General features: G+C 42.1%; 3 protein-coding genes across 8 annotated transcripts; all 3 read right to left on the reverse strand.

Moving 5' to 3' along the window:
• Positions 1 to 23,154: 23,154 nt before the first annotated feature.
• On the reverse strand, positions 23,155 to 135,717 carry MTCL1 (microtubule crosslinking factor 1). Of its 6 annotated transcripts, none has more exons than XM_082478961.1 (16): positions 135,554 to 135,717; positions 122,677 to 122,901; positions 121,001 to 121,159; positions 75,796 to 75,855; positions 73,629 to 73,703; positions 68,514 to 69,839; positions 67,402 to 67,557; positions 59,355 to 59,477; positions 56,286 to 56,516; positions 54,455 to 54,643; positions 46,942 to 47,109; positions 40,868 to 41,122; positions 36,447 to 36,752; positions 34,037 to 34,068; positions 31,058 to 32,618; positions 23,155 to 24,385 (listed from the first exon to the last, which is right to left on the reverse strand). In XM_082478961.1, exons 2-16 carry the CDS (start codon positions 122,872 to 122,874, stop codon positions 24,176 to 24,178), a joined length of 5,049 nt encoding a protein of 1,682 aa, XP_082335087.1. In that variant the 5' UTR covers positions 122,875 to 122,901; positions 135,554 to 135,717; the 3' UTR covers positions 23,155 to 24,175. The 6 variants fall into 6 exon arrangements, with proteins under 6 accessions (XP_082335087.1, XP_082335086.1, XP_082335089.1 ...); XM_082478960.1 differs by having other exon boundaries at positions 59,355 to 59,447; positions 135,554 to 135,716; XM_082478963.1 differs by lacking the exon at positions 73,629 to 73,703 and having other exon boundaries at positions 59,355 to 59,447; positions 135,554 to 135,716.
• Positions 135,718 to 166,955: 31,238 nt separating this feature from the next.
• On the reverse strand, positions 166,956 to 192,763 carry RAB12 (RAB12, member RAS oncogene family; the record flags this gene model as incomplete). The annotated part of the gene is made up of 6 exons (XM_082499433.1): positions 166,956 to 169,079; positions 169,597 to 169,701; positions 170,662 to 170,751; positions 171,284 to 171,422; positions 179,260 to 179,320; positions 192,520 to 192,763. 6 exons carry the CDS (start codon positions 192,761 to 192,763, stop codon positions 168,966 to 168,968), a joined length of 753 nt encoding a protein of 250 aa, XP_082355559.1. The 3' UTR covers positions 166,956 to 168,965.
• A 42,572-nt stretch (positions 192,764 to 235,335) lies between these two features.
• On the reverse strand, positions 235,336 to 270,029 carry LOC309686748 (receptor-type tyrosine-protein phosphatase mu). Its single transcript, XM_082499495.1, has 11 exons — positions 269,984 to 270,029; positions 257,876 to 257,992; positions 253,011 to 253,165; positions 252,617 to 252,752; positions 251,880 to 252,029; positions 251,234 to 251,407; positions 248,790 to 248,921; positions 245,510 to 245,635; positions 243,540 to 243,703; positions 241,314 to 241,449; positions 235,336 to 236,113 (listed from the first exon to the last, which is right to left on the reverse strand). Exons 1-11 carry the CDS (start codon positions 270,011 to 270,013, stop codon positions 236,060 to 236,062), a joined length of 1,374 nt encoding a protein of 457 aa, XP_082355621.1. The 5' UTR covers positions 270,014 to 270,029; the 3' UTR covers positions 235,336 to 236,059.
• Positions 270,030 to 288,358: the final 18,329 nt, after the last annotated feature.

Below are 288,358 nucleotides of genomic sequence, written 5' to 3' on the forward strand. Positions count from 1 at the left end.
TGTTTTCCATACATAACATACACTGATTTCCTTTGTAAAACAGAATAAAAAAGTTTAAAAAAAAAGAATGCTGTATACTAAAGGGATTTGCATATATCATATCTGCCTAAGTGGGTTTACTGGCTTACAAATAGAAAATAAGATCACCTAGCACTCAGGCAATGAGAAGCACTGGACAGTGGAACCGCAGTAGTATCATTATGTTGATGTATTTCATTTCAGAAATGAAATGATGGGCGCTTAGTTTTAGGGTCATTTTTTTCTAAGGAATTACAAGGACAGATTAAATGGGATGGAAAGGAGCAGGGAAATGTTCAGGAAGAACACTCCTTTGATCACAGTTTGCTGCAGGGTTTGAAATGACATCCAGGATTTCCAATATTCTGGCAGACCTTGCAGGAGAAATAGATTTAATTTTTTAGAATGAATTTCTATATTTATATAGAAATACATATTTCATACAAACACCCTTGGCTATGGCCAATATGTAAAGTGCACAAAAGGGATTTCAGTATGAATTTAGAATCTTAATCTCCAATAAACCAACAATTATTATTTCTGGAATTATAGGGATATTAACTTATGTTAGTAGTACATGCTAAACTTTTAGGTAGGGCACATGAGAGGTGTTAATTACTTCACAAAAACAGGTAAAGCTTAGTCAGGGGAAGGCAGATGAGGTGCTTCCCCTTACCCTGCTGAGAATCCTCAAGGGCAGTGTAGGGTCCGTACCATGGTCTGATGGCCCCACCTCTTTATGCCAAACAGAACAAGAAGCACTTTCAGTGAAATTCAGATGAATCTTATTTAATATATTTTACCCTAGGTATTACAAAGTAGAGGACCAACATAGTTGTAAGAATGAGAAATGAGGCTATTCTTTGGCCATCACATTTTAGGAGGAGAGAGACCCTTGTATATTCCAACTGTCTATCTTGAGGAGAATCAGCATTCAAATAGCTTAGATTCATAACCTTAATGTTTCAACTTTCAAATCAACAACTGTCTGTGCAACAGGAAGAACTCCAGGAAACTCATGGCTTGTTTTTCTGCTGCTGTATATCGTGCTTGATCTCATATATGGACATCAAATAAATGTAGAGGGTTGGTTGTACACGTGCAAATAGTGTAAGTGCAGAGAAAAGTCTTTCAGTCAAGACTTAATCCCAGTTTTTGTGTATTCACTCTCTCCTATAAGGGGAATGATTTATTTCTATGCTTTTACCTGGCTGAGCATATGATGAAACCTATGATGGGAGGCTACGTCCTGCTAGTATTTTGCTACCATTGATGTTCAACTGATTGGTCCATACTCCTGACTGCTCCAAAACTCATTGGCATGTAGAAAAAAAATGATTTGGTTTAAAATCCTGATGCTTTTAAGGTACCGGCACATTTTTGTATGAGTATGTTACTTCTCTGTAAATTGCATGTCAAGTTGAATTTGCTGTGTGAGTGTGAAAACTTAGAGGATGTGTCATTAGGCCCTGTGGAGAACTATGTACTGGGGATAGCAGTGGCACAAGAACAGCCTAATATCAACTGTCAGCCCCGAGGGTCATAGTCGCATCCTTTTACCGTCTACAATTTGCATGTCTTCCTAGCCTTTTCATCTTCTGAAGAGAGAACTGACAACATCTGGCAATTGCTGAAGAGTGCTTGGGAACACAGATTTTGTCACATCGGATAAGATGGTTTATCTGTTCGTGACCAGCCATTCTCTCTGCAGCACATACATCAGCTCTCTAACAGCATCCCAGACCTCATGCGCCAGGGGATGGAAGTCTTCTATAAGGCAGTGGTCTCCATGGGATTTGATGAAACTGTGAGGTCTTTACTGGCATTGCTGAGTGGTGACTGACTCTCATGAATCATCCCAGTGCTGTTGAAAAGCTGCTCACCATTGTGAGAAAAGGCTTCCCAGTTTCCCATTTTTTGCTCGTTGCTGCTTGTTTATCGTGCAGTATGTTAGATCTTCCAGGTGAGTTTGGTATAGCGGTGGTGTTATGACAGCTCTCCATGGAACAAACCAGGAAGGACAAAATGAACAATACTGAGGCATACGAGTATTTTCAGATTGTTTGATCAAGGGCTTACAGCAGCAGCTCCTTATAGCACTTCCAAGTCACTCAAGAGATGGGAATGCTAAACTAAATGAGAGGTTGTTTAGTCAGTCTTCACCATCTGCAGAAGATGATTTTAAGATGACTGCTCTTTTTAATGAGTAGGTATGATGCTAGAGCTTGAAGGTACAGCAAGAATTTGAAACCGCAACAATGAGTCCAAGGGGAGAAAGAAAAAAAAAAAATTGGGAGAATGAGGTAGTAGGTTTCATTTCTGCCATGCCAACGGCTTTCTTCTACGCAGAGAGTGGGAAGCTTTAACGAGGCCAAGGTCTGTCTGTTCTTAATATCTGTGTGTGGAATGTCCTCACCTTTAGCCTTTCCACTATTTCTGTTCAGGGAACCAACAGTTTGATGAGCTACTGAGGCAGCATTTACCTTTTGGTCTTCTTTTCATTCTGTCAGGAGAGTAGGAATGAACTTGGGCCCAACTGAGACAACAGCTAACATGAAGTGAGTAGGATGCAGGGAAGTAAGGAAATTTTCTCATCTCCTTTCACTAAATAAACTTTCTCACTGTCTTTTGCAGTTTAGAAGTTCTGCTGGAATGTCTGTCCTTGGTGAATGCTTAGACATAAGGTGGAAATGAAATTGTTCTTGGTGATATCTATGCTTGACCAAATTGGATCCTTACCATAATTCTTGCTTTGGCCATCTTTGGAGTAGATTGCTGTAATGCAGTCTTAGATGGAGCTATCTCTGAAGACTGTGAATGTAGTTTTGCCACCTGCTAACCTACCAGAAAGAACTAACAAGGGAGGAGATATATACTTTTATATGGATTTGGAGAGGAGTAGATCTTCATAAGCAAAGAGAAGCATGGCATAACATATCTTTAGTGGTCACCATCTGATTTCCAGTTGATATTTTATACTTATCTATTCTTTTTTTTCCTTCTAGCTGTCCCAGAGATCATTCTTTCGTAGCATAGTTCCACCAAAGTACTTGAAGTACTTCATCGTTCCAGTGCAAGGAGCACCTTTCTTTTACACGTTTCCTGTGCTCTTATCTTCAACTAAATTGGGTACTTGCCAGTCATGCCAATTACTTCCATCCTTTCCTCAGGAATGGGTTTGAAAAATAAAGTAGGTCAATTTGAGAGTAGTTAGGAAAACAGAGTTTGTAACGATAGCATGAGAATATGATAGGCTCATTAATAGCATGTTTGCCCTTCAGCAAGAGACGAGCCTTTAAAGCACTCGAAATAAGACAAATCTGAAGACTTGAAAACACCCCAGATGTGTACAGCTGCAATCTGGTGACTCAATGTTAGCAAATAATTCATGATTTAATCAAATCAAGTCACTTTGTCTTTTTGCTAAAGAAATTTTCCTTTTCAGTGCATTTACATCGAAGATTTATTGGATTATCTGTAAATTCTACCTACCTAATACTTAAATGGAATCATTCAAATGATTAACTCTCAGACTGAAAGTGCATACTGTGTTTGTTCAGTTCTACTGCTCATATATTATTGCAGCTTCGTCTTCACTAGGTGAATCACATTTATGAATTTTGGATTAAGCATAGTTTACAATTCATAATTATGAATCCACTCCGTTAATGGTTACCATTTTAATTCCAGAGAGTAGACAGACACTGTTCAAGTATTTGTGCCAAGACTTACAAGATATCAAGATTCTTGTACAAGAGAAGACACTCAAAAATTTAAGTAAAAAACAAAAAAGTATAAGTTTTCCCCTCCCACTTCTTTACACAGATGCACTAAATAAAAAGAAAAGGAAAATAAACCCAGAGTTTGAAAAGGATGTATTTCAGAAGAGCCTAAAAGAAATGGGAAATTGGACTGGAACTACCCCAGAGACTTTCTCCTGGAAATAAATCTTTACAGGAGAGTTACTTCAAAGTAAGTTTGCTTGTCCCTCTGAAAGAGCATACGTTACCGCATTTCCCAACTGCTTTTGCCCAAGAGATCATAAGAGTGAAATAGCTCTTGGGAATCTTAGGCAAAAGTACCCATTAGTTTAGTCTAGCTTGTTTCTAAATAGTTAATGGGGAAGGCTAGGCTGTTCTGCAGACCAGTCCAGAGTGTGGTAAACACATCACCTGAAATGAAAGGAGGAGAAATAGCATAGCTTACCCTGAGTCATCCAGGCTGCAAACCACATAGTAAAAGGGAAAGAGAAAGATCCTCCCCTGTTTCTCACAAGGGAGAAGTACACTGAGAAATCAGTGATGATTAACTAACATTATTCAGACATGAGGTAGGAAGACAAGCAGCTTTCCAAGTAACTCCCTTTACTACAGTAGCCAAGTGGAAAGCAAGCCAACTCCTTTAATTAGGACATGATATCTTGCTCGCTTGTTACCTCATCAGCCAGCTGCAACTTATCATAACCTAGTTTATGAGCTCCCAAGGACAGAGAGCATATTTTAGAGGAGGCTTATGCAGTACTTACTGCTACAGAACCTGCTCTATAACTGACATTGTAAACACTATTACTGCCACGAAACCCAACAGAATAATGTGATTCGGAGATGATATTACCCCAGGAAAACGTATGTAGATAGAGAGCTAGCAACTTAGCCTGGTTATATATGAACTTAATAATAAATCCTAATAAAAACACGATCAAGACGAAAATTTATTTCCTTTTGGTTCGTGTATTAGATGGGAGAATGGTCACATGATGTGTGAAAAATAACCCAGGCTTATGCAAGGTCACGCTTGCCCACAGAGCTAACGTTGAGAAAAAACTAACCCAAACAAAAATAAAAATGCCTTCTGGAATAGAAATGTTGTGTGCATTGCAGAGAGGTGCACTTCCCTAGCCTTGGAGACACATTATACATTATTTATTGTCCATGAATAATTTGCTAGAGCAGTCCCTGTGTTACATAGGCAGCACTGTTGCCGAGAACATTTCACCCAAAATGTTCACCTTTTGGGATATTTCCAAAAACGAGCGGGTCCCCGGTCTGTTATAGAGCTGGGGATTTTTTTCTTCCTCTTTCAACAAAGTAAAATGGAGTGAACCCCCAAAAAGGTTCAATCGAAAATAAATATAGTTGCGCACAAATTTGCTAGTCTTTTGAGGTGATCTCTTTGCTCTGTGTGCCAGTCTACATGTCTTGCCTCTTTCCTTCTCCCTTTTCCAGAAAATTACGCTTTCAGTCTTGCATGAGAGAAATTTGGCACATCATAAAGACTACCTGTCCTCATTCTGCAGGAAATAAGAAGATCAAGCAAACATTTTTTTCAGCTCTTTACAACTCATCGAGGTACCTCTTCATGGTGGATTCATCCTTCCTCCATTTCTTTCCTTCAGTTTCCCAAGTCAGGGACTTGAAATTCTCAGGACTTCTGCATCATCCAGTTTCCAACATTTTCCTCGGGAGATGAGCTCTATCTGATGTGGTCACTATAAACTCTTCTACCCCCATTTTGAACAACGAATAATATCTTATTCCCCTTGCAGCTCCAGAAGATCCTAACTTCCTAACCTGTATCCAAAATAGAAACAGCTTCACAGCAGCTTCGGAGGCCAGAAAATGAATGGCTTTACCCACCCGGGGATGGATTTTATCGTTGCAACTATTTTAGAGCTATTTTTATCACAGTCTCTGAGGCAACTTACAGGATCCATTTGTTTTTCAGTAATGTTGGATATTCGCTCAGTTGTGAGAAGCAGCAAGTGATGGAGGTGGTAAGCTGAGATGATTTCCAGAAGCCCAGTTTATCCTTTCTGTCTGTCACCAGGTCTCAACATCTCTGCAAATAACACTTAATCTGACCGACTTAACAATATTTTGGGTCTTGACAGTGATGACTAACTTGGGAAAACAAGTGAGCCTACATAGCACCTTTTGGAGGCAAACTTCTGCTTAACACACAAGCTAAGGCTTGAAAAAAGCATGCCTTGTAGTCCATGCAGCAGCTTAAAAAATTTACTTGCCTGCTGCTTCTTGGCTTTCTGCCCAAGATTTTGATTTTTCTTTTTGCTAAATGAGCCTTCAGTCTGGAGAATTTGTTTTCTCAGGGTACTTTGATATCCATGCGACTCTTGTATTTTTATTGTTTTCTCCACTCATTCTTACAGCCATACAATAAAAAAAAAGGATCTCAGATGATCAGTAAGTACTTACTATATCAGAGTCTTTGATAATTGCACTGTAGGGAATGCTGGATCTTACTCTTTGTGACGAATCTTGAGAAGAGAATCAGAAGAGAGGGACTTGAAGTGAAAAATCAGCCAGTAGCAGGTTTCCTCATGCAGATTCCTGGGCCTGGAGAGAGCATGGCAGAGGGAACATGATAGACTTCTTTAGAAGTAGGACTCACAAATATGTTATATATCTATCTTCTAGATATATACCCCATGCTCATCTCTTCTGGAAGTATAGCATAATTTTCTTTGATTCTAGCTGTCTGTCTGTTGAAAAAGGGACATTAGGAAGGTCCTACTAAACTCCATAAAAAACACTAGCTTCTTCTGTTCTAGCTGCAAGGAGGAAGCCATTAAAAAGACATTCTGGGAAAGAATTTGCAGGAATATCTCAGTGGACAGTGCAGGTGTAATCCAGTAATAAAAACAAAAATGCTCCTAATCAACTCTAAAATCCTGAACTGCAAGGCAAGGGTCCAGACATGGTTAATTAACAGCTGCACAGAGTTGCTGTCTGCCTGCTGAGCTGGGACCTCTTTTTCTCTTCTACTTAAAAAGCCTGAATTATGTAATTTGAAATGGATATAGGTCATTTTAATACAGTTATTTTAATTTCAGGTCTTTGCTTTTACATCTTTCGTAAGTTATGAATTCCTTATATGATGTGGACACCAATGAAGAGTGGATGTCTGCACTATTAAGAGAGGTTTTCCCTAGAAAATAGTAGAAATAAGTTGTCCCAAAGTAAATCATCTCATCTCTACTGAAAATATTACCCTGCAATCAAAGTTGCTTTAGGTTTGGGGTTTTTTTAAGCTATTATAAAGATGTAAGTTCTCAGGGGCTAGTTTCTCAGGAGATTACTGACTCAGACGTATTCAAGCAACAATATGCCAAAACCTAATATGTGGTTCCTATCCATATAAAGTGAGATCAACAATATCTTTTATGTCAGAGAAAGAACAAATCTATATTTGAGGTGGGTAGTATAACAACATTTATTCTTCAATCAAACACCAAAAAAGGTCATGATTCTTTTTGAGAGTTGGAAGAAGGAACTTCACCTTCATTGCTTGCAAGCTACGTGGCCTCAGGCCACTTGGAGTTCATATGACAAACACATTATGGGAAGGAGGAAGAGTGTGAGTCCTGGTGGAGTTGTATGCATTCATCATGGAAATCTAAAAATACTGTACAGGAAAGAAAAAATAAGAATTTGTGATGCCCTGAAACTCTTGAGCTCTGCTAAAGAAAGTAGCAGAAATGTAGGCAAAAATTTGCTTCTTGAGATAATGTTCCCAACAAGCCATCATTTTTAGTGAGCCTCATGTTGTTTTCTCTAGGAAGTTTCTCAGTGATGTTGTGAATGAGAGAAGAAAAATATCAACAAACAGGTTGCAGAGTGAATGTCCATGCAAGAAGGCAAAATGTCCCTCTAAGGGGTAAAAAAACTTCTTTATCTAAAAATACCTTTCTTCCGCTTATGAACTCATATTTGGTCTTGGAGGAGAAGCGCATCACAAGAACAGACCCTGAAGTCGTGCCATACCAGAAGTCCAGCATCACAACAGCAAAAATTGCCAACCTCAAGGTACAACATATTACTATCAGGCGTTTGGCCTGAGAGGTAAATTTGGCTGAGAGATTGGCTACCAGTCCTCACAAATTATGGAAGCATCCCTACACTGAGCTTCTGCAGAGGGACTTGTGAGGTCTTAGTCTCTGTTGCTTATACTTAAGGCAGAAGGTGGTAGGGAAGGATCAGTGTTTCTTTTCCACAGCCATGGCTCTTGCCCATGCTTTACCTCAGGCAACCTGCAAGAAGCCATCCTCAGGGTCCAGTGAGGGCTATCTTCAGAGGGTGCCAACCCCCTTTACATTAAGACAGCTCAGAGATCGCAGAGGTCACACAGAGTGGTTTGGCATCTAATGGACAAATTTGCCTTTTGTTTTCACCGGAGCCAATATTTTGAATTCAGTGTCTCACCAGTCTTCATACATGATGTCTTTTAGCAGTGCTTCAGAAGGGAAAGCTTTGGCATTCTTGGATTCTGCACAGAGCTGTAAAGTATCTCTACCAGTTGTTACGTGCAAGGATGGCTGTGGTACCTGTTTGTTCACACGAATACCTCTTACCTGGCATCACAAGCTCCCCCCCCCCTTTTATGTGCAGCCTCTATCATCCTTGTGCATGTCCTGGGATGCCAATTCCTTCCTGCTGCCTGGACAACCTGCAGCACTCTGGCTGGCTCCTTCGGGAAGGCACTGAACTGTACGTCCACTGAGTTTCCTTCTCATTCACCTCTTCCCTCACACCAGACTTCCTGTGCAAACAAAGCAAAACTTCATTTAACGAGACCTGGAGACCAGGTTACAAGTTAAATCGGTGTTAGACATAATCCAAGCCAATTCACAATAGAAATCCTTCCTACCTGCTTTGATCTCTCTCGCCCAGAAGCCCTATGGCATCTTTTAGCTTTGTACAGCCAAGGTGCCACCGTCTTTACAGTTGTGTGCTTGTATTGCTACTCAGTCCAGCTGGAGCTACTAAAACATTCCTATTATTTTACTAGATAACAGTTGTACGTGTATTCTGTACAGCTCTAATTCTCAGCTGTTTTTTTCCAGCTTTCTATAGACCACACAAGATGTTATCAACTACAGAATGGGTTGTGTTACTTTTCTGTCTTACAAGATTATTAGTGATGACTGAGATGAGGTCCCTTCTGGGATGGTACCTACCTTTTCTACAATAGTTGAGACAGTACAAATTGTTTTAGGATAGAAAGAAATAAACTGAAACTGCTGAGGGACTGGAGCATGACTGTAATTACATAAAGCAGAGCAATCGACGTGTAAACAAACATTCAGGCTGTCAAGGCTTCCTTTCTAAAAATTTGGAATAAACTCATTTAACATGTTGTATATGACTCAAATATTTACAGATCTCATGTTGTGTACTAAGGATTTGAAGCAAAGCCTAAAGAAAACAGCTACGCAATAAACAATTCGTTTTATAGATGGGGCTGGCACTTACTTTTATGAGAGCATATGGTGAATATTTAGAAGACAAATCTATGCAATTCAATTTCACCTCCAATATGCATATTTTCCAGTGAGTGGCTTAAGGCCAAACAGGATAATATCCCTTGTGGAATCCCCCACACCACTCTCAATTGATTCAAGACAACAAATTTAATGTGGGCTGCCAGTCATTTGTGGATTCTCGAGTTGAATGTTTTCCCAGATGTTAACCTGCATGGGATGAAGCACTCTCCTCTCTCTGGTTCACAGGGGAAAGCTCCTTTGATAGCTAAATGTATTATTTTTGATATGATGCTAATTTATGGGTTTGATATTCTCAGCGCATGGAGCCTCTATGACATCTTAATATGTAAGAAATCCCTTCTGTTTGCAGCAGGAAACTGATAGTGTATTGACTCTTAGCAAGCATTAACAAAAATCAAAGCATTTTTGTTTTTAACGATATTTCTCCCTGTAATTCTGCCCCATTTCTCCTCCTTTGAAACCACAGTGCCGTAACAGGATCAGTATGAGTGGGTGCCCATGAAAGCCCTCACTTGGAAAAGCTGATTGCAAAACCAGGATTGCTCTTTACCGCTGTTTTAAGAGGTTTAGATCCTATATCACTCTTCAAAGCATTTTCTGGACTTTCCTTGACAGCAAGGAACAGTTTGAACCACTTTTTTTTTTTTTGGGGGGGGGGGGGGGGGGAGTTAAAATTCATCACCCTTTTTACTATAAAAAAGGAAAATTGTATCCATGACAGATGACCTTCCATCCCCACGGCACCAAATATTTATTGGGTTATTGGCCCTACCATAGCAAAACAGTATTTGTCGTGCTGTATTATCATATATCTTTATCATTATCTTTATTTTTATCATTCTCGTTAGGATAACATGGCTGAAGTAGTGCAAGGCTGCTAGACAGTGAACAGCCTAGGAGACAGTTCCTGGAACAAAAAGCCGTAAGTCAGATAAAGTTTGTCTGTAACTCTAAAACACCTCTCACCAAAATCTAGCATTTTAAGTATGATGAAAATAAGGGCAAGAATTGTACCTCTGGGTATGTTTTGAAATGGAATGGAAGGGAAGAGACCCTTGAACAACTCCTGCTCTCTGTCTGTAAGGGGGTTCCTGCAGACGTGTCTAGCAGCGCCCCGGTCTCTGCGCCTTCGTTTCCCCCGTGCGCAGGGAGCACAGCAGTGGTACCCAGTTGGAGTATCTGGGCTGGACTGTCTGCCTGAGTGACTTCAGTGATTCTCAGTGGAACCAGCAGAGTAATTTCTGTAAATAATTTCTCCCACAGGCTTTTTACATAGATGTAAATGGCTTCAGAAGTTGCCAGGAGGATCAAGCCTTGCAATATATTTGTTTGCCAAAGTTTTAAAATCAATAAAATTGTCTGGCATGAGCCAGTGTCTTGGTCTAGATCCGAAACATTTGTGTTCTGGTAAAAAATGGGGTGTGGACGAGCATTTGACTTCGACTGTGTGTAAACCTGAGTTTCTGGCCTGGGCTTACAACAGAATTAAGGCTAAATTTAAACATAGTCCTAATGCTAAGTGTGGACTCTGAAAAATGACAGTGCTGGCCCTCAGGCTGGGGCTTTGTGTTACTGATTTACAGGTATGATGGCAGTTAATAGTGGGTACCTCCTTGCCCTGGGTTAGCACAAAGGGTAGGACCCAGGATTTCGAGTGCTGATGCAGGTTCTCCTAGAACTAGAGCAACAGCTGAAACTTTGGCTGGAAATAAGAAACTGCTTAGGATGAAAGTAATGGATCTTTTGCTAGTGTGTAAGAGATGAATGTGCCCACGGATGGACAGAGGATGACATCTGCGGGAAAGAACGGGCACAGATAAAGGTATCTGCTAGGCTCTTGGCTTCAACAGCTGTCTGCGCAGCCTCCGAAGGCAAAGTTAATCCTCCAGCACTGTGTTCCCTATGCTGCTCATCCTTACCACGTAATGCCAGTTAAGCTACAGGCTTCACAGCTTACCTGCTGTAGGTGACCCTGCTGTGGCAGGGGGGTTGGACTAAATGATCTCCAGAGGTCCCTTCCAACCCTGACCATTCTGTGAGTCTGTGATTCAGATGCACCCACGCGTAGGACCGTTAAGTTTCTTTTTTATCTGAACACTTAGCACAGTTTATTTAGTCTTTCTTCTTTTCAAATGTAATTTAAAATGGAGTATGACACCTTTGATGAGTAGTCTGGATGCAAATCTCAAAGGCACCCTGAAGTGCCATCCTTCACGCTCGAGCAGCTTTCTGTTCTGCCCTTGCACTGCTGCTCGTCGGAGCGGTGAGTAGGTTCTGTTTCTGGACTCTGGTACAGCCATCCATGTGCTGCGAGTGCCGGAGAGCTGCCGTAAATGCTGCCAGCTGGGGACCCGGCAGGAGTGGATTTCTTTATCCCCTGAAAACCACCAGGGCCTGGTCCTGTATTCTCTTCCTTGCTAAATCCCTCAGGTGCTCTAGGTGCACGTGGGATGGAGAATCAGGGCTCAAGACCAGGTAAGAAAGGGAAACCTGGTTCTGTAAAGGAATTACAGAATTACCGGTACTTCTAGAGCCCAATCAGTGTAATTGGCCAAAGTTACTGAATCATGCGAGGAGAGGAAGAGGCAGTCTGTGACACTCCGTGTCTGCCTTTGTTTCTATCTATAACTTGAATGTTTAAATGTCAATGGAGAATTATAAAGAAACATGAGGGTGACATTTGAGAGGACTGGGGAAAAATCAATTATTAATAAACTGAGCAAAACTAGATATAATAATGAACACTGCTCTAAAACCGTGACCTTTCTGCCCTCCTCATTCTTCAAGGCAGAATGCAGCCTCCTGTTGTTGATGCTAAAGGAGAATATGGTTGCAATGGCATAGCTGCTCGGTCATGAACATATCAGGATAATTTAGAAAGCTTTGTCTTTTAAAATTAAAGTTATGCCCCGACTTTGAAACCTGACCTTATTGAGAATGTGTGAAGAAATCATTTGATGCTTTGATATTGCTACAGCAAACTTTCCTCATCTCCTGGAACAGCACTAGATTTCCAAGAACGATTTTTCCACCATTTCCCTCTAGAGGAATCCAGTGTCCAGACAGTAGGCGCTGGAGTGGTTTCACAGTGTTCAGCAGATGACAGGCGCTAGATGAATCCTCCTTTTCCGTGCCAGGCCCCAGTGAGCTGAGTAAGGATGGGATTGAGAAGAAAGAGATCTCTGCAGGTGCTGGGGTCTCCTTCTGCACCACAATAAAAGCCTGTCCCCGCTGCTTTGCTATACTGGTTTCCGTCACAAAAGAATACATGCACAGGTTCTGGACAGAGACAAGCAGGCACAGAACAAAACGTGGTGCCATCCACAGAGACGAATGTGACATTAAACACAACTGACCTTTTCCTTTTCTTCCTCCCTTCTATTTTAAACCCAGGCTTAGTCCCACCCTCGGTGCAGGAAGCATAAGGAAATGGATCGAGGTGGTATGAGATTTCATTTTCCCAATCTGTAGCACCAGACTTGCTGTACAAACAGCTCCACACAATGTCCCTGTGGCTTGCCAGGCTGGCCTTTAATTGTGCTGGGCAATGGCAGGAGGCCAGCACCACCTTTGAGACGGATGTCACCCCCAGTCCGTGACATGCCCACAGGCAATGTGTTTTCATAAGGATCCATGCTCCTCATTCACTACTGAGACCAGGTTTTATTTACGTTAAAATCCCTACATATGGCAGCGTGCCACCTGCAACTCCCAGGAAATCCTCAAAGATACTGGCTTGAACTGAAAGATGTTTTCCATGGCAGCAGTTAAGGCACATGCACATTTCACACTCCCAGGCTGGAAATCGGCTTAAATGCAGCATTTATGATGCTGTTGTTGGATGCTGACATTCTTGGAAAAAGCAGGAGACATAAATGCAGGCAGATCCGTGAACATTCCCACTCCAGCTGCCCTGCTCATCTTGCTCCACTCTCCCTTGTGTGCTGACCACGCAGCGCAGCAGCCTGGTGGGAAGCAGGTCCTCCTCTGGGCTCTGGGGAGCTACGAGTGAGGCAACAGCAGAAAACCCATGGCCAGGACCCTTGCAGCCAGAGCTGCTCTCTTCATGGAGGGTTCCCAACAGCACCCAGAGCTGGTCTCTGTTTGGGCAGTTTCTCCTTGACCAGGATGGTGCAGCCCAGAGGCATTCAGTCCAGGGCTACAGTCCCCATACAGTGGCTGGAGATCATGCTTGTGGCCGTAATGCCTTGTCCGCTCTCACTGGTGAAGCTTTAGGCAGTATAAGACGTGGCTCAGTAAATTTCTTAAGGCACATGTCAACTAAAATGCTTGGCAATACTAAGAGACCTGCTCTTCAACACCAGAGGGATGCGATCCTCCGGAAGGCTCGCCTTATCTGGCTTTATGGCCCCTTCTTGTTTTGTGGAAAAATGTGTAGGATCTGGAAGCTTTTATTAAACCTTGCTATTGATCCGCTCTAAATGCAAAGGCAGCCTACTGAACTCAACACAGCCTAGGAAGGAGCAGGAATGGTTTTTTTTCCAAGCCCTGCTGCACCTCATTAAATAAATCATTTAACTTCTAAACGCCTTAGTTTCCCAGCTGGCAAAACAGCAACCATCACAGGAGAGAAAGCAAACTGCCATATGTGCCCAAGAAGCAAATGGCTGCATAAGCATTGTCTGGACTCATATAGGATCTCGAACAGGGAAAACAGTATCAAAATTCAGACAGGTACTTAGAAAAGAGGCTGAAAGTCAGACATAGTCCTGCCGGGTGCCGGCGGCTTGCATCCTTCATCTTGGCTCCTGGAAATGGGATGGGTAGTTGTAGTTTCTTATGTTATCGGTCACTTATTCTTGCTGTGATGCTGCCTGGACCCCTCCTGATCAAACCTGCCAAACCGTCTGGATTAGTAACTTTTCCACAGTTGGATTTTCCATCCAAGTTAAAAAAAATACACATACATCTTCACAGAGAGCACGCACCTCTAGAAAACTGGGCAAGAGCACTGCTGTCCTCAGTCACAGGACACAGCCAACTAAAGGGCATCCAGCCTGCATTATGAAAATAACTAGAAGTGGATCTTTTCTTGCATAGCACCGCTACCGCGTTAATGTATTTCCTGAATAGCTATGGATTTTCCCTATTCAAAGAGGCCAAGTTCCAAAAAACTCCTTGTAAATCTGTTCCTCTCACTGCCAGAAACAGAGAGACAAAGAAATTCCTTTCTCCTGTCTCTACTTGCTCAAATTTAATTAGTACCACAATTTCTTCCTGTGCTAAGGAAATGGCTTCTGCTTCTGCAGGTCACGCCAGCACAACAGTATTGCACAGACATTCTGTCACTAACACAAAAAACAAGTTCCTGGTAAAATACAGTGCTGTAACATAGAGAAAACTTTTTAAAACTGCGTGAAGAAGTCCTGGTATATCATTACTGGTTCAAGCTCTTTGGCTCTATGGTACCAGGCACTGCACGTAGCAGCTACAGCTAAACTCATGTGAGAGACTCCAACATTTCCATAACCACTTGGTCACATCGGTCACCAGGAGCGTCTGGTCATTTATGCTGCTAAAGACGACATGCTGCAGCAGTGCTATGGTGAGAGCAAACACCTTCCCAGCAGAACAGTGCTCCATCCAGGAGAAGGGTGAGGTGTGTCTGGGCAGCACCTTCTGGGGGCCCTTCTAGCCCCGACACCCCCGTTCCCACAGCGCAAACCTCAGCACTCCCTGCCCTAGGTACGAGGCACCTTTGCTTTCATCTTGTCCTCTCTGACAAACTTATATGGACGTGTGTGTGCTTGTGTAATTAGGCTGGGTTGGGTTTTTTTTTTTTTTTTGCGTGTATACATAATAAAAACAGTCTCCACTGCACATGGGTCTTTCCCGAGGGAGAGGATGAGCAAATAAATGATGGGACAGATGTTAGTCATGCTGCTTATTAAACCGTGGGATGGTAGTGTTCAAATACTGAAGTGGTAAATGTGGCAGGACTAAATAGGAGAGAGAAAATTATTTTTAGGTGACTTTTTCTTAGAACCACATTTTCAGAGAGGGTGAGCACACAAAGCCTCTTTGATTTCGTTTGGGATGTAAGATTTCATTTCCCTTCCTCATTTGGAAAATACTGGGTTAACTGAGGGCAGCCCTACCCAAAGTGCCACCTACCTGTGCAATGCAGTTGTTTTAATCAGGTTGCCCTTGGGCTTTCCAAAATCTCCCAGTGAACATCAGTGCCTTTTTAATATTATTTTTATCTTGCTGCTAAAACCAATTGCCAGCAAATCCAGGCAATAAACTATACTCTGGTTAACTTGGTTTAAACTGAGATCCGTGCCTGTTTCCTCTGCTTTCTAATTCAGTCTAAAGCATCAGGAGGACTAATTGCTGTTTCTTATGGCTTTGCAATATACTGCTGAGGGTATAGGTGTCTCAGAGAAGGTTTTGCAAAACATATGCTCTGTTAATGCGAGGCATGGCTGTTTGTAGCAGCCATCATGCCATAGCTCTACAGTATTTGACAGATGTTTTACATTTTTACAATCCGGTGGCACACTATAAACCACGTCTTCGGTGGGGAAGGATTTGCATGCTCTTTGATGTATGTGCCAGCCCGTGGCCTGCTGCTCCCTAAAGCGAAGGTTTATTTGCATAAAACATGCATCAAAAGGAGGTTTTACGTACGTGGTAGCGCACTCAGATGCCTGCTGGAAAAAGGAAGCTCACTGTGATGGAGGTTGAAAGCCAATGTACACATCTTTTGATAGTGTCTGTATGCTTCATCTGATCACACTGATACGGAAAAGAAATAATTTATCTGTGTAAATGATTTAGAAAGAAAAACGACGACAACAACAAAACCAGCCACAGCTTATGCGCTATTCCCCAGAGTTCTTCAGTCACCATCTTGCCTAGTCCTTCATTAGCACAGAAAAAAAATGCTAGACTTTAATCACAAAGACTTCCGAAGTAGATTAAAGGCCAATTTTCACTGTCCATTTCACTTATCTTTAAAGCTCTGTATTGTATTTATCTTCGTAATCTGAGCTGAGCTTTTATACACAAATACGGTTTAAAACCAGCAGAGCAAATACTATGTGGTGACTCAGCTCTTTTATTTCCAAGGACCAGCTTTGCAGCGGGCTGTGGTTAAAAGTTGAGTGATGCTGATACGGGATAGAGAACGATGCTAAGAGGTGTAGAAAAGTCCAGCTGGTCGGCTTCAGTGCTGGTCTGAAGGACCTCTCCTCCACCCTGTTTTGGAAAAGGCCATTTTATAGACCTTGCAAGGTATCTGTTATTAGGGGGCTGGTTTTACCCCTGTGTATATACATATACATATACATATACATATACATATACATATACATATACATATACATATACATATACATATACATATACATATACATATACATATACATATACATACACATACACACATACATATACATATACATATACATATATGCATATACATATCCGGATATGTATATGCATATGTATTTGTATATGTATATGCATATACATAACTAGATGTAAAAAGATAAAATAGACTATCTGTTTTAAAGCTAGATAGATAGACAGACAGACAGACAGATGCATCTTTATCTGTCTTTCTTTAGGAGACTGTTTTCAATACATTTAATCGTGTTGACTTCCGTGACTATATCAGCTGTTTATAAGTGGTTGCTCATTAGCTGATGTACTTGTAGAAAGATTTAATGCCCAATGAGTTGCCTGATGTGTTTTATTTCTGAGTAGCAGCCACGGAGGTGCTGCCTCTAGGCAGCTGGCAATGAACTTTCTGCATGTAATGCATTATTTTCTGTTTAAATGATTGTTTCTAGGCTGTAATTACTGTGTCTGCACTGCAATATGCACCAAGCCTAATCAGTTCATCTGTCAGCATTGTCTGCTACCCTGACAAGAGGCTAAAATCATTGCAGGCCTGACCTAATAGATGTCAAGGTTAAAAATGTTTCACTGCTGCTTCCAATTGGCCGTTCTCTGCCGTAAGACCTATGGAGGCTTCAGAAAATTGTGCGTGTGAATTTTTAAACTAGATTTTACTGAGTGACCTGACTCCCACAGAAAGAATTATTTCCACATATCCAACGCTTTCTGGTATGTAGGTCACGGTAAATTTAGTTAACTTGCTAAGTAGCTCAAATGATAATTTAATTTTGATGTGGGGTGGTTGGGGGTTTTTTGTTGGTGGGTTTTTTTTTTTTTTTCCATTCAGGTCAGGAGTGACTTCAGGTAACAGTGAGATAGTTCCTTACTCTGTTCCCCATCCTGGCTCCATTTGGGTTTTGGAGTTACCTCTGCCTAACCTGAAGAACCGGCACCGGAGAGATTTTCTGCACTGGCACTGGAGTGATTTCAGGGTAACTCACTCCAGTGGGAGGAACCAGAAACCCTGGTAGTGGGACTGGCTGAATAAACCAGTTCTGGATCTGGGAGCCAGTGGTGGCTGAGCAGTGCTTGTGGGATGGGGTCTGCAGCGAATGGAGGTCCTCCTGGTTCTTTGGGAAGTATTGATGTGAACGAGGAGGGCTGTTGGTCACCTAACCCAGATGTGCCAACCAAGAGCTCAGGCAGATTCTTCTAAGCAGGGAAATGTTTCTACGAAATTGTTTAGCTCTGTGCTAGGAAGATGCACTAATTATTTGCTGAGTAAAAGTATCCCACGGACATGAGGAGGTGTTATACCATAGTGCTGTGGTTTCTGAATAAATCATTTTACTTCTGTTCTTGATGTGAAAAGAGTTGTATAATTCGGGGAATAGCGTCCCACTATTTCTCCTTCATTGGGTGTCACTGCGTTCTTCAGGCCATCACCTCTTGGCAGGTCGGTCTGTCCTGCTGAAATCTCAAGGGCTTGTCGGATGAATGCTGCACAGAACAGCTCCATCAGCTCCGGGTTTCCCTGTCAGTCAAATGCAGACTGATGTTGACAGGCACTGTCAGTGTTATAGACAGGCAAGGTCTGTAACCTTAGGTGGCCTCCCATGCAGTAGCACAACTCAAGGTCTGCTACAGCCAAGCCACAGGTCCAGGGCTGCTCTCAGGGAAATCAGAATCAGGCCCGTTATTTACCAAACAGTTGAGGGTGTTGGTTTCCAGGGGCTAATTCTGTATTTCCTTACTTCTTATTGCTGTTTTCCTCCCAACTGTTTCATGGTCCTACTACTTTATAAAAAAATACATTTAATATGCTTTTTTTTTTAACACGACTACACATCAATTCCTACTTGTAAAACATTTAAGATGCCTGTACAATATATTTAACTTGCATTTTATGTGCACGTAGTGAAGATGTGGTGTTGTCAGAGGCATCACAGACTGAGGGGAACACAGATAATTTGTGAAGCCAGGGCTTTGATTTGTGTCTAAGACGTGGTTTCCATGACAAACCACAGTGACATTGTACTAAGAAAATACCCTCTCAAAAGTCTTCGGTTTTGTCATGGAAATAGCTGTGACAAAATCATGGCCTTTATTGTTCTTCCTCTCAGTCATATATGCAAAGTGGATTTTTTTTTCTGTCCTGCCAATGCACCGTGCAGAAAATCAAGCGAGGAACAACACAAGAACGTGTCTTCTCTCAGACAACATCAGGAATCAAGGCCATATTTTAAAGACAAACATGCTGAAGCTGTAGTCAGAGACTTGTGATAAAAGTTCTCAAAGTGTCTAAGTTACTTAAGTCTCTTCCCTGGGCAGAAAATCAATGGGATTTATGTTCTTAATTGCCTAAGCACTTAACATTGCAATTCTTAGCAGCTAAAATATATGGACCACTCCTATGTAAAGTGGCAACTTTTTCAACACCCCAAAGTTGTGCCCCATTGCTTGTTACTGCAGGGCTTAGTATTTTGGAGCCAATTTGCTTCCATCCAACTCAATGAGAAAGAGGTGGCTGCTGAGCGCTGCCTTTGGGATGCGCCGGTCCACTTGCACTCAGATCTGTCTTCTGCAGCCTCATCCAGAGGCACCACAGCAGGGGAGAGCAGCAGGAGGAGGATGAGGAGAGCACCTGGGTCCATGACGTTTTTTTGTGTAACCTAGTCTAAAGTCTTACTGTCGGGATTAAAGAAACCAATTAAGGTATTAAAAAAAAAATATCTAGGGATTTAACAGGACAAAACAAAATTTGCTATTATTGGCCTTTAATAGGATTCACATAGAGTAGCCTAGCAGCACTCTTCCCTTTTAGTGCAGTATCCGCTTACATTGCTCAGCCAGGCTTGTTGCCATCAAGAGACATGCAAAACTCAATATCCAAACTATCTTCTTTCTTCTTCTCGTTCAGCTATCCGTCTGTGTGCAACTGCCATATATACTGTTTTCCAATTTTTTTTCTGTGACCTTGTGTCCTCAGATCTCAGCCCATCACCCTGGGCAAGTCTAAGCCAGGCACGTGAGTGCCCTGTCCCGGGCAGAGGAGAGTTTCTGCCACCCACGTGTTGACCTTCTGTAGCTCTAACCTGTAACTGATGGCTGCCCAACCAGGGACTTCTGAGGATCTGTGTTGGGTCTGTGAAGCCCCAGCCCCACCTTTGCCTCCAAAGAGTTACTCTGTGGGGAGCACTGCCTTTCTTCAGGCCAGCTCCAGGATGAGAGGCTGCATCAGCTTTGCTCAGCAGCCCGTTGAGCTCAGCTGCAAAATCCTGCCCGGAACCCCCCAAGTGCTCTCAGGGTTTCTCACATTTTTTCCAGAGGATGCAGAGATTGACCTCCATAAGGTGTTTGTACACTAAAAAAAAATGAATAATGAGAGGAGAAGACCCAAATCTGCTCTGCTCGAAAAAAAAAAAAAAGGCATTTTTTAGCAATAGATGCTAGTTTTTTATTCTAGAGACATCTATAGCAGGGCAGTAATCTCTCTTACCCAAACCTGAAGACAGAATGTCTCATACTCCCGCAAGATGGATAAGAAGATAATAAACAGGGAAGGGAAGTAGACTTTGCTTAAAGCCATTAAGCCTCTCCAGAAAGCTGGCTGGGCTATGTGGAGACTGAAGACATTAGCTGTCATTTCATATGAAAATTATATGCACTCAGCAGCTTAATAATACTCTAGCAGGTTGCAGTGATTTAAATAAAAGGAAGCCAAAACAGGGGAACGGGGAGCAAGCAAGAGATGTGGTACCTCCAAAGAGAGGATGGGGGAGCCTGAGGGCTCCAGGTACTCAGGGAAGGAAGTGGAGGGGGGAAGATGCATGCCTTGGGGTACTCTATATGCACGGAGACTTCCTCTGTGCAGAGGGGGATGTAAGGGGAAGGGGGTGGTGGGGAAGGATGGTCCAAGCCCGGTCCTTCTCCAGGCACTGAGGCACGACACAGGTGTGGTGTTGCCATGTTGTCCTATTTTGGGTCTTTCATAGGAGGCTTGGGTAGGTGAGTTAAGAGGCTGTACACCATTACCAGTGGTATGTTTCCATGTGTGTAAAGGGGAGGGCAGTGTGTGTGGGGGGGTGGCTGACTGTGGAGAGGCATGAAGGGAAGTGGGAGAAGGGTAAATTTTCCCCCTCATGGTGCCCACATGGACACTGCAGTGTTGTGGCAGGAAGGACACCCCAATACCTGGGGTGCTGCAAACCACCCCCAAAAGCTGGCTGGACTCAGAGGGATGCCACAGATCGCAGTCCTGATCCTGATCCCTACTGTGTTGCAGGACCAGGCGATGTCCCAAGGCCATCATCTCAGGCACCACAAACCCCTGGGTGAAATCCAGCTATCTATTTCAGCCTCATCAGGCAAAGCTGTGACAGATGTATTCACATCCCTTTACACTAATTTGTGTGGCAAACTGTAACGCTTCTCCTGCCCTGATTATCCGTGAGGCAATAATTCAGATACCCCACAGATGTCAAGTGAGCTTCAGACCTTCTAAAGAGGCTTTTCATTTTATCTTAGAAAATTTTAAAATAACCTTAGATGGACTACAGATCCATCATTTATTTTTTGATTTATTTAAGTAATTATGGAACATGCTGGAATAATGGTGTGGGGGGGAAATCCCCCAGCTCCACCAGCAGGAACGTTGGAAGATAAAAGCTCTGGTGTTTCCAAAGAGCCAGTAGAAACATGGTATTTCTCAATGTTGCTGTATTTGATAATTAGACTAGAAAGGAGCTTATGTTTAATTAACGTGATTATTTTTTAAGATCGTCCACAGAATTTCTATTGTGCTTAACCTTCTCCTTGCTATTGCTTGCTAACTCGCTTTTGTTTCAGAGATTCCTGGTGTTTCATAAGCACTTCACTTGTCAAGCCACAGGCAGCTGCTTATCCTCACAGACCTTCCTATTTCAGGATGGCCAGCAGCTAATTCTGCAGGCAGGTGTATTCTTGATTTGAAAGGCAAATATGATTTCCTGGTATCAAAGCCACAAATCAGTCACTTGAATTTTCTTCTGCATCATTAAAAAGATTACAGCTGTCACAAGAAACAGAACAGCATTTTACTTGCTGATACTCAACATTGCTCATTCATTTGCAACTTTAACTTCATCTAGGAGAAAGAGCTTTTAAGAAGCAGCAAACCCTCCCTCTCTCACTGCAAAGCTGCTCCTGGAAATTAATTTGAAAACAAACAAGGATCTTTCAGTTATGGCTTAAGTCATCTTCAATAACAATTGTGACTCTTTTTTGACCCTCTAAACACTCCTTGCACGCTCTCCCCTTCCACTCCCAAACTGAAATCATTGCTACAATTCAGCGAAGTGTCGCAGCAAGAAGATTTTCAAGCAAGTAGGGTGGCCATCATGGACGATTTTAAGCATTCAGACTTGGGGGGGGTCAACTTAGTGCTCACAAAAAATGTTAGCAGCGAGGCTTTGAGACAACTGCGACGGCAATTAGCACCTAATACGATTAGGAGGAGCGGCATTGGATACCAGTTGCTTTGGCTGGTGCAATAGTACTTTTCAGTCACTGCCTATCTTGGTAAGTGGCAATTTTCATGATGATGACCCACAGGTGGGCATTCTGACGCTGGATTAATTGCCACAGTCTTAACAGATGTGGGAGAAATCAAGCCTCAACCGGCTGGTATTTGGGAGCTGACCCAACAGCTAGTTTGTTATCATCCAGCAGCTGAATTAAACTTCCTAGAAAGCTGGCTATGACACAGCAGGATGGGATGTGAGGGGCTTATCGCTCGGCAGAGCTAACCAGGAAGGCTTTTAGGGATCCCAGATGGTGCTCTTCAACAAACGAGCCTCAGAAATCCTCAGCAAAGGAAATCGAACAGGAATGAGCCAGTTCAGCGATGGGATAACTAGTCAGAGCAGTTCTGGGGCTCCCAGAGAAAGCATGTGGCCAAACAGATGGTCCCAGGCAAAGTAGCTCGAGAGGCTTCCACCTCTTGGAAGCACGCAAATTCTTGGCTGCATTTACTTCTCATTATTAGCCACCAGTTTTACAAAAGCCCTGGTTTCATAGGTCTCTGTGTGTAATGCAGATGAGACGTAAGCTTGGATTAACACAGGACATGTCATATTTTTGGTATTATGTTTAGCTGGCTGGTTTTCACTCCCATGAACGACCGAAAGCAGCAAGACATACAGCCTCAGAGGAACTGAGAACATGGGTCCCAGTATCTGTGTGAACAGCTGTTTCACAGAGTTAAGTGAGGGAGTTTAGAAACCTTCCCATGGCCTGATCCAGTGCTCACAGGAGTCTGTGGTGCACGGCATGTTTGGCTTTGCCGTGATTTATTTCATATAAAGAAGCATTCTTCTTCCCTTATGAATAAAGGAGGAGTTCAGGGGCTTTTTCCTGCCACCCAGTTAAATGAACCTGGGAAGTACCATCAGGAAAAAAAAATAATCACGAAGCACTCGAGCAGCTTGTAAATACTGAGGGTTTTATTTCCACTTCACGTGGTCTCCAACAGGCTCTTAAACAAGACCAGTTACAATTTAGTATGCCCAGAGATCTCCATGGTTTTCCCCAAACGAAGGAAGTTCTCGGTAAACACTGTACGTAGCCAGTTGAACTGCTAACAATAATTTAAAAACTCTTTTTGTATAGTCAATGCAAGAATACCAACAATAAAAGTACAGTACAGGTAAATTCACAACAATGTTACAGTGAAACAGATTGACTCACATTTATGTGATGGTAGAAGTACAGTAGCAGTATGTACATGCACTAAAGTGCGAGGACCCAGAGGCATGCAAGTCAAGTATTGTAGGTGTATTTTACAGCTAACTCCATAAGACTTTCTGAGGCATTCTTTTTTTTTACACTTTTTCTTGTGTTTACCTGTATTCCCCTCCATCTCAATTAATACAAGTCTAGTGAACTAGCTTAATGGCTTTCCTTACTACTTAAAAGGTATCGCTTCAGACAGTTGAAGCATCTTTAAGAACCTTACTTTTAAAAACCAATAACACTGACATTAAAATAGCATAAAATTAACTTAAGACCCTAGTTTTACATGAAATAAAAAAACCCAACAACCCAAAAAACCCAAAACCAAAATCAAAAACATAACAGTGCAAATATAACGAAAAGGCAGTCTGTATTTGGAGAGAGCGCGAGCACGTATTCAAATTCCCTTAAAACTTAATTTACATTTTATTTTAAATCTTACTTTATATCATTTTTACCCTTTTTTTTTTTTGTTAATATACTGTATGTAGAAAAGATGGAGACAAAAATAGTTTTCTCAGCTATGAAAAAAATTAAGTTATTACAGGCACATTAACTGTTTCATTCTAGAAACACCTCAGTTTCCCAGGTCGGACATTCAGCAGCTGCGTCTGAGAACATTCTTTGACCTCTCCAAGCGGACCTCTCTCCGTCACGGCAGAGACGGCTGGCGGGCGACCTGGCAGAGGCGAGTCGCAGCCTCCCTGTTCCCCTGCAGAGTCAGGCCGGCTCGCCTCCCTGGCTGGGGGTCTCTGCCGGCGGCTCCTTGCTTCCGCTCTCCTCTGAGGAAGTCAGGTCTCCGGTGGACTGCGACTGTGAGGCAGTAGGGGAATGTGAAGCCCATCGTGACGGTGGGCGCCGGTTCGCTGGTCTCTCTGGCCGGGAGAAGCAGGGTTGGAGGGATGGGGCTAGTGCAGAACAAGGTAGTTCCTTGGCAGCCAAGAGAGCAAAACAGCGGTTAGTGACTTGCATTAGAAGCCTTCTAGATGCGCAAAGAATTAAGAAACAAAAAATTCAAACTAAAGCTAAGCATCTGTCATGTTGCGGGACAAAAGCAAGCAGCGAACATCTGGCCGTGTGTGGGCTCCAGGTATCTGCATGTGTGCCCGTGATTTATGGAGCAGGTAAGGAGAGAATGAAAGAAAGAGGTCTGGGATGAGCTGGAGTAGCTGACAAACTTCCATTTGCTGATTCTCCTTGTGCTAGAAAGAGAAGAGCTGGAAAGTACATTTGCATGGTGATTCAGGAAAATCCCCTATTCATCATGTTGCTCTAAGTGCTGACCTGGCATAAAAGGGCCAGGTTTGGCATTTGCAAGTGGGGTGAAAATCAACCACTGACTCCTTTTGTCTGCTTCAGAGTTCAGACTGACACGGAGGAAAGACTTCTTAGCTGCAGAATAATGACTACAGGACTAGTTATGATCTCCAGCTGGATTAAAGATGAGGCTTACCTACAGATTTCATCCTCTGGAATGTCACTCCTTACTGCCAGCTGCTGAAGCCTGAATGACAGGACTCAGTGGTACTGTACGTTAAAGTCGACATTCACAGAAATGAAAAAAAAAAAGAAATTTTATTTCTCTACCAGCTTTCCACTGTTCAGGCTTGGTAGCCTGCCTTTGCAATTAGAAACAATGTGCAGCTGTGATTTTTTTACCCTGGCACTAAGTTGATAATTGCTTCTGATATTTATGGGCTTTGCTGATAGCACAGCAAGGCTTCCTGCCTCACTCTGAACGCTCCTTACATCAAGATGAGTGATTGTAGGAGCAAGTCTTGTATGCCAAAGCCAAACTTCTGAATTTCATTGCATACTTTGTAATTTGTAAAAGCAAATCAGAAGAGTTTGTCAACCTATAGAAATGTATACACTGAGGAGCAGTCACTGGAGAGGACAGGAGAGTTCAATAAAAATCGGTCTCAAAATGAGAATGCAAACTGGTGATAAATGAAGAGAGAGACCAGAAATGATACAGCGCAAAGGAAAAGCTTTGGCACAGCAAGGCACAGGGAAACCAAGGCAGTAGTAGAACGATGCAGTAGGAAGCAAAGGAGAAAGCAGAAACGTGACTAGGGATGGAAAACACCGGAGTAGGTAACATGAAGTGATTGGCAGTGAACAAACAAGGTGATATGCCATTGAACCTCTCCGTTGCAGTGGGAGGACCAAAGATGAATGTTACATGACAGAAAGATCTATTTTGAAGACACAGAGCTGAGGTATGGGAAACAGAGCTTGTGCAGGCACGTGTTTTGGAGTGAGTGCGTCGTCAGACTTGGGGAAGCCTTTGCAAGGGGTGAACCTCAGTGCCTTTGGGCAACACACAGACAACAGGGTGATCTACAGTCGCACGTCACCGCTCGAGGCAGAGCTGTACTCATCTGCCCTTGGCAGTCGTGGAGAGCGAGGCCTGCGAGCCATGGCAGAAGCTGGTCAGGGGGCTGCAGAGCCCAGGCCTGCACCCCTGCCTCTCTGCATCCTCACCCCCCACCCCACATCTCTGCACCCTAAACTTCACACCCACCCTTGCTAAAACAACAGTAAAGGCTGAAATATAAATGGGTGCTAACCAGAAGATTGGCTCTGTGTCCTTACTTCACCTTGTCCCATTGCGCCTGGGGCAACATATGGTCTGTGAAAGCTGCCACTAGATTCAGATTTGTTAAGAGAAATCCATATGCACAGCAACACTCACAGGCGGCGCAACACGGTGAATTGAGGCTATGAGATTTGCGGGTTTTGTCTCGGCCTCTTTCTAAACAGCGGCTTAAGACGGTATCTCTATAGCACTGCTTACTTCTGGCTGCTTTATCCTAGTTTTATTTCAAATGAGAGTCAGCACGGCGATAACAAAATTTATTTCCACTGCTGCCTCCCAGTTCAAAAGCCTCTCTCCAGCACGCCCGCAGATGGTGGTCAGCTTTTACTGAACAGCGGGGTTAAGCTCGTCTTATCTGTGATGTACACATGCCCAGCACAAGGCAGGGCTGCGCTGGCGATGGATGTTGCTCCAGGGCCAACAAGTGACTGGCAGCGTAAACTCAATCAGTGGTGGCTGCTGAGTCAGTCACACCCCGACCCCGCAGCGTGGCTTCCTTGGCGTGTTCTAAGGAAATCCAGCCACAACAAGAAAACTGTCCGGAATGGTTTGCAAAATCCCCTCCTCATTTACCACAGGTAGTCGTCATAGCTGGAAATGTCTAAAAAAAAAATAATATTCATATCCTGTGGGTAGTTTAGTTTGGTGGTTGCTTGGGGGTGGGGGTGGAGGGGCAGCACTTCTTCGCCCAGACATTGAAAATGGGAAAGACGATTTCAGCTTTAGTTTCTAGCTATTTCCTAAGCCGGGCTCTCAGCCACCCTGGTTATGCCTATATTACTAAATAAATAAAACAGTTTTCTGGCTCTGAGGTGGAGTGGGTGGTCACAGCTCATGTCTGCACAGCTTCTTCCCTCCCTCCCTCCGCTGTGGCAACCCCAACCACTGGCCAAAACTGGGCTGGGAACAGCTTAATGAGCAAAGGTGACCGTCAGCCACGGGCTGGTGCTGGAGCCCCTTCCTCAGCGTTCTCCTCCCGCTGCCATGGCTGGAGGGAATGCACCCCAGGGCAGCCAGAAGCCCTGCACAGGGCTGTGTGTTTATAAAAAAAAAAAGTAATAATGTTTGTTATAAATCTGAATCCCTCCCCAACATTTTTGCATACCTTGATGCCAATTTTTTTTAAAGTTTAACAAAAGACCTCAACAGCATAAATTTTGACTTAAGTGTGACCTCCTCATAACCCATGGTGCCGCAGGAGACGGCAGATGGGCTCCTATCCTGAGCGCTTCCTGACAGTTGCATATGAAGGACCCCACAGGGATGTCGGATGCGTGCCGATACCTCTGGAGCTGTGGTCATTTATTTTCCTTTGTTAACCCACATGTTCAAAAATGACTGCTTTCGGAAAGCTCTGGAAACAAGGTAGAAAGGACTTACAGCAGTGAGGCAGGCAGGGTTAGAGTCCCCAGGGGGCAGTTAATAAGACAGTTTGGTTCTGGACAGAACAGACAGAAAAGAAAAAGAAAGCAAGTAGGTTGGAAAGAACTGTTTTAATCCATTATTTGTTTTAAAGTGAAGATTTCATGTCAGCAAGGCAGAAGTCTCCAGATGTTACTACCCATTCAGATCATGTTACCGCTCTTATCACAGGGAAACTAATAATCAAAAATAAAAGATAAGCCACTAGCAGAAAAAGATTTAGAAAGGAAGAAAGCAAATAAACCAACCTTTTACAATCCTAGCACAGTCTCAGAAGTGAACATAGCATTAAACAAACCAACCATTTCTACTCATCAGAGAAAGACATCTGTTATCCTTTGCCAACCTTGATTAGGGCTAAGGAAAAACCACATTACTATGAAAGAGGAATAAAGTTGTATTCTTTTTCCTTTGTTTGATTTCAAGAGAGAATTTCCACTTAGGAAATCTTTGACAAGCGAAAAAGAGACTGATATTTTGTGTTGCTCATGTTGCTCATGCTTGTGGTGCTCAGGTTTCCTGAAAGCCCTTTGCCTCACCCTTCTCCCTTGCTCCTATTTAACAGCGATGCTGGATGGGAGACTCAAACTAAAGCAAAATCCCTTTAATTCTGACACCACCTTCCCTTCTTTTTAACAATCTGCCTCCCATGTTGAACGGTTCAACGGCAATTGTGCAGCAATTGCTCTGCCCTGGCAAGCAGAGGACACAACAGCTCCTCCATGGGCCCATGTGAACAGTCCTTTCACACTCCTGTCTCCAGAAATGGGTCTGAACCCCAGTCCAGGACTGTTGTGTAACCTCTGTGATTTACACCCTTGCTAGTTATAGAAAAAAAATGTTCATACAGCTCTGACGTTAGTTAGGTAATGCTAATCTGCATTTTTAATAGTAATATTTATAAATCCCATGATATGCCAGTAATATAGTGGTTTACTGAATTAGCAGGATAAGACACTAGTAGGCTGCACTGGGTGGATATGAATTTGCTTGCAAGCAGCTCTGGGCAAGTCAGAAAACACAAAGTTATTACTATTCTGTATGTATATACACTCACATGCACATATACATATGTACGTAAATATATAAATATATATATGAACTAGATTTCATATTTGCAGCAAGAATATAAAGGAAATTATGTAACTAAACCACTCAGAAGCTCAATTAAAGAAAAGCACCAAAGGGTGCTCCATGCAAGTCTAAAAGTCATTAATATACCATGCCATGACTGCAGAAACAAGAAGGCGTTCGGTGGTAAGAAGGTCACTTGTCTTGGCCAGAAACCAGCAGGTGAGGGGGAAGCAGAGCAGGGACCTGCAGGAGGGTGGCAGGGGCAGCGCTGACATGGTGCTGCCCCAAGCACAGCCTGCTTCCTCCAGGATCGTCATTTGCTGAACTGCTGCATCTGGCTTTGTACAAAATATGCCAAGTGGAATACGTGCAAAGTGTAATTTGTGTGGTCAGTGTAATCCATAAATAACCCAAGGCATCTGCAGAGTCTAAACTTATTTTGTGGTTTTGTTTTCAGCAGCGAACCCATGCTCCATTAAGTACATCTTGTAGAGCATCATTTCACCTAGGAAAAGCTAAGATTGTTGTGTGAACGCCCACCACCTCCCTTTTCAATGCACATTCCTGAGAAATGACAGGATCACTCGAAGATCATAACCTGTGCATCTAGACAACAGTCATAACAACGGAGTAAGAGTTGCAAGGAAAAACAAGTCTTAGCTCTGAGGCTTGGAACTCAAAACATTAGGCAAAAGATACTGAGAATTCACAAAGAGGAGCAATTTTCTGCCAGGCTGATGGTCAATGAGTTTTTGCTAAACAGCACTGACCCAAATCTCTCCATGCATCAAACTCAGGTACTGACGCTAGTTGTATTTTGCCAACAGCAGTTTGTGATGATGTGGGATGACATCCATTTACTTATACTTGAAGTCTGCTGAGACATTTAAAAGATGCAGGAGAAAATCAAGAGTTTCCAGGGATGCCTTGAAGGCAAAGCTGAGTTGAACCTGTAAGAGTGCAACACACTTTCTAGTAAGGACCGGTAGTGCATTCCCAGTATTTCAAACTAAGGACAAAATATAGAGATACCTAGAAATAGTCCAATAAGTGAGGCTGCTTTCCACTTTTATTCACTATGAGGTTTGTGCACAAAGCCCTTTCATTCACTGTTACTTATAATGTGCATGTGGTTTCTTTTTTATATGTACAAACTTCCCTATTTATATCTCTTTAAACTGCATGCAGGGAATATATCCTCAGCTTTGGATCCTCTGTTAGGCAAAAGAGATCATGTCCTCTGAGCAATACCTACAAAAGAGGAACCGGTTTTCCATTGAGAACCACCCATTGGTGCAAGGCAAACTGCAGACCAAAAGTCTCAGCTCTCAGGTTACCATAAATCCTTCAAGCCAAATGTTGACTTGGAAAGTGGGGTTTCAACCTTCCCTTGAGGCTATCTGAGGCAGGAGTGGTAGGAGTCAGCCCAGCGAGGCCAAGGTGGGATGTCTGGGGTGTATAGGGGTCAAGGAGGAGCAGCTGCCCTGTGGCTGGGGCCCACCAAAACATCAGGATGCTAAAGGAGCAGAGAGGATGAGGGGCTCCTGCCCTGGGGAGTATCCGCAACCAGCAGGGCACATGCCATTTCAGTGCTGTACCAGAAAGATGACGTGTGCTGGGCATAATTTAGCTTCTCCAGGCCTCCTCAGGGCAACACTCTCATGTGCACAAAAGTTCACCCGAAACAGAAGGCTCAGACACTGATAACTGAAAGCTTTTGTCCATCATTACACCCTCTTTTTTGTTGATTGCTGTAGCACATTACTGTACCTGAGAATCTGACCGCCAATGCTTGGGCATACCTGCTGAGACAGATGATGACTTACACTGTTGACAGCAAAATATCAATAAAGAGTTCTTAAAGACTAAGAATGTATGTGCTTAGACTAATTGATTGTTTGTTTTTTCTTTTTCTTTCTCTTTTTTTTTGTGAGGCCACAACAGTCAGTACCAAATATCACGCCATTTAATCGCATTAACAGACCCAAGCCAAACTTAATCAGATACATCCAGAAAAGTTATTCTGAAGGCCCTGAAGTTCTGGTTCAGGGTATTGTAAAGACTATTTTTCACACAAACTTGTTAACACCCATTCTTGTGTAGGAGAAAGAGTCTACCTTTCCACCCAGCCTAAAAGAGAACTCAGACAGTCCTACAGTCCCTAGAGCATCTGTAAGGTGTTGTGTGTTTTGTGACAGAAAACCCTTATCCCAGTCTTTCAGGGGAGAACCATTTTTATCCTGTAAAGGCATCTTTATCCTGTAAAGGATAAAGCTCTTCTGATACTTTCAAGCCCGATAAGCTGTCAGGATAGAAACTCAACTCTTTACCAAGTTCTTCAGTGACTAAGCCACTAGTTTCATGAGCGGGACTCGCTGGTGGTACCACGACAGGACTAGGATATTCATTGTAAATACTCACTAGGACTGCAAGAGATCTCATAACTCATTTGTTCAAAGAAGAGTGCATTTAGCTATAGGAGGAAAAACAAACAAACTCATTACCTCTATGGACCCTGGATCTACTTTGACAATTTCTCCTGTGCTGTTGTCATTGCTAAGATTTGGTGGGCTGTGTGAAGGTAGCCTTCTCTCTTCCTTTAAGGCATGCTCCAAAAGTTTCTTATTCAAGATCCTGGCAGCATTTTCTGTGAGTGTATACCCTGGAGGAGCAGATAAGTCCTGCCTGATACTTGTCACCTCAGTCCCTTCTTCCTTTTGCGACTCTGTCCCCAACCGGAGAGGACTGGGTGATCTGCCACGGGCATTTGTACATGGCTCCTGCACTGGACCCAGTTCTGCTCTGGGTTCTGCTGACCTGGACCGGCTGCTAGACCTGGGGCATTTTTGGAAGGTCTCATGAAAGATGGGGCTATGGTCAATAATGTTGAACAAACTGGAGAGGCCATCGTTGATGGTGGTGTGGACAGGACTCTCCCTTGTAGTAGTTGATCTAGCCCAAGCGGACTCACTGAATCCTTTCTGAGGTGTGCCAGGCAAAGTCCGGTTATTTGGCTGGTCTGATTTGGGAAGGATTTTTCTTTGCAACTTTGGAGAGCCATATTTGGGGGAGCAGCATGTGCGTTCAAACTTAGCCTGGACCTTTTCAATGACGGGGGTCACTTGCCTGCTTCTTAGGCTTCTGGATGGTGAAGAGACAGGCGTGGACCCCCCCTTTGGTGTCAGACACTTGTGTGGACTGCTGGTGATATTGCGCAGGGTTTCCGTCTGCAAGCCAACACTGATCGTCTGGGTGGTCTGCGTCCCCGTCGTTCTCATACCATTGGTTTGACATGCGGTGTCCTTAAACTGAGGCTCTGTTGAATTAGGGTTAGAGCGTATTGCGTTTCGGACAGAGAAAGCAACCTCCTTCATATCATCACTCATGTTTTTGGACATCTCCAAGCTGTGCAAGGGTGAGGCAAAGCCCACAGTAGTGCAAATAGGACGCTCAATGGGATGAAGACCACTGTCCAGAAAATCCTTATGATGTTTGGCCAGGTCACAAGACCATCTTCCAAACATATCCGAGGAAGCACCTTTTGTCTCAGTGACATTCCCCATAGCTTTGGTCACAGAAAACAGGAAGTCTGGCTCAACCTGGTTTTTCCCTTCGCTGCCAGCTATCACTGAGTTATCAAACCTACGGACAACCGGTGGGCTGTGAAAGACCCGAACTCCCATTTTTTCAGTTACACCGTGACTCCTTGTTGGCTGCTTCTGGCAGTGCTCTGGGCTGGTCATGGTGTTAGTTGTCATAGTGACACTGGTGGTGAGGTACCATGATGATGCCTGGAAGGGATCTGAACCAGGATCATTCCCAGCTTTCCCAATTTCTGTCCTTTCTGCCCAGCCTTCTGCAGGCTTCTCGGTGGCCCCACCATGGTTCCTACTAGTACTGTAATCCCAATTTTTGTTGAACTCCTCAATGTATTTCAGATCATCAGGAGACAGGGGAGGGGTTATGTCGTCTTTGCTGCTGGATAAAGGCAAGTTTTTTTCTGGTAGAAATGGAGAAATATCCATCAGGCGCTGGAATTCTGACATGGAAGAAACAGACATTGCCCTGGAGAGGGGAACATGAGAGAGTCACTCATAGGCTTGGAAACTCCTACAAAGCTCCTTATTTTCAGCAGCAAACTAACTCAGGAAACCCGACTTTCACTACCTGCTTATATATAAAACCACGTTAGCCCTCTCTTTCATTAAAGTTCCCTTTTATTATCTTTAAAATACCTGTGAAACACAAGCATTCCTGATGCGTCATTAAAAGTACCAAGAGGTTTATCAACGGCTCTTAATTTACTTCTTTCTCACGGATTACTGTGTGGCAAATGTCCGAAATACGGGGCAGTAGGATGCCTTTCAGAAATATACCATTCACAGAAAATAAGTGTTTGCGACAATACGAGGCGCACTTTTCAAAGCAAGTGTGGACTATTTCTGACTTGCCGGGAAATCAGCGAGTCCACCCCCACTCCTGAGCTTGCCCAGGCTGCACAGCAATGGCGTGTAATGATGTGGGACATCCAGCCTAGATGCTGTTACATTGAACTGGCTTGGTGAGTTGAGCTCATGCTAAAATTCAACCAAAGGGAATCGCTATGTGATAAGGTTGGATTCTTGGCTTTCCCACATTTCGCTAGTTTGTACAAATCACAAGCGTTCAGCTGAGTTGTCCTGCTGCTTCATTTTAAGAAAAAAATCAAACAAAAAAAGAAGCTTTCTGAATGGCACTACTTAAAAATGCAAATGGGCGTAGTTATCAGAGTTGGCTTAATGAGGTAACTCAGGCTGGGTGAGGACTCAGCAAGCAGCGTGTTTTATAGATCAGCGATCTGGAGCATATAGTAAAATCACACTGTGAGTTTTCAATCAAGAGCACCAGCTGCAGTTGGGGTGCCTCTATGTTAGGGAGTTAGGTGGGATCAGGAATGTGGTTTTGAAGTGGATCGCCTATTCAGATGCTCTGGTTTGCGTCAGGGGGCAACCCCAGAGAGCATGGGCTGGGTTCCTTTGGGGTGAAAGTGAGCTGGAAGGTGCTCTCCAGAAGCACAACGAATTCACTCTAGGGTTAGGTGGGTATTCAACCCATAGCATCTGACCAGAACTAGTCCAAAGCAAAATATTCCTGACGTGCAGGGGCATGTCAGGTCCTCAGCACCAACTGTTTTCCTCTATATATCAATGTCTACAGGTCTGCAGTACTCGCTAGGGCAGTCGTAGCCTTCCGTGTAAGCTGCAGCTTCGTGCACTTTCATACAGTTTACTCTTCGTGCACCACAGCTGAATGTGGCCCGAGTTAATCAGAGTAGAACAGAAGCATATTGAGACAAATTAATCCCTGGGTAAATCCATTAATCTGACTCGCAGGCTGCTTAGGAGGTGGCATGGCCATGCCCCGGGCCTGTGGTTTGGGCGCCAGAGAGCTGTAGGCTCTGGCAGCCGAATATTTGCTGGGTTTTCCCTGTAAGTTTTACTCACCTTTGAAGATTTCCTTTGTGTGTTTCTTCCTCCTGAAGAAAAACAGAAACAAAAGAGGATAAGTTATTTCTGAACCTGTTGGTGGCATTAGCTTGTGAGTATTTTGCCATTCACTTCCCGTTAGTCGCACCAGGTATGTTTGTCTCTGAAAAGTGGCTGATTTTCCCTCTGATAAGGAATCTTAAACTGCCAGTGGGAATATCCTTTCCCTTGCTACACAGGCAGCAGAATGGGCAAGCCCCTCGGGACAGCAGACTGCGCAGGGAAGGCCCACACGCCAAATCTACAACAGCCTTGAATTTTTATAGTCCCGTGCAATCATAAATGGAAGTAAGCCGCAAATGGCTTTTTTCCACGTGTACACTATATTGGTTGGGACCATGTATTTGTGAGTGAATTTGTTCTGTGGAGGTAATCTGCTTGATGCCAGAGACCAAGGTGTGCTGAGATAAGAGATAAACCGGGGTCCTTTGACATAAGATTTCATTATATGTTCTCTAGGAACCAACAAATGGCACCAGTTGAAACTCATTAAGCTAGCTATATTAAATGTGTGGGAAGACTATTACGTGTTTCATAGGGGGAATACCTACAGCTTGTTAAGGGCATTAAGATGTTTTTATGGCGATTATTTCCCTGTGACAAGTCCCATAATGAGTTGTTTTTTTTAAATAGATACTTCTGAAGCAGTTGCTCTACAGTTATTATTTTAACTGTTCGCTTGTATTTCTAATAATCTATAGGGAATACCAAATAGGATAAGGAAAAAAAGAGCATTTGTACCTATTACTTTTATTCGACCTCATGAAATCAACATTACCAACACAGAAGTGTATTTCAAATTGTGACTATTCAAAAAGAGCACCGCTTAACTCATAACTCAGCAAATACCCTTCCGGTATTTAACCGGAGTCAGGGGAAAAAATAGCAGTAAACTGATCCTCCTCACATTCAGTCTGGTGTAAGTCTACAATAAAGTTGGTGGCTTCAGTGGAGTTACTGCAGAGTAAATCTGATCTACCCACACTGCCAGCTGTACGTTTATGGCACCAAGGGAGGAAAATCTAACTGGAACACACAGGTACCTACAGCTACTTAAAATGTAAGAAGGGTGGTCACATTTCTTGCCTCTCTTTATCTTTTTTTCTCTTCTTCCTCTCAAAGAACTTGATTTCCCAATTCCTTAGCTGAGTAACAATGTTATTCATCTCAAAGAAATGCTTGGGTGAAATTCTCACAGGCGCCCATGTTCAAATCAAGGCACATCAGTGAACCTGGTCCTGCAGGGAGCTTGAGATCTGACCAACTCTTTCCCAGAGTGGTCAAATTTTCAAGCCAGAGAATACACAGATACACTTTTGACTGGGAAGCTTCTGCTTCCCTATTTGCTATAATATGTGTACCCAACCGGTATATACGTGCTCAGAGCGCAAGCTGAATGTCTAACCCATGTGCACAAATCTGAATTTTCAAGCAAGAAGAAAGTATTCAAAACTTGCATCAAGCAACATGCTGCCTGCTCGATAATTTTAACTTCTGGCAGTCTCTGCACGCTTCTTGTTCTGTAACAGCCTCTAACATTCAAGGAACAATAGACAATAAAGGAGGTATTAGCATTTTGAAGTTGTAATGTGTTTCTAATTTCACAGGAACCATTAAAAACGTGTAGTTGTGGTTAGTGTGAACATTGTCAGTACCACTAATATTGCATGCCAGTTCACAGGCTACTTTGTACCAGCATATGAGGACGGGAACCTGGGGTTTCATTCAGCAACAATACAAACAAAACTGCGAAGACCTGGAATTGGTGAAAGTAAGCCGGCGGGTGGTGCAGGTTTTAGCAGGACACAGACTACATTCATTATGGCCCAATGCCATCTCTTAGCATGGTGTTTTACATCTTTATGGGGTGACCTCAGGGTAGGTACTTTGTTGATGAAGAATAACTTTATTTTTATAGCACCTCATCTCACTTACTTATGCTAATCTATTTAGAAGGCAACCAAAACAGAACAACCAGAAGTGCCTCTCTATAGCACTTACTGCATTACTAACAAAATATAGCCTATATTTCTCCATACATATATTTATATATCTACTTACAACTGGCAGAGACTTAAGACCTTCTAAACCTACACGTTGTGTCAGATATAGTTATCATACATAGTATGAATAGCCACACGGGGAAATAAGCTTCAGGCCTTTAGGCTGGCTCCCAGTTTCTCAGGTGATTGACACTGGTCTAATCAGCTTGTAACACAGAACAAAATCTTGTCTATACCAAATTCACTACTGGGTAACATAAGCAATGCCTGTGACACGATATCTCATTTCCCACAGCAGGGATGCAGTACCAATTCTGACATAAGAGACAACATGCCGGCTTGATGAAAGGTAGAAAAGTGCATACTTCTGTTAAGCCGGTCAAGAATTTCTCCCGCTCCATCTGCCGAGACCGGTGCTCATCAGACTCATCAGGGGAATCAAGAGACAGCGACTCCAGAAAGAGGTTTTCTGTGGCGCTGCACCGATCACTCTCTTTCAGCTTAGACAGTGACCGATCATCAAACTGAATGGCGTCTGAATCAGAGTAGGATCTTGACCCCATCGGACGAGGCACGTGAAGGTTCCCCTGGGTCGTAAATGGACGAAGGTTACTCTCCTTCTGGTCACACAGAAAACCACCTCCTCTTCGCGGGCTCACTTCCTTCTGAAGCTGGAGACAAGGCAAATGAAAAGGAACAGCAATTACTTATGTAGTGTATGGCATTGTGTAGAACTCATCCTTCCCCAGGAGCAAGGCACCCGTGCCCTGGGGAGGCACCACGAGATCACCGCCTGGCTCCAGGGACGCTGGCTTTGCTGCACTGGTCCTTCCGCAAAGGGAGATGTTGCTAGGACTTTGATGCTACTCATGGGACTTTGAGTGATGAAATGTGCATATGTATAGTTTTGCTTGTTTTCATATATATGTATACATATATACACAGTGTGTCTATATATACACAAAACAATGCAACTGTCTGTAATCTGATTTTTAAGGGAACAAACCAACACTGACAGTTATTTAAAAGCAATCTAGATATAAGTTCCTAAAGCAAAACAAGTAGAAGCTTAAGGAAGGGCGAATGACTTGGAGCCTTATCAAAACAAATACATTTTTCATCTAGTCAGCAATACAAAGGTCGCACTTTTACATACATTACTTGTTTCCAGAGGTGGAAAATTCCTCTTAACAAAAGACAAAAGCTTTGTTTTATAGATGGTCTAACCCTAATGCATGGATAGAAAGCAGACTATTTGTACAGAACAGCATTGTCAAAGGGATGAATTAGGCATGCAAAGCATGTTTGAAGAAAATGCATATTTATAGAAAGGCCATCAAAGCTCTACACTGTGCAAAAGCTGGGTGAACAGAGGGTGAACCACTTGTGAAATTGCCAATCTTAAAATTAGAGTATGTGATCAACTTCTCCTTTAATTGCAAATACACCAGGATAGATGAAGTAAGTGATATTTTCAAACATGATGAATGACAGCAGGAATCTGATAAGTAACTCTGAAGTTTTGCTCGAGCAGAGCGCTAAGATTAGTGACAATAACCTGCAAATACAAGTCATTCCCTAGGACCCTGGAGACTGAGGACCTACAAAACATATTATTTTAATCTTGTTGCGTATGTTTGGAAAAATAAACAGACATTGTATTGCCTAATGTAGATCAAAACATTTTAGGTCCCAGATGATTAAATTTGCACTTATGCTGAAATCATTGAGCTTTTTGCTTGATTCACGTCTACAAAAAAAGGGAATGCATCTTCAGTGTTTTGCTCATGAGACACAAAATCCGAAACAGTTTTATTAAAAGGAGCTAATTTAAGGTACCCTATAAAGGTAGGGGCTGGAAGGTACACATCAAGAGATCCTGGAGTCCGTTCCCCAGCATATCAGCAAGATCCAAAGCAAGGAGAAATGGAAATCACATGTTTTCTGTATACATAGTTCCAATTGCACACCCTTCCAGATTTTCAGAGATCATATAAGGATAATGATCTGGGAACCTTTATGAGAAAACAGTACAGATACTAGCTCACTCCCTGAATCTCAGACAGTCAACAGGAGAATTAAAGTGAGAAATACTGACCTAAATTTTCAAGAGCGACTAATGATTTTGAGTCCCCGTGTGTTTATACCTTTAAACACACAACTTTTCATAAGGTGATTTTGTGGGTTTAAATATTCGCCAGTGCACTGTGTGCACAATTAGCTTTAGGAGCACAGTGGAGGGAGATTCTCTAAGGGAAAACAAAGTGACAGTGTACTTAAATAGAAAAAAAACCCATGACTTTGAGCTCTGAAAAAAGTAGGTCATCATGTTTTTTATATGCGAGCAGTATTCCCATAACCATCCAGAGTAAAGTATTTTATATATTTTATGCATTGGTGTGAGCTTCCCCCTTATCATACATGTATTATTCAGGAGCTGTGTGAAAGCAGGCAGGCATAAAGCATTAGTATGAAATTTGGCACACACACTTCTGCTATCTCTTAGACTCTGTTTTTCAAACATACACACTACTGTAGTCTCCTCATCCTCTACGTATTGCCATACATGGAATACACACAGAAAAACCCCTGGGAGAAGGACTTCAGAGATATACTAATTGTTTCCATATAAAGCCGGGCATGACTGCAATCTGAGAGGATATTCAACTAAAAGCCTGCAAATATTTGGAAGCTTCCTGTCACATAGGGAAATGTTTGATTATAAGCAAAGGTGGAGTTATGAAGTTTTGCAGGCAGGTAGCCAAGATTTCACATCTTATTTCTGATCATCTGGTCCTCTGAAATTAACTTGGTATAATATTTTTTATTTCCCTAGCTATTGCTAATTTTTTGTACAACTCTACTGTGCAGTAAATATAGAGCTGAAGCTTAGAGGTTTTAGAATAGTAACAAAAGAAGTCAGCTCCAGGAGTGGTTAAGAGCTGTTCTGTAGGCTCTCCCAAGATGACACTCAGGGGTTATGTCAGGTTTAAAGAGAATTAAAGGGTAAGTAACATTAACAGGGATTTCTCTGTTGCTTCCTTGAATATGCCCCATTCCCAGGGAACAGAAAAAGCAGTCTTTAACCAGGTTAAGTCCCTCAAGCTATTGAGGATACACTGAAGAGATAATACGAAAAAATACAGTTCATAGGGACAGCAGCATAAACATCCAAAGAGGTACCAGTGACTTCCCAAAGAAAAGTGTGTGTCCACATCCTTAGTATATTGGGAAATTTTCTGAGGGTTATTTAATTCCCATTGCGCATGAAGAATCCACAGGAGGCAGTTTGGCCACTGAAACTCAACAGTTAGAAACTAGCCCAGTCAAGCCAAGGAGAACTTGGCACCTTCTGTCACTGAACCCTGGAAACCAGGTAATTTGGATGAACTCTGCTACAAGCCTTCCCACCTCATAGGTGTTGGGTGTTCTGTCTTAGGAGACATACTATTGGGCTGCATTGCAAGGGCTAGCTCAACAAGCTGCATGAAATATACGCAAAAACCCTCTGATAAATAGGAGATTAAAAAATTCAGATTATCATTTATTGATATTTTTAAATTTAGAAGCTCAAAAATCACCTTTCTTGGTCTATAAAACCTTCGTATTGGTCACCGCTCACTCAGTCCTACACTTATAGCGGTGATTTTAGAAATATCCGTAGAATACAGCATTTTCCTAAGTGCTTCTCTGTGGGTTTAAGAGCCATAGCTTAAGTCTTGTATTCATAATATTTACAACCTGGTGTCCTTTCTTTAGTTTCTTGCTGCAACTCGGATATGGGAACATAAGACACAGTGAACCCTTTTCAAAAACTGGTCATGAAGTTACACCGGGTTTTCATCAACTTAACCTGTGAAGCTACTTTGTGCTTCATTCAAGCGTAGTGCTCCCTAGAGAGCATGCACAAATCTGGTGCCGTTCCATTTCTGATGTCCTAAGAACAGAAAGTATTCAGTTAATTGAGGACCCACAATCTCAGTTGTTTTCTTACTTTTCCTGGAATGCATGACTCAGAGCTAAACAATGTTCAGTCAAAACGGTGTATTAACTCTCCCTCATTAAGCTTTTTATTTTTTGTGTGGCTTCCAGCCAGATAATAAATTCATTAGGTCTAATTTGTCTCTAATACTAAGCAGATGAAAGTACGGATAGGCATGAAAAACAAGGGGACAGGTATGCAGTTATCAGATTTGCATATGATAGCAGAGGTGGGCACAAAATTCATGTGACCAAGGTCAAAGTGTCTTCTGAATATTTAGTATTGATAGCTATTTATTTGTTATCAGTCAGGGCTCCTCATGTTAACTCCTGGGTTCCTTTGCTAGAGAAAAAAAAAATGAGATGAGACTGAATAGTCACAGCAGCTGCATCTTTGGTGGCTAATTCACAGATGAACAGACTTTTTTGGCAGGAAGCTGTATATCAAACCTTGAATAACCCTGTATGTGGGATGGGTTCTAGCACGAGGAAACGCACAAAAGCTTTCAAACAGAATGAATCGATGTGACCATGCTGTCCAGGGTAATTGAAATGAGGCAGGAAATGGCCTTTAACCTGGAGTTGATTTCTTGTAAGTGGTCTTTTATAGGGATTATGAGCATTTTCCTTTTACTCCCTTGTGTTTGTAAATTGTTTGGTAGCATGAGAAACACTGATGTAGCCAAGGAACCAAAATTGTTCCTGTGCTGCTTAATACAGTCTCTTGACCTTGGCCTGAGTGCAGTAACGGTGTGATGCCTCGTGCTTGCAGCCAGCCATTGCTCACCCCAAGATGACTCCTTACCTGCTCTATCCGCCTGAGCAGCTCCTTCTTTTGACGCTCCCATTCTCTCCGGTCTCTGTCAAGCCTGTCCAGGAGCTCCACCTTTTCCCGGTTCCAGTTCTTCTCACTGTGCTGGATTTGCCAGCGGAGGTCCATCACCACACCATGACTCTCAGCCAGAAGCTTCTTGTGCTCTTCTCTTTCCCTTTTGAAAGCTCCCTTTGCATCAGACGCGAGGCCTGGTTCTCCTGAGGTGTTCTCACTCTTCCCTTCCAGCTGGCATTAAAGTAAAACATTACTAGGACATTAAACTTGCTGTGGTAAAAGCCTGTGTCTGACAATGAATTTGAGTTAAAGACCTAACACCACAAAACTAATGGCAAAATTATAGCAATTCTTAGATCTTAGGATCTCAATAAATGATCAAATATGTTCAACTTGAAAAAAGTTTTAAAATCAAGACAGTGAAAACCATAGTGAATAATTTCTCAAGCTCTACCAGCTAATGCTATTAAGGCATTAGTTATGATCTTTCTGATGGGAGTGTGGGTACCAGCAATGAAGGGAACATGGAGATAAACTCCAACCGCATCAACACTTCTTGAGACAATCACCAGGACAATGTCCTCAGCCGCTGCTCTGCTTTTGTGCTCTCAGTGCACCCGAAACCTAAAGAGAATGCATTCGTCTTCTGAAGAGACTTCTCCCAGAGCATCCCTCAGCAATGGTCTTATTGTACAGCTCCTCTCACCTTCCAACAAAAGAGGGTGTTAGCAGCAGGAGATGTACCAAGATCATCCTCCCATCTCTGCAGGTTCTGGCATCTGAACTGATTTCTAGGGCAGTTAGCTGATGCTACCTTCCCTCCCTTCTCCTTCACTTCATGCTCAGGGCTCCGCTCGATCAGAGCAGAAGAGCAGGCCCAAGGTGAGAGATTCCTGTGCAGGCTTGATGGGGTGTCAGGAGGCCTCTTGTACAACCCTCTGCTCCCGGGAGGGTTGGCTCTGAGATCAGATCAAGTTGTGCAGGACTTTGTTCAGTTGGATCCCGACAAACCTCCAAGGGCAGGGATTAAACAACCTCCCTGGACAACCTGGGCCACTGCTGGACTCTTGTGAGAGTGAAAAAAGTGGTCAATGGCTTTTATTCACGTGAGTGAAGAATTTATCCCTCAAGCTTGACCTTTTGTTGACAACACAGTAGATGTGTGAGTGACTCAGAATGGGATATGTCTCTGTCCCCTGGCTCTGCAGGTGAACTGGAGCAAAAAGCAGCGAAAACTTATTTCTGCCTCTGAAGTGAAAGTTGTCCTCAAAAAGGAAAGGCAGCAGGTCTGCTAGGGAACACGCTCCTTTAGCAAGAGAGAAGGACAACACCTTCACCTTGCCCTATGTGGAAAATAAGCACAAACTTTCTGAGCAAAGGGAAGTTCAGATTGGATTCAGGAGTGAAACTTACTAGTCTCTGGAACAGCCTTCCCAAATAAATGGCCGAGAGGTCATTGCTTGAGTCACTTAAAATTGTACGGAGCTGAAGACAGCATCCTGTTACAGCCACTTGCATTGACAGGGAAATCGTAAAACACTTGTTTCATTTACCACTAATTTCCAAAGCCCAATTTTCAAATGACCAACCAACCAATCAACCAAAAAAATCAATTATAAAAAAGCAGCATCCTATTTTAACAAAGGTGACATGACACCGTCTTTCTCACACTTATCCAATTTGTGCAGTGGGACCTGCAGCAATGTGTGAGAGGCTGTCCTGCACACACTGTACGTCTTGGTGGTGGACAAGAGGTGCTGTGGGGCAGAAATGCAGAACATCCCAGGAGACACACCTCTGTGCTGTAGATCCACGATGGAAGACACCATCCTGGGCAGCGTGGCTCCTCAAGAAGCCAGATAGCTTTGCTGCCTTTCTACCCACTACCCCAGCATGTTGACTGCCCACATGTTAGTTCAGCAATATGTAAAAATGTCACAGCTAGTTTCCAAACTCACCGCTAACTTCAGGTAATGGCCTATTGCCCCTTGCTACAGCTTTCCTCTGTCCATCCACAAGTCCCCAGCTCCATTTCATGGTGCTGTGGGAGTCAAAGTTGGTGCTGCAGCCAGGGTCAGCAATTCTTTTAAGTTCATTTCCTTTAATTTTACTATCCTGTGCCCCTCACCCTGGGTCACCCTTGCAAGTTCCTGCTGGGTTTATGAAATAGCCGTGACACCAAATAATCATGAATTTCAGGAGCGTCATTGCAGAGCTCAGATCAGCCAAAATAATAAGGGACTAATGAAGTAAACTCTATAGTTTCCTTACACCTAAACCCGACAGAGGACTATTTAGGGCTTGTTCTTTGTGATATACGTAAGTCGTCTTTCAAGGACCTTTGATGCCCCCTCAGACTTCTCATCTTGCAATAGGAGCTCTTAGGGGAGGTTGCTGGAGTGTCTGGGGCAATTCCAATGAGGCTGGAGCGCAGACTCAACCTTACAACTCTGCTGCCTCCTGGGGAATAGTGCCTCATGGTAGCTATGGCTAGCATGTTAAGTTGTAAAACCACATCAATGCCTGCGATAAATTCTTTAGCTGCTATGAAACGTGAAAATGCTAAAAGCAACCTATAAAGCAAACAAATGCTTAGTTGCAATAAATAATAGTTTGTATGGTTATCCTATGAAGCCAATTCCTTCTTCTCAAAAAAATAGCAAAAAGTTGAACCTCAAGTCTCATTCTCTCTGTCCCCTTACACCACTGGGTTCTTCACCGCCACTGGGCAAATTCTCAGCCTTTCAGTTAGCAAACAAGACAGGCGGTCGTGCCTGCAAAGCGCAGGAAAGCTGAGAAAGGCAGTGGGGAGTAAGAACAGGATCCAGAAGAGCAATATCCCAAGAATGTATGGGTGCTGTTAGAGTGCCATGTCCAAGCTGCCAAAATAGAGTAAGTCATCCTGTTCCGGACCATGGGTTCACCCAGAGCAGAGCCCTGGCTCTCACCCGGTTTGGGAAGAATACAGGGAGTCTATAAATACAAAGATGAGATCAAAACCAAGGCAAGTATACAGTCATACACCTTCAGAATAATTTCCTGGTGTTCAGTGATTTTGGACCTAAAACCTACAGTCAGAGGTGGTGTCTTTAGACTCAGAAGACAGTTCTTGGTGCCTCAGATAAGTTGTGGATGCGCCATCCCTGGAACTGTTTAAGGCCAGGCTGGATGGGGCTTTAAGCAACCTGGTCTAGTGGAAGGTGTCCCTGTCCAGGGCAGGGGGGTTGGAACTAGATGATCTTTAAGGTACCTTCCAACCCAAACCATTCTATGATTCTATGGAAAGCAGAACAATGCTCTTGGCATGAAGGGAGTCCTTCTGCCTCTGTTTTGATGAAACAGCTCCAATCATGGAGGAAAAGCCCATTGGTGGCTCCTCAGTGTGAAAGTCTAGATGTGACTTTCCTAAACCTGCCAACTGCTAAGGGTGGCCAGATGCCTCTTCATGTGCACCACAGCTTACATTCCCCCCAGGCATCCTGAAGCTGGACCATTGGTCAGAATCCTAGTGAGGGTATGTGTCCTTACATGCAAGTTCTCAAAGCACATGCAGGGTTTGGCCCCTCACACTAACTCCCTCCTCCTTCCAAAGTTTTCTCAGTTCCTAGTTCCCAGAATACCAGGATTTTTCACTGGCCCATCTGGAGGCTGAGAATTACTAGGACTCCTTATTGACTCAGCATTATCACAATCCCATACTTTGGAGCAATCTCATTATTTCTTATCTTAAAAACAATGCCTAAGGATCCTTCTGCCAAATAAGATGTGCGTGCATTTCTGACAGCCAAGACTTTTATTTTTAATGATATATGCAGTGCTAAAGCTCCAAAGAAGCAGGCAACAGTACATTGTCACCTCTGATATGCGGTGCTTTCATATCAAAAGAGTTTTCTTTCCTTTTTTTTATTCTTTCCTATACAGACAGTTGAAGCATCAAAATGCAAAACCATTGCCAGTGACTATTAATTAGGAGTTGACTCTCTTGAGGAAAATGCTTGTGTTAATTGACCTGACGCTTCACAAAAAAAGTGGGAAACAGCAGCAGTGAAGACAACAGTGGAAACTAGAAAGACCTTGATTCCCTGTGAACTTGTCAGGGGGTTGGCAGCTGCATACAAAACCTACGGTGGGAGCACTGTACAGCCCACTGCTTCATCACTACCAATCAAAACAACATCATGAGATCATGAGAGGTCCTCCCACCCACACCAACCTGACAGACTTGGCTATTTAGTTAAAGTTGTTGTTATGCCACGTGTTGGGCATAGAATAGCAAAGGATGTTAACATGACTATATGTAATGCTGATATTTTACATGTCATTCACTAGCTTCTCCAATTTTGATCCTAAAATTGAACCTATAGTGAAAAGACGCCATATTTTGAATCTTTAACATTACTTTGAGTTAAATTTACATTGATATTATTTCAATTTCAGGCTTATTATAGTATTATTTTTATATTTCATTTTTTGATGCCCTCCTTGTAATTGTGAGCACATGCACCAGACCTCAGTGGGACACTTACATAGTTTGCCCTACCCTAATTGACATTCTAATGACTGATGTGCTACTTTTTTGCTACTGCATTAGGGACCTGTTTTTGCTGTGACATAGAAATGTTGTGTTTTATGTCTTAAGTATTGACCAGGTTCATTCTTTTCATTTGCTTGAAAAAACATAAAAAGTAACACCCATGGCTTAGGAATTACCATATGTTATGTATTATTACCAGCAGAGCAGAGGAGGTAGCAAAGAGCCTGGTAAGGCCCCCAGAAGGAAGGGTGCAATCTTTCTTCTTCCTGGGCAGGACTAGCAGCACTGTCCTGGTGCCAAACACCACCAGCCTGTGAGTTATTGCCTATGCAACGGCAAAGCAAGCAAGCTCTAAATTGGCAGTTCATTGTTAGACTAATTGTCTCTAAGTTTTGTTCTTTGTTGCCATCTCAAGTTTAAGGTAAATCTGACACCGAGGTTTTGTTTCGGGAAGAATGAAAATGGAAATTGATTTGGTTTCCTTTTTCAAGCGATCCATTGTCTAGAAATGTATTTGCACTAAGCAGCAGCTGAACTGAGAATCTGAACCCGTTGAGAGAAAACTCTGCTAAAGCAAAAGCTTCTTCCTTCATTCTGGGAAAGCAGCCTACAGTACCTGGGCAGGAAAAGCAGAGCTCACATCTCAGCTCTGTGCGTCAGAATGAGTCTCCAATGATCAGTAATTCCTCCTAAATGTACCACCCTCCTGGCAGTGAATATTTTTATTATATTTGTCTTCTGCAGAGAAGCTCTACAATTACGAATCTTTTTCTCAAGACCTGAACATTCTAATTCTCCCACACCTCCCCTCTTCAATGTAGAAAATTAGACCTTTTATGCCATCAGCTTTGGAAATGAATGCTTGTGGGTTTTTTGCTGATTTGTTTTCATGTTGCCTCAGAAACTGTACATCTTCTGTGAACAGCCGTACATGGCACTGAAGCACCTGGCACCAGGTTTTATATACATACTTCTAACGGTATCCTGGGGTGGGTAGCTAGAGCTCTCTCTTCAGTAGGGTACCATCCATCACTAACCACTAGCCGTATTAACATATGGATCTCTCTCTTCAGCATTACCAAATCACTCTTTTCTCTCCTATGCATTGAGTACCGCAGTTGTTATGTACCAAGGCACAGTGACGAGCTAATTGTGAGCATGCCAACATCAAGACATTTTTCTCTCCTACAAATGCCAATAACTACAGACACCCGCATGTCTCATTACTGCAGCTGATACATTACCAGCTAACTCTTCTGAGAAAATACAGCAAGAAGAGGTTCGGCTCCTTTGTCCTCACCTATGTTACACAGTACCTACTGTATGAGCACTCGTACTGGGACAACTGGAATCCAAGAGGCAACTCAAGAGACAAAGCTTTGCTCAGGCTTCAGGGGGACTTCCAGGCACCAGGGTAAAATGAATAAATATAGTCCCTTTCCTGGCTGTCATAGATTTCCCATTTCATTAAGCATCTCAGCCATACTTTACTGGTCCTGGACGTGGGGGAGGTTACCTGTTCGAGGTGACACTTCAGTTCAGTCATTTCCACCTCCCAGGCTGCCTTGTGCAGGGCGTACTGCTGCTGGAGCCCCTGGCGCTCACGCTCCTCATCCCGCAGCTCCGAGCGGAAGTCATCCAGCAAACCCTTCAGAGCGTTCAGGAGCTTCCGATTTTCACTTGCCTGGCATAACAAAGCAAACAAAATGTTGTCATTGGATGACTTTAGCCTCCAGTTTCATTTTTAGGAGGAAAAATGCCTGCATGTCCACTGCAAGGAAAGGAAAGTGCCTGAGGAAACTTTTGCATGTGAAAACTAAGAATAGCAATGCCTTCTCTGTCTACAGCCTGCCCAGGGGAGTGGTTGAATCACTATCCCTGAAAGTATTTAAAAGACGTAAAGATGTGGCACTTAGAAACACGGTTTAGTGGTGGAATTGGCAGTGTTAGGTTAATGGTTGCACTCGATGATCTTAAGGGTCTTTTCCAACCTAAATGATTCTATGATTCTGCGATTCTATGATTCTACTTCTAGTTAGCCCTAGTGCTGAAGCATCCATGAAAGCCAAAGATACTTAAGTCACCCTGAAAAAGGCACTAAGCATCTTTCTGGATTGAGGACATTGGTAATAACTTCTTTTTTAATACTGTAAACCACAGCTAGGGTATCATTCCTGAGGTTTGTTGGGTAGCTGGTTGTCTCATACGTACAGCCATTGCTCAGCATCAAACCTCAAATATTTGTAAACTACATATAAAGAAAAGGGATTAATTTTCAATGCTTTTGGATTATCAGATAAAATTACTTTGGAAAAACAAGGGAGATTTTGAGCTGAGTATCTCTGCTGAGGTGTTTCACTAGGCTGTACGTCACCTTTCTGCTCGGTCCCAGGCAGCTGCACACTGGTTAGCTTTGCAGCAGCACCCTGTTTAGTACCAAAGGCACGAATGCCAGGTAGGCCATCTTCCCTCTTGCAGATGGGATCAAAGAGCAAACCCCCATCCATGTCTTGTTGAGAATGTCACCATCATATTGAAAAAATGTTGTCTGTGCACTTGTGCTAGCCAGGAGCCAAGGATGGAGTTAAATTAAAAGTCTAGCCCAGTGCTGACATGTGATCTTGGCAAGTACTGAAAGACCGCATGTACACTTATTCGAATATCAATCATTTTTTCCTTAGTTTTGGCATTTACTTTCCACAAATTCTCCAGAGACTTGCAAAACCTGTCATTTTTGTGTTAAATATTGAAAAACATTTTTAAAGATTCACTCTGGATCGGTAAAACAAAAGGTATCCCATCATTTTTTGCAGTCATTGAATTAGAAAACAGGAATGTGTAACATGATTTATGTATCCAAAATTTAAATCAAATATTCCCAATGAGCCTCTCAAAGACCAGGGAGTAGCCAGAGTTGTATCTGACAAGTTGTTGTGAATAGAAAAGACTTTTAAGAAAATCATAGTTGATTAGCAGACACAGCATGAGCAGAAAAACGGGAAGGCTTACTCAAAAAATTCAACATTTAATCACCCGATTCTCATGAATGTGTTACCTTCCTTGGGAAGGACTAACTCAAATTAGGTGTCTCGATTCTTGCATGATAGTCTAATTGATTTTATTTTTTATTTATTTTCCCAAGTGAAGGCTTCCTGCAGTTCTTCTTATCTGGTGTTTCATGAAGTACCTACATGGGGACTTCTTTGTAGACAAGTCAAGTAAACAGATGTACACAAAAATCAAAATAGTTTTCATGTACTTTTTTCAATGACAATACATATAAAATGTTATGCAGACAACTAAGTGGATTTCATACGCTCATCAGATTTTTAGCATCACTGAACCCACCTTACCCACTTTTGTAATCACTAATCAGACATACCACGTTGCCTTTTTTCTTTAAAAAAACAAACAAATGTGGTCTACTTTTTCCAAGCCATTTGATTCATCAGCAAAAATATGCTAGATGCAGGGAAATGACTGCAGGTGCTCACTGACTGACCTATAATCTGTTTGGGCTAATGAAACGTGATGGTGTACAACATGGGGTTTTATAAGAAACGCACTCACAGAAGCAGAATTAATTCCATTAACATTTAATGCCAATTAGCAGTTTCCTACTATACAGCAGCAGTCTCCATCATGCATATAAGATCACCTACTTTTCAATATGTAATGAGAGTTTGTGTTTCCACCATTATTTTTTGTTCTGATACCCAATTAAGGCTAAATTCTCCAAACATCTCAAGCCCCTTGTGCAGTAATCAGAATAAGAGATCTTTTGAAGATTTGTCCTTGGTGTCACAACAGGAGCTGCTAGGTATTGAGCGCATCAAAATCTGGCCTCATCCTCTTTGAAAACCCTGACACCAAATGCCTATGAAGTGCTTTCGTTCAAGAGCCACGTTCTGTGTTTTCTGGTATGCTGCATAAACCTTTCTCTGGCAAAGAAGTCTAAAGGCTCCACGAGGGAAATGAGGCAGAAGAAAAACAAACCCAAATAACACTAAAGCAAGCTACATCCCTCAGTCCTGTGCATATATTTAGAGTCCTGTAAAAGCAGGCTTGCAAAGAAAGAAGTGATGGACTAGTACAGAGAGGAGCCAAAAGAGCCTCATTGCAGGTTTGTAGCCTACTGAGATGAGGGCATGTCTTATTTCTGGAGGCATTACATCAATGTCGCTGTTATGAGACAAGTACCCCAGGTGCCCCCTGGGCTTGCTGGGATTTTAATTAACTTGCCAATATAAATCCAATTTTGGTTACGTACTTTCAATTCCTACAGAGAAGTCTCTTTTGCATGACTTTGTATTTACAGTCTGAAGTTGGAGAGGTCTGTGAGATTATGTTTTCTGTTTTGCCAAACTGGAGTGTTTTTGAGAACAGACAAAGTACTTTTGAGACAATGTGCTCTGAAATACAACATTTACATCTAGACATGTGTTAGATTTCTGTTGGTAAAACTGTCAAACAGCTTCTGCATAAGAATAAGTCCCATAGATACATCAGGATTGTTATGGTCTTCCCCTTCTTCCCAGGGGTGTTGTACAGACAGAAGTAACGAGACATGGCTGTGATTCCCTGGACACCCTCCCATGCAACTAGATGGCTCCTTAGTGCCTTACTAGTTACCAAAATTTAGAGCATGAAGGAATCTGACTGATCCACAGCTGATCTAAGACAAGAGAATTACAAAAGCAGTTTAAAGTCTTGTTGTATCCACAGCTTAGGATTTATAGGTAAAGGAAACAACAGCTAACAATAAGTAAAATCTTAATGCAGTAAACCTCCATTAAATTCCAGGACTTTGGCGTCTTTACTAAGTTGAGTGAACCCCAGAGATGGGAGCCTCCAGCTCTAGAAAAGTTTGGGACCAGAGCAGTTGTTTGAAGTTTGATTCTGCTTTTAATCACGATTCTTTTTTTCTCTGAGAATTTCACTTAAGAATTCTGGCATTACAGGCAGCTTAGCAGAGCAGTCAATTAAAAACACAAGGTGAGGGGCCTAAACAGCGAACAAGAACTGTGCATTTCATCTGTCTCATCGCAGATCTCGGCAAAAGTGAAGCTGGATCTTGGCGCAAATCCTTTTAGTATAGTTAGGTCTTAATTACTATTCCTTTGGGCTTTTCTCTTAGCTAAGCTTTGAAAACCAATATTGTATGAGCAAATAAAGATCTAATTGGGGATTTTCTTGACACTACACCACCACCCCCCCCCACACACAAGCAACAACACAACTGTCTTGTTGTTTAATGTTTTTTCCATTGGACCACAGATGTGCAAACTCTTTTCTTCTTACTCCCCTGATCTTAACACCATCCAAAAGGCACGTCACCCTTTCTACTCAACTGAACCAAAGCGCCTCCGTTTTCTACAGGCTATTCTCCCTGATCTCTTATGACACACACAGAAACGCTGACTTAGAGCAAGCCCTCCTCTATTGTGCCACCAGCCCGACTTGCCTGCTTATCTCCTGCCCGTGACCAGACTTCCCGCTTGGCTCTTGAGCCTTGCCAGTTCCTTGCCTGACCCTTTCTGCAGTGTCCCCCAGCTTCCAGCCATGGGACAATGCCATGAAGAGAAAGAAAGTCCTTCTCAGAGTCGCCATCTACTCTGCCTCTCATTGACTAACTTTTTTTCTCCCCTTTCCCCTCAGCTATGCCTTCATCCCTTCACACACTGGCCACATAAAAATCCCAGACAAGTGAGACGTGTACTTTCCACCAAGTCAAATCATAATAATATAAAATTAAAGGCTGCTTGTTGAAATTAAGGCCTCAGGGTTTATCATTTTTCTCAAAACAATGCCACTTTCCAGGCAGGGTGAGAAAGTCAGCAGTGAGAGTGCAGGCTGAAAATACAAGCCATTAAATATTAACATTGAATGTTAAAAATAAATATGGGTTACTTCAGTTACCGTAAGCCCTTTCTTTTTTCTGACCTAGTTATCTCAGCCACTCCTAGGCTATCACAAAATTTTCTTCCTGGTGTGAAACAAGGGCTGCTGCATTTCATCTTGGAGCTCGCCAGGCAGAACCGGCTCTCCTAGGTGGGTGAGAACTTCGGAGACTTCCAGCTTCACTGCTCACCCCCAATTTCCCATGTAAATAGTGCTTTTTTCCATCTGCAGGCTGAAGGAACCTGCAGAAGACCCCCAAAACCCTGGGTGTTTCTCAGCGGAGCCTGACTAGTCAGTGGTATAAAGGGAGATAAGCACTACCGAGATCCACCCCTTTGGGAAGGATGTGCTCTGGGTCTGCTGATACTCTCAGAGCTTTTAAAACTGGGACAACACAGGCAAAGTGTTTTCTTGCTCTATTTTTGTTTAGTTAATGTGTTTTGGGATCATATATGAATTATGTAGAGCTCATGTTTATGGTTGAAAGTCTGTAATGTGTGCAAGGACCAGGGTCTGTGAGGTTGGTGAGCATAGCGAAGGTCCTGCATGCAGGAGGTTTGCAGGGCCAAGCCGTCCACCATAGTGAGACGGACAATTCAGGCCCAACTGATACTAAGGTGTGTGAGGGCAGAGCAAGGTTCTGGCAGAGCCTTTGAGGATGCAGGCAGCTACTCCTCCATCACGATCCTCCAGAAGACACTGATGCGCTGAATCTATGACAGCAACAGAATTAACCTACACTAGGGCTTCCTATTTCTGTGCCAGAGAATAATCATAATCCTTTCTTGCCATTGACATATACAAGCCCTGTAGCACTGAAAACCCTTTCTACATTCCTGTCAATAAACACAGTGCTTGTTATAAGATTCACTAGCGTGAGCGGGCAAGACGAGTAATAGTGCTTAAAATGAGAAATATTTAGCAAACTCACTCATTCTTGCAGTGCTGCAATAGCATTTTTTTTCCTGGTTGGAAGGCAAGAAACCTATTTTACCTTCATAAATCCATTTGGATATCATGCACTATTCACTATCAAGAGGAGTACTGACATGTGGTCTGTTCCTATGGATCATTTCTTTAAGCAAGATTAGCTGAACTGCTGCATTAGAACATCTTGCAATGTATATAAAAATGAATTATAAGCAATCCTGCTTCCCATTTCTACCACCTTAATTGAGATTAATGCCTAAGTAATCATTATTTTAAAGAGGACAATTTATTTGAATGTTCTTGATCATTCTAAGAGATCTATGTGGAAAGTTGGTACATGACAGAGTTTGTAATGAGATAGCATGTTGGTTTATATTTCTTTCACTTGTTCTAGATTAAATCAATCTACAGATGGAATGCAGTTAAATGATGTACTCAGGAGCATCTCTTCCATGGCCTTTTCCAGCCTCTACCAGAGAAGAGCTTGCTGAGAGGATGACAGTGATGGGTCTGGGTGACTAGCAAGGCAGAACCTTTCCAAATGCCAAACTGATCAAATGAATACTACCTTGGCAGGACACTTCACAGAAAATAATTGCTAGAGAACGGAGTTGTCAGCTGGCACTATGAAAATGGAGAGCAAAAGTGTCTATAAACTTAAAGCAGAATATGAAGTAGCATAAAGACCACAGATCTCTACTATTTTTATTCAAACAGAAATTCTAACTGAAGTTACACCTTGAACTAGAGAGGTAGGTTGCAAGATAGCCTGTGCATCTGCCAGCACCAGTTTAACCTTATTATAGGGTAGAGAGTTACTGTTGCCTGCTGCATATCTATTAGACCATATAGACAATAAGCAAACAAGTTGTACATAGTTGTGAGAGTCTGGGAATTCAAGGTGACTGTCCTGGTTCCGGCAAGGATGGGGTTAATTTCCCCAAGGAGCCGGCAGGGGAGGCAACTATTCCATCCCACGAGACCCATGCCCGGCTATAAGAGGCGCTAGCCGGGAAGAGGGAGGCAGTCGCCACTCGGGGGTGGGCTGCGGCGATGCGGGTCTGGTCGGTGCCTGGTCGGTGCGCTGCGCGGCGGTGCTGTAATCGCGTTCTTATATTCCTTTATCGGTGTTATTGTTTTTCTTTCTTCTTCCCTTTGTCTGTTCTGTTAAATTACACCATTTCAACCCACGAGTTTTGCCCTTTTCTGCCGATTTTTCCCATGGCTGTGGGAGTCGAGCGAGCGGCTGCGTGGTTCTTTGTTGCTGGCTGAGGCCAAACCACGACAGTGACGAACTGAAATGCAAAGACACACACAATCCCAAGAGCCTGCAGCGAGTCCAGTAGAGTAATGCGGTCACAGAGATTTGTCTGAGAGCTCTCGCTGTGGAGCGGGCTTCCAAGTCATGGGCTCGGATAGAAATGGGGCATGAGGCATAAGGCTTCAAGACCTTTTTCACTGAATATGTTTTACACAGAATTCTTGCTCTGTTCTACTTATGATTGCAAATAATTCTGTGTAACAGGATGCTCTCATCTGAACGTTTTCCGTTTTAAAAATATAAGAAGATGCTCCTGAATAACTGTTGGAAGCTTTAAGTCTGCTGCCTTTGAATGTTTGCTGTTATTATTGTTAGGACTGCTGGTATACTAAGTGCGCAAATGAAAAAGGTAGGATGTATGGCAGTGCTCTGACACACACACAGGCAGGGCACAGGAGATGTCAGGGAACAGTTGGCACGATTTAAAAACAAACCCAATGACAGGAAGGAACTTTTGCATTGTTTTCCCATCATCTCCAAGGGAAATATTAAATACATGTGCTAGTTTCTTACATTATTTAAAGGAAATAAAATCACCCCTTCTTGCTAAAAGCTTGAAAGTAGAATACAATAGATGTGCTCAGGCAAGAGGAGCATGTAAATTCTGTAAACCATCACATACTGATAGATGTTTCTGGGCAAACGGCCACAAGAGGAAATAGGATTTTTCACTGATAGCATCTGCCAACAGGAGAACAGTAATCACATGGCTCCTGATTAAATATAAATATAATGGGTGAAATCCACTGTAATTACTGTGTAGCAATTTTTACAAGTATCATTCTAGGTGATTTAACCCAGCAGCAGAAGAAAATGAACTCACTTGGAAAATCCACAGTTTCCATTCCCAGGGCAAAATACACAAATGGGATAGTACCTGCTTCTGCTGCTGCAGTAGTTCTGCAGTCTGCAGTTGTGGTCCATGATCAGTGCTCTCCGTGGTGGGATGCTGGGAAAAATCTGTCAGTGCAAACACAACATCCTCTTCCTCCTCCTCTCGTTCTGCATCATCCGCCTTCTGCTCAGACTGAATGCCAAAGTCTGGGAGGGCCTCAGGCTGCTCAACCTAAAATGCAAAAGATGGGACACATCAACACTCTTTTTCCATTTACCTCAGGGGACAGAAATCTGTCGAAGGGCTAAGGGAAGGGAGTATCTTCCCATGCATCTCTGTGGTGGGATATATTGACTTCTATTCTGTAGGCTCCGGGAAATGATCTTGGGGTGATATATGACGTCTTGCTTATAATAACACAATACGCTGCAAGCCTGCAAAACAGGAGATCTATGCAGCTGAGAAGATGGGTGTAATGTAGCATGATGGATATAATCCATCATGCATTAATGAAAAACTATACAAGACACTGGTGTATTGTCTGATGAAGATACATGATCAGGAAATATCCAAATCTAGCACTTCATTCTCTCTAACACGTTAGCAAAACACATGACTCCAATAATGACTGGAGGTGGATTGATTATAAATTAACCAGTCAAACAATCCAAACAGTGAAAAAATAAAAGCTATTTTGATATTAGAAGATGAGCTAGTTTACACAGAAGCAAATTAGTACTGCTGAAGTAAAGCAGAAGCAAATTATTTCTAAATAGCTACTCATCTCTTGTTTCTGACTCATATTACCACAGCAGATGAAGGTAAAGATGTTCATCCACCCTTTAGTTAAGAATACAAAACTTTGGAGTATTCAACTTAAGCATACTCCTACCAGACCTGAAAGGTTACTTGTACTGCCAAATGCAGCAAATGCTGAAAAACACTAGGCACGTAAGTACCAGAAATACCGAGAAAAATTACTTAGTTGCCTTAGCAAATGGTTTCAGAATTGCACGAACCTGCAAAAGAAATCCATTATTCTCAAGAATTTTGTATAAAATGTCAGAATGGGTAAACACTTTTTTTTAACTTATATTTTTCTTTAGGTAAGATTTCCAAAGCAAATGGTAACTCTGGATGTGCAACTCAACATAATTTAGCAGCACCCTTCTTCACAGTGCATGTTGACTGGCAATCACAACCCTGCTGAGATATGTCAGCTTGAGGATTCCAGGTTGTTATGTACTTCTGAAATTCCTGATCTTAATTTAGTCGCTACTTGGAAAATCACCACGATGACTACTGGCGTACTGCTGCTGACGGTGATAGACGTGTGTATGGAGAAAGAGGAACAAACAAGAATGATTCACTGTAAGTTCCCACAAGAAGCTGTATAATTCTCCTGCCAACATGAAAACAGTGCTTCCCTCCATCTGTATTGCTGAAGGCTTTGTAAGGAACACACTGTGCACACGATGAGAAAAACGACAGCACTCAACCCTTCTAAACAGATTTGACTCCATCAGCTCACTAACCTCTTTTTTCTTTCCAAAAATTATTCAGGAGTCATGTCTTTGAGAACTAATTAAATTTTCATTTACTATGAGAGTTTTGCAGGACCAGATGTTTGTACCAGTTAAGGGTATAGATTTAAAGATGAGTGATGTATAACATATCATGCAGAATATACTTTAGCACAAGCTAATTTAAGAAAAGGCTTCATGTTTAATATGAACCCCCCTTAAATCTATGTTGCATCAGCAACTATAAAGTTGCTGATGCTACATCATAGTTAAAGCCTACAATTAAAGAAGGGACATGCCAGTACCCTGCTGCTTGCAACTTTATTGAGTTAACAAGGTGGGACAACTACCTCTAACATGTCTTCCCCTTCCTCTTCCATTCGCTTGCCTTGCCGCCAATGTTTCAGCAGCCACTTCAATTTGACATACAGGAGAAAGGTGTCCTGCTTGAAATGCCTGAGTTCTTGCTGCAGCAGGCTCTTCTCCTGGCTCCAGGTCTTCTCTTCCAGTTTGTTCTGCAAAGTCAAGCTCTGCACTTCCAAGTCTTTCCGCCGCAGGGTCTGCATATGCTCCTCCTCCAGCTTTAATGGAACGACAGACACCATGTCAATGGGGTGCTGTCCTGGGGTGGTCTCCAGGACTTGTACTTTGTTGGGTGAGACAAATTGAAATCTCTAATTTTCATCAGTAGCGAGTAGCTACCGAGTTTGACTCAGTAAGTTCCTCAGCAGTTATGACTGTTGAGGAAATTAGAAGACAGCAGCTGATAAGCTTTGCTTAGATAACCATATCCAAGTAACCCGCTGTGGAAGTGGACATTTACTTTAAAGATCCACGAGACCTCTGCTGCTGCCTCCACTTTACGCCACTCATATTTTCCTCCCTCTCTTGATTGCATCCCTGCAGTATGTTCCCAGCACAGGCACCACCCCACACTGCTGCACATATCACACCTGCTAAATGCATTTGCAGCCATTCCTACAAGATGGGACCACAATTGCCCTTCAGAAAACCTGGAATATTATCCTTGCCTCTTCCCTCCCGAGCCACAGGCTCATCCGTTCCTCTGTGGCTACACCTCCCTCTGCTTCTGGAAGCACAAAGCTTCTGAAGGAACCACATCCAGTATCTCAGATACAACCACTGGTCCCTCACTTCTCACAGTTCGTACTTGAAAGCATCTGAACGACTCACAGTAAACAGTTTCTCATTCTGATATGACTAGATCAGGAACACACAGAGGAACTGAAAAGACAGGAATAGACTGCAACTCGGCATTCAACATGTCTCAATTTCAGTACTAGAAGCACCAAGAAAAGCTCATTCTTTGGAGCACACGTATAATTACACCTGTTTCAACACAAGGCCACCTGAAACATTATTCTTTAAACGTGACTTCTCCCTCAATATGTCAAAATCAAACCACGGCATGACCTGTGCCCAACAGCACTCGTACAAGTTGGTTGTACAACATCATATTCCGTATGGATGAGATAGTGTTTCCACTTCAACCAAGCTACGGTTCACATTGATCAAGAAAAGGCAGATGGAAAATGAGTACGGAGCCACTGCTTACAGATGCCAGTTTCTACCATTTTCCATTCTGCGGAACAACAGCATCTCCCTTTGCTGACCAGCTCCATAGATGAAATCTATGAAAGCCACAGTACACTAATGACCACAATGATTTAAAGCCTAAGAACAAACAACATTCACACAGCAATGAAGAGCACTTCAGAGATTCTTTGTCAGGAGAATAGACCCCCTAGCAATTAATACTGCTAAGAAATATATGCTTGATTTTCATGGCAACATTCAGATGCTTCTGACACAGGCTACTGGCCCACACTAGGTGGTTTACTAAGGACCTTCCTGCCCTTTAAATTATGTGCTCTGGCATAATGCAAATTTTCAGCATCTGTGCTACTATACCTTAAAAAGATACTGATTAAATTAAGATTATTTACAGTATTTGCTAGCTTAAATGGGTTTAAAATGCAGCTCAAAAGTAGTCTGGAACAAAATTAGCTATAACAGCCCAAGAAACGTACATACAACTCCGAGTAACACTCCTGGAGATTGTACGCTGCTGGCACACATCAATTTGATGTCATTAAACATTGCTAAAAATGAAATAGTAAAAAACGGACTTATTTTAAATTGAATTTTTACAGGAAGAAACAAATAGATTTTGTGTTGATGCAGGTTCTTCCACCAAATGAACTTATGGTTAAATACAGCAAACATCTGAGTCATTTCCACCAGAAATCCTGGAAGATGGTAAAAAAGGAACAATATCAACAGGATGGGCATAATCTGGAAAAAATGAAGAATCCAGAAGATGCTTTTATTCTTCTATTTCTACTGGCTGTCAACATGAATAGCTAGCTTTGATTTTGCCGCATTTTTCATTGTTTTTACAAGCTGTTACGATCTAAATCCCCATGGTCACAAATTCTTGCAGAAGACCCTGGTGGAGGTAGCTTCACAGAGTATTATCCTTTTTCCATGGATAGCTATTCCAAAATAAAAGAACTTTAAGAGGCAGGCATAGCTTCCAAAAGCTTTCATGGCCAAGGCAGCTAGGAAGGAAATCAATTTACCGGTGGCCTTCAAAAGCCTCCATAAGAAAGCTCCTATGGAGATCAACTAGAAATTAAAGGTACTTATGGAAAAACAGAGAGATACCACTTGGGCATAATGAGATTAGCTGGCACAAAGAAAAATGCTTTACGCCATGCAACAATTATGCTGAATTTAGTCTACGAAGTAAATTTAAAAAGAAAACTTCAGTTAAGAGCCAAACAGCCTGCAAAAATTAGCAACAGACTTTTTTCGCTCTAGGAGCTAGAGATCACAAAACGATTGACTAATCTGTTCCAGCCTTCAAAAGAGCAGGGGGAGCCCCTGTAACAAAATATGATTTATTCACCAGTTACGAATAAGAGGGTTGGAAGCATGGGGTACTGAGAAATACAAAAAGCCCTGATTTGTGTTTCAGTTATGAGAATGTAACAACTCCTCCGACTTCAGAGAAGTGCTGGATTTGCTTTGGGCTAGGAGAGGTCACAATAAGGCATAGAGCCAAACTGTGCTCCTGGAGATCAAACGCACCCTTCACCAGCTCACGGAGAGCTGAAGGGGGTGATATAATTCCCCATGCAGTATTTCATGTCTCTACCCTGACTTCCTCCGCACAGGGGAGGACAACACTTCTCTTCACCAAGCAGAGCAGCCAGATTCAAAGTGGCAAAACTGGCTTGAGTTTACATTCCCCCAACTTCCAGATTCTTCATTTACTCAGATGAGGTCAAACGGGCACAGCCATCAGGACATAAGTTCCCATGGTCCTGACAAACAAGGTCCATGCCACACGTGATGGTCATGCGCCTCTCCCAGCAGGCGGGTTTTGTATTTACCTGGATGATCCTTTCTGCAAACTTTTCTTGCTCCTCTCGGTGAAGTCTCGTCTCCTGCTCAAGCTGAGCCTGAAGCTCCTGTATCGATACATTCTGTACAGGTAAAACATGGGAATCCCTGAGCTGATCAGCAGGACAAAGGGATAGATTTAGCAGAAAATGTGTCTCCATGGTGTAAAAAAAGGAAAAAAAGAAAAGAACTGCAGGACAGACATCTGCACAACTCACGGTTATCAATAGTTAAAACCAAAGCACAGTGTGCAAATAAATAGCAATGCCCTAAATATGTGTGGGAATTTCCTGTGTGGCTTCTTCTGAAAACTAAAGCTGGGATGTTGATTTTACATGTTGGATATTCCCTTCAGGACTCTGCTTTGGGTTTGCACTTGAGTAGCTGAGGCAGTGCACCATCAATGACGTTTGCCAGATGAGCTCCTATTTACAGGATTACATATTTGGTGGCGTATTTCTTTATGATAATGAAAGCTATAAAATTTTAACATGTCTGCAGAAGATTCATCTAAAGCACGTATATTGAACGTAATTATTTATTCATTTGCAACACTTCTGATTAGGCAGTTAATGGGATAGCATTTATTAAACCAACTAAGCATGTAAGGTCCCTTTCTTCAGATACAGGACAGCTCTCTGCACAAGCTGGCTTCATTCTGTGATTTCTACTCAAAATAATTACTCCACAAACGCCACAGTGATAAGCTGTGTGAGCCTGACTTCTGACTAAAGTGCTTAAATATCTCCCCTTTCAGGTCCAACACTGTTTTAATCTCAATACTTTCAATTTTATGTTCTCATTAAGTTTGGCAACCCATCCACTTTACTTACGAAAGTTACTTAATTCAAAAATAAAGACCCAAGAAGGGAGAGTCAGACCTCATTATTTACACTATGTTAATTAATCTTGTGGCACTTATATTTCTGGTCAGAATTTTCTATGCCCTTCAATTTTGTGTCTCTCACACTGCAGCTAAAACTGATTTGTCTGTACGAAGGTGATGCTCGGCCAGATGCCGTTCTCTTCACATGTGTGACCACAGAAAACACTATGGCACCAAACTCCTCCTTCCCAGAGTAAAGATGCATTTAAAGAAGGGATTGTTTCAGAATGATTCAAAGTGTAATCCCAAATTCTCTGCTGGCTGACATCCAGGGTGCTCCAGCCTCAGCAGCTGCAAGGATGTAATGCAGGTCGTGGGACCGCTCTCGGGGGCTGCATTGCCATTTCCCATCCGGCATCAGCCCCAGCACCCATCTCCTCTCCCTGAACACTCCTCCTGCTTCCCGAGGGCAAAACCTGTTTGCTGCCACTGTTTGGGCCACAGCAACCCTTGCTGGGACACTTTGGGTTATTCAAAAAGTATTTGTCACTGGAACAGATGCTCCTCTCCTCCTCTATGGAAAAACAAGATAAGGCAGAGGGAAGTACCCCATAAACCACCCGCAGGACCATACTCTGCTGAAGAAATAAAAGTCACCCTACATATACTTTCTGGGGCCTCTCAGTTCCTTCTTTACTTGATTCACTTATTGACTTGTGCATGTCTGTTTTGTACCTGAGGAGAAGACACTTCCAGCCCTCTGAAAAGTACACATAAAGTGACCAAGAGAACATTATCTGCCTTATCGATTTCATCTTACACCTTAAGGTGTCTGCAGACGTTTGGTCTCACAAATAATTTGGAAAGAACAGCTTGCAATGGGATTTGCACAATCATTTGTAAATCATGGGTTTAATTTTCTTATCCAATAAAAGAAAAATTACTTTCATCAGAAATTCCTGCATTATTTTATTCTGATCAATCTTCTTTAGGAATATGGCAAATAAGAACCAATGTAACTAGTTAATTCAGATGTAATTAAAAAAATATATATGTTCCTTCTCTTTATGAATTCAAAATCAGCCAAAATCATGCAAAGTTGATTGGGTGAAAACAGATACAACATGGCAACGCTCTTCTGTTCGCCATAATCACTGATCTTAATATGCCTCTCCTTACAAACATACGATTACACATTTAGTTAGTTAGAAATATTGTCGGTCTTGGGATTCCTGAAACTGGAAGTCGAATAAGAGCAGCAAAAGTTACCAGGAAGGTCAGGTTTGAATTTTTCACTATTCACTTCACACTTGCGTTTTCCAATGAACAACGATTTGCTAAAGATAATTTGTTCTACTTCAGACGAGTATTAATTGGAATCACATAGTTATGTATATACTGACAACACCTTATGTCTGCAAAATTAGGGCAAGAAAATTCTTAACTCATGCAATTTTTTGATAAACATGTAGCCCATGCAAAGCCAAGTTTCAGGAAACTTGGGTGCTGGGATTATCTAATAACCATTGGAATTACTAACAGGAGATTAAGTACATCACAAAGGCAGATAGACTATTACATGCATACTAGACAGCGCAAACCTTTTTACAATTGCTTTGCCTCTTTAAGGATGATAGATTTTTATAAGCGGTAATGTAAACATGTTGCAAAGCAGTTAATGCATGAATGCAGAGCTGCACATCTTTTTCCTTCCAGTGCAACCTGAGGACTCTTCTTAGTCTATAATTTCATACAATGTCAGTTCTAACTGCTCAAATCAGGGGAGATAAGCTGCTTACGTGCCTAATAGATTGCTGCTAAACATCTGGATTGTGAATGAAGAATATGTAGAAATGTATCATGTGATATTTGCATATGCAGTTGAGGTACCTGATATTGCACTGATGGACGTCTATATGTTTATATGTGGAAATCAGGCCCCTAGCATATAACCGGCAGGGTGTGGTCTGTGGCACAACTGTGGTTTTGTTTTGTTTTGGCAAACAACACTGCTACAAAATGGACACAAAAGTTGATAACCTGTTAGCTTCCGTTCTTTGTTTCCTTTGTTCTCATTAACAAACACGCTACACGAGGAACAGAAAACACCCCGAGTGTGACGGCCACCACACAACGGACCGACACCACAGAAACAGACACAAACTCACTACAAGACATACAAACACACTATGACGGGAACTACGAGCTAGTGCTACTCCATCACACTACCACAGAAGCAGCTCCACTTCATCCGCAGCTCGACACTGACTGACAGTTTCCTACAAATCCCAATTATTGCATTTTCAGACCCACTTCCATCTATGTCTTCTTGGAGAGGCAGTGCCAAATCCTTCTGCTGAGTCCTTTTCTCTCACCTGTTATCACTCCAGAACAAGCTAATCCACGCCGATGTCTTTACCTCAAGAGGAGACGCAGAGAAAAGTCATCCACACTTTGGGGGCTTCACCACCGATCCCTCATTGCACTGACCTCTTTCTGCCCCTCTCGGCGTGTTGAAGGCTTACTTTGGAGGCTACTTTCCAGCTCACACAGTCCTGCATTTCTGCCGTGACTTGTTTTCACATGATTGCCGTGCACCATGGGGGTGCACGGTGCTGGGTTTTACTTGTCTGTTTTCTCAATTTTACCATAGCTAATTGCAACCTCAATTTGCCTGCAAACTTAATCGGTTTATATGCAACAACTGTGAACATCAAATTTCATGGAGTCTTTCTTTTTAGCCTTCTTTTCTTTCAGGAGGGATGGAATAAAATAAGGCCCAAGGAGACAGGGTAGAAGGATGCTCTTCAGAATTTGCGTGCAATACCAAGGAAGCCAAAAGATGAACATTTTACACTGCTCATCTAATGCTATGTTATAATGTTTTGACCTTTGGACCTTACATTTGACCACACAGTCTAATAACTGCTACTTTTTCACATGTGACGGCTGACCATTGCATGTATGCAATCAACCAGACTAGAGAGGAACCTCCAGTGCCTTTTGTATTACTTTTAACATGCAATACACATCTAACTGAATTCTCAGAGGCTGCTTCTGAAGATGTCCTCTTCTCTTCTCCCCCTTAAAAATAAATGATGTATATTCCATGTGCTAGGGTACAATAGGAAGTTGTGTGGTTATTAGTCTGCGCTTATACGGAGAGTCTGATTTTGGGAAAACACAGAAAACTGCTCCAAGCCTTTAAAAATCCATCTCATTGTATGGATAGTATACAAAGTCTCACCAAGTTCAGTTAGGACTGGGATATCCAGATTTACATCATAAAGGGTCTTTTAAGCCCTTATATTGCCAACCTGTATAGAATCTTGCATAGCAAGAAAGACTACAATTCATCAAAGTAAATTATTCTTGCTGCCCCTAATCTTGGTGGGAAGGAATACTGTCAGCAACAGTTTGTCTTTCTTCTTCCCTCAACTTTGCATTGGAGGAATAGTGAACATGAAGAGATATAACTTTCTATGCGGTCCTCAATTGTTGAGAGTTTTTTTCAGAAGAAAGAAGTCACAATGTATAAAACATTCACTGTTTCCTTTCTGGGAAAACAAAGTCTTAAATCAGGGCAAGAGAAAAAGATGTGCAAATTTTCAGCACATGGGTGGGAGCTGCTGGAAAAGCCATCCAGCTGGAAAGCTCTCACGTGGGATTATGAAAATTGCACAAAAGGAGCACAGACACACCAAAACCAGCTAAAAATAGAACATTCAAAATATAGACTGAAATTCTCCTCTTATGTCCAAAAGGGGATCCATACAGCAGATTTGATTCAAAGCAGGTGGTAAAGTGACTTACCTAACTTGCACATGTATCTGGTTGGTCCACACTTAACCCGGGCATTACTTTACAGTAATAGTGATGTTTTATATTTCTTACGGGCATCATAAGTAAGAAAAATGGTTAAACAGATTAAGAATGGCCTAGAAGAAATTATTCCTCACTGTGAGCTCTCCCTACTTATTACTAGACCTTTTGAAAACTTGGTTTTTAAGACATGCTCTCACCTTCTCTAGCCTATCATCTGCTTTTATTTTAATTCTCTGGTGACAACTTGTTCCTTTTAAGTTAGTTCTTCTCAGCAATTCTTTTTCCATAACCCACGAGTGTCATAGATTTTGTGGCATTTTTCTACACAGAAACAAATGTGTAAGTTTTTAAAAGCCATGTATGAAAATAAACACAGTAACCAAATCTGAAGTGCAAAGATAAGTGCTTTTGCCTTTGGTGATATATATTTCCTCAAGGGCGGAATTGATACCCTTTGAAGGAACAATCAGAGCTACAAGGTACAGCTCCATTTTAGAGCACCTGGTATCAAACACCGCAACAAACTATATTTGGTCATTTGAAAGAGTGAAGTTTTTCTTCTCTAGAATATCTTCTTGTTTCTGATTAAACAGAAGGAGACTGCTTAAGAAAGCTGCCTTTGGTTTATGGGTATTCCATTGGTAAAAAGGGTAAAATTCACCAGATGAAAAATTATTTACCATTTTTCCCACTGGTTTCCATTTGTTGCCATAGTAATCCTTTGATTTGTACCAGGCGTTTGCTCCATGAAGCATTATGTTACCTTTTTTAGTTCCTCCCTGTCTTTTACTCAGGGCAATTCTCACTTGTTCACTCGCTTTTTCTTTGGATGGTAAAGAATGATTTCCCCCTCCCACCATAACCCAGCTCTGCTAAAATCATGAATAATGGATCGAACATCCACTTCAATGGGCTCCAACCTCCTGCAACAGCAGCTGAATGGTTTGTTTCAGCAAGAAAACAAAGCCCTGCTCTTAAGGCAATTTCAAGATATAATTTCCCTTGGACTGTGACTCTAACCCACCTCTTTAACATGCAAATACATTCTAATAATACTGTTGCACTAACAACTGCAGTGCAAAGCCCAAACAAAGGCAGATGTTTACAGTTAGGCTACGGGGGTAGTTTCAAGCACAAGTCAGTCTGCATTTATTGTATTTAATCAAACAATTAGGCTCCCACGATGCTCATTTTTAAAGATAGGAGAAATGGCTACATGGAAGCTGCTCAGCATTGCTTGGGAAAAATTTTATTTCAAATTCAGCTTGGAAAAAATAAATTTAGAAAAGTGGGTTTTCTTGCTTGAAAAGAAAACATTTGCGTCCCTGAAATGCAATGTGTTCTTCTTATGCTGAAGTCCATACACAGTAGGAAGATCATCAGTCAATGTTATCCACTGGCCAGCGTGTATATTTTCACTTCATAAGTTAAAGCAGATAATGGCTTATATATAGCCATCTCTTCTTGTGGGCATTAAAAAATTTGAGTCTCCATGTGAAATTTCTGTGGTATTAAAAAACCTCTTTGATATCTGAATAATATTTTTTTTCTGTTATTCATCTGGCACACACACACACAAAGTTAGTTTTTGCTAGTGCAGTGTATGAAATTAAAAAAGACTAAAAATGATACCATACAAAATTATTTGGAGGAATCTTCTGCTTCACTTGAGTTTGACCATTACAAATTAAAAGTTTTCAGTTGGCTTGTCCACCCACTGAAAAATTTCAGTGTAAAGCAGTGTAATATTCTTTGTTGCTTCAGTAAACTTGACTGAAACAAACACCTTAGTCTTCAACATTTTCTCAGGTTGGGCCATTTGAGCCGCAGCCTCAGCTGGATATTCTCTACCTTTGATTATAATTACTGGCTTGTTCCTTGGCAAGTGTTGGTGTGAAAACTACCCATCCTCTGTTTAAACACAGTTTGCTGTACACAGTTTACACACTAACCTATCTTGGGAGAGTTAAAAAAGGCGTGCCAAAATTACCCAGATCCCTAATCTTTAGAGGGCTCACGTATCCAGGAGTCACTATAATACAGGTATTAATAAAGATCACAGAATTTAAACAGAAATATTGTAAACTTTTACTGCGGTCATTTTCTGACCTAATCTACCATAACTATTGACCAATGCAATTGCAAATTGCTCGGCGGCAAGGTTTCTCTACTTGATCGTCCGTTCACAGCTGAGGAGAAAGGCTTTACCTTTTTCAGTGGGACTTACGGTGTCCTGGGTTTACCAGATATCCTTCCTGATGTTTATTATCACTGCTACAAGTGAAAAGTTGGAAGAGAAGCTGCCAAACAAATTCATTATTCTAATACTACCAAAACTCTGCACTGTCAGAATAGTTTAAAACAGACAAAACAAAACTAGCAAAGAATTACCTGTGTTAAGATGAAGGGCCACTCTCCCTTTGATACTCAATACAGCATGGCTACCAGCCGCCCTGAAGCTTTCTCTTTCTGCCCCTGCTTTCTCGTGCTTGTTATTGCTTACTCACAAACCCACCTGTCCCAGACAGCATTCTCCACTTCCCAGACTCAGCTAGGGGTTTCAGATATAGTAAGGCTTATGCATGTGTCTTTAGAATTAAAAGCATGTCAAAACTCATCCCTTACTAGAAGCTACTCTAACCACCACAGTTTCAAGGTGGATTTGGCTTCCCAGTGGCCAGCAGAAAAGTTTTGCAGTGCTCCAAGCTTGCCTTTTTGGAGACAGATTAGAAATTGTCGTCTTCAGGATGAGTTGTAGTGTCTGGACAACCTGTGTTCATGTGAAAGCAGCTAAGGAGATGTTTATTGAGGCTGATATGGCCTCTGCATGGATGAAGATTTAAATAAAAACTGATCGATGTTTTTGACGAATGGAAAAGTACTCAACAACCCAAACAATGGAGAATTCTGCTCTAAATAAGTTTTTTTTTTTTGGAAGCTGCAGGGTGCTGTGTTCCCTGTTGAGAATCACCACGCACACCAGCATCAAACCCTCTCCTGTGCAGACTACTGCCAGGCAAAACGCAAAGCGGTTTCTATCTGTAGAATTTCCAGATTTAAAATATCCAACAAGGTGAACCTGGAAGCAGGATCTCACATCAGGGATTACAACCTCTTCCAGAGATCTTTCATTACTATACTCAATTGTAGTAGGTCCCTGAGCCATATTTTCCCACTTAGCAAAGCTACTGGGAGTAGGGCGATGAGTCCAAAGTCAAGACCAATTTGCTTCTCTGAAACTGCAAGGGGGAAAAGAGGTCAACCACAAATTTCACAACAGGGGTGCTGTGTTTGGTCCAATTTACTCCCCCAACCCCTGGCTTCTGTTACTCATCTCCTGGCTAAGGCTGCAGGAGGCAGTGAGTAAGACGGGCTGCTTTGCTGACCTCTAGACTGAAACAGCCCTTGTCTCCTGGCCTGTAGAGTTTAATGTCTCCATCAGCTCTGCGGTGTGGGTCGGTGGTGGCTCGCTGGTGGTGAATCTCTCGCTCCTCTCCACGATCTTGTTTGAGCTGCCACTCCATCTGATCCCTCAGTTTGGACTGTTAGGTGCATGGGCGGTTTATAACGAAAAAACAAAAGGACAGGAGGGAATAAAGAAAACAAAAATGGGTAAGGTAGACGACTGAAAAACTACAAGACAAAGAAAAGCGTGAACAGAAAAACCAACTTAAATACAGTGGCATAAGAAAGTGAAGAGAACAAAACCAAAATGAGGATGAGCAAAATGATGGGCTGAAACATCTGAAAAGCAAAAAAGAGAAAGAGAGGAAAAAAGAACGCAAACACTGGTTATGAGGCGCATGCAATGAGGATGCATGAGTCAAACCAACAGCAAGCATACAAGTCATGAAGGATACGGGACACAAGGCTCTTCCTTCCTTACTTGTGCTGTGCCGAAAAGCCATATCCAGTGTGGCAGTTGTGGCAGTTTAGACATGCGCCCATGGGCAACACTTTAGGCAAGGCAGTCCTTCGCTGGCTACAGAGCTTCTCACTCGCTGCTCGGTTAGGGGAGTGAGCTGTAAGCAGGCTTTTCAGAACACGTCACTTAGAAAACTGCGTTTGGTTGGGTTCTTTTGGCAAGGCTTTTGAGAACAGGCCTGACCCTTTTACGAGAGAGCATAATAAAGACTTCCTCACATTTCTTAGCAAGGCTGCTAATTTACATTCATCAGAATTTTATTATTTTTTTTTTAATTAATCTCCTCTTTCCTGGGAAACACTGCTGTTACAGACAAAAAGAAGACAGATCTCTATAGAACCAGTGGATTAGCCTTTTTGCCATGAGGAACCGCCTCTGAATCAAAGGAGTTGTGCAAACAAACAAAAGAAAAAAAACAACCTATAAAGTGTTTGTTTAACATTACACACTTTAATACATCGCAGGTCTGAAATCATAACAAAGCAGCTGTGAGGAAAATTAGCTCTAGGGTAGCGATGGCAGCACGAAAAAGAAACTATAAACAGAAAGAAGGCAAACAAGGGGCTGGCCTACCTGGAAGTCGGTGATTAACTCCTTCCCCAAGTTACCAATGGGAGAGTCTCGAGACATGGACGTCATTGTGGACAGAAAACTGGAAGACTCTGTGAGATGTGGAAGTGGGGAGAGGTCCTCCATCTGCTCTTTAAGGCCTTCCCCAATGTGATCAACCTTCTCTAGGAAGGTCTGCAGCTCCTTCCGGAAAGCTTTCATCCTGGAGTTGATGGTGTCCAGAAGCTCCGGTTGGTGCTTATCTTCTCCCCTTTCCTCACCACCTTTGAAATCCTGCTCATTGGATGGGCTGCTGGTTACGTGCACCTTCGCGTCATAAATCAAGCTGTCCGTATCAGTGATAAGACGGTCCACGGTCCTTTCGAGCCGCTCAGCCTCACGTTTGATGTTAATTAAAGACTCCGTGTCCTCTTTCACCCTCATGAGCTCAGTGGAGCACAGGTCACTGACTTCCGATGGCTTCCCGCTCCCAAAACCTGACGTCTTCTCATAAACTTCTTCAGAGTCACTCTCACCCCCGATGGGACCCTCTCTCTTTGGCTGGGGTGGGCGACCCTCTTCGCTGTCACTCTCCTTCTTCCCGGCATCGCTGTCAGCATCACTGTCCCTGGGGCTGGAAGTGCGCAAACCCAAGTGAGAGGCAAGGTCGTAACGCTGGACATTGGACATCAGGACCCTATTCTCATACTGGAGCTTCATCACTTTCCCGCTCAGCTCATTAATTTGACACCTGGCCGACTTCAGCTCCTCTTGCAAGGTGCCGCCACACTTGGATGCTGCGTCATCCAACCAGCTTGGCTCCTGGCCTGGCTCAAACTTGAATTTATTCAGCTCGTTTGTTAGCTGCTTGTTGTGATCCTCGATTTCAGAGATTGACCGCCTCAGCAGTTCTGCTTCCTCTTCCACGAACTGCAGGTGCCGGCGCAGCTCCGTGGCTGACTCCACGGAGTCGCCATAGGGCGAGGTAGGAATGCTTGAAATGTGGTCCCTGCTGAGACACTCTTTTTCATACTGGCACCTCATATCCTCCATCTCAGCTTTAATCCCCCTGTTTTCCACCTCCAGTTCCACTATTTTTCTGCCCAGTATGTTCGCTTCCTCCTCCACCAGCTTCAAACGAAGCTTCAGCTCAGCCTCCCTAGTGCTGGGTGGGCCCCCCGCCTCCCCTGTAGGAAGGGGACTGTCCACGTCTCCATAGATGGACTTATACTTCTGGAGCTCCTGCTCCAGTTCATCCTTCTCCCTCCCTAGTTTGGCCATCTTCTTACGCATCAGCGCTGCCTCCTCTTTGGCAAACTGGAGCTGGCACTTCAAATCAGCGCTGTCCTCCTGCCAAGAATAATCACACACCCCCCCAAGATTATATTAGAAGCACAATCAGTTGCTCACCTTCCAAAATCTCCACCTCCCCGCCATCTAAGCTGTATCTGTTAGGTATGCAAACAATACACAGCCAGAGCTGCGCAAACCACATGGTTGACGCATTTCACGGCTTTGTCCCGGTTAAATTGGCAAAGCAGCTTGACGAGAGTTAAAGACAGGGGAAAAAAAAAATCAGTGTGCCAGTGCAAGTGTTCAGTGATGCAAGAGTGCCAGCACAATGCTTAGTTTTTCTCAAATACTGAGCAAATTTTGTGGAAAATACGAATGACTCAAATGAAAAGGTGCCGTGATTTCTTGGCACCTTCTGTTCCACTTATGTTTAATGATACATTTGCTCCCTTCTAGCATCATGAAACAAAGACTACGCAGATGAATTTGCTCATTGTAATCCCAATTCTTCAGCTAGAAGGCACTAAGAAGTGTGCTAAAAGATGCATGGTTGCCCTACAAAGTGAAGATTTGAATTACTGGATCTCACAATACTGTGAACTAGCCCGAGTGCCTAACTCGCTTTCCAAATAGAAAGCACTACTGTTGTCTCTGCTGCTGTTATTATTAGGATGGACCAGACTGTGATCACTGTTTCTGGGATGGACAACGGTTCACAAGGGAGACTGGTAAAAACTTGTGAAAAAGGAAAGAAAAATTCATTAAACCGCAGTTACACCCAAATCCATCCCATGTGAAAACCTTCTTTTTTCAGGAAGCAGCAGGGTATTAAATGAGAGCTTGATTTTTGTGGTGTGTGTTGGGCATTTTAAAGCACCGCATTTCAACTCAAATGAAAACTCCAGTGTGTATTGTGCTGAAATAAGGGACAAGGTTAAGTAAATTCTAAGCCGATGAACAATTTCTTTGCATGAATCACTTTCAAGAATTGTCATGGAGATACAGGCACTTGGCCTCGAAAGAGACACATTTATCAGCATTAGCAGTATAATGGAAGGCAGGCTTTGAAAGATGATCTCTTGAGACAGCAGATTTCATCATTGTTGGTAGGCCATGTGGACATATGTGCAATTATCTATGGAAACTTCATTTCAGTCTCCGGAGCACTGTCTTTCACAAGCACCATTTTGTTATAATTCCTAACAAAGGCAACCAAATCCAGAAGAAAACATGACTGACTTTAATTGTTCACCCAGATTAGGTTATTAAAAAAAAAAATAAAAAGATTTACAAAACTAGTTATGGCTCAGCAATCTGAGGAAATGATTTAATTTCTAAAGCACACATCCTTGCACATTGGTAATGGTATCTTTTATGTTACCTAGATTAATTTTGCCCCATTCTATTTAGATATATACTAATTATGTCTTAATTTCAGCTATTAATACCTAAACAGCCACAAAAGTAATTGGTTGCATACTTCTGAACTCAGTCAGCTTTCTTACTGATTCTGCTTGGTGCAGGTTGGAACTTTAAAATACTAAATAGTAAAAAAGTTATCTTAAATGTTAACAACATGATATAGGTAAACAACAGCCAAAGTTTCTGTTAATATGTGGTTTTCAGTGACAACCAGGAGCCAAACACAACTGCAATCAGTTAATCAGTTGACTGACTAAAACTCTGGTCATTGAGTTTCTGGCACCAGAAACGAGTTCTCTATGAACACGACCAAGGTGCATATAATTGATTAGAAGCAGAGTCTCTAGAAGATCGGCTTGCTTTCCTCTCTATCGTCTCCCCACGTACACGCACCTCTTTTTCACACATGTATTTGCAAATTGCTTTTCTCTTTGTAACTCAAAACTGCAAATTAAGTATCAGATTTAAACCTGGCAAAACTCCATGCAGCCTCCACTGGAGTCACTCTGAATTTTGGTTGCTCTGGCTGGATACGGCTGTATGATTAAAGCATCATGTTTGGTCAGGACTGCACAATACATTACCTCTGTTTTTCCTCTCATCAAGAATCGGTTTATCCCTGCAGCTGTAGGCTTTGCTTTCAGGGAAAGACAAAGATCACAAGGACAGTTACATCCAGACCAGTGCTGCACATCTGAGCTCACAGGTGGGGTGATTACTCCCCTTTATTTATTTATCTGTTAATAGCTTGGAAATAATCACATCTGACATTTTCCTTAGTCTGTCTTTGCAATGCAGCATTCTTCCCCGTGCTTCTTGTCTGCCTTTGGCCGCAAGATCCCAGCCACCAGCGGCACTAGCTGGCACCTCGCACCTCCCTGGCCGATGGAGGTGGGGAAGCGCAGGGCTGCCCGCACCCCTCTGCCCCGGCCGGGAGCACCAGGGGCCAGCTCCTCCCCGGGGGTCAGAAGGGGCTCCAGCCTGACCCCCACTGCGTGCCAAGCAATACAAATAACAGTCACCGAGTCGCACTCGGAACAACGCGCTCAGCGTTTTGAAGAAGAGGGAAGGGCATCGATGGGTTGGGGGGTCAGGGCCCCAGTGGTTTTGCTCGGCGTCACTGCGCGACTCGATGCGCCTGCGGAGTTAGCGCATTAGTACAAACAGCGCGACAAACCCCCCGTTAACGTCTTACAATGGCATTACTTTATTGCTAGGTTTTTGTCTAGGAAAAAAAAGGATCACATTTGTAAGTTCTGTTTTTTGCAAGAGCTGAAACGAACAAGTTGTTTTTTTTTTTGTTAAACAAACACAAGCCTCATACAAAACAACAGAGCTGATGGATGTTAATCTCGCCTACTAAATATGGATCCCATCTGGAAAGGTGAGAAAGCTCTAGATGTTCCCTGCTTCTCTGCCAGGGAACATGACTACTGAAAATCCCGTTCCCTGGACAGCTTTTTTCCAAAGAAAAAGGATGGTCAGGAGAGATTTCTCAGCCAGATCTAAGCATGCCAGAAGGGTAGGACTCCAACCTTCATGCACCTGTCCCCCTGAAACTTTGTGTGCAGAAATATCAGTGATTTCTTGATCAGTTGAAATCAAGTAGAAACAGCAAGAGGGCGAGACACCCACACAGGCAAGTAGAGTTTTGACATACAAGGCAAACTAAGGAGAGGCCATAGCACTGAAATTAAGACTAGTTCAATATTAGTTAAATCGCAAATGAAAAGAAAAAGGGGCGGGGGGGAAGGACTATGCAGTCTTTCCACTGTTTTGGAGGAACAAGAGGCTCGAATCCCAAGGGGTGAATGCTGGGCTATGGCACAGCCTGGCTGTATTTCACATCCACTATTTGGAGGCTTTCCCAAAAGGTACGTAGGGCAGACTGTATAGAAAGAAAAGAAGGAATGACAATGCGAAAATGTTCTCAGTCTTGGTGCTAGTCACGGACTTTAAGAGATCATTAAGGATAAATGGGAATTAATGATTACTGATAGTGATTATTTGCATGCAATAGTATCACAACTCTGCATGGCACTTCAGAGGGATGTTAATGGAAAAAAAAAGCAGAAAGAAAAAAACCATATCCCTCCCTACAGAGTCTGCAGTCTAATTTAGACAAATGTAGAACATGGAGATAAAGAAATGACACTTAAAGGAAAGAAATGAACTTAAATTCATTATGCAATGTAGATGATGTGAGGAGAATGAAGAGCTGATCAAAAATTCCCAAATACGATATTTCTTTTCCAGCAAGAAGACACAAAGATAGATAGAAACCAACACCATCTCCTCTGCCACCACCACCGGCTCAGGGGAACGGCCAGGCAGAAGATGGGTAAGCGGTTTCGGGGTTGCAAGTCTGACGACAGGGCAGTACGACCAGCACCCAAGCATCTGGCTGAGTGCCAGCACTCCTACCTTGCGCTGGAGAACCACTTTTCTTTGTGTTTTGCCTGGTGCCTGGTATTTTCCAAGAAGCTCCGTTTTGCAATTCTGCTGAATAAAAACTTTTTTTCTTCAATACTGCTAGAGGTGGGTAAGCGTTCCTATGAATTCTGCTTTTACATGACTTCAAGACAATCAGTTTCACAGGTATTGTTTACTCTGTGTGCCCTGCGGTGGGTGCGAAGTTCCAGCTAATTTTCATGATGAGCTCCCAGTAAGTAAAAAAACACAGTCTTGCCATATGCTATACATATCTATAGGCATGCGGGTGCACAGAATCTAAGTTTGTGGTTGCTTTTCACAAAACGTGTAATGGTTCTTTGAACTTATGTTTGGTATTTAGGGCGGCTGTCCCTTAAGACCAGTGTTTTGAACCTCCCAGGCTGTGTCTGTACTAACCCCTTTGGGCCATGGCCCAGGACCCGGTGGCTGTTTGACCAGGTCGGGCACTTGCTGTGGTCCTCTCTGGTCTCAACCAGCACATACCTCTGAAGGGATACCCGGCTTTGGAGGCAGCTCTGGGTAAAGCCCTAGAGTTGGGAGATAGCTAGGACAGGCACCTATAGGCTGGGCCATGCCAATATATAAGGTTGTTTCTCAGTCTTTCCTGTCCTAAAGAATTTCTGAAGAAAACTGAACGGCCACCTTGCGCAGTGCTGCCACAATGGTTTTCATTTTCAAGCCCAAAGCCATTGCTTGCACGAGTTACAATGCGTGCGTACAGCATAAATGGGTTGTTTTCCCCCGTGTGGTTTCCAGGATCACATCCCCATGTTGTAAAGGGAGCAGAGCTGACCCGGGGTTACTCGGATAATTTTGTGATGTTCTTTTTAAGGCTTTCTAAGGCGTACTACAGCTGCTGTTAATGCCTGGCTTTGGGTGGAGAAACCAAGCACAAGGAATCCATTCCCTCTTCATCGCTCTGTATTTCCAGGAATGGGGAAAGGAAGGACAGTGCCGCCCACAAACCCCGGTGGACACAACCCTGCCTTCACATAGCTTCGTCTGTGATTTGCATGTGTGCGGGCATATATATTTCATCCATGTATGTTACAGACTTGCAGAAAAAGAAACTCTCTGACCCGACTGATGACTCAAATAATTCTCCGCAGCAGGCACTGCAGGCAGGAAGCCCAGTGCCCCAATTTAAGGTCTGATTAAGCCGTGCTTGTGCCAGCTCGGCGGGGATGATCCATTCGCTGTGTCTCGGGAAAGCGGGCTGCAGCCCCTGGCCACCACGAGCCCCCGGTCTGCCCACCCTACCCACTCAGCTGACGGCCCTACCCACTCAAGTGCAACATGTTGCAATGATTTATTATGGTTATTATTACAAAACAATGGATTTTAAGACTCCATCGACTCAGAGAAAACCCGTAGGGTCTCGGCTGCGTACACTGAGCCTGCCGAGAGGGAGGTGCAACCTTCCTCTAACGAAGGCACGATGTCGCTCTTGGCTCCTCTTCGCAGCGAGGTGAAACACTATCCCCATCTCGCTGGCTATAAACGGTAACCACACGGGTGCTGGGAAAAGCTTTAACTCCTACAGTCAGCACAAAAAGCAGAGGAAACCGGGCAGACCGCTTCCCCGAGAAGGATCAGCCTACAGGATTTCAATAAAACCGGCGTCCAAAGGGAGACTGAGTGGGCAGCTCAGGCTCTGCGCTGCATCTCAGCCCGGGGGAGCACAAGTTCACGTGCTGCACCCCCCCCTTAACACCAGAAAGCGCTCAAACCCGGGGCTGCGACACCAGAGCTCGCCGAGGTGTCGTTGCAGTGTGTCAACCGCTTTCCCTGCCAAGATGCTCATTAGCACAAAATCTTTGGCACCGCGTATAAATTTAGTTAGTCCCCAAGCTGCGATCCAATTACTTTGTGAGGCAAGGTGATTTTTCACTTCTTGTAAAAAAACCTGCAGCCTGAATCTACAGATACAAGCACGACGGGCCCAAAAAGCTGCATGGTGGAGTGATCACACTTGTGTCCTAAATTGCTTCTACATTATCTCTGGGAGGTCTCAGTAGATTAAGGCCTAATTGCACTCTAGTTAATGTGCCTGATGGCCCTGTCAACACCCATAAAAAGAAATCTGGAGTTTTATCGCGTGTTTTTGCTCAAAATTGCATGTTCTTGAAAACCATACCTGGGTAAATGCCTTTTTTTCTTTGTGCATTTCTCTGCTGCCTCTTCTCTTCAGGGAACTCTGCAATAGAAGAAACGTCGAGTTATTGATAAGCTAAACAGAAAGCCTGCAAGTTTGGCAGGGCTCACCACCATAATACTAATTGAGGAAAAAGCAAGACAATTCTCCTGAGCGGCTAGGGATTTAATTTTTTGTATTAATCACTAAAAAACCAAGACAACCAGGGCCTTGTCAGTGAATTTTTCAATGCACATAATTGTGTGTTAAAAAAAAAAAAAAGAAAGAAAATTAGTTAAAAGTTCACAGAGGAAAAAAATAAATCTCTTTTATTCTCCTCTGGACCACCGCAATTTTTGGCAAAACTTTATTTTTGCATGGGGCAATGATTTATGTTTGATTAATCCAGGGCAGAAGTCCAAGAGTGTTACTCACAGCGGATGTGAAACACATTGTGGAAACCTCAGAATAAAGCAACCCCAAAAAAAGGGAAGGACATGCATGTTTAAGCTATGTGGTGTAACATTATTGGTTAAGCCTTGCTGGAAAACGCACCGAGGAGCCCAGATAAAGACCAGGTAATTCCCCAGGTATTTCCGAATTTACTTTAAAAATTAGATTTGATTGGCTTTGCAATTCTTTATAAGCATTTTTTGTAGAGACACGGAAATGATGTCACCACCACTGCTTGGTGACACCAGCACCTAAATGGAAAAGCAGAGTTCTCCTGAGAAGCAGGAGATGGAGCACCGTCAGGATGTTACCTGTGCTTGCACTGACTTGCGTCGCAGGACCAAGTTCAAACCGGTGTGAGCTGGGTCTCTTTAGAAAAGGCATAAATTTGACTTTTGTAGGTTGAAGTATCAGAGGGGAATGGTAGATATCGGTGAAAAAAAGCTCAGAGTCATTTGAATTCAAAGCTGGTCATACTGTGTTGCCTGTGCCCAGAGCCGGAAGGCTGATACTCCCCAGCAACCACCCTGACATTGTGGCCTCTTTTATTTACTACTTCTGTTTATATTAGCTCTGCAGGGGACAATTTCCAGCTGAGGCGAAGCCCGGGCTGTCATGGGCTTGCCCACGGCGTGCCTCCCCTCTGGCCCCGTGCGATGGAGCGGCGTGCCTGGACCAGCCCTTGCTCCCACGTCTGATGGGTTAAACCCCGGTCTCTGTGTCCCGCACCAACCCAGCGCTGCAAACCGTGGGCCCAGCGAAGAGGAAGGGAAAGGAGGGAGAGGCATCCTGTTAATTAGTTAAGTCCAGTCTCCTGCCAGCCGTCAGCCGGCAGAAAATGCGACGTGAGCTTGGGGACAGGCGCACACACCCCACGTAAATCCTAACCGAAAGCTTTCCGTGGCTTTGTGGTTTCTGACTGTTAAGCTATGCAGCTACTGCAAATTATAATTATTGCTAAGACAAATCTCTCCTTCTGCTCTTTGTTATACGCAGTTAAGTAGTTAAAACCCATTCATACACGGCACCATATGCCCGGGACATACTACAGTTTATTTTCGTTAATCTGCTCTCTACTTTAATCCAGTGATTTCCTATAACTAATGAAGCTGAGTAAGAGAAATGTTTTTTTCTGGATACTGAAACAGTTTAATGAAAAAAACACTTTAAACACTAAAAACATCATATGAAAACCTGTTACACAAGCTTAGCCAGGATAAACAGTTACTGTTTTCCCTTTTTTTTTTTTTTTTTAAATGTGGTGTTATTCTGGAAACAGACATGTAACTGAAAGCAGTTGCCAGTCAGCAGCATCATGCCCCGGCGTGCAGGATGGGTCACTGTGGTTGAAGAGATATGGGGCAAAGCCCTGGTCCTCACACTCACTGTTTTTCTGTGTGACTTCAAGCAAGAGCAGTTTGAGCAAGAGGAGGTTGTCTGGTTACTGCATTTAATTTGTAAGCCCTTAGAGTCAGGGATGGGGCTACCAATTTCTGTAGAGGCCTCAGTGCACGATTGTAGCAAACAGCTACCGGTCATGCTGGAAATGCAAAACCTTGTGTCAAATCCTAAAACCCTCTTGCTCTTACCTATAGGCAAAAGGTTACACTTAGACACATCCGACTTGAGAAGCCCATGCAGACATGGGCTATGGTGTGCAGGAGAAAGTAATAAAGCCTTTGCTCTGTTGTACAGGATAATACTTGGAAAATAAGGGGAAGGAAAATAAAATTTAGGTAGGAGACATGGATCACAGGCTGAGAAACAGGCAGGTGGTGATCTGGCTTTGGAAGCTGTAAGCTCCACTCCTCACTGAAAAAATGGATTTCACAGATCCAGACTAACAAGTTTGTAACATACTGCCCTACATGGGGCCTCGCTTTGAGCATTTTCACACTGTCCTGTCCGGTTTGCGTAAGAACAACCTTCTGATCAGCGCTCGGCTGGGACATTGCTTTGTATTTCCATAACGCTGAGACTCAACCTTAGGCTGAGTCTGTCCTCGGTACAAGAAAAAGAATGGGATATTTACCACGAGGGGCTACCAGTGGGTTACAGGGAGAAGCCTCCCTCCCACGTGGCAGCGGAGGACTAGAAACACAGGCATGGCAACAAGGGACTGCCTGACCAAAACCCCTAAGCCCCATAGAAGAGCAAGGAAAGCTCTCCATTTCACCACTGTGGGACCAGGCTGCGTGTGTGTGTGAAACACCAGCCGATATAGCTGATATTTCAGTTGGACTAAGGGCAGAGGGTGCCGCTGCAAGAAGAAGTAGGTGGAACGCGCTACAAGCATAAATGATTTAACATGTAAAATGGTGCAATAAAGGAGCATTTCTCTTTGATGTACAGGAGATCAGCATCAGAAGCTGATACGAATTAATGCTGGAAGGAACATTTCTATACTACTTTTTATACTCAAGAGACCAGCCAGGGTTGGCTGTCTACCAAAAAGTCTTTCAGCGATGGTTAAACAAGATTTTATTAGTCCTTTGGTTAACTCAGTCTTTTCGGGAAGAGGTTACTCGCCGGACATTTTCTACCTTTACAGTTTCAGTGCAGTTTGATTGTCGCCACATCTCTCAGCTACCAAGGAGAGCTAATATACAGGGGTAATAAATTACCCAGCGTTTTAAAAGTTAAACTTCCCAAAAGATATTGGATGTAGCGACTACAGTATTAACAACAGGAAGAGACACAATTATTCTCACTTTCCCTAGGAGCCTAGCATGGACAGGAAGAGATAATTTGTGTCTCTTGGTGAATTTCATTTGTAACAGGTCTGAGAAGAGTCGTACAAACTGAGCAGTGCCAGCGAGACTACCCCTGCGGGGAACAGCAAACAGGAGTCAATGCACTGGAATTAGAGGTTGAGCAAGGCATGGAAATAAAGTCTGAGTTAAGAGCAAGCATCCATGTAAACACATGATATGCCCCAAGTTTTCATACTGAGGCAAGTGCTGAATAGGATGAGAATAGAGCCGCAAACAGGCAGCAGTAGAGAAGGACTTGGAAAATAAGAAGAGAGAACCACAAGTCCCTAAGAGCTGCCAGCCTGTCACTTTATTCACTGCTATTAAGAGGAGCAAGTCATTTTGGGTGCAGTCTGGCATCTGCAGGCAAGCGTGGGCTTGCTATCATATGCGCATCAAACCGAACCTGTGAAATCAAGTAGTCAGCCATTGAAGTGACAATGTCTGCAACTTAAAAAAAGAGAGGCTGGCTTGGAAAGTCCGGCCCTGAAGGCAATTTCTATCACTGTGTCCTGGTTGATGTGTGAGGAATTATGCACGAGCATCACTGGGGCTTATGAGCTGTATAAATAATGTTCTCTGCGCCACGATGCCTTGCTACTGATTGCTTTGAAATGGATAATCGCAATTTTCATTTGCATTCATTAGAAAATACTGCCTGACAGCACTTTAAAAAAAAAACAATATGCATGAGTGACCAAATCCACTTGCTTTAAATACAACGGTAGGTGAAGAGGACTGTTTTTAGATTATCGGTATCTGCAAGGTTAACAGCTTCAGAGTGGCCCATTGGCATTTCATAACAAGAGCTAACTTCTTGCTAGCTGTTGAGCCTCCTCTTGTTCAAGAATGAACAAAAAATTCAGAGAGACATAATCTCTGCCCCACGGTATGTGACTCACTGGGAGATCTTGCCAATGGACCAACTCTTTCATAGCGGTTACTCTCCAAGAAACACCAGTGATTTAAATGAAGGTAATTCTGCTTGGCACGAATGTGAATCAGAAGAAAACCAGATCCACTTGTAACAGATGGTCAGAAGGTGGATTTATCCCCAAGTGATGTAAACCAGCGTTCGTTAACTGTATCGCTACTCACTGCTCAGGAACGCCCCACTGCAGGCATTTTCCAGGCACCGTGCAGGACCGCACGGGAAGATTGTGGCAGAGGATGAAAAAAGCAGAGGATCTCTGTGCTCCTTCTCTGGCAAATCCCCTCCACACAAATCCAGCTCTGCTGGCCACTGCAGGCATTTTCCCCCTCAATTTTTTGCAGCTTTGGACTTGCCAGACCCTTACACTGAGGGGTGTAAGATTCCCCTTCGTCTCACTGCTTCAGAGCTAAGCCCACTTGCCCGGCTTGGTAGATAAAGACAAACCCTTTGCGCAGAGCTCTGTCACTCTCAAATCACTAATGAATAAATTCTTTTGACAAATGCACCACAGAGAGAATGTGACCCAGACCTATTTCTTTAGGATGGGAAAGGGATACGTACGCAGCTTCCGGCTATCACACTGCAGCTTTCTGAAATCTCCTCCCCTGTTCTGTTATCTGCCCATTTGGTGAAAAGGAAGCATTTCCTATTTCTGTAGCAACATCCCTTTTTTTTAACGGTAGGATAGGATGGCTTTCCATTCTTTCTATTCTATGATTCACTTTCTTAAGGCCTGAAGTGTCTCTAAATTCCAAGCATCCAACTGAAGTTTTTGCTTTGCTGCCATTCCATGCTTCGCATTACAACGGCTGCGCAGTGAAAGTACGGTGGTAGCTTTTTCCATGTGGACTCTCATACATATCTACGGGATGGTTAATGCAACTGGAAAATACAACGAAATTCTAATTGCTTTTCAATTGCTGTAGGCCCTTGAAAAAGATATCTCACCAAGCCCCGATAAAGCTGGGTTTGACGCAAGTGATCTATATCTGCATTCATTCCCATGTGTGTTTCATTTACTAGAAACCTCTAAATACCGCGATATCCATCATTCACATGACCCGGCAAAGCAAGCCATGTCTGAAATATCATAAGCATTATAGTTCAGGATAAAAGCCATCCCTTGAGTAAAAAAGCACCAAAGCACACTAGCTTTCAGCACCAGCTTAAATTTCCCTAACGCTGCATTACTCTATTGTGCTGAACTTATGAATAGGGGGCTTTGGAGGAGCCTCTTTCTTTTGCCTCTTACTACTAACACACGGCACCGGCTGTCTCCCACGGCTTCCCGGTTCCCTTTGCATGCGGACTGATACCGGCGTGATATTAGCTGGCTTGGTGTTTACAAATAATTTGGTGTGACAGGTCTGGGAGCGTGCTGGGAAGCGGCAGGGTTGCACCCGCTGTCTGAAGCCCTGGAAGGTGAGATGGCAGCTCTTGGGTGGATGGGAGATAGCTGGGCTGGCTCAGCATTCAGCTCACAACACACATTTCACTTAATACCTGGTCAGTTGAGGATGAGAAGGGGACCTGAAACCCGCACGATAATCCTTATTAACATGATAATGACTTAATAATTACAGTAATAAATGGTAAGAAATTATAGCCCAGAGACCTAATAATTGTTATTAATATCATAAATGAAATTCTGCAACAGACAGCTGAGATCCTAAACTCTAACAGGTGTATCACTGTCTTACGCAGTGCTTCTGCCCAAACACTTTTCTTAATAACTTCTTAAATGCATTAAAATGTATTTTAAAAGTCCTTGTCTGTCCCATTTTGTTATGACATAAAATATCCAGATTACATCATGTGTGTCAGAATATGTAAAGAAAATTGTAACACACTGAGACCAGACTTTCCTTTTTTGGGGGGGAGGTCCTATTCCAGGTGAAGAAAGCCAGAAAGAAGCCAGGTAGGTTGCTGCAGACAGCACTGGTTCTCCCCCTCCTGCTACACCAAGTGCTGTGATGCTGATGTGCTGGGACCAAACACGTCCCTCCAAGACTTGTCACCCCCCTGCTTGCACAGCTGTTAAATCTGGGTTCCCCACACTGCGCCCATCCCTTAATGCCCACATCTAACCCTCTGCCATGGTACCACAGCCGCACATCCCTGGCAATCCCACCAGGCAGGAGCAGCAACAGCACTGACCGGCAGCATCTACCAGGGGGTCGCTGCGAGCCCTCCACTTCTCCATCTCCCACCATATTACGCCCATAATGCCCACAGTAACGTGTGCTAGCTGGGACTGCCTGCCCACCCTTCCCTCCCTGCCAGCGCAGGAGGCAGGAGCAGCATCCCAAATTCCCCTACATCAGCTGTGCCACAGCCACTGAGCGCCAGCCCGCTCCTGGTCCCTGCAAACGGGCTGTGAGCCACGTCAGCTTGCACCCCTTTCGGAAAGAGTGTGTTCAAGAGCCGAGCCTAATCCGAGCGGTATGTGCTGCGCTGACACTGCCTGAGCCCTGTAATTACCTCGTTAGTGTTATATCGTAGCAGACAGCCCGTGAAAAATGTGCCAGGCACTGTGTACACACAGAAACAGACCTGTCCCGAAGCAGCTCGCCAATGGGAATAGTACTCATCCTCAGCCCCAAAACCCTACGTAATGATACACGCCTGGTGCCCGTAGCCCAGGACACGCTCCAGTGGGCCGAGAGAGAAATGGTGTCCATCCCAGCGGTACCAGCTCCGTTTCTCCGTCTCTCTGGACAAAACAGGGGTTGCAAAACTCCCAGAGAAGGTGAAACAACTTGTACGACTTGTTAAAGCCTTTTTTTTTTTTTTTCTCTCCTGATGACACTTACTGCAGCAGCCTGGGCAAACTAGACAACCACTAGAGAAAGCAAACCCTTGGAAGCAGTCCTCATCATACCTGCTCTGCCGTCCACCCGCCCCGTCGCACTGCTCGGCATCACCCAACCCTAAGCACACACTGCCCAAAACCAGAGGTGAACTGCCCTCTGCCTCCTCTTCTCCCTGAAAAAATGTTTTAAAACCCCAATGTTTTCTGAGGGCCTGCAGCATATGTCCTGCTGTCATGTCACCTTTGAGCGGGGAGCTGCTGGCCAGCAGCCGGCCGGGGTTGGCTTTACAAAACTGGACCGCAGGCCAGGTAGTGGTCAGAGAGGGGATGAGGAGTTTACATTCCCGAAGGAAGACAACATGAGAGCATTTACTGCTGATCAACGCACACCCATCCCGGCATTTCCCGTAGCACAGGCGATCTATTACAGGCATAAATGCTTTTGGTGTTTTTTGGTTTTTGTTTTTTTTTTTCAGAAGTCTAAGAAGGCAGTATATGCACAGTATATACCCGCTCTCCAACTGCAGACAGAGCCTGCTCATTCCCTGCCACCAAGCAGAGCTACGTAGTTGGTGGTCCCAGTATCAGGACAGCTTTCAGCACACTGGAGAAACAAACTGGAGAGTCTGACAGTGATGGGATGAAGCAGAGCCAGACGTGATTTGGACAGTGCTGGTAAAGGAGAGGAGGGGAGCTGAGCGAAGCCCCAAGCTCGATCAGGAGGTTACTGCAGCAGTTTATGGCAGTGGGAGAGGGAGAAAACACATGGCTCTGCAATCTCTGTAGTGTTTAAGGTACAGGTGTAAAGAGGAAAATCTCATAGAATCTAAAAAAAAAAATAAAATATTTTTGGAAGTCTTTTGGCAAAGAAAGATACGCAGAGCTGCGCAACATCTGTGCTTTCCACACTAATAGATCAACAGCCCCAGGATTGTTTTTTCGCATTGGGGATGGAAAGAAAAATTTTCCTTGAGGAAAGAACTGTAAGTACAAGCATATTCAATCTCCCCTGGATTAGAGCAACTTGCTCTTTCTATAAAGTATTAAATGAAATTCTGAAGAAGCAGCGAGATTAAAGGCCAACTGCAATGATCCCCAACGAACATGTCCCAGATAGTCTTTGTAATCCTCAGTTGCCCGTCTATTATTTCACAATTTTAAGACTGCACTCTGAAAAAGGGGTTTATAAAAATAAGGCAAAAAGACAGCAAATTCACATGTTGGTAGCTGGTGACATTTTTGAACCTCAGACTGTTGCTACCTGTGATACACTTTGCTATACATCATTCAACACACACAACCATTTACGATGGTTGATGGTCAGCCCAAAACATCCATATTCAGCAAGCCATAGGAGTCACAGTTGAAGCACAAATAAAGTTAGTTCTGCTACAACAAACATGCCCATCAATTGTAGGAACGAAATTCAAGCCAGAGTGTAGCGCTTGTAATTAAGAAATGGTGGCGCCCGCGACAGGGCAGGTGTAGGTGATGAGAAGGGGACGGAGCTCCTGCGGACTCACCAGCCCATTAGTGAGCTGTAGCACACGATGCTCTGGGAGCAGCAGCGTGACATCCACCTGCTCTCCCAACACATTCTGTGGGGTAAGAGTTACCCTCATGGGAGAAAAGTGCTAGGCTACCTACGAGCCCAATTGCAGCTGGAAATGGCCAGGAGGGAAAGAAAACGTTCGGAGAGAGTATAATCGCAAAAGCTGCATTTCCTTAGTAAAACCAGTCTATAAAGATGCGTCAGCAGCAACAGTGTAAATACCAAATGAAAAACTCTACATGATGGACATAGCCCCACAAAGACGTGCTTGGAAAGGACAAGTGGAAACACAGTGCTCTAAACACTAAAATTCAAAACGCACAGAAAAGTTATATAGGTGGCCATGAACACTAACAGCAAATTATTCTGGTGTGAGCATATTTCTGAGGATAACCTGATCTGGGCGGGCATTTGGGTTATCCTTAACCATTTTGTCTGTTCCCGGGGCCAGGCTGTGATTGCCTGGGAACCCGTTCCCGTTGCTTGCAGGGAGCTGGGGTGACTCTGTGGGTATGCAGGATCTGTGCTCTCCCGTGCTACCGCTGCTTTGAAGCCTCGACAAGCTGCCTCAGCTCCTTGCTGGGTTTCACGGTCCCTGCCTCTGGATACAGAGGGATACTCCCACCCTGAGGACCAAAGCACAAAATGAAAGGCACACTGTGTATTACTGGGTCTTACGTGAAGAAGGGAGTCCTGCGAGAGGGTCTTCATGCTCTTAGACCTCTGAGAGCAGCATGAGTGAAAGCATGGGGTGAGATAACACTTCTTGATCTGCTCTGTAGCTCCCAGGAAGGACAGATGGCTTTCCCGTCCCTTGGCACAGGAGCTGACTGCCCCGAGCTTCCCCGCTGCAGTGGCTCAGAGCTTTGGGGCGCTGATTTCTGGGGAGCCAATGGCTCTCAGCACCTGCCCGAAGGAGGAATTCACGGCTTCAACTTTGTTGGTATTCACCCCTCCCTACACACATCATACTTGGGGCCTAACCGCTGCTCTTTGCTAGGATACAGATTTGCTTATGAAGCACAATGTTTTTACCTGTTTTCCCCAAACAGAGGACAGAAACAGGATGACCGATTTATATTCCCTTAAAACAGCAAAAAGATGACTTTCACCAGTCCAGACCACTCCAATAGCAATAACCCAAGGCAAAAATCTGTATTCAAGCAATGTATTGATTTTAGGGTACAAGACTAAGGGACTTGGATCATCATCTCTTATGTTGTTGTATGAATTAAACATTACATCTTTGCTCAGATGCGTGCTTTTTTTTTTCTCACCGTATATTATTCCTGCATTTTTGTTTAGTCTAATTCATAACTTCCAACTTTCATCACTCCTCTTGACAATTTAGTCTATGCTTTAAGTATTCCTGACAGGGAGGAGCTCTCATCTCTGAGAATTTATCCCGCTGTCTTCCTCTCTGCTCCTCTTGCTAATATCTAACCAAGCACAAGAATCATAGAATCATTTAGGTTGGAAAAGACCCTGAAGATCATCGAGTCCAACCGTAAACTTAACACTGTCAAGTCCACCACTAAACCATGTCCCTAACGCCACATCTACAGGTCTTTTAAATACCTCCAGGGATGGTGATTCAACCACTTCCCTGGGCAGCCTGTTCCAATGTTTGACAACCCTTTCGGTGAAGAAATTTTTCCTAATACCCAATCTAAACCTCCCCGGCACAACTGGAGGCCATTTCCCCTTGTGCTGCTACTTGTTACTTGGGAGAAGAGACTGACCCCCACCTTGCTACAACTTCCTTTCAGGCAGTTGTAGGTAGTTGTAGAAGCCTAAAATGGCAACACAGATGCACTTTTTTTAAAAAAAATACAATCATTGTGCTCAATAACACCCCATGTTTCCATTGCCCTGTGTGGGATGGAGCTGCAGGCACACAGCTGGGGCTGGTTTGCAGGAGCTTCTTCTGCAGAAGGAACCTCGTACCCCCCAGTCACCACAGCTGTGACCAGCCCTGAGCCAAGGCAGCAAGCAGGAAGGGACCATGTCTGCACTGCACTGGGCTGCTTGGGAAACTTCTCTTCTACCATTTCCTAACCTTCCGAGTGACTGAATTTGTAATCCTAGTCACGTTGTACGCAGTATTTTTATTATGATAATTATTATGATAGCAAATGATGACTGACAGCACTTAGTTTTGATGGCTTTCTCTCAAAGGCTATAAAATTATGCCCTTTTCTCTGTAAAACGCTGCTGTGAAATGTATAATCTCAGCCTTTTGCTGAGAACATATACAGTTGATCAATGAAGTGGCAACATCCCACTCCAGCTATCTGGATTGCGTTGCTGCGCATCCAATCTCAAATATGGAATGAAATACAGAAAAGGTGAGCAGCACTGTTGACTTTACAAGTCCCTGAAAGCTGATGCCAGTCAGTGCATCCTTGGTTGTAGCCGTGAACCAAAACACATAAATTACAGGGAAGAGCTTACCGATCCCATTTGCACAGCTTGTTGATGCGGCTGCCTCGTAAAAGGGATGTCTAAAGATGATTTGAGAATCAGCTTCTGGGAAATCATTTTTAGACAGTAATCCCAAAGTCCTTCTAATCTCTGGGTACTTCTCATGCCAAAGCACCTCAGAGCAGGAACATCCTCGTGTGTTGTGTATTAGATTTGCCTGCTCCAAAGAACCTCTTCATATGTGGAACACTTTGCAAAGCACTCGGGAAGAGCAAAGCAGCAATGGCATGCTCCTGCTGGGCACTGCAGGCTGGGAAAATATTCTGGGGAAGTACCTTTTTAATATAGTTCTTGACCAAAAAGAAAAAGAGGCACTTTTTTTACTATAGATCAACATATGAAGTACAGGAATTTAACCACATACAAATGGCTAAATACCATATACTACTGTGGAATGTAATTCTGTGCCAAAATCACACCAATCTCCGCTTTTTAATGATTTTTTGAAAAAATCTCCTCTCATTTTTGTGAACTTCAGTGAGGCTTGGACTAGGGCCTCAGGCACTGTAAGGCTCTCATTGACTTCTCTGAAATGGAAGTTTTGAGGAGACTGGAGAGCATACAGAGGTTGCTGCAGAGAGGTAACTAATGGTCACTAATCCACGGCTACTGTTGTTCTGCTGTGATTAAAAGTGGTGCCTGATGAAAAAATGTGATCAGGTCACGTCCTGAAGCCGTACCGAGTCTCAGAGGCGCGAATACAAATCTAGGATTATTTTGGGAAGCCTGAAGAAACAGCAACTGCAGATTTGTCAGGGGACTTGATAAACCTTTGCTTTTTTTATCTGACTAGCAAAGCAAAACAAAAAGGGGAAAGAGAAATGAAAAACCTCAAACCATCTAGCGAAATATTCTTCCTCTATCACTGGTCAGGACCAGGGTTCCCAAAAGGCCGTTACTCTCCTGGCAATAACAACATGGAAATGCCTGTGCTACATCACTGGATGAGCTTTTGACCTGAAACATGGCAACTAACAGCAGAATAGGCTTTATCCCAGCCTGGGTGCAGAAGATTAATGACTATGAATAATACGTATGCATTGGAGTGAATAATGACAGCCCAGTGGAAGGACTGCCAGAGACCCGCAATTTTTTTTAGATCATTATTTCTTAGATGACAGAAACTATTACAACGAGGAAATTCATGCAGTTTTCATTTTTCTAATTAAAACACGAAAACTGTTTCTCTCTACCACTTAATTCATTGCTCACTCTTTCTGCATCCTCAACCAGCTGGAAAAAGCAGCTCCTCACAGGTAAACCGCTTCTTAGCTGAGGGCCCACCCTATCTCAAAGGGTGCTGTGGTGTCAGTGATTAAAGTAAGGGCATGAATAGCTGCTTTAAGGATTCCCACAGCAAAAAAAACCTCTGCATAATTTGAATTCCCAGTGGTCCTAAAGCAGGCATGCTGCGGTCACTACATGCACGCACGCTCTGCCCACTGACCAATGAAGAAGGGGAATCAAACTGCTTATGGGACTCATCTTCCAATGCAGCTGCTGATTAGCAATGAAAAATTCATGTGATCACAGTTTTTATGAAGTTTTGACAAAATATGCATCTCTACTCTGTTCTTAGAAATCTACGTGTGCTTTTTGGTTTGGTTTGTTTGATCAGCCTGAAGTCCCCAGCCCCTTTTGGCAGCTATTTTCTAAGATCCGGGCAGTTACGACATTGGGAGGTAGAGAGTGAATAAAACCACAGGCAATTAGCAGACAGTCTCAACAAAGACATCACTTCCAGCCCTTTCTTTGCATTTCCTTTCCTCACTGATCTACCTTGCCAGGCTCCCAGGAGCCCCGAAGGGAGCTCTGAGGCAGGCTCAGGATAAATAGAAATGGAGAAGCACCCACATTTTTTCCCAAGAAATCTCTAAAGTGTGGCAAAGCCCAGGTCTCCCTCTCCAGACACTGATTCTCCCCCACCTTTTCCAGTGTTTTGCTTCTAAATGCAAAGCAGGAGATGCAGCGCTCTTGTCCTTACAACCGAAAGACCTTCACATGTATATTGAGGCTTTTTTTTTAGAGACCCTTCTCTGGAGATTTTCAAGCCCCGCCTGGATGCAGTCCTGAGTAACGTGCTCTGGGCAATCCTGCTTTAGCAGGGGAGTTGGACTAGATGATCTCTAGAGGTCCCTTCCAACTCTGAAAATTCTGTGATTCTTTGATTCTGTGATATGTGCATTTGGCACAAGGTACTCCACACAGTGCATCACAGGGAGGCTGGACCTGACATGCAGGGATGGGCGAGCGAGGAGTGAAAGCCCTCAGAGATGCACAGCGTCTCTTTGAACACCACCCCCCCCAAAAAAAAAGAAAAATTAAAAAAAAGACAGGAAAGAAATGAGGCAAAAGTTTGCAGCATACACAAATAGCCTGAAACATATTGACTGCTCAACCCTTGCGTGTTTGCAAATTCGCTAAAGGGACATGAAGTTATAAAAACTCTAAAAAAATAAAGAGCTCGGTTAAACTTAGAAACCTTCACCCCACGTGCTCGTGTGCTCTGTCACACAGATGTGCGCATACACACGAGCACGCACCTTTCCATACTGTTTATGCATCAGCCAGCACCATCGCAGCCAGGCACGCAGCGCTACCCCTGTCCCATGCACGCACACGTCCCCGTGCTAACTGGGCTCACCAGTGTCAGTGCCAGAAAAGCTCTTCCTGACCACCCTGAATGCCCTGAACGACACCTAGTTTCCTAATCTGGCTCTGTTATTTTCTCTTTATTTTGCATGTAACTGAAGTATGAATTTCTAACGCGTTTTCATTTACATGGGAAAACTGGAGAAAGCTGTTTGCGCCCCAGAAGGAGACGAAGAATCTTGAAGCAAAAGCAGATCAGACTTAAGCAAAATAAAACTCTGAGATAATTATTTTTAATGACTTGGAAACGAAACTCATTTGGATGAATCCTCTTCAGACTTTGCCTATTCATTTCCCTAACTGTCAACATAAAAATGGCAGGGTTTAGCCAAATAGTTTACCTTTATAACAAAAACTAAAGTGAAAGTTTGTTGCAACCTTAAATTCTAAGCGGCATAAATTAGCCGTTTTATTAGAAGGCATATACTTACCTGAAATCTGCTTCCACTTTGCAGATAATAAAACTACCCACATTTTAGGAATAGCAAATGATTGATTCTGACTGGTGCTTAAAGAAGATCCTTTTTTTTTTTTAACCTCGCTTTCTGCCACTGGACTCCTGCGCAGCATTATGTACGCTCTGTATCACTTGTTGCTATGATTCCAGCAGTGACTTGCCTGTACTGCAGGATGAAATAAGTGGCTCTATGTTCCTTCCAAGTGATTCAGCAGGGATGCTCTTTAAAAATAAAATTTTTTGAACACCATTCAGCACTATTGAAGCATAAACTAAAAAATTCTCTACTCCCAAATAAGACAAAAATAATAATAAAAAAGTAAAAAAAACCAAACAACCCACAACCAAAATTCAAGAACTGTTTTTATTTCTACAGAGCGAAGTGACTCTATAGTATTCGCATCTATTTAGGCTCCAAAGTTGTGCTGCACGTACTGATGTGAGTGGTTCACTATTAGTCACGCAAGGCATCCCACTGACCTCACTTCAGTACGAACTGCAGAGTCACAGCCCTATTACGGGCAGGCCCAATATTTATGCACACTTGTCAGATTTCACACGCCTCCTCTGAATGACACGCTCTCCTCTGGCCCTGCTTTTCTTCTCTTCAGGCGCTTCTTTCTTTCCTCTGCCCTCTAACTTCTGTGTGGCTTTTCATAATAAGTGTGAATTTAACCAGCAAGCCTCCCTGCAAACTCACGTGTGGGATTCTACGGTTCTCACAAGGAGTGCTGGACATATTCATTAAGACCCCGGACTGAAACAGTCAGTCACAAAATAAACATGCAATGGAAGGATGCTCGCTGGCCAACGCTAAAGAGCTGAGCCCAGGGCAAGAGCTGAGGGAATGGAAGAGGCTTTTAAAACTTTGCAATTACTGTTCTGCAAATAACCTGCTGAAAATACTCCAGGGCAGCAGCTGATCGTACTTCTACGCGATGTTTTAAAAAGCAGCTTTGACAAGCTTTCCTCTGAACCAACTGCTCTTCCTCCCAAATTTGTCTGGAAATAGTATTCTCCGTAGAAGCTAGGGGACTCTGATTTTCCTAAGAATAATAATGCTTTAATATCGCAAGTGTCGGAGATTGGAGGCAATGCCAGGTGTCCCTGCGTGCTGCGTGGAGGGAGCGATGTCCCCACTGCTGCCGTTGCATTAACACATTCCCAGTGCGGAACAGCACTTCTGGATATATTTCACAGCAAGAAACTACGTGGGGTCTAATGCGGGAATAATCTGCAGAAGCAGTATTTTCCTTTCGGCTGGATTTTAACAATGAATGCAAATGCATATAGGCTTTCATAGTCTGAATGATTCTATTCAAATCTTTTTATTCAAAAGCCTTTTTTTCTCAACCACTGATCATGAAAACAGAACCTAAAAACCAACCAGTCCTTTTCTGAACCAATATTCTGGGTACAAAGGTGCAATGATGTCACCTAAGGGGTTGCAGTTTTTAACATCATCGCTAGTTCTTACATTTTTACTTGGCTATTTTGGTCTTTTCAAAATGAAAACACAATAACCTTCATGTAGAAAATCCTGCAGTTTTGAGATGTTTCTTAGGATACTAGCTTGGTAGTATACTGTTAGATGGCTGCTCCCAGATTAGAGACAGGCTAGTATTTTCAGCTTTTCTGGCAATTTTTAAAATTTTGCAGTGTTGTTTCCTTATGATCCTCCTGTTGCTCTCCTATCTGTCCGTGTGCCACCACAGACAGATTAGCTGAAATTTCAAACTCCATTGAAGTCTCTTTGTCCTCTCCCACATGGTGCATTAGCTGCACATTGCAGTACCCCAAACAAACAGGGATAACTGGCAACTGAGTGGCTCAGTGCCCCAACTGAGTGGCTCAGTGCCCACACTGCTGATGCAAATTTCTCCAAACCATGAATTTCAACCCTCATGACTCTTGGATGTTTCTGCATATGTGCCTGGATCTTTGTGCACAGTTGTAAAAAGCTGCTAAATGAAGAAAAGAGATATTGATTTCTCTCTTATTCTCTACAATTGGATATTTATGATGCAAACAACCCCTAAAATATGTAGGATTTCTTGCAGAGCCTTGAAGAGGCTGCACAGTCAGCAGAGTCCGAAAGTTCAGCTGCAAAGGTCAGGCAGACACATAGAAAAAGGAAGAAAAATGTCCTGAGACTACCCCCACTTTGGAGCAGAATAAGCAGATTATTCTGCAAGAGAGGTCATGATTTTCATTTCTCTACAGCTCTATTTCTACCCCACACAGACAGACAACCAAAGCAGCAGATGCAAGCGAGGATGTGGCAAAGAAGAATGCTGAGTTCTAGTTTAACACCCATTTTTGTATCACCTAATTTCTGGACTGCAGTTTGCTCACGTATGTACCTCACAGGATTGTTGCAAGGATTAAATCTTTGCAAGGGTTAATCTTTAAGTCTGGGTTTTGAAAAGATCTGCGTATTATACGTAGAATAACAGCTACAGTTAAGGTCACTTGATTACTCTCCAGGCAATAGAAATTAAAAAGATCAGCTGATAGCTATTGTGCAATTACCTTACATTGAATTTAGAAAAACTTCCTCTGTTGTCCTGGGATAAAATCTGTGCATAATTTGACATAATTTAAAAAGCAGAGAGGTATTGCAAATAAATATACCTCAGCTGATTTCGCAGTTACACAAATAGCTGTCATAATTTATTCTTCGATTCCCTTTGATGCTTCCCCACACTGAAAACACATACGTCATTTCACATTATGGCAGCTACCCTGGAAATGAGCCAAATTCAGCATCGGTGTGAATAGGTGCAACCTGGCATAAGCCAGCCATGGTACAGCTGCTGCCAACAGAGATGAAGTTGGTTCAAAGCTCTGTCAAACTGGGAATGTGCCAGTTTTACACCTTTACGGTCGGTGTGCGCAGTTCTGCTCCCCTATGTAATTCTATACTGCTGTCTTCTTTAATGTGAAGCATTAAATCAAAGAGAAGAGAAAAAGTAAAAAACGCAGCGTAGATAAGAAGTTCCCCACAAAACACAATGGTCAGGTTTATAGCTCTGAGGAGATAATTCTCAGCTGCAGTCCGGCAGTCAGAGCCATTCAGATCTCTCTGTTGTAAACTCTGAAGAAAGACAAGGATCTTCAAAAAGAGAAGTGTGTTCAGTTCAGTAGAAGAGGCTGCCACTGGTGTGAAGACTCATGCAGAGGAACAGGCATGCCATCTGGAGAGGACAGGAGCATGTTCCTCCTGGGAACCCTGTGCATCCCTGGTGACCTCCACTTCTGGACATGAGACCATAAAGGCTGCTTCGGCAGAGGAATTTTTTTTCATGTCACTTCTATTAGTTGCTACCAGTGGCTTCACAAGAGCTTATGAGGCCTGAATCCCAGTGGGACAGGCTACAAGGGTAACGACACCCCCCCAGAAAGGGTCCTTCTCTTCATCTGAAAATGGATACAAAAGGAAGGTCTAGCTCAGGAAAGAAAAAGTCTGTGGTCTGGAAACCTACGTTAGGGAAGACCCCAAGAAGAGATTAGTTGTAAGGTCAATGTAGTGACAAAACCAAGAGCAACCAGAGACTTGTGTAAGTGGCGAAAGCAGCATGACAGCAATGAGAGCTACCTGGCAGTAAGAGACAATAAACACTTAAATCAGATTTATACTTGGAAGTAACACTCTGACCAACAATTAATGAGGCTACTCTAAAGTCTGCCCCAGCTGCTGCTGGTCTAGTCCATAACTAAACTCGCTCTTCCATGCCTGACCAGTTCTTCCAAGCCACTTCTGGAAAAGCAAGAGAGCATGTTATTCAATCACATCATTTGGTAGGGAAATGCTCAGTCCCTGCTCTCTGCAAATGTCTGTAATCTCCACATCACAAGAATAGCAAAACACTCTTCCCTCTTATCTGCGGACCAAAGTCTGACATCAGTCCCACGCTGGCCTGGGCCCTCGAAGCTCTTGCTGGATTCCCAGGGGTTTTTCCACCCGAGAGATGATTGATTAATCCCCACCCATCTAACAGAAGGACTCCAGCGCACTCTGCTCCCCTGAATACTATACAATCACAGGATTCAATTTAAAGTTCCTGAAGACCAACAATCAGCTCCTCAGACACTGATCTACCAAACAGTAGGGCGCTCAGCTACAAGAATAAAGGAAAAGCAGGAGAGGGCATTTCAGGAGTCTATTGCTAATGAGCGAACCATCTGTCTGTCTTCTTTGTGAAAATTGGCTATTTATTCTGACATTTCCTTTTCCCCAAACAGTTTTTCTGCTGATGACCTTATTATTTTAAAGTAATGTAATCTAATTTTAATGCTAGTACTTGTCAGTTTTTTTTTTTAAAGAAATAAAGATAACTGTAGCTATTTTAGCAAATGGAAAAATAAAAATGTACCACGCCCATGAGAGAGAAAAGGTGCAATCTATCCAAGCTGTGAAGTCCCACCACAAACAAGCCTAGCTAGTGATAATTACACTCATTATTAAAAAAGAAAACCATGGTCACAGCTGTGAAATGAGTGACCGATACTGAATTCTTCATATGGGATCATTCTTCTATCGCAAATGAAAAAAGACACTGAATACAAATTAGAAAAAAACAAAGGAAAGTCTCACTGCCAGCAAAAGCTTATCATAAATACATAAACTGGGATGGACTCTCCATGGTCTGCCTTACCTAATTTATGTCTCTCACAGAAATGTGTCTTTTTCAAGACAGCAGACTGCCCTTGAATGCCTGTAAATGTGAACACCGTTTTAGCAGAAATGTAAGAAGAGGATAGAGAGACTAATCAAGTTGTCCATCCATCTTCCGGGATCACTTCTCTGCTGCAGACACCACCAGCTGCTTCAGAGAAATGGGTAAGAAGCCTGATGGTAAGATAATAGGGAGAATCTGCCCAGCCAGGAAGTCTCCGCCTTATTCTTACCAGCTATAGACTAGTTTCAGACCTCAAATATGAAGTTTTGTGGCCCTTTCAAGGACTTTCCTTCAGATTTTTATTTTTTTTTTGCCTGTTTTCAAGCAGTGCCATTACAATCCTAAATCTGAGCAGCTAGGCAATGCCTATGCACTTCTAGCAAACGAGACTATTCTAAAACATAAAAATCCAGAGCATACTGAATTGCAAAATGAGGTCTGAGTACACATGAGTGGTTATTTTGGGATCCACACTCCCATTGATCTGTTGTCTCAAATCAGCAAGCAAGGGCCAACTCAGACCTCAGAAGTGAAATCAGGGAAAGCTGTTTCTTTGGATGGGAAGATAGAACTTGATAGTATCTCTCCAACCACCTTCTGATATTCATTTTAATCCCTGCTGAGCCTGTATTTCTTTGTGAATGGTTTTATGCCAGGTAGTAAATGAAGAAGGCTGCCTTTGGACTCATATTTGGACTTTGGTGAGGCAAGCATTTACCCTAAAGGACCACTTTGCCAAGAAGCTTTGTCAGCAGCGGCGTTTTCTGATGCTTAAAGTGAAGTTCAGTTTGCCAAACTTATGGACTGGAAAGGGAGGTTTATGGAGAAAGGACTGATACATCCTTTCCCCTCATCTGGATGAGGGGAAAGTCGTGGATGTCATCTACCTTGACTTTAGCAAGGCTTTTGACACTGTCTCCCATGACATCCTCATTAGGAAGCTGAGGAAGTATGGGCTAGATGAGGTGACAGTGAGGTGGATTCAGAGTTGGCTGCGGGACAGGACTCAGAGGGTTGTGATCAGCGGCACAGAGTCTAGTTGGAGGCCTGTAACCAGTGGTGTCCCCCAGGGGTCAATACTTGGTCCTATTTTGTTTAATATATTCATTAATGACCTGGATGAGGGGACAGAGTGTATCCTCAGCAAGTTTGCTGATGATACCAAACTGGGTGGGGTGGCTGACACCCCAGAGGGCTGTGCTGCCATCCAGCGTGACCTGGACAGGCTGGAGAGCTGGGCAGAGAAGAACCTAATGAGGTTCAACAAAACCAAGTGCAAGGTCCTGCACCTGGGGAGGAAGAATGCTAGGCACCAGTACAGGTTAGGGGCTGACCTGCTGGGAGATAGCTTGGAGGAGAAGGATCTGGGGGTTGTGGTAGACAGTAAATTATCCATGGCCCAGCAATGTGCCCTTGTCGCCAAAAAGGCCAATGGAATCCTGGGCTGCATAGGGAAGAGTGTGGCCAGTAGGTCGAGGGAGGTCATTCTCCCCCTCTACTCGGCACTGGTGAGGCCACAACTGGAATACTGTGTCCAGTTTTGGGCTCCCCAGTTCAAGAGGGACAGGGAGCTGCTGGAGCGAGTCCAGCGAAGGGCAACAAAGATGATTAAGGGCTTGGAGCACCTCCCTTATGAGGAAAGGCTGAGAGAGCTGGGACTCTTTAGCCTGGAGAAGAGAAGGCTGAGGGGAGACCTTATTATGGCATACAAGTATCTAAAGGGTGGGTTGAAGGAGGATGGAGCCAGGCTCTTTTCATTGGTTCCAAGTGACAGGACGAGGGGCAATGGGCACAAGTTAGAACACAGGAAGTTCCGTTCAAATACACGGAAACAGTTCTTTACGGTGAGGGTGACAGAGCACTGGCACAGGCTGCCCAGGGAGGTTGTGGAGTCCCCTTCCCTGGAGATTTTCAAGACCCGCCTGGATGCAGTCCTGAGTAATGTGCTCTGGGCAATCCTGCTTTAGCAGGAGAGTTGGACTAGATGATCTCTAGAGGTCCCTTCCAACTCTGATAATTCTGTGATTCTGTGATTCTGTGATCCTGCTGCCATGAAGGTCTCAAAAGAATACACAGCTCATAACTATGCGTGGCCCCTCTTTCTTCAGCCTGGTGCTTTCCCCATCCAGGGGGTCACAGGTATCTGTGACGCCACAAAAAAAACATAACGAGCATTGAGCTAGTACTAACCTAACATCTTTGGGATGCAAACCAGCTATCAGGGATCAACAGCAGCACTAAATAACAACAAAATGTACAAATCAAAGTGGTACAAGAGCTACGTCTCTTTTAATAACCTATGTTTAATTAGTGCAGTCCCAGATACCAGGAAGCTGGATCAGACCCCTGTATCAAGAGGAAGAAGCTGGTCACCCCTGGTTTGTATAGTGTGCTACCCAGTATGCTAAACAGTGTGCTAAAGCACTGCATAAAGTCAACAGTAACCAAAATTTTAATTTGATCAAGCAACAGAAGACACCTAAACAGGAAGTTCGAAAAGCAACCAAACTGGCACAAATTTCCCTTCTGATGGTGAGCAAAGCTTAAGTGACCCCTGCTTATCTGGTGGTTTACCTAAAGCACTTTGAGTATGTCCACTTCTCTCTAAAGGCACTGTGGACAATGGCTCCAAGAAAAGCTGCTTCTCTAAAAAGTGGACTTCAAAAAACATGTTGTTAGCATTCATCTGTTCCTCATTACTCCAACTGAATACTATGTGTGAACAGATCTGGAAAAATGTACTTCCTACACAGACATTTTTTCCTCATTATTGTCTCTCTAAGTACTGAAAAGGCAGCTGAAGGCGTGACCAGCTGCAATACTGGAAGCTACAAATACGCTACTTATGCAGCAGCGACGCTGGAATAACCAGAGCACGGTGCTCCACTTTTCCCAAAAGGAGGAGTTTCAAGAGCGAACTGATAGAGCAGATTTTCCTGCTCCTCTAAGACAAGCAAGTACTCTGAGGGCATGTGTTCATCAAGTGACAGGACATATATTTCTGGTTTTACAATCTAGAAGAAGAGGGTAAAGGCCTAAAACCTCCACAATAAGCCAGAGTATGTCTCGGCAGCTCTATTCCAAGTTGTTCCTTCTGGAAACATTAAACAAGGTGACAATTTAATTTTTTTTTTTCATTAAATGCTGAGCCCAAGTGGTATTGATGGCAGTGTGACCTGGGAAGGATATAGACTCAAGACAGCCTAGTTACCCATTGGCATCCACCACCAGATTGCTAATTTTATTTGGTCTGAGAGTGACTGACCCGTGAATACCAAGACTATTGTTATAAAAAAGCTACACCTCAGAAAATGGAAAAAATTAAAGAACAAAAAATGAGGGTGTAAGGTTATCTGACTAAAGGCTTTATCACAATAAGCATAAATACCTGGAGAGGATCAGAGGGAGGATGATAGGTGGAGGAACCCAAGTAACCTAATCAGTAAAATCAGAGCACGATGAACGCTCCATCAAAGGAGAAGCTTAAGATTCTGTCCCTGGAATGAAACCCACGAAGAGCTGAGGGGAAGAAACTTTCTTCCTGGACTGCCATGCAAAATATGGTGGTTACTACCTAAAGGGGCATAGGGCTTATTACGGGATGCAGGGGGAAGCAAATTTGGAGATGGTGTAAAACCTATCCAGTAGGCAGTTTGTCACTTTAAGAAGATGAAATACCATATTTTGTGGATCCACCTGCTTAAATTGGGAAGAAAAATAAGTTTAGGGGGAGAGATGGTGCCACCAGACTACCCTTACATGTATTTTCTTTTTCTACTTGGCATTGCTTATATATCTCCACGGATGTGCCCACAAAGCCATAAAGTGCACTGTGGCTATATGTTGTACATGCCCTACGTCGGCATATTTTATTTATAGGGCTGAATAAGACAGTATAGGTACTTTTACTTCTCCATTACAGTCTTTACCAGCTGTGTTCAATTTCACTTAAGCACCCCATTTTGACATTAATGGGTAGTCAGGCTCACCTGTTCTGTGCTCACACTGAGCAAAAGACCTCATCATGTAAGTTTCCAGGAATAAAAATTCATTCAAAGAAAAAGGATTGCGGCCACTGTTGCATACGATGAATGGGAATCACATGCCTGTTTCCAAAACTGGAAAACCCATTCTGAAGTTTCTGATGTTTTGGACAGGAACCCAACACAATCTCTTAAGATTACCCCAAGTTATGAACTCCATCTTACAAAGGGACTATGAATCAAGAATTGTTCCAGTAGGTTAAGAAGATACGCAACTTCAAAGGACTAATTGAATCTCTCTTCACATAATTCATCAATATGGTCAGAACATGAGGAATCACAAGGACTTTACCCATTTTGGTTTGAATTTAAGCTTTCAATATAGAGCACCCAGTGTGAATGGAGACGTAATCTTTCTCTGCCTCTGTGTATACCGACTAAGTAACGGTGACTTACCCCTGATTGCTCCTCAGGGGCATCCCTGCTATCAAAAAGTGCCCTAAGACTGGCCATTAGCAGCACATACACCCCTCAGGAGTACACTTCACTGGACATACGTAGAACTACAGTTACAACTTCAGATCACCCTCAGTTACAACTTCAGAGCACCCTCATTTTTAAGCACTATATCCACATAAAAAATACAAACCATCAAGGATCAAGGATCAGACTTGAAATAACAGAGTTGATGAACAAAGATAGGATCACACCTTGGTAACCCTCTGTCTCAAGTAGCTGAGAAACTTCTGAAGGCAAGCGAGAGTCTGTGCCAGTCAGGAGCATAGAGTGGGTCTTTCCATCCGAGGGAGTGTGATGTCTTGTGGCACACAAGGAAGGGCGGCACTGTGACATTCCATGGTGTGTTACCCAGCCGGCCAAAGCAGAATGCACCTTCTGCTTTCACAAACCCTGTACATGCTTCTGGCTTGGATTTGTTTGTTTCTGCTCTTTTGGGACTCAAGGGCCTCCTTGAGACAGCCATGAATGTTGGAAACAGCACAACGTTATCTAAACCGCAGCTGCCGATCTTAACCTATTTGAAATATGCACAGCTTTCTGGAAAACAGCTGGAACAACCCCTACCAGAATGTAAAAAGCCCCTGATTCGAAGACAGAAACCAGGTTTTTTTTTTAGATGTCATTGCCACTACGCAGGAGGGCAGCATGAAACTTCTTGTTTTACAGAGGTACTTTATATCGCTAAATTAAGAAAGAGAGTCTGTTAGGGAAAACAATGCTGCAGCCACGTTACAGGAGAAGACTGGAAGACAGAGACTGCAAACATTGCTTGCCTTTTCACAGTTGGCAATATATTCCCCTGACTCACGCGTACGTAGGAGACCTGCCCACAGACTGAGTCTATGCAGGAGCTTTGAGTAAGACTTTATGACAATCTCTTTCAGTGCGTACCCATAAACAAGTTTGTCTCCTCGGCATAAATCTTCTTTTACGTTGTATTTATGCTCCACTGCATGTCTCAGGAAAACATTAGAGGGTTTATCATTGCTAAAATTTCAGCTATACTACGGCCAACAGTTTAGAAAATTATTTGTTAGCTGTTAAAGCAATTAATGTAAGCCTCGCTTTTAAACGGTAGAGCCTTTATGTCTTCTGCCTTTTTTGTGAAGAATTTGGGGTATTTGGGGGCCACATAAAATGATAATAATACCCTCGCAATCAAGATCGAAAAACCTAGCATTTAATAATGGTCTCTCTGATAGAAAAAGTGTTCCAGAAAACTTTGTGCATACCTATCTCCAACTGGAAGTTTTATTTATAATCAAAAAATATTTCTACCTTGCCAGATCTTGATTTCATCCCTTTCTACCTTTAAACAGGTTTTCACTTTAAATCATACTTTCACAGGAACAAATGGCTTCAAGTTGAAATCTCTTTATTCTTTGCTTTCACCCCTCCCTTATGAAAAAAATACCATGGAAATAATGCAAATATTGGCCTCCTTGGCATAGGTCAGCACCAGAAAAATCTGAAAGCCTTAACTTTTTATATAATACTCCTACTGTCTGCTACATACATTAACATTTACGATGGAAAATGCTGAAGACCTCCCACCTCCAGTTGTTCAAGAATATCTTGTTTAGCATCTACTGCATACTATAACAGATTTGCTGGAATACACGTCTGCACCCTCAGATGAATAGTCTGTGTGTTTGCAAAGGTCTAAGGGATGGGCATGCCAGAAAGAAAAGTTTGTTAATAGCTCCAGACAATTCTCACTGGAGTTTCTGTGTACTTCTAATACACATCTCAGTATTCACCTACAGGAGACCATGAACTTGTGCAGTAGGTCAAAAGAGCCTTGGGATTGATATTAGCAATTCCCGGCTACTCCATGTCCTTGAATATTGGGGCTCAAAGGAATAGCCTCCAAGGAAGTTCAAACCTTCGGTTTTCCTGCCTTTTTCAACTTTTTGGTAAAGACCTCCCCATATCACCTTTTCCATCTGTCACTTGAATTCCCACTGAACGCAAAGAACATGAGTCAGAAGTAGATACAGGAAGCATACCAAATTCCTGAAGAACAAAATTGCATCTTACCGCTAACCTGATGAATACGGCTCTTTGCAAGTCAGTGATTAATTCCCCTTTGTCTGATGTGATTCAAAGGGAGGGGTGTGATAGAAAGCACATACTTCCTTCCCAGGTAGCCTTCAACTCCCAAAACCTCCATGCCATTGCCTACTCTTTCACATGTGCAAGGACTTCTAAATCAATCCTACCCACAAAAAGGGCCATAAGACTCATTTCAAGACTGTCTTCATTTCCAAATTCCCAGCTAGCATGAAGAAAAGTGGTTCCTGCGTGGGCTTGGGGCCATTTTGGGTGCAAACAGCAATGCTGGTCCATTTTCCTGTGTGATAGATGTGGGGTGAGGGAAGAAGCTGCCGTTGGGCAGCCCTCTCCTAACTGTGCTACCCGTCAGGGAGGGCAGCATCAAGAGAAGGACACGTTGGATGCCACCTTTGCACGGACTGGCGCACGGCTGCTCCTCAAGGCTGCCGCACGGTTTGGGTTCAGCTCCAGGTGCAGGGGTGGCTTTGAGCCACAGAGTGACTCCCTGTTCCCAGGGATTTACCACACTGCGGCCCTGGCCCCGCCAGCACCAACCCACCAGGAGTGAGGTCTCATGCAGGCACCATCCCAGTGAGCCTGGGCAAGTGACTCCAGCGGCCAGCTGGAGCAGGAGCGCGTGTCCACACACTGACAGGTGGGCAAGTAGGTCACTCGCATCTCCTGACACGCTAGCAGGATGACAGAAGTGTACGTCTGCAAATGAAACAACCATAAAGGGAGCCCAGGTTTCAAAGGCACAGCTGCTTTTACAATGCAGCACTCTTTAAAATTGTAGTAAAATACACATGAGTATTTAGATTAACCACACATATTAAAGTGACAGGCGATCCAAGGGACCAACCGATGAAGTTACCCGTTTCTGGGGAGAGGAGAGGAATAAGTCAGGCGAGGTGAGTTTGCTGTGAACATCTGCTTGCAGGCCAGCAGTTTGTGGGAAGCAGTTAAGCCCTGCTTTATTTATTGAACTCATACAAAAATCTTTTAATCCTACCTGCCCATCAGTTCTAGCCTACAGAAGATATGGAAAACCACCACTGGTTCCTTCCCTAGGTGACTCAAAACACTATGAAATTCAGCATAATAATTAATAAAGATGTAATAAAATCCCAAAATCTTCTGGGTTGAATTTTCCAAGCAGTGCTGAGGTGGCATGGGATTAGTTCTTGTCCTCTTCTCACTTCCTCAGCAGTGCCACCAACCTGTACACCCAGCACTTGGTCTGTCTAATGCCTTCCTTCCACTTCCCACTTGTGTGAGAACAATTCCTATGCCTTGGTCATACATACTACTACTGTTTTTCCTACATTAGATCTCATAAATGTGAAGAAGGGACCAATAGATTTTACATAACGCCTCTACAAAGGTTTTAAAAACTCAGAGGACGCTTTTTAACAGTGTCAAGGAAACGGACTACACATATCTCTGCGTGGAGCTTGACCCCTTGCTAGATTCGGCTTCTCCAATCCCGGCACAAAAAGCAGTGCCCACCGGGCTGTGCTGAGCTCTGGCGCACCGTGTCCATCCCTTCATGTCCTGGAGGAGGAGGATGGCCTGACCCTGGCACTGAGCGGCAGCTCTTCCCCTGCACAAACCCAGAGCCCAAATCCCCCCGTGATGCTGCAGCCCACAAGCTCCACAAGTGACTGTAGATCTGTTATGCAGCTGTTCCTCTCAGATACCTACCCACACAAATCCTGTTTACTCCAACTCTTGCTGGGAAGGTACAGAGCAGCACTAAATCCTATTTTACTACAGTCAGGATTAAGCTTATACATCCCTGATGATAATCTAAAACTTGCTAAAAAGCCTTGTTAAAGCCACACACAAACTGGACTCTCAGGCTTCCTACAAATTCTGTAACATTTTTCATTGGGAAAAAATATTACAAATAAAGACCTTGGTTCAGTTGAATTACTGATTAGATGTTCATCTAGCAGTTTCCATTTTAAAAAAAAAAAATATCCATCAATAAGCAGCAAGATGATCCGGCCTACTTAAATTTAATTTATTTTGCCAGAGAAAATTTACACAAGCTACTGCATTATTAGGATGTACTATTTTTAATTAAAGTTCCTGAGGAGGAGATAAGCATCAACTAAGAAAATCCAGTCATGTCTGGAAGCTGCATTGAGAATAAAAAAAAATGAGATGCCAAAACACGTTACAGAAATGGACTTTTGACATTTGAATGAGGATTTCTTATAGCTCAGATGAAGGAAGAATATGAAACTGGAGTTTCAATCTGTGGCCGATTCAGATGTAATCCCTTCTGTTAGGGATTTGGGGCTGTGTGGCTTCTCAGCTTCAATAAGCATGCTTTTAGCAAGGTTATGCATATCAGACTGAGAGACATCTGCACGTTCCCTTTGGGAAGCAAGCTGGGGATGATCACCGACGGTCCCCAAAAGAAGCAGCTTCTGCAGGAAATCCCTTCAAGCTAATGAGACCCCAGGTAAATCTCCAAATGTGACGTGCACTTAAATCCTAAATCCAGCGTTGCCTTCATTGCTAAAACTTGTGGTAATATTTGCACTCGTATGACAGGTCTGGTTGCTCACTTCATACAGATGCAGGCCTCGTCTCCTTTGAGTCTCCCTAAATCCGTGCCCTTCAGTAATAATCATGTAGCAGTGAGTTTCACAGGCTGGTGACTTGTTTACGCTGTCTACCCGACAAGTAATAGCTTTCTACCCTTTCTGTAATGGCTTCTGCCTCCGGCAACCCTCTGTGCCAGTATAAAAATCACTTTGTCTTGGACTGGGGGAGCAAAGTAAGCAGCAGCAGAAACGCTTCTCCCGCAGTAAACACTGAGGAGAAATGATGGGGGTTTAAAGACTGCTGTTAAAGCTGTGCTTTGGAGTGCTGTCAACAAAAGGATACCCGGACTGGGCAGATACTCTTTAGCCACACACATTTATTACGATTCTAATCTGAAAACCAAAACAAAATATAAATGTGCTTTCAAACATATCCCTGGACAAACTACTGTAGTTGCACTTACAGGATAAGAATTCATTGCACAGTTGTTGGGCCTCAAAGCCCAACGGCTATCCCTACTCAAGAGATCAGGAACAACAACAACAAAAAGTAGTATAAGTTTTAAGTAAACCTGTGCCCTCTCTTTTTTCCCCATCAGTAAGCCTGGGGTAAATCACACAGAGAACTCCATGATGTAATTTATTAACTTTTGCGAATTACAGTGAGGGTCTCCGACTGAAAATGTTTTGATAGCCTCAAATACATTACTAAATGTCAGTAAACACTCTGAAACCCCTTCTTTTCATTTTTGTGAGTATGAAAGAGGTACTCATACTTGAAGTAGTTATATTGGCTAAAATATGTTTAAGATGATTACTTGAAATTCTTGCATACACAACAGCTCTGCACATTCCTGCTTTTTTTTCCCCAATGACTGTTTTCTTTGTAGTAGTACTGTACAGTAATAGTAATACTGATTACTGTAATAGTAATCAATAGTAGTTTAATTTTATTTTCATCATGCTCTTTCTTCTTTATCAATTTCTCTTTTCCCACTACTGTTTGAATCCCCCTGGGACTCAGTGGAGATAGCAAGCCCAGTGGAGACTCAAGCTTGATGGCGTTAGCAGAGGATCTACCTTGTGCCGGAAAGGAGTCTCAAGCTGACATTAGCCAGGGCTCCCTGGATGTGGCTGAGCAGCAGTTTGCATGTGGCTATTCCCTACCACACCCAAATATGAAAACAAGGCATCAATCTCTGTCCATGCCATTGCAAGGAATGCTGTAAACATCATGAGATCACCACAGGAAATTCACGTCGTAAAAAAGCAGGGAATGAATAATACAAGCAGACAAATGCTTCCAGGCAAATAAACTTCGTACCAAAAAAAAGGGGGAAGGTGTCTTCCAACCTCTACTGCACCGAAGAAGAAATACCAAATGCAAATTAAAACCAGAGTGCTTGTATTTAATTAAGGCTAGGAAGGAAATTCTGTCTGCCCTCTGATAGCTGTCTGTGCCAGCCGAAAGTGAATTTATGGCATAATTGAAATTACATTCCTTTTCTGCTACTCACTTGCTTCTGCTGAGCATCATTATGCTGACGCAATTTATCATGTTTTCTATCTGGAAGAGCTGTCCTGTTTCCATAATCCCACCCTTTGTACTCTCACTTTCTCAAAATCTGGGCATTATATATATAACCTTCTTCCCTCTCCTGGTTCCCTTTCATGAAAACTCTGCAGACAATTGTCAGACAAAATACAGAGGACGCGCACAATCCCAGAGAACCATTCAGTCTTCTGAGAATTTAGACATACTTTCACTGTCACAGGTGAATTTTCACTTTGAGATTTTGGCTCCAGTGTCCCTTACCTAGCAAATGCTCCAAACCCACCAAAGAGCAGAAGCAGGCAGTAGAAGAGAGGCAGCAACCGGCAGCTGATATATCTGTAAGCAGGTAAACACAATGCAACGGCCCCAGGCACTGGTCGCACAGCAGATCAGGCGACAGTTCTGTCAGAGAAGCATTTATACACGTAGTTCCCCCTGATGCTCCGCAAAGAAATGAAAGGAGACATATTCTCTTCCATTCCACCCGGCAGACAAATGAATTAGCATCCGCTACCGAAGGCAGAAGCTGGTGGGTTGTCCGGTGCCCTCAGATGTGTTATCGCAAGAGGCGGCTACCTCCGCTGATCAGAGCGGAGGACAGTTGATCTGTGCCACGGAATACAGCCTGTTCAGCAGAACGTCGTTTTACTGTTGTTTATGAACAAACCTCATCCCATGCTGAGATTTCGGGACTGGTAATCAAAAAGCACACTAAACAGACGTACTTTAAATGTCTGCTTGATCAAACTATGAGCCCCAGACACTGCTTTACATACCAGTTTCAAGAACACAAATACCTTTTTAAAGTAGCATACTCCACTTAATCCAGATTTTAGTTCATTACCTGTTGCTGCAGTGCTGAATTGACAGTCTGGATTTGGCAAAATAGTACCGCAGATGGGGAAAAGGGAGTGTGTGGTTGCTGGATCCTACGTAGTGTGGGTGGGAGTAGGCACTCCACCGGAAGACACTAATTAGGGGTTTTTAAAGCCAACTAATGAGTGTATCCACAATTGCAAAATACTGAACCCTTGATATTTTATTTGGCTGTAATCAAACTGCTTTATTAAACCTCACGCACTTGTTTGCTGTTGAACGTCAAAACAAAATAATGGGTGCTTTGATGCATTTGTATCAGTCTGAACAATTCATTAGGTCTATACGAATAATCAATGGTTTGAGACAGAAAAAAAATCTTTTCATTGGGCAGTCTGCCTCCAGAGATTGTCACTGTTACCTGGGATGGCTTGACTTGCCCTCGCTGCATAGCCAGCTTCTCTTAAAAAACTGCAGACAGACAGCGATCAGACCTTTGACACCTCCAGGGATCCAATTCCCCTATCTCCAGTCCCTTATAGATGTATAAGTACAGTCATCAGTTTCTCCCATATTCCAAAATTCCCATAAACTGAATTCTGAAGCCCTAAAAAGCTTAACACGGACTGATTTTTCCCTACTTGGGCAGTAATGTGATATTTCACTTTGCATTTCTTCATCACATCACTCCCCAAGGCTGCCTTTGTAACGCACACTCAGTCATGAAAAAAACCTAGGTCTGCAATTAGAGAAAGAAAAAAAATTAAAAAGCCAAGGATCTATTACACCATGAGCTTAAAAAAAAAACCCTGCAGGTAGCTATGATCATTCTGACATCTGCTCACTTCTGGTCAAATTCTTCATCTCCTATCAAAGAGGAAAAGGTAAGTTGTCATTGCTATGCATTCTACAGAGGCAGAGTCTGACTGCCTGGCTAGAATAGCTAGGAGTGCTGTCAAAAAAAAAAATACCCTAAATGCACAGTCACTAATGATTTCATTATGGTAAATCTGTCATTTGAAAATAATAGTCCGTACTTCAATGGAGAAAATAGAAACTCAATAAATCCTTAATGATGCCTAGTCTCTTTTATGCTAGCAGTTTTACATGGTAAAAACAATTCTTCTTGTGAATGTCAACCTGCCAATCTGGTTTAAGGTTTCAAACCTTTATGAAGAATTTCAGAGGAAGAGTAGAAATATTACTGTTAATGGCTTTGTTTGAAATGTCTTGATTATGGATAATCAGCTATGAACTGTTGCAACACAAGAAGCCCCTGGAAAGGATGTTAAAGCTAAATCAGAAGTATTCCAAGGCTTTCTATTCCTCATTCCCCATCACGAGTCTTCAAGCAGTTTCTGCCACGTCCTCATCGCCCAGCAGTTCCCACTTCTGAGACAGGAGTAAAATGAGCCTTTGGTGGTGGGTGATTTATCTGAACTATTTCCTCTCCTGATTGCCCAAGCGGAAATCTCATATTCTTCCCCTTCTCCTCTCTAAGCTGCCTAACAAAACTCAACTCCAGGACCTCAGAGCAAGAGCTAGTGACCAAGTGAGGAACAAAATCAGTTGCAGATCAGGAAAGGAACGAAAAGACGGCTTCAATTTTAAAGATCGGATTGTAATATGATAAGAATTACAACCTTTTGCATTCTAATTAGTGCTCCTGTCCCCTTCAATTATGTCGGCTGATGACCTGGAATAAAGGTGCCAGGATCCAATCAACACCCACATTTAAAACTAGTTAACAGACTGTCAGGTTCAGTTGTGAAGATGCCTTTATTAGTAACCAGTCTCAGTGAATCCTGGAAAGTGCTGTCAGTCTTTATATGCTGAGAATTACATGCTGGTTGGTTTAGGAAACTGAAGATGACATACAGAAAGGCCTTTTTCCCTCTTTCTATGTTTGTGTTCACTGTGAAAAATCACGTAGTAATGTTACAGAGATCTTTCTGTTAGTACCAGATTCTTTGAAGAAGTATTGTACTTCTTTCGGAGTATTACGTTTTGGATGCTTGTGGAGCATCATTTGTGGATACTTCTGGGGTATCACATCCACAGCCTTTCTATTGCTCTTGCTTCTAAAGAAAGCATCAGTGAAGACATGAAGCATGTGTGAAATGTCCACGCCAGCAACGCTTATCCCCACAAGGCTCCTCTTCTTTCCTTTTGACTAAGAAAATTACTGCCAAATTTACTCTTAATCATCTTGTAGCAAAGAAACAACAATGTTGCAGTTCTTCACAGTGCTTATTCATACCGACTTGGAAGGACAGCAGTTCATGCAATGTACCTGTTTCTTCCAACAACCCAATACCACAAAACCACGTTCAATGAAAGGCAGCTGCAGGAGTGCCGGTGCCTAATCTTCCTGTGCAAAACCACAGAAAGTCCGTCTATTTTCTACGTTTCCCCCCCCAAAGAATACACAAATTGTTACACATGGTTACTCTTACAACAATTGTGGCCAAGAGAAACAAGGGATATCTCTGAATTTGTGCTACCCGAATTACCATCTCCTCTATGGCTGTGTGAACTGATGGACTACCCACTCAAACAAAACTGAACAGATGCAAAACTTTACCCAAGAGTGAAATCAACACTGTAGGATCAAAGACACCATGACTTTAATGTTCACTGACATACTGTTTTTCATTTTGTTTGGTCTTTGCACTTATTACAGTCAGGACCAGAATGGAAGTGACAGATTATCCCAACAAGGGAACATTCTCACAGTATTTCCAGGGAAATTGAGAGCAGGTGGAACCAGAAATAGCACAGAAAAAACTTCCTGTTTAAAGATTTTTGTGCTTGCCTGAAGCCCTGACCCAGGGGAGCAAAAAATTCTGGCAGTAGCTGTAAAGTAACTTTTCAAGCAGCGTAGCTTGGTGCCCAGCACTAGAGACTGCTGTCCCAAGGTGTGCCTGAAGTCCTGCCCATCACAGTTGCCCCTAACCTGAAGGACTGGTTTGCATATACTGTACAATTGTGGGTTTGTCTTAGCATCCACATCTGCAATATGCAGAGGAAAAGTCTACGGTGAAGAAGAGAGGGAAGGAACAAAAGATGCAAGAATCCCATCAAGAAGGGGAGAGAGGCAAGCTGATACTTTTGGCTGTCTGAGGAGATGGAGGACACCAAAAGGGAGAACTGCTGTGCTGGGCATTTCAAAGATGCGTTCCAATTCTTTTTTTTTACTTTTTTTTTTTTTTTTTTTTTAGGTAACTAACCTTAATTTATTTTTCCTTTCCCTTGTGAATGTAATCCAGAATCTATAGTCACATACCCTGACAGCTGACCACAACAGTGGAGAACTTCAGAGCTATCCTTCTACAATTTTAATGCATAATGATCAAGGTACCACAGTAACCTCTTTCCCACAGGTGATTTCCACCATTTCACATCCTGATAAGTAATGTAGAATCTGCGTTTCAGACCCCCCCTGACTAATACGAGAACCTTCCCCTATAACTGCCCACAGTACTTAATATATCTGCTGGTCTGGGAATTATCAACAAATTAATAAATTCATCATAAAAGACAAGTGAGCATGGCAATGGAAAATCAGAAGGATTCCTTTAGAAAGGAGGACCCTGGGAATTACCGACCTGTCAGCCACACCTCTGTGCCTGGGAAGAACATGGAACAGATCCTCCTAGAAGCTATGCTAAGGCACATGGAGGACAGGGAGGTGATTCGAGACAGCCCGCATGGCTTCACCAAAGGCAAGTCCTGCCGGATCAACCTCATGGCCTTGTATGATGGAGTGACTGCATCAGTGGACAAGGGAAGAGCTACAGATGTCATCTATTTGGATTTCTGTAAGGCCTTTGACACAGTCCCCCATGACATCCTTTTCTCTAAATTGGAGAGATATGGATTTGATGGGTGGACTGTTTGGTGGATGAGGAATTGGTTGGGTGGTCACACCCAGATGGTAGTGGTCAATGGCTCAATGTCCAAATGGAGATCAGTGACAAGTGGTGTCCCTCAGGAACCAGTATTGGAACCAGTACTGTTTAATGTCTTCGTCAGTGACATAGACAGTGGGATTGAGTGCACCCTCATCAAGTTTGCAGATGTCACCAAGCTGAGTGGTGAGGTTGACACGCCTGAGGGCCAGGATGCCATCCAGAGGGACCTGGACAAGCTCGAGAAGTGGGCCCTTGTGAATATCATGAGGTTCAACAAAGCCAAGTGCAGGGTCCTGCATGTGGGTCGGAGCAACTGCTGGTATCAATATAGTCTGGGGAATGAAGGGATTGAGAGCAGCTCTCTGGAGAAGGACTTGGGGGTACTGGTGGATGAAAAGTTATACATGAGCCAGAAATGCATGCTCGCAGCCCAGAAAGTCAACCACATCCTGGGCTGCATCAAAAGAAGCGTGGCCAGCAGATTGAGGGAGGTGATTCTGCCCCTCTACTCCACTCTTGTGAGACCTCACTTGGAGAACAGTGTCTAGCTCTGGAGCCCTCAGCACAGGAAAGACATGGACCTGTTGGAGCAGGTCCAGAGGAGGGCCACAAAAAATGATCAGAAGGATGGAACACCTCTCCTATGAGGAAAGATTGAGACAGGTGGGGTTGTTCAGCCTGGAGAAGAGAAGGCTCTGGGGAGACCTTCTTGCAGCCTTTCAATACTTAAAGGGGGCTTATATGAAAGATGGGGACAGAGTTTTTAGTAGGGTCTGTTGTGATAGGACAAGGGGTAACGGTTTTAAACTAAAAAAGGGTAAATTTAGATTGGACATAAGGAAGAAATTTTTTATGATGAGGGAGGTGAAACACTGGAACAGGTTGCCTGGAGAGGTGGTAGATGCTGCATACCTGGAAACATTCAAGGTCAGGTTGGACAGGGCTCCGAGCAACCTGATCTAGTTGAAGATGTCCCTGCTTATTGCAAGGGGGCTGGACTAGATGGTCTTTAAAAGGTCCCTTCCAACCCAAACCATTCAATGATTCTATGAAGGACCAGACTCTCGAAAACTGACAGGGGAGATGAACAAACAACTCTCAATTATTTTTGATAAAAAATATATATTCTATATGATGAAAAACATTAAAGAGAAAAGCAACTTAAAGACTTTCAGATTTAAATCTGCCTTAGAACTGTTTGTCACATCATTTAATTACTTTATTCCCTCCTTCATCACTTCAAAAACTGCCACCACTGAACTCAGGAATGGGAATTTATCCTGAACTCTGCACACAGCGACGGTGAGGAGAGCTGCCTTCACCAATCTCTGCAGAAGACCCAGTTTCTCTCAGCACAGCTGACTGCAGCAAGAGCAAGCTGATGAGATTGGACTGTAACTATTTTGGAGTGATCCCTGAGAAACAGGCCTTAAATAGACCAATACGTATATCTGGCAATCTCAGATGGATCATTGTGCTCCTTCTGCCCACATAGCCATTATGCTGACGTCCCTAAATATCAACACAATTTACCTTCCCCAGCTCCAGCTACTATCATGGGAGCAAGACCTAAAATTTTCATATTCAGGTAAGAGTATCTTGCGACGCTTATATCCATTTGGGCTTGAGCTTTCATCTCGCAACAAAATATACAGTGAAAAGAAAAGGAAACAGAAATCAGAGGTAATGTACCCATTAAGGCCAGATAGCATCATTTTCCTAGATTGAACGAACCACCATTGCGGTTACTAAAAGAAACTTCAGGCTTTCTCACATCAAGGCACAAACCCAGATCAAGTGAAGGCTTCGCTGTGCCTCCTCCCACAGAACAGAAACTGTCTCCTTCCCGAGCATTTCTCAGCAGGCTGAGTGTAGGAACGGGGTGAAAAAACATGCCAGCCTTGCAGCGAGCTCCCTGGCGATATAACTGCTGGCAAAACCCATGGGGATGTGTGGGGCTCACTCCTAAGGGGATGAAAAGGGGGCTGAAGTACTGCACATGCCACCGCTTTGGCATAAACTAGGTTTGCAAAGAGAAAGAGATGGGTGTAAGTATCCTCATCTGTGGTGCAAAGGAAACAGGTTATTTACAGAAAGCAGCAAAATGTGCTGATTAGAGGTTGCTTGAAGACTCCCAACTGCTCAATTCTACCTCTTTGCCACTTAAACCCTTTTCCTGACCTACTTGCACCGACCGACTCCATTTTTCCATTCCAAGGGAACGGAGAACTTCTTGATGGATCCAGGCAATGTAGGATGTACCACCTACCAGCCAGCAAGGCTTTGGGCTGTGGAGCCAGGCTTACCAGCACAGCGCCAGGCAGAGGGAAGGGGGAAAGCCCAGTGCTGTAGCATGTGGCAATGCGAAACTTGCCAAGACAGTCAGATCTTTCCCCCTCATTCATCCTCTGACAGCTTGAGTAGTGCGACGTTAATAATTCAGAAGTTATCTGTGCAATAAGTTACATTCTCCTTTTAAAAACAGAGCTAGAGAAGCAAGTGTAAATAATTAATTTGAGAAGAGAAATAATCAATTCACCCTTTCAAAGAAGGACAAAAATCAATAGCCCTGACTTTTTTCACCTGCCTAAGCATTTCTGGACAGTGCCGATCCCGCGGCTGCCAATGCTCTGATGCAATATGTATTCCTACATGCAGCATCACAACAAAAACCACAAGGCACTCTGGGAAATTTGGTAAGAAACTACGCATCTCACAAAGCTCCTCTTCTCACCCTGACAGACTGTCTCTTCCTCTTTTCCATCCTGCTACCCAGAGCTCCAGACGCTGGGATGAAATTACTGGCGATGTGAGATGAAAACAGTTGGCGCCTGCTCGCCGTGAGCCAGCCAAAGCGCGGCAGGAAAGCTGCACCTCGCAGGAGCAGCGGCACCGAGTTCGCCAACGATGCCAGCGTGCACCGAGCACCAAACGAAGGGTGATTTTTTTTTGCAGGTTTATATACCCTTTTCCCTTCAGCTGGAGCTCCCTGATATGCTCAAGGCCAGATTCACTCAGGATCTGCGCTGGCTCCTCCGAACCCTTGGAGGAAAGCGGGAAGGACAGGGCATGAGACATCTCTGTAATCGCAATGCTCTGGGTACCCATCTCCACCCCAAACACTGTTTGACACTTGTCCCACGAACATTTGCCAGATGGTGGCTGGTCTGAATTTCACCAGAGTTTGGAAAGATGAGGGATATTCCTAATTAACTCCAGCGTACGCTCAGTTGTGGATATTCCAGCTTTGCATCCCAGCTTTTGCTCACAGAACAGCAGCATGGAGTGAAAACTTCCTTGCCCTGGGACAAAGGCTTGCCCACACCTTGGCAAGGAAAGCAGAGGGTGCCGTCTTCACTGCAGACTTATGAAACGTTATTTAGAAATTGGAAAGCATGCCCTAATTTTACCCCCCCAAGAACTGCACCTGAAGGATTTGCTACCAATTTTTTTACAAGGGCTCGCTGAAGAAAACCTTTAATTATGCTGTGGATAGATTAAGCGAAGGAATCAAAAATAAGCTCATTTTTTTCCCCATGAAAGTTCTATATAGATGTCACAGAGGCTACACAGTTTGTTTGCACTGTCACTGCTGAAGACCATGTGACAGACAGCAGGATTATTTTTGGTAACTGGGTGGAGGATGGGGAGACCGATACACAACTTGAGCTTCATGGAGGTTATCACTATGCCAGTTTCTGTTACTGAAAGAGGACCGGTCTCTTAGTTACTGAAAGACTTCTGCTATACAGCAGGAAAAATATGTAATGAATGGGGCATAGAAGAATTTCAGTTACTATAAGAAAGTTTCCTTATAACTAACCAGTACCTGCACAATCATGCAGCTACAGTAGATGATCGTTCCTGCTGTAAATGCCATCACTTAAATGTCATTTCTCCATGTGCAAAGGCCAACTGAAGTCCACCAAAGCATTTGGGAGTGATACCATGAAGAGGGTGAGTTAGAGGAAGCCCACGTCTGGGGGCAGAAGCTCTGCTCAGGCTGAGTACCAGGAAAGCAGGGGCTTTTGCATGATATAAAATTCTGGATCTGATCAGCAGAGTTACTACTACTTTCTCTCAAAAAACCCTCACTTCGAGCATTATAGTAGGATTTGGAAGCAGTGTCAGATGATTGCTGGCAAGTGTGGACAAATAACAAAAGCCTAGAAAATAAAGGCTAGCCAAAGCTTGGTGGCAATTTATTTCATAAATCATAAATTCAGATGCAGATACTGTTCGGGGCTGGGGGGAGGATATTTATAAGCATATGAGACTGACACAAAACATTAGAAAATCTTGGTTTCTTTTCTTGTTTAAATACATTTTTTTAATTTCTAAAAAGAAACATGGACAGTACATTGGAAGATATATAGTATAATTCCTTGGGGGAAAAAAAAAAAAAAAAGAAGTAATTCTGTTACTGACTTTGCTTCTTAACTGCTATACATTTTGAGTCAAGCCAGATCCATTCCCATGCCTTGCCTCCACCCTGTTTGTTGGTATCAACACTGAGCAGACTATTTCACTATCTGTACGGTTCCTGAAATGCCATAATGATTATAAGTCATTAACTGTGGTTTAGGTAGCAATGCATTATTTATCACAGTGAAAAAAAAAGATACTGGAGAAAAAATGGTGCCGCAGTAAAACTTTCATGCAGTTTACGGGTTTAGTTATTATTATTGCAGAAGACTTCATTACTTATAACTGTCACAAGCAGTAACTTCTAAGCAGGGTTACTACGTCAACATAGTGATCTTGCTCAGCCATTTTAATGTTATTTGAATCCACAGCTTACAAGTCTTCTCTTTGCCCTGTTCCTCAGCAGATTTCCATCGTTTAAACTCATTGTTAACTAAGAGAAGTCATACATTACTATAACCAAAGATTTTTCACAGTATAGCCCTACTTCACCCCAGTGAGTAAGTTTCATTTGAGAAATGACTGAAGAGCATTATGTGCTACCTTAATAAACATATATGAAGTCCTATCTAATGAAACACGGGCAAGATTTTCTACAAACAAGGATGTTTTCACCAAGAATAATTTCTTCACCATTTGTGTATTACTTCGCACCATATCTACGTATTTGTATCAGAGAGAAAAGAGGGAAAAGTGATTTGAGATTGGAATAATCGTGCTTTACACACATGCTGCATGTATTATGCCCTGCTTAAAGTTTCAAGGCAATGAAAATCAGACTGTCGTGCTCAGCTCTAAGAAGTAGCCTCCAGGCTTCATTTTGCTATATTATGTTTATAGACCTAAATTTTTCTATCAGCAAAATGCTCTCCACCTGTAGCGATGTTAAACAGAGTAGTACACATGCACTTTGGAGCAAAATTTGTCTCTAAATAACATGCCTGAAAGATATTCCATCTCATCTCGTATATTTCTATCATTTTTATAAGCATCTGAATGCAGCTTTTCACTCTGTTAAAAGGAACAGATATTTTAAGAGAAAAATTACTTTGACTGTTAAAAGCAGCAGCTCTTGAACTGTGCCTCAAACATCAGGTGCTGCAGGGGAGGAGGAGAGGGTAAGCTCAGGCATGGCAGCATCCCCATTAGCAAGTGAGCCTTGGATGAAAGAGCCTTGAGAGAAGCCACTGCCCTAAAAAGCCCACAAGTAACCTGGGAAATCCCATTTACAGTATGCACTGGTTTTCATCTCAGTCTGTGTCCTAGAGAGATGTGTTGGAGACATTATTAATGGCTAGCGGACTTGCACTTCTCTCCTCTCATGTGGAAATGAATGGAAACAGCATCTCTTGCCTTCTCATTTTGCCTCTCCCTTCTTTTGTAAAAACACCAGCAAACACAAGCTGTTGTCACGGTTCTCCAACAACTGGAAGTGATTTCCCGAGTGAACATGCCCGGAGAATGGCACTCGTGCCTGTAATGGTCCCAACATCCTGGAGGGCTCGAAGCACAAATGATTTCAACTAAAGTTAGGAGCTGGCGAAGAAAACCTCAGTATTGCAGAGGAGGTCGCCGCTATGCCAGAGGTCCTTGCGAGAGAGAAAGCAACACCTCCGGTTGCTCCCCCTCCAGTCCTTCTGCTTTCAGCAGCAATAAAGAGAGACTGTCACCTGCTCAGCACGGCCATCCCACAAGCAATAAATGCCCTTTTCTTCCCAGTTACACAATTGTCATTCATTTCTTGCTAAACCATTTCAAAGCACTCATGTCAAATCTTTCAGCAGCTGCTACCCCCGTCCTTAATCCTCCCCTCCCTTTGTCCGGTCCGGCAGGGCTACGCTTCCCCAGCAGCATCAGCGCTGCCACGGCTGTGACTCTTTCTCTTCCCTGGCTCACGACCCCAAACCCAGACAAAGAACACGCGAAAATACATGTTTAGCAGCTGCAACCAAGCAACCGACTCATTCTCTCCACAGGGAACAGGAGTGGGTCCTGTGCCACCTCAGTGCATTTCTACAATAAGTAGCAAAAATGCTTTCTTCTTCCCCAGGTACAGAGTTTTTAGAGAAGATTACTCTGAGGGGTATTACTTGCAGGGGAATTAAGGCACCCAACACTTGCCAAGCATGATTTCACACTCGTTTAAACTTACACTAAAGACAGATCATCTAGTTGTGAAATATCGTTGCTGAGAAAATATAAGGAAGACGTTTCCTAAAGATGCCCTGGTGGCTCCAAGGAAATGATGTTTGGGGTGGGTTAGATGTTGAATGGAAGTTGTTGAAAACTCAAAGAAAATCCACATGCTGTTGTCAAGCCTTCGAGAAAAGATCGGGTTTGTAGATGCTCAGGAGAGAATTGCTAAGGGCTTTGCATAGGTGCAAAGAAAGGAAACTTTGGAAAGAGCTTTCGGAGTGCTTGCTGATTGACAAAGTTAAATTCTCATCAGTGTTTCTCATGAGCTGAATTAGGATATTAGGAAGGGGAAAATGACAGTGGCAGGGGTAATCTGTTAGTGATGGAGTCATTTTTTTCTCTCCTGGCGGCCTATTGACTCAAATGGCAATGTTAATAACCTAGACAACAAGAGAAAAAAAGCAAGCAAGCCTTGGCAGTGATATGTGTACTTATCGAATCTGTGAGGGTACACTGCCTTTGCTTCCAAAGTTATAAGGAAGAAGCAGCTTTGGTAAGTCACAGAAAATCCTAGCAAATTCCTAGAAGGGACAGTTCTTAGAGACATCCCAGTTTTGCAAGGATATGCTACAAAGAAGCGTTCACAGCGGTAGGCAAACTCTGAAGCTCTGATGGAGAATGCCACAAAAAAGGCATCAGAGGGAGGCCCAAAGCCAGTTGAAAAGTTCACAGTAAAAAAAAAAAAAAAAAGAGAGAGAGAGAAGAGTTGAAAAAGGGAAACTGAAAAAGTAGGTGAATGTAATCGTGCAAAAAAAATTCAATGAACCACAGTGCTGCAGCAGTTAGAAAAGACTGAGGCAGAAAAACTTGGTGCAGTCAGTAAAGTTAAAAATATTCAGAGAGAAAACATTGTTACCCGGTAAAAGAAGTATCTTCAAAAGAATCAGTGGAAGTATTTCAGGCAAGAGTAGCAGAGTGATGAACTTACACAGTGATAAACAAACAAAATCTGAAAAAAAAAAAATAGGAAGCATTATGGGAAAGTAAAGCACCATATTATCTTTTGGCTAAGAGAACTGAAAGAAAAAAAAAAAAAGAAAGTAGAGTGGCATGATTAAGCAAAGTGAATGCCAGGGTGCTGATGAAGATATTCAGAGAAGAACGGTGTCTAACTGGAAGGCATCAGAAGTCGATTAAATCCACAAGCATTGGTTAAAAATCCTTACTGATCCATACCTTAGCTCAAAATACATCTATAGGAAATGCTGCAAAAGGCTGGAGGGATGGTCCATGCTTATGGAAAAAGAAAAAAAAGGGAAAGAGGTAGCATTATCCTAAAAACCTGTGACTCACTGATGACCTGAGAGCTCTTTATTGAAACAATCAGTGAAAACCAGAATATTTTGATGATGGGGAGTACCTGGCAGACACCAGAACAAAACAAGAGTCTAGGTGTGGTTCTGATAGATCATGCAAAAGCTTCTGAAAGCATGTCATGAAATGGGAATTCAGGAGCATCTGGGACTGGGGAGGGAAGTGCATTAGCTGCAACACAGCGGTAGGAGAGGAGATAAGAGCACTGTGAAGGACAGGGCAGGTGACTTCTTGTCACCCTTCCTCTTTCTTGTCATTTTGCTTCTATTATTTGCAAAGCTGAGACACACTGAGAGATGTTATTTAGTGACAAAAAAGGAAAGCCTATCTCATATCTACTTAATACAGCAACTTGAAATTACATGGTTAGGAGAAGGCAAAACTGCAAGACTTTTTTGAAGGAAATAGGAATTTTATTTAGACAGAGCAAGCCTGTATATATCACACCACAAAAATCCTGTTGAAAGTATCACAGGAGATTGAAACAGGTACTGGAGCGAAAGAATACGTAACACTAAACGTCGTAAATGTTATGAATTCTTCAAAAGATTATGATAAAAAATGAAGGTGGCTTTAAAGAAAGAGTGCTTGCAGAGGTGTGTACAATTCCTAAAGATATTTCAGTATGCAAAATACATTAACGGTAATCAACATACATGCCATCCACTGCAGTGAGAAACTGGACCCGAGGGAATTGTAGGGCAGGACAAAGGAGAAGTCAGCACTGAATTAAGCAATAAACATGAACGCGGATGTGAGAAAACCTTTTTGTTGATCAGAGGATGATAGAGGAAAAGGGCTGAGAATAGACAAGGATGTTACAGAAAATAAGCTTATGGCGACAGTGTGAGAGAGATACTGTCTAACTGGGTCTCAGGCAACGCTCCAGGAGCAGATAGCAAAGACACTCCTAAGTGTCAGCCTTTAGATAGACAAGATGCTTAGTCAGGGTGGATTGGGAAGAAACTGCATGGCCTTTGGGTCACTTTTCTCCTGATATATAAAGCACTAGTTTTCCCACTGGCATGTCTACAATACATTCCTTTAGAGCTTTGTACGCATTAAATGTTCCTTAAGAGGCATTGCTTCTGATAGTTATTTGAGCACATCTTGAGGCAAGAATATTTTTTTTTTATTTTATTTTTCAGCAATGTCAACAACATTGCAAACACTTACTTATCTGGCACACATATCACTGTGTTTCTCCAACTTTTGGTTCATCTGTCCTCGTGTGACCTGCCGAGGACCTAAACCTCTGCCTTCTCACCTACTGTGACCTTGTGAAATTCTGACTCCCAGAGAAACCACCACTCATGGTATGAAAAAACAGACTCTCTACTACTACTACTACTACATCTTACGCCCTGCTGTGCCTTCCAGATCAGCATGAATGCATCCCATCATTCTACCTGCCATCTCTTCCTTTCCCTAGCTCCCCTCCAGCCTTTTCCGCTTACAGGGCAAAGCCTGCTTCCAAATTAAGGGTGCATTCACTTCAACTTGCAGTGCAGCAGAGACAGCTGAGTTAGTTGGTCTCCCCTGCCCTGCTGGGCTGCAACAATCTAAGCAGCATAGTAAATTCAGCCTGGTTAGAGCAAGCTTGAGACTCCAGCACTGCTGGACCAGTTTGTTTCCCATTGCTCACCCACAATTTAGTTTCTCAAACTGCTTTAGTCCCAAAGACCATCAAGCAGTATCTGCGTTAATCAACAACAAGCAATACATTCGGTGCAACATTCAGAGAAGTTGTGGATGCCCCATCCCTGGAAGTGTTCAAGGCCAGGTTAGATAGGGCTCTCAGCATCCTGATCTAGTGGGAGGTGTCCCTGCCCAGGGCAGGGGGGTTGGGACTAGATGATCTTTAAGGTCCCTTCCAACCCAAACCATTCTGTGATTCTATGATTCTCCTGTGGCTAACATGGTATTTTTGTATGGAATATAGACTGCAGACCCTGTAACACGGTATCATGTCCATTAAGCACAGCATTCACCAATAACATTGAGAATGAAGAAGAATAGCTAAAACATCATGCAGACTTTATCTTTTGTGTCAGGCTCCTACGTAATCTAAGCAACTCTGATATTTACACTGGCTGATGATCTGTCCTGTTAGGTACAAAATGCTCCAAAACTCTTGCACTGGACTCCTCATAACCCAAACACACAGAGAAATTAAATACGGGTTGTCCTTATAAAACTGAGTCAGGCTTTGTGCCAGTTGACTCGCAAGCATTGTTTGAAAGATTAAAATCACACATAATTGCACCAGCTCTCTAAATCTGACCAGGGCTCAAAGGATAAATGCCTTACCTCATTATGTTTAAATGCTCTGTCTCAATCTGGTTTAAAACAGAGCAGAGGCTGTGAGCTGCCAATCTGCTGTACTGTTAAGAGAACAGAAATACCGCTAGAGACCGGGATGTGGGCTCCAGCAAAGAGCCACGCTTAGTATTTGGCTCTCCTTTGCTGTTCCCTGTTCCTCAGCTCACTTGCTTCCAAGGATTGTCACATCACCCAGTATGACTATGTGTCAGCTCCAATTGAAATGATCCCTTTTCTCAACAGGCAGCGTTTCTGCGCCTGAAGTGCAATGTTACTTATACATTACAGACCACATTCCTGCTGCCTAGCTCATGCTGGTGGCTCCCACTGTCACCACTGAAGAGCACCAGCCAAAGCGGCGGCTTGCTTATCTGAAGGATCCTCTCAGAGGCGAGTCACGCACCCCTCATTTGACTCTCAAATAGGCAGAAGTCCCAGTCTGTGTAAAGGAGAGTCAGAGCTAGCTGGAGTCAAATCAAAGACAGTTTTGCTTCAGTAGGAAGAGAGGCTTTGAGGAACCACTTTAAAATGGGACAGAAGCCCTGTGAGAAGCCCTGGACAAAAGCCCCAGCATTGCTCCTCTACCTCTCTATTTTTTCTAAATTACTAACACATTTGGGACATACAGCAAAGGCGAGGAGACCTTCTGGGCAATTGTACAAGCAGTAGCAGTAGGCATTTCATGTAAGAGTTAGTCTAAGATGCTTGCATGTCAAATTTCCCATCTGACCCAGCAACACTGCTCTGCATGGCTTTCCTGACTATTGCTTACCTCTTTGAACTTGTCCAGCTCATTTTGCAGTGTCTGCTTGGATACTTCCACCTCAATAATTTGCTGCCGAAGGATTTCATTTTCATCTTCTGCTTTAACGCGCTTCTCCTCCACGCTTTCCAGCTCGTGGTGCAGTCTGACAGAAACATCTTTGGCTACCTAGTCAGAAGAGCACAAACGCATGAAGAGGATCCATGAGGAGCAACAGCTACAGTGTGTCTCCTACAGTAGGAAGCATATTACCACCCTAGATAGCCAAGAAATTTTTAATTCAATTATGAGACTGACAGTGAAAGACTCCAAGCCTTCCAAGTACCAAACTGAACATTAATTTCTAATAAAGAAATCCAAGATGAAAATATATTTGATTACCCATCTCTTGCTCCCTCTCCACGTTATGCTAAGGCAGTGCCATGAACAGCAAGAGGAAATGAGCAGATACCAAACCTGCACATCAAAGTCCCAGTGTATCACGTCAATAAAACAAAAGATGGGGAATTGTGCTGTCAAGTTGACAGGTCATTGATCAAAGCCGCATCCATGCAGCAGTCTCATCCACCCAAATTTGCTGCTCTGGCAGCAATCACAACTAGGCAAGAGTGATATGAAAGCACAGAGATATATGCTAGCTTAGGTTTTTTGAGTCCAGTCTAACAAGAATAAATATTTACTCCAAAAGCATTGGGAAAAGTGATTCATCACCCAAAACAATGCATTACTGAATTACAACAAGTCAGCAAAACCAAAGCAAACAAAATAAAAAAACTCAATATCTCTTTCACTCAAATCTATGTACAAGATTCTTACTGAGCATCATTACTATTATGATAAGGTTATTGTTTGTTTTCTATCATAAAAGAGAAAATTAGGTCTGATATTTTGAAAAGTTTGATGGCTTGATACGTCCCTCTCATTTCCATTGCTGGGAACCAATCATTCCAGTTTCAGAAGTTGTTATGTTTTGTATTTTTAAGTAAAAAATGCATAACAATTCTAGTGGTAAGCAGTCCCTCTCTACAGAAGATATTTTCAAAACAGCTACAAGATAGCAATATTAAGAAAGACGAGTAAAGCTAGATAAGCATCACGCCTATACAAAGCTTAGCCTTGATGGAAAGATTTCTGAAAAATATAAAAACTCTTTCATTATGAACATAATTTTTACAGGAATTTGTGTTTTTATGGGAACAGCATTTTTATTCTCTATCTGCCATGCTAAAATATTATAACAGTCTGTTCCTGTTATGAGTAACTCATTAGGCACTAAGAAATGCAACTTTGACTAGTTTTTTTTTCAGTTATTTGGCATAAGCAAGAAGAGAAAAGGAAGGAAATGGCATGAATTGGGAAAAGCATATCAGGTTTTGTTTATACAGTTTTGCAAAGCTAAGGTTTTCAGTAAAACCGGCAAAACAAACCCCTTTAAATCTTTCGAATGCACAAATGTAACTTGACTGCATTTCTTTCATTTTGAATCTAAGCACATGTTTTTTTACTCACTAACACATCTTTTTATGATACGATAAGCTGCATATTCATTCTCCACTGCAGAAGAAGGAAATTGGTCCTGACGTTCGGAGAACTACTGCCTGTTTCATAAGTCACCCTCCCTTCCATTGCAGGGAGCCAAATCCCGGTCTGCTGTCTTTTATTGCGAATATGAATCTCTCACCCACCTTTAAATCTTGTTCCAGGCTCCTAATGAGCTCTCCGTCCACATGCCCTGTTTGTGCAACTTTCAAGCTTTTCTGTTCGGCTTTCCTGAGACGATATTGCAGAATGCGGCAATTCTTGTTTGCCCGGTCCAGCTCTCGCCGGAGCTCCTGCAGCTGGTAAACATCTTCCTCTAAATAGCTGTCACGCATTTCTTCCATTTCAGCCCGAAGTTCATCCAGCTCATCCTGTGGGAAGTCAAAACAGTGCTCCATCATACCTCTAAATCTCACCCATGGGAGCAAATAGGAAACATGCTCACTAGGATACCATATTAATGAAGTGATACAGATTGCAGCATGCAGCTCCAGAAGTCATAGGAACAGAAGTTGTATCCCAACATTGACTAATTACGCTGAACTAAATTAATGAATATTTGTTATATTTCTTACAGTTGCTTTAATAATTAAAAACAGACCAGATGCTTATCTGTCTCCTGAAACTGGTAACACCTTCATTTTACCACCCCTAATTAAAACCAAAACTGCATAATACTTTGCCACCATCTAAACCGATTCCTTGCTTTATTTAGACAGCAAACCTCCTTAGCCAAGAACCTCAACACCTCTGTGTGATGCGCCTTTTTCACAACCAGCACTTCCTAAAAATGAAATTGTCCCTTGAAAATGTTAATGAATCTTTACGCCAAATACCAAACCGCTCCATATGAAAATGGTGTCCCATGTGAGCCTAGCACTGTGCTCATGCATAATGACAGAGGGGTTGGGTGCAGAAGAAAGTGGGGTTTGGTTGTGTGCCCACACATTTCAATAACAGGACCACGGGGACAAAATAAAACCTGTGCCTGTGGGAATAACCTGGTCATTCTTTTCTGGGCATCATGAACTGTCCCAATTCCACATTATACCATGAGCACCACGTGCTCTCTAAAGTCAGATTTAAAGATTTACGGCTGAACAGGATAAGCTCTATCATTCCCATTTGTTTAATCTGTGCATGACTGAAGCTCCAGAGCTAAAACTCTTATAAAGGTCTTCCAAGCTCAGGAGTACAAGTGATTAAACTACTGTGTGAGAGGAAAACTATGACTCTACTAACTTTGAACAGAGTTGGAAAAAAAAGAATCAAGAAAAAGCGCCAGGAGGAGAATATTTAAAATGAACTATTAAATTTTTAATTGTTTTCTTTAAAATTGCATTTGATATTATAAAGACCAAATTTTCTGTAGAAAACATAACTCAAATAAGATTCAAGCAGAACTTGCACTGGGGCTAGCTGCACTGTCACCTCACTTGTCATTTGTAACTGACACTTGAAACACCAAGGATGGCTGGAGGGTATTTCACATTTGTATCGGGTAGAGAAGACACTACTATGGAGTCAGGTCCCCTGACAAAGACGGTCCTGGGCCGGACCATCTCTGTCCAGTCCCTCCATGAACATGTCCACCTACATCCCTCCTGGCAGTCCTCTCAAACATTCCCCCTTCCCATGGTCTAACTGGATGGACAGTCATCTTTCTCCCCATATTCATCTTGCTCCACTTGAGCTTTAGTCACAAATCATAGAATGGTTTAGGTTGGAAGGGACATCGAAGATCATCTGGTTCCAACCCTCCTGCCATAGGTAGGGACACCTCCCACTAGACCAGGTTGCTCCAAGCCCCATCCAGCCTGGCCTTGAACACCTCCAGGGATGGGGCATCCACAACTCTGGGCAACCTGTCTCAGTGCCTCACCACCCTCAAAGTGAAAAATTTCTTCCTAATATCTAATCTAAATCTACCCTCTTCCAGTTTGAAGCCATTCCACCTCATCCTATCACTACATGCCCTTGTAAAGAGTCCTTCCCCAGCTCTCCTGTAGGCCCTCTTTAGGTACTGGAAGGCTGCTATAAGGTCTCCCCAGAGCCTTCTCTTCTCCAGGCTGAGGAACAGATCTTGCCTCTGAACACAGTCCTGACCAAAGGAAGACGTGTCAAACTTCTTTAGCCTCGTTAGCATAGTTATGTTAGAATTGTAGTGTTACTCCCACCAAAATGATGGTGATACCAAACTGGGTATTGATACCAAACTGGGTGGGGTGGCTGACACCCCAGAGGGCTGTGCTGCCATCCAGCGTGACCTGGACAGGCTGGAGAGCTGGGCAGAGAAGAACCTAATGAGGTTCAACAAAACCAAGTGCAAGGTCCTGCACCTGGGGAGGAAGAATGCTAGGCACCAGTACAGGTTAGGGGCTGACCTGCTGGGAGATAGCTTGGAGGAGAAGGATCTGGGGGTTGTGGTAGACAGTAAATTATCCATGGCCCAGCAATGTGCCCTTGTCGCCAAAAAGGCCAATGGAATCCTGGGCTGCATAGGGAAGAGTGTGGCCAGTAGGTCGAGGGAGGTCATTCTCCCCCTCTACTCGGCACTGGTGAGGCCACAACTGGAATACTGTGTCCAGTTTTGGGCTCCCCAGTTCAAGAGGGACAGGGAACTGCTGGAGCGAGTCCAGCGAAGGGCAACTAAGATGATTAAGGGCTTGGAGCATCTCCCTTATGAGGAAAGGCTGAGAGAGCTGGGACTCTTTAGCCTGGAGAAGAGAAGGCTGAGGGGAGACCTTATTATGGCATACAAGTATCTAAAGGGTGGGTTGAAGGAGGATGGAGCCAGGCTCTTTTCATTGGTTCCAAGTGACAGGACGAGGGGCAATGGGCACAAGTTAGAACACAGGAAGTTCCGTTCAAATACACGGAAACAGTTCTTTACGGTGAGGGTGACAGAGCACTGGAACAGGCTGCCCAGGGAGGTTGTGGAGTCCCCTTCCCTGGAGATTTTCAAGACCCGCCTGGATGCAGTCCTGAGTAATGTGCTCTGGGCAATCCTGCTTTAGCAGGAGAGTTGGACTAGATGATCTCTAGAGGTCCCTTCCAACTCTGATAATTCTGTGATTCTGTGATTCTGTGAAAATCCCATCCACATATAAAAACTCCAGTATTTAGACAGTGATGTTTTAGCTTCCATTACCTGAACCAGCATAAGTCAAGTTTTAGGTAAGCGCAAGTCTTGTTATTTCTAAAACAACCACTCTGGGCTCAGCAGCGAGGCTTTGCTCCACCAGTACAGCCCTCCCAGGGCTCTACACAGCTCTCCCTAGATGCTAAGAAAGGGCAGACCAATTTTCGCACAATCCCACCATATCGCTATACATTCTCAATATATTCAGATTTCTGCTATAGGGTCATCCTGCCCCGCAGTCCCCCTGGGATAGCTGCAGGAGTAGGATATTTGTGTGGATGGAGAAGCTCAGGGGTTACTGCCCAGTGAGCTGGATCACACTTGACCTATACACTGTCTGAAAAGGAATAGAGTAAGCACAGTAACAGAAGTTACCCTTGCAGCAATGACGTCCTCAGAAGTTGCAAATACATTAACTAACCAAAACCAGCAGACTGCGAGGAAGCAAACAAGCTCTGCAGACCACACCCAGCACAATTCTTTCAAAATAATTTACAGTCCCGGCCCTATCTACCCCTCCTCAGGGTATGGCCAAGCATTCAGGCCAGTTTACAGCCAACACCCTGGTGAAATTTTGGTAAATGATCGATATTTTAAAAAAGGAAAACATAACAACATATGCTTGAGTGAACTGGGGAGGAGACCTGTTTTTCTTTATAATGTACACACTTTTTCACTATGCTTCACATTTATAAACGCTTTCAAGAGGTAAAGTAAAAGTTTACCCAGCAAAGATGGAGATGCAGAAGAAAACGTCAAGGTTTTAGAAACTGCTTAGAGAGTAGCAGTGGCTTATGAACCTAAGAAAAGAAGTATACTTTCGTGTCATCAGTATATTAACTAGGTATTTTGGCTAAGGTAATCATACCACAAGTACAGTCTTTACCTGTCAGAGTTAATACAGCCCTCTGGGACAAACAGGACCAGAGTAATTTCTTCGGGGTGTCTGCAGACTCGGGAGCTCAATCTACCTCAACTAGATCTAAGCTCTATTAACTTTTTAATATCATCTTCAGAATGCTAATGTTAGATTAGATTAATAATTTGGTTGCAAATTGAGAATTTTGAAACACAAATCCACAATAAAGGAAAACATCTGTCATCACCAAATTAATGGGATCTACTTTATAATCTGATGTTTATACTTCAAGAACTAAGCAATGGCTTTCGTGTACTAAGTGGCCTGCAAAGAGCAATTATAATATTATTGCTCATCTCAGACTTCCTTCTTATCTGTATCAGGTTTTGGAATTAGTAAATCTGGTCGGTTTCTAAAGACAAATAATCCACCGTATTTGACTTGAAAGTATCTATTACAACCAAATGTGGAAAGTGAAACTCGCATCATTTTGAACAACCCAATCCCTGAAACAATCATCCCATTGAAACTGAGTATTCCCAAATCCTCTCAGTGGACATGGGAGCTCTCCCGGCATCAAGAGTCACTCCGTCTTACTTGGAGACTCGAATCCAATGTCATTCCTCCCACCAAAGAAGTTGCCCAAAAAGCCGCAAGCGTTGGCATGAGCTATATATATATTTCAGTAGATAGACCTGTCTTTTACCTCGAGGAAAACTGAAGTTTTCTCCATCTCCCTTAACAGCACAACTCTGACCTTTTAAGCTGTGATTTTTTTTTTTTTCCTTATCCTTGCCTCTGATTTTGGTTATAAATACAGAGTTTGCTTTTCTCTAGTGTAATTTTGCAGATAAACTAATATATAGGATACTATCAAGAAAGCTGTACTTTAAAATGTGTCAGAGGTTGGGTTTTTTTATATTGAATTGGGCTCCTTTTCCACATTTAATTTTTTTTCTAGTCCCAAAACTTTTGTATAGAAATCAGACTGTACTTAGGAATACAGCATCCTTTGGATGAGCTTTAAAACATGGCAGTATACATGCAAACACAATGAGGGCACAAACAATTTTGACCGTATAAGGAGCAGAAACCTCACCGTCCGGGCTGCATGCAGCGCCAGCCCGCTTTCTGCTGCATTACTGCAGTGCCTGGGGCTGGGACTTATGTAGTCTTCCAGCCCAGGGAGGAAAAAAACCCAAATGGGACAGATCAAATCTTTTTGAGTAGCAAGATGAAGTCCTATTTTTATGTGTTAAAAATACATATACAGGAGCGTGTCACCTCTGAAATGTCAAAATGTAGGGAAACAATACGTCATTCAGATTTTTGTATGACAGTACACAACTATGGATGCTGGGATAATCTTTTACTAGTTACAGTAAAGACATAATCTTGCTCTCAATACAGGCCACAAAGCCAGTGGCAAAGCTGTAGATACTTCCAGTTCATGACAGCTTATTCTCCTCAGTAGGTACTTGTGATTCTGCCGTAGATGCTGAAACCTTGTGTTAGCATCTCCTAAATCAGAGCCGTTACAATTACACCTACAAAACCAGGACAGCTTAGACCCCTCTTCTAAAGCGATGCGTGCACACAAAACAGAGGAAGCTAAGTTAAGGACCCAGGAAAGTGGAAATTACAATCGAAACTATGATGCTCCCACTTACACTAAACTGCCAAGCCTACCACTTCAGAGGAAAACATGTCAATCACTAGTGAAATCAAAGGTAAATGCAGCAAAGCCAGAACCTTAAAAATCCCAAACTCGGTAGTTTGCAAAAAAAAAAAAAAAAAGAAAAAAGATGCTTTGGCTGCAAGGCAGTTGGAAGTCCTAGATAAACCCAATCCCTGACTTCATTAAAATGCATTGTTCTTATTACTATTATTATTGTGAGTGAGAATTAAAGCTCTTTCTCTCAGGAGGTATTCAGCTTCATACCGTGGACTTTAATATTGTAAAACTGAAGAACGAGATCAGAATAGGCACTTAAAAGTAATTCAAACAAATGAGTAAGAAAGCGGCCATCCCTCTTCGTGCATCTAAAAAATGAAGAGCCTCCTCTCTTCCTTAAACAGGGAGGACCTGCTCCAGCATCCCAAAGTGGCAACTGAAATTGGGAGGTTAAGTGCTGGCATAAGAAGCTTCACTTTGCCGTACATTCCTGTAGGGGATGAGAGCCTCCTCTTGATCCCTTTTAATTTAATGGTAATTATGTTATTGCTTCCAGTAAGAACAGCACCAGGCAGAGAGCCCTGAAAGAAAGAATATTGTTTAGGAAGAAGTTAAACTGCTTTTCTTTCCAGATGTGACCCTGGTCATCAGAAAGAACAAATGGAAGTGTGGGAAAGAAAATAACCTTCTAACCGGCAGCTCTTTCCAAAGTTGCAGTAGAAATTCAAGTTGCTCCTGCTTCTGACTCTAACCGCTTATAGTTTCAGGTACTTGGCCCCCACGACGTCCTAAAGGCCATCTATCTGGGGTCTAATAGGGATCGCTCACCTGAGATTCACGGAGTGGCTGCATGAACATAGGGCCACACTGAAATAGCCGCTCCATTTGCAGGATTCCCTGAGACTTCAGTGCAAAAGCAAGTGAATTCGGATTCACTGTTTCCCTGTCAGTCTACCAAGCCAAAGCGAATTGGCCGAAAGGGGAAAGCCTATGTGCAGTTTACATCGCTGCATAGCCCAAATACATACTGATGGTGTCATTTCACATCTGTACCGTGCAAATTGAAGACTTGCCTGTCAGAAGAGAAGCCATTATCTCATTAATACCTTTACTGATCTCATGCTTGTTTATTATTGATTTAATTTACACTGAAGCATAATTAAGGGTAAATTATAGGAATATGCCTTGTTGAGGATTCTTGAGAAAAAAAAAAAGGGGAGGGGGGGGAGAAAAAGAGTCAGGCCATGCAGCTATTACACTAAGTAACCCATACTCATGAGTCATTCCCACTGAAACAACCAGGAATACTTGCGCAACTGACGGGCTGCCAGTCCGGTTGAGATCCGTAATGAGGTTTGAAAGTAAATTTTCCAGTCATCTCCACCAACTGCGCCCTCATTCAGCCCACAGAGCACACAAGAACTGGATTCCTTCTGCAGTAAAATAAACCTACACTCCGAGGCTGCCCCAAAAGCGCTCCATTACACTTGAGTCCTCTGGTCAACTGTAAAACACATGCACAATGGGGAGGTTTCGTTCAAGGGGCCAGATAAAATACAGTCCTAAGTAACACCCTTAAACTGCATATAAAGACAGATGTAGGGGCCTCGCACCAGTCTGCTGTTATACCCTCACTGAGCAAAATTACTGGCTAAATAGAAAAAGCTCTTAACTCAGAGCACGAATAGAGACTAAGAACTGGAACCCAACCATGGGTCAAAAAAAGAAAAAAAAAAAAAAAAGAATTTTGGAAATTACTATCAGGGAGAAATTACATGCAGAAAATAGCATAAAAGATATATGGATACTGAATTCATTACTATGCATTTACAGTTATATATATTAGCAAACCGAGAGTCTTTAGGCCGCAGTGAATTAGAACACATCAGCGTCCAGAAGTTCTAAACTAACTTGGAAACATCTGCAAACTAGGAAGGCAAAAATGTACAAAACCAACAAACTATACGGTATTTAAGAAAATGCAATTGAAGGATGAAATTCAATTGTCTATGTAAAAAATGTAAGTATCTATTGATTTAGCCAAAAGTCATATTTTAGATTATGCCAGTACTATTTTCTAAATAGAAGGTTATTTAATATACATTAAATCCAGTGAGGAGAGGGTGAGGAATGGAGGAGGGGCTGAAGTGACAGTGGTTCACTGCTATTGCACTGGCGAATCCAGAACTTCTAGAAAGTCCTTGATAAATCCAAGATTCATGAACTGTGAATTTACGTAATCTTTGTTTTAATTTTTAAAATATCTCAAACTGTCTGTATGTAGGAGATGCTGCTGCTGCTGAGGAATAAACACATCCCCCATATCACTTTACAGCAGAACCGCAGTAGGGATAAATATGCTCCAAAAGGCATAAAGGTTGGGAAGAAAGCAGCCACCATTATTTTTGCCTCTTGCAAAGCATGTTAATGAACCTAAAGTCCCTTAGGCCCCAGTATTATTGTTTAGCTCTCAGACCAAACTACAAGTCATGCACCGATCTGACATTGTTTGAAGTTTGCGCACAAAACAAGACGAGAACTGAAAAATCGTAGGACCGTGAGCACCTGCTGGCTTCAGGGCTGGTTTAAGTTTGCAGGATCCGAGAGCGAGAGCAGCGTCTGGCAGCTTTTCTGCTTCATTCAAGCATTAGCCCAAATATTGTTTCAACACACCTTCTCGACGGGGGTGGTTGAAGCCGTTTGAGCAGTGATTTGGCTGGTGCAACATTGATATCATCTATTGAGGGCCACCACGGGAAACTAATGCCCCGTGCACCACGCAGCTAATCCCCTCCAGGCAGTGCAGGGGTTGACGGGGACACAGCTGGGGCTAACAAGGCACACGGTCTCACCGCTCTTCCCCAAAGTGACATCTCCCTCCGACAGCTGACCAAGCCCGGCCGCACGGGTTTTGTGCCCCAGGCAGGGTTATCACCTCCCTTCTCTTTGGGACCACCTGTCACCAGGCGGGAAAAGCAGCATGTCAAGCAGAGATGGGGGACGAGCTTTGTTTTGCTAACCCTGGTAACCGCATCATTTTTGCTCTGCAAAACCCTTTGACATACACAACTCCCTGCAGGTTAATAAAAGGAACGGTGGTACTACTCCTCCTGAGTTCATCTCAAGCTTACAGACTCGAAGATCTGCAGTTTCAAGGGAGCTGAGAAACACAATGTAACCTCATATGACACACACTGTGATTTTGAACAAAACGAGCATCCTTTAGAGGTATCAGAGTGGAATAAGGGACCTGGAGCGGCCACTTATTTATATCCAGCATATGTCTCAGATAAAAATGAATATAGAAAGAATAAACAAAAAGCAAGATAAACAAGATGATTATCTAATAAACCCAAGATAGTTTAGAAGCTATTTTTGTGCTAGTCCGCTCCGTAGCAGCATTTCTGGTGTGCTGAACTTACACCAACACAGGCACAAGGAGAAGGCCTGGTAAATCAAAGCAAAGCGAGCACCAGTTCCGTTTTGAGGACTGTATGAAGCGTTATGCCGACGCAGGAGGCTGCTTTCACGTTGTGGCCATGAAGGGTGCAAAGAGGAAAGGGGGATGCGTCACGACTAAAATACCACCGCTGTTTCGGCTAGCATGTTTATTTAATTAAAACAGCCTGAATTCAACTTTGGCCGAGATAAAGCAAGAACATTTTCAGTTGCTAAAATCTGGGCCCTCTTCCTTAGGATCCCTCATCCTTTAGAGGGCTCTACAACACAAAGAGCTTCTTTCAAAGTTTCCCAAGGACTTGCATAGTCCATGACATTTCTCCATGTGCTGGACACTTTAAAATAATCCTGAAAAACAACCACTCGTGTGGTTAGTAATAGCAAAATACTTCCAGGACTGGCTAGCAATAGCTAAAACTTTACCTTCTACTAGCACTGACTGATGACCTCCTGGGTCCACAGAGTCAGCCACCACGACATAAGTTCTCTCTTATACATCAACAAATAAGTGATACCTTTTAAATGCCGCTGTAGTATTACAGTCTTCCCCCATAGGTAGCTGAAATAAGGTTACGCAGTAAATACATGAAACTGAAAGCAATGATGAAATTTCAAAGAGGTGGTAGAAGAGAGACTTCCCGACGTAAACACTTCTCCTCAGCCACTTCACCTACAGGCTTAACTTTACAAATAGTTGGCCACTGTTGGAGCCGAAATCTCATCCGAGGTAAAAGTCACAGTCCCTGGAAACATATGAGGTGGTAACTTGATATCAGGTTGAGATCTGGCTCACAGTATATGAAGTCTGAGATGTTTGCGGCACCAACAGTTTGCTCTGCTTCCATGGAGCATTCTGGGAGACTTTCTAGCACTTCTTGAATAGAAATAAAAACAAATGATTGTGTTTGTTTTGTTGGTTTTTGTTTTTTTTTTTTTTTCCTGGTAGCCCTTTAATCTCCAATAATCTTTAGCACTAAGTCTATGTATATGTATATATATACATATATACACCATGTTCTATAACCTATGTTCCAGACACATGAAAAACCTTTTTGTATGAAAGATAAATTTTCCTGAAACAGGTTTTAAAATTATGCACACTTTCTGTTGCACTCCAGCTGCAGGGAGGGGTAAGGAGAAGTGAAAACTACAAAATTCAGCATATGGCCATGCTCAGGAAATTAACAGTTTTTTTCTTTATCCCTATCTAAAAGGGCTTTATCTAATCATTTGTCTATTTACAGCTGACAGCTTCCCCGTTATCCCTTAACCCCCTCCAATTAAAGGAGAAAAAAGCTCACTCCAATACCAACCAAGAGAACTGCATTGTAAAAAACGCAAGAAACAAACCCACAAGTAAGCAACGCAGGCAATGCTGTGGTTTTAATTTGAAGAAGGCTTTTTATAGGTTTCGCTAGGAAAGGAAAATGAAGTTTGGGAATTCTGATAACTTTTGCGCCACTGGGCTGTTTCCAACCATTTTGAGAGAGGAGCAGAACTGCTTCATGCCCCCCGGGTGGCCAAGGAGAGCAAACAGATCATGTACTCATTCCCCTCAGAAGAGGTGACAGTGTGAGCTCATGGCTTTCCAGGCAGCAGCACATGCCCACTGGAAGTCAACTGAGACACAGGGCCCCAAGAAACCAGTCTGCATTATCCTACTGATCTCAGAAATACTTGTAGTCTGAAAAAGGCATAGTCCAAATCAAAGAGTTGGGACACAATTGCTGAAGACGATGAAGACATCAAGGCGAAAGACCTGAGGACACTGTTGCACAGGGTGAGAAATTTGAAACTATGTAAAGTTCTTTACCTGGGACTTGCCAATGTCAATCAGGTCACGTGATCAGAAAGTCCCTCAGGTGGGACACCCTAACTGGTGGTCGGTCCTAGACGATTCAGACAAACTCTTTTTTTCAGTTTCCCATAGTTAAAAATTACTTTCAATATGAAACAAGAGGCTTAAACTTTAACCCATTATGAAGAATGTGTTAAGTACTATAATTGTGCAAATCCTGTGATGCAAAGAGATGCTCCTGGGCTTTTGGCCTCCATGACTTCTAATGGCAGTGCCAGTTTACTCACTCCTAGAGCAATTCCTATTACCGATGCTGATTTCATTACATCACTTCTTGTTTCTGGGCTGTCAAGTAAAACAGAAGCTTCTGATAAAGGTTCTCTATGCTGCTTATCATTTTATAGACTATTACATTTCCCTAACACACTCTGGAGTTTTCCATCCAATGAGTGCTATAAAAGCTTTGCTATGCGCCAATAATTTTTATTGGTCTAGTTCTGTATTATCCTTTGCTAGATGACCAGCAGTGCCCACAGTATTTCAGGTACACCCACTGATCTGTGTAACAGCTACAGATCTATAAAGCATTTTAATATTTTCTTTGTTATTCTCTGTTCACTCCCCACTGAAACCTAGCATAATTTTTGCCTGCAGTTTCACACTGAGTGGAGATTTTCATTGCTCCTTCTCTCATGATCCTCCTGGGTTAACGTATCTAAAACCCAGAAAAGAGCATACTCAATCCTTCTTCTCTCCAAGTGCTTCAAATTTTCAATATTGACATTTATTTCCCATCCCCTGCCTTCATTTTTCACTCATTCCTCGGGAGTTAAGTCTCCGATTAAGTTCTGCCTGGTCTTTGCTGGGCTTGACTTAAGATAAAAAAGAAACTTAATGTCATCTGAAAATTTTGCTGTATCATTGCTCGTTCCTTTTTCCAGTTCATTAAGTGGCACCAGACCCAGCAAAGAACTTTGCAGCACCCCTGCTGTTAACCTTTTGCTATGCTGAAGATTGTTTCTTGTCCCTCAGCCAAAACCCCAAAAGCCCAGTCTATATGTTTACCATGCTCCTCTCCCAAGGTTATACCCAACACGGGGCAAAACTCCCATGGATTTCCACGGTCATTTTGCTTGACAACAAGGTGTTTCCAAAATCAGGGAACAAAGATTATTCCCACCAGCAGCAGAGTCAAACGGTACAGTAGCTGTGGTTACACGATTATCTCAGTTTATCTTATTTATAGATCTTTATGGATGTAGCCTCCTTGCTGTGCCAAAAGATCAGATTGTAAGTGCAAGTCCAACTAAAGGTTCCCGCAGGTCAACCCAGCTCAGAGCACGCCTGAATTTAGCTTTTCTGTTTCTCCGAGGAGGAATGCACATTGAGGTACTTTTCCACCCGTACAGGGATGCAATGACACTTTTTATTGCCGCCCTTGTTATTCTATTAGTACTCGACAACGAGCGGCTTCACTTTCCGGTGACAAAGTAACACAACGAACAGGCAACACAATGCTGTCATCCTTTCCACATCAAATGAGGGAACCGGTTTCTTTGGCTTGTCTTAACGGGTGATACCGAGGGAAACAGTTCCTGGAAAGCAAGGGCTTGCTAACCAGTACAGTGTTTGCGGTGCTTTGGAAAGAGTTGGGGTTTGCTGAGCTACCACCACGCCAACTAAACGTAACACTGCCACCGTACACGTTGCGCCGGACTTCACGTTCATCCAAGCCTCCGCAGATCGGGCTTTTTGCAGGGAGCCGGGATCACACGCTTAAGTCCCTTATCTGCCCTTAAGCCGCGCCACGGCCCCGCTTTGCGGGGGAGCGCCGAGGCGCCCGGCTGGCTCTCCCTGACCCTGTTTCTCTCCCGCGGGTCAAATTGGGCATTTGGTCCGACGGGGATGGGGGTGGGGGTGTCCCACGGGAGGTGACTTGAGACTGCACGAATCCACGCGCCACCCCCAGCGCGGACACCCCGCAGTCCCGGGCAGGAGCGCGCTGCGCCTCCCCCGCACCTCCCCGTTCCCTTCCCCTCCTTTCCCCGGGCGGGGGCCCGCCGAGGCCGGGCTGCGCGGGCGATGCTCACCTTGAGGTACTCGTTCTCCGAGCGCAGCTCCTCCACCTCCCGCTGCAGCTCCTCCGGGGCCGCCGCCGGCGGTTCCCCGCGGCTCGGGGCTCGCCCCCCGCCCGGCGGAGCGGGCAGCGCATCCCCGCGGGGGCCGAGGGGCGGCGGGGCTCCGCGCCCGGGGCCGGGGCCGGGACCGGTGCGGTTCGCCTCGGCGGCGGCGGGCGGCTCGCGGTCGCTGGAGCCGGTGCCGGACTCGGCGTCGCTGCTGGCGGCCGGGGCCAGGCGCTGCTCGTCGGACAGCGGCTCGGAGGGGCAGTCGGAGAGGTCGGAGCTGCTGTCCGTGTGGCCGACGCGGGCAAGCGCCGCCGCTGCATGGCCGCTGCCCGCCGCGGCCCCCCGCTTCCCTTTCCTGCCCTTGCCGAGCGGCGGGGCCGCCTCGCCGCCGGGCTGCCTCCCCCCGCCCCGGCCGCCGGGGCCCGGCTCCGGACCGCGGGCCGCCCGCTTGGCGCAGGGGGCGGCCTTGGCGCCCGCCCTGCCGACGGCGCTGGCAGCGGTGCTGCCGGCGGCCTTGGCCCCCGGGGCGGCGGGGCGGCGGGAGAGGCGGCCCGGTGCCGCCAGCAGCCCCGCGGCCGGCGGGTGGGCGCCCGGGTGCGGCGACGGGGGTGCCCGACCGGGCAGGCCGGGGGACTTAGGGGGGGCGGGCGGCGGCTTGGCGGCGGCGGCGGCGCGGGCGTGGAGGTCCTTGAGGAAGGGTCTGGCGGGCGACGGGGCGCGGTGCAGCCTCTTCTTCTCGGCGTGCGGGTGGTGGTGGCCGGGCGAAGGCGACGGCGGCGGCCGCAGCGTATCGCCGGGCCCCGGGCCGGGGCCGGGGCCGTTCATCGCCTCCATGGCGCGGGCCGGGGGCGGCGGGGCGGCAGCGGCGGCCGCGGGGGCGCCCGGCGGCGGCAGGAGCGGCGGTCCCCGCGGGGCGCGGCAGCAGGACGGGCAGCCTCCTCCAGCCTCCCTGCTCGCTCTCTCATCACTTCTGCTTCTCCCAGCCACAGCCCTCACACTTTTCTTCCTCGATCCCCCTCTTCCTGCCCCCCCACCCCCAACCTCCTCCGCCGCCTCCTCCTCTTTCTTCTTCTCCTCCTCCTCCTCCTCCTCGCCGCTCTCTCCCGAGCACTGATTTGTTTCAATAAAACGAGCCCAAATCCCCCGGTGGCAGCCGTCTCCTCCTCCTCCTCCTCCCTCTCCTTCTCCTCCCGCTCCCCTCTCTGTCTGGCTCAGCTTGATGTAGCTCAAGTTGTGATGCAGCCCCAAAAAACCCTCCTTTTCCCCTCAATCGCAGGCTAAGGCGTATTTCCCGGCTGCCTTCGCCTCCGCTCGCAAGCCCCCCCTCTCAGCCCACCGGTGCCGCTAACCCCATGGCTCCCCGCTACCCCCGGCCCCGGCCCGGGCTCCGGCCGCCGCCGCCGCCTCCGCCCGGCTCCTGAAATAGCCCCGCTGCTGCCGGGGCCGCTCGGCGCGGCGCTGCCCGCCTGTGCGCAGGATCCGCCCCCTCTGTCAGCCCGCCAGGCTGCTCTCCCTGCAAACTACTTTCCTCGCACGCTTTATTATAGGGGCGCCTCTGCCAGCCGCTTTCTATCAGAAAGCCTCATTTGGGGAGAAATTTTAATTTCCCAGCCATGAGCTGTATAGAGCTACCCTTGTATTCTTCCTTTTTTTTTTTTTCCTTTTTTTTTTTTTTTTGTTCTTCCCCGAGCTAAGACTTCATGAAAACCCCCTCTCCAGAGATTGGCAGCAGCAAAACAACAGCCGCCGCATTATCTCTTTGCTCAAGGCAGACACAGGTTCACCCGGAGGCAGGGCTCAGTGTCGGAGGGAATCGGCGAGTTCCTGGCTATGGCTAAACTCCAAAAGGCGCGGACCCATCCTTTCCGAGCATGGGGGATATGAAATTACAGCCCTCGCATTTGCAAAGCACCCGGAGAGTAAATGAAAGGGAGGAGAGGCTCAAGCGTGGGAAAGAGGCGCAGCCTAATGGGTAGAGCAGAGCAGCAGCGGCCGAGATGCTTCTGACTCCTCCGCCCGCACACAGCGGGACTTCGGACAAGCCGCGGTGGCCGCCTTCTCTGTCAGACGGAGGTGGCAAAAGCGTGCTTAGCTCACGAAGTCCTTGGGAGGCTCAAGTCATCCGCATCTGAACGGCAGCGATTGCAGCGCGCCCCGGGGAAGGACAGTCCCGGGTTGTTTGGGTTGTGGTTTTTGTTTGTTTTGGTTTTGTTTGTTTTTTTTTTTTTTTTTTGGGGGGGGGGGGGAGGGGGGGGGACAGCACCCTGCGGCGCTTCGGGTCCCCTTGCTCCGCTCACCTGAGCGCAAGGTGTTACCCCGAAAGGCAAAACCCCCAGGGACTGCTGGAGCCCGAGGGCACCGGGCAGCATCGCAGCAGCAGCCAGGGAGGCCGAGGTAAGATCAGGCAGTTGGTTCTGGCGGTCCCGGTCCGTGCCCGGTGCCACACGGCGAGAGCTGGGACCGCCCCGGCATCCCGGCACTGAGCCTCGTCCCGGTAAACGAGGGGAAAATTGATTTATCTTGCTGAATAGCCACACCTATCCTGCCGCATGAGTACGCAACAGGTAGTCCTTATTTTGCAAAGGCTGTAGAGGTGGAAAAAAAAAAATATACAAATCAGAGCTGTATTTACAGGTCTCCAGGAACTGGGAGCAGCTCCCCGGCGCCGCCCCGGGCAGCCGGCGTGGGCAGCGGTGATGGGCGGGCTGGCGGCGGGGCCGGGCCTGGGGCGGCTCCAGCAGCCCGGAGAAAGCCGGGGCTCAGGGCCGGCGGCGGGGGCGGCGGCGGCCGGGGTCCCTCCCCGTCCCCGTCCCGTGGGACAGACCTCCCAGTCTCCGGCCGATGGGACAGACAGACCTCCCCGGCAGGGCAGGGCAGGGCAGGGCGGTGCGGTCCTTCCACGAGTGGGGCTGGAGATGAAAGCCCTGCTCCAGGGCACCTACCGGGCGATTTGTTGCTGTTGTTGGGTGGGTTTTATTTTTTTTTTTAATCTTTTGGCAAATTCAGCTTCTGTTAGTGCTCACAGTTTCCCCCCGTTGGCATCGCTGCCGGGCGGCTCGGTTCCCGCAGCCAGATATGCCTTTCAGGTCACACGGCAAAGTACCTTTTGTGACAAAAATTGCACTTTCTGCTGCCTGTCTGTACATCTAGTAGAGCTACCGGGAATACTTCGTTGGGCCAAGTCCTTTAAAATTTCTGCAAAATACTCCGAGGAAAGGAAAACACAGCAAGCCCACTCATGGGCGTAAGACCCCTCATCCTCCCTCCGTGTACATTAGTAATTTACTTAGTTGGGTGAGATAACCAGTCTATAGAAGCGATATGAAGTGGCTCAGGTAGAGTTTGATCTAGAGGAATGACTTATGAAATATAAACTATGTTTACATTTTAATGACATAGCATTTGTCAGGCCATCACACATAATCAGAGTTTCCTACCAAGCTGCTGCACTCTTAGTTGGGTATATTTTTTTGGCAATATGCTGCCGGTCAGTTCAAGCAATCCTCCTTTTCAAGAATGCTTCAGAGTGAAAGAGATGGTAGTTGCTGTATTTCACCCTGAGAAATAGTAATTACTATGGAAATACTACATATTATGGATGTTGTCCTAGATGAGAGATATCAGAAGGGTTGTTTTGCTCTACTGTATTGCCACTCTCATTTGGTTTTGGTCATAACTTTCAAGAATAGACGGGAATGCCAGCTTTGCTTATTAGATTTGCAATGTGTTCTATTCCTGTGATGAAAGGGGAACTGCTCCGTAATAATTTCTGAGTACCCTGTTTTGACTTTGCCCCATGAACAGAACAGTTCAATTCAAAAGGAAAACGAAAGGAAAAAGTATGTCTTAAGATAAGCCACTTTTCTACAAACAATAGCTGAGAGACAGTGCCAGGCTTCTTTGCACTGGAGGGGAAAAGAATTAGGGAGGTGAAAAAAGGAGCACATTCACAAAAGGCTGGGAATTGTCTGGGAGAATTAATCCGAGACACTTGAGTGCCTGACAGAGGGTCCTGTTTCCTGTGGTTACCTTGTTTTTTACATTGCAATTTTACATTGCAAATACATGAATAAATATAATTTTTGCTATTTTATGGTTTTTTTTCCCCACTAAATGCTTTGTTTCGACTGCTAAATGCTTTATTTTTAAGATATCTTGTTATATTGCTGTGCATCACTGACCACAAGCTCCTAAAAGCAAAAAGGACCGAAACTCAGCTTGACTTCTGAGGAGGTGCCCTCGATAAATAGAGCCTCAGAATAATTAAAGGCCTACGATGTGGCAGGGTGACCTCAGATCAGAAAGGGGACTGGAGAACAGATACCTCTGTACACGTGTATCCTTGTATTCTGTGCATCTTCCTCTCATTAAAACACACAGTAAAGTTCATTATCCTTTGCATTCAGAGGCAGCACTGGTTAAACTAGGCATCTTAATAAAGTGATTTATTTAGATTGATGCTCAAGCAAAATAGCTGTGGAACTGAAAACATGCAGCGGCAAAACACGTTAGACTGAGACGAATGCTCAGTCACACTAAGATCCCTTTACATTGTGCTGGCAGTATAAAGCATTTAATAACAAAGAAATGCAGTCTCCTTAACCCTCGCTGGGCACGTGCCTGGCTGGGTGCAGATGGCAGATTTGTGTGGTATGAGGCCAGCTGTAGTATTTTGGCTGTGTTCCTCCGTCCTCTGCTGTCTGTGCGATGCCACTTGGAGATCGCTGTGAAAGTGGTGTAAATAGGCATGGCGTGAATGAGAATAAGACCCTAATATGAAAGCTAAGTACATACCACAGAAATCTCCACTGGGCTAGGCAAATGCCCGGTAAGGATTACTGATATCGTATTTCTTATTTATTTATATCCGACCATTTCTTCCTTTACTTAAAACTCACTAATGGTTCTCACAGGAACGTGCAGGCACAGACTATCACGCTTACCCTAATTCTCCTCTCCCTTTCTTTTTATTTGCTTGTAATGTCCAATTGTTTTCTCTTATCGTAAATTAGTCACACACTCCCTGGTGGTGGAATGGTTTCTTATATGCTTGTGTAGCTCTTAACATAATAGGACGTCTGGGTGTTGGTTGAATAATACAAATAATCAGACATAACACTTTTACAACAAATTTATTTTGGCAATGCTGATATCCTTTGTCTGATTAATGCAGACATTTGATAACTGAGTTGTATTTGCACAAATAATTATGAAAAGTCAATGCTAAGTCTGACTGCTTAGATTAGTTATCACACATCTTACAAAGCATAAGGCACAGGTTTTGGCAGTGGCAGGGCTGCCTAAATTCTTTTCTAGGGCTGAGGCATGAGAGAGTTTACAATTACTTAGAGAAGATGTGAAGAGGCTCAATCTAAATGTAAATTTGTCCCTTAGCTGGCCCAGCTTACAGTAGCCTAAGCCTAAGCTGTTATTTTCTCCTGTTTCAAATCCCTATTTGAGATCTACTTCAATGACACCATAAGAGCAGCCAACTTATAATGGCTGGGCTCAGAGTTACAAGGGAGCTAAAACAAAACAGTAAATAAAGACACAAATGCATCCATACAGGCCACACGTATGGATAAAACAGCATGTATCTGGTTGAGTCTATCATTTTTCCCCCTTTATATGTTGTGCATCATGAGTTGTAATTTCTTTGTGGCCACATTGTGCTCTGTGATTATACCATCCCGGAGGAATCCTAATCAGGGCCAGCAGGTGTTACCGTAACACATTAACAACAGCAACAAGGCAGAGCTTCAACAGAAAAATGTGTGACATTTTCAAGTTCACAAATCCTATTTTTTTTCAGTCTCTCCCTCAACTGCTCTCTCTCTTTGGGGGGTTCAAAGCCCTGAAGACCTTTTTAAAAGCTTTTTTCCTGGTCCCAGGAGTTATATCTAGATTGTGACTGCTTGCTCCTTATTTGTACAAAACTCTATGGATAAAGTTCTCAGTTCTTTACCAGAGTCTCTGTCCTACAGTAACAACATTACTGATCGCCATAATTCAATCAGGGAAGGGAAATAATTGCATGAGCTAGCTCCTAGTCCGAAAACACTTCAGTACTAGAAGAAGGGCTTAGAGAGACTTTAGGCTTCTTCATCCAAAAGCGTGATCACCCAAAGCCCATCACCCAAGCGTGCAGACGCAGCTCTGTTGACCATCTTAATTTTGGCCATAAAGGTCCATGGGCAACCAGAGCTTTTCCTTGTATATGTCCATGCCAGCTCACCCAGAGCCAGCAATGGAGCCCCTGGGCATCATGCGGTTACTGCTAATGCTTTCTGGTAGGGGTTGGGGTCCTCGCAAAACATGGCAGCAATCAGCTCTGTTGAGAAAACAGCAGCACCCCACCTCTCACAGTCGGCCTGGTGGCCATGTGGCAGACCAGCAAGTGGGATATTGGGCTTCAAAGCCTTTCCCAGCCTGCAGGGATTAAAGACCAACCCCCAACTACCAAGGGGCTGGCGGGACTCGCTGACTGCTATCAGTCATTCCTGCTGGTGCTGAGCCTTCGTGTGTGTGAAACCTCCTGCGATCATGGCTGGGAAGCAAACATGGTTCTTGCACCCTTCTTGCTGGGGAGAGACCTCAGGCCTCCTGGTGCAAGCAGCAAGCGCTTCCCATGGGTGAAGCCCTCCACCCTCTCTCCTTGTTCCTCCAGCTCTGCGTTAGTCACCCCTGCCTGGGCTGAAATGTGCAACCCTATTACGGGCGCGCGTTCCCAAGTGTGCACGGTTCCTCTTTCAATGTCCAAGGAAACGTCAAAGAGCCAGAATGTAAAGTCCTATATATCCAGCATTACAAGGAAGGGTTTTTCTGGTCTGATGTCTGCTTAAGAGTCACAAAAGCTCATGCTGAGGCCTGGCTTGGTCTGTTACCCACTGTTCCATCTCTGCATACTACAGCCAACTGTAATGTCCAATGGGAAAAAAACCTCCAAAATTAATAAATCGTGCTATCATACCAAGGGGCACCTATGAACCTCAAATACCAAGGAGCACATACCACGCTGTTAGAGTTATTGCCTGTTTCAGAACTAAGCAAGTCAAACATGCAGTTTCAGTTTCCCACACTAATGAATATGTACTTTTCCTTCTCACAGTCCACTTGCCACCTCAATAAACACTCACATGCCCACTTTAAAATATATCATCCACTCACCATTGTACACACAAGTATCCAGGATCTGGTATTGTCTGTAGCACAGCACTACATACCACTCATTTTCCAGCTCCCTAACTTTCAAGGGATCATTTATTGCATTTCAAGAAGTCTCTCTTTTAAAGCAGAATTGCTACAGCTTCTTCTGTTTCTGGTTAACCATTATGTGCTACTGGTGCAGCTCACCCCAGTTGACCATTACTATTTGTTTTCAGATTATTTGGGTTTTTTGGGAGGGTAACTGTACTAAATCAAGGCTTCCAAAACCATAAAACATTTGCTTGTTTTGAAGCTCTGGAAGTTCCGTGACATTCGAAAGGAAGAGACAAAATAAGTCAAGAATCATTGAGAATCAAGGGCTGGCTCTAGTCAGAAGCACCAACAGAGGAACAGTATATTTTAGGTCTTCCTTCATAGAGAGTAGGGAGCTGGCACAGAAAGGCAGCATTAATTTATCAGCCATTCAATGAGGAAAAAGAAAGATGGGTCATATGCTTGTTACTTAGTGAAGATAAATGCTTTTCACAGGTTCTGGTTGTTGAAAATGATAAATATTACTGGATATACGGTTTGTAAGACACAGTTTGATATTACCTGAGCACCAGAAATATTTCACATATGTTATGAAACATATTTTAAAAGCTGAGGAGGCAGACTAATAAGATGACTGCTGGTCGGCGGTGTTATTAGTTTGGATATTCTGCAAGGAAAGTGTCAACTTACACTGAGCAAAACATCAGTCTTAGAACATTATAAATTATCCATTTCTAATGGTCCAGTTGGGTGAAGAAAGCTGCAGAAAATATCATACTCTGCACACACACACATACCTCTGATAACTAACCAATACCCCAATATAGCAAACATTCAGTAGGATTAACTTCCTAGATCTATCTGTGCCAAATTTAGCAATTAAAGAGTCAGTATTCTTCCACAGTGCTTCATTCCCACTGTATTATTTCCTCCTACTCCTCGCACCTCTTCATCTATTTCTTTTCTGACCATGATTAAGGAGGCTGTTCCTAGCAGAAACTAAATCTCTATTTTTTTTTCATTCCCACTTCAGTTCCTCCTAAGATGCTGTAGGCAGACATGCTGTATTCTTTATTGTGTCTCTTTTCAGTAATGTCAATTAATCTAACTCCAATTGATACTAAACCTTTAGGACCTCTGGCTTTAGTGCCAGTTCCCTTCAAAGCTGTAGCTGGTTTTGATTTAAGTCTGGGTTTTGAGACAGCTGCTCCCTAGGTTTGGTTGTGGTTTTTTTTTTTTTCTGCTTCTGAAAATCTCAAACAATTGCTTCTTACAAACACTCTGACTGTGATGGCTTAGGACTCGCTTTGTCCTCGGTGCATCTGCTGTTCTGTTAGGGCTCAGGAAAGCTGATTACTGAAGTCCGCTTCCCGGCCTGTGCTTTCACATAGAGTTTCCTCTCCAACTCTTCCATCTAAATTTGGGGCACATCATTGCATCACTGTGTGACAGTCATGCAGGACCTTTGAGGCAAGCCCACAGCTACCTTCTGCTGTTTAGAGTCATCTGAGAAGGCTCCACAATCAGTTGAGAAATCAATGATTTTGTAGGAACATGCAAACTCTCACCCATCAGTGTTTAAGTACCAAAAAATAAAGGCCTGGAAGAAGCAGAAGCCAATGAGCGGGAATGTGTTATGCTGACATAAAGAGAATTATAACCAAGTAAGATCGATTTCCTTACATCAGAGGGATGTTTGGAAGATGGACCATTGATTGCAGGGGAAGATCGAGTATAAGTACAATCTAAGCATAATATAAGTCATCAAAAATTAGTTTTAGTGGTATGATCAAGGTTCCGCACTCTTTCAGTAAATAAGTCATTGACTCTGGTTTGTGAATTTAAACAAATACTGTTAGCTCCTCCTATTCAGAAGTCGAAGAATAAGCTTTGCTTGCTGTCTTAACTTGTCTCGTAGTGTTTTACAGTTTGTTTGTGGCCAGTAGCAGAAGCGACAGCATTGTTTCTCTGCACCTGTAACAAATGGTTCAACCATACAGTTTTTCACTAAAACAAGAAGTTAATAGTCACTAAAAATATTTTCAGATCAGCAGATGCCCGTAGCACATCCAAGAAGTGTCCTTAGCACCGAATTGTTAGAATTCCAAAAAAGGCTCAGAAATCAGACACCAGTTATATCTTTACAACTCTGTGGGGCTCTTCTTTTTTGGGGCTAGTTTGAAGCAGTTCTTTATGTCATTTAGTACTGGAAACGCCCGCATTTTATAAAGAATAAGATACATTCTGATAATTAATTGATTCACTGCATTTCAGTTTGTAGGGTTGAGCTCAGAACTACGCTGAAGTGCCCTGCCAGGGCAGGAAAAACAGGGGAAGGAAGAAGAGCTTTCTAATTACTTTATCTAGTAACTTTTCTAGTTACCTTATCTTGTAAGACTGTTTGGAGTCTGTTCTCTAGCTTCCGAAGGAAGAAATATCTTTTTTGTTCAATTTCTTACCTGTCAATGGAATTAAAGACAAAATAAAACAAAACCTCAGTTTCTTGGATATCTTGGTCTGGGAGTGATTACAAGTCCCCGCTGCTGTCTTTTTCACACTGATGCTGCAACCTCCTAAATTAACTTGTCCTAACCCTTGGTAAGATCAGGCACTTGCCTGAGGGATGCCATGGCAGTGGGTGCTTCGGGATCGCTATTGCCGAGGCAGGAGTGAGAACCAGCCCCCTTCGCAGTGGGGTGCATCTCCGCTGCGGGATGCAGGCAATGCTGCCCCGCATCTGCTGGCAGTGGTGCTCGCCCCAGCCCCAACCCCTCAGCCCTGAGCTGGGAGGAGACAGGACCAAGGTTCAGTTTTCCACCCTTTCTCCCATCACCACTGCCATGGGCTTGGCTCTCTGCCCCAAGGTTTTGTGTTACCCCTCCCTGAGGAGGGACTGGTGAGCCGTGTGGTTTGCTCACATATACCTAGCTGGGCGGTATGGATGACCCGGGAGTGTGGCCTGGGGTGTGAGCTGGAGCCCTGGCTGTGCTGCTCATGTCCACGCAGAAAGTTAAATCCATCGACTATGGTGGCACAGCTTGTGACTGCTTGGATAAGACCAGATTAAGCTCAGAGGAAAAAAACGAGGAGGAAGATCTCCCCTACCAAGAGGGGATATTGACCGAGGGGTGAAATCACAAGCCAGCTACGGCTCTGGGAAAGTGCTGAAGAAGACTCAGCATTGGGCGTAGTGCAGTTAATTAAAAACAATAAAATGAAACCGTTGAGACCTTCATAGAACAACTAATGTTCTTCTAGCTACCAAGAGTTTAAGAAATGTACAATAAACAGTGGCTGCCATTTATTTCAAATTTCCTGAAGGGTTTTGATAAAATCTGTCTTTGGAGGTTGTTGACAATTCATCTTGTAATGAGCTGAAAAGTGGACGTACATAGGGATAACTGGCAAAAATGGAAAGCCATCAATCATTGAATTTGTCAAGGAATATCACAATACAATTGGCATTTTCAGTCTATTTATTTGCAACTTAGACGAGGAAGTGAATGTCCTCATTCACCAAATTTGCCAATAGCAAAATTTTATTCTGGTGGCTCAAGACTGTGACAGGCTCTAGGAAAACCTTAATAAAATTAGGTAATAGACAATTTTGTGGTAAATTAAATTTAGATCCATGCAAGACTGGGGACTAGAGATGAGTGAATAATTATTCCTAAAACATATCCAGCATATTTAGCTTTTGTATATGTTTGCAAAATGCTAAAGATCCATTTATGGTTTTCCAAAATTCATCACTTGTTTCAGTTATTTCCAACATAATTGTTATGAATAACTCTCAATTCAGAAATTGTTTGTGGCAAGTTTTGGCCATTTCATTAGGTAGGACCTCAAAACACATGCCCTGAATCCCGATTCCAGATTGATTGTATCTGAAAACAGCAATGCAAACTGATTTCTGTGCTTTTAACCCCAGAGCATCCTTCATTTATGCATTAATTAAATATGATAATGAGAGATTTCTAAAAGTTTAGAATTAGCTAAATTAAGGGAAGTGAAAGAGAAAGTGTATGATAGAGTAGAAAATGTAATGGTAAGACACAGAAAAATGGTAAGAACACAGACTTTCTTCTCGTGTTTTGTACAAGAGGGAACTCTACAAGATTTTTAAAATATAAGCTAAAACATATACCCTGCATCAGAGCTTAGCAGAAGTAAGAAAAACTAAGCTAAAAAATACAAAATGAAGTTCAGAAAAATTACAGGAATAAATATGGAATGGAGGAGAATTAATCCTAGTAAAAACGGTACTTTTGAAGGAAAACCACAGAAAGACCATAGAGAAGATCAGAGAGTTTGTAGGACCCCAAATGATCAGTCCATTAGCACAGGAACCTCTTTAGTGTTGCCATTTCATCAGGATGTTCAAGAAAGATTTCAATAGTTAAGAACATAAGTTTGCTTTGAAAAGGAACTACTTTGTGGGTTAAAAGTAGGAAACTATACTGGTCAGCAGCACCTAAACCCCCATCTAATGGGCATCGTTAACTGTGTGTGAGAACAACTCGGAGATGAGAACTGGACTGACCTTTCATCATTTTATAAAGATCTGTCCTGAGCCTGTTTTGGCACACATTACAGATAACAGCATTGGATTATAAGTCATATTGCACACCTAGTTTTCTGTCAATCTACCATCACACAGCAAAGTGAAGAATTTGGGGGAAAAGGGGAAAGAATCTGGACGAGGAAAAAAAGAGAAGCAAGCTTACAAATCAAATTACTTTCCAACAGCTAATACCTCTAGGTCTAGGACATAATTCCCATTACAGTATATTTGGAAAACTACCCCAGCGCAGCCTGACAATGCCTTGGACCTCCCTCTCTTCCCATCCCTCACACGCCCTTTCCAAGTGGATGATGAGGAACCAGGCAATGGAGAGCAGGGAGGAGGAAGGGGCTGACGGAGGCCCTGTGAGGCACCATGGCCATGCACAACGCCTGCTGACAGTGCCTCCCTCTGACAAATCCACCCCACACATCACGGGCCTTTTGTCACACGAGGATGTCCCTCTGCTTTCTCTGTTCGCTGGTGCAGAAGCCGTTCACCCCTCCGTGGGTAAGGAGCTTTGCTCCGAGGAGTGCCAGCCAAACGCGGCGGGTCATGAGGGGCACGGCACTGCAATTTCATTTTAACAACAGTGAGTTTACATTTGTGCCACCTCTCATTTTTAATTCACCGTCATGGACACATTAATTTTGTATCATTTGCAACATAAATAGAGCTTTTCCTGCAAAAGGAATACTAAGGGTCCATTATTTTTATCACACACACACACCCCCCCCCCTTCTGCTTTGTTGTTAAGTCACCTTTTCTACATGAATCAATGCAGTTTCTCCCCCAAAACAGGCATGTGGGATTTATTTAGGCAAAGTGTTAATACTAAAACTGGGGCACTTCCCCTCAGCACTAGACAGTGAACAATAATGTAAAGCATTATGGTGGGACAGCCATCGCTTGAATGAAGAAGAATACACACCTGACTCATCCTTCTTGCTGTGTGTGTCAACAGTAAAGGATTCGGATCCGGCAGTGCCTCTGCATGCCACACAACAGGTTGCGTCCTCGTGTCTTTTGGACGTGTGTACTAAGAACCTGCATTGCCAGGCTCCAGAGAGGGGCAGCGATTTTTATAACACTTCCGTTCTCTGCTGAGGTGCGAGGAAGATCATTAACATCTATTAAATCAGCACTTGTCACTATTTATTCTTAAGCTTATCATTTGTAACTTTAAAGCTCTCTTTAGTTGCTTTACTTTTGGATCCTGCACACCATAATTTTTCCATTCAAGAGAAGAGTTCGCCGTGTCAGGAGGCAAAGCCATGTACTACTTTAACATCTCCCGAAGAGATGAAAAAGGTATGAATGGATCCCGCGGTCCAGGCGAACACCTATTGTGCTGATGTGACTGCATGAAAGAAATCAATACCTGGAATATAAAAAGGCAGGTTCACTCTTGGCATTAAGTCTCTCTTCCTTTACTACTCTTTCCCTGAAGCATGCCCGTGTCTTTGTTTACCTCCATCTCCTGCTTTCTCTTCTCGTACAACTCCTGCTCACTCACAGTATCAAAATCACTTTTGCCCTGTGGGACACACGACTCCTCTCTTCAAATCTTTTTTGCCTGCAGTGTAATTTTTAAAGTCTTATCCTCCCATCTTCGTGGGTTTACCCACGCTTCCTGCTTCTTTCCAAGCATAAAACACGATTAGGGGTAAGAAAGATGCCGTAGGCCTGCAGAGTTTGAAACCATCACGTTTAAGTCTGGCAGTGGGTCAAGGCAGAGATGCAGCTGCAAAGCTGCATTTTGGTATACATCAGTATACATTTACGCCTGATGTAGTAGAAGTGAGCTGTGTAAACTACCTGTTGAAACATTTTTGTGATGGAAAATCACAGCACCACGAAATATACCATCAAAAAGAGAACAGGGAAGGACAGGGGAAAGGATAACTGCTGTTCAGTGAACTCATTACCTCACTGTGAGACGAAACAAGGTGACAAGGAAAACCTGATCACGGGTGCTTGACCATACTCTCCTACCTGACCTCCTCCAGAGCAAGTAACATCCATCCACTGCAGGGACAGCTGTCACAGCCCTCCAAATAAAGTTGCATTTCACAGTGAATACAAAATATGGCTTCAATCTCTTCTTTTGTGCCAAAAATGCCACATTTATGGTGCTTGCCTGTTCTGCTTTTGGCCGGGATAGAGTTAACTTTCTTACTAGAAGGTACAGTGCTATGTTTTGGATATAGGATGAGAATAGCGTTGATAATACACTAGTGGTTTTAGTTGTTGCTAAGCAGTCAAGGCCTTTTCTACTCCTCACACTGCCCTGCCAGAAAGTAGTTGGCAGGAGACACAGGGGGACAGCTGACCCCAACTCACCAAAGGGATATTCCATACCATGTGATGTCATGCTCAGTACATAAAGCTGGGGGAAGAAGAAGGAAGGGGGGGATGTTTGGAGCGATGGCTTTTGTCTTCCCAAGGAACCATTACGCATGATGAAGCCCTGCTTTCCTGGAGATGGCTGAACACCTGCCTGCCCATGGGAAGCAGTCAATGAATTCCTTGTTTTGCTTTGCTTCTGTGTGTGGCTTTTGCTTTACTTATTAAACTCCCTTGATCCCAACCCATGAGTTTTCCTTATTTTTCTGATTCTTACTCTCATCCCACTGGGAAGGGGGAGAAGTGAGCGAGCAGCTGCATGGTCCTAGCTGCCGGCTGGGGTTAAACCACAACATTGCCTTTCTAGAATTTTCAAGGATATGTACTGATTAGCTTGATGCAGCATTAGCTAAAGATTAGGAATGACGGCATATGTATCCATACTTGTATCACGCATAGGATACAATGGGAGAAACTAGGTTACAGTTCTGCCAAGTTATTAAATGCTGTTCTGGTTAATCACTGTGATTGTACAGCCTACGAGCAGGTTTAGGACAAGAGTGTAGGTAACTCTTCAGTGGTCCCCGTGCGATGAGAGATAAAGCAGCTACTCGCTTCTCTACTTCCAAGCTACAACCATGAAGGCTCAGACTCAAGCTCTGCTGCTCTCACTTCATATAATATTGGCCTCACTGTAAGAGTCCTGCAACTTCAGAGATCACTCTAAAGCTAGAGGCCAGATTCACAGGCTGTGTCTCAATTGCTTGGTAATGTTCTTCTGAACATGGGAAAAAAGTCATAGGAAAATATAAGTTGTTGAGAAAATTTCACAGGAAAATACAAGCTGTAAACTCAGCATTACTAGATGGTGTGCTTTATTTTGTATTCTTTGGTATCTTGGTGAGTTTTCCCATAAAACTGTGTTGCTACTGCATGTTTTATAAGTGACATCAAATAATGGTATTCTTTTTGTTGTTTTTTGGGGGGGGTCTCATTTAGTGTGCATATTTGAAATTGTACATTGTAGTAAATGAATAATATTATCCAAGCAAAACTATCAAGTGTAAGATTAAGAATTGAAATCTCAAGTCTACCAAAAAAAAAAAAACCTCAAGTCTACCACACACTACAGATCAAAGCCTTTTAAAGAATACTATACAATACATTACAGATCTAAGCTTTTCAAAGCAGGATATGCAGGATTAAGGATACATTTAAATCCAAACACGACAAAAGGAAAAAACCAAATAGGCAAAACATGACTACTTTATAGCGATGTTATGTAAGAACTTACATGGGGAAATAATTCATCCCCTGGTTCTATCTTGTAATGGTATCAGGAGCAAAAGAGGTATTTTAAAAATTTTTTTTTTTGTCCTTATCTAATCTCATACTATAAATACTAAAATACTTTAATCCAAACTGTATGGCTATTGCCATCACAGTGCAGAGCTCATTTTGTTTGTGAGCCTTAGTCCTGTATTTTCTGTTTCAGCACACTTTAATTTCTCTTCAGTACCAGCTCAGCTCTGACATTTTGGGAGTTTGTGACCACTGAAATACTTTTCACTTTTCAGAGAACCACAGAATTATCTGTACTCTATTCTATTTTCAAGTTTGTGACAGATATTCTCAGTACTGACTCAGTCTTGAAGCTACTTGCGTTTTCAGGCAAAAATGCTAAGATTACGCTATCCTTTGGGACTATGTACACTGCCTACATAATATATGTCTATTTTGTAAGCAGCTTAGGATAGGGACCATGTATTATATAAAGCGGGGTGTATAAACCAATGCCCTTATTTAGTAATAACCCATGTTCCCACTCCTTCTGACTGTAGTGCCCAGTGGCAGGCTGGGATTTATTCGGGAGAAGACGAGTGATAGCACAATAACATCTACTAAAACACACTTGTTATTCCTGCCTTTCTCGTTTGAAGTTGAAACCAGCCAGCAGCCAGTGGCGTAACCTCCTTGGTAATCAATAAACATAAGAGGCTCCCAGATCCCCTCTGTGTCGTTCCATCTTCCACCTCCCAAGGACAAAACGCTGTGATGGAGACGGCAGCGTTATCTGTGGGAGGGTACCACTGCTCCCCTCCCTCCATCCCTCCCTTACTCCCTCCCTCCCTCCCCTGGGCTCCCAGAGAAATATGCTGCCTTTGAACCTCACGTGCCAGGATATTATTCAAAGATTTATGGCTCCTGATTCTCGCTACAGTTCGCTCTTGCTGCTTTGTTTACTTGGCAGGGTGAGGGAGGGAGGAGGGAACTGGATTAGCCTCCGAATCCCGCAACAAAAGGCAGAAAAGCTCTGCTTTACGTGTTTAATAATCTGCATTTCTAGAGAATTACTGAATATGCTGGAATTAACTCCAGAAAATTTGGCATATTTTAAAATAGTTATTCATAGCACTTAAGCAACACTTCACATCAAAATAGATTTGAAACCAACAGGGGTTTTGTTCTGATCTGGTAACCACAGTCCCATAAGATAGGAGCAAAACAAAATGATGACACCAGGCTACAGGATTAGCAGAATTTAGTTATTATTTAAAGTCCCTGATGTTCTGTTTTTATCTACTTTACCTTTAGATGCATAAATGTCACACAGATAAAAATAATCAGAACCACTGGAATGGGAGTACTGGGAAAAAGAAGGGGAAGTAATTCAGGTTTTTGGTGAAGTGAACAATTCTCTTCCCATTTGTAAAGACCTTTACAGCTGAGAGAGGACTAAAGTATTTCTCTACATAACATGGGGAGAGGACTGGGGTGTTGTTTTTGTGGATATTTTTTAACAGAGGAAGAAAACTATCTAGTCTTTGCTCATGGTGTTATACACATATCGTGCAATGGCTCAAAATGCTAATTTGCTTAATTGCATTAGTCCACTCCCCTCCTGTTATGGGAATTCAAGCTTCAATGGCAAATTCAACCTCCTAATGAGATTACGGTGACGTTCCCAATATGAGGCTGTAGGGTGGCAGTACGATGGGCACGGGAGCCACGCGTTTCCTTGGTGACTGGCTGAGTGGTTAACCCTGGTAAGAAAGGGCGGAGGGAGAAATCAGTTCGAGTGACAGTACTTCATCCTTTAAACTTCAGTTCCTGGCTGAGCAAAGCAGAAATAGTGCCAAGCAATGACCATGGGGAAATTACCCTTGTTTTAATCTCTGTTTCTTCCAGCTGATATCAGTAGAAGGGGACAAGACAAAGGACCTCAAGCTGTGGTAAAGATCATTAAAACAGAAGAATATAAAGTCACAGACATCACTGTGCCATCTATTAAATATTAATTTCTGTTGAATGCAGACATTTTTCTTTGTTATGCTGTTTCATGCTATTATTATTATACTACCTTTAATCCATTTTGTATAGTTTTATTCCTTTTTTAACCTCCTTTGTAATGAAGGTGCCTTTTAGTCAGGTCCACCAGCTAATCAGATTGCTTTCTCTTCATTACTCACATCGAGCTTTTAGAGTCTGAAGCCTTAGCTAACTGGAATATATGGTCACGATTTAAGTTCTGCGGAAGAGCTGAAACTATGCCAGAAACACAGCACATAGCTATGTCTTTATTGTCGTCATATCGAGAGCAGGTGAGACGCTTTAGAATTTGGGAGTATTTAATCACAAACATGCCCAATTACTGTACAGGAGTAAAATACATGTGTCTATAATTCATGGCCTCCAGTGGACACAACTAATAGTCTATGTTGCCATTTATCCAATAAATTGTGTTAAGACAAATGAAGGGCAACATTAAAGAGATGAAGCCTACGAATGGAGAAAGCCAAGAATATTTTTTGGAGGATATTACTTTTTTCCCAAGGCAAAGATATTTCTGAGTCAGAGGACAACGTTGCCCACATGCAATTAAGCAGTCTATAACCCCCACACATGGATCCCCTGAGCCTGGGTTAGTTCACAGCAGTGCAAATCTAGAGGATTTTCATCGCAGCCAGTGAAGTTAAGCTGCTGTGAAAAACACTCATAAAAGCAATATTTGTTCCCACTTTCACAAGACTGGGTACGTGAGGAAAGACTAGAGGTGCACGCTTGTGGGTACACCTGAATGAAGGGCTCCAAAGGCTACGTGAATCTGAAAACAATAGAGAACTTACACTGAGCACCGAGCACCATCAGCGGGTGATGTGCCTCTCTGGCATAAGGCTGCTGCCCGGTAGAGTGGCGGAGGGGAACAGCGTCCTGGTGGAAGGGTGAGAAGAAAGGGAGAGACTATCACTATGTGAAACCAACAGCAGGAACTTCTAATTCCTCTACGCTCTAATTTAGCACAACTGAGAGCGTCACCAATTGCTGAAATCTTTTTACTATTTTTAAACCTTAGGGAGCAAATGGAAATCACATTTTAAAGACAGAAACTTAATTAGTATTTTTGAGAGCTAGTCATCTGCTAAAGGAGAAGCGACAAGGCCAGTTCTACATTCCTTACCTCTTCTCTCCTCTGGGAATGTTTCTGATGTCTGTTGCTGATCCACCCGGTGTTTCCTTTATTGTGGCTTTGGCTGCGATGGCTCCCGGCAGATCATTTTGATGTAGCTGGTCACCAGGGTTAAAATAGAAGAATCAATGGGGTTTTCAGTTTGTATTTGGTTTTGTTTATCTCGGTGCTCTTAGAAAAGCCTGTAATTCTTATAATCACATCCTGAGCCCGGTTCTCAAGTTCATCTATTTTTGAAGATACCTACATTGTAATCAAAGTTGCCATTATGACATGGCTGTGTATACCTGCACCGGCTTTCATCTAGCTGCATTCAGATTAAAGGTTTCTGCAACCTTTGGGCTGCTGAAGCCAATGGCAGGGACAGCCCCTCACAGTCGTACAAGGAATGTTGAGCATCTGCGTGTGAGGGCCATGGGCTTGGTGGCCCTTCCCATGACAGCTCCTGCCTACCTGGCTCTGCTGGAGTCACACCTTTGCCTCCTAGAAATACCTTGTTACCCCCATCACGATCAGATTGTCTGGAGTTAGGTCTTCAAAACATGACCTTCTTCAGTCCTTCAGCCCAAATACTTATTAAGGGCATGGCCAGTTCTGCTCATTAAGGTCTCACAGTTCATGCAGGCTGAGAGTATAGCTCCACGCGCAGTAGCTACTGTTGGGGCTGCAACACACATCTGTGGCTCCTCCTGTTCATCTCTGGATTTTTTTCTGAAAATTTTTCCTTCTTGGCTTTCTTCAAGCTTCTTTGTTGTTTCCTGTTGGTCTAGAGCCCAAGAGAAGATGTTCTGGTGTTCTTCTGAAAGTTCAGCAGGATCAGTAAGTTAGCAGCTTAAGAAGTTGAGAGGCTGGGAAGAAGGCGACATATTCACAGCACCTTTTTAATGTATTTAATACATAATCAAATACAATCAAGTATTTTGTTACTTAAATTAGGAGCCTAATCTCTCTTGATTTTCCTAACAGTGAAAGAGATGACTCCTCCTGATTCCACTTGGTGGAGGAACCTAATTTAAGCATCCAGATTTAGATGAGTTAAGTATATGATGTGATGACTCCTTCCCACTCCTGTTCATTTTTCCACTGCTCACATGGGTAGGAAATTCAGATGTATGTTACTATTTTTTTAAGCCATGTGATGTGACCCCTTATTGCTAATGAGAAGAGATCAACCTTTTGAAATGTGAGGATGATATTACACTCTCTTCAGGACTAGAGACATGAGCTAATATAATCGCATAGAGCCTAGGAAAGAGCTATGGAGACACCAGAACCCCAGATCTGAAATTTGTGTCTACAACAAGAAAATCAGAACCCTTATTAAAGGCTTATTTAAACAGGCTCAGCATCACAATCCCAACCCATTCTGCTTTGGCCAGGAACAGAGAATAGTTAGAGAGTAAGGATGCGAACCCAGATCTCCACCCATGCTTTTAGTGGGAGAAAAAGTCATCTTCCAGCTGGGTTTTGCCATTGACTAATCCTGCAACATCAAGAATTTCGATTTTCATGGAGAGGCCTAAGAACTAAAAGGAGGTCTTAAAGTGCAGCCCCAGCACTGTTTGGAACTGAATTTTGGGTGTGTAACATACACTCATGACAGTCTTTGGCTGTACTATGTTTTGAACACAGCTGTAAGTACTCATGTAGTCATTCCCTTAGAAACATCCATCTTGGTTATGGAAATATTAGTATTATTAGAAAATAACTAATAGTCATTAGGAGAGAGCACCCTCATCTGACCATATGCTAAGAGAAGAACCATGGCGTATTGACAATATTATTTGAAATTTTTTAAAAAAAGGTGTGAGGGCAAAGAAAGGCCAAGATAGAACTTTGTTATATTGTATTACCATAAAATATAAATAAATAGAATAAAATGTAGTCATTATTCCAATTCAGAATTTCAGGAGTTCCTTAATTATGGCACTCTGCCACAGGTTCCCGGTCAAGAACACTGCCCGTCTGATTGCCAGCAACATTTTCAAATTATTTGACATATGCTTAGGTGCTTGCGAACCCACAGGGGAGGAATAAGAAGGTCTAATGCAATGGCATTAAGTAGATTTATCCAAAGCAGAAAATACTTACCTACATTAATCCATCTCCCTTTTGGTTCTGCTGTCTTGTGCATCAGATGAGATGTCAAGTTAAATATTGCAATGCTAGAAAAAGAGGATTTGCTGCTATTATCGACATAGTTTTAACACAAGCAGAGGGCTAGTTTCCTGTGCCACCACAAAAGTAGCGCTACATATATATTTTAGAAACAACCAAAGTACATACAGTTAGATTCTGGTTGAAAGATGCTTCCACTCATACGCTAACAATTTTGTTGGCAAGATCTAGACTGTGCTTTTAATATTATCAACATTTGTTCCAGTTTCTCTCTTCCATTTCAGTATGTCTGCTTCTTTCCTCCTTCTTCTCCAGCTCTTCTAATTCTCCCGCTCCCATTGCAATAGCGCTCTGGAGGCTCCTGTCAATCCCATCCTGCAGGTATGAAATGTGCATGAGACTTCCATGCTAAGGCTCCCTTGGATCCCGGCCCCAGGATCTGAGCCCTGCTCGCTCGCCGGGGCTGCCTGGGGAGCGCCTGTGTGCAGCCTGGACCGTGCTCAGCTACCTGCTTTCTGACTGGCAAGAGGCTGCTTTGGTGGTTCATCTGGGCACACCAGGAGCTCGGCTCAGCTCAGCTTGTGCTGACAAGGTAGACGACACCCCCGCTAACTCTGACAGACTGACAATACAGGTTTAATACTAACAAGCGCAATTTCTTCTTCCAGTACCTCATTAAAATTTGCTTGATTAGTCTCATGCCTTCTTCCTCTGCTTCCCCACTTCTACTCCCCTCATCTAAATTCAATCTACCTGTGATATACTCCCATCCATTCTCCATTTTTCTTTGTTTTCTCCTCAAACGCTCCTCTAATTCTCTTGCCTAGAGTAACAGTGGCCAAGCGCACCGAAGAGTTAGAGCGCAGATAAGTGGTTATTGAGCTTCTGAGCCCTCACTAACACAGCCCTGTACGGAGTTAAATGAGAAAGAAGAGGACATGATGGGTCATATGCTTGGAAGAGAGGCCAAGGTGCTAACCAAGGCTGAGACATACTTTCTAATGAAGAGCTTTTAAGGGAGATCAAAGACAAGGCTGCCCAGATATGCTGAGGTTGCAGTGTGCCAGAGGAGGAAGGAAACGGGTCCAGGTCCCTCTGGTCACGCTTCGCTGAAGCCCCTCACAGGAGACTGAGGGGATGTAAAGTAAGACAGAGAGCACAAGGCACTGGGTGCCCCCCGTGACACAGGGCAGATGTGACTCTGCTGAATTACTACTTGGTGTGCAACATTTAAGATGTGAGGTTTGACTGACTCACATCCCTACTGACATTTGCATTCTCTCTCCTATTCATTTCAGTTACTCTTATCTTTTGCCATATAGGAAAATGTGAACCTCAATGCTTTTATAAAAGGCATACCGCTTTCAGAAAGCCATTAGAGCAGCATAATCCCCTTCTCTTTCTCTTTTCATGGCAGAGCTGGGACAAGTTAGACTTTTTCTGGAACCACTGACTTGCTGAAGTTTTTCAAATAACTGAAACATACAAAAAAGCCCCATATTAATCAATAGGAATTCAGGTGGCAGATTAGAATTGGGTGGCTGATTCAACTAATCAACCTGTGGATCAAGCTGATAACTGATGTACTCTAGGGACTGTTTTCTGACTGCTTCGAAGATAGGCAGGCACCTGGAGGCAAATGTCTAGTTTTCATGTGGAGCCCTACATGAGACAAACCTCTCTTTTAAGCCTTTTGTCTCTCAAACACTGGTATTTATTTACAATGTCTAGTTAGAGTTATGTAATGGAGAGCAAAAGTTGATTTTAATGCAGAAAATCAGAAATTCTCTTTTTCTCACTGACCTAATTGCATGCCGTTGCCATTTACTGGGAAAAGAGAAGTTGAACTGGTCAGGATAGCTCTCCTCCATCCTCCTTTGCGTTCCATTATTGACAACATCTTCCATTTCAGCAGGCACCTAAACTTTCTTTATGAGCTGCCAGCACAGCCTAGCACAACTGCAATGATTTAAACCTGTCCTATCCAAATGCATTTTACCCGTCAGTATCTTACGACCCAGGAAGACATAAAACTCAATTTACTCATTAACCTTAGCTTCCTGAAACTGCAATTACTGCCCTGTGGACAGTCGGTAATTGAATTGAATAAGAATAGCATGCAAATGCCAGCGGTTGCTAGCTACTGCTAAAAAGATAATCCTGCACGCTTACAAAAATCACATGTGGCACACAGACAGCAGGTAGCAAAGTGGAGTATTAGAAAGGAAAATGCATAAAATAGCACGCGCAGGGATTAAGGAGATGCAAAAGAGCAGAATCACAGGAACCCACTCAGTGGGAATAAACACAACATTATATGAGCTTAGGTTTAAAGTTACAGTTAAGAGCACACAGTTATTACTTTTGCATTGAAAAGCATTTTCTGAGTGGATGGTTTCGCTGCAAAATCAAATCCTGTTTTTCTTCCTGCCTTTTGTAATTCAAGATGTGAGGTGGCATTTTATACAGCCTAGTATCCCTTGCCCCAACTGCAGTGAAAGAGATCAAGACATTACAAATAAGGAGCAGAGTTAGCAGAAGGCGATGCGGTTTGAAGTGCACTTGTCTTTCAACATTTTTACTTTGTTTTTTTTTTTTTTCCTCCCATTGAACCACGAGTGTAAGCTTTTCCAGGCTTGTAGACAGAGCTTTTGCATTTTTCAGCTTTAGTTAATTCAAGTGTAGATGACCCTGGTTTCTTACAGCTACATTTCATATCTCAACATGGCCCTTGCGGAAATATCTCACTGGTTGGTTGAATGCATTTATTATGCAACCTTGTATTCCTCTCACATTTAACTTTTTTGTTTAGTTTCCTGGTTCCAGTCCTAATTTCTTACTTTCTTCCTTCACTACTGGAAGATGCTCCAGTAGATAAAAAATGCCACTTAGGAGCTTTAATCACCGCGGTTCTGATCCCATGCAAGACATGCATATATTAGTATTTTAATTCAGATCAGAATCATCCCTTCTAACTGCACTTCAGCTGACATCACAGAATGATGTTTGAGAAAATGAAGTGGATTTCTTCTAGAGGAAACTAAAACAGGTGATCTTCAGGGGCACAGCAGTCAGTTTCTGAGGCCACAGCAGAGCAAGCCCAAAGCAATCCCTTCCCAAGCAATGCCCATGCAGATTCCCAGCACCAACTCAGTTCAACAGATCTGCTCATTTTGGATCACATCACTTGTTAAGATTGACAGAGCACCCACAACATATGTAAGTATACACAGCTTTCTCCTGCTTTAACTTCACGATGCCTTACAAGAACATACAGAGGATCTACAGAAAACAGTATGACTTTTTGGCTAATATTTTTTGTTGTAAATGATGTCTCTTTAATCTGATGTTTTACTTATTAGAGTTGTCGTCTGGTTCTCCTCTTCCTTATTCCTGTTAACATCAGAGATGGACATAAATACTACTTTCCAGGACCTCTCAGGTCTTCAAGTGTTTTTGAAGAGCAACTGTGAGTGCTGAAGGAAGATTTCTGATTCCCTGGAAGATACCACCTCCTTAACACAATTCACGCATACTTTGTTTTTCTGAGTGTTCTTATATTCTTCACATCCAGGTTCCAGTTCTTGTGGCACAAGACTTTTTCTGTGAGAGGAAACCACTTTTTTTTTTTTTTGAGACCACTTTGTTTACCGCTCACACAGTTCCTGTGTGTTTTTTTTTTTTATTATTATTTTTTCATCTTTCTGGAAAGGATTATTTAACATTCTTTTCACCACCTTTACAGAAGATTGCATTAACTTAAGTAATTCTTTGATTTCAGATGGCTAAACCAACAATGGCTTGCCAGTTTCCACCTGAGGCTGCAGCAAAGCAAATGGGCTGCAGCCAGGTTCCTAGGCCCAGCCCACGGGTTTTGGACCAAACCTGCATGGCATCATGGCTGAGGTTCAGCAGGCTTTGGCTGAACTTGTCTCGGCCTGGTTTAGCTTGTTCACTTATAGCAAATCTTTTTTCCCAGTGATCAGACAACTACTATCCAACCTGTTTCCTTTTGCTTATTTTAATCATGTGATGTAATTTTTATAGAGATAGTAGTGGCAGTTGGTTATTCTACATCAAAAAAAGGCTCTAGGTCTCAAACATACAGAGACCAGTGTAATTACATAGGAATAGAGGCAAGATATGACAGCAAAGGCCTCCAAAGTGGGGACACTGCATGCAATTTAGACAAACAGAGGCCTGGGCTGATAAGGGCTGGAGCACTTCTCCTGTGAGGACAGGCTGAGAGAGCTGGGGTTGTTCAGCCTGGAGAAGAGAAGGCTCCAGGGAGACCTTATTGTGGCCTTTCAGTACTTAAAGGGGGCCTACAGGAAAGATGGGACCAACTTTTTAGCAGGGCCTGTTGCAATAGGACAAGGGGGAATGGCTTGAAACTAAAAGAGGGTAGATTTAGACTAGACATAAAGGAAAACATTAATAATTTTACAATGAGGGTGGTGAAACACTGGCACAGGTTGCCCAGAGAGGTGGTAGACGCCCCATCCCTGGAAACATTCAAGGTCAGGCTGGATGCGGCTCTGAGCAACCTGATCTAGCTGAAGATGTCCCTGCTCATTGCAGAGGGGTTGGACTAGATGACCTTTAAAGGTCCCTTTCAACCCAAACTATTCTACGATTCTATGATAAAAGGGGGGTAGGGATAACACCAAGGATGCAAGTACTCACCCATGGCCAATTAAAGATACACACAATTTGGAGCTGGGCAAAGCCAGTGTTAGGAGTATAACAGAACAAAACCCAAGTATCCAACACATGTAAAACGCACTGTATATTGTAAACACAGATGCAATGTACTTACAGACCAGTGACGAAAGAACAAGTTGTATGAGTGAGTCAGTAAACAGGAAAATAGCCCCACATGGAGCCTAGGGTGATGAAGAAGCTGCCAATATCATATTCCTCCTGACAAAGACAAGGAGGAAACCCAACCATCAACATCACACTCCACACACTGTGTGTGCATGTGCTCGTGTGTGTTTCTCTGCAACAATTAAAACTGAGGGTTTTTTAACAGTGAGAAGTATTTATTTAATTAGATAATTGGGACTGTGAAATTTAGTAACTGGACTAATTCTAGTAACTGTTTATTGCATTTTAAGTCTACTAAGATTTCAATTAGACCAACAATAAATTCTTGGCTTTGCATATAAGGTATGCCCCCATTTCTGCCCACAACAACATTTTGAGAACAACAAACTGATTTCAGTTAAGATTCATTTTGTTGCCATTTTGAGTAATCCTTGTCTGGATGCACACAGTTCACAAGAACCTGCAAAGGTGAGTTATTTTTGTACAGATTTGTATCCAGAACAATGCCAGTGGTGCAAGTTAAACATAACCAAGTGTAAACTTCGCAATGTGTCAACATGGAGATTTTCCCTGCTTTTAAACTGCTTTCAATCTGCTCTTCAGCTGATAGAAACAGTGCGACGTGCCCAGGCTTCCCTTGGAGTAGTGACTATGCACTTCTACTGAAAAAGCTACCCATCTCGTCTGTCCTCCTCCACACAGTCCACTGAAGAGAATTCTCTAAGGGACATCAGACTGACATCGATATGGAATAGTTGGTAGATACTGTAATCAAAGAATAGAAGACACATAGAAAAATTACATCAGAAATCTAATAGTATCTGTGATATGCAGTCATTATAGACCGCATGAAAAGAGAGATCCACTTGATCTAATTTACCTGGATTTACAAAAGCCGTTCAACCAAGTCTCTCACTGAATGCTCTTAGAGATACTAAGATGCCATGGGATAAAAGAAAACGTCCTCTTCTGGATAAGTTACTGATCAAACGATAAAAAGCTATTGTTTAAACTTATGCTGAAACCACATCTTTGAATGCAGCACTGGCCTTCTTGGACAAAGATGGTAATAGAAAAAATGTACAGAGAAGGGCTGTAAGGACATTTAAAGGTATGAAATGTCTTCAATAACAGGAACAATTGAAAATATTAGGACTTTTCAAGCCTGTAAAGGATATGACTGACGAAAATATTTGATAAAGGATCTTAAAATTATGGGTGGCAAGAAAAGGTAAAAAGAAAATAATTGTTTGTAGGTGACCCTGCTCTGGCAGGGGGGGTTGGACTAGATGATCTCCAGAGGTCCCTTCCAACCCTGACCATTCTGCGATTCTGTTCCCTGTTTCTTCTGGTAAGAGAATGCTGGGGGATGAAACGAATTAGCAGGTGATAGTTTCAAAATAAAGGGAAGCACTTTTTCCCATAGCATATAATTATGCTGTAGAACTTACTATCACCATATATTGTGAATATCAATAATCCACATTGGTCTAAAAAAAACTGCAAGCAATCAGACCAATTATTGGAAGAAAAATCCATTGTGCTATTACAATTCATCAGCTCAAGGACAGCAGTTTACCATCAAGATTTCCTACCCAGCGGGGGAAAATCTTGACTTTCTTTTAATCCTTGTCTATTATAGGATGGCAGTGGGGGAAAAGCCTGTATTTTATGTTTGCCTATAATCATGGGGGATTAAGTTAAAGAAGCCTGAGCAGTCCCTTCCACTTCTCTGTTCTTAAAAATCAAAACTGCATTGGAGCAAACACAGCCATGCCCATACGCGCAGGTCCTCACTGGCTGTAGATGGATGTTTCGGTCTTCTCTTTCTCCCAGTGGTTATCAGAGCTCTTTGGACTTTGTCCCCCTCCTGACATGCCACTGGAAACCCCATTAGATGCAGCTGCAGTATCCTCCAAAAAGTGACTACAGTAAGAAACCTGTAGCATAAAGTAAGTAATTTCACAATTTGGCAGGTAACACATTTTGGTTGCCCGACTGCCTTCCCTCCTGCTTCTCATGCAAGCTTGGGCAATTCCATAAAGCCTTTGTTTACGTAGCTACTGTGAATTTGCATCATCGTCCCTAAGAAAGAAAATTAACTGCTTGCTTCACTGCTAGCCAGCTTTTAGAGACCTGTAATTTTATGCCAATTAGGAAAGGTGTCTGCAGCATTGTGTGTACTAACACACTGAGATACACATGGTAAGATTTTAAAACCCTTAAATGCAACATAAGAGGGCTTTAGAGAACACGATAAGAAACTCTGGGTTAGAGGAAAACATAACAAATTTAATCTAAAAAAGCACCTTAATTCCCTCATAAAAACAAAAATCATAGCCAAAATAATCTTCAGGAAATAACCATTTAAAATTATAAATAAAATAAAGTTTTTCATAACTATCTGTTAGGATATACACAAAGCTGGATTCTTTTGCAAGGGCTGGCACTTACCCAGACTGACATCAGATTTTGTTTTAATAGCATTGACCCTGTAATCCTCTGTGATAAAACAGCATCCTTGAAGAACAGAATTGAAGAATTGAAGCATCCTTGAAGAATAGAATTGGACCTCTGAAGTACTTAGAATTAAAATTAAAATTTGACCTTTACAATTTTAAGGAAAAACATGCTTCATCAAAGACAGTTTATGTATATTTTGGCCAGCACTGGAAGGAAAAATATTTTCACTCAAGACCACCTAAATCAAGTAACAGTACAAAGAACAAATTTTAGGGGAATTTCTAAGAATAAAAAAAAAGATACAAGTCCTGACAGAAACACAAATAAATAAATCACACTAAGGGTTTTTTATGTTTTGATTCATTTATTAGGGAATGAAGAAGGCCCATCTGTATACTTAATGATTTTTGAATAAGTCAAAGGAGATCCTCAAGAAGTACAACTAAACAAATTGCATCTATCATACAGATGACTGGAAGTTCGCTAGAAATATCCCTTCTGTCAGAAAAGATACTTAAACAAACACAACTTTGCATACAGAAAGAGAAGTGTCTATTTTTAATCCTTCAATGCTCCCTTCCTTGTATGAACACAACACACTTGTACATCTCTTTGGCTAACTTTTCAGCGCCCTCAGCCATTCACCACTATTATACTTTAAGTTGCTGCTTTGGAAAAGCAGCAGGAGTTTTGCAAAAGACGCATTTACTGAGTAGGAAGCAGCAAGAAGCAACTGCTAATGCAACAGGACAGGTAACAGACTCCTTCACTGGTGGAGCTTCAGTGACCCCTAATGGACAACTCCCACCAGTGCGTCTGCCCTTGCAGGAAATCCAAGCCATGCCAAAAAACCTCACAATACTCAAAACTCCTCGTTTCAGCCTAATATGAACTCTGGGCACTTCGGCTTTCCCTTATTTAATGTGAATGCTTACACTCAAGACGACAGCACCTACTAGGATGCCACTTTCATATTCTGACCATTTGAAATGTTCTAAGCCAGAAGGAAGAGAAAGGTGAATAAACTCAACGTTTAATGCAGGCATTCTGAAAACTAGTTAGGACGAAGCCAATCCAACTTTTTTAAAAACTAGAGCAAACAGGCTTTATATCTTTCAACATGAAATAAAACAATGTTAAGGACTAACGTCTCAAATTGACCCATTTAAACAATTTTAAAAGGAAGACTTGCAATCAGCACAATCAAGTCTGTATAAACGGGAGTAGTAATTTGAAAGACACAGTCCAAATATTTCTGCCTTTTCTCCCAAAGTGAGACTATACCTGCCATTAGTATGGCAATGAGTTGTTTTCATTACAGGGAAAGGATTATTTGCTTCAGCAAAACTACTACTGTTTCCACCAACTGAAAAACTGCCAAGGCAAGAAGGGAGAATGAATTCACGCTGGTTGGTGCAGTTTCTTTTTGTCTTTCACAAACTGCAGAGATGAACTCATATGAATAAATTCCCAGTGCAGGAAGGTGACCAAGCTGGAAATGGGCTCCGTTCCCCATTCCCCTTTTAGAAAAGGTTTTTGTTCACGTTCTTTCTTTACCAGCTTGGCCGCTCTGTTCCCCTTTTCCTACCTACCTTGCTTTCCTTCCCACCTCAGAAATGTACCTGCTACAAATTTTCCTATCTCAGTGAGATTTTTGACACGCAAAAAAGTAAAGGCATTGAACAGAAGGATCACAGAGCTGATGCCAGCAGTGACAGCTACCAGAACAACCCCATTTGGACAACCAATAGCACTAGCCTGTAAGACAACTATTGGCTCCCAAGGCTAACCGGATTAACTAGAAATCCTTGCCCAAGTCAGAAAGACCTACCAAATTCCCAATCCTGCTTAAATCTAGCACTCTAAGTAATGATCACTTTATGGTATCACTTTCACAAATAATAGTGATAAAAAGGCAAACCATTTAAGGCAAGCCCTTCACTGCCAGAAATTCCAGCCTCTTCAGTACAATGACATAAATAACAGATTAAATTAAATTAAATAAGGGAATGCTGAAATTGCCAGCAAAGGCACAAACATGCAGCCCTAAGTCTGCTTTTGCATGTCACCATATCCCAACTTTCAACTTCCAGTCTTTTTTCCACCTTCTTCTCATCTTACTTCCTCAGAAGTACCAAATGTTGACATTAGTCGTATATCTCTGCTCTGAAGGAGAACATCTGGTGAAAGGAACACGTGACTGTCACTCTTCCTCTAGTGCACACAGCACAACAGTGCATAATTCAAGATATCCTGGTAAGCCAGTGGCTTTCAGCTTTTTCCGTATCATGACTCACTATTACAAAAGAGAAATTTCCAGTCTTCCTAACTTTCCTTCTGTTCACCTACAAAGAAATGATCTGTTGACTCAGCCCACTGGTTGAATGTCCATTATAGGCAGATCTAAAACTTTATGGACACAATTAAATACTCCATCAGCTTCTTGACAGAGATGAACTTTGGTTTTGGTAGAAGATGCAGTGCTAACTGGACATACCACAGAAATCATGCCTTTTGAGGAATTCACCAGATTAAGTCCTAACCACACTGAAATCAGTGGCAAACCACCACTCAAAGGCCATGATCTATCTACCATTATTTCTTGAAAGCCAAGAAACCACCACTACTTTGGAGCAGATGTTATTATCCTATTTCTGACACTCCTGTGATTTCTGCTTGCCATGCTTTCTTATCAAAAGACCCTCCTGTGTATTTTCTCTAGCATGAAGAAACTGCCAGGGACTAGACAACCTCACAGCATCTAATGAGTTTAGTGGCAAAGCACGTTGGGCTTGGCATTAGAAGGAAACAATCCCCCCACACGCATCCTGAAGAGCGGGAATGGGCTACCCTTAACCAGGGCTCCGAAAGAACAGCGATCTGCTAACACAAGTTAGAACAGACTTACAGCTGCAGCCAGTGCTCATCTTCCCTCTTTTCATGCTGTGATCTCTCAGTAGTTCTGCAGACCATTCAAACAGTCCATCATTAGATGCCAGCAAGGGTTGGGCTGACAGCTGAACTTCCACGTGAGGCAACGGAGCAGCAAGAATAACTTTTTTTCCCACCCATCTTTCCGCACCACACTGCAAACACCTGCTATGTGGAGTAAGGACATAAATGAACTTTTTTTGACTCATATAAAAGTTGCAGAGATAAAATTAGGAGACAAAACCCTCTTCACTCTCATAGTATAATGGATGCAAAGCAAACAGGTTTCCTGAACTTTTTATGATTTCCAATGAATAATCAAATACACTCAAACATTCTTACATAAATATGTCTTTCTTAAATGCAATAAATTTTAATTTTTGGTACAAGAGACTGTGATTCCACTCTACCTATATACAAACAGCACAGAATTACAAGAAAGCGTATCTAAGTCAAATTTCTTAATTTTTATTAAATTCAAAAAACTGCAGGAAAAAAATCACAAGTTTCTAAGTACAAATAAAAACAAATCAACTAAAATAAAATGGTTGTCAAGTTAAAACTCATTTTCCATAATTTTCCTTTCCTCGCTACTGCCCACAGTACCATCAGAAATCCTACAAGTGCTTTAGAAACTGATTTTACCTTACCAATATGATAGTAAACCGTAAGTTTACTATGTAAAAAAGCAAACTGTTTAGGCACAAGGTGGCAGAAGACATAAGCACAAATATCAACCATGCTTGCTTAATTTGTCAGTTGAAATCCAGCTGTGCTAAAGAACTCCATGGTATTGCATTCAGAATGTCAGAGCTTACCCTGTGAAACAAGGGCTAATTTTTATTTTTTTTAATGTTAACAGTTTGTTGTGTCTTTTTTGCTTCCAGAAAACAGAGAGAAGCAGCTTAAGTCAGTGGTATACCTTACTGGTCAGTGCCAGTGTTCCGGCTACAAGAGTGGCAAAAATGACAAAATGGGTTCCAGCACCAGAGAATGAGAAGTAGAGAAGCTGTAGTGTGAAAAAGACTGGTTCATACTCGTGTTGCCAGTGTAATTAATAGTTTGGCGACTACTTGCTGAAATAGCATGACAAGAAGTCACATGCTATTTGAAGATATCAGCTGGACTAGGTCATCAGCTGCTCTCCCAACAGAGCAGTGATCAAGGTGAACAACTAACGTCTGCTGCTCTTCTAACTACACCTAAAGGAACTGTCAAACTGAAGATTAAATCATAACAAAATTAAAACAAGTGTTGTTCCATATTCCAGGTTATACCTTTTACCCATCATTTGATACTTGCCATTCTAATAACAGGTGCAGTTCCATTGTCATTCATAAATACAAAATTTTATTTGCACTTCATTAGTTTAGAAAGACCACAATGTTTTTCAATACCACAACATTCAGGACACACCAAGTTATTCAAATATGTAACTACTGATTTACCACAGCTAAACTAAACAGTGCATTTTAATAAAAGATATACCAAAGATATAATTCACAAATTCATCATCAGACAAAACCCTAACACAGTATTTGCTTGATGGGAATAATTTCCACCATTAGGAAAGAAAATAATTTTACCTTAAGTTCCCTTCCCCCCAACCCTACAGATGTCCAGACAAATACACATATATATTCCTTAACACAGGAAAATGTATCATCTTCATTTTTGTTTTTTAATAAAGAATTTGTCTAGGACAGCAGCATTGCTTTTTATACTTTCTTTTAGAGCTTGAATATATCTCCATTCTTTTATTGAAACTTAATGATTCTTGCAACCAAGTTTATGCTTATGCAGAAAATTATATATGCTATTTCAGAGTGCAATCTTAGATCTGCACCAGATGTGATGTCTTGGTACACAAAGAAAGGGTGCAGCATTAAACGAAATAAATAAGAGACTGCCAAAAATTAAACTTAGCTTTTCAATAAATCCAGTCAGCAGAGGATGCTACAGCCAAAAATGTTTTCACTACATTTAAAGGAAACATAATGCTGATAATGGAAGCTTTGTACATAAAGTCCTCTGTTTTTAAAAAATTTGTCTTTAAAATAGTTAGCAAAGCACCATATACTTATCTTCATACCAGAAGAGCTTCTGCCTGCCTGTTTATAATAACAAGAACTATTACAACATTTATGTCAAGAATAGGTATAGATTTAATTTCTCCTCCTCCTCGACTGGAAGTGTGGTAAATTCCCACCGACTGTACAGTATTTATAACACTGGGGCAATGAATGAAACATCATTGTGAGGGAGAGGGGTAATAATTAAATGTTATAGCTGAATCCTACACAGGATTGCATATTTGCATATTTACAAGTTAGTGTGTAGCTCTGACTCGAATAACAAAGTGCAACAAGAAACTGCCAAATGATTGTAGTGCAGAGTAGTACAGATACTTTCTTTACCCTCCCACTCCTATTTTTCACTCTGTACGGAGTCACAAGTCAACAGCAACGAACATGTGGCCTTGGAGGAGGCAGTTCTGGTGGGATTTCAGGCTCTGGTTGCAGGGACAGGATACTGTTGGACAACTCATTTCTTATAACATCCAGTGGCATCTTAAAGAAAAGAAAAATCACCTGTAAACAGTCATCTGCATAGAACTCAGCAAAGAGCTCGTTTCAAAGTTCACTCTCAGCCAAAGCCTCAATTTAAGGATCCTTCGGTTCTTATCACTGAACTACACTCAAGTTGTGTTAAGAATTTCTTTCAGAAAAAAGTTACAAGACATTGTCGAAATAAAGCCACCTCCTAAACCAATTACAACAAATTACAACGGAACTGCCTGCAAATGAAAGCAGGTAAATTGTACAGTCAGCTGCTCATATACAGTGAAGTTACAGGAAGGAGAAGTATAGCAAATAGGAGCAGATGTTTACCAAATTCAACAGCAGTATTAATTAACTGAAGTGTTCAGCAGACTCTGTGAACTAGATCATGCCCACTACATATTCACCAAAAATTTCACCTGACTGCGTGCACTTATCCTCTATGTCCTCCCAAAAAGTGCCTGCAGTCACAATTTAAACATTGACCGTTTACGTGGTCAGAGAAATTACCACCTGAATATTGTACCTTTTTCAGAATGTCATCAACAAGTTTTAGAAATATTTCATCCACATTAAAATTATCCTTGGCACTTGCTTCACAGAACCGCATCCCAGTTATTTGCTGTGCAAACTGATGGAAGAGAAAATAAAATAACTATATGAAGATACGCACAAACCACAAATATAGACTCCCTGTAAAACCTTTAAAAAAAACCCACAACTTTCTCCAAATCTGTGACCGAAATCTAATTCAATTAATAAACCCAAATCTCCAAGGTATAGCAGATATTGCCACATATAACTAATTTTCAATTAAAATTGTTTTACTGGAAAAGTGTATTGCATTTTTCCAGACTTAAGTCTGAGAAATTCTTGTCTTCAGCTGACATGGATTGCTGCAGATTGCCAAAAAGAACTTTTCAGAAGAGTTAATCTCAACCTTCTTATTAAAATGCAGAAAAGGGAAGTACAGATGTAAGAATTAGCCTTGACACTCTAACAGAAACACTTTACTTCCAAGTGCATGACAGGTAGCTGAAGGAACACATTTGTGTAAGTCCATACTGATACTATTCTGATCAAGATGGTGCTATGAGTGTTATGCTAAAACATATTTTCTTGTCAGGTTCCTTATCACTTTTGGAGTTGGAAGAGAACAAAAGAAACATGAAAACAAAGGTGAGCTAAGTAATCAAGCAGGGCTGTTTCCTGTCCTAAAATACTACTGAAAAGCAAATGTCTGGAATAAGGCTCACAAAGATGTCTTCAGCAGAGATATCTCCGTTTGTGATTCAAGTCTTCACTGCACCCTCTTTCAGAGCTCAAAGAGCCCTGCACCACTATGTAGTGTCAGCCAACTTGTAGTTTATTCTTTTTTTTAGAGCAAAGACATACTGCTCCAGCAGGAAAACATATTACTACAAATTCTATAAAAGTAAATAAATACCACATGGACTTTGACAGAACACCGCCACTCTCAATACCCTCCTTAGTCTATATCTGAACAAGAGTAGCCACGGACCGTCAGCAGTAATGCCACAGCAACTTTGCTTCTAACAGTAACTAAGAATTTGGGTAGACCTATTCTTACCTTTTCTCCCTGCTGTCGAGTAATCTCTCGATCAACTTCACAGTCCAGTTTATTTCCAACTAATAGAAGCTCTGCATCTTCTGAAGCATACTGCAATTAAAACATTTTCAATTAACTAAACCTAGAAATGTAAGATTTTGTAATGTCAACACAATATTAAAAAAGGGCAATTCCGCTCCTAAGTAAGGAACCACACGTACACAGTTTATATGTAAAAGTTCTACCCAAATGTTATTTCAAAAATTTGAAACTTCAATTTTTAAATTCCATTTTTAAAACATGACTTCAGAACTCGCTGTTCTAGTTTATCTAAGAATGAACATAATAACCTTATTTACAGAAAGGAAATATAACACTATTTTTCTGCCCCCAGTGCACAAGTAAATGAGTAATGTTACAGATTTCCACTGACAATTCTAACCGGGACAATTCTAGTTCAAGGAAGCAGGAATGAATAACCATTTTGCAACAAAAACGCAATGATGTTAAATCCCAGCTAAAAGAATCCAGTGGAAATTAGCTGGCATTAGTTTAATAATCCTATATCAAAAAAGTCCTACAAAATACCTTTGAGGAAAAACATTGCTTCTTAAAAAGCATGTAAAAAATACTTAATGCCTACCTTATCAATCATTTTCATCCATTTTGGTAAATCGTCAAATGTTTCCTTCTTGGTGATATCATACACCAAAATAATTCCCTTGGCACTTCTGTAATAAGCTGAGGTAATGCTGTTGAATCTCTCCTGACCTGCTGTGTCCCTAAGAAGCAGCAGCAAACATTGGCACAAATATTTCACCAAAGTACAGAATAACTTTGTTTACAATTTAATAAAAACATCCCCACACTCATTAGACACTCTAAATTGAACATTTCCTTCTATATATGTACAGCAATATGTATATATGTAGGCAAAAAAATGGAGCAGTACTTTCAATCATAAAAAAGTTTCGTATCAAGACTACTTATCCCATATTAACTTCACCAAGAAAGGCCACCAGACAGTTCTACATATATCTGAGAATGAAGTTGTCCAATGAAAATGTACCAGCAGATGAAGCTGGTTTTGTGTTGTTGGGGTTTGGTTGTTTGGTGTTGTTTTTTTTTTTTTTTTTTTTTTTTTAAACAGCCCTGAAGAAAAACAAAAAAAAGAAATGGACACGTGCTTATCAAACACAGCCGGACACCCAACTATAAAATGAGCAATGCACTGATCATTATGATTTGAGCTTTCAGAGCCTTTTTGGATCAACCACAGCAATTCAGCCATGGTTCTAAAACTAATGCAGAAGCTATTGGCAAGATGTGAATGAAAAGAGTGAGCAACCACTGTGTGGTACAGCTTTTGAAAGTAGATACCTGGCTTTCACGCTTACATCTACTAATTTGAAGTGTTCAAATAACATTTCCATTCTCACTTTCAGCGTTGTAGGTATTTCAGACAGGATGCATTTACACTGGAGACTATTTTCTAGCAATGACACCATGTCACCTGTACTAGCTATGGCTTGTATTCCAAAGCAGATGAGACAGAAGGGTTATTTTTACTGAACCATGAAAGCCTGTGAACTGCTTTCAATCATATCATCAAGCCTGTTTATGGAAAAATTTTGGCAGTTATACTAAAAAAATAGCTGGTGCATACCCTAAGTCTTAAAATGTGACTGGTATCACAATTGGAAAGTAAGTTATACAGTACTCCAAAGCAATCAAGCATTTGCTGCTTGAGTTCAGCCCCCCGAGTCAATGGATAATTTTGAAATTTCACTGTAAGAGCAAGTCAAAAGATGGACCAAAATTAAGAGCAGATGGGGGAAAATGTGCGCGTGTATGTCAGGACTCAAAAGTTCAAAAGGAACTCTCTTCAACAATCACATTTTAGACAAAAGGAGGAGGAGGATGAATTTGGGAATGAGATTAACAATGGAGACCCAAAACACTTGTTACCAAAAAAAAGTCATGTTCACAAAATGCCACATTGATTGTCCTGAAGAATTAATTCTTCTGAAGTCTATGCACAACAAGTAGTAAAATAACCTATCACAAACCTATCTTGCTCTTCACAAAATCTTTTAAGAATTTTAACTAAGCAGGTTTAAAACTGAAGTACTTAACTTTCTCCTGAAACTGCCACAAGTATACTTGATAGCAACAAATCTTTGCTAGTGATTTCACAAAGTAAAGTGTCCACTAGAAAAAGATTTGAAAGCTCTGCTTCATAGCCTGTGGAAAAATGTTGACTACTACTTCACTGCAAGCCAATGGCATTGTAATATGGGGCAGAAGAGAACAAATTCCATCTGCATTAATTTTTATTTTATTTTTATTCAAAACCCGTTCTCTACTCAGAACTTCAGAATTACATTCATACAAACCTTTGGAACCCTACAGAAGGTGAAAACAGGTAGCTTGTTTCAATAAGGTAGTAGTATTTCAGACCAGTTTTTAGACAATTGATTGGTTGCTTTCTTATCAGTAATTAGGCATTTTTATTAAAGCAATACAAGTTCTGGCAGCTGAAATTACAAATAGAGCACTTTCAGAGCACTTTCTCTTCCTTTACTTCTTTGCTATGGTCAGATTTATTTTTTAAAAGGTCCTTTGGACACTCACTCCATGAGAAATTAAGAAAATCTAATATTAACCGTTGATTTTCCACATATGGATAACATTGCTTTTGCATTTATGAACAGACTTATCAGAATTATAACCTCGTAGAGCAGCCCCTGCCATCTGTTGCTAATCCAGCCTACTGATCAAGCGTATTAAAGATAGGATCCCTTTAGTTCCATCATTCTGAGCAGACATAACTAGATGGCATTTGGAAGGGCATACCTGATTTGGAAGAATGCATCAATTCTAGCTTTGGCCAGAATAATGGAAAAAGCTGTACTTTTTTGCTGGCCAGTCTTCCCCCTCTTCTCTGTGCCCCTACCGGAACACAGAAATAAAGGGGCTACTTCAGAGTGACCTGGCTGTGGCCTTCAGGTCAGTGCTAAGGACCTTTACCGACTCCCATCACAGAGGGGCTACCAGGATACCAGATCACTCGGGTCATTCATCAGAAAAAAAGGTGGGGAAATAAACACACTGATGTTCGACTACCCTCTCTGAAGACAGTCATCCACACGCTGGATAAGGCTAGGGGTAGGTGATGGAGCCAACTACGCAACATTATACTGTGCCACTCCGGCTATCTCCAACGCCACATCTCCCCATGGCTCCCAAGTGCTCTGTCTCCAAGTCTACCTGGTACTACCAGCCCCTCCTCACCCCACAATACCACAGGCTCTTTAAAAATTTGTAGTATTCCCAGGCTGCTACTCCTCTCTGTACCCTCAGGTCCCGCACTCCCCTTTGTGTAGGTCGTTCACCCAAACATCACACAACTTGGTGGCTGGCTTGCTGGCTCAACGAGACACACCATATGCTGTGGCCAGTTTAAAAACCCATAGGCAGCCTGGCTGCCCACTATGTATGCTAAATGGCCAGATGGCCACTGACTGTCACTTGCCAGTTGCGCTGATTACAGTGGATTATGGCTGACTTTTTTTGCCTTGCTTTAAGTCATTGACTTCCCCACACTTCACGCAACCAATGCTTCTACTGGCGCAGCAAGTTTAAATGAAACCAGTGAATGGGTTTCTGACTGTAAGCATGATATTCTAACCCTTGTTTCCTTTGAAAACTGGAAAAATTAAGCTGAATTTGCAGCCTCTAACATTACATTAACATTGTACTAGCCTTCAAGTAGTAAGGTAAAAATTGGAAAACTTATTTCTGCAATAAATAAGTTTAGAATGCAACCCCAAGCTACCTACATAAGCTAGTTTGAGAAGAGTATCAAGTTGATCTTTCACATGGAAAATCTCACCATCTACCAGGTGTTATCTTCTTTTTCATGAAAATGTGCAGTAACTTCTTCCAATATTGAAGAAAGAGTGACAACCTCTACTGCAGAGCTAATATTAAAAGCATATCCAACTTAAAATGCCTTCCTTTCATGTGCAGTGCTGGAGAAATTAAGTTTGTTATACTCTTTTCATCAATGTATTACACTCCTGCAGCTGGACTATTTTAGTAAGGATAGCTACTGAAGCACTAGTGGAAAGATGGAAGAAAAGACGAGCGTTATCTAACTGGGCTAACAGTACACAACTCCATGAATTTCGTAAGTGATGCTAAGTGCTGCTTGTTCTTCATTTGGTCTGGTCAGAATTGACATAATAAAATAAGTTAGTTCAATTTAATTCAAACTCCCGAAGTCCAAATAATAAATTACTACAACTTGATCAATGATTTGGCATCACAGAAAAAACATACAACAGATTAGTCCTTTTTTAATGCTAAAAGCAGTTTTCTTTCATTGATTTTTTCCAAGAAATTGTTCTAACGGAAAAACACTGGTATTTCTAAATTGTAATCAGAAACATACAGCTTATGACTCCTTAACCATCTATAATCTGCAAAAATACAGCCCCACTGCTTGACTGTTTTTCTGCTTCCAAACCAGAAACTAGACATCACTCCAAAAATACAAACATTACACCAAACAAAAGCAAACACAAAAACCACACAAAGCCCATTTTCAAGTGTTGACTTGTCGTATTCTCACTATTTCACACTGCATAAAATACAATACAAATACAGTTGCTATTAATTAAAAAAAGTTTGGATAGTTTTTATTTTACATAAATGTTTTCTGTGTCTACCTAAAACAGTTGCTTGAAACTAACACACACAGACTCAAAACTGTCTTTGCCTCTGAAGTTAAATTAATTTTTTGAGTGGTAGTGTGAAGTGGCAATAGAAAAGAAAATATTTTTAAACACATAAAAATTTAACACTAATTTAACGCTTTCATATGCCCTATGCTTTTATGGAAACTACAGGTGATATTTTAAAAAATGTTTTTAAGTCATTTTAGAGGTTAATTCTACTTGTTAAGCTGAGAAGCTGAGGTTTTTTCCTCCATAAAAAAGACAAATATATTTAAAATCTTTTATTATAGGACATAATTTATTTCAGAAGTACTGAACAGAAGGAACTACATTCTGTTACATTTCAGGACAGATGATCTTTACCTCAGACTATTCCTCACCCCAAAGAGTTTCCAAGCCAACTATCCATTAGAAAATGCTGAGCTGGCAGAATGTGAACTTTTTATGAGAAAGCACTGATTTAAACAACCTTCAGAAGCAAATCTGACTGTTTTCTTGCCAGGCCTCTGGCCTCCTTGGGCATTAAACCTGTAGAGATACCAGAGAGCCCCTTCAGCTCTCCAGCAGGGAACTGGGCGGAGTGGCAGAGCACCACAGCTTCCAGTAACCAGATCCTGTTGGAGAGGAAGCCAAAAGTGACTGCTGCTTGAGTCAGCCGAGTGCCCGGACTACTCAGGTGAGACAGAACAGTCAGACACCCTGCTTTCCTGCCAAGCAACTCCCGGCACACCTATGCTTCAAAGCATGAGAGTGGCTTTCTGATTATTTGGTCTAGTTTACGAGCTTTGTAAAAGCACTGATTCACAGATGCTTGGACTCACTTGTACACTTACACTATCCAGTATTTCTGGGTACTTTAGCCCATGGCCTGGCACTGCATGCACATATCACTTCCCACAGAACGTACGAGCTTGTTTCAGCCAAGAACTGCAATGCAGCAGGAGGTTTACTGTATCAACTACTTCTGGCAGCCCAAGGGGGACTACTAGTGTTCCAGGTGGCACAGGGAAAATGGACACTACTCTGTGTCCTCAGTGCTGCTCTACCATTTCATAATCTAAGGAGCAGGAGGTTGTTTCCCTGGGGGAAGAGGTACTGCGAGGCAGCAGGGACCGGGTAGGAACAGGTAAGCTACAGGTGAGAGCAGATGCCTCTGTAATGCTTAGTGCACCGTTTCCCATTGTGAAAGGAATATGGGAGACAAGTCCAATTTGTATACTACTCTACTAACAGGAGCAGGTGCAGAAGCCGCTTTCAAAAAGACATCCTGCACACCTAATTGCTAGATATATTCAACATAGTACTGCTGTTCCTTCAGAAAATCAAGTGGTAGAGGTCTGTGGGGAACACTGCTGACAGAGTGGTCAGTGGAGACACTGGTCAAATGACTACATAAACACCATAACCACCAAAGTTAAACTTTCTTTTTAAACTATTCTTGTTTGATTTTTGAAGTAGAATCATCAAATGACTAAAAAAAAATCCCCCAAAATAAAAAAATCAAACAATCTGTTCACCACATAAACCCTTTTTTTGTAGTAAAGTTACTGTAATCATTGTAGCTACAACTACCAGGAAGTATGAGGCAACCATAACTCTGCCTCTGCATAGGTATGAAAGGAGACTGACTTAGGATCAGCCATGCAGCTTAAGTCTGTATTTCTAAACTTCCACGTGTTTGACTTGGTAAATTGCTTTCCTCTTTTAATCTAACATTTGAAGGTACAATAAGGAGCGGCTGAGGGAACTGGGGTTGTTTAGCCTGGAGAAATGGAGGCTGAGGGGAGACCTTATCAGTGTCTACAACTACCTGAAAGGAGGTTGTAGCCAGGTGGGGGTCAGTTCCTTCTCCAAAGTGACAGATGATAGGACAAGAAGAAACAGCCTCAAGTTGTGCCAGGGAGGTTTAGATTGGATATTAAGAAAAATTTCTTCACCAAAAGGGTTGTCAAGCACTGGAACAGGCTGCCCAGGGAAGTGGTTGAGATGACACCCCTGGAAGTATTGAAAAGACGTGTAGATGTGGCACCTGGGGACATGGTTTAGTGGTGGACTTGGCAGTGTTAGGTTAACAGTTGTACTCCATGACCTTAAGGGTCTTTTCCAACCAAAGATTCTACAATTCTGTGATTCTATGATAATAGTTTATCAATAGGCCCAACAACATACACAACATAGTTCAGGATAAACTAGCAAAAGGAGTGGTTGTCTAATTGCTTTTCCAAAAAATCAGAAGTATGCCAAGACAGTTTTAAGGGTTAAGTATAAGAACAGCATTGTAACAGCCACTTTTGTGAGAGAAAGTGACAATAAGGAGCAGGATGCTGTGTTCATGGATTTTACCATATTTTAAAGTATTATCTCTTTACATTGTGTTCTCTCCACCATTTTAGCAGGGCTTCACATAGCAGTAATGATCACATTTTAACAACCTATCAATTTTTAGTTTTAAGAGTTTCCTATATCCTACTAGCATATTCTCAATATGTGGAAAATAATGGTTTAAGCATCTGCTTTCCAACAAACATCTCTCCTAGAAAGTATTTATTCAATATGAAGAAACTGTTTGATAAGTTTAGCACATTTCATAGCAACAGTTCATACCAGGTGTACAGTAGCATCTCCATATCAGAATTTTTGGTTACCTCTGTCAGCTTCAGCAGACCCTGGCTAACAATTGCTGGCTCAACTGCCAGCCTTGTGGTCACAGGTTTCCAAACAGGGACAGATGATGGATGAAGACATGCCAGTAACATTCAAGTGTTAGGTGACTGATGATACCAAAGATGAAGCAGCAGTTAACTCAGAGGGAAGCAAGACAGACACATGGTGTGACAAACAGAGTTGATGGTGACCTGCCAAGAGGAGTTAGTAAGCTGAATTCACTGCATCCGCATAGTTAAGAATGAGAAACCACCAGAATATCCCAAAAGTGTAACGAGTATATTTAGAGCTTTCTTCCCCCTGTATGGATTGTTAGCAGCTTTAACAGTTTAACTACAATGCCAATTATGCATCACGTACTGTTAATAAACCAAAGCTAAGCTTCTACAAAGTAGTATAAGATTAATGTATAGAACATAGCTGGTTTATTCTCTCATAACAATGTTTATGTATTGTACTACTCTGCAAAACAAAGGAGCTCTTAAACTCAGTAATTTCTAAACAATAAAAACCACATTAATCACTGACATGGAGAATCATTATCAGGAAACATGTAACCTACTCCAGAAAGGTAAAGCTTCGGTCAGGCTTTGAACCTTCTGTAGTAGGACACTGGTACCAGTCAAAGTATAGAGACTTATTTGTATGGGATCATTTTACCTCTCAGTGCTGTTTAGAGTGGATATAATTTACTTAGTCTTGAATGCCCTTCACTTTAAGTTATTTAACACAGCGTCAAAGAAACAGCACTGCCTATACCAAGTTTTAGAAAAACAGTTTAGAAAATACTTCACAGTTGTTTTATAATTGCTGTTACAATGAAGGTCAGTTTTAAACAGTCCAGAAAATAAAAAAAAAAAGGGTACTTTCTCTACTGTCTATTTAACAGTCACCTTTTGTTATTTGTAGGACTCCTGTTTCTTGTGTAGGTGATATTATTCTAGGAAAAGGGGCTTGAGACCTCTGTGACACATTAACATTTCAGTAATTACATTCATGTCCTATTTCTAACTTTATTTCTCCTTCTCCTTTACCCTCACAAAAATCTAAGAGCTATTTGGTTTGGTTTAAGTCTTGTGGGAACGGAGGAGAGGATGAATAGGGTAAGAGCTAAACCAGCTTATAACAGTTAATAGTATTAGACAAGCATATTAATTCATGCTAGAACATAAAAATTAAAACATACTGCTGGTTGCACATTTGTTTTACTTACCAGATTTGTAATCTAATTTTCTTTCCTCTTAGCTCTACTGTTTTGATTTTAAAATCAACACCTATAAATAAAATACAGTAAACAGAAAAGGAGGAATAAGAAGCAAAAGTAATGAGGGTGTAATTATTATTTTTTTAAATTTTTTTAAATATTAACTTGTAACAGTCTGAACAAGCAGAAGGGTTTGCACCATTATGGATCACCTCAGAAACATCATGGGGATTTGACAACCGCTATGTAGTCTTTGAGCCATCCAATCTGGCAGCATCAAAACATAAACCTTCCACTTTGTGCAACAACTCCAGCAGCAGGTAAACCCAACATAACAGTAAAACAGACCCAGTATGTTTCTTTCTCCTCTATTCACCTTGACTGTCAAGGACAAGCCTGCTCTACTTCCAGCTGGCACAGATGCCCTGGAGGCATGGAGCGAAACCAATCCCGACACATCAGTTCTGCTGTCCTGCTGTCCGTGAAGTGGGAACAATACACATCTGATTTACAGGCTGGGTGCTTAGCACCTGTAAAGCACTTTAGTAGAAGTGCTGAAGTTGCGGTTGGTTTATGAAGTTTGTAAACACTGTCATTCGTAATTCCTGCAAATGTTTATTAGCAAACTGCTTAGATTTAGAGAGGGTATTTGACTTTTAAAATTTCTTTTATACCTGCATGGTACTTTTATCCATCATCTCAAAAATCCAGCCACATTTTGGATGCATGCTAAATATCAGAGGTAGAACTATGAAGACCTTGTTATACAGAAAGATTTTACATCTATAAAAAAATATGCTGGCAATCAAAATGTAAGACATACTATGGTCAAACAATCCCTAGACACAAGAGATTATCACCTCAACTACAAGAATATTTCAGGATATAAATATCCTAGAATATCATAGCATTTGTAGATTGCGAACCTGTTCATTTTAGTATACATTTGTATGAAGATTTTTGCTTCAGTTCTTGCTTCTGAACACCATCCCTCCTAACAGCGGTAGATTAAAAAGGGGGAAATAAAAGACAAGAGAACATTGTTCAGACGGGTACACTTAAACTCACACAGAAGTGTAGAAACATAGTGTGTTGAAAACACTTCTGCTATTTCACATACAATTGTATACCAAGGATAGGGATGAAAGTGAAGAGGAAAACCAGATTTTTACTTTCTCCAACAAAAACTAGACATTTTCTTAATATCTACCCTTGGCAAAAGCCAAGTGTCCCTGCCAATATCGTTAGGGTCAAGACTGGATCGTTCAGTTAGAATTCAGCTAGACTAAATAAACAGAAGGATCACTGATAATCATTCTCCTAAACTAAAGTTCCTTCAAACAACTAGCAGTTGCACCATACATAGCGATAGAAGTATCGGTTATCACCATGACATTTGTTCTCATTCTCCATGTCCTTAAAAGTGTCCAGCACACATATTCACCAATTCTTGGAGAGCTATTCAAGACATTTGAAGTTTAGTCTTCACTTAGCAAAATGTATCCCATTCAAACCCCAGTAGGGTTTTCAGGCAATACAGGAGCTAAAGCGTTAAACTGATTTGTACTGTACAGTCTACAATTTTAATGGCAATTTTCAAGTATTCATATGCAAACTGAGAAAAAATATTAGAATGATTAAAATTTCAGAGCATGTATTAATCCTAACTTTAAGAAATATTTTTCTACACTTTTGAAAAACCACCATCTGTGTTAGTGTAAAAGCAGAAGTCAAATGATCCAGTTATGCTTTACTATCCAAAATGTGGGAAATCAGAATTCTTGTAATTACTGCTTTTCCATTAATGAGATTTTTTTTAAAGAAACACACATCCATTTCTACTGTTAAAAGCCTTTTCTCTATATAAATGCATTTGAACGATAAAATGCAATTGTCTTAAAGGTCATAGCTTTGTCTACACCAAGACAGCAACTTTACTTGCTAAGGAGATAATCAATATTAACTGAAATTGCTTCAAACCTCTCCCTTCCTCAAGGAAGTTTTAAAATAATTACCTACACATCTCAATCCCAATACCCAATCCAGCCATTATCTCATACACAACATACTACATGATTTGCCATTCATCTGAGAACTCGGGTTAAAAAACAAAACAAAAATCTTGCTTTTCCCTCCCACAGAAACATAAATAGAAAAAAGAATCTAGGATGCTTATACAGCTGGATATACTTATCTTAAGCTAACAATTATACTTGTAGAGGAGCTTGATCTGAGCAGAGAGAGAATGCAGCTCTGCTGTGTAAAGAAAAAGTCCTGTTGTCACACACACAAAAAAAGGCTAAACCATCTCTGATCCAAACCTGTGTATTAAAAACCATGAGAGGAATTTTACGTAAGTTTCAGTCCGTCAACAACATATTTTTACAGAGGTGGTTTATACACTGCTGTCTTTCACAAACCAAGGAACAAAAAAGTTTTGTTGTATTTTTTAAAAGGAAAAATCAATAATGAACTATGGAGAGAAAAATCTATCTGTTCTAATAAAGTAAATTTTCAACTCAGGACTTCCTGGGACTAGTAGGCACAGCATATGAATGAAGTAGAAAAAAGCCTACCTATTTAAGAGACGATTTCAAAATAAATAATATGTCCACAACATTGTTATTTCAAAGGCATATCTTTCTATTAATCATCTTAAAGTCATACCATGAAACATGCCCCTACTGTTAAATTTTGCAACGAACAATGTAAACCAGTAGCAGTTCTGGAAAAGCACATTCTTCTACAGCACTATTTTAATCATTTAACACTTAAGTCGGATAGCTTGCCAGAACTAAGCAAAGGTTGCTCAACTGCTCTTTATAATTAGTAATGCTCTGCAAGCATCAACACAATACCTAATACTCCTAAAACATCTGGCAACTTTCCTTTTGCACACGAAGAAACAAATTCCTGAACCTGTTAGGTTTCATTCTCATGTTTCAACATAGACCTCTCAAAGGTAGTGCTTTGAGTTTACATACAAATTATTAATTTAATTAAAATAACACCACAGTCATTTGTTTTCCACTTCAATTTCAAATATCATCTCATGGTAAGAAAAAGTTCAATGAAACAAATTATTTAGCTTGATTAAAGTCAATGAAAATACCTAAATGAAAAGTTTTGCTATCCATACAGTTACGCCAGCTATTAAAAATAAGAGGAAAAACCGATAATATTCTTTGAAAGTCAGTCAGAAAACTAACACTTTCCACTATTACAGATAACAAATACCAGTTAGTCACACATGACACTTAGACAACTGCACCTTTCCATTCACATACCCTAAGCCAGTCTCATATGTTCTTTATATTTACAGTCGTAGAACAGAAGATTTGGACAAACTGCTGCAAACTCCCATTCTTCAGCAAAATAACTGCAAACAGTTATTTTAAGCATGTCTACTCAGCACAGGATAGAGAAGGTATTAAGTCTGCTCTTAGAAAATGGTGTGGTTTTTTAAAGAAGTGCTTTGTAATGCTAGTGTTGATGCGGCAGCATTTGATAAATTCTTTAAAATCCTTGCTTCAACAAACTCCTAATTTACAGTTGCTCTAAGCACAACGTGTCCTTCTCAATCTTGGTAAACCTAATTCTAAGACCGGTCAGGCACATTGTCAGAACTTTTTCAAGTTTCACACTGTTTGTAATGATACTGGTAGTTCTTGCAGTTACTACTCCCTTAAGACAGATCCCAAAACCTAACTAACACCCAAGTTTATGAAACTTGTTGATTTCTTCTGTGTTCGATCCTGCCAGAGGCTGCTCCAGTCTTGAAACTACATAGCTGCACAGTGGTGGGCTAGAACGTGTGCGCTGACAGATAGGACTTACTATCCCTGACATAACACTCTACTAGCACAGCTACACCAGGATGTTCCCCCACCCTGCACCTCCAGTTATGGTGGGTGTCCCCTAAAAGGATCTGAACAACAGCTAACACAAACAAGCCACTTAAGCACCTTGTGTTCTTAATTATGCAAATAGAACTGAGGTCATGGTTTTATATATAGTTCAATAAAACAGAAGAATCAATAATTACTGGTGACAACTGTGTTAAATCTGAGCAACACATCTTAAAAAAAGAAAGGATTTTAAAAGGCTGTCTTTAGCTGCTACAACACCAGCAAGCTATTGCTGGTTTGCATGCTACCTAGTGTGCATTTTAAATGCCTGCTGGCCAATTTATTGTCAATGAATAACCAAATGTACAAATGCCAGTGCAGCCAACAAGTGCATACGCTTATGATCATACTGAAGCATGCCCTTTGCCAGGTCACAGTGATTCGAGGGGAACTAAAAGGCTTATCACAATCTCCCCTCCCATTAAAAAGTTGGCCTCTTCTCCACACACATCAGGCTTGCACGGACCACAGGTAATCAATGCATTCAGCTTTTCTAAACTTATTACACTCACATCGTGACTAAATCCAGACCACCAACTCACTTTTTATGAATTAAAGGTGTGTGCTTTGGATGTCAGATTTTGACCCGCATTTTTTCCTGGAAAGGCCTTTTGCAGGAATCCAAACACACGTCCCATACACCTATAAGGACTAATGAAAAAGGCACAAAAATACGGATCTCAGCCACTGGTTTGGGTTTCTGATTGTATCTATTAAGAATTTCAAAGTATACTGATTCAGCTTGCCCTACCACTTAAAACTGCAAATGAGCTGCTACCCTCTCCCCACAGGCTAGATATCTGTCAAATAAGGCATTAAGTACAGCAACACTTATATGGTGTGTGTCAGGTAAGATTATTAGTTAAGGATTTTGAAAAATTTATACAAAGCATATTGTTTTGATTAATAGCACATGAACTTTAGATTAAAAATACGCTTCATGCAAATAATAACATTTATTACAACATGTGCTCAACTGAAACTATGCTTTTTCCAGGGAAAATAAAGGGCTAGTAGAACAGAAGGGTTTTTAAAAAGTATATTAAACACAGAGCTATAAAAAAAAAAATAAACAGCCTTAAAAGAAAGAGAACAGGCACTCAGAATAGAAGTGCACTAATGAAGTTCTAGATAAGGGCAAGCTGGTGAGGATGACGTATCTTGTCACTGAACCAAATTTGAGACTGTTCCAAACTTGAGACTGAAATCCAATAAAAACAAAGTTTAGCCCAGAACATATTATATCAATTTCTTAACTCAAACAGGAACTAAAAGTTATCTACTAAAGCACAAACTGAAACAGACACAACTGGGTCTACCCTCTCTCTTTAAAGCTGAACGAATCTGTTCAGAAATAAATAGTGAAGAAACTTCTTACTATACATTTAGGTTTTCCTATTTTTTTTTTCTTCTTTTCCACCCCCCCCCCCCCCCCCCAAGTGCCAGAAAAAGGAAGTGGAAACTGTTTTGCTTTATGCACCCAGAGTGACCTTTTGGAGGTTGAGATTTCCTGATAACAAAACTAAAGGAGGAGCTGGGAAAACAGTGCAAATAGAGCACAAAAAATCCCCTCCAACTAAAATCAATTCCAATAGATTAAATTTTCAGAGCCCTATTAGTGATTTGCATCAAAGCAATTCAATCAGTGAAAAATAGTCAGACCACATATAAAGAAACACAATAATTTTAAAAATTCAGAGGCTGCATACTAATTAACCATTAGAACAGATATATAATTCAAACATGACACAGATTATTTAATTTGGACACCAGACAGCATTATACAGACAAATTTTCTTACTTCTGCTACAATTGATAACTGAGGTCACATGCTCCTTGAAGTAAGAACCATCTTTCTAGTCCTGGTCTGTAACTAAATGCAATACAATACTTACACCTATCCAGAAAATACTGAAGTAAATGAAAAGATGCTCAATAGCTTTGATACTGATTTATACCATCTTGTTTGTGGAGGGGGGAAAGCAAGCAACAAAAAAAGGTATGTGGTGGGGGAGAGGGAAAAGTGATAAAAACAGTTCCAAAAAAAACCCCCAAAACATTGTATCTTACGTTAACTGAAGCTGTAAGACATGCAGTTAAAACACACTACAGCGGAAATACCTCTTTCAAACTGGATGCTATAGATTTAAAGATTTTTAAAAGAGATTCGGAAGCATTAAGTGTTAGTCAGATATGAGCCAGTTTGGGGATTATTTTAGAGGCAGGTAAAGGACCTTGTCCATAAAGCTTCAGCATGTAATTCTAGAACGATTAACACGCAGACATTTGAGACTGCTCGCCTAAAATAAAAGTGTACTCATATCTCAACTGGCAACTGTGCTACAGACCAGAATGAAACAGATACACCAACAACAGAAAAAAAAAAAAATGGTAATATACATTTTGAAGGTGTAATTATAATGACTTTTTAGAAAACTGTCAGTGATTTTTTGGATGTCCAGTATACAGCTTCTAAACATCTCATATGCTTGGTACTTCTAAACTCAATGAGAATTGAAGAAGCTATCATTTCTTTACATTCTCATGGGCAGTAAAATTCTAAAGCCTTTCACAAAATGTAGGCTTTTGACACTATTTATGGTACCATGTTCAAAGCATGCACCAAAATTTTGACAAACAGAATGAGATGGAAGGGGAGCATGGAAGGAATAACACTCTCTGTGCCTTCTTGAACAAGACTTATTTTCAAAACTGATTACAGAACAGGAAAACATAGTGAGCTACTGGTCTACAAGTACCTGATCTCAAAGGAAAATCAACTGTGAAGAAAAACTAAACTTATTTGATGAACAGCACTACCCAGATTTTTACAAGGCAGAATCTATTTCAAAATGAGACCGAATGGAGCATTTTGTTTTGGGTATCAAGTTTCCCACTCTCTGGCACATCAGAAGAAATAAGTTGTAGAAGTATTGCTATATGCTGTTGAATAGTTGTAACCTTAACAACTGGGAATATTAATCCTCTTTCTTGTTTAAGGGCAGCCTATAAAAGATAGTTTACAAAGACTTCAGGATTTTTATGATGAAAGGTACTCTAAAAAGTCTGTCTTCCATTTTATGGTTTAGCTAAAACCACAATTATTCTGCATTGTGCATGCACTGTTTTCATTAAATGAACATTTAAGCTCACAACTCCCAGAAAAAAATAAGAAAGTCCATAACTGAGAATCATACAGCCCCATGTTTTTTTTTTTTTTTGTTCCTGACACACTCAGCTGTTCACAGCAGAGACTGAGTTTGACAGCTGCATTCCACTCTCCTTGCAAACTAAACTCCACATTCAACACCATTCAAGTGGCCTCTTCATTTTGCCTGTTGTTTTACTTGCGTATTCTCATATATGTACTGACTAGGGACTACAAGGTACTCTGACAGTCCTGTAGTGTTGATATAACCCAGTACCTGAATATTTCTATCACCTGAAGTTAGCATCTAGTTTACAAATGAAGAAAAAAAAGGCAATTTCAAATTTACTCTTCTTCACAACCTCTTGGTAATTAAAAACCCCATTCCTCCCCAAAACCCTATTCCCAAACTCTGATTACTTATATAATCTACCTACTACATTTTCCTATTTTCAAATATAGTTTTGTTACTTTATGAGGTCTCAAATGATTACGCACAGAAAACAATTGCTGACTCCACCAAATGCTGTAAAATATGCTTAGTTGACACATCTGAGGCAAACAATGACTTGCCAGGTGCTTTCAGTTGCTGGCGTCTCTAGTGTCAATTAGAAGTGACAACATTGCAACTAAAGGTGAAAGGCAGCTTCCAGGGAACACAGGCTTCTGTTGCAAGTTGCATTTCCTAAATTTATGGTTACACAACTGAAGACAAACAAAGCAGGTTCATACACAGTCCCTAATTATCTTAAGGTTTTAGGTAAGACAAAATTGTTTTCCGTGCGAGTTTCCAGCTCCTGCTTTCCTCTATTTATAGTTTGTCAAGTAATTGCAGCACACCATTAACAAGATGTTTTGTTTGTTTTGTTCAAGTTATTCTGCACTAGCCAAAAAGCCAATATATAAGAACAGATATGTATTAACACCCTGGACAGGTGAAGAGAAGGGCCAATTCTCACAGAAATACTTATCACTGATCAGAACTTTCCTCCTTTTTTTATACAACAGCAAAAATTTCTCAGAGTACAGAGCTGACTTTGGGTATAAAGTAAGGACATCTTAATGCTACTTTGTCATGATGTGGTAAAGCAAGAGACGTCTAGTTCTACCCTTCCTTCCCTCTCCACACCCCAACTAAATTTTCAGTGCCATCGCATGGAAGGGGAAAAAAAAAAAATCTTTGAAGAAAAATTAAACTGAATTATACTTGTTAGAAAGAGCCCACAGGTACATACAGGTAGTGTAGCAAAAAGATAAATGTTTTTCTAGTTGATGCAGGACGTTTCCTGAAATTTTTATGTAGATTGCTCATCTCAGATTACACCAAATTACTTGTTCTTAAAACACAATTTTTATTATGATTTACTGAAAAAATATTTTTCAGATGGTTAGTAAGCCACACACCATATTTACAGTGCTTGTGAGAATAAATACTCACTGGGAAACTAAATAACAGAGGAGCAACTTAACAGGCAGTTCTGAAAACGACCAATTGATACTTTTAAAATGGATATGCTGGTACTTTTAAGTGAATATAATTATGTTATATGGCAACCTTATATGGGAATGAAACGTAACATTTATGTTGTTAGTCCACACTTTTTAAGAATAAAGAGAATGAAGAAAGGGTGTGAATTGTGACAGAACCCCCAAACATATGCATACATATATACAATTACATATGTGTATATATTTATATATCATATATGTGTATACATACTAAAACTAGAAGCTGCCTTACTTAAGATTGCTCTGACAAAAGATAAACGTAAAGTTTTCACCATTACTATTGTTTATTTGATGTACATTAGGCATTTTGCATGGACATGGGTATTTTAAAAAGAATTTATAGGGAAAAGACTGCTTGGAAGTAAAAGCTAGAGCTCCATAAATCTAATGAATTCCCAACTTACATACCATTTCACACTAACATCAAAGTAAGGTGAAATAAGGTCAAAGAGCACTTTTGTGAAGTCAAAGACGTCTTATACCGCAGTGTATTTGCATACCACTGATCTCAATCCCACAGACTACAATTAGCCCAAAACAGAACACAGGTCACAAGATTCCCATCCTGATCCACAACAAACCTTCCCATTACAAACTTAGCTGAGTAGCTCTAGATATGATTTTGCTTGCAAACCAGGACTAAAGGAAGTTTTAGCATTTACTACAGGCAGTACTGTAGCAGCCAGCAATAAGCCTGTGCGGGGCACCCAAACCGCTCTGATATTGTCAAGGGCAAGGTCTCTGTCTCCTCGGATGCTTTCAGACCTGGTGGAAAAGAGATGAAGGATAAGACTAGGCCTCAGAAACTGTACATAGTAAGACAGTGAGTAAAAGAAAAGCCAAGGAGTTCAACTTGACTTGAGGGCACAGGAGAGTCAGCTGCCTGAGAGGTGAGTCAGAGCAGGACCTCAGGTTTGGGTGAGCAGGAACCTCAGCTTCAGAGATTAAAACCCACAGAGAAGCATAATGCCTGCGGCAAAATTAGGTAGACAGGAAGTACTGCTGAGTACAGGACTTTTGTAGATCCGTCACAGAAGAAAAATAGCAGAGATTGGGAATGAGCTAAAATTTGGTGGATGCAGATAGGACAGGCAACCCCTGAGCAGTAGTTGGACAGATGCTGGGAAGAGAACAGAGGCCTTTGACTACTAAAGGGACTCTAAGGGTAAGATAGCACCATTTAAAAAGATAATATAATGCTTATATCATCACCACTATGGAGATCTGAATTGAGATGTATTTCTTTTGGGGTAAGAATTACTTGGGGGGGGAAGTGGGGAAGGATGGGGGAAGAAGCAAAACCAAGCACCCTTCACCACCCATCTTTGAATCGTCTCACAAATGTGGCAATGCGTATTTATCTACTACCTTTGGAAAGATCATCCTTTTTCATAATGAATTTGGCATACTTGTTTTTAACTGTCAGGAGTCTGAAAAACCTCCAAGCAATAGTTTTGGATTCTGCTCCTGCGTGAATAATGCAGGTGCATGGGGGTCAGGTAACAAATCATAAACGGAGATTTTTATTTTAAAAGAAAAAAAGGATATACATATATATATATATTTATGTTTGTTGACAGAGCTAATGCGATACCAATATTACCCTCACATAAGCATTCCTCCATTATAGAAAAGAAGTTACCTTAACTACTTTGGATTTAACACTGGCATGAAAAGAGTAATTTTACATCATTGCAGATGCAGGGGAACATTTCTAAAAACAATTTATTTGCCTAAACAAGTAATAAAAATAAGTTATAACCTAATAATAAGAACAAACATTCAGACCTAGCACATAAAATTGTAAACAACATCTATTTCTCATCTGACAACGACATGCAAAAATCAGTAAATATTTGAGCATATTGAGTATTCTCAGTACTATGTAAATAGCAGATTAAGTAGACACAATATTCTATGCAACTAATTTAATGCTCAAAATAAACACATCAAAAGAATTTTAGATCAACAGCACATCGTGTGCCGTTATGAATAATGTGCTGAAATCTGCCAAGCTATTTTTGAACACTTTCAAAGAACTTCAGTATTCTGAGATGGGACTGAAGACATGTTGATGTGTTTTTATTATAGAATTTACTTTACCAATCTGGCAATGTAGTCTTCTTAAATTAGCATCAAAATACTGTATCTTTTTAAATTGAATCCACACCTCCCCTTTTCAGCAGAAACACTCCACTTTTCAATGACATGGTGTTATTATCCTAAACAGCACTTATGGCCAGAAGACAGTCAAAGGTTTTGGATATTTGCAATTTTTCCACTATCAGAGAAGACCTACACGTAGCCTGTACACTTTCATACAAAAGGTTAAGGTACTAAATGTTGTTCTGTTTCACCTGTACTTCTACTGGTTTAGTATAAAAACACAAGCATAAGGTTGAGACCATTAATATCAAGGTAAAGGAGTAAATATGTATTCTAGCATTCCATTTAAAATACAACTTCGCTAATAAGAAGTAGATACAACAAATTCTAATTATTCTTTTGGTTCCAGTCTTTTTCCAATTTAATCTCAAGGTATATCCAGTTTACCTAACTTCCTCTGAAATTGGAGCAGTCACAGGGTTTTTAACAATGTTTCAAAACACATTCTCCACTTGTAATTCTTGAAAACCACTGCTGTAAGTGGTGACAAAGAAAGAGCTCTATAATTTCAACTGTGTATCAAAGTCTGACCTCAGGTCATTTTGGAGTGTGGGTTATTTTCAACCTACATGAAATGTAAATAGCAGAGGTTACTTTTTCTTACTCCAAGGTGCAAAAAAAGCGAGGTACAAGCTGACTGTGAAAAGCTCGTTCATTTAGCAGTCAAAAGATCTGGGGGAATCTCAACAGCTCTCAAGTTTAGTCAGAGGACCTTGAAAGAATGCCATTACTGTCAAGTCTTTCTACATGTATTTTGGCACGAGTTGCTTTCCCTATGCTGCTTTATGTTGGCACACTTCGTACATCAAACATTATGTAATCTTCTGTCTAGCAGCACACCACCATTTATTTCCTGTTTCTTTTCTAAAATAAGGAAGCTTCTGTGCTTCAATCACTGTCTCAGTCATCTAGCAAATCAGTTTTGCTTACAAGGCACCAGACTGGAAGTCTGGACCGGGGTCTAGAGTATCTCCTCTCACTTCCCAAGATTCACATCAGGAAACTAACCCTAGTTACAGAAAGCAGCCCAGCCCTGAAGGAACACTTAATGTAGGTCAACCCAAAGATGCATGTGAGCTCAAAAAAATATATAGGCTTAGAGAATTTAGAGAGAATACATTCCACTATTAGTGCTACTTCCTCACCTGTACCATATATTTAATTAAATCTGTCCGTCCGCAAAAGCCATCAGCATTTCTTCATTACAACACGTCACTCGAGGACTAATGCCTCTGATATGCTACCACTGCCTTTCTAACTTCTACAAGGTTAAGTTACCAACTTCAAAACAAAAATATATCGACACTAACAATGCTAATCTGCACTACCAGACTTGAACTTTCAGATGACTTAGGAAAGAATGAAACAACTAATAAAACACATATTAAAACTAAAGTAAGAGTAACTGTGTATTATTTTGTCACAGGAAGATATTTTTTGATAGTAATAATTCAGCTTCTAAAAGGCTTTCCATCAGATCACTTTCCATCAGATGCTGTAAGTTTCCCCACATTCCAAGCTACAATTAAGCTAAGCACACATATTTTCCAGTGACACAGACTTAACTACTGCCTTGCTGCAATACTCAAGAGTTCAACTCCAAGGATAGGACTCTAATAACAACGCAGACTAACTAGCTTGTTTTCCTCCCTTCACACATTTGTGTATTAAAAGACAACAGGCATTAAGTTACCTTCAAGACTCAAACAGATGACTAAACCATGAATAAGACAGCATACTCCAAAACTAGGAGGCTGCTCTCCAGTTAGTTGTGTGAGGAGCAAAACACGCCTTGTGCTCAAGTGGTACTACTCTTCAAGAAACAAAACATTAACTTCCTTAGATCGAACATCACGGAGGGTTTCTTGATGAAGGCGTAACAGCAACCTGGAGTTAATGACACTATGATCTAGAAAAGCATCCGAAGTCCCATAAACTACGTTGAATACACACTGTGCAACTTTCCATCTCCCAAAATACTTCTGTTCCCCTACATGAAACACCTCAGACTCGTGCACAATAACACGTTTTACGAAGGACCCGTATTTATTTTTTTTTTTAAACTGTGCTTTTCGTTTGTCATCAGGCAGAAGCAGGACACCCCAACACCTTCTCAAAACTTGCAAGGATAACTTGGACCTCCACGATCTTTCCACCGAGGCCTGGGAAGCCTGACACCAAGGGCTCCTTCACCATTAAATCCCGTGAGCTTCCTATTGCGAAGCAGCACACGGCCCAGCAACCCACCCGGGGCGACGGCACCCCGCGGGGCGGGAGGGGGACGGGGACCACCGGGCACCCTGAAGGGGACGAGGGCAAGGAGGGCCCTGAGGGGAAGGCCTCAGGCCCGGCACGTGGGGACGGGACGGGGCGGGGGGCCACACTTGGCGTTAGGCGGGAGAGGGGCCAGGGAAGGCGGCCGCCACACCGACCCCGTGTTTCCACGCCCGGGCCCTGCGGCAGGCTGGGCACGGCGAGCAGCGGGGCGAGGGCGTCCCTCTCCCCCGGGACGGGTCGCGGCATGGCGGGTTCCCTTACCCACGGTGGACTTGCAGGCCTCGCAGAAGGTGTCGTCGGTGAAGCGCTCCATGAGGCTGGTCTTGCCCACCCCCCGCGACCCGATGATGATCACCTGCAGCTTGAAGTCGGCCGGGCGCGGCGGCTGCTTCCTGCGGCGGGACTGGCCCCCGGAGAGCGCCGGCGACCCCCCCGCCGAACCCGCCCCGAGGTCGAGCCCGCCGCCCCCCACCCTGCGCTGCGGCAGCCCCGAGCCCGGCTCCATCAGCGACGCATGCGGCGCCGCGCTGGCGCCGCGTTCCCTCCCCGCTCCCGCCCTCCCCGCCACCGGCGCCGACGACTGCGAGGCAGGGGGAGGAGGGAGAAGCGAGGACGACACACGGCCGCCGCCCGGCCCTGCACCCGGCCCGGCCCGAGGGGAAAGGGAACGGCAACAGGAACGGGAATTGCGCCGCCGCCGCCGCCGGGAGCGGCGCGCCCAACCCGGCGCCCGGCGGCGCAGCGCCCTCTACCGCTCCGGAGCCGCGGCCCCGCGCCGCAGTGCCGGGGGCGGGGAACGGCTGCCCGCCAGCCCCGCCCTTCCCCGAGGGTCCCCGCCGGCGCTGCCCAGCCGTCCGGCGCCTGTGTGCAGCCCGCCGGTGGGGTGGGGTGGGGAGGGGAGGGGAGGGGAGGGCGGCCCCACGCCTCAGGGCCCGGCGTCCGTTGGCTCGGTCCCTTTACTGGGGTGACGGGTGGTGGACTCCGGCCTCACGCTGCCAGAGCCTGTGCGATCAGGCCTTGGTTCGAAGCCTAGCACGAGCTGTCCCCGCCCAGACGGTGGGGTCTCCCCCTAAATTTGTCTTCATTTAGCCATAGAATCATAGAATGGTTTAGGTTGGAACAGACCTTAAAGATCACCGAGTTCCACTGTCCCTGCCATGGGCAGGGACACCTGCCACTAGACCAGGTTGCTCAAAGCCCCATCCAGCCTGGCCTTGAACACCTCCAGGGATGGGGCAACCACAACTTCCCTGGGCAGCCTGTTCCACTGCCTCACCACCCTCAGAGTGAAAATTTCATCCCAATATCTATTCTAAATCTGCCCTCTTTCAAGTTAAAACCATTAGCCCTCATCCTATTGCTACATGTCCTTGTAAAAAGTCCCTCTCCAGCTTTCTTGTAGGCCCCCTTCAGATACCAGAAAGTTGCTATAAGGTCTCCCTGGAGCCTCCTCTTCTCCAGGCTGAACAGCCCCAACTCTCTCAGCCTCTCCTCAAAGGAGAGATGCTCCAGCCCTCTGATCATCTTCGTGGCGCTCCTCTGGACCTGCTCCAACAGGTCCATGTCCTTATGTTGAGGGCCCCAGAGTAGGACACAATATTCCAGGTGGGGTCTCACAAGAGCGGAGCAGAGGTTCAGAATTACCTCCCTCGACCTGCTGGTCATGCTTCTTTTGATGCAGCCCAGGGTAACAGTTGGCCTTCTGGGCTGTGAGTACATGTTGCTGGCTCATGTTGAGCTTCTCATCAACCAACACCCCCAAGTCCTTCTCCTCAGGGCTGCTCTCAATCCATTCTCCGCCCAGCCTGTATTTGTGCAGGGGATTTCCCCGACCCACATGCACAACCTTGCACTTGGCCTTGCTGAACTTCATGAGGTTTGCACGGGCCCACCTGTCAAGCCTGTCCAGGTCCCTCTGGATGGCATCCCTTCCCTCCAGTATGTCGATCACACAGCTTGGTGTAGTCAAGCAGACCACAACCACAGATGGACCTCCTGCACATGGCAGGACACAATGTTCTGGTGTCGTCCAGGGCTGGATTTGACTATCAAAGCCAAACCTAATACCTGAGCATCGTGGTGACATGCTTACTGCCGGGCATGGACTTTTTCATCCTAACCCCCCGTGCTAGCTCAGTTGCTCAAATTCCAAGCAAAGGAAAAAATGGCATTAGTGGAAGTAGCATCATAAACCATGTGATAGAAAATTATCAGGATGAGTGTTGCTCACATAATTTTTGTGGAAATTTCAAGCACTGAGGACCTAGAGTTCACAGGATCCAGATATTTCAGAAGCAGCTGGCGGCAAACATGCGGGCCTGTCTTCCAGAGGTAGAAAGGATTCATGGCTTTAACTGAGGTCTGCAGACAGATGCAGTATTCTTCTGAACATCAGAGGTGAGTGAGAAAATTTGGTCCCATTTTCTTGATTCTCAGTACCATTTGTAAGCTAAGGAAATTCCACAAGGGAATGTCAAATTGGGCTTTACACTTAGGAAACCATTGCTGTACAGGAATGATTTTCTCAAGAGCTAGTTTTCTTGAAGAAACAAGAGACAGTTTGACAGTAAGGCTATGTTGTCGAGAACAAAAAAAAACCCACCCCACAACAGTCAAACAAAAGAACTAGAACTAGTTTAAACATTTTTCTTAACTGTCACTAATTTTTGTCACCAGAAATATTGGCAGTTCTTCAAACAAGTAGCATGGTCTAAATCTTTAAAAAAAAAAAGCTTAACAAATCAATCCCAACACTTCTTGTGCATTACTCTCACCCCACCCTCTTCTTATTGATTATCTGTAATGCTATAATTAGGTATTTGAAGGAGCAATCCATCACTGAGAGTGACATAATCTGGCAAGTAGAGCATCATAACAAGATAATCTTTTTGTTTCGAGTCTTTTTTTTTCCCCTTAGGTCCTTCCTCTAGAATGATAATGTTCTCCAAAATCAGGCACTTGCTGTGACTCATCTGTAACTCTGATAGATCCTCAAGATTGCTCAGCTCTTCCTAAATTGTGCAGACCACTAGGTATGTTCTGGGCTGTTCCCCCACATTCGTTATCGGTCATTAGAGTAGACCCAGTTCCACATATTATTTTATGTCCTACCAACACACTTTCAAACACGGTAATTCAAATGAATCTAGGTTGACCACTCTATTTCTATACCTGCTTATAGATATTAATCAACAATCAATATTCATTTTCAATCCCCCACTAAATGAACTGAGCTGTGAATACCAGGCTTCAATTGCGTAGTCTTGAGGGGTTTGTATCTTTTGTGCACAGCAAGAGAGCTTTTTCCTGATTGGTCAACAGCTGCAGAGAACTCACATATATGAAGTGGATTCCTTTGTGCCTCCAGTCTGTCACATTCAGCAGTCTGTCACCAACCACTCTGCCACTCTTTTTTATCCCTTCTGGCTGTTTGATGAGGCCATCTCAGCAAGCATGCATAGAATTTTCATGTTAGCTAGTTTGTGGCATCTGAACTTTTCCTTCAGCATCTGTTTTCAGCTTTCCCACACTGACATGCATAGTGAACTACCAAGTATCTTAGAATCTTAGAACACCTCAAGTTGGAGGGGACCCATAAGGATCATCAAGTCCAACTCCCTGCACCTTGCAGGATTACCTAAAACTAAACCATATGACTAAGAGCATCATACAGATGCTCCTTGGTGCTGTGGCCACTTCCCTGGGGAGCCTGTTCCAGTGACTGACCACCCTTTCAGTGAAGAACCTTTTCCTAATGTCCAGTCTGAACTTCTCCTGACAAAGCTTCATTCCACCTCCTCATGTCCTACAGCTGGTCAACAGAGAGAGGAGATCAGCACCTCCCCTTCCACTGCTCTCCTTGAGGAAGTTGTAGACTGTCATCCCTCAGCCTTCTCTTCTCCAGGCTGAACAAACCAAGTGACCTCAGCTGCTTCTTGTAAGTCTTGCCCTTGGGGCCACCATCTTGGTCACCCTCCTCTCAGCACACTTTAACAGTTTGATGTCCTTCTTATATTGAGGCACCCAAAACTGCACACAGTACTTGAGGTGAGGCCGCACCAGTGCAGTGTAGAGCAGGACAATCACCTCCCTCAACCAGCTAGCTATGCTGTGCTTGATGCACCCCATGATAGGGTTGGCCCTTTGCCAAGGCACACTGTTGACTCATATTCAACTTGCCATCAACCCAAACCAATAGACCCAAAGACTTGCCATCAACCCAAAACAACCAGCGAGCAATAGGTCCTTGTTTGTTAAGATCAAACCACAAATCTCAGGCAGAATAAGAAGCATCTGGACAACCTGCAGCACTATAGAAATGAGTTTGTCATACCCCTAACTATTTAATTCCAAACCAAACAAATATTTTTATTGTAGCTTTTTGTTTTTTCACCAATACCTGGGCTTGGATTTTCTTTAGAAAACAGACAATACTATCAGTAGCTGCTGATGGAAAGTTTTTCAAGTAGACTTTTAAAATGGTCTTCTGAATTTTGCTGCTTTATGTCAGACAATATAATTCATTGCTTGGAATGTAATTCCTTTTCCAAGGAATTGGATATGCCACAGTATTAATTTGTTAATGTTACTTGCCATCTCTGGGTGACCTGATTAGCATTTTAATCTCTCTGGCTGTGAGAGCTGGGAGGGACTGATGCCTTCATCCAGGTTTCTTCTTCTCCTACCCATGCCAGAAAGTGATCATTAGAGGAAGAACCATTATCAAAAACATGGAAAATTAGTTCTTTGGCTGAACTGGAAAGAGATCATATTTAAGACTTGGAGATGACATTTAGGAACTGTAAAGTATGGTCTATGGCATAAACAAGTTATTCTGAATTAAGATTAAATACCACTTTAATTAGTTACATTAATCTCAGATCAGATTGTTTAACTTTTTTTTAAGTTTTAAAAATGTATTTGATTTCAGGGGTAGAAGGGTCTGGGATCTGAGCTGCGCAGTTATAACATGGATCAGTTTGACTGAGGACATTAATTTTTAAACCAAAATACCAGTACCATTCATAATGTGAATACTCTTTTACTGTTATAAAGAAATTTATATTGGTATGGTTCATATACTTTCCCTAAATGGGAGCCTGTATGTATGATGTATTAAGTGTATGCACATCAGTAGAATCACACCTACATGAGAAGAATGTATTGGTATTACTATATTAAAAAGTTTTGGTAAAACTGTGCAACTTTTATGGATACCCTGGCCTAAACGTCAACTCATTTATGTACACAAATAAAAGATCAACATGGAAAAAAAACCACAATCGAAAACTAGCTCAAAAAGCAGAAAAAGAGATAGGATTTTGATTTCCTTGTAATTGTTTGGTGAAAAATAATCAATATGCTTGTAGGTAGTATAGTCTGAGTTGCAATGTTTTCATTACAAATTAAATTGGTATTGGCCAGCAGAAAAAAGCTTGGGGCAAAGCTCACAGAATCGGTACAGCAGCATGGTTGAAATAGAAGAAGAGCTTCTGACCTCTTAAAAAGCAAAGAATGAAAAACAAAGCCAAAAAACATCCCAAATCCTCTAATTTTATTAATAAGCAGATGTATGGAAAAAAGGGCTATTTTAATACATTTTCAAGCTGTGTTCTTAGGGCAAATCTTAGTTAATATTTCCATCCCTCTTCTACATCCCAGGCTCTCTTAGGGAAGCTAGTGCATGTGTTTATGTTTCGAAATGTGCAAGGAGACTTGCTTCCGTGTGATGAGCTGTTTGGAAATGTCACTTTGTGTCTGTACGGTTAATTTCCACTGTACAGCCTTTAGTACATGTCCTCTGTATGTCTTCTGTTGTGCCCTAGGCCTAAACTCTTTTTATTTTCGTGCAGTTTCTTTTGCCTTCCACTATGTCTTGTACTCGTTTAGGTTTGCTCCAGGTTGAATTTATTTCAAGAGAAATATTTAAAAGAAAATACATGAAGCATTCTTTTGGAGAGGAGGGAGAGCGGGGTTGATTGGCTAGATCCGCCTCCATGGCTGTCAAACCCAGTCTCTCTAAGATTAAAGGAAATTGATGGAATATTGACAGACCAGTCATCGTTCCAGTCGAATGAACTCTTGCTACTCAATTGAATACAGCAGTAAAGTTAATTTAAATGTCCATTTAATTAGTATTTCTCACAGTCTGTTCTGTGGTACTTATACCATGATATCTGAACTATGTTACTATTATAATTAATTTGTCTTTTCAGTACACGTCTAAAGGGATACCATTGTGCTCATATTACAGATGGGAAACTGAGGCCCTGATATTTTTGGCTGTGTACTGCTTTAGACTGATTTGAAAAAATTTAGATTGTTATTTTATGTGTTAAGTCTCGAGGACTTCCCTTCAAAAACTGGCTGGAATTTGCTCTTTTGGAAAGGGTAGAAAAATAATTTTTAAGACAAGGGCAGTCAAAATAAACGCAAGATAGGGACTGCAAGCTTACATGCACACGCTGCCAGAGTAGTCTAAAATGCTTGTGCTATAGCACATTGAAAAAGTTATAACATCTCAAGAAATAGTAGTCTTGAGCTACTCTGCAAGAAATGCAAAGCACAGGGGTATAGCTAACATCTCTCTTGCCCACAGAGTTCAAAGTTTTATACAGCTTCTTCAAGGTGCATAGCAGAATGCAGATTCTCCCTCCCCAATTAATATCCTAAAACAATCTCTTCTCAAATATAAATGAACTCTGTGGCTTCTGTTAGTTTCATTGCTCCTTTCTCTACTCTATAAATTTGTTAAATGATTTCAATGCTCTGGACCTATATGCAACTTTTTTCTTTGGTGGAAATAAACAATTACTTTTTTTTCCCTGTTTTCAAAAAGTTCATCAACTCTGAATGTTTTTCCCTCCCTGTAATTCCCATGTGGATTTTAGCTATACTTTCTAAACTGTTTTTATTCTGAGCAATAAACCCCCTTTTTAATACGTTTGTTCCTTTCCAGACTTGAATATTTTATTTACTTTGTGAGTGAACTGAAAGAACCTTTTTCCTAGGCCATCAGAACCCGTTCTGGGATTTGAAAGGATAGCAATTTTGAGTGATATCACACCCATTTTTGTTCCTTAATATCTTTTTTTTTCCATGAAAATTCAATATTAGCATTATTGCATCCATATTGTTCTTGTTTTTGACAAATTCCATACACTCATGGGATATTTATCATCCAGTATCAACATGTCAGAGTGAGTATGATTAAATCAAAGAAGAAAACAAACAAAAATTAGAAAAAGTCCTACTGTAAATAGCTCTGCAGATTCTTTATTGTATTATCGATTTTAAGCAGGTGTCCTCATTGATTTTGGTGGGGAGTTTGGTTCAAAATCAATGGTATGATATGGCCTCCTTCAAAGTTGTACAAAGATAATAAAAGGATTTTATGTGAGGGAGGGACTTTTCACTAGTACCATTAGTATGAGAGTTAATGGGCTGTATTCCGATCACTGTCACTGCTGCATAAGTTTTCCTTTGAGACGTTATGCAGATCATGCACATAGAGAACACGCTGTACGCATGTAATCCATACCTTTCTTCATGCAGGAGTGAACAGCTTTTCACATCTTCCCAGGATCAAGATTGATTTCTCCATATACAGAGACCCTTGGGAAAACTGGAAAGAAATAAGCAGGAGAAACAGCTAGTCAGCCCTCATTTTTTTAACAAATTTGGAGATGCAATCGCCTAATACCATTTAGCTATTGCCATGGATTTGTGTGGTCTGCCACAGGAGCTCAGGTCTGTTCTGTGAGGGCAAGCAGCTCCCTATCCCCAGTGAAAGGGTCCCTTAGAGTTATATTTTGCTGAATTCCTTGGTTCACAGAAAATTATTAACACAAAGGAGCAATGTCTTTCTCATCATTGACTTCCAGGGAGGGGCTTCATAGCTACACAGTGGCTTCAGATTTAGCCTTAGTTCTTTAGTCATATTTTGCATTCAACTTTCCACTTCTGTATTTGTTTTAAATGTAGCAGATTCATTGTGAAAGAAGATGGCGGTTTTGAAAGGTTCAGTACATGTATAAGAAATACAAAACTCCATCCATCCATCCATCCATCCATCCATCCATCCATCCATCCATCCATCCATCCATCTATCCATCCATCCATCCAGGTAAAGCTGGATTACATCAGATGAACTGTGGGATTTAGTGAGGCAGAACAGAGAAGACCAGCCATGGGCAGCAAGTTGCTTGGACAGCTGCTGCAGCTTCTGGTTACCAGTATTTGAAGCAATTCCCACTCTTCTCTTGGTACACCCATGTCATGGCCATTTGTGATACCCAAAAATGCAAACACAGACTGTGTTCATTGACTTCTGTGGAATCAAACTGGTGCGTACTTTTTTTTTTTAATTGAAGTTTCCAATAAAGTTCAGAAGAACACTAAAAATGTATAGAGTGGTTTTGCTGATGAAAGCATGTTTACCTCAGTCCTGTTTCTAGCAATGCTTCAAACAGTCTCACATATATTTGCTACTGAAGTGACAAACTCAGTAGAGAGCAAAAAATAAATCCTGCAGATAAACTGATCTACAAACAAATTCTTGGAATAAAATTAAAGCTAATGATCCAATAATCTCTGACTACTGTAATATGATAAAACATGAAACTTACCTTCAAGTTATGCAATGTTGTGGAACTCAGGTTGTTATAATAAGCTTACCCGACCAAATTTCCTCCTTACTTCTAATTCTATGCTTTTCCTAGCAATTCCAGAGAGTTAATTGTTGGATAGCTTTCACATTTTTCATTCACTTAAAGAGAAATAAACTCCGAGGTTTGATAATAAATATTGGTTATTATTATTATTAACTTGGGGGCCTGGAATTTACAGTTGAAGGGTTACAATTAGATGAAGGCATTAAAGTAGTTTACTCACTATAAAGAAGAGCATATTGTTTTTAAAATGAGGTGTCTTTCTATGGGTTGGCTTCTTTGTAATGAATAGCTTTTAAAACCTCAAGTGTTTATTTTCTTCCTTGTATTTGTCTGTGAAATATTAAAGGATAAGTTTCCTCCAGATGAAGATCTAGATCTCAGAGCAAGTCAGAAACTGAATGTTTTCTCTCCTGTGGAAACACAGGTGCACACGCATGCTTGTGCATGCACACACGTACACATATGAAAACTGAGACTTCATTTTAGTTCATTAAATGTTTATTTCAAGAACTTGGAACTGTTAAGAACTTTAACTGTTCATGCATTTCAAGACCACTAGGTGCTGCCTATTCATTGCAGCAAACCTTACAGTCTTTTATAGTGAGTGAGAGGAAATATGTGGATTATTCATAGTATCAAACAGAATTTGAGGCCTTTTGCTTCCCAATGTAATCTGAACAACTGAGAATAAAGCTAAAAATATGGTAGAGGGCTTACATTGTGTAATTAGGAGAAGCATTTCCTTGGCCACTTAGTTTTGAGTCCTCAATTACTGACATGGTGAATAAATGGTATCAAGAAAATCCTGCAAGAAGCCTTTCCAGTGTTTTAAGAGAGGAAAATACAAGTAGCCCTCTTGTATTCTGGTCTGACTGGCATCGGAGGGATTTACTGTCAGGCGATTACTGAAAATTGAAAAATCTAATTAAGGTTCACTTAAAAGTTTCTAATCTCACTTTAGCTCTGATGCTCATTATCATCTTAAATGTGACATCTATTGTTTTTTAAATAACACGTGAAAAGCTGGGTTCTTACAGTTAACACTCAATCCTTCCTAATGTATTTCATTACCTGCTAATTCTGTACATGCAACCGCGGATTAAGGACAGACAGTAATAGAAGAAGAAAGTTTTGCTGCAGGGTTATAATAGAAAGAAATAATACAAATCTCTAGCTTTAAACTAGCCTATGCGTAATAGCTGTAAATATGCTTAAGAGTGAAATGCCAACAGCAATCACAACATGTGAGTCACCTATTCACAGGCAAATGGAATCTCATGGCTGCATGAAATGGCCTGGAAAACTGTGTGGTTTTGCTGTGCTCAACAAACCTGCATTCCTATCTTCCAGAAGATGGGCCGGTTTGAAAAGAAATATGGGACGAGAAATAGAAGTAAAGCGCTTGGATAGTGTGTCTGTATTAGCATATTATGATAAATGAAACACTGAAATAAAATGTGCAGTATGCAGAAAGCAGGGTTATTGCTGCTACAGGTGTTTAATACCACTATTCTCTTCTAATGAAGAAGAGATGACATTTCATTCTTACTTTGATTCCAATAGACCATTTTTTTCAGCAGGAAAATAACAGAGATGAAAACTAATGTTGAAAGGCAAATTGAGCATTATCAAAAGTTTTTGCAAAGATTTAGATAAAAAATTGCAAGAGAACAATTGTTTTCTCTATGTCAGTAAAACAACCGTAAGAATGAAACTGTACTCAAATTGTTTTCATGGTCTGGAAAAAAATAATAATGCTTCAGTAAACAATAAAATAAAATAAATTAGTAGCCTAGGTGAAGAGATTAATCAGTTCTGTGAAATACCTGTCTATTAATACCTCATGTAAAGATTGTCTTAAGGGAGTACGTAGTCAGGTGACAGAAAGCCTGAGGGAACAGGCTAACGGTAAGAGCATGGGTAAGATTCTGAAGCAAAGTTTAGAAACCATAAACCCCACCATGTTCAGCTTTCAGTTTCCCCTCTCATTAATTGCAAGGTGCAAACTATATTTCCCACAATGGTGTTATGACACAGGAAAAGTAATGTGAGTCAAAGCACACTTGATGTTACATTCATCAGCCGGAAATCCCAAATCCATTTAAGCTAATGGGAAGTTATTTTTTTCACCTCTAATTGCAGTATAGTGAGGCCTTATCCATCGGTGCTTTGACTGTTCTTTCACGTTAAGCACCGGCTAGGAAGTGCAGGCTGCTATCAGTTGTGCGGAACTGGCACGACATTCCCATCCATGTTTCTGAAACCCTTGTTTTCCACAGCCACTGCGAGGTTCAGGGCCATACAGTCACAGCGTTCTCTGCTGCAGATGTTCTTTCCTTTTGCAGAGCAAGAGACTTGGCATCAACTATTCATACTGGCAGCGATGTGTGATGTTTATACAAATGTGGTCAAAAGAAAAATTGTATGTACTAGAGGTGGGAAAAGTCAAGCTCATTTGGTCCATGTCATTACTTTTTTGTAGTGCACGTTTTGTTTCCCAGCAGTAAAAATGATCATGATTTGGGGAAGAGTCTAATTCCTTGCATCATTCCTTTCTCCAGAGATCTGCCAGAAAAACAGCTTTTAATCATGTCTGGGGTACTGAAGAAGTACTGGTTGCAGAGCCTGCCCCAATGAACAGTGACCAGCTGCGTGCTGTCAAAGCTTTAAATTCCAAATTCCTGAAAACCCATCAGCTTTTTAACGGTGTTATTTTCAGTTAAACATGGCAAGCTTGACCAAAGGACCTGCTTAGTGAATGTCGCTGTTCAGAGATTAGCGTGTAAATGCCAGGCTTGTGTCTGAACACACAGCTGCCCAAGTTAGGAGGTGTAGACCTTTATGTGTAGTGAAGCTGGCTTCTTTATGACAGTGATGACAAGATCACTGTAACAAACATCTCATTTCCTGGATAGAACAGAACATTTGCTCTACCTAAGGAAGGTAGAAATGAGAATATCCAGTAGCATCTTCTAAAACGAAATGTATTTATATCCATAATTCATGTGCTGTGAAAGTTCTTCTTGAAATGATGTTAAATAACACTAATTTTCAAATTATCTTGGAAACCTGAAGACATTCCAGTGAGGATTTCCAGTGTTGTTCTGGAGAAAGTGAAGGAAACTCAGGGATCTACTTATTTGCTTAAATTCCCTACAAAGTAACAGAACAGTTAATGTTGTTAAAAATAAAATTATAAACTTAAACTGTTAATCAGCATCATTTAGCGGAAGGTAGATCTTTCTTTCCAAACAAACTTGTTATGTTTATTTTGTAGTGAACAATGGATGTGATGGAACAAGGCAGTTGTACTGATACAGTAGTGTTGGATTTCTCCAGTGGGTTTGATATAATACTGCACATTCTGGATAAAAGATGTGATTCACGTGGGACAACTAGTGTGCACAGCATATAGATTTAAAACTGGATTACTGAGAGGCCTTGTAATGCAACTGATACCAGGCTGACAGAGCTGGCTGTCTCCAGCAGGTTGCAAAGGGGTCATTAAAGTACTTCAGCACTCTTTTTAAAATCAATTGTGTAGATGATGATACAGAATCTTTGCCTGGATGGTTTAAAGATGACATAAAGATCGACCAGGAAGCAGATAATGAATACAAGTCGCTTTACAGAGAGGACTTAGTTCCCTAATTAAATGCAATTACCCGGTCCAAAGAACTGTGATTCAGAAGAGCCCCATCTATAACTAGGAGTCATTACAGGGCACAGCAAAATCTCAGCCAGCACTGAGCACTCTTCAGCAGGGCTACTTTGTCTCAGCTGTGGTTTTGGCTATGCTGTCCTTCGTATTCAAATTAACTCTTTAGGGGCCACCTCAGGTATACGTGTATTGCATTGGCTCGCTTACTCTGTCTTGGTAGACGAGTGACTCAAAGAAGAGTTGAAAGTTCACTGTAGGTGATCATCTCAAAATCGAACATTAATGCTAGGTTTTAGGAAGAAGGAGCAAAGGGAAACAGTGAAGTGACTTTGCCAGTACACATACCAATAGTAATAGCATTACTAGAATACTGTCTTCATTTTTCATAGCTACGCTTCTAGAAGGATGTGGAGATAAGGTTGAAGGATACTGAGGGTACAGAGCAATGTTGTGATGAAGTCTGTGGCTACATCTGCTTGGATTATTGGCTTGTAACTTTTAGAGAGTTTGAAAGAAACCAGAATGCCTTTTCACCGGTGGCCAATGTTCATAACATCACTTGAGAGGACTGTTCATTTCTTGCTTAGAAAAAGGCTGAACTAAAAGTATTCAGCATTGTTCTGAGAGAATCTGTCTGCTCTCTGGTTCCTGTCCTGAAGCAGAGTTTCTCTTCAGGGTTCACTGCACTGTTGCTCCTCTTCCTTGTGCTTTCCCTTCCCCATTTGATTCTGAAATGGTCCTTACCTTGTGACCTTCTTTTTATGAAAGCCTATTGCCCACCTAGAACAAATATTAGACAAGATGAGCAAAGGAGATTAACTAAATAAGTCCTGCAGAGGCAACTGCATAATACTACGCTTTTTAAAATTTGAACCTGAAATTTTTAGAAAATATGTTAATCATTGTATACTATTCTAAAGACCCTCTATAATTACCTTTTCATTTCCAATGTCTTCACTGATAGCAGAGGGTGGACCAGTAATGATCTTTGGCTACACAGAGCTTTTTTCCTTTCAATGAAAGGATGATAGATAATTATAGCTTATTAATGGACAAGAGAACAGTTATACACATGTGGGAAAAATGTTAGCATCTTATTCAGAGCTGCAGAGGGAAAACTTTCCATGCATAGAGACATTGTGTTTTATGGAAAGACTTGTTTTTTTGTTTTTCCTCTAAACAATGGTTCTTCAGAGGCTCAGTAACATTTTGCACACTGCATTATTTTGTTATTTAGCATTGTGTGAGGATTTGTGTCATATGGAAAGGGAAATCTACCAAAATTCAAAGCAGTTTCTGAATTGTTTTATTGACTCTAGTTCAGGTGGGTCTATTTTTTTCAGTTAACTATGAATTTGAAAATAGGAATTTTACGTGCACTGTAAAATATTCCTGCCACTGGAGAACTCTTGCAATATGCAAGCATCCCAAATGACATTTCAATATGTGTTTTTGCTATTTTTAAAGATCATTTTTTAATGTAACTCCAGTAACAACAGCTATTATTTGAATTTAGATGGTTTCCAGAATATTTAATAAGTCTTGTGGCTGCCAAAAACTATATATACCACATTAATAAAGCTAGACCACCTGCCTCCTGCCTTGATCTATACGTCAGTTGTTACGGAAGTGATACTCTGTGCTGTAAATTGTAGCTATTTGTTTGCACTCCAAACCCTTTCAATTAATTTTTTTAAAAAAGCAAAGAGAACTATGTCCTCTTCCCAATCCCTAACAAATATTGCTATGACTCAGAAGTGCAATTTGAGATTAGGTTATTTCCATTTCAAAAGGAGCTTTGAGAAAAGCAGATACGTGGAAGATGCAAAACCACCAGAGTCTTTGTGGACCACAATTTCTGAACTGTAATAGACTTTTTTTTTATTATTTATTGTTAATAAGATGCACCACAAGATGGCTCTCTAACAACAAAAATAGTCAAAAATCCAGAGCTTGTTCTAAAAATAATTGTTGAGCTCTGACTGGGAGTAGGTTCTCTGGCACAGACCTGTGCGTGGTGCTGTTGGAGCTGAGGAGAAACGGTTTAACCACCCTGACAATACCAAATGAATCACGTTACTGGGTTTTTTTAGAGGTGTTATTTGCTTACAGGAAGCAACTACGATATAATAGCACTTGCCTAAAGGTTCCACAGTAAATAGCCCACCTGCGACAACTTAACAGTGTATTTGTTAATTGTTTGCTGAGTGCAATAGCACAAGAGCTCAATGGCACTTTCAGCTGAAGAATAATTTCAAAATCATTTATATCCAATTTTGAGTGAAAAAAGTGAAGCATTTTGTACTTATTTTGTACTATTTTGTTCTCTAGTGTCCTTTTGAAAGGAAGATAAGCACGTTCCAAACTTCTCTTTATTTACAAAAACTATGTGCATAGCTATTACTTTACCAATATACGAGTTTGCTTGTTGGAAACAAAGATTTCCTTGTGTGCAAAAGTGTGTGGGAAGAATATGCACGTGGAAAATATATTCCCAATAAAAATTTCAACCACAACTTTTGCACAGTAATGGTCTTAAACAGGTACAGTCAGAAGTGACTACTAGGAAAGGCCACCTCCCCGGAAATATGCACTGACTTTGCTAGAGATGAAGTACCAAACTTTTGTATTTTTGTCCTTCATCTCATAGGTTATTGTCAAAAAGCAGAACTTCCCTGCCTGTAGCAAAGGCTAAAAGAAACTTCAGTTCTTTTAAAGACAGCATCTGTTTTGGGGGGACATTGGGTAGGTCCACACAGTCCCAGCACAGGACAACTCACTCCCTTGATGCCGTGAAAAGCTGAAATCAGGACTCAATAGTCTTGGTGACTATTGAGTAGGTATTCTTGGGTGCACAGGGGATCGCTCCTCCTAATGTGTGCCCTGGAAAGAGTTAGTCCACACAGTCCCAGCGCAGGACAATTCATGCCCTGGACACCCAAAAGGCAAAGAGACTAATCTAATTTGATTAGTCTAGTGCAGTCAAAATCCCCTTGGACCTTAAGTGCAAATTTAACAGCGCAGTGTAAGAAACGTAGCCAGCCTCTGAGTGCCCCGTTCTTGCTGAGCAAACCAGGACACGAGGAACGAAGAGGAGAAAGTCAGAAACTGTCTTTAGCTGCTCCTCATGTTAGTCATGGCTGCTAGCTGCACTTCAGTAATTGCCCACATGAGCACTTCTGCTCCGTGTGAGGACAAAAATCAAACAGATTAGTTTAAATTCACCTGTCTGAATTTTCCCCTAGATGGAGCAGAAGAGCCCTTGTAGTCAGTTACCGGCTCTCAGCTAAGAGTTATACACTATCCAATTCATAGCAAGGCAAAATAACAGATTAGTTTCAACTATCTTCAGCAGCTTGTTAAGATAACATGTCCTGAAATGAAGTGCTCCCATAGTCAGGCAGAGCAGAGATGTGATGCTACAATCTCTTTTTCCTTCCCTCTCGGCTGCTAGCTGCTGCCTCAGACCCAGTACCTGACTGTGGAAAGGCTTAGGGAGTACTAATAAATCAAAAGCAGGCACGGATTTGATGTGTTAGTGGGTTTGCTGTGACTGAACTTGGAATAGAGAGCTTAGCCACAACCCATTGTTATTATGGTTCTGATAGAGACCACTTCACAGAAGCTTGTGGTGCTAGTAATGAAATATAAGAGGATTACTGTTTTGGACAGAGATTTATATCTAGTCTTCCCAGCTCTAATAAGAAATGGTCCTAAGCCGCATAAAAAGGGATCTAGACTTTCCTAAAGTTTAGTGGTGTTCTGAATGGGGACTCTGGTTCAGGGAAAGTATTTATAAACTTACAGATCCTGAAGTCTCTACTCTCTGAGGCTCCCTAGCCTTCTCTACAGTTCCCTGTAGAGCAGTCCGGCAAAATTACTGTGATAAAAGTTCTGCCTTGCAGTTCCTCAGCTCTGACCCCGTCCGGGTTTCTCATAAAGGGCTCTTGTTGCTGAGCTGGCCTCTTTTGTTACTGCCCTGCAGGTAAATCATCTTTCACAGGGTGAGCTAAGGCTACAGAAAATGCTAGCAGAGTTCTCCTAATTTGTTATAATGTGACTGTTGTTTGAAATGGTGAAATCATGGGATGGACTGTGTCTGTTGGCTGACATAAAGTGAAATGATGTATTAGACACTGAAATGGCTGGATTAAACTGGAAGTCAGGGCTCATTCCTTCCCTACTGCTCTTATAACATTCTGATCACTCTCTTCATTGGAAGGGTAACCTCCAGTTACAATCTGTTGCAAAATTTAATCTGATGAAAATGGCCCATTTTAGGTGGTGCTGGAACAAAAAAGGATCCCTAGATCTATGGGATGGACCAGACAGATTATATCCATTGTTACAGAATCACACAATGGTTGAGGTCCAACCCCACTGCTCAAGCAGGGCCACCTAGAGCAGGTTGCCCAGGACCACGTCCAGTTGGGATTCCTGAAGGACAAATTTCCTGGTAAAGACTGAGGCAAAGAAGGCATTGAGTACATCAGCCTTCTCCATACCATTTGTCACCAGTTCCCTTGCTGCATTCAGCAGCAGGTCCACATTTTTCATGGTCTTCATTTTGCTGTTTATGAACTTGTAGAATCCTTTCTTGTCGTCTTTCACATTCCCTGCTAGACTCAACTCCAAGTCAGCCTTGCTTTTCTAACCCTATCTCTGCATGATCAGACAGACTCCATACTCCTTCTGGGATGCCTGCCTTCCACCCTTTGTACACTTATCTGTCGTAGCCACGTACCTGCTGAAAATACTTCATCAAACATAGAGAAAAGCAATAAGATGCTTCATTCTCCACCAGCCCTTTGCAAGACACACTGTGGTGAGTTTTTCAGCTTCTCTTTTCATTTGCACCTATGGACCTAGCATGGTTTTCACACCTAGCTACTGTCAGCAGCTTTTGCTGCAGAGGATGCAGCATCACTGCATCCATGGGAAACATTGAGGTTCTATTCCTACTTACCTGGCTCAGAACTGAACTAGGCGGTACAGCAATGAGAACACTGCTGGTCCAGCAATGCCAGCCCTCCCAGCAGTGCCAGGAAGAGTACTATCAGACTGTGAATAAAAACAAGGAAATCGTGTCTCTGGTAGGGATAAGACAAAAGAAAAAGTACACTTGCCTCTGCAGAAAACCCAACGGAGCACTTCGCAGCCAGCTAGGTCTTCTACTCAATGTCCAGCACAGGTTGCACAAGGGCTTCCAGGCCCCTGTAATGGGAACAGGAGGAAGCACAGTGGCTGCAGCAGCATCCTGTGATCTGGAGCAGACTTGTTGCACAGGGCAGTGCCTTTGAGATGTTACAGCCCTCTCCTATGTTTATCTTTGATGAATCCTAACGTGGAATTTTTCGTCTACTGCTATATATTTACAAGTGGTCTAGTGGAAGGTGTCCCTGCCCATGTCAGGGGGGTTGGAATTAGATGAACTTTAAGGTCCCTTCCAACCCAAACCACTCTATGATTCTATGATACCTTTAAATTGTTGTAACCCATGATTTGAGTTGCATGTTATAGGAATTGCTATAGCAGGAACCACCTGAACCAATGCAGAACAAGTCTTACAAGAAGCAGTGCAAGTCCAGCAGTGACCCAGCCTGAGCTGGCTTTGGTGCCCAATAACTTCATCGACACACCATCTCTCCTGTCCTAAGTGACCACCACAACAGATGGAGCCCAAAGTCATGGACTAAATTAACTCAATGGACACTGTGCGGACATTTGTGGACATTTTAGACATTTCACAGGGGTGCTCCATAGACAAAGGGAATGGTATCTGTGTATTGTATCAAAGGATGGGAAGGGGAGTGGCGGTTAAAGAGGATGTATTGAATAGCGTGGGACCTGAGCATGACATAAGCAGTATGGAATAAGGGGTGGAGAATGTGCTCGTTTGGCTGGGGTAGAGTTAATTTTCTTCATAGTAGCTAGTATGGGGCTGTGTTTTGGGTTTGTGCTGGAAATGGTGTTGGTAAAACAGGGCTGTTTTAGTTATTGCTGAGCAGTGCTTACACAGAGTCAAGGCCTTTTCTGCTTCTCACCCCTCCTCACCAGTGAGTAGGCTGGGGGTGCACAAGATGGTGAGAGGGGACACAGCCAGGACAGCTGACCCCAACTGATCAAAGGGGTATTCCATACCTTATGATTGCATGCTGAGCATATAAAGCTGGGTGAAGAAGGAGGAAGGGAGGGACATTCAGAGTGATGGCGCTTGTCTTCCCAAGTAACCATTTTGTGTGATGGAGCCCTGCTTTCCTGGAGATGGCTGAACACCTGCCTGCTGCTGGGAAGCAGTGAATGAATTCCTTGCATGTGTGGCTTTTGCTTTACCCATTAAACTGTCTTTATCTCAACCCATGAGTTTTCTCACTTTCACCCTTCTGAGTCTCTCCCCCATCCCACTGTGGGGGCAGTAAGCAAGCAGCTGTGTGGTGCTTAGTTGCTGGCTGGGGTTAAACCATGACAAACCAATGGATTTTTTAGTATATAAAGGATAGGGATAAAGAACATAATAAATGTTACATATGTTGTTCCATTTATTTCTGTTTAACAATATGTTATTCAAACTTAAAATGACAAAAGTGGCTTGGCCAGTTGGAACATGCAATCTGCTGTATTGCTCTTTGGCAAGTGATGTTTTGGGATGCACGGGACAAATTACCATTACTGTTGGTGTACCATGGAGTGTTGTGGTTTGGGCTGGGCTGGACACTAAAACGAATGACAGATGCTCTCTAACTTCTCTCCCAAGTGAGAAAAGAATAAGAAAAATAGAGACTTGTGAGTTTAAAAGAAACTAAACAACTTTAATGGAATATTAATAATAAAATAATAAAAATAAAAGATAGTAATATTAAAAAGAAAATAAAGAAATATATACAACATATAAAAAAACATTATCAAGCTCTCAGGATGATGATCATGTCGCTGGTGGGCACTGGGAAAGTCCCAGACTGAACTCAGAGATGGATAAGAGCTGAACTCACAAACTGAATTCAGGAACACACGGATCAGGATTACAGGCAGACGAACAGACAGAGTCCTCCTTGGACACCGGCCATGGAAGAAAGTGATCCTTTGATCCCTCAGCTTTTGTACTGAGCATGATGCAGATGGGATGGAATACCCTGTTGGTCAGGTTTGGGTCACCTGTCCTGTCTGCTCCTGCCCGCAAGTAAGGAACTGAAAAAAGATACAACACAGTAGAAATCTCATGATCTAGTTCTAGGTTAAAATTCACAAATATTTGCAGATTTAAAGGAAGGAAAAATGTCTTTTAAAAATTGTTTTATGATTAAACTATAGAATATTAATAATGAAAACAATAGCAATGTCTTGTAAATAGAAGTGTAACAGTGTACTCTTTCATGCTCAAAAGTTAGCAACTTGAGTGAATTCAGTATAAATGAAAATATAATACAACAAATTTTGTCCATGCTGTTCAAATTTATCACTGGTATATTGTGAAATTTACAGTCTCAGACTCAAGTAATGACACTTGAAAGTCTTAAGTGATAAAGCACAAACCAGCAGCTCGTACAGAACACAGAATTTGCATCAACATGGACTCAACAAGTCAAGCCACAATAGGGAACAACAGGAAGGAAAATTATGGAGATGCCCTCATTGCCTTCAGAGACAATGTGGGGCTGGGAGGGGCAGATATATGTTTGAGAAAAACACTCACTTCCTAAAAAAAAAAATCTATTGACTTAGTCAGCAGTGAATAATATTCTCAGGGTATTAAAGCATCAGCCAATGTATTTCACCTTATGGAATCTGTATCATTAATCTATACAAGCCCCCAGTGTGATACTAGGTTATGTAGGTGCATGTGTTTTATCGAAGTGTATAATATTTTCTTAGATCTGGCAGTCTCGGGGAAGGTGTCATACTGCTAATCAGCATTAGAAGAGGCAACAATCCCCCCACCCCCACCCCCGGTCATGTGGGGAGTTTGTGTCCGTAGGCAGCTGACAGGGCACTAGAGACCTTTCTTTTCTCATTGTTAAAGCTGAGGAATGCCACTAGCACATGCCCAATTTTAACTGAAATTTGTAATTCATAGCTAACGTTGATGAAGGTGTTCACTCAAGGAGTATACCAAACGGACAATTTGACTTCCTGGTGCTTGTGCAGCTGGACCCGTAGTGGAACCAAGGGCACCTGTATGTCCTCACATGATTGAGTATGATCAGACATCGGGACTGTTAATTTCCAGTTTGGAGTTGAAATACTGAAGGTCGGGCTGCCAACACACCATCGAGCCATCAAACTGCATGTCCCTAGAAGATGCACATCAGCATCAGGCTGCTCTCGAGTGAGTAGCACTGGAATGGGCAGTGCCCTCTTGGTTTTCTCTTGCACTCATGCAGCTGGGAGAAAGAAAACATTAGCCCTGAGTGAGACTGCCAATATCACTTTGAAGAATATATATCAAAAGCCAAGAGCATCTCCTGAGAAAGAACAAATGTTTTCATCTGCACAGCGTAAATTCCTCACCCGTGAAAGAGCTGCAGGTAGTAAGAGCTGAGGTTCAAAATTCCCAGGCTTTATCCTACTTTGCCACACAATATTTTGTTTGTTGAATACAATTATTTTCCTATCAGTAGCTATAAGGACAGGCATATGGAGTGCTTTTTTCCTACCTGGAATGTCTTAAAGCCATTCCTAACAGTACTGGGTGTGTCAGGAAGAGCATCTTGCCTGTTTCGCTGTATTGTGCCAAGGTTTTCAGATGTTCTTTTAAAATCAATGCTCTATCAAAATGTGTTCAGTACAATTAATGCCTTGGAGGTGTTTTCTAGTGAGGATGTAATTATTAGCAGAGGCAGCAATAAACAGGTTAAAAAAATATGAAAAATCTCTTCATCTAGCAACAATATCTTTCAGGCTTGTGTGGTACCAGATATGCTCACAGTAGGTCTTCCAGGGTCAGTCCTCTAAACGTGAGGGTACATGAATTCCTTCATACAGATAAATAATCAGAAGCAGAACTAATTCCCTGGAAGAAGTAACTTGCATGCCTTAGTGTATACAGGACTCAGCAGTTCTGTATTGGCGTTGTGCAGTTACAAATGTCAAGTTGAATGGTGTTTAAGCGGTTAAATTCTCACATGAAAGAGATACCATAGCACTGTAGTAGTCGACTGTGCATCGGTCCAAGGCAGTGTTTTCTACAAAATTCTGTACTAAATTACAATAGTAATACTTTATTTGCTTAATGTCAAGCTATCGTCAATTCCATGCAAATTGTTAGCTTTGCAACAGAACACCATGTAATTGTCACTACAATCTTAAGCCTCAGCAGTCTTGATTTTCAAAATACTAGTTCATCAATAAACCATTGTAAAGTCTTTAAGCTCCAACAGGAATGCAGTAAGGAAGCTCTTTTCATCTGTGATGTCAATAAGCTGGGGTGAGACAAGAAACTAGATTCATCAAAGTGGCAGGCGGATATATATATTTTAACTGTAATGAATAAATGACATCCCTATTAATGATTTATCTCCTTTCAACTTTAACAAACAGTTCTAGTGATAATGACTAATTTTTTTTTTTTTTTTTGCATTAGGAAAGTAAACTGACACATACCTAACATAGTCAAATAGAGCCTAGTTCGATATTCATAAATGCTAGCTTTGTATATGGAACGCAAGTTGGTAATTACAACCAGAACTATTCATTTCCTTTTTTAAAAGTAGATACCTGGGAATGCCATTTAGTCATTACTCAGAATTACTTGTTATCTTTGATGAACTTAGCCTGTGCTTTCATCTGGTACCAGACTGCATGCTAATGCCAATCAAGAGTGTAAATATGCAAAGAAAAAAAATATTTGGATGCAAATTTTAAATAAGCTTGGTGTCATTTTCGTTCTGTTCCCATTGAATCAGAGACTGCAGTGGCAGCACCCTCTTCAGAAATGCTACCACTGGGGCAAGAGGGGATATCAGCATGCTTAGAGAAATCCATCTCTATTCTTGTGACAAGAAATGCACTGTAAATGGGCATTTTTCCTATCCGTCAGTCCATTTCATTTGTTCCTATTCTTATACCAATTTTGAGCCACTCACCCGTACCCTGCCCATTAGAGCTGGTTAGTATGTGCTGTTCATTTATCATATGGGAAATAGGCTGCTTCACTGGTCAGATGTTTTACGGGAAAGTATCCATTTCAGCGAGGCTTTTTCTGAAGGCTTGAAAAGCAAGGGAGAGAGCCTGTGCTCCAGGGCAGCCCCACGATCTGAAAACTGAAAACCGGCACTTTGGCACAGCTCTGTTTTGTGCAAACAACGGAAACAGGTTATTTTTATCCTAGTACAGAATAAACCACACAGCAGCAACAATAAATGTCACGACCTGAAGAGCTGCCACAAAATAGAAATGTCATCCTCTGGTCAACTTTCAGAGACATTTAGTATGGAGATCTACCTCAGCATCTAAGAAAAAAAAAAAAAAGATGATGTAGCTGTTTTTCTTCAATTGGCTTCTATTTTTTTTTTCACATCCTTATAGTTAAAATATCTGTTTTAAGCTTTCCTGTAGTTTCTGTCATCATACCCTTTAGGTACTGCAGAGGAAAGTTTGAAACACGAATACTCAATAATAATAATAAAAACAACAATAACAATAAATATGAGTGTCAGGGAGGCAATTACTCCTATTTTTGCCTTTGAAAAGCTGTCTCACTGAATCATTAAACTTCCCAGTGTTCTCTAACCTCAGTACATTCAGTACATTTATCTGTAGGGAGATTAATGCTCTTTTGAAGTTATGGGTCATTCTTCAAAATGCCAGTTTCCTCCTGTTTTCTGTTCTTTTTTCTCAAGATGCCTCTACTCCATGGCGATGTTGATTAGCACATTAGCTCTTCACCTCTGAAGAGCTGGATGAAAGATTTTAGCCTTTCACACTTGTCCCTCATATTTAGTCAGTCATAAACCACAGCACAGCTACCAGAAAAGCAGGAGGAAACATAGAGCAGAGCTGGAGCAGCAGGAGTGGTTCAAGCTTGAATAGGGGGTAACGTTAGTACAACTGTGAGAGAAACAATTTAAAAATGGCTTTTAAAACAATTTTTAAACTTTAACCCAGTTAAACCTGAGTTAGACTGTCAACACTGAGGTCAATGTGTCGTGTCAGCTACACTGAGCTGAAATCAGGACTTAACTCCACATTTTTCTGCTGGTTGCGAGTTCAGTGTCCCACTCTAGCAAGACTGTAAGAGCTCTCTCCCCACCTTTGGAGATCAGACAGTAACCTTGAAGGATAGCTGTTTGCATAAAATATGTTGCAAATACTGGATTTCTGAACACAGGCTTCTGTTAATGTATTTCTTCTATTTCAATAAAAGCACATTAAAAAAAAGATGGTTATTTGGAATTGTCATGCATTACAGTGAATACAAATACACTCTTATAAATGAATAAAATGCTAAAGCTTCTTATGTTAGGATCTGTCAGTCAGTCTCAGTGGAACTTTATCCTCTTCATAAAGGCTTAAATTTTCTACTGAAATAAATATAAATCAGCACCTCATTCTAAGACATAGAAATGGTGGTTTGCTTTGTTTTTCTTGACGAAAATCAGATGGGACCCAGTTGACAAGCTTGTGGTAAATGCCTTAGTGGTCAGACTAATCACCTTTAATCATTTCAAGCCCTGAGCCATTCTGACATAAAAAGGGAAAATCCGGGCATTGCTGTCTGCACCTTCCTGAGAAAACCTCTGTCTGTGGGCGCAAAGCCCATTGGAGGCCATGGCCTAGGAAAACAGCGGCCGGAGGGAACAATTAAATAAGTTCAGCCTAGCCTGGGAATGTTCTTTCTCCTTGTGGGGACCCTCACAAGGCTCAGGAGGGTGCTTCTGTTGCCCTTCAGACATGCTTTAGCCTAACTGGGGAAGTGCAGGGCAAGCAGATGGATAAATGATAGATAGCGCTTCCTGTCATGGTGTTTGAAGGGCTGTGCCATTAAGCAGATTGGTGTTATTCAGGAGCTTCAGAAAGCAAGTTTGGAGAAGCTGGCTGGCAGGAAGAAGCGAGTGTGTTGTTTGTGACGGCTCACTCCCAGGAAGAGGGCTCTCAATCTCTTTCCCAATGGGGATATTTTACAGAAAGTCGTAGCAAACATCAGGCCAGGCATCAGCCAGTTCTGTGGTGTCTTCAGATTTCAAAAATAGTGTGTACAGGCCATTTTGTTATTTACACTGAAAATCACAGCTTCCTACCAGAGACTGGGGAGGTTAAATGAGATTTGTTAGCATCTCGAGTTCCTGCTGAGCTGAAGTCCATGGTCTGCATGCAGGTGTTGATAGTGTCTCTGTATGACAAGGAGTCAGCATATAGAAATCAAAATGGTTGTTCAAATTGTTGTTCAGCATGAATGTGATTTGTGACCACAGACTCTGTGGTGCATATGAACCATCTCTGGTCTTGTCATAATAAGATGTAGAGGAAAATTTCCTTTGGGAAAAAAAAAAAATGTTAACAGAGCTTTTCAAGTCAAGTTTCTACCTTTTTGCCCAGCTTCTTTCAGTTATTATAAGAGTTGAGAAATACATGTATTTGCTTCTCTCCCTCCTTCCCTCTTTCAGCTCTCCCTTCTCCCTGCTCCTCCAGCTCTGCCAGGCTCTAGCTGCTGTACCTGAGATGCTCTTGGAGCTGACTAGATCCCAGCAACATCTAGGAAAAAACTTTTGGACTGGGACCAGAAAAGAGCAAATGGACAGGAGGGGATAAGGTATGTGTTACAGACCATTTGTTTTCAACCTTTTCTGTCCCCTGTGGCATCATGCAATCAGTTCTTGATTATCCACATGAACAGAGACTTAAAATGGCTTGTGTAAAGCAAAAATGTAGCTAATGCAAACCATATGGCAATTAGACTATCAGAACATTCAGTGAAAAATATAATGGGGAAGGGAAATAAGGCCAGTAAAACTCCCGAGACTGGAGAGTGGCGGTCCCCAAGCCAACACTGATTTGAGCTGGTAAACCTACACTGCCCCGTGGCACCTGCTTCCAGGCATATGCAAGATCAGGAAGAGCCATAGGAATCTCTGTCTAAGAGTGGGTTACTTATCTACACCTCGAACAGTCTGCTGAAAAATAATCCAAAGGTAGTGACTCCGAATAAGATGTAGGACCTCCTTTCTTCCTGTATTTCAAGAGGAACAATGATCACAATCCCCTGAAGTCTGTCCTGTCCTAAGAGCCCTTAGTAGCCATGTGCTTCTCTAGCTGGTGGATTAACTCGGTGCCAAGTTGTTCTAGTTTTCTTATTGAGAAAACCAAATAAATCTTCACAGAGTCCTTCAGTTTTCTCATCCCTTACCCAGCAGAGTTCAGATCCAAGCAAGATCCAAGCCCTAGGTTTATTTTTTTTCTACACAAAGGTTGTGATCATCTCCTGTTCTTTAATGCCAACGTAAAACACAACCCTCACCCTTCAACGGCTGCATTTCGAACCTGCCACTTGAATAACTGGGCTTGAAAATTATTAATCCCACTGTGGCTTCTCTGTGGGCTCCCATAAGAAAAGAAATCTTTGTCCATGCTCAGCAACCATCCACTGCAGGTTAAGTTGCTCAGTGGTCAGCACTGAGTGACAGTACACGCAATCACAACAGGTGAACTCCAGTTAAAGATTTGTTGTAGTTTGAGAAATCCATAACAATTTATTGTCATTTAGACAATTATTCAATCACCCAATGACCCCTCCCCACCTGGGAAGGGGAATCGGGGAAAAACAAGGAAACACGAAGGTTGAAATATAAATAGATTTAATAGGATAAGACTAAATAATTAACATTAGTAATACTAAAGACCAGTATCGATCCCAATACCAATATAAAATATAAAAGGATTATACTCAGCCCATGCTATCAGTAGGAAGCTGTGCACTCCCAGCAGTGGACAGCAAATGTGGGACACTGCCAGCGCTAAGGCTTTGGGAGGAACGGAAGGGCTTAGGTGTCCAGCACTGGGGCAAGAAGTTCTCAGGATCGCTGCCATCAAGGGAGAGAGAGCACTTTGCAGCAAACTTTCTAATTGATATTGAATGTGCCGTTCATTGTATGAAATAATCCTGTTGGCTATCTTGGGTCAAGTGCCCGGGTCTCACTCCCCCTCATCCCTGTACCTGGATAACTTGAAAACACTGAGACCTTGAAACACACACACCATAGCTGTCTATAAAGTAAATATTTTCACAAATTTGGACACTAGAGTCTTCTAAAAGTGCAGTTTTCCCAAGCATTAAAAGAGAAATTAGTCCTGTGTTGCTCAAACCAGGACAAGCTTGAATGTGAAACATCCCAGCTGCTCAGTGCCCTGGCTGAGAAATGGAGACCCCGGGACCAGAAAAGGTTCCCATCTGATGAACAGAGAATGACAGCCTGTGAACAGTTCATTATTTAGTTGTACCATCAGGCTTTATAGTGCTTTACTCACCTGGAAGACAAAGCTGAAGAAGTTGCTTCACCAACAAGTGTAAGAATATCTAATTTGTTTGCAAGTTTTTCCTGTCCTGGTAAACTCCAGTTCTCAGTGGAAGGAAAGAAGAAATAAATCCTCTTAAAAACGTTTCTCTAGAAAAACTTCTCTCTGCTGGTGGTTTGGTTGAGATGATACAAAAAGGCTTTGCTGTTTGGGAACATTGAGTGTTACTCTATGGGATTAAGAGCGAAAGCTCTGTAGTGCATTGTGAAATGGATTGTGGGATTTCAGGACACGGCAAAAACATTCAGAGGCTTTCAGATATAAAACTGTTGGGAGGGAAAGCAGTAATCAGGATTCTTGCAATGACAGGACTGAGACCCCCATGTGCTATAAGGACGTCACTTGTCTTGAAATCTAGTCTACTGATTCTCACCATACAGCAGTAAAATGACTGAAAGGGTCCTGCAACCTCTTCTTACCTGCCACGGCTGTCAGAGTGTGCCTTCTGGTGAGTTTAATATCTGTCTGTCATTCAGTAATGGAATACTAAGGGGAAAAGATCTCCATACACGTCTGGGAGATAGAAACCCCCCAGAAAAATCATCCGTGCAGCTTTACTCAGAACAATTCGTACCACCCAAGCTAGATTATTTTTTGATAGAATTACTAAGTTAATGGATGATGGGAATGAAATCGATTAAGCAGTTCTGAGCTTTCAGTAAGGTATTCGATATAGTGTGTCACAAAATCTGGTGTGAAAAATGAGTAGCATCTTTCTGCAAAGAAACTGTCATGAGACATGAGGATTGAATCAAGGACTTAAGGGGAGGGAAAGAAAGTTCAAAAAATAAATGACAATGACAAACCAGAAGGAGGTATTTGCTCTGGGCTCTCCAAAATCCAGTGTTCATTTCACTGGTATTTCATGCCCTATTAGGGAGCTGTTATGAGAGGTGGAGGTGACAATAAATTAGGAGATTCAATTGAGTTAGAAATATGAGCAGGAATTAGTAGGAAGATGGATTTCCCCTCAGCCTCAGATTCATTCAACAACCCACTCCCTCCTCCCCCGGACAACCCATAAAAACCTAAACCAAACCTAATACACTGGGAGAAGGCGAAGGAGACACAGCAGGACTGAAACGTATGCCTGGAAGGAGTGGCATGGCAAGGCTGGCACGGACCTTGGTGCAGAGAACGAGAGGAGACCCCTTGACTGGCTGACTTCTGTTTCGACCCATTTTATCATCCAACTGGGGACCCTCCGGGCTGTGGGTTTTTGTTCTCTCTCACAGCTTGCTTTGTCTGATGGCTGTGCTCTGCTTGGAAGGCTGAGAAGCCAGCAGAGATCTGTAGAGGTGGGAAATGAAGAGAAGAAAGATTATCAATCTGACTCACATAGCCCAGAAAAAGGGTATTTTAAGGAGTATGCAGGAATGTTTCATATCGTGTCACAGGAAGGTCCTGTCTGCAGAGTGCTGATGAAACTAGGTTTCAAATACAGCTTTGCTGTACTGATTTTTACTCCCATTTCTATGTCTCTTCAATAATAAATAGCATCTTCTTCTCACCTCTCAGGTAAACTGCACTATTTGAAAAGATTGCTTCTTGAAAATAAGTAGACGGGTAACCCACATCCTCAGATAAGCCAGGAGGGGTGGCAGCGCCCTGCCCTGCTCGGTGCCAGGGGAAGGGAGAGCGGAATGGTTTCTATGCCACACTGCATAAAAGGTCGCTTTGCTTTGCCCTCTCCAGTATTCACTGCTGCTGAATTAAAGATATCTCATGGCTGTGCATGTGATATCTATCCTACCAGCTTCGAAGGAATGACTAAATAATAGGGAAGGTATTATCTTTTTTTTCTTTGTATCCTACACCTAGAGTAATGTGAAGTGACACAACCAAGCTAAAGGACTAGTGTGGGTCCGGGGCATAGCCCAGGACAGATCCTTGAGCCCTTGATGCCTTACAACTGAGTGCCAACGTCAGTTTTTTCTAACTTCTTATAAACACTTAATTCCCTCCCTCCCCCATAACATTAACATTTACTCCTAAATGTGGTTGACTGTGACCCATTTTTTTCAGGTGTTTTTAGATTTTTGAGCAACTGTAGTAGCAACGGTGAGTGATAGCAAAACCTTGCCACACAGAGAGACTGATTTTCTTCTGTTACAGAGATTAATGTTATTCTTTTTGGATACAAAAGAAATCTCCTGGCTGATGAACTTTGCTATGACACTGGGCGGGAATGGCTCCAGACTGTTATTCTCTCTCTTTCTCCAGAATTGCTTTGCTCAGCAGCTATTTGTCGGATACTGAATAAGCCAAGGAGCCGTGCCAGTTCCTGCTGAGAATCAGTGATCAGCTCTTGTGCTGGGGGAAAAGGCGGTAGGAGCTGGGCCCTTCTGAGGGGAAGCTGCCTTGTTAAAGATCTGTCAGCTGCTGCCAAAACCAACAAGGCGAACAGCTCTCGTGGGCAGCCGTGAACCCGTGGGGTTGGGAGGTCTCTGCTGGTGGCACAGTCCACTGGGTGAAAACATCTGGGGTTTGAAGGAGCCAGTGGTCCTTTCTGATTAACAGCCTCCTACAAAACACATTTTCATCTAATTTACCTCTTTTGGCTTTCAAATAAGCAAGTAATGTCACACCTGCTAAGCAGCTAGAATTATGCAGCATCATAAATTAAACTTTTTAATTTGCCAAAATTTCTGGCTTATGCCATTTATCATTCCGAGCCATCCTTCAGAGAGACAGAAGTGTCTCCTGCACGGCTGTGTATGAGAGGGGAATCTTTTCCCCTTGCCTGGCAGTGCAGGATGAGGCATGGATGGCAGTGGGCACCCACACCAGCAGAAGCTCCCCAGAAGGACGTGTCATTAGTGAAGTCATTAACCCCAGGACACCTGAGTGGCAGTGCTGCATTTTACACCACGTACCCACCACGGCTGCTTTAGGCTGAGTGACTGGTGAGCTCCCACTCTTTGCGTCCCCCTGGCATGAACTGAAGCCCTCTGCAGCGGGGGGGGCACTGAGGGGCCAGCTGCTCTGCCGCTGTCAGATTGTCTGAGAAGTTCTTACAAACGGGAGCGTGATGTTCACATTAGTGATGCTGTTCCAGCTGAGTCGGCTGGCATCAACTACAAACACTCTGCCAAGCAGGGAGGGAAAGTGTCCTTATGAAGTTGGGTAGTTTTGACCTCCCTCTTCCTCTGCCTGGGCTCGAGGCTCAAAGCTACTTAACCCCTGAGACAGGGAATCAGAGAAGAGGCTGTTTCTGTGAATGCATTTCACTGATGAAAGCTGGGCTTTGAAGATTGATATCGCTGGAAAACTCTTTAATACAGTGAATGTCTGTTGGAAAAATATCGATGAGACTGGGTTTTACATACAAGAGCAAGGTGGTGCTGCTGCTTAGCACCAGGTTCCTGGAAGCAAAATCAGAAGTCTGAAATTGTCCCAGGTCTGATAATTGCAGGCGAAACGGGGTGCCTGCAGTGTCTTTTCCTGTGAAAATTTTCAGTGGGTTTTCCCCCACTGCCTTTCCTTGCAGGCCAAATGCTGAACCCTTCTTATTGTTTGGAGAGTGGTGGTGGTGCTGGGTTCTACTTCCAAACAAAGAACAAAAACTTGCTCATGGACTAGAATGGTTTGGGGTGGGGGATGAGGAGTGGAAACACCATAGTGAAAAAAAAATTTCCTTTTGAAGAAATATTTAAAGTCGTAACAATTTGGATTTTGAACAAATCTATGAAGAGTTGTCTGGGCAGCAAGTAATACAAATGAGTTAAACCACTCACAAGCAGTTGCCTTTTGCCATAAGCAAAAAATCTGTATCAGAACAGATACGTATATATATGTGGATGTGCTTAGGACAAAAGAACTACATTTAATGAACTTAACCCTAGAATGGTAGCACCACACAGTCTAAAGTAAACAAGAAGACGAGGGCGATTTATAGTACCTTGCAGAGAGAGAGTGTAATTTGGATGCTACCCCTTCTTTCTGTAAAACTTCCGCATAGCTGCTGGGAAAATAAGTTGGGAAGGAGCCAAGAAGAACAGCAGTGAGTGGCATGAACCCCGCGAAGGGAAAACAAAGTCCACCCACTGCGTGCGGCACAGCTCGACTTTCCCTCTCTGCCATCTGCTTTCCCGGGGCCAGAAGCACAGCCTGGGGTCAGCGGGCACAAGGTGGGTTTCATGTGCTGGTCTGGCTGCTGGGAGCCTCCTCCCATTAATTACTAACAGCCTTCAGAGGACCTGCAGCTTCTCTTGACCTTTTTGCTGCACTTTTTATGGTCCCGCTGTTCCGGCAGGGGACTATGCCGGGGTCGCGGCCCCAGGGCTCGGAGGAGATGCCTGCGGAGCAGCACGCCATGTCCTCTGCATGCTGTGTCAGAGCCCGCGGCGCAGTGCTGGCTGATGCAAGGTCCGTCCTGTCACAAACTAACTCACAGCCAGATCTGTCTGGAAAAAAATCCTAAAAAGGCTACAGTTCCTAATACTCCAGGCTCAAACTTCAGCAAGGCTGGCAGTGTTTGCCAGTCGCTGTTTGCACCTGCTTGCCTCTGTGTGTCCTTCTGGACAGCCTTCTTCCAGCGGGATCCTGGGCTTGTCGGGGGGGAGCAGAGGAGCCGTGAAGGCTCAGAGTGCACGCACTTACTTGAGGTGCCAAAACTGCTCTTCAGTCTCAAGCAATCAGGACAATTCACGGAGGTTTTATTTTGTTGCGGTCTCTTCTAAGGGAAGATAATCTCTTAATCAAGTTAAATATGCACATTGCCCATGTGGTACTGATAAAGCATCTTCTTCTACACTATATCCCTGCTGTTGGGGATATAAAAATCCTTTGTTTAAATTAAGACTACATTATTGCTGTTCACATCTAAATTAAAGTGTGGAGACGAAGTCTGGAGTAGTTGCACACCTCTTGCCCCAAAGGACATAGCTGTATTTATTCAGCGTAGGGATGGATGCGGGAGGATGAAGGTCTGTGAGCATATTCGTGCCTTAGATGTGCTGGCACCACTGAGCCCCTCTCAGTCAGTAATGCGAATCACCACATGGGTATCAGAGGGTGGTTTCCTTCAGTTTACAGCTTACTAATTCCAAGTCCCGTGGTGGAACAAGCCCATGCCCGCAGGTCAGTACTGTTAAACATCTTCCGGAAGCCCAATCAAGTAAGTTGGATGCACACACCTCATCACCATGTGAAGTGTATTTAGAGCTTCACACCTGTGAGTTATAATAAAAAATATGCTAACATATACAGCAATAAGGTGTGATTTGTGATGTTAATGACTTTCCCATCGATACATTTACTGACAAAATATATTGCATAATTTATGAAATTGCTTTAGTGCTCAGAGCACAAATGGTACCTCCTGATTGGCTTAGTTCGGTGCCATATGTTGTATAGAGAATGTATTTATACCCAACAAAGATATAAATTGTAAGGAAGCCTTGAGTACAATGATAAAATTATAAACACATTTTCCGCCTGTTGAACACAGAATTTATATTTGTAATCTTATCTTGGTTATGTTGCAACAGTCAGCTTGGCTTCTGCTTTTGCCCCTAAAGGCTTTCTTCAAATATTCCCTTACTAGAAGTGTTTTTTGAAGCTCTACAACCAGACAATTAAGTGAGTACAAAGAGCACAATAATTACTTCACACAGCCAGTATTGTGTCATGTGTGGTAATGTCTTTCTTCCTTTTAGTTTATTTGATCTAGTGATATGCTACACCGACAGACTAGCTTCCAAGGCCACATTCAACTCAGTTGCCATCAGTTTTAAGAGGTCATTCCTGTTCGGAAAATAAACAAATGTGCAAAAGCTTGAAAACTGGAAAGAGTTGAAGTGATCCAGGGATTTTTCATTCTCATTGACTAATGAAAGCATTTCAAATTTAAACTCTCCTTCTATAATTTGATATGTACGTAAATGATTCCAGTTCCCCAGTTGTTTAAGTTATATTGTGATATAGCAAGTTATTTTAAATCTAACCAGCAGGTTTGTCCTTCCTGAGTGGAGTTAATTGTAAAGTGTTTGAGAGGAGGGGTGATGGTGGCCCTTGTTACCTCTACACCATCTACGTCAGCCTGTGGAGGCAGATGGACTCCGAGGATGACTCACCCCATGGCCATCTTTGTCTCCATAGGAAAACAGTCTTGGGGTAGGCAGACTCCAAGCAGGGTCCTTGGTCAGGTGGACACGATTTAATGACCGAGTCAGAGCCTTGGCATGTGTGTTTCATTTGAAATATGGCTTTCTGACAAACCTGGTAGAGATTGGCTAAGTTGTCCAAGCCTTTTGTTTCTTCCCCCCCCTCCCCCCCTTCAGAGAGAAATGAAGATCCGTTTAACTGCTGCCAACTTCGTTAGCTGATTGATGGGCTTGCTGGCCTGGCCGAGCACTGCTCTGAAGGCTGGGTTTCCTGAAAGCAGAAGGAAAATCCCCCCATGACCACTCTGGCACTTGTAGAACAAGCAATTTGTCTGACTGGCTGCTGAATGTATTAATATTTGAAGTTAATTTGTCTGCTTGAATAATCTGGTGCCAAAGCATGTAGCCATTTATCAGTTGTAACGGGAAGACGCTGGTCTTGCTGGACTGCCTCTAGAAGGTAACCACCATAGCCTCCGTACGTTTGACATGGCTGATTGTGGAAAATTACATTGCAATATTGTTCTGACTGCTTGGTTGCAAAAAGTATTTAGTAGCTTTGTGTGCAAGGTTGGACTAAATTGTATCTCTGTAGTGCAGATGAAGCGTAAGAAATGAATTTGCAGATGTACCAGCAGCACCAGTTAGGGGAGGGTGTCTAATTCTTCCTAAGAGTCTCAGCTAAATGGAAACCTCATGCAACAAGTACATGTGTTGAAAGAGAACGTTCTCAGCAGAGGTTTGGGGAGGGGAGAGAATGCCCTATTTAAAAACACAAAAGGTAAACACCACCCAAGGCCATAAAACTCTGCCCACCTCGAGCAGATGACTCAGCCCCAGGCTGCACTGTGACAGATGTGGTGGGATGGCAGATGGGAGAGCAGCGCTGTCAGCATGAATGAGAGCCTTCACTGGAGAACAGGCGTTTGGCAAAGCTGCCTGTCAAAACAGACACAGGATGACCACAGACTGATCCTTGAAGTGTAGTCAGAGATTTAGAACGTGGGTCAGAGTCATGTGGCAAGAGGAGACGTTTGCAGCGGGAAGGGAGGAGGGAAGGGAAGAGTGCCAAGGGAAGGAGAGGGAAGCTTGATTTGACCAGCAGGCATTGTCATCTGATAGAAAGACAGTACAGTTTAATATATCCAAAGCTTTTATTCAAATCAATCACAACGACCCTTTTGGCTGTCAGACTGAGGCGTAGCCCCACGCTGGGCAGCCTAAAGAAGGCAGAAGGCAGACTGAGAGCAGTTCATTCATTTATTGTCATTGAAAGAAGTACAGATTTGTGCATGTGCTATCTTCTTGCTAGATGTCGACAGAGATTGGTACAGGCAGGCTAGAATTACCAGGCTGTGAAGAGTATCTGGTCTGGGGGATGGCTTCTATTTTGCTCTTATCCTACCAAGAGAAAGCCAATGTATACACAAACTGAATACCATGAAGCAAAAGAGTTGCAAGCCACTGGCAGATGGTTTTCAGCAGTGCTCTCTCTGTGGATTTGCTCAAAAGCTGGCTGTTTTCAGATGGAGACTGTAACCGTTCCAAAATACAAGGCTGCAGTCCACCAGCGTGGCTGAATCCGTGCTGATCCCCCGTAAGGGCAAAGCTACGTTTTGTTTTATGTGCTGTGTAATATCGATTAAATTCCTGTACACCGCCAACAAAGGTCACTCCCCATATGCCTGGCTGTGTGAGTTTCACGGGCATTCCCACCAAACTGTGCAGACTGGAGAACATGGAGATGAGCAGATAATGAAGTCTTCAAGGACCAGCATCAAATTTCATCCCACTTCTCATGTGGCAAGGCAGTAACTATATTTCACTCCCAAGACTTTTCATCCCCCAAAGGCTTTATGTTATAGGCTGATTGATATGTACTATATAAATCAGCATTGCAGAGGGACCCAACAGCAGGCTAGTTCTCTATGAGTTCACCTCAACTTCTAAAGGTTGCAAATACAAAGAGTAACGAGACTGGATACATCCCAGTGTCTCTCCAGAAGCTGTAATTACTAGCCTGATGTGTAATATGGGTATTAAGCACGTGATCCAGCATGGTGCTCTGCCTTCTGAGTTACTGGAAGTTAATAGTTCCTGGGGCAGCAACTCATCAGGGTCAAATGCCAACTCCTTGTACAGTGTCTACAGTCACGCAGGTCTGGAAGCTCTCAGGCAGGGCTCTGCTGCACCTGTAACGTTCATTCGTGGCACAGCAAAAGCACTGGCACAATTTTGTTGTTGGTTTTTTTTTTTTTTTTTTTTTTTTTTTGTAGTAACTGCTGGTTATAGACAACACAAAATGGGCTGAATACTGTACAGATACAGAGAAGGCCAAGTATCTGCCCCAAATTTTCTGCCACACACAATTCAATTCCATGTTTTTATGACTCTGAGTGGGTCAATCTGCCCGTGTCTATTTAGGTTCATGTTAAAAACGTGCTTTGTAGAACATACATCATGTGCTTAACCTTAAGCACGTAAGCAATCCTATTCATTTTATCACAAGTAAGCTCATATTTAAAACTTTTTGTTGAAGCATATCATTGACTGACGGCTGTAGGCCTTAGTCCTACAAACACTTCTATGCCATCTGTGGTGGGCTGATCCCCAGCCAGCAGCTAAGTCTCCACACAGCCACTTGCACTCTCCCTCCACCCCTGGTGGGATGGGGAGAGAAGAGGAAGAGCAAAAGTGTGGAAACTTGTGGGTTGAGATAAAGATAGTTTAATAATCAAAGGAAAGAGGAAGAAGAGAGGGGACCCCCACCCACACAAAGAACTGATGCAAAGGCATTCACCCACCACCTCCCACAAGCAGACCAATGCCCAGCCAGTCTCTTAGAAATTGCTTCCTCCTCCTCTGCCCCTATTTTATTGCCAAGTATGATGTTGAATGGTATGGAACATCCCTTCTTTGGTTAGTTGAGCTCAGTTGTCCCAGCTGTGTTCCCTCCCAACTTCTTGAGCACCCCCAGCCTACTCACTGGGGTGGAGGCAGAGTGAGAAACAGAGAAAGCCTTGACGCTGTGTAAACACTGATCAGCAATAGCTAAAGTGTTGGTGTGCTATCAACACTGGTTTTAGTTGCAAATCCAAAGCACAGCACCATATGGCCTGCTACAAAGAAAATTAACTTCAACCCAGCCAGACCCAGTACAGCACCATGACATGATGTGTACAAGGACCAATGAGCTCAGGTGCACAATGTGTGTATTGGATTGATTTTTTTTTTGCGCAAGTGGGACTAGGCTGAAGGATATAGGATATTAATGTAAATGTTTGTAGGACTAGGAGATTTGATTGCATTTAGTCGGGCCTGGCAGCGCTATTAATGTATGTCTAGCATGAATGAGACTCGTGCTTTAACTGTGGCCCCTGAGCACATCTTCACAAAACCCTCAATTACTAGAAATAGCACTACTGTAGACATACAATTAAAAGTCTTCTAGCTGCTACTGAAAACACATCAATAGAAGAGTTACGGGACTAAAAATACTATTGCTTGGAAAGGCTGGCTGTCAGTGAACATGAGATATTAATCTCCCCTGACACATTCCCTTAGACAAGCTACAGCAAGCATCACTCTTACTCTTCATTGTCAAAGTCCACCTTTTCTGTGCTTTTGTGCATCAAGTACTACCAACAACAGTAACAAAAATCATTTGTAGATGCCAGCCTCTCCCAGCCTCACATCTGCTTTCCACTTACCTAAAGCCATATTACCCAGAAAGAGTACCAAGTGCTGTGGTGACAGGGCTGGGAGGGAAGTGGGATGGAGGCTCATGGGGCAGGTTATACATGATCCTGGGGTGAAAGGCAGGACCGTGGCACCAGAGGGCAATGCATCTTCCAGGAAAGCCCTTGGAGGCTCAGATGGAAGATATAGACCTGAAAGCAGTGCAGCCCAGCAGCTCTCCTGCTCTGCCCGGCCAGGCTGCACCAGGGAGATGTGACAGCCTTGCCCTGAGAATGGGTGAGGAGCTGGAGAGATGAGGTGGAGAGGGTGGCAGGGGTTGGTTTTCAGGCTTAGAGCAGGAGACTGGGTGCGTCTGGGGAAACAACCAGCACAGGAGCTGCCTTTTCAGCCTCCCACAGAAAACTCTGCTTGGAAATAAACAGCAGGGGTGAGGTAGGCATTTTGCTGTTGCTGTTTATTGCAGTTTGCAAAGGGTTGCCAAGGCTTTGGAAAGGTTCCTTCATTGAAGCGGGCTAGGATGCTGCAGGCAGCTGAGCGGGGGCTCGCGGAGCAGGTCACCTCCTGCCAGCAGCGTGTGGGAAGCTCCCGCAGGCAGAGCGTGTGAATGGCTGAGGCAATACAAATGCACCCATCAGCTTATAGTTTCACCATACAGAAGAGGTCTGGGCTATGAAAAACAAAAAAACCCAAATGAGCTCCAGTAGAAATGGCTTTATTTTTCACGTGGTCTGTTGGGTTTTACTGGAACTCTGCCCCCAAATATACGCTGGTCTTTGCCTTCCTTAACAAGCATCAAACAACAGAACTAAGCTGTACATTTTTCTTCTATTCCTAATTTAATTTTTCTTTTAATAAAGCTGAGTGTCTGGTATCAGTTATAGGCTTCACAAGGTTTTGTAGTCCAAGGCTCCAAGTTGATAAAATAAATGTAAAACCAACAATAAATGTAAAGTGATATGACAAATCATTCTGTTACAGTGATCTGCCTACAAATGCATTTGAAGGCAAATGCACAACTGCTTGGAGAAGTTACTCTGGGAAGCAAAGCAACCAAATTACCTTTGAATCAGAAAACTAATGAGGCTGTAAAACCTCAAGTAAACTTTCAAATCACTTACTTTCCTTTAGTCATCCTTGATTTGGAGGGGGGAGGGAGACACAAAACAACCACAAGTGAAAGGAGACTCAGCGGCTGATCCTGCTGTGTGTATTTTGGAGTGGCTAATGCCAAAGGGGCTTTAGGTTTGCTACTACCATTACAGTCTCTCCAGGCCTTTCCGAAGGAAGCTGCCCAGAATAGCTGCTGCTGGAAGTGTCAATTTATCTTCATTGCTACACCTCAAAGAAGAAAGTCTCTGCTACATGTTATAAAGAGCCTGTGTTGACTGAGAAGGGGCACATTCATCAGTCCTCCCAGTCAAAGGGAAGGGGGGGGGTGATAGGGACAGGCGAATCTGGCAAACCAATAAATTCTGGCACCACAGCCAGGGGTTTGGCTTCTTAGATCATGAGACTTGCATTGAGAAACTTGGTCTACTGGGGCTGGATGAGGTCCACCTGTCAGAAAAGGGGAAGAACATCTTTGGTCAGAGGCTTACCAAGCTTGTGAGGAAGGCTTTAAACTAGAGTTGCCGGGGAGGGGGGGGGGGGGCAGAAACTGCAATCCATCCCACTCCTACCAATATGATGCCAATACCAGTAGTAGATGCCCAAAACCTGGAGAAGGTTTGCAGGTCAGCAGGAGAGCACCTGGAGGTGCATAAAGGAAAGCTAGACAATCCAGCCAGTAAGTTAGCTTCATCGGGGCCCAGCTTAAATGCTTCTATGCAAATGCACGTATCATGGGGGAACAAACAAGATGAGTTAGAGATGTGCACATGCCTACAAGGCTATGATCTTATTGGCATCATGGAGACATGGTGGGATAGCTCCTATGACTGGAGTGTTGGAATAGAAGGCTACAGACTCTTCAGGAAGGACTGGCAGGGGAGATGAGGACAGGGTGTCACCCTCTATGTCAGGGACCAGATGGAGTGTATGGAGCTCTGCCTGGGGATGGATGAAGAACTGACTGAGAGCTTATTGGTCAGGATTAAAGGGAGGGCAGGGACAGGTGATGTTACAGTGGGGGTCTGCTACAGGCCACCCAACCAGGAAGACCGAGCAAATGAGGCCCTCTATAAACAGATAGAAGCAGCCTCACATTCACAAGCCTTGGTCCTCATGGGGACTTCAACCATCGTGTTACCTGTTCGAGGGACAAAACAGCAGGGCACAAGCAAGCCAGGAAGTTCCTTGAATGTGTCAATGATAACTTCCTTGAAGTGATAGAGGAGCCAACAAGGAGAGGTGCCATGCTGGACCTTTGTCTCACCAACAAGGAGGGGCTGGTGGGGAATATGAAGTTCAAGGGCAGCCTCGGCTACATTGACCATGAGGTGGTGGAGTTTAAGATCCTTAGCACAACAAGGAGGGCGCACAGTAAGCTCACTACCTTGGCCTTCAGGAGAGCAGACTCTGGCCTCTTCAGGGATTGTCTTGGCAGAGTACCATGGGATAAAGCCCTGGAGAGGAGGGGCCCAAGAAAGCTGTCTAATATTCAAGGACCACCTCCTCCCAGCTCAGGAGTGATGTATCCCAACAAAGAGGAAGTCAGGCAAAAAATGCCAGGAGGCCTGCATGCATGAACAAGGAGCTTCTGGACAATCTCAAACAGAAGAAGGAAGCCTACAGAGGGTGAAAGCAAGGACAGGTAGCCTGGGAGGGATACAAAGAAACTGTCTGAGCAGGCAGGGATCAGGTTAGGAAAGCCCAGATAGAGTTAAATTTGGCCAGGACATCAAGGACAACAAGAAAAGCTTCTATAGGTCAGTGACAAAAGGAAGACCAGGGAAAATGCGGGCCCACTCAGGAAGGAAATGGAGGACCTGGTCACCTGGAATATGGACAAGGCTGAGGTACTCAATGAGGTTTTTGCCTCAGTCTTCACTGGGAAGGGCTCTAACCACACTGCCCAAGTGGCAGAAGGCAAAGGCAGGAACTGGGAGAATGAGGAACTGCCCACTGTAGGAGAAGACCAGGTTCAAGACCAGCTGAGGAACCTGAAGGTGCACAAGTCCATGGGACCCGATGAGATTCATCTGCGGGTCCTGAGGGAACTGGTGGATGAAGTTGCCAAGCCATTCTCCATCATATTTGAAAAGTTGTGGCAGAACGGTGAAGTTCCCTCTGACTGGAAAAGGAGAAACATGACCCCCATTTTTAAAAAGGGATAAAAGGAAGACCTGGGGAACTACAGGTTGGTCAGTATCACCTCTGTGCCTGACAAGTGATGGGACGAGGGGTACTGGCTTCAAACTGGAAAAGGGTAGATTTAGAATAGATATTAGGAAGAATTTTTTCACTCTGAGGGTGGTGAGGCACTGGAACAGGTTGCCCAGAGAAGTTGTGGATGCCCCATCCCTGGAGGTGTTCAAGGCCAGGCTGGATGGGGCTTTGAGCAACCTGGTCTAGTAGTAGGTGTCCCTGCCTATGGCAGGGGGGTTGGAACTAGATGATCTTCAAGGTCCCTTCCAACTCTAACCATTCTATGATTCTATATACAGTAAGCAGTTACACCAGGGGGAACACCCGCATACAATAAAACGAGAAGCAATCATTTCAGATATATTAAAGATAAGTCCTAACCAGCTGAAGAAGTAATCCCAAATGAGGGTCGAATTTATGCTGCATAGCACCTTCAAATCAAGTCTTTGTGCAGAGACCCGTTTGAGCCACACTGTGTACAGCTAGGTGGAAAGGCTTTCTATTCTAATATCAGTTGCATTTTCCATGCTTTATTTTCTTAATCTTACAGTATGTAGTCCTTAAGCTTTGGGTTAGTACTCTGTGAAGCTACTCTGCCAGTGATAGACTTGTTTTGCAGATAAAGAAGCCCAGGAAGCTGTTGGGAGCATTGCTGTTAAAAAGATACAGATACCTGCATGCAATCACCTCTCTCACCATCCCCATTGCTGCTCTTTCAGAAGAGCTTAGCAAAAGTCATCTACCTCAAGTCCCAGAGAGATGATACGTATGGCTAACCATTTACAGTGCCTATTTATTCATTTATGTACCTCATATACTGGGGATTGAAGAAAACTTCCGTTCCTCTGTTCCTCCCAAACTAGGACTGATGTCTCCGTAAATCCTGCAGCTGTACTGGGCTTGCAATTGTGTAATTTCTGAAAAGGAAGGCTGGTTTGTGAACACTGAAAATGGCTGTCACTGCTGTTTTCTTTCTGTTGTCTCCTCTCAAATGCCAAGCTCCAGGTAACTTTCCTAAGCTCCGTGCTGCTTCTTGAATACCTACCTGCCTTCCACGTTCATCTCCTTTTTCTGGTCCTTTCTGATTCCTTACGTTTTCTCTATTCCTGTCTCCTGAAGTTCTCATCTGTTTTTTTCTTCTTGCCAAAATATTGCTTTACCTAAGCCGGGATTTCTCTGTCATTTGTATTGATTGATACCTGAAGCATGAGAGTGAGGACACAAAGCAGCTTGCTGTGCTTTCTTTAGCTGGCTCCAGTTATAAGACATTGTAGTTCACAGAGTGCCTTTTGGGTCAACATCACACAGACTCAGTAACACGGGTTTTACTATCCTATGCCCGAAGAACAACAACAACAAAAGTTCTATCAACAGTAAAACAATAAGAAACACTGCAGAACTCTCTCCTTCTCGTCCCGTCTTCCCCGCCATCCCTCAAGACCTACGTGTGCAAAGTGTGTCCGCAAGAGTACAGAAGCAGAAATAACGTCTGGCAGACACTGAGACACTGGCAGTCTCTCCTCGGGAGAGACTGCCATGATTCTTGCTGCATTTCAGTAAATCTCATTCAAATTTGGGATCACATTGCCTGTGGCACCTTGTGTCCTAGAGTTCCTTCGCAGACTTAGCCATCATACTTCTTGAAACCATCAGGAAACACCAGACACATACATGCATATCTCAATAAATAGACAGTGGTAATCAGATATTTAATGTCCCGCAATTACTACAAAGAAGCAGGCTTAGCTGGCGTACCTGGTCTGTCCTCTTGTGAGGAACATGGTGTTAGAGTTTTGGATTTTGTTTCCTAACACTAGGTTTTCCAAATGAATCAGAGCATTTGCTACAACTGGCTGAAATGCTACAGGATTTATTCGAGGACCATCATTCTTCTCAGGGCAGGGGTTGTTTTTCCTAAGTTCTTCAGTACCTCTATGCAATTTATAGCAACGGCCGGTACCTGCCAGCTATGTTTTAAAGCAATTTTAAAAGAGATGCTTTCCATCTGCGGAGGAAGCCTATCCTCGTGTCTTCAGATCTGAATTTTGCAGTGGTTTTGAACTAGCGGTTGACAAGCTGTGAGTCATTCTACCCAAGCTGGATCTCTTCGATTTAGAGGCTCTCAAAACATTTTGACTTTGATACATTTATATACCTACTGTCCCCATCCCAGATGGCTAGCATATTAAAATGATCTTTTTAAGAACTGAAATACTGTGCAGTTGCTGCTTCCCTGCATTGGGTTTCCACATACATTTGGAAGGCTCCAGTATTGAGAAGTTGCTCCCTCTGCAATGTCTCCTTGATACTGCTGGGTGAGAGAAAGATCTGCAATTCCCAAGGATGGTGCAGCAAACCATTGCTGGCTCATTCCCCTTTCTTGCTGCTTCTCTGCTGTGCTTCCTACATCCATGAACACGAGGCAAGTCCCAGCCTGGTCAAACACTGGTCAGAGTGCGTGGGAGAAAAAGGAATCATCCAAATGCCATGGCAGTGCAGTGCAGCCATTCTCAGGACAGGCAGGAGCTTTAATGACGTCCAGGGGCAGAACTGGTAACAGCCCTTGTAACAGAGCAGTTTTACTCACTTTTTAACCCCCTCAGTCACTCTAGTACGGGTATCTTCAACACGAGGAACTACTTCCCCCTCGCAACAGCCCTTCTTCCCAAGAACAAATAAAGCATCACCCCTTTCGCAGCAGAGCGACCGGCAGGGCGTGCTCAGGGCTGCAGAGGAATGCTGTGACAAGACTGAGTACTGGCAAGCCCAACATCATCTCTTCTTCACACAGCAGGGCAATTTTCGGGTTCTCCATTTGTGCATGTGCATCTTTAAACATACAATTCACCTCTTTATACACTGGCACGGCACATCTTGCTATTGGCCGGATCAACACTGGATCACGCAATAAACACACTCTGGAGGCAGCTCAGTATTTACAAGAATTAATCTGAAAAGAGGCTTAGCTGAAGGCACTCAGATGCCAAGAGATATTAAATTAAACGAGATTTTATCATGTATGTAATTATTTATTGAGTTGAGAATCCATACAAGGTAAACAAATGTTTACACTATCATACAGTAAGCATTTCCAGCGCTTAATAAAAATGATTGTCACTCACTGTGCTTCACAAAAAATTCATTTTAATGAATAAATAATTTGATGAAATCAAAAAATATTTACAATATAAACAAATGAAAAAGCTTTGGATATATTAATCTGAGCATCCTGTATTTTGTATTTTCTAACTGTATTTCTATCAAGATTCTCTCTCTGAAATGGTACAAAGTGGATAGAAATTACAACTCAACAAAGTTAACATGATTTGGTACATGTCTTTCCATTAGTTCAGATAAGCTACATATGATTCATTTATTATGCACGTGTTAGAATACAAATATAACTAAAATCATATATTATCAAAATGCCAGACAGCATTCTCCACAGAACAGAAATGTACACTAGGCTGTGACAATAACTGAGAATCACAGGCAACGAAATATAACAGAAAAGTACAAATTCCTTCATAAGAATATAATTGTGCTCTCTTATTTACCAGAGGACTATGCTGCTTCACCACATCAATGGCTATGTATGAATACAGTGTTCAACAACTGCCATGTGGTTTGGTGTACGTTCATATGGGTGTCAAGCAGCGGCATTATAGTGGAAAACGGGCAGTGCAAGCGGTTTTATAAACATCTTTTTGGGCTCTTAAAAAGAGCCAATTATACAAAGCAGTATAAGCATAACACTGAGAAGTCTTCATCTCATTTACACAGATATCATGAAGTGACTTGCTTTGTTTGTGGTGGTGAAAGGAGGAACTTCGTCTGTGCTGTTTATGCAATCAGCCAGAATTCAAGTATTCCAAAGCCACTTCATAGCAGAATTTGTATTGATCCTGAAAAATCAAAAGAAAACCACAAAGTCAGTTATTGAAGGAACTTAATTAAGGGGATCAATATTTCTCTTCTGTTAAAATTATTTACTATCAGCTGATGTCAATGGGAACCAGTTTGTAAATCCAATTTATATTCAGATAAGAAAATCTTTACATTAACCAGACAATAGACACTACAGACAGTAACTTATGGTACTGTTCATATTAGATGCATATTTAGCTGCTCTAATACACTTGTATGAGAAAAATTGACTACACACGAGCAAATTGACTTGCAAGCCTTCTGTCATGTGTCAAAATGCTCATGTAGCGCTTTACCAGAATTGGAGTTATTGAAATTCCTCCCTGGAAATGTTTATCTTAAAATAGACCCAGTGTCTAGTACTTCCCAGATCGCAACTTTTATTATAAAGTTGTTCATATGCTTGCTACATTTCAGGGCAAGAGCTGCTTACAGTTCCTCCGCTATGGGCAACCCAAAGCCACGCTGAAATACTGTCTTCTTCCACTGCAATGGGCACTGTGAAATCAGGCTTGAGCTAAATTAATTGGATTAATTTAAACTAATATTTAGGAATTATGGTGATGTGTAAGTTAGGCTCTTAACAGCTCTTCTGTTACCCAGGCTAAGTTTTCAGGTGTCAGTCCTATGCTTCAAATGCAGACCTGCTGGTTTCATTTGCAGCTGCTTGGAGACGGGGCCCATCCCAGAAAAATCCCCTTCCCGTGGCATGCAAACCCTGTCCGCACCCTTCAGAGATGAAGGGTCACGACATTGTCCCCTTCACGTCTTCAGTGGCACAGAGAGGTCAATGCTTTTGACTGACCCTCACCCACTCTGCAACTGTTATAACCTGGGGCCGGTTCTGTTTAATATCTTTATCAATGATCTGGACGAGGGGATCGAGGGCACCCTGGCTAAGTCTGCAGACGACACCAAGTTGTGTGGGATCTGCTTGAGGGCAGGAAGGCTCTACAGAGGGATCTGGACAGGCTGGATCGATGGGCCGAGGCCAATGGTGAGGTTCAAAAAGGCTGAGTGCCGGCTCCTTCACTTGGGCCATGACAACCCCATGCAGTGCTACAGACTTGGGGAAGAGTGGCTGGAAAGCTGCCTGGCAGAAAAGGACCTGGGGATGTTGGTCAGCAGCCAGCTAAATATGAGCCAGCAGTGTGCCTAGGTAGCCAAGAAGGCCAATAGCATCCTGGCTTGTAACAGAAATAGTGTGGTGAGCAGGACTAGGGAAGTGATCATCCCCCTGTACTCGGCACTGGTGAGGGGTCTAGAGCACAAGTCTTATGAGGAGCGGCTGAGGGAACTGGGGTGGTTTAGCCTGGAGACAAGGAGGCTGAGGAGAGACCTTATCAGTGTCTACAACTACCTGAAAGGAGGTTGTAGCCAAGTGGGGGTCAGTCTCTTCTCCCACCTAACAGGCAACAGGACAAGAGCAAACGGCCTCAAGTTGTGTCAGGGGAGGTTTAGATTGGATAGTAGGAAAAATGTCTTCATTGTAAGGGTTGTCAAGCATTGGAACAGGCTGCCTAGGGAAGTGGTCGAGTTGCCATCCCTGGAGGTATTTAAAAGATGGGTAGATGTAGCGCTGGGGGACATGGTTTAGTGGTAACTTGGCAGTGTTAGGTTAATGGTTAGACTTGAGGATCTTAAAGGTCTCTTCCAACCAAAACGATTCTATGAGTCCAGAATTCTGTGATTTTAAACGATGCAGTCACTGACGACTTCACAGTTTTGTGTGTGTACTCATATCCCTCTTCTGTTTTCATCCTTGCTACTTGCAATATTTAGCAATACCACAAACATTTCAATGACACAAAAAAGCCAAAAGAAATAGTAGGTGTGGGTTCCCTGAATCCAAGGGCTCTGGCTTCTAAAAATTCCCTTTGGAAATACCTGCAAGTTTTATGACTACTTCTGCCACTGAAATGCCTCTTTCTTTTATGCACTTTAACCAATTAATAAAAGATAATTATTCATGTACTATTATATAGGAACAACAGAGTTAACCAGCTAACAGCACTCAGCCTTCACCTTCCCAGTATCACAAGTAGGGAGATTACAATTACACTTCAGATATATTCTCCTTTTCATTGAAGCAAACGTTTTAAAGGATTAACTCTTTTGGCCTGTACTTGTGAGTTTGGGTGACATTTTAGCTGAGAAGAGAGTCCAACTTAACATGTAAGAGACCAAATAATACTACAACAATCAAAAAGCCATTAACATGCATGGACAATTTCTAAGTTCTTTTGTTGAGAGCTGTCACTTCAAAAGAAAACAGATCTCAGGTGTACATATCACCAAAGTTATGAACGAGTTGTATGTTAGGTTTTAAGATCCTGCAGGGTTTCGTAAACTGCTTCTGTCTTCTTGAGAATGAGAAAAAAAAATAAGAAAGGAAGGAAAGGAGTATTATGGAAATTATTCCTTTTCTGCTTTTATTGCATATATGTTTCTAAATAAATGAAAATTATTCTATAACTACATCACAGATCAAAACAAGAGATCAGCCACTCGTCTATTTCCATTTTTCCATGCTCATTTTTATGCTGATTTACTGATCCAGCAGAATAACTGTCATTTTTAGTAAACTCAATACCTGTCTTAAAGACCAGACATATATTATTTCCTACTGTGTTCACTCATGTGTGTCCTTTGTACATTTTCATTATTCACTTGATGGTGAATCTTAAAAGTCTCTTTACGTTAGCTAGCTTCAGAGAGGTATATTTATTCTTTTTTTCTAGGACATCTACTGGTAGGTCCAATAACATTTATCACAAAATGCTTTGGGCATTCTGTAATACCATGTGTTACCTTTGTATGATGGCTGAATAATTTCATAGATTTTTCCATATTGTATGGATGCGGCATTCAGATTTTTACACTTGCAGGAAACCAGAGGTTTCAATGAAATTAAGAGATGAATCTCTAAGTATGGATCATGAAGATTGCCCTTCATCTAGTCAGAAAGTGCATAACAGGTATCGATGAAGCAGTCTTGAAACTATTTTTGTGAAATACTGTTATAATTCTGAACACTTCATCTTTTACCACAGAATTTTACAAGGGTAGACGAATATTATTGTTCTCGTTTTTCAGATGTGGAAACTGAGGCAAAGACACATTCATATAAGAAAGGTCATAAAGGATAAAGTCAGTAACAGGATCAGGAAAAGAACTCAATTGTCCTGATTCCCTTTTACTGTGGAACAATCTTCACGGAAATGGAAACCTTGCTAATTCAAATATTTGTTCCTACAAAGTGGCAGACCGAGACTGAAGATGTGGTTCTACCTCTGCTTTGTCAGTGAATTACATGATAATGGGAAAAATCCTGACTGTCCCCTGCCTTCGTTCCTCTGTCTGTAAAATAAGGAAAACAATATTGATCTCCTTCACAACTGCTTTGAGTTCTCCTAATGAAAAGACCTCACAAGGCCTCTCAATACCGACCAGACATTTTCAATACCACCCTCAATTTACTAAAAGCTATTTTTGTATTCTAAAAGAATACATTTAGCTTTTGATTAAAAGAATTCTCTGCTGAAAAATAGAGACAGCTGCCTGACAAATCTATACCTGGAGAAGTGTCACAAATGGGAATTTATGGAGAGCGTTTTCCTCCACTGTACATCTTCACACTGGTAATTTACTTTTATTTCCATAAAATAAATGAATAAGAGATCAGTGAGTTCTGTGGACTTAAACTCTGTGAGAACGGCGAACAGCAGGCCTGCCAAGTCTCTATCCAAACTATACTATCTGAACGAAGAAGTAGGACATTTTTCTTAATATCTAGGAAATAAAATGTATGGTTCTCAGCATGATTCTCCTCCTGAGAATATAAACTAGAGGAAGAGAAGCCAAATAAGCTGCTCCCTCCCACCACTGCGAAAGCTGGATAGTCCTCACCGACAGAAGATTCACAGTTCCACATTGCTGGCTCGTGGCCCTGTGGTGCTGCTTGTAAACTCCCTCCTCGCTTCGCACAGCTGGCAACATCTGGCTTTTTTTCCCATGAGCTGGCCAGAGCAGCGCCTAGGGGAGGATCTGGGATTTCACAGGTAGGATAGATGAGATGACTTTGATGGAGGATGTGATGGGAGACGTTCTTCTATGGGACAGATGAGGGGCAGTGATACCTGTGGTAGAGAAGTGGATGGCCCTATCCATCTACACAAGGCCTGAAAGCCTCCCAACAGAAATTCCCGCTTTCTGCCCATTCTCCAGTGTGTTTCACACCCCGATTTTGGCAGCTCATCTGAGACAGCGGGATCTCTCCTAAAATTACAAGAGGCTAGACCAGCTCCGTGAGATGCCTCCTGCCTCGCCCTGGGCACTGCTTAGAAAGGATGCTGAAATATGACCCAAAATTGTTTAACCAGAGCTTGCAAAAATAGCTCAGATTGGGTTAGCATCCCTGAAGCTGCTCAGATGCTGCTTCCTCCTGCCTATGACGGCATATTGAATGCAGCTGCCTCTCAAGCAGCCACCTCTACAGCAGGATGTTGTAGAACAATGTCTTTTATAGCCCAGGCTTCAGAACAGGGTATCACGCTACTCCCATCTCCAAGTACAGAACTACACACTGGAGTGTAAGAACCTGCTGGTTTAAGCTGTTCTGCAGCTCTTGTGGCATAGCAGCTGGCACTTCAGCAATTCTCCATTTAAAAAGAAAGCTCATAAAACACTCTCTAGGAAAATAATTGCACATGGCCCCTTGTTTCTGAACTTCTTTAATCTTTCTATGAGATAGAGAAACCATAATTAAATGCAATATTCTGGATGTCAAACTGAAATTCATGGCTTTGATAAATATTAGGCGATTAAGCTATTTATAAAATATATAATTTGAAAATCTGGCATTTCATTTTACATAACTATTATTTCTACCATGCAAGGGCTGCTCTCCACTTGGCTCAGCCTGCTAGAAAAGAAAATTAATAAGGATGTTCGGCTGAAAGTTTAAAACTCTTAAAAAATTCAAATGAACAGAGACAAAGTCTCCTTGGGAAGAAAGCAGTGTAAAAATACTCTTACAAGTGAAGTGACTTCATTATCCCCTTTGAAAATGACTTGCTTGCTTTGTGAACAACTCCCACTGCAAATCTTGGAAATCTTACTGAGTCTTCTGAGAAAAAGGAACATTTTCTATTTAGTGGTGCAGTTAAAAGCTCATACCAGAAGGTCCACCATGTTAGGCTTATTATTCCTCAGTGTCTTCACAGCATGGAATACGTCAACAGCCCTCTGATGTTGAAGCATTTCACAAACAATACTGATTGCACAAAATGTCCCACTGCGGCCACCTCCATTCCTACAATAAAAATGATAAAATGGTTCAGTTACAATTGACTCTGTGTTACAAGTTCTTACAGCACCAGGCATGGCTACAGAAGGTATGAGTTCCAGCAGGGAGAAAACCCAGGACATTACTGCCCCCGAAGGCTGCCGAACTCTAGGCCGAACACGATTTTTAATTGGAATTAATGGGCTGAACGATCTCAAAGCTATGATTCAGAATTCAGCAGGCTGAAAGCCTGGAGGGAACCGAACGGCTGCGTTTTGCACCACCCTTCAGCGAACGCTTCAGACAGCATAAAGAGGATGCTAAAATATGGACGAGGTACTTTTAGATTCAGTTCAACGCCCCTTTGCACTGTAAACACACAACGTTGCAACGAACATCAGCCCTGGAAATGTAACAGAGGAAGTGGATCTCTGAGTTCTTTTATTCCAGATCCCGGTGCTTTCCTCCTGGGCCCAAAGGTGTTTTGGAGGAAGAGCAAAAGCGACAAAAGTCTCTTTTGTAGGAGCCCTTCTGGTGGTCCCACCTTTAGCGTGGCACTAGGTGGTGCTGCAATATTGCCCTGGCTGATGCGCTCAGCCCCTGGCAGCAGGCAGAGGGGCCGCTGCCTGCCAATGACTACTTTTAGAAGTGTACGTATTCCCCCTCCACCCACAGTATCAGAGGATGAGAACCCGAAGTGACTTGCTAACAAAGAAGCCAGGCACAAACGTTCGTATGCATGATCACATACAGTATTCAATAATACTTTATCCCCGGTTATTTTTAATCTTTGAGAGAATCTCTTTCTTTCTGGAAACCCTATTATTTCTACAGCTATTCTAATCAGAATCTTTAGGCTGTGCCTCACCGAAAATAATAAACCTTAATAATTGCCAGAGTGCAGACTAGTTAGGTAGCGGGTCTTTCAAACCAGCTTCGCAAATGGTTGATTTTCAAAGGAAGCTACAACGTCGCACATCTGTCACAACCAGGCAGTGTGAAAAGAATGCTCTCTGCTGCCAAAATATTGCCTGATATTGTGGGACTCTTTGAGAATTTTAATTAAAATAAAGTCATTTAAAAGGATTATATTAGAGCTTTTTCTTTCTCTACTGCCTGGAAGTGACGCATGTGTGATGTTGTACAACTATTTAATATCATCAACCACCTCAGAGATAACAGTAATTTACACTTCAAAAGGGTCTTTTCAGCTAAAGATCTCAAAACATTAATTAATCACATTGCACAATGCTCCTTTGATGAAAGTATTATTATCCCCATTCTACAGATGGGGAAACTGAAGAGCAATGACTTGTTCAAGGTCAGTGATAGTGGGAATTATTAATACAGTCTTAGATTTTCCTGCATCATTCTAAAATTGGGTCCCAACTTTTGAAAGTGCATTAGCGTGTGCTTTTCATGTTAGCACGTGCCTTCTCCATCATAGCAGCATCTTAGAGCAGATGATTAGAGGAAGATGGATACGACTTCAAGCACTGAAGACTCGGTCTCAAAAGATCGGCTACTGCTGACAGCAAACAGCAGGTACAAGTATTGAACCTTACCAAAAGGAGGATGGTGGCAGAGTGGGTGAGAATCTGCACCAGTGGAGCACAAAGGTCACAGGAGGACAAAAATATATACCATTATTAGCGGAAGGTAAGGCAATTAAAGGATCATCATAACTGGTCTATCATGCCACTTTTACTTCTGTGCTTTATGTCTGGAAGAGGAATCACCCCTTCAATGCTACTTATTTCTATAGTCCTTATCTGTAGAAAGAAGAGATATTTTGTTCTGAAGGTACAGTTTTGATTAACTCTGAATAAATATGCACCCTTTCCATTTGCAAAAGTCACTGGACACCTTTAGTTAAAATAAAGTTAACTTGTACCCATCATCTTTTCACAGGAGTCTACCAAGGACGGAGAGAGAAACTCATGAATCTGCATAAAAAATTATACGATTCCTCTTGTGTTCAAAGCTTTTAAATGAGCAGCTGTGTTATTTATTCAGTTCCAGATTAGAACAGATACCTCTTCACAAATCTTTTAAAACCTGGCAAAAATTCTGTAACAGTATTCCTTTGTTTTCTCTCTTCTGTTTCCAGTACTTACAAGCAATGTACAACTGTGCGTCCTTCTCCCCCATTATATTCTTCCTGCCACTTCTCCACTTGGCGGATGAGCTTCAAGAAGGAGCGTTTAGAAACTGGAGTGTCTCTGTACATGGGCCATCCCAGGAACTGGAACTGCTGCACCATCCGGTAGCCGTCTTGGGGCTGTAGAGATTCAGACAACAAGCAGAAAAAATAATAGCATTTTTTGGGGCCATAATTAAGTTATGCGCATCACTGAGGAAAGTTGTGCAAGCAGATCACCGCTGACAAACTACTAATGTAATTTCAGCTGCCCTTGAGGAGTTATGACTTTTAATTTCCAACAGAGTTATTAGAATAAGAGGTTTCAAAGAGTGCTATACAAATAGACTGGAATAGAGCAATGGTACAGCTGCAGGATCAAGCAAATAATTAATTAATATCATAGCAGGAACTTGGGAGCAAAGAGGGAGCTGCAACACAACTTCGACTATATGCCTTCTTTTTCTCATATACTTCAGCATTTTGAAGAATGTTTGCACGCTTCTGTCTTTTTTTTACAAGAAAGGTCAAAACCTCTCAAGATATTTTAAAGCAGGAAACATTTAAAAGACCAAAGAAACTCTCAGATTTTTCTGGCTTATAAAAAATCTAACTACATTTTATTTTATTGTGTGCTACTGCAGCAGTCAGAACCCCTCTGGTGAAACGTTACTGAACAGTTGCTTTATGGTGATTTAAAATAAAAAAGGAGCATAGAACAAGTGTTAGTGGCAGAAAATTACAGTCCTTTGAAAAGGGCATAATAAACACACATGAAAACTGTTTTTGTAGTCTAGGATTTGCCACTTTCACTTCTGTGCAAAGTGAGGGCATTTTAGTGCCACTTAAAACGAGCAACACACAGAAACGTTGACATTACAATTTTTTCTCTATAGTAAAAGGTAATAGAGAGGATGGAAGATTAACAAGATAAGGGAATAAACCAAAGTGGATGCAGCATTAGATATGTTCTTCAACGGGTTCTGTCTGCTTTATGTCAAAATTTGGAATCTACTGATTTCCTGGCCCGTTTCATGCTACGGACGGCCCCTCTTCCCAAAGCACATCAGCCAGACCCAGTGCCTGCTGAAGCTCATGTTAATGCTGCTGCAGATTGTGGTTTTATGTTGCCACGTTTACTGTGAATGCAAGGCTTTCACCGTATTAAAGAAATATCTCGAAGCTTACAACCTGCTTCCCTGTTTGGATATTAGCGTGCTTTTGTGTGTGTTTCGGGGACCCTTCTCTCACTGTCCTGACAGCTCCCAGATCTCAGGGTATTTCCCGTCTTTTTTTCAGCAGGGAATGCAGCTTATTCCTAGCTATGGTTCTTTGGGGATCGATACCAGCCCATTGCCAAGGCTCTCTTCATCTGGAATGGAAGAGATGCCTGGTCTGTGGTGGAATCTTTTCTGCACTCAGTTTGAAAGACATGCCTCTTTTAGTCTTCTGCCAACTTTATGGGAGCATAAAAGCTGAATATGAGAACGTACTCGTCCTTCTCAAGCGCTTACATATACAATGAAGTGTGATTAGTGGGACAAGATCTCCACTAAAAGCCCGGGACTGGTATTGAGAAACACGCCTAGTATCGGTGCACAACTTTCTTCACATGACACAGGATACAAATATGCAAGATGGCTAATTTCAAACTGTTGAAAACAGCATGGATTTTGGCATTTCTTGGCTACCAATCTGAACACTGCATTTATTTCATTTGCATTTAACACACTTGGGATATGCATTAAAATATTTTTGACTTTAATTACACATAGAAGGTTTTTTTCTCATTGATTATGATGGGACTCTGTATTGCACTGTTGCTCTCAAAAAACTAAGCTGAAAAATGAGAATGGTTTTATGTGAGTTTAACTTTCATTTCATTGTGACTTGAAAAGAGTCAACTCATCTACTCAGACAGAACTGTTTTGCAAATAACATCCTTACTCTGGCGGCATTATAAATTCGGAATATCCGGCTGATTATGTCTTCTTCTAAATCAGCTGATACAAACTCCACCTGAATAGGACCGTGTCGGTGTACCCCATTTTCTGGCCAGTACTGAGGACACAGCTATAGAAGATAACAAACACAAAACAGCACAGTTAATCACTTTGAATTTCAGGCCGCCTCAATATACTTTTCTAGATTTTTCTTTGTGCTACATTCATTACTGACATTCTCACACAGTATCTTTATAAAATACACAACGCACCATCCTCCATCGTTTTCGAGCACTCAGCTTTTACACGTGCGGAACAAGTTTAAACAAATGCCTTTTCACTTAACTGGACATGCCATTGCTTGCTGCTCTACTCGCCATTCTCTGGTATTTCGAGTAACACATCTCTGACACTCGGTGTCAATTCTGCAATACCGTATGACGAGACAGGAGGATGCTGTCAAATATTACCATATCTCGGAGACAGCGTGAAGCCTAAAGACCAAAGGCTTGGTATCTCCCACTGTCCTGAAAACTTGGTAATAATTCAAGCTACATCGGCATGTGTGCTTTATATGCTGAAGGGTGCATCAGTTCTCAAAACTCAGGACTTAACTTTCACATCTGTTTCAGCTGTGACTGACCGTATTGGCTAAAAGCAGCGTTGCTTTAAATTTTCATCAACTGCTCAATTTCATCTTATGAATGTCACCTGAAAATAGTAATTATGCTTTCTTTAGTGCTCAGAAAACATTACTTCTAGGTATCCAAAGATCACAAAGTAACATTACCATTATCTTGCACAGTTTTAGCGTCTAATAATATCATGGTGGCTTAATCCAGGAACCAATTATCATCTGTGTTAATACTTTAAAGATTAAATCAACACATTGCAAGGAGGTTTTTGAAGCTAGACTCTGCTTGTCTGTTTTTTTTTTCTCCATAAAAATGGAAAAAATCCTAATGATTTTTTTTTCCAGGGATATTTATGGCAGTTCAAGCATGTAGCTTTTGCAAGCATTCACCAAAATTAAGTATGAGCTCATGAAATTTTGTTTGCTTGCAGAAGCATTGATGTCATATTTGGAACTTTATTTCATTCAGTAAAACAGCTGTGGTCTTCATTCTGCTGCATTGCTGTTGGTGATCCAGAGCTGAGCTGACAAATCACATTTACTCCAGATGTTGTTTTGCATTTCTTATAACACTTATTCCTCAACAAAGCCATTTAGAGATGACTACATTTTAGGGAAACATAATCATTTACTACATCAATTAAAAAGAGAACAGGGTCTGATTTGCAGGAGTTCACTTTAACAAGTTAAAACCAGAAATTGAGTAGGAAAATATATTTTCATTTATTTGAACGCCCCCCCCCCCCCCCCCCCCAATTTGGTCTGCTGAGCAAATTGCTTTCCATAATACCGTCTAAATCTTACATAAATTTTTATTATGAAATATGCTAGTGTAGAGGATAGCAAAATATAATGCATACAACTAATGCAAATGCCAGTGCTCAGATAATTTAACATGTGCACAATTTAGTACACGTCTTTCAAATACACAGGAATACTGCTCTAACAGATCTTTGAAAAATGCTTGAATGATAATAAGCAGAGCTGTTTGCTGGAGCTGTTTTAGGAAGTCAAGATTTTCAAGTTCTAACGAAACCAAAAGCATTTAGGTCTGCGCATTTTGCATGCATGTGATGCTAGTGACTCTCTTTAAGTCAGAGTCACTGTGAAGGGTTGAATTTCATTTCCCAGTAGACCATAACAATCCACATAAATTGTAATATCTAAACAGAACTGTAAACACGCCATATATACATAAATAATAATGATAACAGTAATTATTAATAAATCTGAATGTAATGTGTGTTTTTAATAAGCTCTGCCCTCTCTCCACTTCCATTTGCTCTGAGGGTTTTGAGATTTATTCCTAATGAAAAGATTGTTACTCACATTAGAGGGAAAAGGTTTAACATACTGCAGAGGCAGGTGCATTAACTGCATATCCCAATAGCTTTTAAAAGCCTGGGAGGCTAATAAATGCTTGAAATAGCCATGCAGTATTGTAAATTCAAAACACAGCCCACAAATTAAAAAAACTCTGTTCAGCAGCCCCTAACAGTCTGACTCCCTTGAGTCTTTCCTTATTCACTCAGAAAATAATCTTAGACTCATGAATAAAAGTTTTGTCTTTCATTTCTATTTTTCTCCCTGTAGACAGTTAAGGGCTTGGAATCAGAAAGTCAGTCTTTAAAATAGCGTGTGGAATTCCTACACAATCCTTTGAAAGACAAAACCGAAGATTAGTATGTTTTAAAAACAAATTCTGCATGTTAAAAAGAAATAGAAGGAAACATTTTTCTAGGTCTGAGCAATACTCAACAAAACTAAAAAGATTCTTGATCACCTCAAGAATAAAAAGAACTTGCAGTCTGCTATAAAAAAGAATAACTTCTCTTAACCAATAATTAGCAAATATTTGTGTATTAAGAATCCAGATTACCACCACGTTATTCCAGCAGACGGCTGGTGCAGTTTCTTGGAACCAAGGAAATTATATCTGTGTAAGAACTTGGAATCGCGCAGTTGCGAGCCAGGCTCTAGGACACTTAGTGATTAATGCTAGTGATTAAATTGCCAAACCACTAGGTACAGTTTTCCAATTTCCTAAAGAACATGTACAGCGTGCACAACTCTTTCGTAAGGTAATTACATTCCCCCATACGTTTCGCTGCTCTGTTTTCTCTTCCGAAGGATGTTTAGTCTCCAATCTTGTTTAGTTCCTATCTCCGTGCTAACAATGTCATTTTGTGCCAAACACAACACAGATTTTTCACACTGGGAACACCTATGCCCTGGTAAGCAGACCAATGTCGCTGACCTGTTTCAGGCAGGCTAATGAATAGCTGTTGGGTTCTGTTTATGACTTTTGGCTATTATTAGTGTGTTTCAGACTTGAGTCAGAATTCTACAACCATCATTTTTGGGTTTTTAGCAGCTCTTCCCAAAGCATGTTTTCTTACCAGAATAAATTACAGGCGCATGCACTTATGTGTGTGTACATTAACATTTTGGTGGAGAAGTTGCTGATGGTCTGATTTATTCGTCTTTACCTACATATATCTGTGTAAGCCACAAATCCGTTTTTTAGTGTGTTAGTATTTAATGTTGTTTTATAAAACTAATTACATCCTAAACCTGTTCTGAATCGCACGTGCTGAAATGCTGAGGCGCTAGCACTCCTCTGTTGAATGGAGCAGTTTTCTGGACTTACTTGTGCCGGATCGACATCGTTCAGCATAACTATTGAAGTGCAGTGATAATCTAGGACCAGCCGCCAGAAATCTTTGACAGTATTTGGTAAGGGATGCTGTGTAACTATAAAAGCGGACGGTTGCTTGTAGCTCTACAAAGAAATAACAAGAGATGGTGAGAAGAACGGTAAAAGACAAAAATCCGTTTAGCAGAACGCCAGTCATAGCCCCAATACTTTGAGACTGAAAGCATTATTTCTATTTGCTATATAATTAATACATTGTTTTCAGCTCTTCCCCAAGATCTTATATGCTTCAAAGTTAATATACTGTATTTGGGCGGAATATGATTTCTGCAGATGTTATATTTCTGAAACTTAGTTTACGCCACAGGCATTGAGTAAAATCATCAGAGTTTTTTGCCTCCAACGGAACTACAAAATTTTGAGCAACAGTTTTGTTTTCAGCTGTTAATGGGCAGATTAATCTTGGCTGTCTGCACTTAGCTGTTAATTTGAATGCTGCCCATGAAAGGAAATATCTAGTTATTTTTCAGAAATATTGTTGAAATTCCTGTCTATCTGACAGCAGCGAGGATACCCAGGGGATACATTTCAGTGCTCTTTGGGTTTTTTTTTCAGTACCGGAGTATGTCATTGTCTGAGCTGCTTGGTGGAACTGTTCAACTGTATAATTTTCAATTACGTCCTCCTGAGTGTTGGAGGCCAGTGTGGCCATACTGGGAGAATTCTTGGGAGAGGTTGCCATTGCCTTCGTGAAGGAGGGCAGGGAAGCCTCTACATGCCTTGAACTGAAGTATTGATGCCACAACAGAGGTATAGTCTTATCAGCTATTTGCAGCTTTCTTTCAGATACAGGCACTGAATAGACCACAGAAAATGAATCCAAGGTGTTTTGGCGTACAGATGAAGACACGCAAGACACCAGTTCTTTGTTTTGGCAGGTATCGATGCTGCTGGTACATCAGTCAGCTGCCTTCTGTCCTACTGGTCCTGTCTTGCTGGAAGTTGCATGCAGATGAGAGATGCTCAAAGGGCTCTCCATTACTCCCTCACTTAGAAGCCTCAGCAGGTTTTTTGGGGAAAATCGCTCTCAAACTCATTTGATACTGAATAATTAAAATTATGCTCGCTACCCCTTTTGCTTGAAGTGAGCTTTAAAGGTTTACATGAAGTGAGCCAGCTGCATTTCAACAGATGCAAGTGGAGAGGGTGAAACACATCATCTTGTCTGCTGGAGACTGAGTGTTTAGAGAGAGGTACAAATGTCTACTCTTGCCCATCAGTGCAGGGATATCGCAGGAGCCTGGCAAGGGTGCTTTGGGTGGAAAGTGACCCAAATCACCTCCTGCCTTGTAGCCTTTTGCTCAAGCACGCTTTTCGATCCAGCTCCTTGTTTCAACAGTGAAGAAGGGAAGAATTTTCAAAGCAAATATTGAGGCACTGCTCTTTCTGAGCAGTACTTAATTTACAGAACAAAACAGTACTGAACTCTCCGGGAAAGAAGACAATGTAATGGCAAGGTTGCAAATTGCAGATCAAGGAAACTCCGTTCTAATACGAAACGCTGTTGACCTACTGTGAGAACCTCGAGAAGTCACTTCAACTTTTGTTCTCAGTTTCTCTACATAGATAAACATAAAGATAATACACCTACCTTTTCACAGGAGTGTTTTGAACTTATTTTAGGAAAATGCTTTGAGAACTTGGAAGGAAAGCAATGCAAAACTGCTGTAAACTGTTATTACTCTAGCTTCACTTTTCAAAAAGGCCATTTACCATGTGTTCATTCTTTGCTAACCTCTGTTTTCTTGTTGTTTATGTGTTTGACAACCATAATTACTATAGCTCTAAATTGCCAAAGATAGGCTATAAATATCTACAGACTGTACAGGCAGTTTTAGTGTCTTTTTACTGATACTCTATTAGCGGGATTAGAATTACCATAGATGCATTACAAAAAAACCCCAAACCCACACACATTCAAACAGAAATAAACAGAAAGACTGAAGTAATGGCTTGTGTACTATCCTGTGCTGACAGAATTTTTTTTTTTTTAATTACTGTTTAGATTACAAACAAAGGGAACTGAAATATTGCTGCAAACCTTATTATCCTATTTAACTGCCTTAGTGTCTTAATAGGTTACTCTTTTTTTCCTAGGCCAGATGGTTACAAACTCAAGCACTAGGGAGAAATCCAGACACATTTAATTTATCAAAACTCCCTGACTTGCTCTCTGAGCGTGGCTTTGGAAATTTCGCTGTGACATAACATATGTGGGATCCTAAATGCACTTGGGAGTTTAAAGATTTTGTGCCACGTTTTTGGAAAACAATCTAGAAGGATTTCAGTCGTCTTATGCTGACTCCACTTTCTGGCATTGCTCAGTTTGGAGGGCTGCTTATTCCCTTTTTATTATTAATGATGTAGTGGAGACTTACATCCATCAGTGCAGCATTAATGTAGTTACTGCTCTCCCCATCTATTGTTATGAGGAAAGGCAGGCATCTGTCTGGAGGCAGAACATCCATACAGCGATTCTTTTCATGATTTCGTGGTAAAAGTGCTATACTGCAGTCTTCTACGCGCAGTGTCGGTGTCACCATATTTAAAGTCTTTCAAAAAGAGTAAACAGTACAACAGAAAAATTAACACAGCAGTGAAAGCATTCCAAAATATTTAAGAATACATCATCTCAGCATTCAGTTTCAGTGGGAATCAATATGCAGAGAAATGAAAACACATCACAGTCAGCAGGGCTTAGAAGCCAAAAATCCTGGAAGCACGCAGATCTGAAAAATAACCTCAAAGACAGCTGCAGAGTAACCTGCCTTCTGGAGAAAGGACAGTGGAAGGAATCGATATACTTCCCTTAAGTAAAAAGAAGATTTTCCTACTACCCTATCGCATTCTTTTATGATTTAGCATAATTCAAGAGCAATTAGCGACACACTATTTTCCCCTTTTTTGCAGCCTTTCCCTCCCAGGCCTGGTCCAAAATTCACATGGTTATAAGCAAGCGCTTAAGTAGAAGTCTTTAGCATAGCTGAGCTGTATAGCTTCTCGGTACTGCTAGCCACAACTTACCCTAAATTCCTCTTTGATCTGGCTGGAGTTAGTCTGAGGATCCAGTTTATTCATTTCATAGTAAACAGACCTAACTTGAGAAGCTGGAATAGATGTGTCCCCACAAAGACAGGCTTCCAGGATAGCATCATGGATGAATACATACTGTTCCTGGTAAAGCAATTAAAATAATTACTGACACAGAGAGCACACACTACTAGTATTTTGGTAAATACAAAATAACAACTAATGTGGCTGCCACTGATTCTCTCTGACTTTACTGGCACTGAAGCAAGACTAGAAGGAACAACAGCAGTTCACAAAACTTTATCCCACTCATTTAGAAATTAATATAGAAGGATTGACTCGAACTAGTTACAAGTACAAACAGAAGTGCAGTAACACTCCGTAATAAAACTCGGAACGTTTCTGGTTTCTTCATTCCTCTGCACGGTTCTGTAGATGCTATCACACCACTGAGACTCAACAAGATGTACTCCAGAATGAATCCTCCCTGGAGAGGATACACTCACGATTTTCCTTTTTTTTAAGAAAACCATTGCAAACCTTAAGTGCAGCATAACTGGGCATTTGTTTGGGCAGTGGTTCTTCAAGTTTCAATGTGGATTATTTTCTGCATAAGACTGAATAAACTACCTTCTGGATGCTGCCTACCACAAAGAGGCTCTGGTTTTATGGGCTAGAAGAATACTTTTTCTTGCAAAGCGTAAGGCGGTATTCCAGCAGATTAACAATACCTCAGTCTGCACCATGTTAACTCTCCGAGATCGAAGCTCCCTCACGCAGTTGTATATGTCTACAACACCTTCTCTTTCCGCCATATCTAGCATGATGTCAATAACAATGAAGCACCCAGTTCTGCCAGCACCAGCACTAAAGTAAAAGAAGAGCACAGTTAAATGTTCGGCAGTGCATTGGAAAAGGTGAAGTGCAAGGGTTCTTCCTGCAGGTACTTAATCGGTGGGATGATTGCTGAAATTAAGCCTCGCGTTCAGGCTTAGGTATAAAGTTTTTGTGGGTAGAGCTCCAGCGGCTTCGGCAGCCTGTGTGGGGATGATGCAGTACAGGAGACGCAAAAGTAGGTTCTGAGTTTAGTGGACAACACAACAGAGGGATTTCTGTTCTACCCACCTGCAGTGAACAACCAGAGGGCCAGCGTTCGGTGGGCTCTTGGATTTGACCTGCCGTACAAATCCCAGCAGGCCTGTCGCATGGTATGGTACACCGTGGTCCGGCCAGCCAGTGAAGTGAAACTGCCGAATTTCTCGAATCTCATGAGCACCTCTCTGTTGAAAAGACAAGAGTTGGAAAAGAAAAACAAGCTGGAAAAATGAAAGAAATTGGACGAAAGACATGGTAAGAATGTTACTTCAAAAGCCTTGCTGAAAACATCCACCCCCTACCAGTACCCCTATCTGTAGAGACTGCTGGAGAGCTTTCTCATAGCAGGAGAGCAAGTTCAAAGGTTACATATCAACTGGTTTCAAAGCCTTACAACAAAACTGAGTAATACAACACTAGATTGGTTAGAAACTTTTCGCAACAAGATAGATGCTCATCTCTATATTTAAGCACTCGGTTGCTTTGAAGACTGTGGCCTTAAGATGCACGCCACGATCACAGAACAGGTCAGCAGCAAGGCCATGAACACATAGCACAGATGACATTTTTTTCCCCACCGCTCTCCACAGGAGTTTTGCTGCTGACTTCAGGGAACTACAATTTCAGCATAATTTTCCTTTATCATTTGTCTTCTTCATTGGTCTGAAAGAAACGGCTGAATAGTAAGAAACCTTTTTGCACCTCCAATCACAGGGGCTGTGTTTGTAGCCCTCCAAATGCTCACCCTTCAAGTGATTTGCCACCGTCTAGAAGGACATGGATAGGGTAAGACAGGTATAAATGAGAAGCCGATCTTGTAAGTAATTTCCCATGTGACTTTCTGGAGCAGTCTGAATATTAGAGGTGTGTATGCTAAGTTTGATTTTCTTAGTGCTTGTATTTCCCCTTCCCCCTCTAAAAATGTAGCTGCCAGTATTTTATTCTCATTAGAAATCCACAGACCAGAGGCCATCATACATATTTCATAAGCAAACAGCAAAATTATGACATATCATGTCTAGGCTGGACTAAATGTCAGTGATATTAATAACTGGCGGTTTACAGTTTTTCTTCTTAAAGATGTATTTCCTGTCTCGAGCTGGTTTGCATATAAAAGGCCTAATTCTTTTCGCATAATGAAGTAATACAAACTTCCTAATTTATTGCTAGCATGCAAGCTAAAAGAGTCTGGGATTTTCAATGACTGAGAAATTTTGGCCGTGCCAGCGCTACACGACTGGAGTGGGCTTGGTGTATTTCGGAGTCCTGACGCTCTGCCAGCTCAGGCTGGGGGTCTGTGGAGACTGGGCATCTGCTCAGAGGAATATCCACACTCACCTCCCTCAGAAACTGCGACACAAAAAGGCAGGCAGGGGAGAGGATGAAGAGCATACGCGACGCTGGTGTAGACTGAAAAGATCACACCCTTGCAACAGAAATGACCTTCTATCCCAAAAAGCAATTTTAAAACATATTGGAAAACCAGGAGTAGACAGAGTAATTTGCATTTTACGACAGTCTAGCAAACACGTTCAAATACAATTTGGTCTCTGTACTCTGGGGATTTTAGAGTGTGTTAGTTAACAGCTTTTTTGCTACTGTAAGCAGGGCCTCCAACTCTGTAAATAGCTGTGCGTAGGTGGGGTATCCATGTCCCAAACACTTTTATATTGCTCCTAACAACTGCCCACAACCCCCCAAGAAACAAAGATCCCATACAAAGAGCAATGCCACGACCATACAAACTGAGGACTGAAATGAGTGCCCCACACAAATTCTTCACGCCTGTACGCAGCCTGGATTTTCAAGCAGTTTGCAGAAAGTAAACTGCCCCTCCAAAATAAGGTGCCCAGCTGTTGCACAGGTCACGGTATGTCCTCTGTGTCTGGTGCATTAGTTTTGAAAATGCTGTCTGTCACGCTGACGGCATTTTTTGTCTACTGTTGGTAACACTCAGCTACTTAGAAAAGATTTTGCATACAGGGTACTTTTATAATGAGTTTGCTTATTATACCTACAAAAGAATGATTTTCATGTCTGTAGCTTCCCTGCTGGTTTCTAAACCCAAAATAGCAACACAACTGCATGAATCATGAAAGCATATGCTCAGCTTGGAAATACTGTATTTTTTACATTTTCTTTCAGCTGAAGCTAAATGAAAATGGTGTACATTGCTAACAAACCTTAGAATGTTAAAAAACGTAGACCTTAATCCTACAAATACTTGTGGTGCTGCTGTATGTTCCCGAGTAATTAATCCGAGTTAACCGTTGTGCCGTAAAGGAACTGCTCCAAAGGAACTGCTTATGAACACATCGTAAATAGTATCTAGGAAGTGGTCCTCAGAATCAGAGTGTAACTTTGGGTTCAATTTTCTTAGCATTATCCCCCTACTCCTCAATAATTACCAAACAGCCATTAAAAAAGAATAAAAATGAATGATCAGTTTATCTCCAAACAAAACAACTTCTAAATTGCATTTTAGGAGCAGGTATGAGATGTTCATCCACAAATAGAAAAGATGGTCCGAAGGGACCTCTGGAGGTCCCCAGTCCAGCCTCCCAACCCGAGTGGGTCTACGGCCAACACTAAATCAGATCACCAGTGGTTCTGTCCAGCTGAGCCCTGATGACCTCCATGAATGAAGATTCTACAACTTTTCTGGGTAACCTGCTTTAGCACTGCACTACCCTCCTCCTGAAGGAATTTTTCCGGTGCAAGCCTTACAGGCTACAACTTTGTGGCCATTGGCCCTTGTTTTAGCATCCATCACCATCAAGAAGACTGAGGAGAATTTGGTGCCCCTGATTTTCTAAACATCTTTGCGGTAGTTGCAGACTGCAATTAGATCCTCCTTACCCCTCCTCCTCATCTCTACCACACCGAACAAGGCCAGCTCTCTTAACCTCCCCTTGCAGCTCTTATGTCCTACGTCCATAATCATCTTGGATGCCAGCTGTTGTCCCAGGATGTCACAGCCTGCACAGACACATGGGGTGAGCCCACCAAAGGCGCAGAACTTTGTGGTTTTCCTTGTTGAATTACTAAAGTTTCTGTTGGCCAAATCTTCAAGTCCTTTGGAACGGAGGCTCCAACGTTCAGCATTTCAACACCACCCTTCATTTAGTATTGTCTGCAGATCTGGTGAGGGTGCACTCTGTCTCATCATGCAGCTTGTCTTGGAGAGGCTGAAAAGTGTCAGTCCCAGTAGATCAGAAATATAAACTTGAGAGAATTATGGTGGAAGATATGTACAGACTTGACCCTTCCAGTACCATTGGAAGAGTTAAAAAAATATGGGAAATAGGGTAAAAACGAATGTACATTACTCAGACTACAGTGACACTGCTTTTAGAGGCTTACTGAAAAACTACCAACTATTAAAAAGCAGCGTCTAAATGAAATCTTTTCAGATGGAGACTTTTTTTTTTTTTTAAGAAATAAAATGTTTAGTGCCTTTTATCTCTATCTGTTCTAATGCACTTATTCAAGACAGTTTAGTTATGATCAACTGTAAAATCCTCTAGGTCTTTTTTTTCCAGTCCCAGTTAAGAAGTGAAAAGCTAACATCAAAGCATGGGCTTAAAATTCGCAGAATAGAAATCAACCAGTGCTTCATCTACTTCAAAGTGTACCCACCGTTTCTCATCTGTTTATTAGAAATATCTAAACGCAAGGAAACAACAGGCTTGAATGAATTCGATGTACAATGTGTATAGTGGTAAACATGATACAATATTTCAGTTCATTCGAACTGCATAATTCTGTTATCATTAGCCTCAGGTTGCTCTATTGATGCCTATTCAAGTATTAGATTGAAGAATAAAACAGGAAAAAACCGAATTCCTTTGTTACTGTGGGTGTATGTACAGAGACCCTGTTGGGCCATCTTTTTGGCAGTTTCATCTACCAGGGTGCAGGATTCTTTGATGCTAAAGATTATGTTCTTCAAAACCATAATTGAATACTATTTTATCATTAGAGAGAACCACTATATTGCAGGTACTGCAAGTAAATCAAAAGAAGTTTTCAAAGCTAATTAGTCAAAAATCTACTCATGGTGATACTGAGAGAATATTACTTCACCGCACCATTAGGAATGTCAAGTCTTCCGAAGAGGTGCTTTCCTCATTGTTTTGCAACTTAAATGAGTCTTGATACATACAATTAAAACACCTCTGTCCTTTAATGAAGTTTGAATAAACCCCCTGGATTGACATGAAGTGCACGACACACTTCAGCTTTGACTGACCCTGCTTGTTCTCACTTTCAGTAAGCACCTTATTTGTAAATTGTATGTTGCCCATATATTGTAAGCTGTTTGGGAGAGCTACATGATCCGGTAAGCATCAAAAAAATTCATGGCGTTATTCTAATAAAAAGTAATACAAGATGCTGATTGGAACTCTCCAAAGACAGACTCCACATGAAAAGTGAAATTGCCTTGAGAAGAAAATTAATTTGTTTCAACTACGTCTCTGCAGACCAGGAACACACCGGCCCAACAGATAACAGTATTCTCCACCATGGACTTCTGAATAATGGTTCATGCAGCCTCTGATACAGACGGAAAATGATTGTGCGGAACATGAGATGGGAAAACAGCACGAATGTGTTTTTCAATTGATTGCTGGGAGGGAGGCTTCGATTTCTCCTAGGCAAGGAACATCACTTTTTCTAACTCAGACAGGGGCCAACAGTGATGGAAAGCGCAGAAAAGTTGCTGCATTTAAAGAAAAACACAGTTTGCCATAAGAGGGCGGTAGTCGTTTACCCAAAAAGTAGCTGCAAAACTGGGATGTCAGTCAAAAGATTTAACTTTCTCATGTAGAGTCTGTATATAAGTTACTTAGGCAGATACAATTCATTTAAGAAAACTGAATTTGGAAACTTACCTTTTCTACTGCAAATGTTCGAATCACGTATTCAGCCAGGAGCTCTGTTTCTATTAGGGTAACTTTAATATCTTTATATATCTCTGTGTCATCTGGCCAGTATTTGCAGCATTTGACCTTCAAAAAATACAAAGGAAATTAGGGTTCATTTATTTTAGAAGGTTTATACTGAATCTATTCTGTATTCTCTGCAATGATTTCTGTTTTAAAATGCAATCATGTGCAAAAACAGTCACATTTCCTACACGTGGAAATGATTAATGTTTAAGGGATGTTCCCTCTTCTTTTTTTAAGACATCTTCAGAGTTACAGGTGAGATCTGTGTTGTGGTTAGTAAAGTAAGGCGAAGTTGTACAGAGCACAAGGGATACTTACACCCTGTATAACCCAGTTACAGTGACCGTTCATTTCCTCTGCTTTCCAACGCAGGGTGTGCCCGGAGGGACGGCTACCACCAGAAGGTTTTCCCCGAAACTCTAGTTGGTGATTTGTCTCAAAAATATCTTCCTACTTTCTAAAATGAAAATGTGTTTTTCAGACAGGAAGGATCTTCTCTACTGTTTGAGAAGTAACTGTTTTCTCAGATTAACTTTCCAAAGGAACTGATGAGAGGTCAAACGGCAAAACTCAACACTTTAAGTCAGGAGATGAGTTTTATGTCTGGGCTTTAACACCAGTTCACTAGATCACCCCAAACACTGGGTGGGATTCATCTCAGCTCAAACCAAGATGAGTAAGACGAATGCCTTCTAGAGGTGCTTTTATTTTTGTTAACTATGAAAAGAGTTAGACGACTGCCTTGGCTTAGGTATTTGGCTTCCTGATGGCTAAGGTTAGGTGAGATTAACTACCTTCTCCTCCATGGCAATTTCACTTGCCTTCTGGAGCTGTGCGTTACTGGCAAATTTATCCCGGGATATGGAGACGGAAAGAAGGTGGGTTTTGTGAACTGTATTTCAGATCTTCTGAGCCCTGGTGTGGTCTAGATGGGATGGACTTCACAGTAATTAACGTATTCAAACGCGCACTATTAGTCTGCTATTTTTTAAAGTGGGTCATTGTGGGGACTGTATACGATGATGCAGATAGCTGACAGACCTTAAGAGTTTTCTCCTCCTTCCCATTGGGTGCGGGAGCTAAGACATTACTTACATCTCTCGGTTTTATTCTGCTCTATCACAGTAATAGCTATGCTATCACCACTGCATCTGGCCATCGTCCAGTAGTGCAGTACGTGCTAGGAGTAGCATCTGTTATACATCTGCTGCATGGAATGGTTTCTCTCTTTCTCTCACCGAAGGGAAATTTTAAAATGGATCTTTTAATACATGTAAATCTACTGGTTTACTTAAATATACACTTAAATGGGTTGGGTAAAAACCACAAAGACTTCAAATATTCAGTGGAAAACTGATAGAAAAAAAAAATTAAACTTCACAAGTGGTAGAGCATTTCTCAAACCCATTTTCATGCCAAAATATTTGGATTACTATCTTGTCTAGTTTTGAGCAAAAGGCAAAACTGATGAACATGTGTGTAAGCATACAGTGAAAACTGTAAAGCATGATTGAAACGATTTATTTATACAAACTCTAGGTTCCGTATATAAAGGATTACGCAGTGAGTCAAACCTTGTCCTGCCAGGCAGAAGAAAATACTTTCCTCAGAACTTGTTGCTAGTGATGCAGCTGATAATCACATACAGCCCCTCTTTACTGTCTGGACAGAAGAGAGCTCTTGCCACACCAAAGTAGTAACATCGGCTGATAAAATAAAAAGTTCATCCAGGCAGGGGTCAGTAGTTCTGACCCTTTTTCTGACTCCTTAGAAGGATAAAATTTAAATCTGAATAGAACTGAGTTGAAAAACACAGCCCTTCATCAGCATCCACTTTGGAGAAAAAAAGTAGCCGGGTCGTATGCCCGGTTCCCAGCCACAAAGTTATACAAGCACTTATTCCTGCTGACACAGCCGATGGAAAGCTCCTGGAGCAGAGCTGAAGTTCAGGTAGCTATAAGCAGGCTTTTATTTATTTCTCTGTGCTTGTTCTTCGGACCTAGTAACCGCATTAGCATTGGCTAAGAAAAAGTCTTTATATTCTTCACATTTCATCCGGTATTAAGCGCGGTTTCTTGACGACTGGCAAACACCGGGTTATACAGTTCCCTTCCACAGCGAGAGGACTGGAGCTGGGACATGGGACAGTCCTTGCAGTGCCTAGCACTGCTGGGACAAGGGTGGCAAGACTGCTCCCCCCACCATGCTCACCAGCCAGCAAGCTGACAGGGCGCCTGTGTGGGTGAGAAGGTTTCCACCAGCCAAGGGCAAAGCCAAGGGACAATCCCAGGGTGCCTAAATGGCAGGATGTCTGGCAAACACATATTCATTTCTAAAGCATATCTATCAGCTATAAGCAACGAAGACCATTTCAAAAGCATTAAATGTTGCTGCCAGCAGCTTAGTAGTTGCTGCCATCTATTGTTGCATTTACTTGGTATTTATTCAGATGTTATCTTGTTTGGATGTATTTCCAAAGCCCTTCTGATAGAAGCTCAGTGAAAAACATTGACTGCTCGTTCTTTCGTCTGCGTTGTTAAAATAATCCAGAAAATTCCCATTGTTCAAATCCCTTAGGTCAGCAAACTGACCCTTTTATAGTCATTGCCAGGAACTCTCCGAAACAGGGTTTTCCTACCCATGGCTAAGACAATTTGTCAACTCTCCATGGAGAATAAGGCAATTCACACTACCTCCGGACCGGAGCAGCCCACTGACAACCCCATCTCTGGACCCTGTTCCCTTTTCCTGCCCTTTCACTTATCCTTTCCATAGGTGGAACCTCAACCACACGAAGACGGCCGACGCACGTAGGAAGGGTGCAGCCGCAGCGGTGATCCTAGTCACAGCACCACTGATCAGCACGTCTCTTTGTTGCTAACTTTAACCTTGTTTCTTTCTGATGGGTGCCTGCCATCCTCAAAGCAGCTCTACTTTAGTAAAGTAAACAATTGGGGAAAAAAACCACCAACCCCGGCTGAATTAAATTGCTCAGCCTTGAAGGAAAACATGCCTGTTTCTAACTTGGTAAGTCTTGACAGTCCGGATTATGACTAAGAACCAGGGACATTTAGAAAGACCAATTTAGAAGAGCACAGTCCCCACCTTCTAATGCCTCCACTGTTGGATTTGCTTCACTTTTTTTTTTTTTAAACCTTATTTAAGATGAACCAGTGGACTAATTAGAGAAGCACTGGGGGATGTCGCACAGAAGTTACAGCCTTTCGTGCCTCATGCAGCTTGGGCCTGCCGGGGATTTCTTACTCTGCTGCACAGGGGATTTTGGGCACGGAGCAGATTGGAGCTGAGCAGAAGGATCCATGACAACACAATTTCCTGAAAACTCTCCCAAGTGGAATAGGGGCTGTAACAGCCGTGGGAACGATGCCAGAGCCGCAGTCAGAGCCACAGACCAACACTAAATGATTCACTCACTGGGAGGGGGTGGGAAAAAATCCCAAACTTTTTTTTTTTTTTAATTCCAGGCTTTTTTCCTACTTTTGGCTCTTGTTCTGCAATGCTGCTGCATGTGCTAAGCTCTAGAAATGGGAACTCTGTGGACTCCTGATGGGCAAAAAGTTAAGTAAATGCTTTAAGATCAGTGTCCCATTGCCTCCAGGACCTCTCAAATAAATGCAAAGGTGTCCTAAAGACAGAATTAGATTAAATAGTGGAAATCAAAATCACACTTATAAATGTTTATTGGATCAGGGCCTTTATTTGTACAAGGAAAGACAATTGCAACAAAACAGAATATGGTTTTACTCATCAAATATGAGAAACATTGCTGGTAACATATGTTTGTTCATTTTTTCTTTTTAGCACAGCTTTAGCTACTGTGACTTGATGAATCTCTTTCCCTTTTTATAAACATTTGCTACGTTTTACAAAAAATCCTACGAACAGAAGGTTTAGCTAAATAATTGATACATGAATCCAGAACTGAATATTAAATGCATTAGGTTTTTTTTCACACAGTTGTTACCATAACAGTAAATATCGTCCACGAAGTAGAAAACACAATTTTGAAATCTCATCTGAGCTGAACTATAATTGAGAGTTTGTTCAGATACACCCCACATTTATATCCTAACAACGTGCCAAAAAATACAGATGTTCATCACAAGATGAGATAAAAGGGCGATTGCCAGAGACATAATGAAAATGCTGTGGTTTAATCTATTCATCCCAAGGTACACTGTCCAATTGTTCCAAACATGTTTATTTTACTAATAATTTCAGAAATTTAAAGATGATTACCTACTTCTAGTCCCCAGCTCCGCTCCCCAGCAAAACAGCCTAATGTGAGAAACTAAGAATTAGAAATGAAGGTGGAAAGTTGTTTTTGCTGCTTCTAAATATAACAAACAATGTAGGCAGTGGATAGCTAATGAACACAAATTGTGACTTCCGAAGCTGTATATTTAGCCATTTGGCAAAGTGACACATCTAGCTAAAGGCAGTATGAAAGCCAGGACAGTAATTCATTTACTTAGAGGTTTGGAATAGGAGGAATATTACAGAATTAATATGTGAGCTGGCTGTGAAATATACTTTGTAGTTTGTACAGAACAGTTTAAATAACTGATTATTCAAAGTTTCCAATTTCCTTTGATTCTGAAATATTCTTAGCAAAAAGGTGATATAACTGGCTATGCACTCCATGGATTGTCGTTACTGAAGAGCAGTATTATATATTCTAATTTAAAATTAATCCTGAACTAAGTAATGACAGTAAGTCAGACATAAATTGTAAAGTGAAACCTCTAGGATATAAAATGAAATAGCCAACCAAGCTCACTGGTGAAAATTTTTAACAGATTTTACAGATGTAGCTAGGATAACATCATATACTTCTATTTGGCTGACTTGAAGTAAAAGGACATCCAATAATTGAACGGGTTTTTCTTTAAATACTTTTCAAACAAAAAATGTATTGTGATTTAAGAACATTTTATAAGTTATTTTATAACCTTTGACAGAAGATAAAACCCAATCTTTCTTTTTTTCATTTTCTTTGTTTGCTTTTGAGCAAGTCACTTAATTGATTTATACCTCATTTTACAGTTTTCTAAAAGAGGTATGGAAGAATATTGAGAAATACAACATTTAAGATACTGTTTGGCACCACCAGACGAGTGGGTCTGTATAAAGGCAGCCAGAAGTCTTTGTGTCGTTCACAGCTCCCAGAGGGGGAGAGATGTCTCCATGAATTTTACTAGCTCAGTCTAACTTCTTCCAGTGGTGGCTGATATAATTCTCCACCTTCTGCTGCCCTATGTTGCCCCAGCAGTGCAATCCCAGGTTGCCTGGTGGATGCACTCCCATTGAACTTCTGCCCAGAACAGCTGGCTTTCTGGACATGTCCAGAAGTAGCCACACACTAATGCTTTCCACCTGAGGGAATCCGTGTGATCTCTTTGTTCTTCAGAATCAGGTACACTGTTAGCATGCCATCAACCTGTTAGCTGGGATTAGATGAAATTAAGCTGACAGGCCAAACTCGTGGTGTGACCATGGTTTGGCCATAGAACAGAATTAGCCTGGGAAAATTGCTTGAGGGTAAAGGTGATCCAAGGTAAAGCTATTGTAGAGTTCCTGTCTCCATCGCTAGTACCAACAGAAGAATATGGATTGCCTCTATTTCATTGCTTATGTTTAGGCAATTTTGTCCCTCTGGTCATTACAAAGGGTTGTAAAGTGGTGCACCTTCGTACAACCCTGGAGGAAAAAAGGCTGAGCACAGAGCATGGGAGAAGGGTGGTGCCATGCCAAGATGAAGGATAGTTACAGGATTAGCTGAAACTCCTCAAAGCCTGTCTTAATCTCTTACACAACTGGGAAATCATGGGCATATTGTTCAGATCCTGTGCTCCGAGGACCTGATGTGCCCGCGTTGAGTAGAACAGCCTGTGCTCTGAATCACGCTTCTGTTCCAAGAGCAGAATCACGCCATTAGTTGAGCTACAGAGCACCACCAAACTGGTGGATTGCCTTCTGGGTCTAAAACCTGAGCATCTGATGTTAGGTTAGAAAGCTCTACATGTTATTCTACTGGGTAAGGCAAAACCGTGTCAGTGCCTCCAGCATACTTCTTCCTTCACAGAGAGACTGAGAGATTAATTTCACAAGACTGCTGAGGTGAGACTTGCAGTGATGAAGCCATTTCGCTAGCCCCGACATTTCAAAGAAGAACCTGAAGTCCTGTTTGCAAACCGCACTTATACTTGCCTCCTACACCTTGGCAGCACTTCAGCAGCTAGCCCAACGAGGGGGTCGATCCATTTGTGTATCCTTAAACCTCTTTTATTTATTTCTCAAAGTGAATTATCTCAATTGGATTAGCGAGCATTAAGATATTAATCTCTGTTGATTAACGTTCTTTGAAACATAGCTTTTACTGGAAACCAGAATGCATCAAAACACTGAGAGATGAAACCACTTCTGCTTTGAGTGACATGGGACAGTGCTGAACGCTTGTAGGTTGGTGTCCTGTCTGATGATGCTAACATTGCTAATCCAGGGACATCTTTATTAAATGATTGCAAAGAGTCCCTCCTTCTCTTTCCTGAACAACAACAGCCGATTTCTTTCCCTAAGGGTTCCTCCCCTGCTACGCATAATGAAATAATGCCAATTTATTATTTCTGGTTAGAAGTCTAGCAAGCTGAAATCTGGTTTGATGACTAGAAGGGTTCACTGACTTGAAAGACTAGCAATAGTTTTAAATTATGATTGTTCTCTTTTTTCTCATTGATACTCTGTAAAATTATAAACTCTACGGTATCCTAAAAAAGATACTGGAATTACAGTGAAACCAAAGTAAAACAATGAACATCTAATAACAAATACGTACCATAAGCACAGGTCTCAGGTTTTCTGGGCAAAAATGATTAAGAAAAAAATTTTCTCTAGATGGGGAAGGACACGATTTATAGGGCTTACAAGCTGAGACTAGAATTACCTAGAGGTAGGGAAGGGCTTCATACAGCAACCTTTCTCCCTCTCGTTTATAAAATGTGGTTTCTTTCTTTCAATGGAAAAGTTAAAATGAAATCTTAGTCACCAGTATGCTTGCAAACTCTTTGGCACACCTCCTAAGGAGCGCTAATGCCAGTATCCTGAACTAATTCCAATGTAGGTAATTTGGTTTATTACATTTAGAGGCGGTTTCAATTAGATAGAGTGTTCTTCCATTTATACGAAATACAAATGTGCTGTTTGTGAGATGTTTTAAAGAGTTACTGTGTTTCACCTCTGCAATATCTCCATAACGGGTGATCTGAACCTTAAATACAATTTGAATTTACCTTTGTTTATTAGAGGGGTCTTCTGCATGGAAGATTCTTAAAATTTGTCAAACACATAAATGCAACCTTCATGAACAGGTTTGTCTCAAAAAAATCCCTTTTTATTCTAAGAATAGGTGGCAAGTCCATTGGAAATTTCGCACAGTTTTTATGTTGCTGGAATTTCCTATAAAGTTTTTGTTTGGTTCTTGCAATATGTTTTCAGTAAGAAGTCTTTGGACAGGGCTTTATTTGGCAGGTTTTCTTGGACGTCTAATGTCTGTCTATAACAGAAAGAAATCATCAGGTGGACCTGAAGAAGATCTGGTTCAACATAAAGACTTCTGGATTTTGTTTGTCAAGGACACATATTTGTATCTGGTTGAGAAATGTTTCTAGAATGCTGACCAAGGCTGCGCATCCTGAGCAAGGACCAAGCTTGGACCAAAGGCCCAAACACATGCACATATGACCGCTTAAGGCTGGGCCCACACAACGTCTCCCCTGAGAAGAACAACTCTTTTCTGACAGATTTTATTTTACAACAGGGAGCGGTTTTTAGCCAACCAGCAGCAAGGAGACGTTCCCTTTGGGTCAGAAGACCTTTGCATGGGTCTCCTCACTGCCATGTAGACCCCAATACTTTTTTTAAGCACGAAAAGTCAGAGCCATCAACATTTTTGCAGCGAGGCAGATGAGAGTGCCACGTGTGTAGCATGTCAACCACAGGTCCAGTAAAACAAGCAAAGCAAAAGCTATGCCACCACTGTGTTCTTTCTTTTTCCCCATTCAGGTTCAGCCCTGCTGGCTCTTGAGAGGGAAAAGCCACCCAGGAGGAGTGTGAGGTGGCTCTCAGGAAAGCACAACACTCCTGAGTGACAAGATGGCATGAGAGGCTGTTTCAGCTGTTTCAGTAGTGCTAAGGTGGGCATGCAGACACAGGGGCTATTTACCAGTCGATGGCTGACCTTCATTCCCCTGTTTGTGTCACATCCATTCTGTTGTAGTCAACCTTGCCTTCGTTCAAAAAAAAAAGGGTCTTTTGTGCGCTTATTAACACTATTAGCACTGGCTGTTTTCTAATTCTGGATAATAATTGCGAAACTCTAATTACTGTAATTACTATGCTCCTGGGGTGAGGTTTTATTTTTTATAATTATTTCTAGTGATTTTTTTGTAAATACTTTGTTATATTAAAAGCATGATAGACAGTCATGAGTCCTTGCAGCACATTTATACAGCAACCACCTCCACTGAATTTCATCAGTGCATTTCACCATTTATTAATCAGATATTACTAAATTTCTTCTGCCTCAAGCAAAAACAAGGAGTGGGAGCAAAAGTCACTACTGGCAAATGACAAATGATATGACATGCCAAGTTTGATTCTGCCAACCAAGTATTAGCACCAGCCCAACAAGAGCAAAGATGGAGGTGACAGCTAGATGGCACAATTGAATATATTCTAAATCTTCCCAGAACACCTCTTTTCCGAAGAAAGAAATGTGGCAATGTGTGCAACCATTGAAACACTTCAAGAAGCAACCTGAGACTTTGGCCAGTACATAAAGACCTTGATCCGGTTCCCATTGCTTTCCACAGAAGCATCCAGCTCTGTCTTTTGGAGTCTGTACTCCAGAGCAGTCTCGTGGAGTAAGCAAGATGTTCTTTTTGTGTCTGTTTTCTGATCACCCCTACACTGGTGGGATAAAAAATTTTGTTTCTTCTGGAATAATCCACCAGATTATGCTAAATCTCTCAGGAAAAGATGTTGTCTGAAATTACACTACTATCTTCAGTTGCTCTAGCACTTACAAACATGAGCGTGGAGGCCTCTTGCATTAATATAATCCAAAACACATTATTTTGAAATAGCTTGGGGTCATACTGATATATTTTTATGAGTCTTGGTTTTGCTTTTTACCTGTTAGTGTGTGGTTTGGAAAATTCTGATCCTTGAACTAAAATGTAGGTGGATTATACCATTAATTACTTGTCATTCCCTTTTTGTGAACGTCATTGTGAGTGGAAAGTTGGTGGCCCAGCACAAGGAAGACAGAGACTTTTTTTTGCAAGGCTGCTTCAAGGGCTGCTTCTTTGTTTATTTTTTTGTACAAGTTCTTACGTCAACCTAGGCCAATCTTAACTGAAAACCACTTCATCATCCGTTATCAAAGAACTGTTCATGCAACTCAGCAATGATTTTTCTAAATGACTGTGAGACCTCATTTAGATTTTTAATAAACAGTCACATTCTAATGAGGTCTTCATAAAACTGACTAAATATGTTTAGAAATCATTAGCTTAAATTACCAGTACAAAAGTCTCCTTAGGGAGCCCTGCAGATTTTGTGATAAGACTTCTGGCAGATGGATTAGTATAACAGCGCAAGTGAGTTCTGAATTTCCACACAAGCAGTGTAAATGCGAGTGACTGGGTAACAGGCTACTAGATAAAGAGCTAAATGTCCCTCAGGTGGGTTCATTAAAGAGAGAAAACAATCAAAACACATTTCGGTGCCATTTAAATACCAGGTGCACAGCAGTCTGCAGGTGCCAGAAACACTGACAAGGGTCCCTCGCTGGAACACACAAGAGCTTAAAGGGATGCACGGTTTTGACAAGTATGCCTCAGATAATGACAGATATTGGCAGATGTACCCGGACTCTGCTGGAGGGTAATGCGGGGACTGAGTCATTTACAGCAGGTGCTTGCATTAGGGACAGCCTCATGGTGATTCCTCCATCCGCAATTAAAACAGTCCTGATGCATAATGCTCCAGGGCAAGAAGCAAGTTCCTAGCACTGATTTAATGACTATCCAGCCAGTCCTGGTAAACAAATACACATACGCCCCCTCAATGATTAATTCATGAAGGATATAGACTGTGTGGCAAACATGTTAAATAGATATTCCTCTTTCCTGAAAATTTAAAGGAATTTTCCTCCTCGGCTTGCAATGGGTCAAGAGGGTTAAAAAATAAAAATAATAAATTCCTATAAATCTTATACCAGCAATACCAATTGAAATAGAAAGCCTCAAGGTTGGGAAGGTTACAAGGTTTGCTCTGCAGGAATGCTACCAAAAGGTCCATTAAAATCATCACTAATCAAGGTGGCACAGAGCTTGTGTCAGGGGTTGCAGGACAGATGGTATGTTTGTAATACGTCTCCTTGCTGCTGATAATTCCAGCTCTGGGAGCAGGACAGAAGCACCAACGGAGGAGTGACTGCATTGTTCTGTGGCTCATACGATCTCATTTCCATTAAAAGCTCATTTCCATTTCTGCTCTCTGATCTCACCTATGTTGGCCTCCCGAGAAAGTGAGAACAAAGTCATTTCTACCACTGCCAGAAACAACAAAGCTGCAGATCTGTATCCCGCTAGGACACTTGCACCCTGAAGAAATCTCCGTGGTGGCACAAACTGTTGCTTGCTGCTAAGGGAATGCGCTGCATACCTAAACGTTGTGAGTTGAGGCCACCACCATTGGCGCCAAGACTGGCGTCTCCCTGGCTGATACCTGACAGTTCACTCTAATTGATGCTTTCAAATACTGACTTCACGAAAACAGTATGTGGCTTCATGCAGTATGCAATTTTTGTTCTAAGGCTTGTTTATCCATACCCTAAACCCATCCCTTTTTACGTTATGTGCTTGGGTACTTATGAATGTGTATAAAGCTTTAACGAAGAGGTTTGTTGGAGAACTTCCTGTTCTTATAAATCTGTCCGTTTTGAATTGATATGTGACCATCCAACTATTTCTACCTTCTTCCTCATTCCAGGGACTGAATTTTTAAAGCGGCCTCCATGATCCTTTTTTGTCTCTGCAATTAGTCATACATGTGCTCCTGCAGCAGCTGTTAATTGCAATCACAAATCCCACCCTTTTTATACCTAAAAATAATACTGGCACCTGATCTGTTGGCAGGCTTGGGCACACAGATATCTAAATGTTAGGATTCATACTCACAATTGACAACGGACATAAGGAAGAATAAACTGAGATTGTAAAACCGGACTTGCTAAAAAGGAGACAAGATCTGAGAGATTGACTCACGCCACATAAAATACTTGCCGAAAACAAAACTAGCCATAACGACTTGAGTAGGAGGCTTACTTCAGAAGTTATCAATCAAAGAAAGAAAAGCACTCAGTATCAACCAGGCAACTCAAGCTTTCCTTTACTACTCAGCTCCTGAAGAAGACATCCTGGTCAACAAATTTAGCGTACAAATGAGTAAAGCTAATTTTATTCTGTTTTAGCCCAGAAGGCTTACAGGAAAGAAAACCCAAACAAACCAGGTTGCTTTAGACTAATATACCGTGAAGATGGTGCAATTTCGTAGCTTAACTACTTTTCTCAGAAATCTGTTTCAGAATTACTCCTCCTCAGCCTCCCTTAAAAAAACAGATGACTCCGTACCTTGCCCTGTAACCAATTCCCTGGCTTCCCTTAAGAGAAATGGTATGTCTGAGATATGTACAAAGACATGACACTTTCCCTCTTTGGCAGCCTCTGCAAGCTGTGCTATACAGAATGCAGCTTTATCAGTTACCTTTTCATTGTGCTAATGTTATCAAAGCCAAGCATCCAAGACATGTTTAAAAATAATTGATAATGAACCTCTTAGCAGAGGCAGTCATAAATATTTCATGTGCGATACCCAGTATATAAGCATCTTGTTGGTCTGCTATTTAATTTCCAAAAGCAAACACCTTGGAAGTCTTTCATCTTTTTAAGTACAAAAATCACTTACCCTTCCCACTTCTACGAGATTAGTAACCATGATTATGCTGGCTGTGTTTTCATGCCATACCATTCTCCAAAAGTCATATATTGTCTCCTGCATTGGTCCTGAAACAATAAATCAAAGGAAAGGTTACTTTCTGAAAGTCGCATGATTGGAAGCTTGTCTCTGGGGAACTTTGAGAAACCGTGACTATACACATATATTCATATCACTATCATCATATTTTTCATTTAGGGTCAATTTCTTTTCTGTCATCCCACCTATCTGCATTTATGTATTTTTCTCCTGAAATAGTGCTCTGAAAGAAAGTTAGTTCTCTAGCAGTTAGGTATTTATCTCCGTAATACCCAGAAGTGGAATTATAAAAAATGGATAACATTACTCTTTCTCTTAACAATTGGATGATAACCTAGGGAAGGTGTATTTGGAATGAAATGAGCCTCAATGGACTATGTGGCCTTTCCTGGTTTCTAATATTTTTCTTAGTATACACTATCCATCAAATTATCCCAGCTCCCAAATTGTACTTCCTGAAGTGAGACAGGAGTTATAGTTTTTTGCTGCGGTACATCACTTTGCAAAACAGCAGGGAAAGAACCCCGGCGTGCCATGGCAGCCATGTCCTCTGCAGCACTTTCCCCAACAACCTGTGGGCTTTTGTAGACGAACACATGGGGCTTCCTCTGGCGTCGTGCTAAAGCTGGGTACCAGCCCACAGGAAACGCCACAGAAATGTAAAATGTTGAGAATAACCACATCGCTTTGCATATGCCCGGTCCTCTCTGTTTCTAGCCTACATGTCTCACCCGTGACGTTTGGTGTGCCACCCCAGTTTTAAACCACCCCCTTAAAATCACTGAGCCAATGAGAATAAACAAAGGTAAAATACTATCAGGTACTATAAACTTAACATCCACACTGAATTCATCACTGAACTGCCACACTGCAGTAAGCAATTAGTGGCTTACTTAGAGGAATGCCTTAAATCAGCTAATTGGAGGACAAATGGGGCAACTGGCCTAACTGTTCCTCTAGTGAAGAAACCAACACTCTTAAAGCATTACAAAACCATACATTGACAGATTTGGCTAGTTTGGCACCCATGTTTTGGTACTTTGAGCTCCCTTGAAAATAAAATCTTCACTCTGATAGTCAAGTACTTAGTGAAAAATGTAGTCATATATTGTTACTATATTAGCATGACAGGGGGTTGGACTAGATGATCTTTGAAGGTCCCTTCCAACTCAAACCATTCTGTGACTTTGTGATTCTATGATATTACAGGCAAGTCAAAACTAACTCGCTAGGCAAATAAGATCACAGTTATGACGTAACTTAGAACTCGAGTTTCAGAAAAAGGATGATAAGAGTCTAAAACTTTTGTTTTTTTTTTTTTAAAATTCGTTTTTATCTTCAGCAATTTCAAAGGATAATTATATCATCCATAATTTGCATAGACCATTTAAAGAAGTTCTGTACTCTCTCCCTTACTTCTGCTTTTAAAAATGCTGCATATATAGTTAGTTTCACAGGTTTCCCTATAATCACTTAACTTGTCAATTAGTTTCCTTGGTAGTTCACATAACAGGAGAAAAAGCCATTTAAAACAACAGGAAGCTATGACTGTTAGAACACAAGAAATGTCAGAAGGTCTCAGAGTAGAAAGAGCAGCAGAATCTAAAACTACAGTTTCTGAAATTACCAGATTCAAGCTGATGTGGCTGCAAAACTGGACACCTTTTTTTTTCTTTTAATTTACAGCATGGAACAGTTGATACTTTTTAAAGATTTCATTCTGAAGTATGACAAGAGTTAAATCACTCCCCACCACATGGAAATTTACTACAAGTTTTTACTTCTACATAAGTGTCCTGGATATGTAATACAGACATGGTCCAAGTGCGGTTTTGAATGCCACAGTAAGATAATTAATACACATTATAATGAAAGTTTAGCTTGCTTGTGTTTTAATATTGTAGAATTCAATATAGCTTTTGGGGCAATTAAAGTCACAACAGCATTAGAAATGTTTAGCGCCAACCTACTGGTAAAAGGAAGGTGACTATTTTACTTACTGTAGGAAAACACTATCTCGGTATAGCTCCTTCCTTGCTCTCAAATCTTAAGCAAATATTCAGCAAAATGACTATTGCTATCATTTTTGAAGGAGTGAAGCTAAAAATAGGATTAGGGAAAGGCAGTTTTCCACAGAATAGCGTCCTGGAAAGAGGACACATTATTAAGATTATTTATGCTGGATCAAAGACAAAAAATGAAAACACTATTGCTTCAAGAATCCCGACTCAGAACCTGGTTTAATGGAGAAAATCTAAATGGCTCCACTGCATTCTGTAACCACAGGATTACCTGATATTTCAAGATTGTTCATCTGAGTACATTTTTGGTAAAGCTGCAGGAAAGGTGAGAAAAGATCCTCTGTCTACACAGCCCTCTTCTTTTCCCCTTGCAAGAAGCCAGAATCTTTGAGAAACTGGGGGTTGGACTAGACGATCTCCAGAGGTCCCTTCCAACCCTGACCATTCTGTGATTCTGAGGGGCAATGTAGCAAGTTTCTTTATGTATTATTTCTATTTTCTGTCCTACAGATTCACTTGAGACACAAGATGGTTGGGCCCTCCTTTGTAACAGTCATTTCTTTTTGACAGCTCTGGGATAATCTGCAACAATTTATTCCTAATTTCTTTTTTTTTTTGTCTACAGACAGCATAATTTTTCTCATGATTTAAAGATTCCTACATTTCAGATCCAGAAATCACAAATTACAACTAGGGAGAGATCCTAACCACTAGTTTCTTCTTAAAGATTTGAAATTCGTCATTCTTCATAAAGAAAAAAAAAGATAATAAATTATAAGACAAGTGAATCTTTAGAAAAAGTAATAGCCAGAGAAAGAGCTGAGCTCTGGTAGGTCTGGTAAGTCTTTCAAGCTGGATTCCAAATGTTCTAGAAGAAATGTCCTATTCTGCAGCACTGAATACACTCTTTTTGATCTTACTATCCAAATGATAAGACAATCACAATTAAAAGTGCTTGACAGGATTTCCTGGTCTTCTCAAGTACTCTCGAGTGTTTTCTTGCTTTTCCTCTCCCATTCTTACACCTAGCCTCCAAACTTCTTTCATGTTCGGGACACTGAAAAGAAAAAATAATCCAAAAGCCTACCTGAAAGTCTCAGAAAGTAATTCTTTTCTACCCCATTTTTCTTTTCTTCTTGACATTTTTCAAATTATTTTCTGACATATGAATAAATTATTACCTGTCTTGAGCCAGAATGGAAAAGCATTAGAGGCTAGGTAGGGTTGGAGGATTTATTGTCATGAAGAACTGAACAATTTGATTCCAGAGACTCGTGGTAGGGAGAGAAACAGCCTGTAATTGTTCTAAGCATCAGCTTAACAGATGTGTGCACAATAGGCAGGAAGGTTATTCTCAGCAGTTGCCCCCTTGCGGGAGGAGAAGGTCTGAAGAGAAGGTACTGTGCTGCCGAACAGTAAGCCTGCGGTGTACCCTATTAGCTACACAATATAGTACTTGGTATGAAAGATTTCTGCTGTGAAAAAAAGAGAAATCAACAATATACTGCAACCAAAAGATTAAAAGGAAAGGAAAATAAGAAAAGGAAATCAACCCTCCAAACCCCAAGCTAATTAAATGCATTATTGAAAAAAATCAACAGAAATGATCAGTTGTACGTATCACAACCATTAGTTGCGTTAGCAGTAGTTGTTAGCTGCTGCTCTGGGAATGCAAACATATTAGGAAATGGAGTATCACAGAGCTTTTAAGAATGGTTCGAACTCTTAAGAAGCTGATTCTGTACATGGAGCTTTCTAGAGCCTCTGTTTGTTATTGTGAGACCCTGTTCTAGCAACTGGTATTGCTACTGGGGTATGTGATCCATTCGAATGTGATAAACTAGCCAAGCATACAGAAAAAAAGTGTAGGAAAGAAAGCAAACACACAAAGAAACAAGTAAAACCTGTATCTTGAAATGTCCCCGGCACTTACTCAGATGGGACTTGTAAATCTATGGGTCATTTTTCAATTTCCAGAAGAGCAAGGAGCTTAAACAAGGAACAAATAGCTTCTAAAACCTTTTTCTAGCGTGGGATGTCAAATCCACAAGCTAATGTTTGGTCCACCTGAGACCGAATTCAATGATAGATAGTAAAGCCAGAAACGTGCAGAAAATGAACAGACACCTTTAAGCTCCAAAGGCTCCCCAGGGACAGTGCACGGGCAGCGGCAGCCGTCAGCACGTGTTGTTGGAGGCAGCGGACTGACAAGATGCAGGACATATCTGCAGCAGCTAAATTCCGTCTTGAAAAGAGTGCAATAAACCTCCTTCCAGTGAGTAGATGTGTTCACCCAGGATAAGGAGGTGGTTATAAAATGGTCCCCTCACCTAATGGTTACTGTGGTTTCTAGTAGCAATGATGACTGTATTCACTATTTACTGAAGCAAAGCTCGCTGCTTGTTACTGCGACTGCCTACAACTGGACCACTCAAGGACAAGTAGCTAACACGCCTGCATAGAGGGAGCTGCATTTTAGCCCTCGTTCTTTACTATGTACGATCCCTTCAAAATGAACTTGAGATACAGTAAATGTTTTCTTATCAGCAGATATGGCTGCATGGCAAAAAAATCCAAAAAGCAATGATTCCCTTTGCAACTACACCGTCAAAAAACCCCAAACCCATTATGTAGAAGAAATTGTTCAAAACACACATGAAAGCATAAAACCAGAGATAAAAAAATACTATTAATAAAAAAATACCGGGAGAACAGACTACAAGTTAATAGATTAAAAAGTTCAAGAATTCTCCTTTTCCTAATGAACCTTTTAAATGGGACAGACTAGCTGTTAGTAGGATAATTTACAGAGAATTTTGCAGGAGGAAGCAAAATTACAGGGTTACTAATGCTCTGCCAGTCCAGTGATCTGATAATCCGTAAGTGCACGTTATTTGCTCTTTTAACCATGCTAGAATTCAGAGGTAAGAACAAAACGCCCTTTCAGAAAAAAATTTTGTAAAACCCTGCAGTTAAATGTTACTTTAAACTATAAATATCACTGACTGCAGGCAAGGGAACATCTCCCTTAACTGAAATACCCTTTTTTCCCTACTCAATAAGGCAAGGAGACCAAGATTTTATCAACAGGAACTTGCAAGCGCGTCATTATGTGATCCGATTTTCATGAGCGTTCGGTTTTGTCAACCTCCCAGTTACCTCATGGGACGTTCTTCAGCGGTCAGCAGCTCTGCAAACTGGAACACCTCTTTGCTTTGGTGTAGATTACAGAGTGCAAGATTAGGTTCCACTTTTTCATAAAGTAAAGTAAAATACAATAAAACATCTTGATCTTTCTATCTAAACTAGTCAGCATACTATAAAGAAAAGGGATAGATCCCGGTTGTGCTGATTTAGTCAGAACAATCACATCAACTAGCAAGACAAACTGCTAGCTCAGTATTTCTTTGTAATTGCATTGCCGCTGCCACACAGCAGTACAGCTGCATGCGGGCTCATCTCTGCCCTCCCCAAATGAGCTGGTTTCGGAACGGAAGATACTCTGAAGGTCTGAGCAGTTGCTGATAATCTCATTTGTCAAGAGCAGTCTTTACCATATGCTTGTTGAATAGGTATGGTAGCACGTACTTAACTTTCACTCATCCTACCAGGAGTTCTTAAGGGTTTAGTGCCTCCACAGAGGCCAGTGAAGTCCAGAACAAAGCTCTGCTATCAAGACTTAAAAAAACTCAGGCAGTGTTCATGAAGTCTTTCTGCAATAACATCTCTCAAAATCATAGAATCATAGAATGGTTTAGGTTGGAAAGGACCTTGAAGATCATCCAGTTCCAACCCCCCTGCCATAGGCAGGGACACCTCCCACTAGACCAGGTTGCCCAAGACCACGTCCAGCCTGGCCTTGAACACCTCCAGGGATGGGGCCTCAACAACCTCTCTGGGCAACCTGTGCCAGTGCCTCATCACCCTCAAATTGAAAAACTTCTTCCTAATGTTTAATCTGAACCTGCCCTCTTCCAGTTTAAAGCCATTCCCCCTCGTCCTATAGCTACATGCCCCAGTAAACAGTCCTTCCCCAGCTCTCCTGTAGGCCCCCTTTAGGTACTGGAAGGCTGCAATAAGGTGTCCCTGGAGCCTTCTCTTCTGCAGGCTGAACAGCCCCAACTCCTTCAGCCTCTCCTCATAGGAGAGGTGCTCCAGCCCTCGGATCATCCTCATGGCTCTCCTCTGGACACACTCCAGCAGGTCCATGTCCTTCTTATGTTGGGGACTCCAGAGCTGGATGCAGTACTCCAGGTGGGGTCTCACAACCCCAACCTAAAACAGGTTTAGACATCTGTTTTCTACCATAACGCATACACTTAAATTGACTTTCAAGGCTTACATGAGTATGTTTTTATAGGCACAGTATGTGTGCTCCTATAAATACTGTGAATATTTTTAAGTCTGAGATAAAACTGTGGTCAAGATACCGCTAAACCGTATGGGCCCACCATTCACCAATAGCTATCCAAATGCGTACAAATCAGTCTTCTGTATTTTAAGGTGTTAAGAAAATAATGATGAAAAAGAATCAGGTCATACAACCTGGATGCTTCTAAAGCTTTAATCAAAGTCCTCCCAAGTCTGTTCCAGAAACTAAAGCAGCATCGGGGGTAAAACGTACCCCAGTGCCATGCACCTATTCACTTTTACTGAAGTCTCCTATATGCCTATCACTGTAAGAATCAACACACTAAAAGGCAGCAGACGTTTGTACTGGCAGAATTTGGCCACAAACGCTTCAGTGTTATTTATTAATTGCTGGTTTCTAGCTGCCATACTTCAGTATTAATTATTATTTGTCGCTTCTGCATATCCCAGCCTCAGACATTTTGTGCACTAAAGAATCTCAATGAAATTAAACAAAAATCCTGTAATGAGCTGAAAAAACACATTCTCGCTTTTATCACTTGATTTCATTTGACTTATAGTGTTGACTGTGATGGCATTTGAAATGCACTTTCTAAGTTTAGCCTTACAAACATTATTATGTAATCTTCAGCAGGGCTATATTGTAATTATACAGCTATGCTGGCTTTCCTGATAAAACTTTCTTGGAAATCTCTCTTTCCTTGGAAAAATACAAATACACAAAGCTGTGGATCAACTTCCAACAAGGTTGTTTCCCTATAAGTACATGAAGCCAGCAGGCAGCCCAAGCAAGGAAACCTGAGGCTACGGCTACTCTTAAATGAGGTATGGAAAAAACCTCCCCCTCAGTTTTAAACCTTATTTTAAATGATTCCTCCATGGTAGTAGATTGAGAGATGGTGCAGAAAGAAGCCACTCCTTTGCAGAGGCAATTAATAACATAGTCAGGTATGAAAAAACACCATTTTTTAAGCAAGAATTCTACCAGAACTTGATTCACAAACAAATAAAAAATATTCGATTTCTCCTAACACTAGTTTTAACCCAGGCTTAAGAATATACTATGCATATCAAATAAATGCAGAATCTGTACTTGAGTTGTAGTCAGTCCACCATTTCTTTTTTTTGGCCTTTTGCAACGATACCACCTTAAAATGCAGAAAAAAAAAAAACCAAAACAGTATGAAGCAGCACTATTCCACGGTAAGTCACCTCCACTACACTCAAGTGTGTTAATAAGGACTAAGCTATGAATTTAATTTTTTTTTTCTTTTCATGATTTCCTCACCTTAGATAGATTGTCAATAAGAAGCAGATCCGACTGAATCTTGTTAGCTTGACATTTCAGGAAAACGCTGCTTCTAAAGCCAGCTGAAATGCTTTCTCGGGACAAATCCTGCCCAGTGCAGCTACTGGCAACATAGAGGCTTTCGATCGTATCCTTCACTCAGGAAAAACACAGCCTTCTCTCATTATCAGCCAAGGGACAGCACAGTGAATAGTAATTGGCTGATTTTCAAGCACAAACTAAATCCTACCTGCTTGGAGCCAGCCAGTCAGCAAGCCCTGCTGTCTGCACATTGCTATATGTGAAAATGGGCTTTCAGAAAATGAAATTTTCAAAGTGCTTTCAAGTCCCATTAGCTTTCAACGAGGCTTAGATTACTAAGTGACGGAGGTGCATGTAGGAGTTTTATCCATAGCTCCCATAAGACTGACCAGTGCCTTGGCTGGCTTTCCATACCACATCCTCCTATATTTAAAGGAGTCAGCACTAGACCTTTCACGGGATGAAGGCAAGGAGGAGACTGACTTGTAAATTCTCCATCTCTTTCCAAGCGTAAAAAGAACATAAAAACATTTGGCCTGTAAGATGCCCTTTACAATGTACAGTAGCCACAGTCCTATTGTTTTATGAAATACATGCAAGCATCTCACAGCTAGCTAAGATAAAAAATGCCCTCCGTTCTGAATTCCCAGTTTAATATAGAGATGCTCAAAAAATATGTCCTTTGAGTAATGACAAAACTGATTATTCAGAAGAATTTTTTCTTTAAAATTGCTCATTTCACAAAACTAGATAATCAGCTTGAAAATACGTATTTTATAAGTGTGTGTGTATACACATACACATCAACTATTGGCTACAGCTGGATCATTTCTCTTGTTGGCATTTCCTCTGATCCTATTCTGCAGTGATTCTGCGGGTAGTCAGAAAGTTTTACAGGAATGCGGTATTTATTCTTTGGAATATCATACGGCATTTTCTTGTATTTATTGACACAGATCTAACTAGGCTGGAACAGCACACATCTCTATGCATTATTTTGTCTGCATTATGGCACCATCCAGAAATCCCAGTCTGGGACTGGAGCTCCACTGCAGCAGGAACTGCTTTACATATTAAATGCCCATGAATAGGCAGAAGGTGTTCGTGCCCCTCACCATCACAACCCGAACATACCTTGAGAGACAACAGGATGCGAGGTAGGGTTCAAATTAACTTAACAGGCTTGGTATAATATGCAGCAGCCACAACATGCCAGCTCCCTAGCCATTCCTGAATAATCTTACCTGCTCCACATTAGTATTTCCACCATGTTCAGATACAAGCCATTGCTGCACTTCAATATATTTTTAAGTCTAAGACCAGACTTTATTTGTGCACTCTTGGCAGGTGCTATTTAAGACATTTTTATACCGCTACAGCTAATGCTACCAGCTAACTTCCCACCTAATAAAGTGTTACACACTTATTGATTGACATTTCTACACACCTACATTTCCAATACTAGCTCAGTTTGTTCTGTATCAACAAAAAAAAATGAAAATGTCATATGATTTCCCAAAGAATAAATAGCACATTCCCATAACACCTTTTGACTGCTCACAGGAGTACCGCAGACTGGGAACAGAGGAACTGGCAGCAACTCAAATGGCCCAGATTTATCCAGTTAGCTTGAGATTAGGCAAAGTGGAATGCAATAAAAGCTGTGTACATAGTACTATGGGCCATGTATGTACCATTATGCCATTCAAGAAAGCTGCTTTCTCTGATCTTAACTGCAGGAAATTAAAAAACCCAACAGAACAATGCAGTTGAAGTTTAATGTAGTTCATACAGTATAACTGAAGAACTATTTCTTTCATGTACTTTGTTTGCCATACAGTAGGAATGTTAAATGGTCTGTTCCTACCGTTAATATTGTCTCAGACTGGATATCTTCCAGTATCTTCCAAATTTCGCATCACATGTTAACACTCCCAGGGGTTAGGGATCCCTTGGTGAGGGATATGGGGGATACCTGAATAAGGCTAGAGTCTTGATTCTTTACCACGCACAATTTGCAAGAGAGCACTGCTAGGTGATGGCTTGCAGGGAGTGTGTTTCAGTTTTTTCTGCTATGAAACAGGAATACTTTGAATAACTATAATTGTAACTAGAGGCCCCGATGTATTTTCCAGCGGAGTGTACGGGCTACAGAGAAACAGAGTCGGTCTCACGCACACATGGACTCCCTTTCTCTCTATGCCCTACAGACATTTAATTGTTTAATTACAGTCAAGCACGTTGGGAGAACGACAGAGGACTCACCCAGGAAACTGAGATACAGGTCCAGATTGATTCAGATCGAATAGCAACATAAGGTACTGGCTCTCCATCTGAGGCCACAGCTCTGACTGAAGGCTTATTCCTGGACCCTGGAGTCCACAGTTTAAACTGTCTTTGTGAAGGCAGTCCAGCAGAAAGCTTCAGTTTAGCTGAATCAATGTTTTTCAGTAAGAAAGCTGTTTTAGTTTCTCATTTGTGCATTCTTCTCAATAAGGGTGATTTGCATCACGGAAATATGAATACCTATTAATCACTCACTCTAAATAGCCCATCTGAGCTTGAGAAGACTAACAAATATGGAATTTATTTTGTAAAAAAAAATGCTGCCTGTAACATTTCCAACTCAAAAATCTTAGGTAATTGACTTGTTGGACTGGGTTCTTCATATCAACTTGTAATGCAGAATCAATTTTGATGATGGATGAGAAGTTTAAGATCATTTTATCCCCTTCAGTAGAAGGTTCCTTAGAGAATGGACAAAAGAAACTAATTAGTCTTTCCCATTTCTACTTTCTGTTTTCATGTTGAGTCAATCATAAGCATCAGGATGTAATAAAATCATCACTACTCTCTAGCTCAAAAATATGAGTTCATTTTGGCTACTTGTTTCTTTTGTTTTTCCCCAAGGACCTTATTGTGAAGGAACGTTGCTCATGCTTGTGAGTAAGATATTCAGATGCTGTATTTTTTAAACTTGTACTGGGAGTTTAAGTGCATTAACATGAACGCTTTACGCAGATGAACAAACAAGATAATTTAGTCTACATTAAAGCATAAGTAAAAATGCTAGCAAAACCAAGTTTGTCATAATTTATTATCCTGATAGGCATCTCATGAGTGAGATATATCACCCACAATATATTTTTCTATTTAAGGCTGCAGAACTTTTGTACATTCATTTCTTCCTCAGTCATAGATGTAGTCAGAATCAAACAAATATTAGTCAGATCAAGATACATGTGAAGGTCATTACCAAATAAATGTGTATTGGATATTTTTCCTTTTAACTTCAAGATAATTATGGTAAAAATTAAATCTGCATGACAAAAAAAAATATCTCAGAACTATTATTGATTGTTATTTTTGGGAGCACGTTGGTTATTTGCACCATTTCGAGTAGGAAAAGGCGACGTTAACCTTTTAATTTTATTTTTTATTACATTTTATGGGAGACTGCGAGTATTTGATGTAACCTCTAGACAGGGAAAGCCATTCTAACACGTGGAGTGTATTTATGCTTAGTACAGACACAGTAACATGAGCGTGCTTGCAACAGAATGAGATTTAGCAGCAGCACAGGGAATCTCCACAAAATCTCCATCTGAATATGCAACTGCACGGAAGAATACAGATGGATAGGGAAAGAAATTAATCCAATAAGCCTGTATCTTTTTTTTTTTTTTTTTTTTCAAAGGCAGTGCTTCAAAATCACCCAGACTGTCATGTGCATTGGTGGCCCTATCAATATAGATATTTCAGTTGCCACCAAAGGACATAGAATAGAGAAAAGATGACAGGTTTCAAAGATTCAGATATGGTGACAGGACAAAAAAAGAGATGCCTTATTTGTTTCTGAAATGCATTCTGTTTGTAAATTTACTACGCTGTTGGTTTTTTTTTATTTTCAGCAACTGAGAAGACGAAAAGCCTTCTTACACCTGCTGCCAAGCTTCCTCCAGGCTGCCGAAGACCGGCTGGAAAATAAACTTCACAGAAAAAAAGATGCTTTGACAATGTGTTTTTCCTGACGAACTGTATTTGTCTGCTCCTTCTTCTGCTTTAGCATTAGGCTTTGCTGATTGACAGGCATGTTAACGGTACTCCAGCAAAAGGGGCAGGTACCTTCCCCATCAAGCCCAATACATGGCTGATTCTTTATCGAGGACAGAAACCCTATCATCAAACATCACTTTTTCAAAATTTGCATCCCTCCAAAACAAAGGCATGTGGCGCAAATTTGTAAGGCTGATGTTGTATACATCTTCCTTGGACAAAAACCAGATTCTAGTGCATAATCTAGGGAATTAGGAGTCTGAGAAGTAAATACACTAATACATGGCCACCTCCATAGTGTTCTTTTCTGAAAGTGTGTTTGTCTCACAAGGACAGTTTCCTCAGCTCTCAAGTTTCAGGAAGTTCATAACTTCCTTGTTTGCAGGACATATTTTACAGTCACATTTTTTTAAAGAGGATAAATACATTCTCCTATTTTCTACAACACAAACTTGAAATATTTCCTTTTGCCTGATTCATCTCTTTGTCTACTTAATTACTGTAGGCTCTCATTTCTCTTCTTAAATCTGATATGCAAAAGTCTGTTATAGCTATTCTAGACTGACTTCGCAACAGAGAAATCAAACCAATCTCTTTTCTTTGAGACAGAGATCTATATATGCTCTGAAGACCTTTATGTCTGATTTCCTGCTGCTCAGTCTTTGCCGGGGAGAGGATAGGATTGCTTTTTCTTCCTCTTTGGCTCTGACAGTGGACTACAGAAGAATCATCAGTTTTTCAAAATGTTGTTTCACAAGCCACATCAACAAGCAAGTGAAAGAACAGCCTGCATGGGATGAGGGAATTTATATTTGCAAATAAATATTAAATTATTATTCAGTATCATTTCTAAAGCTTGCTTGTACTTTCAAAGAATTTCCAAAGGTTTATGAACGGCAGGCATGTATTTTATACAAAATGTAGCCACACATATGGGAAGAAGAACGTTAGTGGCTCTACCTAGCAATGGATCTATCAGCAGTTTCCCAACAATGCTCCTGTTTCACATGGTCTACGCAGACAGATTCAGAGAAGCGACACACTGCAACAGAGCCTAAGCCAACTTTGTTAGAAACCCACGATAGCTCTGCATTTACGGCCTTCTACAGTGAACAGAAAGCAACAGGGGCATCTCTTTCCCTGTATAGACAAAACTACCACACAAAGACAAAGACAGAAAAAGATAGGAATCATGAAAATGGTGAAAGATGATGTCCTGGTTTGAGGTAAAACAGAACCAATTTTGTTCAGTAACTTGGCTTCTTAGCTGGGCCTCTTCTAACTACTGAAATTAACAGCATATTGTGCAGGCAATATTCACTCTCTCAGAGTGACAAGACCAGTTGGTTATAGCTGATGCCCAGGCATGGTGTGCAGAGAGGCTCCTGCTTATACTTATTGCTGTAACAGCCAAGGGCAACCAACTTTGTCATTTGCCCCGTTGGAGGGTCGGAAGCAGAAAAGCATAGTGGGGTCCCACCTGCAGGGAGGAGCGGACAGGACAGGTGACCCAAAACTGACCAACGGGGTGTTCCATCCCATCTGCCTCATGCTCAGTATAAAAGCTGAGGGATCAAAGGGTCACGGGCTCTTCCTTCAATGGCTGACATCTGAGGAGGACTCTGTTCATCTGCCTGTGATCCCGATCCTGAACCCAGATCCGGAATCCAGTTCCCGTCCGTCACTGAGTCCAGCCTGGGACTGCCCCAGTGCCAGCCGGTGTCGTGATTGTCATCTGGGGAGCTTGATACGGTTTTGTATATATTTCATTATTTCTTTTTATTTTATTATTAATATTTCATTAAAGTAGTTTAGTTCCTTCTAAACTCATAAGTCTCTTTTTCCTCCTCTGCCTCTCTCTGAAGAGGGGTAGAGGGGAGCATCTGTCGGTCCCGTCTGGGGTCCCTCGGGTCCCCAGTGGTGGATTTGGCATAAACCACGACAGATAACTATTCTAACACAGTTATCATTAAAATCTCCCATTATAAACACAGAGGCAGAGAGAAATTCTGGTATTCTCATGTACCATTAATGTGGCAACTGTTGGAAAGTGTTTCTTTAATAGTTACCAGTTTTTACTACACGCTGCCTCTTTTTGTCCTCGACACTAGAAAAAGTACCAGCTTTGAAAAGATGCACAAATGTTGCAATTGTTATCATCAGCTTTCAGTGGGAAATGGTAGTGAGAGAGCTCTGGTGAATTTGCCATATGGCTTCAGAATATAACCTGGAGATATCACTTCCATATGTAAAGGGTCTATTAATTCTGTGTGCATTTGGGTGTGGGAAAAAAAAGTAACAACTTTGCCATTTGTCACCACTATTGCAAAACAGGTGAAGGACCTGTTTCAGAAAGCCTCGACTATTCAACGTAGTGCTTAAGAATGGGTTTATCTCCTGCACTGAAGACAGATGGCTTCAATCACCTTTTTAACATTTTGATGATTAAGAAGTAAAGAACAGCATCAGACACAGTTGAATGTTCAAGATTAATACAGGTGTAAAGAATTCAATCACTTGTATATGTATCAGGAAATCAGCCTGACTACCCTACAGCCTGTAGCACTCTCTTGCTTTGTTGTTTCTCAATTCTCCCTGAAGTAATTTCAAATGTTAATTTTCATCTGGAGGCTAAAACCACGGCAGCAAAAGTTTCTTTGTAAAGATACGTGTGGAGCTTCCACATTGCTGCAGTTCTGACAACTTTCTGCAACATAAAACCAAAAAACATGCCAAGGAAGTTAAGAGTGTTATTATTCAAAGCAATATTTTTGCTTCAGATGCCTGAAAGGGAACTTTCAGTTTGAAAGAAAATGTATTTTTGTTTCTGAAAACCCTTATTAAAACGTTCACACAACATATACAGTCGTGTGTGGAAGAAAGACACATATTTTGCAGAAAAGAGAAGGAATGTGAAAGGGGTTATTACAGTGGCAAGTTTGTGCTGCTGTAGTGAAGACTGTAAACATTTCCATTGTAAATATTTATTTTCAGAAGTTTATATCTTATACCTAAAAAACTCCTCCTGACAGGAACTTCATTTCATGTCTGTCTCCATAATCAGCAATAAACAAAGTGAAACAGTTTAGCATTTGCTTTTCAACTGGATACAGACAAAAAAGAGATTGAAAGGCTACACTGGGCTATTGTATCTAAAGCTGCTTTATTTTCAAGAGTAACTTTTAACAGTCATTAAGATATGCGCTGAACTATTTCCAGAATACATCTCCACGTTCTGCAGCAAGCAGAGACAATCTGACCCGTGAGAAGTATTCAAAAGTCAGAGATGCGCAAACTAACGTACTTCATTTATAAAGACATGCAGCTGGCATGGGAGTATCTGGCGTTTTACACACGATTGATCTGCTCGAAAACCAGCCCTGGTGGAAATGGCAATGAGTGATGCAGTAGAACTATATTAACATTTGTTTGTCACTCATAATTTACAGTTGCTGGTGCAGTGGTGAAGGAAGCATTACAAAAACTTTGACAGAGACTTGCTAAAAGAAGCTAAGTCATAGCGCAGTTAACTATGTGAACTTCAGGGGACACAGAACAAGCAAGTAGAAAAAAGTTTAATTTTTCCCACTTAGTAATCGGGGCGAGACCTGCAAGATCCACAGCAGTCATTCAATAATAAGAACATCCAGCAGTCTGTGTGAGAACATGTACTATATAGACATTCAACCTAACGCTTTCGCTAAAGGACCTGGTTTAAATTCATTGATTACCTAACTCCCGGAAAAAAAACCCTAGCTGCCAGTAAATTGAACAGATCATACAAGAGCTCGATATTCTGCTATAAAAGAATTTTAAAGAATTATATCCATGGGAACAAGGGATATATAAAACAAAATAGCAACTTTTAAATAGCGTCAGCATGCTGGTTCTGTGTGATCCAGTATGCCGGTTTCTGACGAGGGATTCTTTTTAATCACGGTGACTCAGGTGCGGATCCCATCTGTTGATGCCAATTACGGCAGATCACCAAAAGTCTTTATTAGCCGTAAATTCAGTCCACCACTCACATTTTACTTATCACCTAAAGGCAAAATGATGTTGGTTTTATAATTGAAAGTGCACACTCTGAATGTATTACTCTTAAAATGGAAGTAGAACCTTTTTTGATTATTAGTTGAGAAAGCCTCCATTAGGTAAGTCTTTTAAAAAATGCTTCTCCCCCTAATTCAAATTAGCAGCAGGATGCTACGAATGCCAAGGTGGAAAGATACCAGTCTGTATGTCAAAGCCTGGTTAGTATGGAAGACACTAACACTTTAATAAACAGGTGATTATGCAACTCCCAGCTCTGTTAAAAGCAGATTGGTACTCTATTACAAACTGATTAAATTTGCCACTTTTTCACTTCAAACAATTATATTTGCTCATTAACGCTTGATATGTTGAATGTAGCTTAAGAAGAACACAGAAAAATTAAATATCAATCATTCTAACTCCTCAGAGATTTAAAACTGACTCACGTAATGATATTTTCCTTCAAAGAACAATAGGCGTGTGCACCTGTGAAAGTTGCGGTGGAGGAGAAAAGGAAGAATTGGAAAAGTTATTTAAAGACCGATGTAAAGTAGACATCAAGGGAATTAAACATGCAGCTTAACTGTTGTGCTGCACTGATGCGTTTATACATATCTGTATGAAAGTGTGTTCTAAAACAGAGCATGAACATCATTGGCTATACCACAAGCCGTTGCTCATGACAGTCTTACGAATAAGGAAGATATACAGAGGCACAGTCTGTTTGACATGTGAAATAAATGTCTTCCCTTTCATAGCTAATATAGACACTTAAAGAGTTTTAGAGATTATTCCCAGTTACCTTATCACCTTTGTAAAAGACGGAGATTGCATCTTACTGGAAGTGTTAGTATTGTGCAAAGGCTTTGTCAGGGAGCTGGGACACTGGAGAATAACATTAACCAGCCTTTACACAGCTGCATCTATCAGGACATTGCAGAGAACTATAAAAAGCAGATGAGTATTTTTAACCCTATTCTGCAGATAGGAAAGCTCAGACAGAGAAAGGAAAAGAAACTTTCTCATAATTCTTCATCAGGCCAGCGACAAAGCCAGAAAGAATACATAAACCTCTTGAGATCAGTGCTCTGCGTTCCTTCAAAATGGAGACACAAATCTGCTCCCCAACTGGCCTTGAAAAATAAGATGTTAAAGATGTAATCCACCAAAAAAATCACAGCAGATTATTTTGAATTTGCTGTAAATTGTATGCTCATTTTAAAATTAATTTTATATTCTTCAGAGAGTCAGATTCTCACTCATCACACTGTGGGAAGGATGAGGCGTCCCCGTGAGCACTCAGCTGCACCTACACAGCAGAAAGTGATGGGACCTGCCCCAAAGAATGACAGCTGAAACAGTCACATATTCTTTACATCTCAGAAGAAGACTTGTTTCTACTCCTCTTATTCTCCTTCTTGACTAGGTACTCCTTGACAACATATCAGGAAAAAAGTGTGGCAAAGAAACTGTTGGGACTTGGTGGTGGATCTGGTACATAGACTTTCAGTACGTTATTCATACATTATTACATACTTGGCTTTAAAAGCTGAAAGTACAAAACCCTCAAGCTTGGTAATTTCTATTCAAGCTTTACGATGAGTGATAAAGCTGCATTTAAACTTGCTTCCGATTGGGATCTCATGTGTCTATCAGAAAGCTGTCAGGGAGATCTTCTGGTGAGCTTCCTGATGAAAAGAACTGTATTACAGACTGCAGGTGAAATACCAACTGTGTAACTTTTCACTTTAGGATTCAGTTAAAGGAGAAAAACAACAGCGTCATCAGCTTAAGGTTAAATGGAACAATCCATTTCTTCTCAGAAGAGGAAGGTGTAAAAGCCCAAAGGGAATTAAGCAAATGCTGCGGTTTTGTCCTAGTTTTCCTATCTGGGGCATCCGTAGAAGGCCTGTCGACTGAGGGATGTGGTGGGTAGGCAGCAGAAGGGGAAGAAGCAGCACATTTAAATGGCTCTTATTCTAAGATCACAAATTCTAATTCTGGTCTAAAAGTGTAATTTTGACAGTAGTGAGGCGGTTCTAAAAAGAAGATGCCTGTCCTGCCCCGCTGTCTTCTGACACAACGTAGCACCTCATTTGCGACTGTGGAGAGCTGAAGTGCAGAAAGACAGAGATACGAAGTCTACCACTGGTAGAAGTGGGAACTGGAAGCTGCAGACTCTGGGTTACTTAGGGGACAACTGAAATCCCAGTAAGACCTCTTATTTGACATGGCCAACTTTTCCTCTGCTTTGATAAAAAGTCTTTAAAAAGTACATATCTAATTCCAACACACGGTAAGATTATTCTGAGTATATTCCACTCAGTACTCCATCTGGCTCTCTTAAAAGGTTGGGCATGCGTTGAAATAATGCATGTGGGTGTCACTCAGCTTCTTCAGATCCAGGGGCAAGTGCAGGAAGCTCTGTCACAGAATACCCATCACAGAGAAGATTCCCTCCAAGCAGTGGAGGAGCAAACAGGTTTTCACAAG

Source organism: Vanellus vanellus, assembly GCF_965231255.1.
Source record: "Vanellus vanellus genome assembly, chromosome: 2".
NCBI lineage: Eukaryota > Metazoa > Chordata > Aves > Charadriiformes > Charadriidae > Vanellus > Vanellus vanellus.

Bases quoted from the DNA above. Each gene is read 5' to 3' on its own strand.
- LOC309686748 (XM_082499495.1), bottom strand. From the start codon at position 270,013: ATGGTTACTAATCTCGTAGAAGTGGGAAGG. The intron at 248,922-251,233 runs GTAAGTCTCCAC...ATTTCTTTGTAG, and splicing joins TTAATGCTGCACTGATGGAT to AGCTACAAGCAACCGTCCGC. The intron at 236,114-241,313 runs GTATGAGCTTTT...TTGATTTTTCAG, and splicing joins CTAACATGGTGGACCTTCTG to GATCAATACAAATTCTGCTA.
- MTCL1 (XM_082478961.1), bottom strand. From the start codon at position 122,874: ATGGAAGAAATGCGTGACAGCTATTTAGAGGAAGATGTTTACCAGCTG. The intron at 67,558-68,513 runs GTAGGCCAGCCC...TGCACCTAACAG, and splicing joins AGTTAATCACCGACTTCCAG to TCCAAACTGAGGGATCAGAT. The intron at 32,619-34,036 runs GTGAGTAAAACT...TCCCCTCTCCAG, and splicing joins CACAAAGGAAATCTTCAAAG to GGCAATGTCTGTTTCTTCCA.